General features: G+C 42.8%; 1 protein-coding gene across 1 annotated transcript; it reads right to left on the minus strand.

Annotated features, from left to right (window-relative positions):
- Nucleotides 1-36,289: 36,289 nt before the first annotated feature.
- On the minus strand, nucleotides 36,290-234,308 carry LOC139574025 (receptor-type tyrosine-protein phosphatase U-like). Its single transcript, XM_071398144.1, is given in 29 exon segments — nucleotides 36,290-41,708; nucleotides 47,983-48,118; nucleotides 62,251-62,408; nucleotides 63,782-63,907; nucleotides 67,859-68,173; nucleotides 89,372-89,521; nucleotides 90,268-90,403; nucleotides 90,709-90,863; nucleotides 94,764-94,880; nucleotides 95,533-95,630; nucleotides 96,516-96,552; nucleotides 97,268-97,285; nucleotides 99,930-100,006; nucleotides 114,970-115,093; nucleotides 117,257-117,444; nucleotides 120,664-120,821; nucleotides 125,851-125,989; nucleotides 132,793-132,829; nucleotides 166,572-166,845; nucleotides 167,596-167,698; nucleotides 173,006-173,207; nucleotides 175,039-175,148; nucleotides 180,457-180,479; nucleotides 180,481-180,709; nucleotides 189,881-190,174; nucleotides 210,739-210,913; nucleotides 222,656-222,771; nucleotides 229,821-229,902; nucleotides 234,040-234,308. Coding segments are annotated over 29 exon segments (4,110 nt in total). The 5' UTR covers nucleotides 234,304-234,308; the 3' UTR covers nucleotides 36,290-41,639.
- Nucleotides 234,309-288,358: the final 54,050 nt, after the last annotated feature.

Genomic DNA, 288,358 nt, shown 5'->3' on the forward strand with positions numbered 1-288,358 from the left:
CATCCTGTCGGGCTGTATCACCGCCTGGTACGGCAACTGCTCCGCCCACAACCGTAAGGCTCTCCAGAGGGTAGTGAGGTCTGCACAACGCATCACTGGGGGCAAACTACCTGCCCTCCAGGACACCTACACCACCCGATGTCACAGGAAGGCCATAAAGATCATCAAGGACAACAACCACCCGAGCCACTGCCTGTTCACCCCGCTATCATCCAGAAGGCGAGGTCAGTACAGGTGCATCAAAGCAGGGACCGAGAGACTGAAAAACAGCTTCTATCTCAAGGCCATCAGACTGTTAAACAGCCACCACTAACATTTAGTGGCCGCTGCCAACATACTGACTCAACTCCAGCCACTTTAATAATGGGAATTGATGGAAATTATGTAAAAATGTATCACTAGCCACTTTAAACAATGCCTATTAATATAATGTTTACATACCCTACATTACTCATCTCATATGTATATGTATATACTGTACTCTATATCATCTACTGCATCTTGCCATCTTTATGTAATACATGTATCACTAGCCACTTTAAAACTATGCCACTTTATGTTTATATACCCTACATTACTCATCTCATATGTATATACTGTACTCTATACCATCTACTGCATCTTGCCTATGCCGTTCTGTACCATCACTCATTCATATATCTTTATGTACATATTCTTTATCCCTTTACACTTGTGTGTATAAGGTAGTAGTTGTGGAATTGTTAGGTTAGATTACTTGTTGGTTATTACTGCATTGTCGGAACTAGAAGCACAAGCATTTCGCTACACTCGCATTAACATCTGCTAACCATGTGTATGTGACAAATAACATTTGATTTGATTTTGATTTGACTAAGTTAGCCGTAGTTGGCTAGCTAGCAAACAAGGGATAAGGACGTTGCCAGCCAGTATGGCAATGGAACATTTAGAACGAACGACTGGGTCGCGTCATTATTTGAATATGTTGGTAACCTGTTGTAGAAAGGTGATAATGCCCTTGAAGCTGGTGGTTGGAGGATATATTTGCACAGTTTGCCTAACAACACTCGTGCCAATATATCCTCCATACACCGGCTTCTCTGGCATTATCACTTAATCATCAACCAAAGGCCAGAGGATCTGTCACACATTCCCTACAATCATGCTCAGAATCCTATTGCTGCAGAGGCTCTCCTAAATCGAGTTACACTCCCTCCTATTACGGTTATTAAGCACATTTCATTAGGGCTCCAAAACTAAATAAAAAATGCTTTGCTCGGAACGATGGATGTTGAAATGCATGGAGAGAGGAGCTGCTACTGTGCATGTGATGCTGCAGGGTGGGACCACCAACTTCTTGGACTAGAGTCTAGACTAGCAGGGACTAAGGAACAGAGAACATTTTGTATATTGCTCAGATTGCTCAGCTCCTTTTCTTGGGATTCTTTCTCCAATATATACAGGATTTATTTACTGATACTAGCTAGACACAGTATATCCTCAATTCCATTTATGTATGCAGTAGTGGTACTAAACCAATGTTCTGTGCACTGAACTTTAAGTCGACTCATGATACAGCTCTACTCTATAAACCTAACTCTGATACCAAAGCTGTTACAAACACTTCCCCTTTAAAAGCTGTATTAAAGCTCTGTTCCTACCACAAGTCTCTCAAAGCAGAGATACTGTCACGTTCCTGACCTGTTTTCTGTTGTTTTGTATGTGTGTGATGGTCAGGGCGTGAGTTTTGGGTGGGCATTCTATGTTGTGTGTTTCTATGTTGGTTTAGGGTTGCCTGGTATGGCTCTTAATTAGAGGCAGGTGTTTTGCGTTCCTCTAATTAAGAGTCATATTTAGGTAGGTTGTTTCACTGTGTTCGTTGTGGGTGGTTGTTACCTGTCTCTGTGTTTGTGTTCTGCACCAGATAGGTCTGTATCGGTTTTGCACGTTTGTTATTTTGTAAGTTGTTTGTAGTGTTCACTTGTTCTTATAATTAAACATGTTGAGCACTGGCTACGCTGCATTTTGGTCCTCTCCTTCACCCCAGGAAGAAAACCTTTACAGATACAGCTATTATTCTTCCACTAGACTCTGAATTATCTGTTCTTCAAGTCAGTTTACAGCCTGTAACTGCTGTAAACACTTTAAACCCTTCTTTATGTCCTCTCCTCACTACTTAACATCCTCCTCCTCTGACTCCCCCTCCATGTGTCTGAGCTGCTTTGCCTTAGCTTATGCTAGCAAACATAAAGCTGGGAAAAGCAAAAACTATCGAACTGTGCCAAAACTGGCACCCACACACTGAACAATGTCTTATGTGCAGCACATCGCCATACAGCCAAGTACACTTTGCATGTAGTGTTAGTGGTTCAGTAGGCGGGCACAGTACAATCACACTCGCGTGTGGGCTGCACTTTTGGAAATCAGATGTTCTCATCGCTAGAAGATTAAGGGAGAGAAGATAATGCCAGTTTAGAATAAGACATTTAGCCATTTAACTCTGTTCCCTCTCCACCTCTCAAGGAGCTCCTTTACATGTGAAGTGGGAAGCCTGTCCTGGAGCCACACTGAATATCACCCACAAATTTAGTTGTTTCAAATAACTATTATTAAGTAACTGGTTCCGCAATCTTTTTTTGTTTACTCAACTTTTCGTTCCAAGTGTTACCTGAAGAAAAAAATTACATTTTTGCCCAAACTTAGCTCCCATTTGAGAACTTTGGCAAGAATTCCATAAAATGTAAATGTACAGTTGAAGTCGGAAGTTTACATACACCTTAGCCAAATACATTTAAACTCAGTTTTTCACAATTCCTGACATTTGATCCTATAAAAAATTCCCTGTCTTAGGTCAGTTAGGATCACCACTTTATTTTAAGAATGTGAAATGTCAGAATAATAGCAGAGAGAATGTTTTATTTCATCACATTCCAAGTGGGTCAGAAGTTTACATACACTCAATTAGTATTTGGTAGCATTGCCTTTAAATTGTTTAACTTGAGTCAAATGTTTTGGGTAGCCTTCCACAAGCTTCCCACAATAGGTTGGGTGAATTTTGGCCCATTCCTCCTGACAGAGCTGGAGTCAGGTTTCTAGGCCTCATTGCTCGCACACGCTTTTTCAGTTCTGCCCCAAAAATTTCTACAGGTTTGAGGTCACTCCAATACCTTGACTTGCTGTCCTTAAGCCATTTTGCCCCACCTTTGGAAGTATAAATGAGGCTAGGAAACACTGTCACCACCAATAAATCCACTATAATTGAGCATTTCAATAAGCATTTTTCTACAGCTGGCCATGCTTTCCACCTGGCTACCCCTACCCTGGTCAACAGCCCTGCACCCCCCACAGTGACTCACCCAAGACTCCCATTTCTCCTTCACCCAAATCCAAATAGCTGATGTTCTGAAAGAGCTGCAAAATCTGGACCCCTACAAATCAGCCGGGTTAGACAATCTGGACCCTCTTTCTAAAACTATCTGTCAATTGTTGCAACCCCTATTACTTGCCTGTTCAACCTCTATTTCGTATTGTCTGAGATTCCCAAAGATTGGAAAGCAGCTGCGGTCATCCCCCTCTTCAAAAGGGGGAGACACTCTAGACCCAAACTGCTACAGACCTATATCTATCCTACCCTGCCTTTCTAAGGTCTTCGAAAGCCAAGATAACAAAACAGATTACCGACCATTTCGAATCCCACCGTACCTTCTCTGCTATGCAATCTGGTTTCTGAGCTGGTCACGGGTGCACCTCAGCCACGCTCAAGGTCCTAAAAAATATCATAACCGCCATCGATAAGAGACAATACCGTGCAGCCGTATTCATCGACCTGGCCAAGGCTTTCGACTCTGTCAATCACCACATTCTTATCGGCAGACTCAACAGCCTTGGTTTCTCAAATGACTGCCTAGCCTGGTTCACCAACTACTTCTCTGATAGAGTTCAGTGTGTCAAATCGGAGGGCCTGTTGTCCGGACCTCTGGCAGTCTCTATGGGGGTGCCACAGGGTTCAATTCTCAGGCCCACTCTTTTCTCTGTATACATCAATGATGTCGCTCTTGCTGCTGGTGATTCTCTGATCCACCTCTACGCAGACGAGAGCATTCTGTATACTTCTGGCCCTTCTTTGGACACTGTTAACTAACCTTCAGACGAGCTTCAATGCCATACAACTCTAATTCCATGGCCTCCAACTGCTCTTAACTTCTCTGGGATAGGTGGCAGTATTTTCACGTCCGGATGAAAAGCGTGTCCAAAGTAAACTGCCTGCTACTCAGGCCCAGAACCTAAGATATGCATATTATTAGTGGATTTGGATAGAAAACACTCTGAAGTTTCTAAAACTGTTTGAATCATGTCTGTGAGTATAACAGAACTTATTTGGCAGTCAAAACCCCGAGGACAAACCATTCAGATTTTTTGTTTTTGAGGTCACTCTCTTTTCAATGAGGTTTCATTGGGAATCAAGATTTCCTTCTTGCAGTTCCTATCGCTTCCACTGGATGTCAACAGTCTTTAGAAATTGGTTGAGGTTTTTCCTTTGAGAAATGAAGAAGTAACACTGTTCAGAATGAGGGTAGAGGTAAGTGTACTCTTTGTTGGAGGCGCGTGACCTGAAAGCACGCTCCACTTTGTTTTCCTCCGGTATTGAACACAGTATATCCCGTCTTCAATTTTATGGATTATTTAAATAAAAAAAGTTGTATTACAAAAGTAGTTTGAAATGTTTGGACAAAGCTTACAGGTAACTTTTGAGATATTTTGTAGTCACGTTGCACAAGTTGGAACTGGTGTTTTTCTGGATCAAACTCGCCAAATACATTTATATTTTGGATATATATACACTGCTCAAAAAAATAAAGGGAACACTAAAATAACACATCCTAGATCTGAATGAATGAAATATTCTTATTAAATACTTTTTTCTTTACATAGTTGAATGTGCTGACAACAAAATCACACAAAAATTATCAATGGAAATCAAATTTATCAACCCATGGAGGTCTGGATTTGGAGTCACACTCAAAATTAAAGTGGAAAACCACACTACAGGCTGATCCAACTTTGATGTAATGTCCTTAAAACAAGTCAAAATGAGGCTCAGTAGTGTGTGTGGCCTCCACATGCCTGTACGACCTCCCTACAACGCCTGGGCATGCTCCTGATGAGGTGGCGGATGGTCTCCTGAGGGATCTCCTCCCAGACCTGGACTAAAGCATCCGCCAACTCCTGGACAGTCTGTGGTGCAACGTGGCATTGGTGGATGGAGCGAGACATGATGTCCCAGATGTGCTCAATTGGATTCAGGTCTGGGGAACGGGCGGGCCAGTCCATAGCATCAATGCCTTCCTCTTGCAGGAACTGCTGACACACTCCAGCCACATGAGGTCTAGCATTGTCTTGCATTAGGAGGAACCCAGGGCCAACCGCACCAGCATATGGTCTCACAAGGGGTCTGAGGATCTCATCTCGGTACCTAATGGCAGTCAGGCTACCTCTGGCGAGCACATGGAGGGCTGTGCGGCCCCCCAAAGAAATGCCACCCCACACCATGACTGACCCACCGCCAAACCGGTCATGCTGGAGGATGTTGCGGGCAGCAGAACGTTCTCCACGGCGTCTCCAGACTCTGTCACGTCTGTCACATGTGCTCATGTGCTCAGTGTGAACCTGCTTTCATCTGTGAAGAGCACAGGGTGCCAGTGGCGAATTTGCCAATCTTGGTGTTCTCTGGCAAATGCCAAACGTCCTACACGGTGTTGGGCTGTAAGCACAACCCCCACCTGTGGACGTCGGGCCCTCATACCACCCTCATGGAGTCTGTTTCTGACCATTTGAACAGACACATGCACATTTGTGGCCTGCTGGAGGTCATTTTGCAGGGCTCTGGCAGTGCTCCTCCTTGCACAAAGGCGGAGGTAGCGGTCCTGCTGCTGGGTTGTTGCCCTCCTACGGCCTCCTCCACGTCTCCTGATGTACTGGCCTGTCTCCTGGTAGCGCCTCCATGCTCTGGACACCATGCTGACAGACACAGCAAACCTTCTTGCCACAGCTCGCATTGATGTGCCTTCCTGGATGAGCTGCACTACCTGAGCCACTTGTGTGGGTTGTAGACTCCGTCTCATGCTACCACTAGAGTGAAAGCACCGCCAGCATTCAAAAGCTTTTTTTGCACTTCCGGGTTGGAGCGAGCGGTCGCATTCGCGCTTTGGTCCGCAGGTAGTATAACTTTTCATTACATTTCATTACATTTCATTATAGTACAACGGTTTGATTTGTCTAATCTTAGCAATTTCTTCTTAGCTAGCTACATAGCCATCTTTGTATCAAAGATAATTGCGTAATTATCGTATTTCGTCGTCCTAACGCAGTCTACACTGCTATCTGCCCAGCAGCTAGCCAGCTAGCAAACGTCCACCGTCTACCGAATAGCAGCACTGTAGCAACTATTACACTCAACTGAACGACTTGATTAGTGTAGTGTTAGCTAGCTACATAGCTGTCTTTGCTGTCTTCGTATCCAAGATAATTGTGTAGTTTAGAGTGTGTAGTTTTAGAGTGATTATCTTAATTTACCGAGGTTAGCTAGCCAGCTACTTGTCGTCCTTAACGTAGGAGACACTGCTAGCTAGCCAACAGCTAGCCAACGTCTACCGAATACAACCCGGTCGCATTCCGCTTCGCTCCACAGGTAGTATCACATTTTCATTTCATTTCATTACAGTACAACGGTTTGATTTGTTTGATCGTAGCTAGCTACACAGCTAGCTACATAGCCGTCTTTGTATCAAAGATAATTGTGTAGTCTAGAGCGATTTTCTAGGTTAGCTAGCCAGCTACTGTCGTTCTTTTAACGCAACGTAACGTAATCAACACTGCTAGCTAGCCAGCTAGCCCCCGAATAGCAGCACTGTAGAAACTATTACACTCAACGGAACGACTTGATTAGTGTATTGTCAACAACGCAGCCACTGCCAGCTAGCCTACAAAGTCAACAACGCAGCCACTGCCAGCTAGCCTACTTCAGCAGTACTGTATCATCTTAATCATTTTAGTCAATAAGATTCTTGCTACGTAAGCTTAACTTTCTGAACATTCGAGACGCGTAGTCCACTTGTCATTCCAATCTCCTTTGCATTAGCGTAGTCTCTTCTGTAGCCTGTCAACTATGTGTCTGTCTATCCCTGTTCTCTCCTCTCTGCACAGACCATACAATTGCTCCACACCGCGTGGCCGCGGCCACCCTAATCTGGTGGTCCCAGCGCGCACGACCCACGTGGAGTTCCAGGTCTCCGGTAGCCTCTGGAACTGCCGATCTGCGGCCAACAAGGCAGAGTTCATCTCAGCCTATGCCTCCCTCCAGTCCCTCGACTTCTTGGCACTGACGGAAACATGGATCACCACAGATAACACTGCTACTCCTACTGCTCTCTCTTCGTCCGCCCACGTGTTCTCGCACACCCCGAGAGCTTCTGGTCAGCGGGGTGGTGGCACCGGGATCCTCATCTCTCCCAAGTGGTCATTCTCTCTTTCTCCCCTTACCCATCTGTCTATCGCCTCCTTTGAATTCCATGCTGTCACAGTTACCAGCCCTTTCAAGCTTAACATCCTTATCATTTATCGCCCTCCAGGTTCCCTCGGAGAGTTCATCAATGAGCTTGATGCCTTGATAAGCTCCTTTCCTGAGGACGGCTCACCTCTCACAGTTCTGGGCGACTTTAACCTCCCCACGTCTACCTTTGACTCATTCCTCTCTGCCTCCTTCTTTCCACTCCTCTCCTCTTTTGACCTCACCCTCTCACCTTCCCCCCCTACTCACAAGGCAGGCAATACGCTCGACCTCATCTTTACTAGATGCTGTTCTTCCACTAACCTCATTGCAACTCCCCTCCAAGTCTCCGACCACTACCTTGTATCCTTTTCCCTCTCGCTCTCATCCAACACTTCCCACACTGCCCCTACTCGGATGGTATCGCGCCGTCCCAACCTTCGCTCTCTCTCCCCCGCTACCCTCTCCTCTTCCATCCTATCATCTCTTCCCTCTGCTCAAACCTTCTCCAACCTATCTCCTGATTCTGCCTCCTCAACCCTCCTCTCCTCCCTTTCTGCATCCTTTGACTCTCTATGTCCCCTATCCTCCAGGCCGGCTCGGTCCTCCCCTCCCGCTCCGTGGCTCGACGACTCATTGCGAGCTCACAGAACAGGGCTCCGGGCAGCCGAGCGGAAATGGAGGAAAACTCGCCTCCCTGCGGACCTGGCATCCTTTCACTCCCTCCTCTCTACATTTTCCTCTTCTGTCTCTGCTGCTAAAGCCACTTTCTACCACTCTAAATTCCAAGCATCTGCCTCTAACCCTAGGAAGCTCTTTGCCACCTTCTCCTCCCTCCTGAATCCTCCTCCCCCCCCCCCCTCCTCCCTCTCTGCAGATGACTTCGTCAACCATTTTGAAAAGAAGGTCGACGACATCCGATCCTCGTTTGCTAAGTCAAACGACACCGCTGGTTCTGCTCACACTGCCCTACCCTGTGCTCTGACCTCCTTCTCCCCTCTCTCTCCAGATGAAATCTCGCGTCTTGTGACGGCCGGCCGCCCAACAACCTGCCCGCTTGACCCTATCCCCTCCTCTCTTCTCCAGACCATTTCCGGAGACCTTCTCCCTTACCTCACCTCGCTCATCAACTCATCCCTGACCGCTGGCTACGTCCCTTCCGTCTTCAAGAGAGCGAGAGTTGCACCCCTTCTGAAAAAACCTACACTCGATCCCTCCGATGTCAACAACTACAGACCAGTATCCCTTCTTTCTTTTCTCTCCAAAACTCTTGAACGTGCCGTCCTTGGCCAGCTCTCCCGCTATCTCTCTCAGAATGACCTTCTTGATCCAAATCAGTCAGGTTTCAAGACTAGTCATTCAACTGAGACTGCTCTTCTCTGTATCACGGAGGCGCTCCGCACTGCTAAAGCTAACTCTCTCTCCTCTGCTCTCATCCTTCTAGACCTATCGGCTGCCTTCGATACTGTGAACCATCAGATCCTCCTCTCCACCCTCTCCGAGTTGGGCATCTCCGGCGCGGCCCACGCTTGGATTGCGTCCTACCTGACAGGTCGCTCCTACCAGGTGGCGTGGCGAGAATCTGTCTCCTCACCACGTGCTCTCACCACTGGTGTCCCCCAGGGCTCTGTTCTAGGCCCTCTCCTATTCTCGCTATACACCAAGTCACTTGGCTCTGTCATAACCTCACATGGTCTCTCCTATCATTGCTATGCAGACGACACACAACTAATCTTCTCCTTTCCCCCTTCTGATGACCAGGTGGCGAATCGCATCTCTGCATGTCTGGCAGACATATCAGTGTGGATGACGGATCACCACCTCAAGCTGAACCTCGGCAAGACGGAGCTGCTCTTCCTCCCGGGGAAGGACTGCCCGTTCCATGATCTCGCCATCACGGTTGACAACTCCATTGTGTCCTCCTCCCAGAGCGCTAAGAACCTTGGCGTGATCCTGGACAACACCCTGTCGTTCTCAACTAACATCAAGGCGGTGGCCCGTTCCTGTAGGTTCATGCTCTACAACATCCGCAGAGTACGACCCTGCCTCACACAGGAAGCGGCGCAGGTCCTAATCCAGGCACTTGTCATCTCCCGTCTGGATTACTGCAACTCGCTGTTGGCTGGGCTCCCTGCCTGTGCCATTAAACCCCTACAACTCATCCAGAACGCCGCAGCCCGTCTGGTGTTCAACCTTCCCAAGTTCTCTCACGTCACCCCGCTCCTCCGCTCTCTCCACTGGCTTCCAGTTGAAGCTCGCATCCGCTACAAGACCATGGTGCTTGCCTACGGAGCTGTGAGGGGAACGGCACCTCAGTACCTCCAGGCTCTGATCAGGCCCTACACCCAAACAAGGGCACTGCGTTCATCCACCTCTGGCCTGCTCGCCTCCCTACCACTGAGGAAGTACAGTTCCCGCTCAGCCCAGTCAAAACTGTTCGCTGCTCTGGCCCCCCAATGGTGGAACAAACTCCCTCACGACGCCAGGACAGCGGAGTCAATCACCACCTTCCGGAGACACCTGAAACCCCACCTCTTTAAGGAATACCTAGGATAGGATAAAGTAATCCTTCTCACCCCCCCCCCCCTTAAAAGATTTAGATGCACTATTGTAAAGTGGCTGTTCCACTGGATGTCATAAGGTGAATGCACCAATTTGTAAGTCGCTCTGGATAAGAGCGTCTGCTAAATGACTTAAATGTAAATGTAAAAAAAAAGTGACCAAAACATCAGCCAGGAAGCATAGGAACTGAGAAGTGGTCTGTGGTCACCACCTGCAGAATCACTCCTTTATTGGGGGTGTCTTGCTAATTGCCTATAATTTCCACCTGTTGTCTATTCCATTTGCACAACAGCATGTGAAATTTATTGCCAATCAGTGTTGCTTCCTAAGTGGACAGTTTGATTTCACAGAAGTGTGATTGACTTGGAGTTACATTGTGTTGTTTAAGTGTTCCCTTAATTTTTTTTGAGCAGTGTATACATTGACGGAATTAATCGAACAAAAGACCATTTGTGATGTTTATGGGACATATTGGAGTGCCAACAGAAGAAGCTCGTCAAAGGTAAGGCATGAATTATATTTTTATTTCTGCAATTTGTGTCACGCCTGGAGGGTTTGAAATATGATGGTCTGTGTTTGTTTGCTTGGGTGCTATCCTCAGATAATAGCATCGTTTGCTTTCGCCGTAAAGCATTTTTGAAATCTGACACGTTGGCTGGATTCACAACAAGTGTAGCTTTAATTGGGTATATTAAATGTGTGATTTCATCAAAGTTACATTTTTTGTAATTTATTTTAATTTGGAGCTCTGCATTTTCACTGGATGGCCAGTTGGGAAGCTAGCGTACCACATATCCCAGAGAGGTTAAATGCAAGTAAAACTAAATGCATGCTCTTCAACCGATCGCTGCCCGCACCTGCCCGCCCGTCCAGCATCACAACTCTGGACGGTTCTGACTTAGAATATGTGGACAACTACAAATACCTAGGTCTCTGGTTAGAATATGTAAACTCTCCTTCCAGACTCACATTAAGCATCTCCAGTCCAAAATGAAATCTAGAATCGGCTTCCTATTTCGCAACAAAGCATCCTTCACGCATGCTGCCAAACATACCCTCGTAAAACTGACCATCGTACCACACCTCGACTTGGGCGATGTCATTTACAAAATAGCCCCCAACACTCTACTCAGCAAACTGGATGTAGTCTATCACAGTGCCATCCGTTTTGTCACCAAAGCCCAATATGCTACCCACCACTGCAACCTCTATGCTCTCATTGGCTGCCCCTCACTGCATATACGTTGCCAAACCCACTGGCTCCAGGTAATCTAAGTCTTTGCTAGGTAAAGCCCTGCCTTATCTCAGCTCACCCGTAGCATGCGGTCCAGCAGGTATATTGCACTGGTCATCCCCAAAGCCAACACTTCCTTTGGCCGCCTTTCCTTCCAGTTCTCTGCTGCCAATGACTGGAACGAATTGCAAAAATCTCTGAAGCTGGAGTCTTATATCTCCCTCTCTAACTTTAAGCATCAGCTGTCTGAGCAGCTTACCGATCACTGTACCTGTACACAGCCAATCTGTAAATTGCACACCTGACTACCTCATCCCCATATTATTACTTTCCCTCTTGCTCTTTTGCACCTCAGTATCTCTACTTGCACATCATCATCTGCACATCTATCACTCCAGTATTAATGCTACATTGTAATTGTTTTCCCCTCTAGGGCCGATTTATTGCCTACCTCCCTACTCTTCTGCATTTGCACACACTGTACATAGATTTTTCTAGTTTCCTTTAATTTTGTGTTATTGACTACGTTTGTTTGTTTAACTCTGTTGTTGTTTTTGTCGCACTGCTTTGCTTTATCTTGGCCAGGTCGCAGTTGTAAATGAGAGCTTGTTCTCAACTGGCCTACCTTGTTAAATAAAGGTAAAATAAAATTAAAATAACGTTAAAAATATGCACAATTTATATATGCATGACAACCCAAAGTTTGATAACATGACAATTCCCACTCTCTCTTAGCCTGACTATGCCTTCAGGTAACTTTTCTGCTGAGGTTGGCAAAAATGAAAGCCCTGAAAAGCCTCCTCATGCTTTCGCCCAGTCTTCCCCTTTCCGGCCCCAGGTTCCGAGATTTGTTCCCAAGCCATGTCATTTTCACTTTGTTCCCCATCTCCTCCATTGCCACCTGCTAGGCACGTCACCTGATAGGCAAGTGCGTATCCCTAATCAACGCTACATCCTCTTGAGGTAACACGGCACTGTGTAGACTTTCACATCAATGGCTCCAAAATGTTGTTTAGAGTACCATTACTACAACATCTATCCTTTCATTTGATGCATTAATGAATAAAGCAGCTAACCCAACTATGATGTTTAAAGTAGCTCCCAGACCCAACCCATCTGCATGTCTTACAGTGGACTCTAGTCTCTCTCTTTAGCTCCGCTTCCTCTGTCATGGCATCTTCAAGCTCACCCATTATGCAGCTGGACCTCACTTCCCGTGAGAACTATGCACCCACCGAGGAGAGACATGACGATTTTTTCCGCTGCAGGTGCTGTAAGGGTGCTGCAACCGTCCTTCACGGTTGGGATGGTGTTCTTCGGCTTGCAAGACTCCCCCTTTTTCCTCCAAACAAAACGATGGTCATTAAACAGTACTATTTTTGTTTCATCAGACCAGAGGACATTTCTCCAAAAAGTACGATCTACCCAGCAAGTAAATGCTCCAAAACCGCCATAAAAGAAACTCCCCATGTGCAGTTGCAAACCGTAGTTTGGCTTTTTTTATGGCGGTTTTGGAGCAGTTACTACTTCCTTGCTGAGCGGCCTTTCAGGTTATGTCGATATAGGACTTGTTTTACTGTGGATATAGATAACTTTTTGTACATGTTTCCTCCAGCACCTTCACAAGGTCCTTTGCTGTTGTTCTGAGATTGATTTGCACTTTTTGCATCAAAGTATGTTCATCTCTAGGAGACAGAATGTGTCTCCTTCCTGAACGGTATGACGGCTGCGTGGTCCCATGATGTTTATACTTGCGTACTATTGTTGTACAGATGAACGTGAAACCTTTGAGGCGTTTGGAAATTGCTCCCAAGGATGAACCAGACTTTTTTTTCTGAGGTCTTGGCTGAATTCTTTTGCTTTTCCCATGATGTCAAGGAAAGAGGCACTGAGTTTGAAGGTAGGCCTTAAAATACATCCACAGGTAAACCTCTAATTGACTCAAATGATGTCAATTAGCCTATCAGAAGCTTCTAAAGCCATGACATCATTTTCTGGAATTTTCCAAGCTGTTTAAAGCCACAGTCAACTTAGTGTATGTAAACTTCTGACCCACTGGAGATGTGATACAATGAATTATAAGTGAAATAATCTGTCTGTAAACAATTGTTAGAAAAGTTACTTGTCATGCACAAAGTTGATTTCCTAACCGACTTGCCAAAACTATAGTTTGTTAACAAGAAATGTGTGAGTGGTTGAAAAACAAGTTTTAATTACTCAAACCTAAGTGTATGTAAACTTCCGACTTCACCTGTATTTGCTCAACTATAAATTATTTGGGAATCTTAACAAAGTAATTATGTGCAACTGGTGACACACAGTGCTTTTAACATACACTGTTTTCAACTTACATTTTTTACACACGTTGACATACATTATTACATTGTGCATGTTAATTCATGCAGTAATTATTATTTAAAAACATCCTCACCTGAGACTTGATCTCAATCTCTTTATTCATGGAATTCAGCACTTCCTGCTATGCCACCATATCTGTGTCAAATACATATGTCAATCTGACTATTCTCTCATAGATTTGATTTAACAATTTAAGCAATTTTAGGTTTTTCTGTGAAGTAGTTTAATGTTGGTGGGGCATAATACTCTATTTTAATATTACACCTTAATAGTTTTTCGTGTGTACTTTTAGTAGAGCTGAAATTTACTTTGAAGTGCAAAGGCCAGCAATACAGGTCAAATCAGTTATTGACACAGACATGGTGGCATAGCAGGACGATTGGAATGTTGACGTTGTGAGTTCAAATCCTAGCTGAGAACATGTTGAACAACTGATTACTGTATAAATGAACATGCACAAATCAATCGTGTATGTCAAATATGTAACTTGAAAATATATGTTAAAAGCACTGTGCGTGTGTAACTAGTTCCAAAGCCTTTTATTTTGGTAAGAGACCCCCAAGAAATGTATAGTTGAATGAACATACAGCATGAGACAATTTGAGCAAATGCTTCATTTCAAGTTGTCAGAATTTTAGCCTACGTTTTCTCAGGCTAAGTTCGGGCCAACTAACATTTTTATGTTCCGGTAACGTTTTGACTGAAAATAACTGTGGAACCAGTTACTTAATATTTAGTTGAAAAAACTATATATATATATTTTTTTTACAGTGCAATCATATTGGAATCGATCACATTCTTAAAATTAATGAGACATATCTGGCATTTGTCAAGGAGAATATTGAGTTAGGATTAATCTGAGACAAAACACAGGTGTGCGTTGTGCCTTTTGAGTGACAGGGAAATAGTTAACTTTCTCTACCCTTTTCTCCTGATCAAATTTGTCTTGTCTTACATTACTTAACGGAGATCACATCTACTGAGTGGGATAATGTATGCTCTCTTTGCAACGTTGATAATTGGAAAACATTTGGAGAGAATATGGACTTTTGAAAGTAATGTACAAAGTACTAATTATCTCCCTTGACAGGCAAGCTTGGTTTACATCTGCACCATGCATGATTGATATGCAAAATGATTATGCTTTGTATATGCTTAATTGCCTATATAAACTCACATATATACTTTCATGCCATCATGGGACAAAAAAAGCAGTAGTGAAAATACTCCTGAATGGCAGTGATAAGCAATATGTAAATGCAATTATATTATCTTATTATATTCCCCCATTCATCATTAAAACCAACACTTCATCATTGGTTTACATGAGTAATGTATGGTGTCCCTCCCACTGTCCTCTGAGATGTTCTGGGTGATGGTGGTGGGAACATGTGGAGTTGGTGTTTTCTCTCTCCTTACAATACTAGTGAGGAGGATGGAAAGTCATAAATAAGAACAGAATACCTCCACTGGTGTGTCTTTAGTGCAGGTCCCCTCCCTCTTTTTCCCTACAGGGATGAATATATGATCTGTGCTTATCAGTCTCCACAAAAGCAAGAGACACTGACAGTTATAGTGTGTGAGGAGTGATACCCTGCTGCTTCTGTTGAAACTGTGCCTTCAGTCAGTAGTGCTTTAGCAGTAGCTTTTGTCTAATGCTTTACATGTCCTGTGGCAAGTCTAAAGACATTGGCCAGTGTGAGACTTAAGGTCGGTTTTAGCTACTCTAAAGCTGTAGTGTATTAGCACTATAGCTCATATTGATTGAAGTTTGAAATCCAGAGTCTGAGAAGAAATGTATCCATGCTCAGATAGTGCTATTAATTAATAGATCCACCTCAGTTAGCAAAGAAGCAAGAAGAGATCCAGACTTATCTTTTAACATCATAGTGAAAACTTAAATGGAGTGCATGGACCCTTGGCCCTGCTTCAATTATTGATCACCCGGCATGATTTTAATGGCATTCTTCATTTGTGTAGACAGAGTTCACAGTTAGGACAGATATGTCTCACACATCATTTTGTTTTCCTCCAGTATACTTACTGCCAAATCTGACCAGAAAGTCATGAAACATTAAGGTATGTTTGATATTTGCAAGTAAAACTTTAAAAAACTAATTTTGAAACATTTTCATTCAGAATTGAATGACTTATGAGTCAAGGAATTGACTTATGAGTCAACTCAGTGGTCGACATCTTCTTGTGGTAATGATCATGACACTTTATAATATCATGACATTGACTTATCCCTTAACTGCTATATGTCTTTGGGAAAAACATAGTATTGCTAAAAATTATATTTTGTTCTACCTTTAATATTTTATTCCCATTGGAATAGAGGATTACGTTTTACACTTATGAATTCTTAGTAATTCCTTGCTCATCAGACCCTATCTATATGGAGCAAATCTCTCTTTTTAGTCACTGTGCCTGGCTTGCAGCAGGGGGTGCTAATGTGCCAGAAAACTGTCGCTTCCAATGAACCCATGACTTCAACCATAGAAATTTAGGAGAGAGAAATTCTCAGCCGTTCCCCCTGGAAATGAGTGCAAGGTCTTGCCATTCGCCAACAGATGCACTGCTTTTCTCCTCACATAGCAAGAACACTGAAAGACATCCACCTAATCCTGAATAAGTACGTATTTTGTGGAACAAGATCTGCGTGTACGGGTGGGAAGAAGACTGTATATATGCTAAGGCATGTGAGCTCATATCTATGTCGCCGTTCCATCACCTTACGATAGGTAATTGAAAATTGACAATGCCACAGAGTTATTGCAAACGTTGTAAAACATAAAATAGTGATGGATTCTGATGGATATGTCCCACATGGGTTCATCTTAGGATAATACTGAGAGACATTACAGAGATGTTCAGAGCATTCTATAACACTGCTTTTTTATGCTATAACAAAGCAGTGTTTGGTTTCCTCTTGCTGGACTGCTTTCCTATGTGTGTGTGTATGGTGTCATGGTCTGGGTTGGAGTCCATGAGGTCGACTTGAGGCAGCTGCACAAGTCTCTGGGTATGGGGTAGAATACACAAACAGTAGTGCTGAAGTTTAATGTGACAGACTATTCACCATGTGTCTCTGTTCCAAGGAATACTTTGACCAAGAACCAAGACATGCCACAGCCAAACTCAAGGGCTATGCTGTTGATTTTAAAATACTTTAAGACTATGCAAAAAGGCAGAACACAGTGGAGTGTAGATTCTGAGACAAAGCTGTGGAGATGCTGCATTCAAGTAACAAGGGAGTCATTGTGAGAGTTGAAAAGACACTGGCAGGAGGGAATTAAGGAAAAGGGAGACTCGCAGCCAGACAGCGGAAGATAAATAATAGATTCACATTTAAAAAGTGGATCCTTTTGAATCACCTGCACATAAGCTTTAGTACGCCCTTGCCTAAATGTCAGCAAAATATCTCATTAAATTATGAAAGTACTAAAACACATCTTCAAATTAGAAAATCATATTTGCTTTGAGTCTCGTCTCTCTCACACACACTCTCGTTTCTAACGGTACACACATACTGTAGATCACCAAATGGCTTAGCGTGGTAAATACTGTGGCAGGAAAAACACTTTCACTACTGCCTTTAAAAAATGGCTGTAATAGAAGTGCTTTCTCTCTAACTCTCTCTACTAAATGGAAGGTTTGAGGGATGGTGAACGCGATTAGAAGAATCTTGCACCAGATATGTTAATATCACTTCTTCTAAAACCAGACATGTCTCTATATATGGAATGAGGGTTGTGAGTTAATTAACTGAATTGTTTTTTTCACCTCACACAATTATTGGCTACCATATGAGATTTATGTAATTACGTGTGTTTATTCCTTTTAAGAGCTTTGGAAGATGCTGTTGTTGGTGCCTGTGCAGATTGCCTTTTAAAGGACGAGCTCAACTAGAATAAAGCAAGCTGCAATAGGACTTATGGGAGGGAAACATGTGGTAAAAGTGTTGGAAATCTGCCAACTGCGTCCTTAAGGGTTCTTTATTAATCCATGTATTCCATTATTATTAACCTCTAACGAGTCACAAACCCGGATCCAGGATCCCCCCATCAAAAAAGCTGACTAGCATAGCCTAGCCTAACGCGACAGGGATATCATATAATATAATTTTCATGAAATCACAAGTCCAATACAGCAAATGAAAGATACACATCTTGTGAATCCAGCCATCATTTCCGATTTTTTAAATGTTTTACAGCGAAAACACAATATGTATTTCTATTAGCTAACCACAATAGCAAAAGACTCCGCATATTTTCACCATTTTTTTACCGCATAGGTAGCTATCACAAAACCGACCAAATAGAGATATAATTAGTCACTAACCAAGAAACAACTTCATCAGATGACAGTCTTATAACATCATGTTACACAATACATATATGTTTTGTTTGAAAATGTGCGTATTTAGAGGTACAAATCTTGGTTTTACATTGTGAATACGTAGCCAAAATGCACAAAATTGTCCGGAGATATTTTGGACAGTCACCTAATCTAATCAAAGAACTCATCATAAACTTTACTAAAAAATACATGTTGTACAGCAAATGAAAGATACACTGGTTCTTAATGCAACCGCTGTGTTCGATTTTTTAAAATAACTTTAGTACGACATACAGCTTGCGCTTTTGCGAGACAGCGCCCGCTATAAGGGCGGAGAATAGGACTAAACATTTCACACAAAAATACGAAATAACATCATAAATTGTTCTTACTTTTTGCTGAGCTTCCATCATAATCTTGTACAAGGAGTCCTTTGTCCAGAATAAATCGTTGTTTGGTTTTAGAATGTCCTTCTCTCCTGTCGAATTAGCAACCTTAGCTAGCCAAGTGGCGCGAAGATGTCCATCTTCCCCTTAACGCAGAGAATGGAAAACTCCAAAACTCCCGATAAACGTTGAATAATCTGATAAAACTATATTGAAAAAACATACTTTACGATGATATTATCACATGTATCAAATAAAATCAAAGCCGGAGATATTAGCCGTCTATACCGAACGCTTTTCAGAAGGCAATCTGGGGTTCCTTCTCGCGCCTTCGAAGACAATTACATTTCCTGACCTGTCACTCCAAAGGCTCTTATTCGACCTCAGATCAAGCTAGACACCCCATTCCACCTCCCACTGCCTGTTGACATCTAGTGGAAGGCGTATGAAGTGCATGTATATCCATAGATTTCAGGCAATTGAATAGGAAGGCCCTGGAACAGAGCCTCGATTTCAGATTTTTCACTTCCTGTCAGGAAGTTTGCTGCAAAATGAGTTCTGTTTTACTCACAGATATAATTCAAACGGTTTTAGAAACTTGAGATTGTTTTCTATCCAATAGTAATAATAATATGCATATTGTACGATCTAGAATAGAGTACGAGGCAGTTTAATTTGGGCACAATTTTTTTCAAAGTGGAAACAGCGCCCCCATATTGACAAGAAGTTAAGAAGTGGTACAATATATATAATCAAACTTCAATTAAAGTGTATTTTAAACATCACTTCACAGTAAGAAAATAGAGAAATTGGTACATTGTGTGTTTGTCTGATTACTGTGGAAGGACCACTAGAGGGCAGGCTGCTCCCACAGACAGTGGCCCAGCCCGGCATGTGAGTCAAGGTGATCAGAGGCAATTAAGCACAGCTGACGGTACTAATGAGCTATTCTCTTTCCCCTACAAGAGCAAGGAGGGAACCAGCAGAGATGCGAGAAAAGAAAGAGTGCTTGCTTCTACAAAAGAGAGAACATACCTTTCTGAAGGGAGAAGGGGTCACATCAACCATGGTGAATGGTCACCACGGATCCGGACAACCACCCGAAGGGAGCCTTCCACAGACGGATCGTGAAGGCAGTGACACACCAGTAATTTATGTTATAGTTTAACCTTTTCTCAATACAGGGGGTGCTGTTTCAACTTCGACATTTTGCGTTCCCAAATTAAACTGCCTCGTACTCAATTCTTGCTCGTACAATATGCATATTATTATTACTATTGGATAGAAAACAATCTCTAGTTTCTAAAACCGTTTGAATTATGTCTGTGGGTGAACCAGAAGTCTTTCTGCAGCGAAAATCATGACAGGAACTGCGAAGGTCTGAAAACTAGGCTCTGATCTCGGATCAGTTTAAAGCTCTGTATGTGTCCTATGGGTCGAAATGAACTGCACCCGCCTTCCCCTGGATGTCAGTAACCAATGAGAAGTGGAATGGAGTCTCTACGTATTTCTCAGACTTTATAAAAGGCCATGGAGTGGGATGTCCGTTCTTTTGGACGCTCGTCAACACGCAAGAGAGGACATCAGAATGGCATGCTCAAAAGCTCTCGTTATCGGCCTAAGATATATCCGTCTGTGATTTAATTCGATATAGGTGTTAGAAACATCATAACGAAGTTATTTTAAACCGATTTATATCAGTTTATGCGAGTATATTGCTATTTTCGGGAATTTTCGAAGTATTGCGTTTGGAGGATTTGGACATGTGTGTGCCACATAGCTATTGTTAGCTACTAATTCCGAAGTTGAAGAGGACGTTTTACAACAAAGCAATGATTCTTTTGGACAAAGGACACCTTGCCCAAGATTCTGATGGAAGCTCAACTAATAGTAAGAACTATTTATGATGTTAATTCGTTGTTCTGTGGAAAAATGTAAAAGTATTTTTCGGCCATTATTGCGTCACTGGTCTGGCTGTAACGCACACTGTATGTCTAGTAACGTTAATTTAAAAAATCTAACACAGCGGTTGCATTAATAACTAATGCATCTTTCAATTGCTGTCTAACCTGTATTTTTTTGTCAAGTTTTCGATTATTTATTGATTAGATTAGGTGCCTTTCCAAGATGGCGCCGCCCAGAATGCATGCCATGTTTTTACTGATTACATTGCATAACCACAATTTGTGCTGCTAAATATGCACATTTTCGAACAAAAGCTATATGCATTGTGTAATATGATGTTACAGGACTGTCATCTGATGAAGTATATCAAGGTTAGTAAAATTATATATATTTTGCTGGGTTGTTACGATCGCTAACATTTACTGCTGGTAAATGCGGTTGTGATTCTGGCTATTGTGGTAAGCTCATATAATGCTATATTGTGTTTTCGCTGTAAAACAAGATGTTGGGCTTTCATTTGCTGTACGCTGTGTATTTTTCAGAAATGTTTTAAGATGAGTAATTAGTTATTTGACGTTGGTCTCTGTAATTATTCTGGCAGCTTCGGCACTATTTCAGATTGCAGCTGCAATGTAGAACTGTGATTTATACCTGAAAAATTCACATTTTTCTAAAAAAACAAATGCTATACCATAAATATGTTATCAGACTGTCATCTTATGAAGTTGTTTCTTGGTTAGTGGCTATATATATCTTTATTTAGTCGAATTAGTGATAGCTACTGATGGAGTAAAAACTGGTGGAGTAAAAAAAGTGGTGTCTTTTGCTAACGTGGTTAGCTAATAGATTTACATATTGTGTCTTCCCTGTAAAACATTTAAAAAATCAGAAATGATGGCTGGATTCACAAGATGTGTATCTTTCATCATCTTTCATCAGGTCCCGTGTGGCTCAGTTGGTAGAGCATGGCGCTTGCAACGCCAGGGTTGTGGGTTCATTCCCCACGGGGGGACCAGGATGAATATGTATGAACTTTCCAATTTGTAAGTCGCTCTGGATAAGAGCGTCTGCTAAATGACTTAAATGTAAATGTAAATGTGTCTTGGACTTGTGATTTAATGATATTTAGATGCTAGTATTTACTTGTGACGCTATGCTAGTCAGCTTTTTTACTGTGGGGGGTGCTCCCGGATCCGGGTTTGGGAGGAATTAGAGGTTAAAGATACTCACCTTGTGTTCCTTGTTCTTGTGAAGAAGAAGATTTGTGTTTTCCTTGGGATATTATCCTTGATTGTTTAGGAGAGTTGGAGAAAGGAAAAAAATACCTCAATGGAGAACTTTGTTCAATTAGGAAAACTTGCTCCTGACTCGTTTATTCCACCTTTCTGCTTTAGAGCAACCTCCAAGTACTTGGTCCGCTCACATAACCTAAACATAACATCCAATTGTTCCACAATGGTGATTAAGTTGCTAGTACTTCATAAACATTCAACAATCAACATTGACGACTTGAGTGTCTGCTGATGACACTGAATAACGGTTCCCTTCTTGTGGGGAGAAAAAGAGAGAGAAGGATAATAACTATCAGATGTGCTTCATTAAAATGGGACAAATGGTCTCTTTCATTGTAGGCCGATGCCCCCTCTTCAGACATCCGTGCCCTACACTTTAAAAATGTTTATTTTATTTTTTATTTCACCTTTATTTAACCAGGTAGGATAGTTGAGAACAAGTTCTCATTTACAACTGCGACCTGGCCAAGATAAAGCAAAGCAGTGCGACACAAACAACAACACGGAGTTACACATGGAATTAACAAACGTACAGTCAATAACACAATAGAAAAGTCTATATACAGTGCTCCTATCAGCTAAAAACGAGAAGAAGCGGCTCCAGTGGGCACACTGGACAACTGAGGAGTGGAAAAACATTGAATACCAGTTTCTGTTGTGTCATGCTGATGGCAGAGTCCATGGCCCCATCCTGCCAGGAGTCAATGGTACAGACTGGTGGTACAGACTGGTTCTGTAATTGGGGTGGAGAATGTTTTCCTGGCAAACGTTAGGTCCCTTGATACTAATTGAGCAACATTTCCACATCCCAAATAATTCAGGCTGTTCTGGAGGCAAAGGGGGGTCCAACCCGGTACTAACTGGGTGTACCTAATAAACTGAGTATATATTTGTATTTTATTTCTGATAAAGGTTTTCCAGGCTGACAGTACCTTCAGAGAAGCTGTAATGCAAGATGTTCACATTACAGCTTTTGTTAAAAAAGTATATTCTATTTACTGTAATTGGAATAGAATTGCTAAGATGGTTTCATTGTATTTTGTTCACACTTCAAACAGTAAATACAAAGCCAAGATTTAAAGCAATGTTAGTTGGAAGTCTGAATTCGGTTAAGATTTTAAAAAAGGAAAATCGTGTGGAAAATTCGTGTGGAAAATCAGCAGGTTTAAGAGCTCCTAGGAGGCCATGCAGGATGCTAGTGGCCGTCTGCTTGTACCAAAGCTCACCAAGGCTAAACGAGCAGCGCTCACTGGGGTGTTGCCTGGTCTATGTCACGACTTCCGCCGAAGTTGGTGCCTCTCCTTGTTCGGGCGGCGTTCGGCGGTCGACGTCACCGGCTTTCTAGCCGCCACCGATCTATGTTTCTTTTTCCATTTGTTTTGGCTTGATTGTACACACCTGGTTTCCATTACGTTATAATTTATTCCCTATTTAACCCTCTGTTTCCCACATGGTTTTTTGCGTGTTTGTTCTTTGTTAAGTAGTCGCTCTTGTGTCGAGCTGTTTGTGATTTTCCGAGTAAAGTACGTTTTTACTCAGTTCTGTATCCTGTGCCTGACTCCGTCCTACCCACTGCACACTGAGTCTTGACAGTCTAGCTGACACTGTAGCCTAACATGCTGACCACACCGCTCGCATTGCGTGCACGAGCATTGCAAAATAAATGTATACATACATGTTATTCAAACTTTGCATCCAAACTGCTCACGCGCATCAATTTGTGATGCTGACGCGCTGCAAGTCCCGTCTCTCCCATCTCTTCATTGGTTTCGTGCAGCATGTATCCACGTGGGTGATTGAAAGATGAACTGAGGTCCACACTCCAGTCCAGTTAGTAGTGGTAATGCACCAAACCTCTTAAGGATCGGACACTTAAAAAAAAAAAATATCTAAATCTAACTGCCTGTAGCTCAGGACCGGAAACAAGGATATGCACATTCTTGATACCATTTGAAAGTAAACACTTTGACGTTTGTGGAAATGTGAAAGTAATGTTGGAGAATATAACACATTAGATCTGGTAAAAGATCAAACAAACAAAAAACATTTGTTTTCAGTTTTCTTTCCTTTTTTTCTTTGAAATGCAACATAAAGGGCATATATTGAGTATATTGATCCAAGGTGTAATTTAGACTGATCCAGTGAATAATTACATCACTACACAATATTTTGTATTGAGTCTGCCAGGAGTTCACGTCTCCCCAAATGTGCTGAATTGATCAATTTATATATGTTCAAGTACTGTACATAACTATAGAGAACATACAAACATGCTATGGTAATAAAAATTTTGAGTTTACACACTCCCAGGAATGTCATATATGATGAATAATTAGCTTCCCTACAGAAAATACACTAACTTTCCCATATCTAGATGGACGGGCAGGGTGGGTGTGGAGCTAGAGACAGCAGTGGGGTCAAACTGTATACCCCAGTTCCTACATTTAAATATAAAAATTCAAATATGATACATTGTATCATTGGGACCCTCAGGATAACAAATCAGAGCAAGATTACGGAATTTAAGTACATTATTTACCTTCAGAGGTGACTATTAAACCGGTTAGCTACTCTAAATTGGACACTGCAGTTAGATCAACAATAATTTAAGCTTTCTGCCAATATAATACATGTCTATGTCCTGGAAAGTTGGCAGTTGTTTTCCAGGCACGTTATCGCATATTGAGCAACAACCGTCCCGGTTTAGGGACACTGATCCCGTAGAGGATATTATTAACCTGTCTAGGACTGGGGTTCCGCTAGCGGCGCCAAATACAAAACAACAGAAATCTCATAAATCAAATTTCTCAAACATACAAGTATTAGGCACCATTTTAAAGATAGAATTCTCATTAATCAATTAATTAATTAATTCAAAAATGCTTTACAGCGAAAGCTCCACAAACAATTATGTTAGGTCACCACCAAGTCACAGATAAACCCAGCCATTTTTCCCGCCAAAAAGAGGAGTCACAAAAAGCACAAATAGAGAAAATTAATCACTAACCTTTGATGATCTTCATCAGATGACACTCATAGGACTTCATGTTACACAATTCATGTATGTTTTGTTCAATAAAGTGCATATTTATATCCAAAAATCTCATTTTACATTGGTGTGTCATGTTCAGTAGTTCAAAAACATGCTATGATTTTGCAGAGCCACATGAATTCACAGAAATACTCATTACAAATGTTGATGAAAATACAGCTATTATACATGAAACTTTAGATACACTTCTCCTTAATGCAACCGCTGTGTCAGATTTCAAAAAAGCATAATCTGAGAACGTCGCTCAGCGCCCAAACCAGCCAGAGAAATTTACGCCATGTTGGGTAGTCAAATTTATTCATATATAAATATTCACTTACCTTTGATGATCCTTATCAGAATGCACTCCCAGGAATCGCAGTTCCACAATAAATGCTTGTTTTGTTCGATAATGTCCATCATTTATGTCCATTTATGTCCAATAGCTTCTTTTGTTAGGGCGTTTGGTAAACAATCCAAAAGCGCGATCTGGTCGATTCGGACGAAACGTTCAAAAAGTTATATTACAGGTTGAAGAAACTTGTCAACCTAAGTATATAATCAATCTTTAGGATGATTTTATCATAAAAGTTCAATACTGTTCCAACCGGAGAATTCCACTGTCTGTAGAATTGCCCTGGAACGAGAGCAACCTCTCAAGTGAAAGCGCGTGACTGAGAACGAGGCTGTAGGCAGACCCCTTAGTAAAACATCTCCCATACGGCCCCCCTTCACATGAGCATCCTGAAACAGCGTTCTAAAGACGGTTGACATCTAGTGGAAGCCTTAGGGAGTGAGAAATAACCCATATTCCACTGTGTATTCGATAGGGGTGAGTTCAAAAACTACAATCCTCAGATATCCCACTTCCTGTTTGGATTTCTTTCTCAGGTTGTTGCCTGCCATATGAGTTCTGTTATACTCACAGACATCATTCAAACAGTTTTAGAAACTTCAGAGTGTTGTCTATCCAATACTAATAATAATATGCATATATTAGCATCTGGGACTGAGTAGGAGGCAGTTCACTCTGGACATGCTATTCATACAAAAGTGAAAATGCTGCCCCCTATCCCAAACAAGTTTTAACAAAGAGTTGCAGTTAGTTTCAGAGTGGGTGGCAAAGAATAAGTTAGTACTAAATATTTCCAAAACTAAAAGCATTGTATTTGGGACAAATCATTCACTAAACCCTAAACCTCACCTAAATCTTGTAATACATGATGTGGAAATTGATTAAGTTGAGGTGACTAAACTGCTTGAAGTTACCCTGAATTATAAACTGTCATGGTCAAAACATATTGATACAACAGTAGCTAAGATGGGGAGAAGTATGTCGATAATGAAGTGCTGCTCTATCTTCTTAACAGCACTATTAACAAGGCTGGTCCTACAGGCCCTAGTTTTTTAAAACCTGGACTACTGTTCAGTCGCGTGATCAGGTACCACAAAAACGACATAGGAAAATTTCAATTGGTTCAGAACAAGGCAGCACGGCTGGCCCTTGGATGTACACAGAGAGATAATATTAATAATATGAATGTCAATCTCTCCTGGCTCAAAGTGGAGGAGATTGACTTCATCACTACTTGTATTTATGAGAGGTATTGACATGTTGAATGCACCGAGCTGTCTGTTTGAACTACTGGTGCACAGCTCAGTCATCCATGCGTTCCCCACAAGACATACCACAAGAGGTCTCTTCACAGTCCCCAAGTCCAGAACAGACTATGGACGGCACACAATACTACATAGAGCCATGACTACATGGAACTCTATTCCACATCAAGTAACTCTTGCAAGCAGTAAAATTAGATTTAACCTAAAAACACCTAATGGAATAGCAGGGACAGTGAAGCAACACAAACATAGGCACAGAAACATGCATACACACACACACGATAACATATGCACACACGTACACATGGATTTTTGCACTGTAGATATGTGGTAGTTGTGGAGTAGGGTGCCTGAGGGCACACAGTGTGTTGTGAAATCTGTGAATGTATTGTAATGTTTTTAAAATTGCATAAACTGCCAAAATTTTGCTAGACTCCAGGAAGAGTAGCTGCTGCCTTGGAAGCAGCTACTGGGGAAAGGGGGATACCTAGTCAGTTGTCCAGCAGAATGTATAAATTGAAATGTGTCTTCTGCATTTAACCCAACCCCTCTGAATCAGAGAGGTGCGGAGGATCCATAACAGGTACTGGGGACCCATAATAAATACAAATACAAATCTCAGTAAAGAGCCATATCCGAATGAGCCTAATTTATGGCTGTTGTAGAATAGGTCAGAATGAATGTGAAGAATCTGTCAAATAGAAAACCCCTGTTCAAAATAAAAAATGCAAGACAACACGTTGTTCACTTCACAGAACAATTCGCTGTCAACCATATTGGTTTTTATTCCAACTACACACCTTGATTACTGTTTTGTGCATTCATGCGTGTGTTTGTTTCCTAATGGATGCCTAGCTTAAGCTCCAAGTCGTATAGCTATGTAAAAACCCTAGTGTCAGCTATTTCCAGCCATTACATAGCCTTTGTTAAATAACAAATATGGAATAATGGCTGCTATGTTGCTTCTGGCTGTGTATGACAAGTGGTGAAATTATGAATATAAAAAAGAGCGGGGGACTGTCAGTAAGAGCATCTGAATAGCCCCTTATCTCAGTGCTAGAATAATGTGACACACCCAAATATGTTGGTCACGATTTAGTGTTTTGAGAAAATAGATATTTTTCTACATTTACATTTTAGTCATTTAGCAGACATTCTTATTCAGAGCGACTTACAGGAGCAACTGGGTTAAGTGCCTTGCTCAAGAGCACATCAGCAGATTTTTCACATGGTCAGCTCAGGGATTCAAACTAGCGACCTTTCAGTTACTGGCCCAATGCGCTTAACTGCTAGGCTACCTGCCGCCCAAAGCTATTATCTTTTTGCATTGGTTGTTTTATTATTCGTTTTTCATATACCTCCAATGGGAAAAATGTTGTCCTGTGTGTACCACTAGGGGAGCTGCTGTAGCGTTGGGGTATATTGTACGTGAAATACCTACGTGAAATACCAATGCAGCCAAAAAGAGGAAGAAAATGCCTCACTAAAAAGTGAACTCATCTCCTGTCGTCTTTCTCCCTGTGTAAAACAGGTTATGTAATGTACACAAGTATGAATTATGACTTGAATTATTGAAACAAAAAGTTAATCTCACTAGCACTTTACTTTGGTGTTGAAGATTTGAGTATAAATATGTTCTTTGACCGAGTGAAGCTATGTTAGCACTTTCTCAACTGGAAACAAATGATCCAGTGTAATGCTGATATTTGAAAATTAAACAAACCTTAACCTGTCAACAATTGAGGTATTGGCAAAACACACTAACAGTTAAAAATAAGTAAACAAATATATCTAGTAATGGCACAGTCAATTGTGTGGCGACAACGATGAATGTGAATGGTAAAATATGCTATGTAAATTAGCCTTTTCATCTAAATAAGATACTGCCACTACTAAGTTATATTTTTGCTACATACAGTGCATTCGGAAAGTATTCAGACCCCTTGACTTGTTCCACATTTTGTTACGTTACAGCCTTATTCTAATGTATTAAATTACTTTTTTTCCCCCAATCTACACAGAATACCCCATAACGACAATACGAAAACAGGTTTTTAAAAATGTCTTATTTACATAAGTATTCAGACCCTTTCCTTTGAGACTCGAAATTGAGCTCAGGTGCATCCTGTTTCCATTGATCATGCTTGAGATGTTTTTAAAACTTGATTGGAGTCCACCTGTGGTAAATTCAATTGATTGCACATGATTTGTATATATATATATAGGTCCCACAGTTGACAGTGCATGTTAGAGCAAAAACCAAGCCATGAGGTCGAAGGAATTGTCCGTAGAGCTCTGAGACAGGATTGTGTTGAGGCACAGATCTGGGGAAGGGTACCAAAAAATGTCTGCAGCATTGAAGGTCCCCAAGAACACACTGGCCTCAATCATTCTTAAATGGAAGAAATTTGGAACCACCAAGACTCTTCCTAGAGCTGGTCGCCTGGCCAAACTGAGCAATTGGGGGAGAAGGGCCTTGGTCAGGGAGGTGACAAAGAACCCAGTGGTCACTGACTGAGCTCCAGAGCTCATCTGTGGAATGGGAGAACCTTCCAGAAGGACAACCATCTCTGCAGCACTCCACCAATCAAGCCTTTATAGTAGAGTGGCCAGACTGAAGCCACTCCTCAGTTAATAGCACATGACAGTTTGCCAAAAGGCACCTAAAGGACTCTCACACCATGACAAACAAGATTCTCTGGTCTGATGAAACCAAGATTGAACTCTTTGGCTTGAATGCCAGGCACCACTCATCACCTGGCCAATACCATCCCTACTGTGAAGCACGGTGGTGGCAACATCATGATGTGGGGATATTTTTCAGCAGCAGGGACTGGGAGACTGGTCAAGATTGAGGGAAAGATGAACGGAGCAAAGTACAGAGAGATCTTTGATGATTACCTGCTCCAGAGCGCTCAGCACCTCAGACTGGGGCGAAGGTTCACCTTGCAACAGGACAACAACTCTAAGTACACATCCAAGACAACGCAGGAGTGGCTTCGGGACAAGTCTCTGAATGTCCAGGTGTGCCAACATTGTAGCTTCATACCCAAGAAGAATCGAGGCTGTAATCTGAATACTTATGTAAATGTCTGATTTTTTTTATTTTTTTTGTGTCACACACACCGGATAGGTGTGAAATGTGTTGTTTTACAGCATTAGCAGCTCTCCTGCTAATGAGGAGAGCTGCTAATGCAGCTCTCCACACTACTACTGGTAATTTCCAACTCTTTACAGGACAAATCAATTGAATATCAGTGTAGTTGGGTCGTTTGAAACAGGAGACAAAGGGCTGTGAGACAGAGATGTAATCCTAGACACAGGAAAAGTGGGATATATACGGAGGGTGTGGGGCAACAGAAGACGAACAGCAGAGGGGCTAAGAATCTTAGAGATGGAGAAAGGGCCAATAAAACAGGGGGAAAGTTTGAGGGACTCCTCCTGGACGGGCAGATCCCGAGTGGACAGCCATACCCTCTGCCCGAGACGATATCTTGAAGTGGTCTAGAGAAGAGCGGACCGGGCTCTCGTCCAGGTACAGCGACAGCGGCGGATGAACATCTGGGCCGAGGGTATGCTGACCTCTTCCTCTTGCTCAGGGAAGAGCAGGGGTTGATATCCCATTGAACACTCGAAAGGTGAGAGACCAGTGGCTGAGCAGGGAAGGGTGTTGCTGCCATATTCCACCCACACGAGTTGCTGGCTCCAGGTGGTGGGGTTGGCTGAGATGAGGCAACAAAGAGTCGTCTCCAGGTCCTGATTGGCTCGCTCCAACTGGCCATTAGACTGATGGTGAAACCCAGAGGACAGGCTGGCCAACAACCCAATGAGTGTGCAGAACACCTTCCAGGACCGGGACGAGACCTGAGGACCGCGGACGGAGACCATGTCCACCGGAAGTCCATGGATCCGGAAGACGTGCTGCACCATGAGCTGGGCTGTCTCCTTGGCTGAGGTTAATGAAATGGACTGCTTTGGAAAACCTATCGTGTGACGTGTTGCCATCTGATGGAGGAAGACCAGTGACAAAGTCCAGGGATATGTGAGACCAGGGTCGATGAGGGACAGGAAGTAGTTGGAGGTCAGCCGGAGCTTGCCGCAGAGTCTTATTTTGAGCACACACCGTGCAGGCGGTTACGAACGCGGAGACACATCAGGAACCATGGTGGGCCATCAAAAACGTTGTCGCACAAAAACAAGTCTGTAGGAATGAGCCCATTCCAGGACCGGGGAATGGGCAGTGTCTGGGACAAACATCCGGTTAGCCGGGCCCCATGCAGACAACCTCACGAAACTGGTTCTCGATACCCCAGATGAGTGCAGCCGCAAGACACGAGTTAGGGAGGATGGTCTCAGTGTCCGAGGGTGTAGCAGCGGGGCAATAGCGGCGTGAAAGCTCATCTGGCTTAATGAAAACTGGGTTGTGCATGACTTTACCAATGGAGCGGCCGTCCAGTGCACTGGCATCCATGGGAACAGAGAGGAGTCGAGTAGGGATATTTAGTTCTGATACCAGGGTAGCGTCCATGAAACTCTCATCTGCCCCAGAGTCAATAAGCACCCAGAGAAACTTAGACTGGTCTCCCCACAGCAAGCTCACATAAAAAGGAGTTTGGGAAATAGAGGATTCCCAGTCAGTCTCACCAGAGTGCTTGTACCTACTAAGGCTTCAGGTCTCTTAACTGGGCATGTGACTATGTAATTCTCTACAGCTCCACAATACAGACAACAAGCGGAAATGTTCCCTAGGCGATAACCTAGCCCTTCCCAGTTGCATAGGTTCTGGTGTATCAGGCTCACCCGTCATTGATGATTCTCGAGGAAGTTTGGGTGGCTTCGAATCCTCTTGGAAAAATAGCTTTCGGGAACTTACGGATTCCTTCGAAGATGAGCGAGCCTCTGGGGATGAACGAGTGTGACCCAGGCCAGACCTCCTCTCACTCCTAAGTGTGAGAGGAGGTCTGAGGGAACCTTAGCCGTCCATAAATTCTAATGGTGAGAGTGATGAGGGAATCAAGGCCCACCGGTAATTCCCGAGCAGCTAGCTCATCCTTTATCATCTCAGATAGTCCGTGAAGGCAGGTAACAAAAAGGGACTCCGGATTCCAGTCACTCTCGGTGGCCAACGTGCAAAAGTCAACAGCATAGTCTGCCACACTACGAGAGTCTTGACGTAATTCAAAAAGTTTTCAGGCCGCCTCTCTCCTGGATACCGGAGAATGGAACACCTTCCTCACCTCTGCCATGAAATCCTCCAGATGACAACAAATGGTGGATTGTTGCTCCCAATCTGCCGTAGCCCAGGACAGCACCCATTCCAACATTAGCGTAATAATATACGCTATCTTTGATCGGTCCAAAAGAAACGAAGAAGGTCCTGTAGTAGCTCCTCATGTCTCCAAATGGTGGCTCCCTGCAGGGAGACAGCGTGGCGGAACTGGTCCAGGTCTGCTGGGTCTGAGGGAACAAGGCAAGACCCAGATGCAGACACGGGAGGCAGATGGTTTGAGACTTTGATATGTATTATATTCCAAAAGGGTAGGCAAGAGAATGGTTGTGGACAGGCAAATGGTCCTGGAAGAGTCCAGGAAGTACAGTGTGGCAGGCAGGCTCGAGATCAGGCAGGTTGGTACAGAGTCCAGAAACAGGCAAGGGTCAAAACCAGGAAGACTAGCAAAAGAGAATAGAAAAAGCAGGAGCAAAGGAAAAACACACTGGTTGACTTGAACAGACAAGACGAACTGGCACAGAGTGACAGGAAACACAGGGATAAATATACTGGGGAAAATAAGCAACACCTGGATGGGGTGGAGACAATCACAAGGACAGGTAAAACAGATCAGGGCGTGACAGGTGGCCTTATATTCTTCTCCAAATAAAAGCAAAGATAAATCAAATTATGCCTGTCTGTCCGTCAAAAGAGGCAACCTTTTGATAAGCCCATCTTTCAAATTTATAGCAGCACTAAGATGCTTTATTGAGCAGCAACCGACAAAAGCTCATGTGGACACCACAGACCCGAACATTTACAAGCTCTCTCCTAGCAAAGCCAAGGCTCAAAATGTCTGTAAAGTTAAAGTCGGAAGTTTACATACACTTAGGTTGGAGTCATTAAAACTCGTTTTTCAACCACTCCACACATTTCTTGTTAACAAACTATAGTTTTGGCAAGTCGGTTAGGACATCTACTTTGTGTTCGACAAGTAATTTTTCCAACAATTGTTTACAGACAGATTATTTCACTTATAATTCACTGTATCACAATTCCAGTGGGTCAGAAGTTTACATACACTAAGTTGACTGTGCCTCTAAACAGCATGGAAAATTCCAGAAAATTATGTCATGGCGTTAGAAGCTTCTGATAGGCTAATTGACATAATTTGAGTCAATTGGAGGTGTACCTGTGGATGTATTTCAAAGCGTACCTTCAAACTCAGTGCCTCTTTGCTTGACATCATGGGAAAATCAAAAGAAATCAGCCAAGACCTCAGAAAGAAAATTGTAGACCTCCACAAGTTTGGTTCCTCCTTGGGAGCAATTTCCAAATGCCTGAAGGTACCACGTTCATCTGTACAAACAATAGTACGCAAGTATAAACACCATGGGACCACACATCCGTCATACCGCTCAGGAAGGAGAAGCGCTCTGTCTCCTAGAGACGAATGTACTTTGGTGCGAGAAGTGCAAATCAATCCCAGAACAACAGTAATGTACCTTGTTAAGATGCTGGAGGAATCAGGTACAAAAGTATCTATATCCACAGTAAAACGAGTCCTATATCGACATAACCTGAAAGCCCGCTCAGCAAGGAAGAAGCCACTGCTCCAAAACTGCCATAAAAAAGCCAGACTACGGTTTGCAAATGCACATGGGGAAAAAGATTTTTTTTGAGAAATGTCCTCTGGTCTGATGAAACAAAAATAGAACTGTTTGGCCATAATGACCATTGTTTTGTTTGGAGGAAAAAGGGGGAGGCTTGCAAGCCGAATAACACCATCCCAACCATGAAGCACGGGGGTGGCAACATCATGTTGTGGGGGTGCTTTGCTGCAGGAGGGACTGGTGCACTTCACAAAATAGATGGCATCATGAGGGAGGAAAATTATGTGGATATATTGAAGCAACATCTCAAGACATCAGTCAGGAAGTTGAAGCTTGGTCGCAAATGGGTCTTCCAAATGGATAATGACCCCAAGCATACTTCCAAAGTTGTGGCAAAATGGCTTAAGGAAAACAAGCCAAGGTATTGGAGTGGCCATCACAAAGCCCTGACCTCAATCCTATAGAAAGTTTGTGGGCAGAACTGAAAAAGCGTGTGCGAGCAAGGAGGCCTACAAACCTGACTCAGTTACACCAGCTCTGTCAGGAGGAATGGGCCAAAATTCACCCAACTTATTGTGGGAAGCTTGTTGAAGGCTACTCAAAACATTTGATCCAAGTTAAACAATTTAAAGTCAATGCTACCAAATACTAATTGAGTGCATGTAAACTTCTGACCCACTGGGAATGTGATGAAAGAAATTAAAGCTGAAATAAGTGATTCTCTACTATTATTCTGACATTTCACATTCTTAAAATAAAGTAGTGATCCTAACTGACCTAAAACAGGGAATTGTTACTAGGATTAAATGTCAGGAATTGTGAAAAATTTAGTTTAAATGTATTTGGCTAAGGTGTATGGAAACTTCCGACTTCAACTGTAACTGTACTAATGACAGGACAGTATCCTCTGTGAAAAATAACATGGCTGAATATATGGGCATTATCTCCCTCATTATGTTACCATTAAAGGTTTTCTTGTGAGGCCTTGTAAATCAAAACAAAAGAGAAATAATAAACGAGGCCAATAAATACAAAGTGGCTGCAGCGCCTGTGGTTCTTGGCCCTCAAATAAAAGAGGTAACACAAAGATATCCAGGAGCTCAGATAATCAGTCAGTCAGTTAGCCAAGTCTCCACAGGATTGGGAGGGAGATGGCGGAAGGTAAAGGGTAAGCGTGATAAAAAGAGGTCTGGGAGGTAGTCAGCCATGCATCCACTGAATCACATTTTCAGGCCTGACTCCCCCTGGGTGCTGGACTGGAACAGCCTGAAGCTCTGCATACTATGTATGCACAGTTACTTCCATTGAGCTGAGAACACACCAGGTAATATAAGGGATCCAGTCAAACGGACTGTAGCTGTAAACCAGTGAGGGAACAAGGCAGTCAGACAGTGGCCCACACCTACATCCCCACATCGCTCTACTGAGCTAAGACCTGCTGCAGCCACCAGACCCTCCTGCTCTGTACACATCCAACAAGATCAATACCACAGAGAGGGTGGGACAAGATAACAGCTGGACGTGTGTGTGTGTGTGTGTGTGTGTGTGTGTGTGTGTGTGTGTGTGTGTACGTGTGTGTGCAACAGCATACATTGCTGAACCCAGGGGACAAACATTTTCCCCCATTGCTTCACATTGTGATTGCTGGTGTGGGACATTGTGCCCAGCAATCACACAACATGTGGATGTGATGGCCTGTGTATAGCTGTGTAATTCTCCTCCCTGGTGGCAACCCAGAATGCAAATACTCTTCTTTTTGTTTTCCCACTGAAGATTGGGCAAGGTCAACCTCCAAAGCAATCACTGTATCTCCCTTGGAGACTTTTGGTGTTTTATTAGCATTTTTAAAGTTGAGTCTTTCGGCGATAACAAAATGTTTCGCTGTTAAACTGACACCGTTGTGCACTTTGACGCACAGCATGCTGCAGTTGCTGAAATCTCCAGGAGTTTCACACCATCTTTCATCAACTAGCCGAGCGCCAGAGTTGTCTTTGGTAACAAATGGAACAGTGCATTTAGAGCAGCAGCTCTCCTTCTCCCTCCTCAACACAGCAGCTGCTGACTGTCAGAGCTTATCTGCATTTGCAGATCCACAACATGTGTAGGAGAGGAAGGAATAGAAGGGGAAGAGAATAAGCAGCAGTAAGCAACAAATATCAGCATACTAGGCTCATCCTACTGAGAACGCTTCATCTAATGCACAACTACATTGATTCCCGCCATTCCTTCATGTTGGTACAGCGCGTCCCCTCAGCTGATTATCATTATCATTGTCTCGAAAGACAATTCTCTTCCTCAATGGTGTGCAGCGAATTTTACTAGATGAAAAGCTGAAATGAGTATGACATCCTCACATTCAAAGCATACAAAATTGTTGAAATTTCACATACTATAAAACAAAACAAAATTGCATACCTAAAATGCCTCCTGTTTGGAACGCAAGTATGGTTATTCGGACATGGTCGAATGCCCATGGAGTTTAAAGTTAAGTGAACATAACATAAAATAACATCACATTCGATGAGTCTACGTGGCCATGAGTTGTCCCCCAATTCAACAAGGGAGCTGGGTCTTGTCCTCTAATTAATCTGGCTTGTCACTCTGCTTTAACACAGTATCAATTTGCAGGCCCACTGAATTATTCACCATAGCCCACGCTGAGGGAGGAAGTTTGCGGGTCCAGATACCTTACCAACCGTGAGGAGAGTACCAACAGAGGAGAGAGGAGAGGGGAAAAGAGAGAGGGAGAGTTGAGGACACTCAGAGTGAGAAGAATGATATGACAACAAGGAGACGGGGTGGGGAGGATACTTATTGGGAAAAATATGGGAAGAGTGAAAACATTTGAAAGGGAGTGAGAACGTATGTCATCTGATCCAGGGTCACTGATGCTAACAGACCACATCCGTATGGAGTAACCACAGTGGGTCAAGGCCCTACAGACAGACAGGAAGTCATTCTCCAGCTGTCAGCTCTCTCCACTCCTGCTGACAAGACCATAATAAAACCACAGATTATTTTCAGTGCTGTACATTTCAGAGAGGAGGACATGAGATCATAAGAACTCCAGACAGATGCTTTGCCATTGGAGCTGAGTGGACAGTAGGTACTAGAAATACAGCGCAGTGAATGACATCATCATTTGTCTTTACACGACTGGTTTCAATCAAACCATATGATGGGAAACATTTACCACAAAGATACAAGTAGCCCTTTGTCTCAATACATTTTTATTGTTGATGGTTGTTATTCTTCAGAACAAAAACCCGCTCACACCCCCCAAATATATTTCCGTTATTTTGCCTCCCTCTCTCCCTTTTTACATACACACCCTGCCCCACAAATACATGGTCAGAAACACAGTAGTCTTGTTCCAATATCATACAGAAACACTCAAGAAGGAACTAATGGGGGCGGCCCACTCAAGCAATTACTGTCATTGCGAAAGGATCATGAGAGCTTTGAAAAAGTAAATTGCGTTCAGTTCCCACTGACAGCTATGTGGAAATACACAATAAGTTCAGCTTTACAGCGTGATTTAAGTTTAAAGGTAATGTTCCTGCTTTAGTGGAGACTGCATAACACAGTAAATGCTGCATAGGTCGGCACAATCAGGAATTACCTTTACATTTCTATGGCAGAATCTGTAATACTTCAGCTTTACAGATTGAATAGAGCGCCAAGTAACGAAAATTTGAATGTCAATGAGAATGTCTTTGAAGTGGAAGAAAAAGGCAAACTGATTTGAAGAAGCAGAACATTTGGATTCACACATGCGTTGATGATGGTCAGAGGCGTGCTTTTTAGATGGAAGGGCTTTGGAATGGCACTCAGAGAAAAACGTCCAAGATCGGTGCCAAAATGTGGCAAATAATCCGATGGTATTAAACTCAGATGCCCCGTTTATACCTGGTGGTAAAATAGGTCCTTTGTCCTTGTCTACATTCTGATTGTACCCACACTTCCAGAAATGTGTCTACGCATGGTATTACAATTTTCAAGTACAGTGAAATGCATTTCTTGCAAGCTCTAACCCCAACAATGCAGAAATCAAATAACATGTGTCTGTTATCCATCCACTGAGTCTGCATTGTGACCAGATTTCCAGGTCCCTTCCTTCATACAAATTATTTCACAGCTATTCTTTCAAAATAATATTTATTTATTGTAAGACATATTTATGTAATCAGTCAATAGTGCCACCTGTCAAAGATTTTAGAGGGAGGAATAATTATGATTTTAAATGGTTTCTCTGTTACAGATAGATCGTGTCTGACTACCTCCTGAGGATGATTTGATTCACAATGTGTCTTTTGATCGTCTACACCTGTCAAAAAATGTGGGCACAATCAGAATGTAGACAAGATCAGGACAAAAGATGCAAGTTATAACCAGGTATAGACAGGGCTAGAATGATGGTCATGTACTGCTTTGTGGTCACTTACTGTACATCTTTACTCTGGGCAAACAGATAGTAATTAGTCACAGAACATACAATAAATATACATCTATATGTACACGTATACTTTCAAACCTCAAATAAGTGTCCAGGCACTAACTTTTGGAGTCCAGGGATTCCAAAGACGAGCAATGTTGCCTTTTGCACATGAAGTGTCCAACAAAACCCAGGAAGTGCTGCACTAGCAAGCCTCACCATTTTCCTCTTCCAGTTTTGCATTAAAAAGATGCACATCTGTCAGATTTTTAAGACCCTGTTTGGGTCTGGAATACTCTCTCTTTCTCCACTTCCTCCATCCTGGTGCTTTGACCAGACCGTGGATTTAAGAACCAGCAGGGACTGGGTCTGTCTTAGCTGTCGTGGTTGGGGTGAATGCCACTCATTGTAAGGTCCCAGTCCCAAGGAGAGGGCTTTTTTAGGAGGAGGAACTCCTTCTGGTCAATAAGAGTGACATTTGCACCACCATTATAGCACAGTAAGACACTGAGATCATCTTCAGAAAAAGCAAAATAAAGAGAACTGCTTATGTTCTCACTTGGTGGGTATTAGTAGAGATATTGGTTTACTGACCCTTGATTTAGCCACAAAAGGTTTTATTTAAAATCCCAAAGGGGATTTGCTTCATATTAGTGTTCTATGGGTTATGGACACTTTTCATTTAATTTGAGATCGGGGTCTCAGCACAGATCATATAATAGTCTATACAGTCCAACATGCATACTGTATGCGAGCTGTGTATTTTCATACAGATAGGGTCTAATGGGTTAGTTACACCAGTCTGTATTGTGGAACAAGGTCATGGTTGTGTAAAACCAGGTTTTCCACTCCCCCTGTTTGTTTGGTGTGAACATCAATGGAGTCCCCAGCACAGTAAAACACACAGTAAAACACATACGGTGCACAAAAAGTAAGAGCAGATTTATGTAACTTGGGGCCAATTTATATTGAAATGTATTTTTTATTTTATTTTTTCCCCAATTTCGTGGTATCCAATTGGTAGTAGTTACAGTCTTGTCTCATCGCTGCAACTCCCGTACGGATTTCGGGAGAGGCGAAGGTCGAGAGCCATGCGTCCTCCGAAACACAACCCAACCAAGCCGCACTGCTTCTTGACACAATTCCCATCCAACCCGGAAGCCAGGCGCACCAATGTGTCGGAGGAAACACCGTAGACCTGGCAACCTGGTCAGCGTGCACTGTGCCCGGCCCGCCACAGGAGTCGCTAGTGCGCGATGAGACAAGGATATCCCTGCTGGCCAAACCCTCCCTAACCCGGACGACGCTGGGCCAATTGTGCGCCGCCCCATGGGCCTCCCGGCCGGCTGCGACAGAGCCTGCGATGCAGTGCCTTAGACGCCACCCAGGAGGCCCATATTGAAATGTATTTGAGTATCTCTTCAATTGTATTCCTTTTAGGGATTCCTATCTGGGAGTCAAACCACATCAAATGATAGAGAACACAGATGTCCTACAAGGACTGCTCATATGGACAAGTGGTCACAGATAAAGTGGCAGTTTTAACTCTTTACATGTCTTAAACATCTTTCTCTACTGACTCAGCCTCTTAAATCTATCTGTACCACTGCACTTCTTTCAAGACTACCCCATAAGAGGGTCATCATATTGCACACATCCACATTTAGAACAGTGGTTTTACAAATACAGTGCATTCGGAAAGTATTTAGACCCCTTGACGTTTTCCACATTCTGTTACATTACAGCCTTATTCTAAAGGAGATTAAATAGTTTTTCCCCCCTCATCAATCTACACACAATATTCCATAATGACAAAGCAAAAACTGGTTTTTAGAAATGTTTGTAAATGTATTACAAATAAAACACTGAAATATCACATTTACATAAGTATTCAGACCCTTTACTCAGTACTTTGTTGAAGCACCTTTCGCAGCGATTACAGCCTTGAGTCTCCTTGTGTATGAAGCTACAAGCTAGGCACACCTGTATTTGGGGAGTTTCTCCCATTCTTCTCTGCAGAGCCTCTCACGCTCCGTCAGGTTAGATGGAGCAGCAGAGCTATTTTCAGGTCTCTCCAGAGATGTTCGATCGGGTTCAAGTCCGGGCTCTGGCTGGGCCACTCAAGGACATTCAGAGACTTGTTGGGCCTGGCTGGGCCACTCCTACGCTGTCTTGGCTGTGTGGTTACGGTCGTTATCCTTTTGGAAGGTAAACCTTCACCCCAGTTTGAGGTCCTGAACGCTCTGGAGCAGGTTTTCATCAAGAATCTCTGTACTTTGCTCCGTTCATCTTTCCCTCTATCCTGACTAGTCCCTGCCACTGAAAAGCATCCCCACAGCATGATGCTCCCACCACCATGCTTCATTCACCGTAGGGATGGTTCCAGGTTACCCCCAGACGTTACGGTTAGCATTCAGGCCAAATAGTTAAATATTGGTTTCATCGGATGAGAGAATCTTGTTTCTCATGGTGTGAGAGTCTTCAGGTACCTTTTGGCAAACTCCAAGCGGGCTTTCATGTGCCTTTTACTGAGGAGTGGCTTCCATCTGGCCACTCTACCATAGAGGCCTGATTGGTGGAGTGCTGCAGAAATGGTTGTCCTTCTGGAAGGTTCTCCCATCTCCCCGGAGGAACTCTGGGGCTGTGTCAGAGTGACCATCGGGTTCTTGGTCACCTCCCTGACCAAGGCCTTTCTCCCCCGTTGGCGCAGTTTCGCCGAGCGGCAGGCCCTAGGAAAATTCCTGATTGTTCCAAACTTCTTACATTTTAGAATGATGGAGGCTACTGTGTTCTTGGGGAACTTCAATGCTGCAGACATTTTTTGGTACCCTTCCCCAGATCTGTGCCTCGACACAATCCTGTCTCAGAGCTCTACGCACAATTCCTTTGAACTCACAACTTAGTTTTTGCTCTGACATGCACTGTCAATTGTGGAAACTTATATAGGCAGGTGTGTGCCTTTCCAAATCATGTCCAAACAATTGAATTTACCACAGGTGGACTCCAATGAAGTTGTAGAAACATCCCAAGGATGATCAATGGAAACAGGATGCACCTGAACTAAATTTTGGGTCTGAATACTTATGTAAATAAGGTATTTCCGGTGTTTTTTTATACATTTGCAAAAAAAAAATTACAACTGTTTTTGCTTTGTCATTATGGGGTATTGTGTGTAGATTGATGAGGAACAAAAGTATGTCATCCATTTTAGAATAAGGGTGTATCAGAATAAAGTGTGGAAAAGGTCAAGGGGTCTGAATAATTTCCAAATGCACTGTACATGTATCAACATGAAGGAGTAGAACAAAGTGAAGACAGGATTCAAGTCAGTCTGTGGGATTGACACGATTAAATTAAGTGACAGGTTAGGCATCCCGTTTGATTGGCATTGGATCAGTCTTATGACATACCAGGTTGGCCCATCACAAAAAGTGGCAAACACATAAAATTGTACTTCATCCTCCTATGTCTCGATGACTCTCATCTATTTATCATAGCACTGCCAAATTGGAAAATGTATTACGCAAAGCACTGTTTTTCATGTAGCCCATTGAAATCATTCCATTGAGTTGTACTATATCTTCCCCAGTGTTAGTGGACGGTAAGGCAGTTTGTGGTAGAGATATCTTGTATTCACCACAGTAGACTGCATTTGCTGTGGCTCTTGGAGAGACCGGAACACTTCCATGTAGAGTCAAATTCTGTTTTTAGCTCCGGACTCTCATCAACAAGACAAAAAACTGCCCGGGCCATCCATGTTTGAAGAAAAATGATGAAAGGCAGGGTAACCTCTCCACAGGTACTCTCTCATGTTTCTCCATTGTTGACGCCACAGAAACATTTAGCACAAAAGAGCTCCAGTCCAGAGGCAAAGACCAAAAACGCACAAAAACGAAGCTGAAAGTATCATAAATGAAAACAAATATCGTCAACAATAAAATGGAGGAAACCACAGCTGTACGTTAAAGGGTTAAAAGTGAGGAGCACTTCCCCCTTTTTTATATTCTTGTCCTTCACAACACCTTAGGCCCATTGATCCAAACAATAAAGTAAATGTTGAGGGGGTCACAGGGTATGTAACCCAGTCAGCAGTCACAGCCCACGAGATGCACCAGCTATGGAACATTGCTATCTCATGCTATCTTCTATGCAGTCCAAGTACTCCAGGATAAGGTCGTAGCAGAATCGGTATTGGTCCTGCAGAATACACACGTACATGCATTAGTTACATACATCAACAATGGTAGTGATATGTAGGGTTAGGATCAAATCCATTTAAACTCAGGAACTGAAAAATTTAAAAAGCTTCAATAAAAGATAACTTTTTAAGTCTTGAATTGAAATTCAATGTCATCTTAGGCCCGATCCCTACTTCGGAATGTAGGCCTTTCCTACACATGCCTTTCCCACACACCTCTCAGTATTTAGACGTACCTTTTTCGGTATTCGAAATAAATGTAATTCAATTGCTGAAAACCCTACCACTGGCTGAGCCAACAGATTTTCTCGTCAAAATTTCATTCAATAGGGTTTTTAGTACATTTATTGTATCTTAAGTCATCCCGTTAAATATGGTGCTCCTTTAATACTTTACAAAAAATATATATAAACGCAACATGCAACAATTTCAATGGTTTTACTGAGTTACAGCTCATATAAGGAAATCAGTAAATTTAAATAAATTCCTGGGACCCTAATCTATGGATTTCACATGACTGGGCAGGGGCGCAGCCATGTATGGGCATAGGCCCACCCACTTGGGAGCCAGGTTACACATGGTCTGAGATTGTGAGGCTGGTTGGACGTACTGCCAAATTCTCTAAAACGACGTTGGATGCGGCTAATGGTACAGAAATTAACATTAAATTATCTTGTAACAGCTCTGGTTGACATTCCTGCAGTCAGCATGCCAATTGCTTGTTTTGAGAATGACACAAATATAAATGTTCAAAGTCTACTGCCTCAGTTTGTATGATGGCAATTTGCATATATTCCAGAATGTTATGAAGAGTGATCAGATGAATTGCAATTAATTGCAAAGTCCCTCTTTGCCATGCAAATGAACTGAATCCCCCCAAAACATTTCCACTGCATTTCAGCCCTGCCACAAAAGGACCAGCTGACATCATGTCAGTGATTCTCTCGTTAACACAGGTGTGAGTGTTGGCGAGGACAAGGCTGGAGATCAAATCAAATCAAATCAAATTTTATTAGTCACATACACATGGTTAGCAGATGTTAATGCGAGTGTAGCGAAATGCTTGTGCTTCTAGTTCCGACAATGCAGTAATAACCAACAAGTAATCTAACCTAACAATTCCACAACTACTACCTTATACACACACACAAGTGTAAAGGGATAAAGAATATGTACATAAAGATATATGAATGAGTGGTGGTACAGAACGGCATGGCAAGATGCAGTAGATGGTATAGAGTACGGTATATACATATGAGATGAGTACTGTAGGGTATGTAAACATAAAGTGGCATAGTTTAAAGTGGCTAGTGGTACATGTATTACATAAAGATGGCAAGATGCAGTAGATGATATAGAGTACAGTATATACATATGAGATGGGTAATGTAGGGTATGTAAACATTATATTAAGTGACATTGTTTAAAGTGGCTAGTGGTACATTTTTACATAATTTCCATCAATTCCCATTTTTAAAGTGGCTGGAGTTGAGTCAGTATGTTGGCAGCGGCCGCTAAATGTTAGTGGTGGCTGTTTAACAGTCTGATGGCCTTGAGATAGAAGCTGTTTTTCAGTCTCTCGGTCCCTGCTTTGATGCACCTGTACTGACCTCGCCTTCTGGATGATAGCGGGGTGAACAGGCAGTGGCTTGGGTGGTTGTTGTCCTTGATGATCTTTATGGCCTTCCTGTGACATCGGGTGGTGTAGGTGTCCTGGAGGGCAGGTAGTTTGCCCCCGGTGATGCGTTCTGCAGACCTCACTACCCTCTGGAGAGCCTTACGGTTGTGGGCGGAGCAGTTGCCGTACCAGGTGGTGATACAGCCCGACAGGATGCTCTCGATTGTGCATCTGTAGAAGTTTGTGAGTGCTTTTGGTGACAAGCCGAATTTCTTCAGCCTCCTGAGGTTGAAGAGGCGCTGCTGCGCCTTCTTCACAACGCTGTCTGTGTGGGTGGACCAATTCAGTTTGTCCGTGATGTGTACACCGAGGAACTTAAAACTTTCCACCTTCTCCACTACTGACCCGTCGATGTGGATAGGGGGGTGCTCCCTCTGCTGTTTCCTGAAGTCCACAATCATCTCCTTTGTTTTGTTGACGTTGAGTGTGAGGTTATTTTCCTGACACCACACTCCGAGGGCCCTCACCTCCTCCCTGTAGGCCGTCTCGTCGTTGTTGGTAATCAAGCCTACCACTGTAGTGTCATCCGCAAACTTGATGATTGAGTTGGAGGCGTGCATGGCCACGCAGTCGTGGGTGAACAGGGAGTACAGGAGAGGGCTCAGAACGCACCCTTGTGGGGCCCCAGTGTTGAGGATCAGCGGGGTGGAGATGTTGTTACCTACCCTCACCACCTGGGGGCGGCCCGTCAGGAAGTCCAGGACCCAGTTGCACAGGGCGGGGTCGAGACCCAGGGTCTCGAGCTTGATGACGAGTTTGGAGGGTACTATGGTGTTAAATGCTGAGCTGTAATCGATGAACAGCATTCTCACATGGGTATTCCTCTTGTCCAGATGGGTTAGGGCAGTGTGCAGTGTGGTTGCGATTGCGTCGTCTGTGGACCTATTGGGTCGGTAAGCAAATTGGAGTGGGTCTAGGGTGTCCGGTAGGGTGGAGGTGATATGGTCCTTGACTAGTCTCTCAAAGCACTTCATGATGACGGAAGTGAGTGCTACGGGGCGGTAGTCGTTTAGCTCAGTTACCTTAGCTTTCTTGGGAACAGGAACAATGGTGGCCCTCTTGAAGCATGTGGGAACAGCAGACTGGGATAAGGATTGATTGAATATGTCCGTAAACACACCAGCCAGCTGGTCTGCGCATGCTCTGAGGACGCGGCTGGGAATGCCGTCTGGGCCTGCAGCCTTGCGAGGGTTAACACGTTTAAATGTTTTACTCACCTCGGCTGCAGTGAAGGAGAGCCCGCAGGTTTTGGTAGGGGGCCGTGTCAGTGGCACTGTATTGTCCTCAAAGCGGGCAAAAAAGTTGTTTAGCCTGTCTGGGAGCGAGACATCCTGGTCCGCGACGGGGCTGGTTTTCTTTTTGTAATCCGTGATTGACTGTAGACCCTGCCACATACCTCTTGTGTCTGAGCTGTTGAATTGCGACTAGATTTTGTCTCTGTACTGGGACTTAGCCTGTTTGATTGCCTTGCGGAGAGAATAGCTACACTGTTTGTATTCGGTCATGCTTCCGGTCACCTTGCCCTGGTTAAAAGCAGTGGTTCGCGCTTTCAGTTTCACGCGAATGCTGCCGTCAATCCACGGTTTCTGGTTTGGGAATGTTTTAATCGTTGCTGTGGGTACGACATCGTCAATGCACTTCCTAATGAACTCGCTCACCGAATCAGCATATTCGTCAATATTGTTGTTGGACGCAATGCGGAACATATTCCAATCCGCGTGATCGAAGCAGTCTTGAAGCGTGGATTCAGATTGGTCGGACCAGCGTTGAACAGACCTGAGCGCGGGAGCTTGTTGTTTTAGTTTCTGTTTGTAGGCTGGAATCAACAAAATGGAGTCGTGGTCAGCTTTTCCGAAAGGGGGGCGGGGGAGGGCCTTATCATGCTGATTGAGTTCGAATAACAGACTGGAAGCTTCAAAAGGAGGGTGGTGCTTGGAATCATTGTTCTTCCTCTGTCAACCATGGTTACCTGCAAAGAAACATGTGCTGTCATCATTGCTTTGCACAAAAAGGGCTTCACAGGCAAGGATATTGCTGCCAGTAAGATTGCATCTAAATCAACCATTTATCGGATCATCAAGAACTTCAAGGAGAGCGGGTTCAATTGTTGTGAAGAAGGCTTCAGGGCGCCCAAGAAAGTCCAGCAAGCGCCAGAACCGTCTCCTAAAGTTGATTCAGCTGCGGGATCGAGGCACCACCAGTACAGAGCTTGCTCAGGAATGGCAGCAGGCAGGTGTGAGTGCATCTGCACGCACAGTGAGGCGAAGACTTTTGGAGGATGGCCTGGTGTCAAGAAGGGCAGCAAAGAAACCACTTCTCTCCAGGAAAAACTTCAGGGACAGACTGATATTCTGCAAAAGGTACAGGGATTGGACTGCTGAGGACTGGGGTAAAGTCATTTTCTCTGATTAATCCCCTTTCCGATTATTTGGGGCATCCGGAAAAAAGCTTGTCCGGAGAAGACAAGGTGAGGGCTACCATCAGTCCTGTGTCATGCCAACAGTAAAGCATCCTGAGACCATTCATGTGTGGGGTTGCTTCTCAGCCAAGGGAGTGGGCTCACTCACAATTTTGCCTAAGAACACTGCCATGAATAAAGAATGGTACCAACACATCCTCCGAGAGCAACTTCTCCCAACCATCCAGGAACAGTTTGGTGACGAACAATGCCTTTTCCAGCATGTTGGAGCACCTTGCCATAAGGCAAAAGTGATAACTAAGTGGCTCGGGGAACAAAACATCAATATTTTGGGTCCATGGCCAGGAAACTCCCCAGACCTTAATCCCATTGAGAACTTGTGGTCAATCCTCAAGAGACGGGTGGACAAACAAAATCCCACAAATTCTGACAAACTCCAAGCATTGATTATGCAAGAATGGGCTGCCATCAGTCAGGGTGTGGCCCAGAAGTTAATTGACAGCATGCCAGGGCAGATTGCAGCGGTCTTGAAAAAGAAGGGTCAACACTGCAAATATTGACTCTTTGCATCAACTTTATGTAATTGTCAATAAAAGCCTTTGACACTTATGAAATGTTTGTAATTATACTTCAGTATTCCATAGTAACATCTGACAAAAATATCTAAAGACACTGAAGCAGTAAACTTTGTGGAAATTAATATTTGTGTCATTCTCAAAACTTTTGGCCACGACTGTATGTTTGTTTCTTCCATATGTAACTCTGTGTTGTTGTATGTGTCGAACTGCTTTGCTTTATCTTGGTCAGGTCGCAGTTGTAAATGAGAACTTGTTCTCAACTAGCCTCCCTGGTTAAATAAAGGTTAAATATTTATTTACATTTTTTTTAAACATTGAAAGAACGGGTTCAGAATATGAGGGATCAATGAAAGAATGCCTTCTAAATACATGCATATTCGTCTCCATTTCAGCATCAACTGGTAGATTAAAAAAATACTCTGATCTTGTAGATTATTTAGGTTTCGGAAAGTATTTATGAATCATAAAACCAGGTTTGGAGAGCCTTTACACAGGAAAGAAAGAAAACAGTGGTTTGATTCATGCTGAAAATTGCCACATTCAGTTCTTCAACCCATGGTAATGTTGGAAGATTAGTGTAGATATAATTAAAATAGGGAGAATATCGTTGTCTATTGCTGCATTAACCATGGAACTGTGTGATGACACAGTCAAGTATTGCGCCATGCGCTCTAATTCATAATGATTAAATTAGCCTACATGTCTTATTTTATATTATCAACTGTTAGTAATTATCCTCAGCAACAACTGAACGGCCATGAAGCGTTTACAGAGGAAGTAAATGAAAGTAAACAAAACAATGTAATTAAACTGAATAATAAGATAGTTTCTTTCAGTTGATATTGCCTAACAGTAAATCAAATCAAAATCAAATAACATTTTATTGTTCACTGAATATGTGTGGTTTTAGGCCTACTGACAGTCGATACTGATATTTAACATGATAGAAATAGGAGACAGAGAAAGTTGGGGTAGCCAATCATTATGACATTCGAGAGTGCCCTGCAAGTTAAAAGGCCATACGTACAATTTAAATTCTGCATAATGGCACAGCATTTCATAACCTTTACTCTGGGAAAGGTGATATGTGGACATGCTTCAGTTTGCTGCCATATGACTGGTTTCACATTTGTCTGCAATCATAAGGTAAAATAGATCTAAAATAAGTGTAATTTATATTTACAATCACCTTATCCAAACGGATGACTTATTTACCTAGCTCTTATCAATAGATCTTATCAAATTGTAAATTACACTGCATGGAGAATGGTGTTATTTCCATGGGGAAAACATTTAATAGATTATTTTTCCACTTGGAACTGGTTGGTTCGCTAGACCTTATTCATGGTTTCCTCAATCATGGTTTCCTCGCGTGTAAATGTGGTGGAAATACTAGGGAATTAAGTCAAAGTCATAATACGAGTAGTGGGTGAATAGCATGCTATTTTCATGCTAAAATTCAAGGTCGGAATATGCATAGAGAGAAAAGCGCATAAAAAGGCAATTATGTTCCATTTATGTGCGCTTAACCCGGGACGGAATTCCTCGCTAAAATACGCCAAAGCTAAATTGCAGCCGGCCAGCTCCACTCCACCTACCAGTGACTCCACCATGTTGGGTTTGGAGTTGCGGAGCGTCTTGATGGAGTAGAAGATGTCCACCATGTTCTGGTACTGGATCATCTCCAGCAGGATGGTGCTGGCACAGAATGTCCCACTGCGCCCACCGCCATTCCTATAAGACAGGGAGGAGTTGTTAGAGAAGGAGGAGTTGAAACACAACCTTCAGTGTGAAGTGCTAGGATTTTAGTATTTAGTAGGATCCCCAATTAGCTGCTGCCGAGGCAGGAAACAACACAACAGATAAAATGCATAATATACACAAATATACATAGCAGCAATACATTTACATTACAATTTATCCATTCAGCAGACGCTCCCATCCAGAGTGGCCCACAGCTAGTGCATTCATCCTGACTAGTCTCCCAGTCCCTGCAGCTAAAAAACATCCCCACAGCATGATGCTGCCACGACCATGCTTCACCGTAGTGATGGCTTCCTCCTCAGGTTTCCTCCAGATGTGACACTTGGCATTTAAGCTAAAGAGTTCAATCTTAGTTTCATCAGACCAGAGAATCTTGTTTCTCATGGTCTGAGAGTCCGATGAAAACGTGCTCCAGAATGCTCAGGACCTCAGAGTGAGGCGAAGGTTCACCTTCCAATGGGACAATGACCCTAAGCACACAGCCAAGACAACGTAGGAGTGGCTTCGGAGACAAGTCTCTGAATGTACTTGAGTGGCCCAGCCAGAGCCCGGACTTGAACCCGATCAAACATCTCTGGAGAGACCTGAAAATAGCTGTGCAGCAGCACTCCCCAACCAACCTGACAGAGCTTGAGAGGATCTGCAGAGAAGAATGGGAGAAACTCCCCAAATATAGGTAGGCCAGACTTGTAGCGTCATACCCAAGAAGACTCTATGCTGTAATTGCTGCCAAAGGTGCTTCAACAAAGTACTGAGTAAACTGTCTGAATAGTTATGTAAATGTGATATTTCAGTTGAACATTTTTATTAAATTAGCAACAATTTCTAAAAACATGTTTTTGCTTTGTCATTATGGAGTATTGTGTAGATTGGAGAGGGATTATTTTTTTTATTTTTTTTTAGAATAAGGCTACAACGTAACAAAATGTGGAAAAGTCAATGGGTCTGAATACTTTCCAAAGGTACTGTATACTGTTGAGTCGTCAACATACATGGACACACAGGCTTTATTCAAGGTCAATGTAAGGTCATTAATAAACACAGAAAACAACAATGGTCCAAGCCAACTGCCCTGTTGTACACCCCACTCAAACGAATTTGCATTAGAGGGGCTTCCATTAAAGAAAACCCTCTGTGTTCTATTGGACAGGTAACTGTCCATCCATGATAAATCAGAGGATGTTAACTTCTTCTTAATAGGGGGCGCTGTTTTCACTTTGGGAAAAAATTGCGCCCAAATTAAATGGCCTCGTACTCTGTTCTAGATCATACAATATGCATATTATTATTACTATTGGATAGAAAACACTCTGAAGTTTCTAAAACTGTTTGAATTATATTTGTGAGTAAAACAGAACTCATTTGGCAGCAAACTTCCAAACAGGAAGTGAAAATTCTGAAAATGGGGCTCTGTGTCAGGGCCTGCCTATTCAACTGGCTTATATTTATGGATCTGTACGCACTTCATACGCCTTCCACTAGATGTCAACAGGCAGTAGAATGTTGAATGGGCTGTCTAGCTTGACCTGAGACCGAATGAGAGCTTTTGGAGTGACAGGTCCGCTCTTTTGTCAGTATTCAACTGCGCACCAGGGAACCTAACATTGTCTTCTGAAATGCGTTACGTATACACGACGAAATGCTCCGGCTCTGATTTTATTGGATACATATGAGAAAAACATCCTAAAGTAGGATTTTCAACCGAGTTTGACCAGTTTAAATCGACGTTTATTGGGAATTTGGGAATTTTTCGTTCAGTACGCAAAGATTTCTTGGACATGTGCCCTCCACATGGCTAGCCAAAGTTGCTAATTCGACAGAAGAAATGGACATTCTAAAACAAAACAACGATTTATTGTGGAACTAGGACTCCTTGCACAACATTCTGATGGAAGATCATCAAAAGTAAGAGAATATTTATGATATTTCGTATTTTTGTGGAATATGTTGGCTCCAACAAGGCGGAGAATAGGTGAGCGCTGTCTCACAATATTGCATGCTGTATGTTGTACTAAAGTAATTTTTTAAAATCTAACACAGCGGTTGCATTAAGAACCAGTGTATCTTTCATTTGCTGTACAACATGTATTTTTTAGTAAAGTTTATGATGAGTTTTTTGGTTAGATTACGTGATGTTACAACATGATGTTATCCTGTTTGGGATAGAGGGCGCTGTTTTCACTTTGGGATAAAATCGTGCCCAATTTAAACGGCCTCGTACTCTATTCTTGCTCGTACAATATGCATATTATTATTACTATTGGATAGAAAACACTCAAGTTTCTAAAACCGTTTGAATTATATCTGTGAGTAAAACAGAACTCATTTTGCAGCAAACTTCCTGTCAGAAAGTGAAAAATCTGAAATCGAGGCTCTGTTCCAGGGCCTCCCTATTCATTTGCTTGAAATCTATGGATATACATGCACTTCATACGCCTTCCACTAGATGTCAATAGGCAGTGAGAGGTGGAATGGGGTGTCTAGCTTTATCTGAGGTCAAAAGAGAGCTCTTGGAATGACATGACCCCAATTTCCTTTGTTCAGCAACTCTGGATTGCCTTCTGAAAAGCTTTCGTTATAGACGGCTAATATCTCCGGCTTTGATTTTATTTGATAAATGTGATAATATCATCGTAAAGTATGTTTTTTCAATATAGTTTTATCAGATTATTGAACGTTTATCGGGAGTTTTGGCGTGTTCCGTTCTCTGCGTTTGGTGACGATGGACAGCTTCGCGCCACTTGGCTAGCTTTGGTTGCTAATTCGACAGACGAAGAGGACATTCTAAATCCAAACAACGATTATTCTGGACAAAGGACCCCTTGTACAAGATTCTGATGGAAGCTCAGCAAAAGTAGGACCCATTTATGATGTTATTTCGTATTTCTGTCGAAAATGTTTAGTATTATTTTCTGCCCTGATTTTGGGCGCTGTTCGTTATAACGTAAGCTGGATGTCGTACTAAAGTTATTTTTAGAATTCTAACACGGCGATTGCATTAAGAACTAGTGTATCTATCATTTGCTGTACAACATTTATTTTTTAGTAAAGTATATGATGAGTTATTTGGTCAGAATAGGTGAGTGTCAGAAATATATCCGGAGATTCTGGAAAAAAGTTGCTACGTTTTCACAATGTATAACCACGGATTTCAGCTCTAAATATGCACATTTTCGAACAAAACATAAGTGTATTGTATAACCTGATGTTATAGGACTGTCATCTGATGAAGCTTGTCAAGGTTAGTGAAAAACTATATATCTTTTGCTGTTTTCTTGCGATCGCTAACTTTTGCTGCCGATAAATGGGTTGTGTTTTTGGCTATTGTGGTAAGCTAATATAATTCTATATTGTGTTTTCGCTGTAAAACTCTTAAAAAATCTGAAATATTGGCTGGATTCACAAGATGTTTGTCTTTCATTTACTGTACACCATGTATTTTTCATAAATGTTTTATGATGAGTATTTATGTATTTCACGTTGCTCTCTGTAATTATTCTGGCTGTTTTGGTGCTATTTGTGATGGTGGCTGCAATGTAAAACTATGATTTATACCTCAAATATGCACATTATCGAACAAAACATAAATGTATTGTATAACATGATGTTATAAGACTGTCATCTGATGAAGTTGTTCAAGGTTAGTGATTCATTTTATCTCTATTTGTGGGTTTTGTGAAAGCTACATTTGCGGTGGAAACATGGTGAAAACATGGCGTTGTGTGTTTGGCTATTGTGGTGAGCTATTATAAATATATTTTGTGTTTTCGCTGTAAAACATTTTAAAAATTGGAAATGATGGCTGGATTCACAAGATGTTTATCTTTCATTTGCTGTATTGGACTTGTGATTTCATGAAATTATATTATATGATATCCCTGTCGCGTTAGGCTAGGCTATGCTAGTCAGCTTTTTTGATGAGGAGGATCCCAGATCCGGGAGGGTGACTCGTTAGAGGTTAATCCATAACACCTACGTTCTTTCAACAATATGTTATGAACAGTGATATCAAAGCCTGCACGGAAGTATAACAAAACAGCTCCCACAATCACATTATTATAATTTTCTTTCAGTCAATCAGTCATTTGTGTCAGTGTAGGTAGGAGGCATGTTGTGTGTCCTCCCCTATAAGCATAGTCTGTAAAAAAACATCTGTAAAATAACATTGTATTCGGTCGAACACGATTTCTTCCAAAAGCTCGCTAAGCGCTGTTAACAAGCTGATTGGTCTGCTGTTTGAACCATTAAAGGGTGCTTTGCTATTTTTGGGCAGTGGAATGACCTTCGCCTCCATCCAGGCCTGAGGGCACACTGTCTTCTAGGCTTAGATTGAAGATGTGGCAAATAGGAGTCGCAATGTATTCCGTTACCAACGTCTGTAATTTACCATCCAGGTTGTCGGTTCCAGGTGGTTTATCCTTATTTATAGATTCAAAGCTACAGTGCTTGTGTTTCATTATTTGGTCCATTATGTATGAATATGAACTCAGCATTTGTTGTTTGCATGTCATGCCAAAGTTAGCTAATCTAGTAAAAAAAAAAGTTTTTAAAAAGAGGTTGGCAATATCAAAGGGTTTTTGTTATTAAAAAAATGTTTGCACCAAAAAAAACAACCATACATATACAGTATATACATTTTTAACGGGGTGCAGGTGTGGTTGGAAGCACAAGGGCTTATATGAAAACCACACTACAAAAAAACTATATACAGTACATATTGTAAGTTCTAAAATATGTGTGCATGTGAGAGTTAGGTTATTTGGAGGAGATTACTGAGTAGTTTGGTTCATCAGGCTGACCCCCAGTCTCCGCTTGAAGTTATTGAGGGATGATGATGTTTCAGCAATGTGAAGATAAGAATTCCAGAGTATGGTACCTCTGTATCTGATAGAGAATTGACTATGTGAGGTGCGGCATTGGGGAGGGTGAAGGTTATTGTGTCTTGTGTTGTATAGATGAATTTCAGAATGAACCTGGACGAATCCATTGAAGGGTTTAGGTACACTGTGGGAGGTATGAGTATTTGTAGATGAAAGTGCATGATTGGCATACATTATTGTCGTAAAATAAATATATTGAGTTTCAGATGGAGAGCAGATGGAGCTAGATAATTAGAGTTGGCTAGTCTTTTTGTATGATGAGTACTTTGTTTAGGTAGGAGGCATACGCAGAGTACTGGCCCAGGCAATATTACAGTAAATGAGATATGGTTAAATTAAGCTATTGTACAGAGTTAGGAAGCAAGCCTGATGAACCAAACCACTAATCTTCCATCACTTTGCTGCAAAAAAATGTAATATGATCTTTCCAGGATAACTTTTCATCAATTAATACTCTGAAAATGACTTGTTCCATTTCATTCCCACCAATTGAGATGATGGATATGTTTTCTGTATAATATTTCTTATTCATACTAGTGAATTCAATAAAGTAGGATTTTTTTTACATTTAAAGATAATTTGTTCAGAAGATTTTGCCATGACTGAGTTGGCTTTATTAATTAGTGAATAAAAATTATTGTGATAAAATCAAATTAGCATCATCAGCAAAGAAAATGGGAAGTAACTGTAAGGAACTCTTAAACAGATCATCAACCCTTTTGTCGGTAGAATCAATAAAGAGTTGTAGGAAGAACTCAGCGTTATTTTCCAGCAGATCTATTAGATCTTTATAGAACTATTTTCATTTATCAATTAGTTCATGGAGTGTAGTGCTTGAGACGTATTCCTCTTCCACATTGAGTTTTGCAGAGTTTTTTTAGTATTAGCCATGCTACAAGCTTGTTGTGAGCTAAAATGAGTTCGCAAACACAACCCACATCCCACATCCCGAAAACAAGTGCTGCCAGTGAAATGGCAAACACACAAGCAACACACAGGCACCAGTACGATAAACAGAGAGAAAGCGGACAACTTGCTCACTGTATGGATCCTGGCTGCACTTTAATAATAAATGAGCGGAAGATGACCAACGTGGATACAAGCAGTATGCGGTGCATTAACTTCTCTAGGATGGGGCAGCATTTTCACATTTGGATGAAAAGCGTGCCCAGAGTAAACTCAGTCCCAGATGCTAATATATGCATATTATTATTAGTATTGGATAGAAAACACTCTGAAGTTTCTTAAACTGTTTGAATCATGTCTGTGACTATAACATAACTTATTTGGCAGGCAGAAACCCGAGGACAAACCAATCAGATTCAATTTTTTTGAGGTCACTCTCTTTTCAATGGATTTTCATTGGGAATCCAGATTTTTAAGGGAACGTCCTGCAGTTCCTATCACTTCCACTGGATGTCAACAGTCTTTAGAAATTGGTTGAGGTTTGTCCTTTGAGAAATGAAGAAGTAGGCATGTTCAGAATGAGGCTCCAGTGAAGTGTACTGTTTGTTAGAGGCGCGTGACCAGAAAGCATGCTCCACATTGTTTTCCTCCGGTATTGAACACAGATCCTCCCATCTTCAATTTTATTGATTATTTACGTAAAAAAATACCTAAAGTTGTTTTACAAAAGTAGTTTGAAATGTTTGGACAAAGCTTACAGGTAACTTTAAAGATATTTTGTAGTCACGTTGTGCAAGTTGGAACCGGTGTTTTTCTGGATCAAACGCGCCAAATAAATGGACATTTTGGATATATAGCGACGGAATTAATCGAACAAAAGGACCATTTGTGATGTTTATGGGACATATTGGAGTGCCAACAGAAGAAGCTCGTCAAAGGTAAGGCATGAATTATATCTTTATTTCTGCGTTTTGTGTCGCGCCGGGAGGGTTGAAATATGATGGTCTGTGATTGTTAGCTGGGGTACTATCCTCAGATAATAGCATTGTTTGCTTTCGCCGTAAAGCATTTTTGAAATCTGACACGTTGGCTGGATTCACAACAAGTGTAGCTTTAATTTGGTATATTCAATGTGTGATTTCATGAAAGTTTAATTTTTATAGTAATTTATTTGAATTTGGCGCTCTGCATTTTCACTGGATGTTGGCCAGGTGGGACGCTACCGACCGTCCCACATATCCCAGAGAGGTAGCCAAAACACTGGTCAAAGATGCTTGGAGAAGACCGTGGTAGGAGCATTCACTTACCCACTGAACGAACTGTGTGAACGAGCAGCGTGAACAACGTCAGAGTCCTTCCGGGTGCCAACCTGGTTGATACTATTATGAATGAGCCATTAGCCTCAATGAAGGACGGAGCTGAGTTAGCTTAGAGTTAGCTTAGTTTAGAAGCCTATAATTTCATTTAAGGTACTCCAGAACTTTTACTATCATTCTTCATATCATTTATCTTTGTTCCATAGTATAGTTTCTTCTTCTTTTTGTTAAGTTTAGCTATCTGAGTTCTCATATACTGCATGTTTTCCAATCCGCTATGTTGCCAGACTTATTTTTAAGATTTAAAAAAAGCTTTACAGCGAAAGCACACCATGGATTAATCTGAGTACAGCGCTCAGAGACCAAAACAAGCCATACAGATACCCGCCATGTTGTGGAGTCAACAGAAGTCCAAAATAGCATTATAAATATCCACTTACCTTTGATGATCTTCATCGGAATGCACTCCCAGGAATCCCAGTTCCACAATACATGTTTGTTTTGTTCGATAAAGTCCATCATTTATGTCCAAATACCTCCTTTTTGTTCGCGCGTTTAGTTCACAAATCCACAAGGCACGAGCACTAGGTCCACACGAAATGTCAAAAAAGTTATATTACAGTTCGTAGAAACATGTCAAACGATGTATAGAATCTATCTTAAATCTTCAAAAATCTTCAATAATGTTTCAACCGGACAATTCCTTTGTCTTTAGAAATGAAAAGGAACAGAGCTCGCTCTCACGGCCGTGAGCCTGAATTAGCTCATGGCATTCTGCCAGACCGCTTAGTCAAACAGCTCTTATTCTCTCCCCCTCACAGTAGAAGCCTGAAACAAGGTTCTAAAGACTGTTGACATCTAGTGGAAGCCTTAGGAAGTGCAATCGGACCAAATTTACACTGTATATTGGATAGGCAAAGACTTGAAAACCTAAAAACCTAAGATTTCCCACTTCCTGGTTGGAGTTTTTCTAAGGTTTTTGCCTGCCATATTAGTTCTGTTATACTCACAGACATCATTCAAACAGTTTTAGAAACTTCAGAGTGTTTTCTATCCAAATCTACTAATAATATGCATATGTTAGCTTCTGGGCCTGAGTAGCAGGCAGTTTACTCTAGGCACGCTTTTCATCCGAACGTAAAAATTGCGCTCCCAGCCATAAGAAGTTAACTTCTACCGCCTCAGAAACCCGGATCCGGGAGCACCCCCCACCCCCCCACCAGTAAAAAAGCTGAATAGCATAGCTAGCATAGCGTCACAAGTAAATAGTAGCATCTAAATATCATTCAATCACAAGTCCAAGATACCAGATGAAAGATCCACTTCTTGTGAATCCAGCAATCATTTCTGATTTTTAAAATGTTTTACAGGGAAGACACAATATGTAAATCTATTAGCTAACCACGTTAACAAAAGACACCATTTTTCTTTGTCCACCATTTTTTCTCTCCACCAGTAGCTATCACCAATTCGGCCAAATAAAGATATTGATAGCCACTAACCAAGAAAAAACCTCATCAGATGACAGTCTGATAACATATTTATTGTATAGGATAGGTTTTGTTAGAAAAATTTGCATATTTCAGGTAGAAATCATAGTTTACAATTGCACCCACCATCACAACTCGACTAGAATAAATACAGAGAGCAACGTGTATTACCAATTTACTCATCATAAAACATTTCATAAAAATAGACAAAGCATAGCAATGGAAAGACACAGATCTTGTGAATTCAGACAATATTTCAGATTTTCTAAGCGTTTTACAGCGAAAACACAATAAATCGTTATATTAGCATACCACATGTGCAAACGTTACCCCAGCATGAATTCAAGGCAACGGGAGCGATAACGTTATGATCACCAAAATATATTCATTTTTTCACTAACCTTCTCAGAATTCTTCCGATGACACTCCTGTAACATCATATTACAACATACATATAGAGTTTGTTCGAAAATGTGCATATTTAGCCACAAAAAAACGTGGTTATACAATGAGAATAGTAGCAAAACTGTCCTGAAAATGTCGGGCGCCATCTTTGAGAGTGATCTAGTCTAATCGATAACTAATCATAAACTTGACTAAAAAATACAGGGTTGACAGGAATCGAAAGACAAATTAGTTCTTAATGCAATCGCTGACTTACATTTCAAAAATTATCCTTACTGTGCAATACCGGGTCCGCCAAAGCGAAGCTACACAAAACAAAATGGCGAAATATGCGTTTAACATTTTTCAACAGAACAGCGATTTATCATCATAATTAGTTCTTACTATGAGCTGTTCTTCCATCAGAATCTTGGGCAATGTATCCTTTCTCCGGTCTAATCGTCTTTTGGTCGAAAGATGTCCTCTTGTCCCGTCGAAATGGCCACTAACGTTCGGTATGTACAGGAAACGTGCCCAGCTCATGGAAGGGCGTCACAAATAAATGAATCAAAATCGCACTAAACGGATATGAATTGCTATAAAACGGTTTAAATTAACTACCTTATGATGTTTTTAACACCTATAACGGGTAAAAACATGACCGGCGATATATTACTGGCTGAACCAAGGCTTGGAAAGAGGTCAGTCCGACGTCCATTGTGCGTCGAGCGCAGGGTCCGAAAGAAAGCTCCTTCCGGTCTTTGGTGTTTTATACAGGCCCTGATTGCGCAATCGACTCCATTCAAATTGTCACCACTTACTGACATCTAGAGGAAGGCGTAGGCAGTGTTTGTATCCTCATAGCATTCACAGGGACATTAAAACTGACCTGGGACCAGAGGCCAAGATTTCTGAAATCTCACTCCCTGTCAGGAAAAGTTCTGTAGAATGAGTTCTGTTCCACTCAGAGACATAATTCCAACGGTTATAGAAACTAGAGAGTGTTTTCTATCCAATAATAACAATAATATGCATATTGTACGAGCAAGAATTGAGTACTAGGCAGTTTAATTTGGCAATGTCAACAAAAAAAAAAGTGCTAACAGCTCCCCCTATTGACAAAAGGTTTTAATGTAGGCTATTTGTAGTGCTTTTCTGGGATTCTTGATTGTTTTTATTGCTTTACTGGGAGGCTTATCAGAGGTAGACATGACAGTGATATTTACATTTGAGCTGATAGCGCAGGGTGAAGTGCTAACAGTGGGCTTCTTACTATTGCAAAAGATCTCAGTGCTAACAGTATAACTCAGGTTCATAGGCACATGCTTACCGCTGAGAATATCTGTTGTTTTGACAGAGACATTTAGTTGAAAATATATTAGGTTACGTACAATATGAATGCCAACACCACTGGGAAAATGTACATTGCAGCAGCACCACAACAGCTCAGCAACAAAATGGTAGGAATGGTTGGGTCACTGATAAGTCATTGTCTCAACGCGGCTTTGAAATGGGAAGACAGGGTCCAGTAAGCATGTTGTGTGTGGCATTTTGTGGTGCTAGACGGTCTGGGATATCATCATAAGCTAAAGGAACATTAATAAACAACGGAGGCGAGGCCACATCCTCATTCCTGAAATGCACCCTGGGAAGGCTGACACCAAGTCGCCGCGGCAGCCAATATGGGCAATATTAAGGTAATCAATCGGCGTCAGCAGTTTGGAAGCCTGGAATTTATTGTTGTGAGAGCCGGCACATTCTGTATTAAGCCATAATTGATTTCATCGCTATAATCTCTTTCCCGGTTGTCGTGGGTATTGCTGTGTGACAGCACTGAGTGATGTATTTTTGGACTGTGGTGGCGGAGGTGCACGTGTTGTCATTCAGCGATGTGCATAAGGCTCCATAGCTCTATATTCAGTCAGGTCCTGAACTGAGTTCTTATGAGAGGAGGAGAGTACAGTGCAATGCAGCCAAAAAGCCATGTGGCGCCATGCTTTCTGCTCAAACCACCTCTTACACTGATTCATGTTGTTCTGTAGTTCTTGATTGAGGAGGGGCATTCCTGATGGCTGGTACCTGATTGGCTTTGAGCCTTATGAACTGGTGTTTATCAGAGGTAACGCCTACTTCATTGTCTGTGATTGGGTGCTAGCTATGTTGACTGCTGGTGTTTGATTAGGTAAAGGCAAGGCTGACCTCCAGTCTGGGAGTACTGCTGTTTATGTGTGTATGTTTGTGTATGTCTGTCCCTGTGTGTCAAATCAAAACAAACTTTATTTGTCACATGCTCTGAATACTACAAGTGTATACCTTACTGTGAAATGCTTACTTACAAGCACTTAACCAACAGTGCAGTTCAAGAAGAGCTAAGAAAATATTTACCAAAATAAACTAAAGCAAATAAAATGTATTCAAATAAAAGGTAACACAATAACATAACAATAACGAGGCTAAATACAAGGGGTACCGGTACCGTGTCAGTGTGCGGGGGAACAGGTTAGTGAAGGTAATTTGTACATGTAGGTAGGGGTGAAGTGACTGCATAGATAAGTAACAGCGAGTAGCAGCAGTGTACAAAACAAATGGAGGGGGGTGGTCAATGTAATAGGCCGGTTGCCATTCGAATAATTGTTCATCAGTTTTATGGCTTGGGGGTAGAAGCTGTTAAGGAGCCTTTTGGTCCTAGACTAGGTGCTCCGGTACTGCTTGCCGTGCGTTAGCAGAGAAAACAGTCTATGACTTGGGTGACTGGAGTCTCTGACAATTTTATGAGCTTTCCTCTGACACCGCCTATTATATAGATCCTGGGTGGCAGGAAGCTTGCCCCCAGTGATGTACTGGGCCGTACGCACTACCCTCTGTAGCACCTTATGTTCAGATGCCGAGCAGTTGCCATACCAGGTGGTGATGCAACCGGTTAGGATGCTCTCAATGGTGCAGCTATAAAACTTTTTGAGGATCTAGGGACCCATGCCAAATCTCCTGAGTCTCCTGAGGGGGAAAAGGTGTTGTTGTGCCCTCTTCACAACTATCTTGGTGTGTTTGGACCATGATAGTTTGTTGGTGATGTGGACACCAAGGAACTTGAAACTCTCAACCCGCTCCACTACAGTCCCGTTGATGTTAATGGGGGCCTGTTCAGTCCGCCTTTTCCTGTAGTCCACGATCAGCTCCTTTGTCTTGCTCACATTGAGGGAGAGATTGTTGTCCTGTCACCACACTGCCAGTTCTCTGACCTCCTTCCTATAGGCCATATCGTCGTTGTCGGTGATCAGGCCTACCACTGTTATGTCGTCAGCAAACTTAATGATAGTGTTGGAGTCGTGTTTGGCCACGCAGTCGTGGGTGAACAGGGAGTACAGGAGGGGCCAAAGTACACACCCCTGAGGGGCCCCAGTGTTGAGGATCAGCGTGGCAGACGTGTTGTTGCCTACCCTTACCACCTGGGGGCAGCCCGTCAGGAGTTGCAGAGGGAGGTGTTTAGTCCCAGGGTCCTTAGCTTAGTGATGAGGTTCATGAGTGCTATGGTGTTGAACGCTGAGCTGTAGTCAATGAACAGCAATCTCACATAGGTGTTCCTTTTGTACAGGTTGGAAAGGGCATTGTGGAGTGCAATAGAGATTGCATCATCTTTGGATCTGTTGGGGCGGTATGCGAATTGGCGTGGGTCTAGGTCAGGGGTGTCAAACTCATCTTGCCCTGGGGGCCGCATTCGGTCTTCAGTGAGGTCCGGAGGGCCGCATTGAAAATTTGTTGCATTTCCTCTACATCAAAATTGGAAACTGAATTGTTCTCTATCCATCGTTCTGGGAATTTTCTATGTCTAGCTTTCATTCTGGTGATTATTAGCGAGCTGGGCACAATCTACAAATTGTTTGTTTCAATTTGATTTGAGTCATTTTAAAGTATACTGAGTTCATTTTATTTTTTACTCAAACCACACGCGGGCCTGATTGGACACTCTCGTTTGCACAAGTTCAGCCGCCTTCATCATGCATCGTTTAACAAAGTCACCGTCGGAATACGGCTTCGATGCTAATGCTATTTCGCTAGCAATTAGGTAGCTGGCTTTTACCGCTGCTTCACTGACTTCTCGGCTCTGGATGAAAGTTGACTGCTGTTTCCTCAGACCCGCCAGCAATTCGTTAATCTTATCTCTTCTCAGTTGTCCTTGCAAGCCGTCATATTTTTCGCTGTGATGAGTCTCGTAGTGGCGTCGAATATTATATTCCTTCAATACCGAAACTTGTTGCAAACACACCAAGCACGAAGGTTTTCCGTGCATCTCTGTAAATAAATAGGACGTGGTCCATTTTTCTTTGAAAATTCTACACTCCTTATCTACTTTTCTCCGTTTGGATAACGACATTTTGGCTAATGAGGGTGTAGCGGAGAGGTAGAGACCAAGGTATTAACAACGTCGTAACAAGCAGCAGATGGCGCATTGATACCGTCTGCTGTTTTCAGTCTGTCTCAGTGATGCGGCTTGTCTTCTACTCTGATGGAAAGAGTGCGCCCCTTAGCGGATAATCCATGAATTGCAGCGAATTAAAAATATTAATTCCATGTCTTTTATGCATTTTTTCCACTTTCAAATTATCCTGCGGGCCTGATCGAACCTCCTTGGGGGCCGGTTCCGGCCCGCGGGCCGTATGTTTGACACCCCTGGTCTAGGTCATCCGGGAGGATGCTGTTGATGTGAGCCATGACCAGCCTTTCAAAGCACTGAGTGCTACGGGCGGTAATCATTTAGGCAGGTTACCTTCGCTTCTTTGGGCACATAGACTATGGTGGTCTGCTTGAAACATGTAGGTATTACAGACTCAGTCAGGGAGAAGTTGAAAATGTCAGTGAAGACACTTGCCAGTTGGTTCGCTCATGCTTTGAGTACACGTCCTGGTAATCCATCTGGCCCCGCGGCTTTGTGGATGTTGACCTGTTTAAAGGCCTTGCTCACATCGGCTATGGGGAGAGTGATCACACAGTTGTATGCTTCAGTGTTGCTTGCCTCGAAGCGAGCACTGAAGCATACACGAGAGCACCAGTGTGTGTGTGTTTGTGTGTCAGTGATTGCGTTCGTGCATGTGAGCACTCGTGTGTGTCAGATTGTCAGGAATACTCACAGGCAGTGGACAACAGTGCGGCCATCTCCACACTCCCTCTGCCACTTGTGCACGCGAGCCAGTAGGCTGAGGAAGGCCTTCTTGGAATCGGGCACGTCGCGGTAGGCTGACCAGCGCAGAAACTGGAACTGACACACTACCAGCTGGCCCTCCTGGAGCTAAGGATAGAAAGAAAACATGAAGCTCATGAGACCTAAATGTGAGTGTGTGTATGCGTGTGTGTGCATGAGTTCCTGCCTGCGTGTGCGCGTTCATGTGTGTCCATAAGTGTGTGTGAGATTTATAGCTCTGCTGGTGAGACTGGGACCTGAGGTGTGAAAGAGAGATGTCCATGTGTGCTCAGAGCTATAGCCCAAACCAGCACCTGCATTAATATCACTCTGCTGCTGCAGGGGCACACGTGACAGCTGTAACGGCCTCCAGCCCTACAAGTAAGGAGCTAGGGATGCACTGTAAGTCATGCAGATTGGACTAACACAAACAAATAGGATGCAAGGAGAAGTTACAATCATGGAAGTGGGATTTTCTATGGACCTATTTCACACACACAAACAATTGCACACACCCTCGTTTCACACAGACAAACACACCATTTCCCGACACTATGCTATCTGTGGGATGGATTCTTCCAGGTTGTGTGAGGTGCTGTTTGACAGTGCAGTGTGGAGGAGAGAGGTAGAGAGAGGTAGTGTAGGTGAGGAGGGATGACAGGAGGGGTAGATTGGGGAAAGGAGAATGCCACTCTATGAGGGTGGTTATGGACACCTCCTGTCACACCCTGCCAGCAGGGACAGGCCTCGCATGGAGGGGTCAGTCTGGTTGACAGTGATGCAACACACCTATTCATTTACACACCCACACACAGTACAGCAATGTACACAAACTTAGATCTTTCTACCGTTCTGACAGACAGACGGAGATAATTAAGACACACACACGAAGGCACGTAGGCATACGCACAAGCACGAACATGCACACGCACACCAAACAAAGTCTCTATTATTCTTCACAGAGGTAGGGAGGGAATATTGATAGGCATCTTCCTTTTCTTCCTGCCGGCATACTAAGGGGGACTTTGACAACACCAGTACTCCCTGTACTTTGACAACAGAGCTGTCATCTTCAGTTGGGATTGACATGAAGCCTGTTTCATGAGTTCTGCCTGATTCTCTACGTCAGGTACTTGATTTAAATTTGTGACATGCTTTATGAACCAATAAAAAGGGGGAGAAAATTTGCATTTGAGTCTATTACAATATCACACATTGTGGATGTGACATGCATTATGGTCAAAGTCCCCCTTAGTATCCCGGCAGGAAGAAGATGCCCATAAATGTAATGACAAGCAGGAAATTAAAAAAGGGAGATTGTTTTATAGGGTTGAACGCATCTACTGTGTGTGTGTGTGTGTGTGTGTGTGTGTGTGTGTGTGTGTGTGTGTGTGTGTGTGTGTGTGTGTGTGTGTGTGTGTGTGTGTGTGTGTGTGTGTGTGTGTGTGTGTGTGTGTGTATACATGCTCTTAGTGACTCACCCGTGTCACATTTTTGACACAGAACAGACGAGTGATGACGTCGTCGTCAGCTGACGTGGACAGGAACTCAACCTTCATTGGCCCATACTGCTGTAGACCAGGCTCTGGCCAGTACTGGACACAGGGCTAGAGAGAGAGAGGAGGGGAAAGAGAGAGACAGAGAGAGACAGGGAGGTAGGGTAGAGTGAAAAAAGGAGGAGGAGGAGAAAATAGCTAATTTGGCATCTTTGGGACCTATAGATCACTGTCAAGAGTCGAATCAATTCACCCCCAAAACCACCCTGTGACGACTCCAAATGTGTTCCAACGGCATGTGATTGGAACTGGTACTGTAACAAAAACTAGCAGACCTTTCTGAAAGGAAGGGTTCTCACATAATTATGAAACAGAGTGAGTGCAGAGAGAGAGAGAGAAAGAGAGAGGGGGAGGGAGAGTGTGAGAGGAAGAGACAAAGTGAATGTGAATGTGTGTGAGAGAGACAGAGCAAGAGCGAGCAACAGAGAAGTGGGCCGGTATTAAGAGAGAGTCAGGCAGACACTGTGAGATACCTAAAAAGAGAAACCTTGAGTTATAGCTTGGGGGTAGGAATTAAAGGTGACAGCTGAATCTGTAGTTACTGAAATGAAGCGAGGAGTGTTACTGATTCCACAATATCAATGTGGTAAGAGATCAAAGAAACACAATGCAGTGCGGACAAAATGGCGCCGGAGGAGATGGGCGCCGTTTTACGGTCTCCTAACCAATTGTGCTATTATGTGTTTTTTTCCGCGATATTTGTAAATTATCTTGTACATAATGTTTCTGCAACCGTATCTTACGGAAGAAAACAGCTTTTGGATATCAGGACAACGATCACTCACCTCGGATTAGACGAAGATTTCTTCAACAACAACTACAACAAGCAGGACTCACACGATATTCTCCAAACACCCCACAGGGCAGACATCCCAATTATTCGCAAAAGGAAGTGACGCAGAGGACGAAGAGCTGGATTCCTCGTCCGGACCCGCAGAAGGCAACTAGGAAAGCTGCCGTTACCGTCAATATTACTCGCCAACGTGCAATCATTGGAAAATAAACTAGACGTGGTACGATCACGAATATCCTACCAACGAGACATCAAAAACTGTAATATCCTATGCTTCACGGAATCATGGCTGAATGACGACATGGATATCCAGCTAGCATGAGACACGCTGCACCGGCAGGATAGAACAGCACACTTCGGTAAGAAGAGAGGAGGGGGGGGGTCTGTGCATATTTGTAAACAGTTGGTGCACGAAATCTAAGGAAGTCGCTAGATTTTGCTCGCCTGAAGTAGAGTATATAGTGATAAATTGCAGGCTACACTACTTGCCTAGAGAGTTCTTAGCTATACTTTTCGTGACTGACTCGGGCTATAAAAAAATTGTCAGATGAAACAGATGCTAAACTACAGGACTGCTTTGCTTTCACAGACTGGAACATGTTCCGGGATTCTTCCGATGACATTGAGGAATATACCACATCAGTCACTGGCTTTATCAATAAGTGCATTGAGGACGTCGTCCCCACAGTGACTGTACGTACATACCCCAACCAGAAGCCATGGATTACAGGCAACATTCGCACTGAGCTAAAGGGTAGAGCTGCCGCTTTCAAGGTGCAGGACTCTAACCCGGAAGCTTACAAGAAATCCTGCTATGCCTTGCGACGAACCATCAAACAGGCAAAGCGTCAATACAGGGCTAAGGTTGAATCATACTACACTGGCTCCGACGCTCGTCTGATGTGGCAGGGCTTGCAAACTATTACAGACTACAAAAGGGAAGCACAGCCGCGAGCTGACACAAGCCTACCAGACGAGCTAAATCACTTCTATGCTCGCTTCGAGGCAAGCAACACTGAGGCATGCATGAGAGCATCAGCTGTTCCGGACGACTGTGTGATCACGCTCTCTGTAGCCGACGTGAGTGAGACCTTTAAACAGGTCAACATACACAAGGCAGCGGGGCCAGACGGATTACCAGGACGTGTGCTCCGGGCATGTGCTGACCAACTGGCAGGTGTCTTCACTGACATTTTCAACATGTCCCTGATTGAGTCTGTAATACCAACATGCTTCAAGCAGACCACCATAGTCCCTGTGCCCAAGAACACAAAGGCAACCTGCCTAAATGACTACAGACCCGTAGCACTTACGTCCGTAGCCATGAAGTGCTTTGAAAGGCTGGTAATGGCTCACATCAATACCATTATCCCAGAAACCCTAGACCCACTCCAATTTGCATACCGCCCAAACAGATCCACAGATGATGCAATCTCTCTTGCACTCCACACTGCCCTTTCCCACCTGGACAAAAGGAACACCTATGTGAAAATGCTGTTCATTGACTACAGCTCAGCGTTCAACACCATAGTACCCTCAAAGCTCATCACCAAGCTAAGGAACCTGGGACTAAACACCTCCCTCTGCAACTGGATCCTGGAATTCCTGACAGGCCGTCCCCAGGTGGTGAGGGTAGGTAACAACACATCTGCCATGCTGACCCTCAACACTGGAGCTCCACAGGGGTGCGTGCTCAGTCCCCTCCTGTACTCCCTGTTCACCCACGACTGCATGGCCAGGCACGACTCCAACACCATCATTAAGTTTGCTGACGACACAACAGTGGTAGGCCTGATCACCGACAACGACGAGACAGCCTGTAGGGAGGAGGTCAGAAACCTGGCCGGGTGGTGCCAGAATAACAACCTATCCCTCAATGTAACCAAGACTAAGGAGATGATTGTGGACTACAGGAAAAGGAGCATCGAGCACGTCCCCGTTCTAATCGACGGCGCTGTAGTGGAGCAGGTTGAGAGCTTCAAATTCCTTGGTGTCCACATCAACAACAAACTAGATTGGTCCAAACACACCAAGACAGTCGTGAAGAGGGCACGATTAAGCCTATTCCCCTTCAGGAAACTAAAAAGATTTGGCATGGGTCCTGCGATCCTCCAAAGGTTCTACAGCTGCAACATCGAGAGCATCCTGACCGGTTGCATCACTGCCTGGTACGGCAATTGCTCGGCCTCCAACCGCAAGGCACTTCAGAGGGTAGTGAGTACGGCCCAGTACATCACTGGGGCAAAGACCCCAGCCACCCCAGTCATAGACTGTTCTCTCTACTACCGCATGACAAGTGGTACCGGGTTGCCAAGTCTAGGACAAAAAGGCTTCTCAACAGTTTTTACCCCCAAGCCATAAGACTCCTGAACAGGTAACCAAATGGTTACCAGGACTATTTGCATTGTGTGCCCCCCCAACCCCTCTTTTACGCTGCTGCTATTCTCTTGTTATCTTATATGCATAGTCACTTTAACTACACATTCATGTACATACTACCTAAATTGGCCCGACCAACCAGTGCTCCCGCACATTGGCTAACCGGGCTATCTGCATTGTGTCCCACCACCTGCCAACCCCTCTTTTTACGCTTCTGCTACTCTCTGTTCATCATATATGCATAGTCACTTTAACGATACCTACATGTACATACTACCTCACTAAGCCTGACTAACAGGTGTCTGTATATAGCCCTGCTACTCTTTTTTCAAATGTATTTTTACTGTTGTTTTATTTCTTTACTTACCTACACACACAAAGACAAACACACCTTTTTTTTTTCGCACCATTGGTTAGAGCCTGTAAGTAAGCATTTCACTGTAAGGTTGTATTCGGCGCAAGTTACAAATACACTTTGATTTGATTGAATTTGATTTGATTTGAAAGAACAAATCCAAAAGCACACACACTTATACAGAGACTAAGTGATGGCAGAGCAGCATGGCTCTGACTGGCTAAGTCTTCTGCTATTAGCACTATGGACACAGGAGCAAGAGTTGAGCTAAGATACAGCATCCCAGACACTGCCAGTAGAACTAGATTCAGACTCAGATCTGCAGCATTGTTCACTGTCAAACGTGAAATGCGGATTCATCAACAGAACACTGTCCCTTCCTAATAAACTGCATTCATTAACATATACATATACATATCTATTACATGCATACAGTATATCTTAATATACATAAATATTGATATATATAGCTCACCCAGGCAGAGTTGGACTGGTTGAGCTGGTTGAGCATGACCACCGAGGTGCAGCCGTAGTCGAACACCAACCTCCAGAAGTCGGCGGTGGTGCCGGGGAGCGGGTGAGGGGTGACGATGAAAGCGGCGGGCTGGTGGAAGCTATCAGTGAGTGCCGCATTGATGTAGTTGTTGCTCTCGCCCTCGGTGGTGACCAGGAATGTCAGGACGCGGTCGGGCGGTAGCACGTCCATGCTGCGGTTCTTCTCCCGGTTCCTGGGGAGCAGGGCGATGCTGCACTCCTCCACGTCCAGGTGAGGGGTGACCGAGTTCAACGTCTGGAGTACGGAAGGGAGGTGGAAAGGGAGGGAAAATGGAGGGGAGGAGGGAGGAAGAAAAGTGGGAGGGATATAAAGATTTAATGAAGGGAGAATTTATGAGATTGGTGAGGTGAGGAGAGATAGGTGAAAAATAGGTGATGAAGAAAAAAGAGGGAAAGAGGGAATTGATGTAGGCGGACAGAGAGAAGGGGAGAAAGTGAGGGTGGAGAAACAGCGTGTAATGACAGATTGGCCACTCGTTATTCTCTGTCAATATTGGTACATTGATTGACAGTTTCAGTTAGAAGCATCTGTTGAGGATAGAGGGCGCTATTTTCACTTTGGGGAAAAATCGTGCCCAATTTAAACGGCCTCGTACTCTATTCTTGCTCGTACAATATGCATATTATTATTACTATTGGATAGAAAACACTCTCAAGTTTCTAAAACCGTTTGAATTATATCTGTGAGTAAAACAGAACTCATTTTGCAGCAAACTTCCTGTCAGAAAGTGAAAAATCTGAAATCGAGGCTCTGTTCCAGGCCCTCCCTATCATTTTGCTTGAGATTTATGACTATACATGCACTTCATACGCCTTCCACTAGATGTCAATAGGCTGTGAGAGGTGAAATGGAGTGTATAGGTATTTCTATGGTGAAAAGAGGCCTCTTGGAATGACAGGACCCCAATTTCCTCTGTTCAGGATGACGCGGGATGGACATCAGCTTTGGCTTCTGAAAAGCTTTCCCTATAGACGTGTAATATCTCCGGCTTTGATTTTATTTGATAAATGTGACAATATCATCGTAAAGTATGTTTTTTCAATATAGTTTAAAACCTTTTCTCAATAGGGGGTGCTGTTTACACTTTGAAGAGTTTTCGTTCCCAGATTAAACTGCCTCGTACTCAATTCTTGCTCGTACAATATGCATATTATTATTACTATTGGATAGAAAACACTCTCTAGTTTCTAAAACCGTTTGAATTATTTCTCTGAGTGAAACAGAACTCATTCTACAGCACACTTCCTGTCAAGAAGTGAGATTTCTGAAATTGAGGTCTCTGTTCCAGGGTCGGTTTATAAATTCCCTTATAAGCTATGGGGCTACATGCACTGCATACGCCTTCCCCTAGATGTCAGTAAGCGGTGAGACTTTGAATGGAGCGGATAGCACCATCTGGGGGAGTATAAAACCTCTTGGAACGGAAGTACCGACCTTTTCGACGAGGCGCCTGACGCATGAGGGACACCGGCATGGCATCTTCAAAAGCTTTCGGTTTAGCAGTTCTATATCTCCGGCTCTGATTTAATTTGTTTTTTGTCTTAAAAACTTCATAAGGTAGTTAATTTAAACCGACTTATAGCAGTTTATAGCAGTTCATTGCGATTTTCTGGAGTTTCTTTGTCAGGCGTTATCACGAGTTGGGCACCTCTCCGGTACATCGGCGTTAGCAGCTAATTTCTACAGGAGTAGAGGACATCTTTCAACCAAAATACGATTGTTCTGGACAAAGGACCACTTGCCCAAGATTCTGATGGAAGATCATCCAAAAGTAAGAGCTATTTATGATGTTAATTCGTATATCTGTGGAAAGATGTAAAATTATTAGTCCGCCATTGATTTAGGCATGGTCTCGCTGTAACGCACGCTGAATGTCGAGTAACGTTAATTTTAAAAATATAACACAGCGGTTGCATTAAGAACTAATGTGTCTTTCATTTGCTGTCCAACCTGTATTTTTTAGTCAAGTTTACGATTAGTTATCGATTAGATTAGGTGCCTCTCCAAGATGGCGCCGGCCAGATTGCCTGAAATGTTGCTACTAATCACATTGTATAACCACGATTTGTGCTGCTAAATATGCATATTTTCGAACAAAACCTATATGCATTGTGTAATATGATGTTACAGGACTGTCATCTGATGAAGTATATCAAGGTTAGTCAAAAATTATATATCTTTTGCTGGATTGTTACGATCGCTAACCTTTGCTACTGGTAAACGGCTTGTGTTTCCGGCTATTGTGGTAAGCTAATATAATGCTAAATTGTGTTTTCGCTGTAAAACACTTAAAAAATCGGAAATATTGTCTGGATTCACAAGATGTTGGTCTTTCATTTGCTGTACGCTGTGTATTTTTCAGAAATGTTTTATGATGAGTATTTCGGTATTTGACGTTGGTCTCTGTAATTATTCTGGCTGCTTCGGCACTATTTCAGATTGCAGCTGCAATGTAGAACTGTGATTTATACCTGAAATATGCACATTTTTCTAAAAAAACACATGCTATACAATAAATATGTTATCAGACTGTCATCTGATGATGTTGTTTCTTGGTTAGTGGCTATATATATCTTTATTTGGTCGAAATTGTGATAGCTACCTATGCAGGAAAAAAATGGTGGAAAAAAAAGTTGTGTCTTTTGCTATCGTGGTTAGCTAATAGATTTACATATTGTGTCTTTCCTGTAAAACATTTTAAAAATCAGAAATGATGGCTGGATTCACAAGATGTGTATCTTTCATCTGGTGTCTTGGACTTGTGATTTAATGATATTTAGATGCTAGTATTTACTTGTGACGCTATGCTAGGCTATGCTAGTCAGCTTTTTTACTGTGGGGGGTGCTCCCGGATCCGGGATGGTGTGCAAGTAGAAGTTAATCAGATTATTGAATTTTTTTCGGGAGTTTTGGCGTGTTCCGTTCACTGCGTTTGTTCACGAAGGAGAGCTTGGCTAGTTTTGCTTGCTAATTCGCGAGGGAAATAGGCCATTCTAAAACCAAACAACGATTGTTCTGGACAAAGGACCACTTGTACAACATTCTGATGGAAGATCATCCAAAGTAGGACCCATTTATGATGTTATTTCATATATCTGTCGAAAATTGTTTACTATTAGTTTGCGTCCAGATTTTGGGCGCTCTCTCGCCATAACGTAAGCTGGATGTCGTACTGAAGTTATTTTTTGAATTCTAACACGGCGATTGCATTAAGAACTAGTGTATCTATCATTTCCTATACAATATGTATTTTTTAGTAAAGTTTATGAATAGTTATTTGGTCAGAATAGGTGAGTGTCAGAAATAGATCTGGACATTCTGGGAAAAAGATGCTACATGTTTACAATGTATAACCACGGAATTTAGCTCTAAATATGCACATTTTCGAACAAACCATATATGTATTGTGTAATATGATGTTATAGGACTGTCATCTGATGGAGTTTGAGAAGGTAAAAATTAATATCTTTTGCTGGTTTATTCGCTATGCTAACGTGCCTAACGAATCAATGCTGTTGTGTGGTTGGCTATTGTAGTAAGCTAATATAATGCTATATTGTGTTTTCGCTGTAAAACACTTAAAGAATCGGAAATATTGGCTGGATTCACAAGATGTTTGTCTTTAATTTGCTGTTCACCATGTATTTTTCATAAATGTTTTATGATGAGTATTTAGGTATTTAAATTTGGTCTCTGTAATTGTTCTAGCTGCTTCGGTGCTATTTCCGATTGTAGCTGCAATGTAAAACTATGATTTATACCTCAAATATGCAAATGTTTCGAACAAAACATAGATTTATTGAATAACATGTTATAAGACTGTCATCTGATGAAGTTGTTTCTTGGTTAGTTTGGTTGGTTCTTGGTTAGTTTGGTTGGTTTTGTGCATGCTACCTGTGCTGTGAAAAATGTCTGTGCTTTTTTGTATTTGGTGGTGAGCTAACATAAATATACGTGGTGTTTTCGCTGTAAAACATTTAAAAAATCGGACATGTTGGCTGGATTCACAAGATGTTTATCTTTCATTAGCTGTATTGGACTTGTTAATGTGTGAAAGTTAAATATTTAAAAAAAAAATTTTTTGAATTTCGCGCTCTGCCTTTTCAGTGGAATGTGGGAGGAGTGGCGCTAGAGGAACCCCTGTCATAGACAGGTTAAAATAGTTTAACATCACTCTGAAATAGTCAAAGAGTTCAATAACAAATTGGAAAAATTAGGCCAGCCTCTTGCATAATGAACACAAATGTTATGAACCTTTGGGAGAACAAAAGTAAAAACAGAATATTTTGCACCTATTCCCTTTGATGAACATTAACAAGCATTTCACCCTAATTACATAAGTCTATATGAACAGAATATTTGGATCATTAATGCACCACATCAATAATAGATCTGGGAAATGTTGATCTTAGTGATACTGGCTGGTATTGGCTTTATCTGGGCTCTGTGATAGATACAGCATGAGCAAAATATAGGTAGAGGTTTTATTAGAGGTTGTATTTGGCATACATTGCATGGATCCTTTCAGAAGGAATGTCAGTTGGGTGAATTTACAGGATCAAAGGGATCCACTTGACCATCTTACTTAGGAAGAACTAACAGCCTGTAATCAGAGAGCACCCATGCCCATTTTCCCCTGCCTAAGTAATAAGTAATGAAAGTGGCATAATTCATATGGAGTGTATAAGGAAAAACACAGTAAACAGTAAAAGTGTGCCGGGTGTGAGGGCCATCACCGACCCAGAGGACTGGGTGATCTCGCGTTCCGAGGCCGACGTGAGTAAGGTCTTTAATCATGTTGTCATGACGTTGCCTGTTTGGGTACAGCAAGCTCCATCCTCCTCTCCCTGCCTCTCCCTGCCTCTCCCTGCCCCCTACAACTACGCTGCTGTGGTCAGAGAGAGGTCGTAAATTCCTGAGTAGAAGACCCTGGCCACGCAGTATAGCAGAGGGTACACTTTCATAGAGAACAAAGGGATTTCTTCCACCTCACAGAACTTGAGGTACGAACAAATGTCATGTTCCGAAGAAAGTATAAAACATCGGTGAAGAATCCAGCTACGAACTGGTCCGTTTGTTACAACTTGGGGAAACTCATGGGAGACTGTGTGGCTACATTACCATACCGCTGTTTATATAATAGCCTCAGATATGAGGTTTACATCTAATTGTTGTATAAGATGAATGAGTGAGTATGATACTGTTTGTATAATTGTGTAATATGATTTTGGACTGTTTAAAACCTCTAAGCGCTAGGGGTCAGATTGATTTATTTATTTTTTAAACGTTCCCAACGTAAACTGACATTTTCTCTGGCCCAGATCGTAGAATATGCATATAATTTACAGATTAGGATAGAAAACACTCCAAAGTTTCCAAAACTGTCAAAATATTGTCTGTGAGTATAACAATACTTATTCTGCCGGCGAAAACCTGAGAAAATATAACCCGGAAGTGATTATATATTTTTTTATCTGTGTTTCCTGGCCCGGCTATCCTCCATTTAAAGGGGTATCAACCAGATTCCTTTTCCAATGGCTTCCTCAGGCTGTGGCCAGGCTTTAGACATATTTTCAGGCTTTTATTTTGAAAAATGAGCGAGATGTTTCATAACTAGTCAGGTGTCCTCTGAATGTTTCCTGCGCGCGACAGAGGGGCTCCCCATTTTCCGTTTCTCTCTTAACCTTTCACGAGCCTCTACCCCGGGTCCGGGATCACCCCCCACCCCCCCCACACACTGATTAGCATAGCTAGCATAGCTTCACAAGTAGATAGTAGCATCTAAATATCATTAAATCACAAGTCCAAGACACCAGATGAAAGATACAGATCTTGTGAATAAATAGATATGTAAATCTATTAGCTAAACACGTTAGCAAAATACACCACTTTTCTAACTCCATCAGTTTCTTACTCCTTCAGGTGCTATCACCAATTCGGCTAAACTAAGATATTGATAGCCAATAACCTATAAAAAACCTCTTCAGATGACAGTCTGATAACATATTTATGGTATAGGATAGGTGTTGTTAGAAAAAAGTGCATATTTCAGGTAGAAATCACAGTTTACAATTGCACCGACCATCACAAATCGACTAGAATTACTAGATAGAGCAACGTGTATGACCAATTTACTCATCATAAAACATTTCATGAAAATAGACAAAGCATAGCAATGGAAAGACCCAGTTCTTGTGATTTCAGACCATATTTCAGATTTTCTAAGCGTTTTTCAGCGAAAACACAATAAATCGATAAGTTAGCATACCACATGTGCAAACGTTACCAGAGCATCGATTCCAGCCAAAGAGCGCTATAACGTAATCACCGCCAAAATATATTAATTTTTTCACTAACCTTCTCAGAATTCTTCCGATGACACTCCTGTAACATCATTTTACAACATACATATACAGTTTGTTCGAAAAGGTGCATATTTAGCCATACAAAACCGTGGTTACACAATAAAAATACTAGGAAATCAAGCCTCAATATGTCTGACGTCATCTATCAGAGTGATCTAGTTTAATTGAAAGCTAATCATATACTTGACTAAAAAATACAGGGTTGACAGGAATCGAAAGACAAATTAGTTCTTAATGCAACCGCTGACTTACATTTTTTAAATTATCCTTACTTTTCAATACAGGGTTCGCCAAGTGACGCGATAACAAACAAAATGGCGAAATATGCGTTTAAAATATTTCGACAGAACAACGATTTATCATATTAAATATTGCTTACTTTGAGCTGTTCTTCCATCAGATTCTTGGGCAATGTATCCTTTCTATGTTATAAACGTCTTTTGGTCGATAGATGTCCTCTGTCCTTCGAAATGTCCACCACCAACGACCGACACCCCGAAACGTTTCCAAAGCTAAAAAGGGCACGACAAAGAAATTCCTCAAAATCGCACTAAACGGATATAAATTGCTATAAAACGGTTCAAATTAACTACATTATGATGTTTTTAACAACTATAACGACTGAAAACATGACCGGAGAAATATAACTAGTTAAACAACGATTTGGAATGAGGCAGGTCCGATGTCCATCTTGCTTGTGGCGCGCGGAGAAGAGAGGGAGGTGCTCCCACGTTTTGTGGTTTTATATGGGCTGGGATTGTGCAATAGACTCCATTCAAAACGTGATGACGTACAGACACCCAGAGGAAGACGTAGGCAGTGTCGGTTTCTTCATAGCATTCACTGTCGCCTTAAAAACAGACTCCAGATCAGGGGTAAAAATTTCTGAAATCTGACCCCTGTCATGAAAAGTGCTGTAGATATTGTTCTGTACCACTCAGAGACAAAATTCCAACTTCTATAGAAACTAGAAGGTGTTTTCTATCCAATAATAACAATAATATGCATATTGTACGATCAAGAATTTAGCACGAGGCAGTTTAATTTGGAGACCCAAATATGCTAATGCAGAACAGCACCCCCTATAGTTGCAAGAAGTTAAATTAATAGAGATTAAAGTTTCTATGTGAAGGAAGACGTATGAGATCACGTCTTACCCAACTTTGCAATAGATGCAAGGATCAAGTATTGCGGATTCCTTATGATGAGAAATTGGCTAAATTTGCCACAGGAAAAAGTATTTTGGGTTGAACAATCTAAGTGAAATGCAAGAGGAATGGATTCTAAATAAGTAACACATTTAAATTATCTGGCCAAACACTCCTTGCAAACTCAGAAAACCTTGTATTTTTTTGATCTCATGAGACATTTTATGTGGTTTTATTCTGAAATAGATTTACATTTTATGTCGTCTTATTCTGAAATAGATTTCTAGATGTACAAAAGGGTGGTGGGGTAGCGAGGAATTAGCAAAGGGGTTACTAATCCTGAAATGAACTTACATTTTTTTTAGTTACTTCATGAACATTGTGGTGCTTTTTTATGGAGAAGAGAACATGCTAAATAAAATAAACATAAATTATGGAGTAGGCCATAAACAGAGTTCCAGATAAGTGAGGCCTGTACATGTGTGTTTTGTACCTACGGTTTACCACACACAGACCAGCACGCACACACAACTTACCGGCTATGAATATGCATTAGTGGTGTTGATACTGTGGGATGGGGTTTGGATGGAGTCTTTTCAATTCAGTTAAAAATTGGTTATGCAGAAGGATGGAAATGTTTGGAAGGTTTTGAAACGGGTTTCTGAAGGACAGGGAAAGAAAAGGGAGAGGAAATATTCAATGGTGTCGAATGCCCTGTATCCTGACTGTCTGGTGAGGCCTGATCAATCTCATTAGAAATGATCGAAACAGGTGGGATTTAATTATAAAATGAATGAGAAACACCAGTTTCTATTCTATTTTACCATTACTGTATGAGACACTATTATTTCCTTAGGGAGTTATCAAGAGTTGTAATTCCAAGTTGATTGGTTATTTGAATTGGTTTACTTTTGATTTAACATGTTTTGAATCACAATGTGAATCGTGTTCGAAGGGGAAATTATCAGTTCCCTGTGGTCCTGGTATTTGGGTAAATATACAAATGTACTTTGTTCAGTCTGCATATAAAAGGAAAAATATATGTTAATAAGGGATGACAGTTACTCCAAATGGATTGTGATATTGTCACGCCCTGACCTTAGAGAGCCTTTTCATTTCTCTATTTGGTTAGGTCAGGGTGTGATTTGGGTGGGCAATCTAGTTTTCCTATTTCTTTGTTTGGCTTGGTATGGTTCCCAATCAGAGGCAGCTGTCTATCATTGTCTCTGATTGGGGATCATACTTATGCAGCTTTTTGCCCACCTTAGTTTGTGGGATCTTGATTTTGTTAGTTGCTGTATAGCCTGCAGAACTTTACATTCGTTTTGTATTTTGTTGGTTTTTGGTGTTCATTTTAAAATAAAGTAAGATGTTCGCCTACCACGCTGCACCTTGATCTCATTGCAACAACGGGCGTAACAGATATGTGTATTGCTGATTTCATTTTTGTCTTTGTTTCGATTCAAATTTCCCCAGATTGGGCCTTATGGAGTGTGGGTTTCCCCGATGGGTTAGAGTGCTAACTTCCTGATCTGGTAACTCTTCCCAGAGGTCGCCAGTAAAATACGGGAGTATGAACTAATTTGGAAATGGTTTAACAGTAACAGTATGTTGTTTTGCTCTTTGACATTTGACGTAGAGATAATGTTATTAAGAAATTGGGAATGTAATAATTTGTCATATAGTCAATGCTTGTCTGGATTTCCTGAAACAGAAATCAATTGAACTAAACTGTTATTCTGACCTGTCCTCTCTTGAGGTTATCATGGAAGGTGAAGTCAGATGGTGTCTTAATGCATGGTATGAATAATTTGACCACAAACAGTGTGTGTGAACCTCAAAACCCTCCCTAACAGGCTGAAGAAAGAGCGACAAAGGCGTTCAATGTGACAGTAACTTTTAAACACTCCAATCTGAGTCCAAGCAAAACCTGGGTACGGGCGGCAGGAGTGCTGAGACTGCACGTGTGGAGTGAGCGTGGAGAGAGATAACGGCTCAGGTGAGAGACTCGTGTACGTGGGAAAAATGGATGTATCTATTTGGATAGTGAAATCGGACATTATCAACGGCCATGAAAAAGGACTGTCATTCTGAATTTGGGTTGTAGTAATGATTCGGATACAGTGAGAGAGAGTTGCTTTCAAACAGTGAGGGGTATGGGCACTGCTAAAATGTATTAGGCCTAGGGAGTCTCTAGAAACCTTATCTTTAACTTCTTGTCAATAGGGGGGCGCTATTTTCACTTTGGAAAAAATCGTTCCCAATTTAAACGGCCTCGTACTCTATTCTAGATAATACAATATGCATATTATTATTACTATTGGATAGAAAACACTCTCAAGTTTCTAAAACTGTTTGAATTATATCTGTGAGTAAAACAGAACTCATTTGGCCGCAAACTTCCAGACAGGAAGTGAAAATTCTTAAAAAATGGGGCTCTGTTTCAGGGCCTGCCTATTCAACTGGCTTATATTTATCGATATACATGCACTGCATACGCCTTCCACTAGATGTCAACAGGCAGTGGAAGGTGGAATGGGGTGTCTAGCTTGATCTGAGGTCGAACAAGAGCTTTTGGAGTGGCAGGTCAGGAATTTCCTTTCTCTACCAAGGCGCACGAAGCACCTCGATATTGTCTTCTGATAAGCGTTCGGTTTACACGGCGAATATCTCCGGCTCTGATTTTATTTGATACATGTGATAATAACATCGTAAAGTATGTTTTTTCAACCGAGTTTTATCAGATTATTCAACGTTTATTGGGACTTTTGGAGTTTTCCGTTCTTTGCGTCGAGAGAAAATGGGAACGTCATCAACATTGGCTAGCATTGTGGCGCGAATTCGACAGAAGAAAAGGACATTTTAAAACCAAACAACGATTTATTCTGGACCAAGGACTCCTTGTACAAGATTCTGATGGAAGCTCAGCAAAAGTAAGAACAATTTATGATGTTATTTCGTATTTCTGTGGAAAATGTTGATTCCTATTCTCTGCCGTTTTGGCGAGCGCTGTCTCGCAATAACGCAAGCTGTTTGTTATGGTAAAGTTATTTTTAAAAATCTAACACGGCGGTTGCATTAACCTGATGAGGACCAGAGGGCGCTATTTACACTTTGGGGGAAAATCGTTCCCAATTTAAACAGCCTCGTACTCAATTCTTGCTCGTACAATATGCATATTATTATTACTATTGGATAGAAAACACTCTCTAGTTTCTAAAACCGTTTGAATTTTGTCTGTGGGTAAAACAGAACTCATTTGGCAGCAGACTTTCTGACCAGGAAGTGGAAAGTCTGAATTCGATGCTCTGTTTAAGCACCTGCCTATAAATGGGCATGATACGTATGATTATACGTGCACGTCATACACCTTCCCCTAGATGTCAAGAGGAAGTGAGAGGAGAAATGAGTTGATTATCTTGGCCTGAGATGGAATGAACCCTCTTGGAATGACGTGTCCTCCATTTGAGGTTTTCTGGAAGGCGCGTGGAGGGACCTGTAATTGCCTTCTGAAAAGCTGTCTTTACAGGCGAATACTATCTCCGGCTTTGATTTTATTTGATACATGTCACAATATCATCGTAAAGTATGTTTTTTCAATATAGTGTTATTAGATTATTGCAATTTTTTCGGGACGTTAGGCGTGTTGCGTTGTCTGTGTTTGTTGACGATGGGGAGTTTCGTGCCACTTGGCGAGTGCGCTTGCTAATTCAAGAGGGACAAAGGACATTCTAAAACCAAACAACGATTGTTCCCGACAAAGGACCCCTTGTACAACATTCTGATGGAAGCTCATAAAAAGTAGGACTCATTTTATGATTCTATTTCATATATCTGTCGAACTGTGTACTATTAGTTTTGCGCTCAGGTTTTGGTCACTATCTCGCCATAACGTAAGCCTTATGTCGTAAAGAAGTTATTTTTAGAATTCTAACACTGCGATTGCATTAAGAACTAGTGTATCTATCATTTTCTATACAACATGTATTTTTTTGTAATGTTTATGAATAGTTATTTGGTCAGAATAGGTGAGAGTCTAATAGAAATATCCGCACATTCTGGGAAAAAGCTGCTACGTTAGCACAGTGTGTAAGCACTGATTTCAGCTCTAAATATGCACATTTTCGAACAAAACATAAGTGTATGTATAACCTGATGTTATAGGACTGTCATCTGATGGAGCTTATCAAGGTTAGTCAAAAATTATATATCTTTTGCTGGTTTGTTACGATCGCTAACGTGCCTATTGCTATCGCTAACGTGCCTTGATGAATGAATGCGGTAGTGTGGTAGGCTATTGTAGTAAGCTAATATAATGCTATATTGTGTTTTCGCTGTAAAACACTTAAAAAATCTGAAATATTGGCTGGATTCACAACATCTTTGTCTTTCATTTGCTGTACACCATCGATTTTTCAGAAATGATTTATGACGAGTATTTAGGTATTGCACGTTGGTGTCTGTAATTACTCTGGCTGCTTCCGTGCTATTTCTGACGGTAGCTGTTATTGTAGCTGCAATGTAAAACTGATTTATAGCTCAAATATGCAAATTTTTCGAACAAAACATAGATTTATTGTATAACATGTTATAAGACTGTCATCTGATGAAGTTGTTTCTTGGTTAGTTTGGTTGGTTCTTGGTTAGTTAGGTTGGCTTTGTGCATGCTACCTGTGCTGTGAAAAATGTCTGTCCTTTTTTAGTATTTGGTGGTGAGCTAACATAAATATACGTGGTGTGTTTGTTGTAAAACATTTTAAAAATCGGACATGTTGGCTGGATTCACAAGATGTGTATCTTTCAAATGCTGTATTGGACTTGTTAATGTGTGAAAGTAAAATATTTCTAAAAAATATATTTTGAATTTCGCGCTCTGCCTTTTCAGTGGAATGTGGGAGGAGTTCCGCCTGCGGAACCCCAGAGCCAGAACCAGTGTATCTTTCATTTGCCATACAACAAGTATTTTTATGTAAAGTTTATGATGAGTTCTTTGGTCAGATTAGGTGAGTGTCCAAAATATCTCTGGAGATTCTGGTGAATCGATGCTACGTATTCACAATGTATAATCAGGATTTGTAGCTCTAAATATGCACATTTTCGAACAAAACATAAGTGTATTGTATAACCTGATGTTATAAGACTGTCATCTGATGAATTTGTTCAAGGTTAGTGATTAATTTTATCTCTATTTTGTCGGTTTTGTGCAAGCTATTTCTGCGGGGAGTAAATTGCGTTGTGTGTTTGGCTACTGTAGTGAGCTAATAGAAATATATATTGTGTTTTCGCTGTAAAACATTTTAAAAATCGGAAATGATGGCTGGATTCACAAGATGTTTATCCTTTTGTCAATAGGGGGGCGCTGTTTTCACTTTGTAAAAAATCGTGCCCAAATTAAACTGCCTCGTACTCAATTCTTGCTCGTACAATATGCATATTATTATTACTATTGGATAGAAAACACTCTTTAGTTTCTAAAACCGTTTGAATTATATCTGTGAGTAAAACAGAACTCATTTTGCAGCAAACTTCCTGTCAGGAAGTGAAAAATCTGAAATTGAGGCTCTGTTCCAGGGCCTTCCTATTAATTTGCCTGAAATCTATGGATCTACATGCACTGCATACGCCTTCCAGTAGATGTCAACAGGCAGTGAGAGGTGGAATGGGGTGTCTAGCTTCATCTGAGGCCAAACAAGAGCTTTTGGAATGACGTGTCTCGAATTTTCATTGTCTTGGAAGGCGCGAGAAGGAACCCCAGATTGCGTTCTGAAAAGCTTTCGGTATAGACGTTAGATATCTCCGGCTCTGATTTTATTTGATATATGTGATAAAAACATCAAAGTAGTTATTTTAAACCGAGTTATATCAGTTTATTGAACGTTTATTGCGATTTTCTGAATTTTCTTTTCTTTGCGTTATGTGAAGTTGGGCACGTTTGCGCCACATGGCTAGCTTTGGTTGCTAATTCGACAGGAGAAGAGGACATTCTACAACCAAACAACGATTATTCTGGACAAAGGACTCCTTGTACAAGATTCTGATGGAAGCTCAGCAAAAAGTAAGAACAATTTATGATGTTATTTCGTATTTCTGATGGAAATGTTTAATCATATTTTCCGCCCTTATTTTGGGCGCTGTCTTGCTATAACGTAAGCTGTATGTCGTAATAAAGTTATTTAAAAAAATCTAATACAGCGGTTGCATTAAGAACTAGTGTATCTTTCCTTTGCTGTACAACATGTGTTTTTTAGTAAAGTTTATGATGAGTTATTTGATTAGATGAGGTGACTGTCCAAGATTTCTCCGGACAATTTTGTGCATTTTGACTACGTATTCACATTGTAAAACCACAATTTGTACCGCTAAATATGCAAATTTTCGAACAAAACATATATGTATTGTGTAACATGATGTTATAAGACTGTCATCTGATGAAGTTTGTCAAGGTTAGTGAATAATTTTATATCTTTTGCTGTTTTTTTGTGATCGCTACCTTTGCGGTGAATGAATGCGGTTGTGTGGTTGGCTATTGTAGTAAGCTAATATAATGCTATATTGTGTTTTCGCTGTAAAACACTTAAAAAATCTGAAATATTGGCTGGATTCACAAGATCTTTGTCTTTCATTTGCTGTACACCATGTATTTTTCATAAATGTTTTATGATGAGTATTTAGGTATTTCACGATGCTCTCTGTAGTTATTCTAGCTGCTTTGGTGATATTTGTGATTGTAGCTGCAATGTAAAACTATGATTTATACCTGAAATATGCACATTTTTCGAACAAAACATAGATTTATTGTATAACATGTTATAAGACTGTCATCTGATGAAGTTGTTTCTTGGTTAGTGACTAATTATATCTTTATTTGGTCGAATTTGTGATAGCTACCTATGCGGTAAAAAAATTGTGAAAATATGCGGTTGAGTCTTTTGCTATTGTGGTTAGCTAATAGAAATACATATTGTGTTTTCGCTGTAAAACATTTAAAAAATCGGAAATGATGGCTGGATTCACAAGATGTGTATCTTTCATTTGGTGTCTTGGACTTGTGATTTCATGATATTTATATGCTAGCCTGTTAGGGCTGCAAGCCCGATATCGGTACACCTCTGACAACATCCAGCTCAAGTGCAGGGCGCGAAATTCAAAATCTATTTTTTTTTTATATTTAACTTTCACACATTAACAAGTCCAATACAGCATTTGAAAGATAAACATCTTGTCAATCCAGCCAACATGTCCGATTTTTTTAATGTTTTACAGAGAAAACACCACATATATTTATGTTAGCTCACCACCAAATAAAAAAGAGACAGACATTTTTCACAGCACAAGTAGGATCCAAGTAGCATGCACAAGCCAACCTAACTAACCTAGAACCAACCTAAATAACCTAGAAAAAACTACCTCAGATGACAGTCCTATAACATGTTACACAATAAATCTATGTTTTGTTCAAAAAATTTGCATATTTTAGCTATAAATCAGTTTTACATTACTGCTACCATCATAGCTACAGTCAGAAATCGCACGGGAGTAGCCAGAGAAAATACAGACACCAACGTCAACTACTAATTACACATCAGAAAACATTTCAGAGAAATATATGGTGGATAGCTAATGAAAGACAAAGATCTTGTGAATAAAGCCAATATTTCAGATTTTTTAAATGTTTTACAGCGAAAACACCACATATATTTATGTTAGCTCACCACCAAATACAAAAGACAGACAGACATTTTTCACAGCAACGGTAGCATGCAAGTAGCATGCACAAAGCTAACCAAACTACCCTAGAACCAACCTAAATAACCTAGAAAAAACTCCCTCAGATGACAGTCCTATAACATGTTACACAATAAATCTATGTTTTGTTCGAAAAATTTGCATATTTTAGCTATAAATCAGTTTTACATTACTGCTACCATCTTAGCCACCATCATAGCTACAGTCAGAAATCGCACGGCAGTAGCCAGAGAAAATACAGACACCAACGTCAACTACTAATTACACATCAGAAAACATTTCAGAAAAATATATGGTGGATAGCTAATGAAAGAGAAAGATCTTGTGAATACAGACAATATTTCCGATTTCTGAAGTGTTTTACAGCGAAAACACAATATATCGTTATATTAGCTTACTACAATAGCTAACACACAGCAGCATTGATTCTAGTCAAACGCTAGCGATAGCACAGTTCGACAGATATATGAAAAAGCATCCCAAATTGGGTCCTTATCTTTGTTGATTTTCCATCAGAATGTTCTCCAAAGGGTCCTTTGTTCAGAACCGTCTTCATTTGGACCCAGAACGAACGATGTGCCTCTTGAATTAGCAAGCACACTGGCCATGCCGTGCTAACCTCTCCGTCTTGACAAAATTCTTGCGTCGCATCACGTCTAAAGTCCAGAATAAATTTCAATAATATAATTAAAGTATATTGAAAAAACATACTTTAGGATGATATTGTGACATGTATCAAATAAAATCGAAGCCGGAGGTCATATTCACCTATAACGAGGGTTTTCCAGGAGCGCAGTCCAGTTCCTACTTCGCGCCCAGAAAAAAAAATAAAGTGCGCACTTCTCACTCCAAGATGTTGTTTTCAGTCCCTGACAGAGATAATCAAGTCATTTCTTCTCTCACTTCCGCATGACACCCAGGGGAAGGCGTGTGACGTGTTTCTACAGTCCTAAGTGCCAAGGCCTTTTATAGAGAGTATCTTGAAGAGAGACATAGCTTCTTGGAAATTTCACTTCCGGATAGAAAATGGGCTGTAAAAAGAGTTCTGTTTCACTTAGAGAAATAATTAAACCTGTTTTAGAAACTAGACAGTGTTTTCTATCCAATAGTAATAATAATATGCATATTGTACGAGCAAGAATTGAGTACGAGGCCGTTTGAAATGGCCACCTCTTTCCAGGTTACTCACTGCTGATACTCACTGCTGATATTTGAGCCATAACAGGCTAGTATTTACTTGTGGCGCTATGCTAGTCAGCTTTTTTACTGATGAGGATGCTCCCGGATCCGGGATGGTGACTCGTGAGAAGTTAACTTTCATTTGCTGTATTGGACTTGTGATTTCATGAAAATTATAATATATGATATCCCTGTCCCGTTAGGCTAGGCTATGCTAGTCAGCTTTTTTGATGAGGATGCTCCCGGATCCGGGATGGGTATCACTGAAAGGTTTTTAAGTATCCTCCGACAGGAGGATTGGGTCAACCATTAAGGTTTTCTTTGTTCTCTTTTGTTTTACCATGCCATCAGAATTGTAATGTTAAATCGCATCGATACATAGACATTGCTGGATGATACGGTACAATTAATTGCATACAAGGCTCATAGTCTGTGTTTTGCGATAAAATCCAAGGATGAAAATGCAGGAGAGGGCATGGAGACCAGCATCACATGGGTATAGAATGTAACGGATGGACGAAACAACGGATAGTTGCATCAAGGGTGGTGTGAAGTTAAACTTTTTTTCTCTTTCCTTTTCAAGTCAATATGTTTTTAGGTTTCGTGGAACATCAGAGTGATAATTGTTCCAGAGGAGGGACTGATGTATATTGACTAATTGATTTGAGAATGTTTAGTATGTTTATAACTGTAGAAGTGCATTAGGAGTAGTGACTATTGTGTTATGGGTTAGATGGAATGATATATGTGCAAATGTATCTGTAGCAGAAGGTGAGGTACACAAGACCTGTGTTAGAGACAGAATGTTTAAATAGTGTTGTTCAGTGGTATGGAATGTGACTGCGGTGGAGATCTGAGGGGACTCAGGTGATAGAGGGGTATCATTCCCAGAGACTATGCATATTGTTACAGGAGATAGCTCATAGGAGAGGGAGGACAGCTAACTGTGCACAATATAGGGACTATTATGAAGTTAAATTGAACATTACACATACCCAGATCATGGTGAGAGTAGAAGAGATAGTGGTGGCATTTCAGACACTATGGTAAACTTCAAATCAAATGTATTTATAAAGCCCTTCTTACATCAGCTGATATCTCAAACTGCTGTACAGAAACCCAGTCTAAAACCCCAAACAGCAAGCAATGCAGGTGTAGAAGCACGACAAGAAACCTGTGACTCAGTTTTGTTAGGTTGGTCATTCTTCCAACTCATTAATCTCTAATCAGCCGGCGAATTACTTGACAGATTACATGCAGTTGTTATTCTCACGGCAGTCGTTGTAGGGACAGTATTTGATGGAGGCTATAGTCATGGGCCATGTTAGTAGTAGCAGGGGTTACTTTAGTAGCATTGTTGGGATATCATTTCATGAGGACTCATGCCACATGGCTTGGTAGCTGGTAAGTGGGAGGCCGATGGGAAACGGGGGCTGTCATTCAAATGCCACAAATTAGTGATCTTGCCATAAGGTGGGAGTCTATGTTGTCAGGAAATGACCAATGCGTTGCAGTGTGCATATCCTCAGGTGAAAGCCGCACATGAGGAGCAGGAGATAACCGAGGGCACGGGCTGAAAACTGGAGATTGAGTGTACATCAAGATACACCAGGCGGGGGGGTTGGGACATCGTTGGTCTGATCTACACATAGTGCTCCTTACAGTGGTAAAGTTTGTCATGCCTCTCCTCGATGGGTGCATAGTTCTTATGGGACATGAGGTCCAGCTGCATAATGGGTGAGCTTGAAGACGCCATGGCAGAGGAAGCGACACCAAAGAGAGAGAAAGACTAGAGTCCACTGTAAGTCATGCAGATGGGTTGGGTCTGGGAGCTACTTTAAACATCATAGTTGGGTTGGGTTAGCTGCTTTATTGCTTTATTGGGTTGGGTTAACCACATTGTTGTTTATTTAATTGTACTCTAAACAACATTTTGGGGGCATTGATGTGAAAGTCTATACAGTGCATCAAGAGGATGTAGCATTGATTAGGGATACACACTTGCCTATCAGGTGGCAATGGAGGAGATGGGGAACAAAGTGAAAATGACATGGCTTGGGAACACCTCTCGGAACCTGGGGCCGGAAAGGGGAAGACTGGGTGAAAGCATGAGGAGGCTTTTTAGGGCTTTCATTTTTGTGGAATCCAGCAGAAAAGTATCCTGGAGGCATAGTCAGGTGAAGAGAGAGTGGGAATTGTCATGGTCTCAGACTTTGGTTTTCATGCATATATAATTATGTATAGCTTACCACATTGTTAATACTGTTATGTTTATTCTTTTTTGTTCATGTTTTATTGTCATTGTTTGTTAATTTGTAAGTCATTTCCAAGTTTAAGTAAGTTGAACAGTAGGAAGCTATTGTTCAAGAGGGGCTGTTGGGTTCTGAGAATATGAAATATACTTATTCGTTTCACTGAGGGAGAGAGGATAATGTATAACGTTTACATTATATCAGGTATCCTATTGAAATATTGACTGCTGGAAAGCGATCACATGTGGCAGGCATTGATAGGGGGAGAGAGCCATGGATTAGTGATGAAGGGGGGTCGAGATAAGGTCAGGTCCCGTTAAGGGAGAAATAAAAGTTTATGGCCCGTATCACTTAGTGGCCTGCCTAGCAGTAAATACACAATGTTTGTACAGATGTGTAGGAGGAGACACAGCCTAGGAGGAAGGGTTAAACATCAGTGCTTGTGTGAAAATGTTTTTGTCTAATGCAGCTGTCAATAAACTTGGTTAACTTTACTTAATACCCATCCCGGATCCGGGAGCATCCTCATCAAAAAAGCTGACTAGCATAGCCTAGCCTAACGGGACAGGGATATCATATAATATAATTTTCATGAAATCACAAGTCCAATACAGCAAATGAAAGATAAACATCTTCTGAATCCAGTCATCATTTCTGATTTTTAAAATGTTTTACAGCGAAAACAATATGTATTTCTATTAGCTAACCACAATAGCCAAAGACTCAACCGCATATTTTCACCATGTTTCTACCGCATAGGTAGCTATCACAAAACCGACCAAATAGAGATATAATTAGTCACTAACCAAGAAACAACTTCATCAGATGACAGTCTTATAACATGTTATACAATACATTTATGTTTTGTTCGAAAAATGTGCATATTTTAGGTATAAATCATAGTTTTACATTGCAGCTACCATCACAAATAGCACCGAAGCAGCCAGAATAATTACAGAGAGCAACGTGAAATACCTAAATACTCATCATAAAACATTTATGAAAAATACATGGTGTACAGCAAATGAAAGATAAACATCTTGTGAATCCAGCCAATATTTCCGATTTTTTAAGTGTTTTACAGCGAAAACACAATATAGAATTATATTAGCTTACCACAATAGCCAAACACACAAACGCATTTATTCACCGCAAAAGGTAGCTTTCGCAAAAAACAGCAAAAGATATACAATTAATCACTAACCTTGAACAACAGTCTTATAACATCATGTTATACAATACATTTATGTTTTGTTCGAAAATGTGCATATTTAGAGCTACATATCCTGATTATACATTGTGAATACGTAGCATCGATTCACCAGAATCTCCAGAGATATTTTGGACACTCACCTAATCTGACCAAAGAACTCATCATAAACTTTACATAAAAATACTTGTATGGCAAATGAAAGATACCGCTGTGTTAGATTTTTAAAAATAACTTTACCAAAACATACAGCTTGTGTTATTGCGAGACAGCGCTCACCAAAACGGCGGAGAATAGGACTCAACATTTTACACAGAAATACGAAATAACATCAGAAATGTTTTCGTACTTTTGTTGAGCTTCCATAAGAATGTTGTACAAGGAGTCCTTGGTCCAGAATAAATCGTTGTTTGGTTTTAGAATGTCCATTTCTTCTGTCGAATTCACGCCACAATGCTAGCCAATGTTACTAACATTCCCACCCTCTCTTGACCCTCTCTTGAATAAACTGATGAAACTCGGTTGAAAAAACCTACTTTATGATGTTTTTCTAATATGTATAAAATCAGAGCCGGAGATATTCGCCGTGTAAACCGAACGCTTTTCAGAAGGCAATGTCGAGGTCCTTCTCGCGCCTTGGAAAACTGACAAAATGGCTGACCTGCCACTCCAAAAGCTCTTGTTCGACCTCAGATCAAGCTAGACACCCCATTCCACCTTCCACTGCCTGTTGACATCTAGTGGAAGGCGTATGCAGTGCATGTATATCGATAAATATAAGCCAGTTGAATAGGCAGGCCCTGACACAGAGCCCCATTTTCAGAATTTTCACTTCCTGTCTGGAAGTTTGCGGCCAAATGAGTTCTGTTTTACTGACAGATATAATTCAAACAGTTTTAGAAACTTGAGTGTTTTCTATCCAATAGTAATAATAATATGCATATTGTATGATCTAGAATAGAGTACGAGGCCGTTTAAATTGGGCACGATTTTTTCCAAAGTGAAAACAGCGCCCCCCTATTGACAAGAAGTTTTAAGCTTTCATAGTGTCTGTTGAGTTTTTGACTTAATGTTTTGTATTTAACCTTTATTTAACTAGGCAAGTCAGGTAAGAACAAATTCTTATTTACAATGACGGCCTCCCGGGGAACAGTGGGATAACTGCCTTGTTCAGGGGATCCAGCAACCTTTCGGTTACTGGCCCAATGCTCTAACCACTAGGCTACCTGCCACTCCAAGAATGCTGATTTAATCAGTCTATATTGTCCTGTTTTCTGCTACAATGTGTTGGACTTCTTAGCCATGCAGCATTGTTACATCAAGTTGACTTCAGGCCAGACACAACTTCTGTCTGATCCCCTCTAGTCCACCAGCAACAAAGTCAAAATATCCAACAGTGCTTCAATTTAGTATTCTAGGTTGGGGTTGTGTTGTGCTGTTTTGTCTTAACCTTTTCTGTGAAGTCACTGAAAACAAATAGTATTTCACAACGAAACAGAAGATGTATTATTTAATTCCAGTGTGTGACTGACCTGGAACTCATCTCGTAGCTGGGAGGAGTTGCTCTGAGAGTCCAACCGCAGCATGTCTTTGTAGATGAGTGCAAACTCATGCACCAAGATTGCCGTCTCTCCACACAGACAAGCCTCCAGGATGGCATCATGGATAAATATGAACTGCTCCTGCAGAGAGAAAGGGGTGAGAGAGAGGTGTGTATGGAAAGAGAGAAAGAGAGAGAGGGGAGACGAAAAGGGGGAGAGAGAGAGACAGAGAACAACAAAACAGAGAGAGTAAGAACATGAAGAACATAGGATGATATCACAAAGAAAGAGGGCGAAGTATGATACAGAGGACGGGGGGGGGGGGGGGGGGGGAGAGAAAGCGAGAGGGAGAGAGATAAGAAAGAGAGAACAACAGAACAGGGAGAGTTAGAACATAAATAACATAGGACCATATCACAAAGAAAGAGTATGAGGTGTGGAAGGGTGGCGAGAGAGAAATATCATTACCTGCCATGATGTGAATTAAATATAAGCTATAATATTGTACAGTGTATCAAAGAGCGGTGGCAGACTGAATAAATACGTCTAAATAAACAAACATTTGCAGTGTATATATTTCATTAGAGCACCCCTGCAAATACAAATGTAATACACAGCTAAACCAATATTGGATTTACAAAATACGATTAAGATATGCTATATCATCGAAAGAAAAGCCACGTGCTTCTGCATTGCACTGTGACAATGTAAGCCTTCGCATCTCGGAAACCATCGTCCTATACACAAGTCCCAGTAGGGGAGCTAGGCTAGAATATTTCCCTGAGTTCCCCAAACACAATACCGGCAGTACAGATGTAAGGAGACCAGAGCGGTGTGAATAATTTTATCTTCCCCCACTGAAATGTACTGTAGGCCAGCCCATTCACCTCTGTCTGGATCATGTTAATGCGTCGTGAGCAGAGGGTTTTGACACAGTTGTAGATGTCCACCACACCCTCACACTCGGCCATGTCCAGCATGACGTCCAGCACGATGTAGCAGCCTGTGCGGCCCGCCCCCACACTGACACAGAGACACAGGGAAAACAACATGTCACTGACCTTTGACCCTTTAGGACAAGCCTTCACATACAATACTGTAATAACAGTGTTCAGATAATGGTTGAAAGCAACCCGATACAAGGCTTCAGCCACTAGCGTCCGACTCATAACGAATGTAAAACTGATTAAAATTGTGTCATTTCAATCAGTTTTGCCCACTGGGACTACGCTTTAAAGCTTTGAAAACACAAAGTAGTAATGGTTGCATGAGCATTGACAGCTAGCATGAAGTGGTGTACTGCAATGTGCGTTGATTGAAGGCTGGACCTGCAGTGGACGACCACAGGTCCAGCATCGGGTGACGTGGATGCTTTGACCCGCCGTATGAAGGCCAGCAGGCCTGTGGCGTGGTAGGGAACCCCATGCTCCGGCCAGGACGTGAAGTGGAACTGACGCACCTCGTGTTTAGCTGAGTAGCCCATCTGTGGAAACACAACATCAGAAGAAGAATAAAAAGAAGATTACATGAGTTACAGTGCCTTCAGAAAGTATTCATACCCCTTCACATTTTGTTGTATTACAGCCTGAATTCAAAATTGATTAAATATATATTTTTCTCACCCATCTACACACAATACCCCATAATAACAAAGTGAAAACATGTTTTTAGAAATGTTAGCAAATTTATTGAAAATCAAAAACAGATATCTAATTTACATAAGCATTCACACCCATGAGTCAGTACATTGTAGAAGCACCTTTGGCAGTGGTTACAGCTGTGAGTCTATCTGGGTAAGTCTCTAAGAGCTTTGCACACTTGGATTGTGCAAAATTTGCCCATAAGTCTTTTAATAATTCAACAAGCTCTGTCAAATTGGTTGTTGATCATTGCTAGACAACCATTTTCAGGTCTTGCCATAGATTTTCAAGTATATTTAATAAGTAACTGTAACTCTGCTACTCACTCTCTTCTTGGTAAGCAACTCCAGTATAGATTTCGCCTTGCGTTTTAGGTTTGTATTTGTATTTATTATGGATCCCCATTGCAGCAGCTACTCTTGCTGAGGTCCAGCAAAAAAAAGGCAAGTATACCATTTTAAAAACATTACAATACAGTCACAGATTTCACAACACACTGTGTGCCCTCAGGCCCCTACTCCACCACTACAATACAAAATCCATGTGTATGTGTGTGTAGAGTGTGTATGTTATTGTGTGTGTGTGTGCTTGTATCTGTGTTTGTGTTGCTTCACAGTCCCCACTGTTCCTTAAGGTGCATGTTTATTTATTTTTAAATCAAATTCTACTGCTTGCGTCAGTTACTTGATGTGGAATAGATTTCCATGTCATCATGGCTCTATGTAGTACTGTGTGCCTCCCATAGTCTGTTCTGGACTTGGGGATTGTGAAGAGACCACTTGTGGAATGTCTTGTGGGGTATGCATGGGTGTTCTAGCTGTGTGCCAGTAGTTCAAACAGACAGCTTGGCGCATTCAACATGCAAGTAGTGATGAAGTTAATCTCTCCTCCACTTTGAGCCGGGAGAGATCGACATGCATATTATTGATGTTACTCTCTGTGTACATTCAAGGGCCAGCCGCGCTGCCCTGTTCTGAGCCAATTGCAAAAAGTCCCTTTTTGTGGCATCTGACCACACGACTGAACAGTAGTACTGTTAAGAAGGTAGAGCAGCGCTTCATTATGGACAGACTTCTCCCCATCTTAACTACTGTTGTATCAATATGTTTGACCATGGCAGTTTACAATCCAGGGTTACTCCAAGCAGTTTAGTCATCTCCACAGAATTTATTACAAGATTTAGTTGAGGTTTAGGGTTTAGTGAATGATTTGTCCCACATACAATGCTTTCAGTTTTGGAAATATTTAGAACTAACTTATTCCTTGCCACCCACTCTGAGACAAACTGCAGCTCTTTGTTAAGTGGTTCAGTCATTTCAGTCGCTGTAGTAGCTGACGTGTATAGTGTCTAGTCATCCACATACATAGACACACTGGCTTTACTCAAAGTCAATGGCATGTCGTTAGTAAAGATTGAAATAAGTAGGGGGCCTAGACAGCTGCCGTGGGGTATTCCTGATTCTACCTGGATTATGTTGAAGAAGCTTCCATTAAAGAACACCCTCAGTTCTGTTAGACAGGTAACTCTTTATCCACAACATAGCAGGGGGTGTACAGCCATACCACATACGTTTTGCATTGTGTAATATGATGTTACAGGACTGTCATCTGAAGAATTCTGAGAAGGTTAGTGAAAAAATTTATATATTTTGGTGGTGATAACGTTATCGCGCTTTTTGCCTGGAATCAATGCTGGGGTGATGTTAGCTCATGTGGTATGCTAATATAACGATATATTGTGTTTTCGCTGTAAAACACTTAGAAAATCTGAAATATTGTCTGGATTCACAGGATGTTGGGCTTTCATTTGCTGTACGCTGTGTATTTTTAAGAAATGTTTTAAGATGAGTAATTAGTTAATACACGTTGCTCTCTGTAGTTATTCTAGTCGCTTTGGGTGAGTTTTGTGATAGTAGCTGCAATGTAGAACTGTGATTTATACCTGAAATATGCACATTTTTCTAAAAAAACATATGCTATACCATAAATATGTTATCAGACTGTCATCTTATGAAGTTGTTTCTTGGTTAGTGGCTATATATATCTTTATTTAGTCGAAATTGTGATAGCTGCCCATGCAGGAAAAAAATGGTGGAGAAAAAAAAGTTGTGTCTTTTGCTATCGTGGTTAGCTAATAGATTTACATATTGTGTCTTCCCTGTAAAACATTTTAAAAAATCAGACATCTGGTGTCTTGGACTTGTGATTTAATGATATTTAGATGCTAGTATTTACTTGTGACGCTATGCTAGGCTATGCAAGTCAGCTTTTTTACTGTGGGGGGTGCTCCCGGATCCGGGATGAGTACCAAGTAAAAGTTAAACACTATTATTGCACACAGAGTTAGTCCATGCAACTTATTATGTAACTTGTTGAAATAAATGTTATATTTTGAACGTATTTCGGCTTGCCATAACAAAGGGGTTGAATACGTATTGACTCAAGACATTTCAGCTTTTCTTTTTTTCTAAATGTCTAAACATCAAGATATCCAGCACAGATCCAGCAACAAACTGACACTATTGTTGAGTACACCTACAGTACGGTACAGCTACAGTGAAGCATGGACTACATGGTCCTGTGGAACTGAAATCCCCATGTGTTAACTCTCCACCATGGATGTGACATGAGGAGGCTTGCGCTCAATGGGGAGCTAGGCGACAGACACATCACTGCAATTTCCTCCTCTGAGCCGAGTTGACAAAGTAAAGAAAATATTTGAAGAGAGAGAGAGATAGAGAAAGACCCCCAAAAAATTGACTCCGAAGACGAGGCGCAGTGAAAACAAACTGTCAACTTCTCCAAAAATCTCTGCTTGATAAGTGAAGTACAGTGGTGCTCCCACGGAGAGTGGCGGCAACAGCGAAACGATAATGCTGTGTTTGTGCCACTGTCACTCCGCAGAGTTGCTCTGAGCCGCTCCATGGAGAGACCCTGGCGTTGATTGACAGGATGGTATACTGAGAGCAACGAAGCTCAGGCGCTGTCATTGTAGAAGCAGCAATGCCTCAGCGGTGTGTGTGGGGGGGGGGGGTTAAGTAGCTTGAGTTATTAAATCCTCTCACTGCAGGCATATTTAAATCAGAGGGCCCTCGATGGTCATCGTCTCTGAGTCACATCGGTCTGTACATCAGGAGCTGTTGTTTATTCTAATCTCTCTACATCGTATTTATGCATCGGCAGGCAGTAAGACAATGTCTACTCAAATCAGTGTATGCCAACTGCTGCTGTCTCTGCAATGTTTATGAGTGTTGGGAAGGAGACTGGTATAGGGGCCAACTCAGTAACCAATTAGAGGAAAGAACCATAGTGCCAGAGTATTATTTCCTACTATCACCTCTCTTTAGTTAGAGACAGTCTGCTATATGTCCGCCAAGTGCCTTTATCACAAAGAGGAGTCAAAGAGGCCCCTGTGGAGCCATGTTCTCTGAATAGGATGCATTCACAACAGAAGCACCTCATAATTGAGACAGGTTGACTGCTGGTTCTGTTCAGTTGGACTGATAAACATCACAGACTCTCTATCATAGAATACTGCCTGGAAACGCTGGATGAAGAAGCAATGCCATCATGGAATATTTGAACAGTGAAGCCATAAGAAACCCAAATAAGAAAAGAATGAGGAAAATATACTTAGTAATAGCTGGGATTTGTCCTGTATAAGTCAAATCCATGTTATATTGGTCATAGACGTAGACTGACTCAATGTCAAAAATGTGCAGGTACAGAATGGTTGGACTTACCCTCTCCAAGGCAAAAGTACGAACTGTGTACTCTGAAAGTGTTTCCAGCTTCAGCAGTGTAATCTTGATGTCTCCATACATCTCACTGACATCAGGCCAGTATTTACAGCATTTCACCTGGTCAACAGAGACAAATAACATTTGTCAAAAATGCATACAATGATAGTCACAGAAATGTGTTTGACATGTGTTTGACCAAGCTGTGTTACTTGTTGGAGAATTATGTTACCTACTGCTCAGCATGAAATAAATGTAAGGAAGAAGACACAGAACAATTATACTTAAATTCAGCTCCAACAAAATTAACCAGTTCTTCGATAGATAGAGGAGGTAACTATAATAGTCTTTAATGATGGGGAACATAATATCTAAAACTGGGCCACCACTAATGTTTTCTATTAAGGCACAAAGGATTTTGTAATTATTTATTTAGGTTAGATGTTCTTTTGATTCAGCTGACGAACAATCCAGCTCTAACTTATCGATTATGGAGTGCAGTTGCTAAGAGGGAACAGCAAAGTTGATGTACTGATATTGATATAAACATTGTCATCCGAACCACTATGTCTACGTTTATGACTTCAGAAGAAAATAATGGGACCCTTACTATAGCATTTACATTCTGCTGGTGTTTCAATTACTCTAACAATTATGTCTGTCTGAGCAAATAGCAGGGACCTGAATACAGTACAGAGAAAATGTTATTGTGTCCCCCTTTGCACTGTGTGAGATGTGTGTATGAGGAGAGAAGTGTGAGTGTGAGACTCACCCTGCCTATCTCTACCAGTTTAGTGATCATGACGATGCTGAAGCAGTTCTCCTGCCACACCATCCTCCAGAAGTCATACACTGTCTCCTGTTTGGGCCCTATGGGACAAAGAGGTAAAACCATCACATCAACCATCTCAGTCAAAAACCGTTTGCTGTAAATACAAATTATCAATATGACTAGGGCCAGGATTGTTTCCTTACCACATGACCTGATACTACTGTACTAAGTCACTTTTCTTGGACACAGGATCAAGGTACATGCAGCTAGATTATAAGTAGGACCAAAGAGTTTTTCCTGGTCAGGTCACATGCCCTACTGTAATTAAAGTTGTGATGTACAGTGCTTCATAGCAGTGTTCATTGGTCTGTGCCAGCAAACTGTGGCTCAGTATGAGAAGTGACAGGTGAAACAGAAAACAGATCATATGGCCCCGAGGAAGACACTAAGAATAGTTTACTCACTCAGTCTCACACTCTATCACACCATCTCTCTCTCTCTCTCTCTCTCTCTCTCACTCTCAGAGAAAGAGTGAGTTTGTGAAAGATACGTGAGTAGCTAGACACGCTAGGAGAGGGTTTAACTGATGCTGAGGTGTGTATCTACACATCCAAACATGCACGCATGGAAAAGCATGCACACACACAAAAAGGAAACTGATGTATACACACACACAGTTTGTGCACCCAAACTGCTGCTTAGTGAGAGATCACAGGTGTGGATGATTGACAGAGGGAGATCTGTAGGCTCTCTCTCTCTCTCTCTCTCCATGTATCACCCACCCAATGTCATGCAGTGGGTTGGCGGGTCACATGCAGTCACCGTTTGATTGGATGGAGAGACACTTGAGGTCTGTCTGTGTCACTGTTGCTAGGTCCTACGTGGAAGTTCATTGGGTAGGTTGGTCAACCTCAATTTTACACACAAAAACACACACAATCCCACACACAAGCACCCAACTCCAGACATGGCGGGATACTCACCCTGAGTGGCTATGAAGTGGTTGGATCGATGGTAGCCCTGAAAAAGAGAAAAGGGATGACATGCTAAGTAAGCCATCTGTGCCTCAGACAGCGCTTTCAGCATGTCCACGGCATCCACGCACCACCTCAACCGGTCATAGTGGTAACCGTAACCTCCTGAGATTTGACCTCATGCAAGCACAAGTAATATAACTACATAGGGACACTTGTCACATGCTGGAGATGACAAGGCATGCCAGTGGGTATGGTGACAATGACACAGCTCTATATGCTTACAGGTCACACAAACAATGGGCCACAAGGCAGTCTCGTCTTCTGCAGATATGGGAGCTCCTTCAAACGTGCATTCCTCTTTACTTAGCGGTTATCTTTGATTTAGGTATGGTCGAGAAAAGGGTGCCTATTCACAATACCTCTTTCAACGGTATTGCCAGAGTGCAATGGTACTCTGGTTATTCTACTGCACGATGAGCTACTGGCTTGAAGCTTGGACATGGCTCAGGTAGAAATAGACAAACATCTAAGATTCAATGGCAGATAAAAGGAAAAGAGATGGAAACCCTCAGAGTTTCTTCACTCTGCTGCAATCTGAACACTGTGACACCTTGGAGCAGCTTGCTTTGTGCCAACTCTGAATGCAGGCTCCCAAACACTAAACTGAAGGGTTTGAATTTTGAAGGAGGGATGTACTGCATGGGAAAGAGGGAAAAGAAAGGGATGGTAGACAATAGAAAGAGGAGTGAAGTACTTACTTCCCTGTTAATCCGAATCTACAGGGTCAAAGTCCAAAGTCGAGAAGGTGGGGAAGGTAGTAGAAAAAACAGAGAGAAGAGATAGAAGCTAGTTAATTATGGCTGGGGGCAGTATTGAGTAGCTTGGATGAATAAGGTGTCCAGAGTAAACTGCCTGCTACTCAGGCCCAGAAGCTAAGATTTGGATAGAAAACACTCTGAAGTTTCTAAAACTGCTTGAATGATGTCTGTGAGTATAACAGAACTCATATGGCAGGCAAAAACCTGAGAACAAAACTAACCAGGAAGTGGAAATCTGAAGATTGTATGTTTGCCTATCCAATATAGAGTGTCTATGGGGTCATATTGCACTTCCCAATGCTTCCACTAGATGTCAACAGTCTTTAGGACCTTGTTTGATGCTTCTACTGTGAAGGAGGGGGGAATGGGAGCTGTTCGAGTCAGGGCTCTGGCAGAGTGCCACGAGCTCACTCAGGTGCGCCCCCGTGAGAGTTAGCTGCGTTCCATCGCATTTCTAAAGACAAAGAAATTCTCCGGTTGAAACATTATTGAAGATTTATGTTAAAAACATCCTAAAGATTGATTCTAAACATCGTTTGACATGTTTCTACGAACTGTAACGGAACTGTTTGACTTTTCGTCTGGCCTGCGGATTTTGGAACTAAACGAGCGAACAAAAAGGAGGTATTTGGACATGAATTATGGACGTTATCGAACAAAACAAACATTTACTGTGGAACTGGGATTCCTGGGAGTGCATTCTGATGAAGATCATCAAAGGCAAGTGAATATTTATAATAATATTTCTGACTTTTGTTGACTCCACAACATGGCGGATATCTGTATGGCTTGTTTTGGTCTCTGAGCTCAGATTATAGCATGGTGTGCTTTTTCCGTAAAGTTTTTTTGAAATCTGACACAGCGGTTGAATTAAGGAGAAGTTTATCTAAAGTTCCATGTATATTACTTGTATATTTTATCAATGTTTATTATGAGTATTTCTGTAAATTGATGTGGCTCTGCAAAATCACCAGATGTTTTGGAGGCAAAACATTACTGAACATAACGCTCCAATGTAAACTAAGACTTTTGGATAAAAATATGAACTTTATCGAACAAAACATACATGTATTGTGTAACATGAAGTCCTATGAGTGTCATCTGATGAAGATCATCAAAGGTTAGTAATTCATTTTATCTCTATTTCTGCTTTTTGTGACTCCTCGCTTTGTCTGGAAAATGGCTGTGTTTTTCTGTGACTAGGTACTGACCTAACATAATTGTTTGGTGTGCTTTCGTCGTAAAGCCTTTTTGAAATCGGACACTGTGGTGGGATTAACAACAACTTTATCTTTAAAATGGTGTGAAATACTTGTATGTTTGAGGAATTTTAATTATGAGATTTTTGTTGTTTGAATTTGGCGCCCTGCACTTTCACTGGCTGTTGTCAAATCGATACCGTTAACGGGATCTTAGCCCGTCTTAGCCATAAGAGGATAATGAAAGATTGAGAAATCTAAGGAGATAAAGGTTGCAGACAGGAGGAGAACCTGTATAGAGGGATGTGCTTGTTTACATACAGTATGTGTGTGTGAGACTGAGTGTGTGTTTTGTGTGTGCGTGTGTGAGCGTGCGTTCGTGCATTCGTTCATGCACGTGCTGCCATGTGTGTGTATTGCTTTGGACTGTCTCCCTATTTAACAAATTAGAGGCTGTCATATAGCATTCAGCAGGCTTCACTTGCTGAGTGTGGTGATGGAAAATACTGCACTGTATGTACTACAACACATGACAAACACAGGCAGCTGTCAAGCATGCATACACATACAGCACAATACTGTATACACACACACAGCCACACAGCCAGGCGATGACTGACAAAGAGATCAAATCAAATGCTAAAGAGAAAAACTATCTGAGAGCTCGCACTTCTTCAACCTCTGCTTTAACAAACAGAAAACACATTTCAGAGAGAGGATAAACTTTTCCATGTATTTCTGCTCCAAAAGTCTCCTCTCTCTATATCTCTCCTGGCTTAACGATGTAAAATGAGTGCTTTCACCTTTCCAACGAGGCATTTTAGACAAGTTTGTCTCTTAGGATGGAATAATGTGCATTCATGACTGTACAGTCCAACAAATTGATGAGGCATGTTGCTCTATGGGAAACACATTCTAGTTGATGCAGATGGAAACAAGAAGTATAATGAAGTGAAGGTGAGCAGCCAAAGAGATCATGTCTCAGAGATGCTCCCCATCCATCCAGGGATTGAACAACATCAATCCAGTCTATTCAATTCAGAGGGATGGCTTTACCGCCAGGATTTGGTATTATAAAATTAATGTGTTGTCTATTAATAGCGTTTGATAAGGGGTTGTAGAGGTAGTCACCAAACAGACATGGCATCTGGCCGAATGCCAAGAGGAAGGTTTGTGATTGGATGGGGGTTGGGTGGGTGGTGGGGTGAGCCTGGGGTTTCCAGGAATAGGAATAACCTCTCACAGGTAAATCTGGGGAACCGGATTGCTTAGGGCGACACAAAATACTGTGAAATGGACTGTGGTTTTTCAGAAAGGGATAAGTAATGCCTTGATGTGTTTCCCAGTGTAACACTGTGATTGGACAGGATTCTGAGCAGAAAGGAAGGTGAGCTGAGACTTACGTCTATGTAGTTGGCGTTGATGTAGTCGGAGTTGGGGTCTCCCAGGAGTGGGTGGAGCTTGACTCTGTGGCGGTTGTCTGAATGGACACAATGGGAGAATCACATATCAACCATGTTTCCAATTACATTACAGTACATCCACACCACATACAACTCAATTAAACAACACATCCATACATAAAAATAAATAAAAAATTTTATTAAAAAATCTGTACATAAAATAACACATGTATTGTAATAACTTAACAAGGAATGCCTACACGCATTTCAATACCACTTTCCTTTCAACCTAAGAAATAAAAGTTGTACAGCCATGTACACCTGGCTCCCGGGTGGCGCGGCGGTCTAAGGCACTGCATCTCAGTGCAAGAGGCGTCACTACAGTCCATGGTTCACATCCAGGCTGTATCACATTCGGGCCGTGAGTCCCATAGGGCTGCGCACAATTGGCCCGCGCACAATTGGCCCAGCGTCATCCGGGTTTGGCCGGGGTAGGCCGTCATTGTAAATAAGAATTTGTTCTTCACTGATTTGCCTAATTAAATAAAGGTTACATTTTAAATATACAAACGGTATAAATAATACAGCCAAACAATACAGCCCACTCAACATGTGGTAGAGTCGCATTGTACAGATCCGACTCAGGGTGATGACATCTTCCAAGGGGAAAGGTTACGGTCAATAATAACCATGCACACATGAATTGCAATCATACTATACTGCAAGTAAGTACACTTCATATTTAATGTAATTATGTATATAGTGTCCACACTATAATACTTCTCCCACCTTAATTTCAGAGGACAAGTACATTAGAGTGTCTAATTTGAGAAACAGACACCTCACAAGTCCTCAACTGGCAGCTTCATTAAATAGTACCCGCAAAACACCAGTCTCAACATCAACATCATGCATATTTAACCAGGTAGGCTGGTTGAGAACAAGTCCTCATTTACAACTGCGACCTGGCCAAGATAAAGCAAAGCAGTGCGACACAAACAACAACACAGAATTACACAAGGAAAAAACAAACATACAGTCAATAACACAATAGAGAAAAAAAGTCTATATACAGTGTATGCAAAATAGGTAAGGGAGGTAAGGCAATAAATAGGCCATAGTGGTGAAATAAATACATTTTAGCAATTAAACACTGGAGTAATAGATGTGCAGAAGATGAATGTGCAAGTATAGATACTGGTGTGCAAAGGAGAAAAAAAAGAAAGAAAGTATGGGGCTATTTACAGATGGGCTATGTACAGGTGCAGTGATCTGTGAGCTGCTCTGACAGCTGGTGCTTAAAGTTAGTGAGGGAGATATGAGTCTCCAGCTTCAGTGATTTTTGCAATTCGTTCCAGTCATTGGCAGCAGAGAACTGGAAGGAAAGGCGGTCAAAGGAGGAATTGGCTTTGGGGGTGACCAGTTAAATATACCTGCTGGAGCGCGTGCTACGGGTTGGTGCTGCTATGGTGACCAGTGAGCTGAGATAAGGCGGAGCTTTACCTAGCAAAGACTTATAGATGACCTTGAGCCAGTGGGTTTGGTGACGAATATGAAGCGAGGACCAGCCAACGAGAGTATACAGGTCACAGTGGTGGGTAGTATATGGGACTTTGGTGACAAAACGGATGGCACTGTGATAGACTGCATCCCATTTGCTGAGTAGAGTGTTGGAGGCTATATTGTAAATGACATCGCCGAAGTCAAGGATCGGCAGGATAGTCAATTTTACGAGGTCATGTTTGGCAGCAAGAGTGAAGGATGCTTTGTTGCGAAATAGGAAGCCCATTCTAGATTTAATTTTGGAATGGAGATGCTTAATGTGAGTCTGGAAGGAGAGTTTACAGTCTAACCAGACACCTAGGTATTTGTAGTTATCCACATATTCTAAGTCAGAACCGTCCATAATAGTGATGCTGGACGGGTGGGCAGGTGAGGGCAGCGATCGGTTAAAGAGCATGCATTTAGTTTTACTTGCATTTAAAAGAGTTGGAGGCCACGGAAGGAGAGTTGTATGGCATTGAAGCTCGTCTGGAGGTTAGTTAACACAGTGTCCAAAGTAGGGCCAGAAGTATTAGAATGGTGTTGTCTGCGTAGAGGTGGATCAGAGAATCACCAGCAGCATTAGCAACATCATTGACGTATACAGAGAAAAGAGTCGGCCCGAGAATTGACCCCTGTGGCACCCCCATAGAGACTACCAGAGGTCCGGACAACAGGCCCTCCAAATTGACACACTGAACTCAGTCTGAGAAGTAGTTAGTGAACCAGGCAAGGCAGTCATTTGAGAAACCAAGGCTGTTGAGTCTGCTGATAAGAATGTGGTGATTGACAGAGTCGGAAGCCTTGGCCAGGTCGATGAATACAGCTGCACAGTATTGTCTCTTATCGATGGCGGTTATGATATCATTTAGGACCTTGAGCGTGGCTGAGGTGCACCCATGACCAGCTCAGAAACCAGATTTGATAGCGGAGAAGGTACCTTAGAAAGACCTTAGAAAGGCAGAGTAGGATAGATATAGGTCTGTAGCAGTTTGGGTCTAGAGTGTCTCACACTTTGAAGAGGGGGATGACCACGGCAGCTTCCAATCTTTGGGGATTTCAGACGATATGAAAGAGAGGTTGAACAGGCTAGTAATAGGGGTTACAACAATTTCGGCTGATAATTTTAGAAAGAGAGGGTCCAAATTTCTGTTTGAAAAAGCTAGCCTTTGCTTTACTAACTGCCTGTGTATATTGGTTTCTAACTTCCCTGAAAACTTGTATATCGCGGGGGCTATTCGATGCTAATGCCATACGCCACAGGATGTTTTTGTGCTGGTCAAGGGCAGTCAGGTCTGGAGTGAACAACGGGCTGTATCTGTTCCTGGTTCTACATTTTTTGAATGGGGCATGCTTATTTCAGATTGTGAGGAAAACACTTTTAAAGAATAACCAGGCTTCTTCTACTGATGGAATGAGGTCAATATCCTTCCAGGATAGTCGGGCAAGGTCGAATATAAAGGCCTGCTCGCTGAAGTGTTTTAGGGAGTGTTTGACAGTGATTAGGGGTGGTCGTTTGACCGCAGACCCATTGCGAACGCAAGCAATGAGGCAGTGATCGCTGAGATCCTGGTTGAAGACAGCAGAGGTGTATTTGGAGGGCAGGTTGGTTAGGATGATATCTATGAGGGTGCCTGTGTTAACGGATTTGGGGTTTTACCTGGTAGGTTCATTGATAATTTGTGTGAGATTGAGGGCATCAAGCTTAGATTGTAGGATGGTCAGGGTGTTAAGCATGTCCCAGTTTAGGTCACCTAACAGCACGAGCTCTGAAGATAGATGGGGGGCAATCAATTCACATATGTTGTCCAGGGCACAGCTGGGGGCAGAAGGTGGTCTATAGCAAGCGGCAACGGTGAGAGACTTGTTTCTGGAAAGGTGGATTTTGAAAAGTAGAAGCTCACATTGTTTGGGCACAGACCTGATGCTCCAGATACTCAACTAGCCTAAAGAAGGCCAGTTTTATTGCTTCTTTAATCAGCACAACAGTTTTCAGCTGTACTAACATAATTGCAAAAGGGTTTTCTAATGATCAATTAGCCTTTTAAAATGATAAACTTGAATTAGCTAACATAACGTCCCATTGGAACACAGGAGTGATGGTTGCTGATAATGGGCCTCTGTACGCCTATGTAGATATTCCATAAAAAACAGCAGTTTCCAGCTACAATAGTCATATTACATTTACATTTACATTTAAGTCATTTAGCAGACGCTCTTATCCAGAGCGACTTACAAATTGGTGCATTCACCTTATGATATCCAGTGGAACAACCACTTTACAATAGTGCATCTAACTCTTTTAAGGGGGGGGGGGGGGGGGTTAGAAGGATTACTTTATCCTATCCTAGGTATTCCTTAAAGAGGTGGGGTTTCAGGTGTCTCCGGAAGGTGGTGATTGACTCCGCTGACCTGGCCTCGTGAGGGAGTTTGTTCCACCTCTGTGGGGTCATATACAACATTAACAATGTCTACACTGTAGTTCTGATCAATTTGATGTTATTTAAAATGGACAAAAGAATAGCTTTTCTTTCAAAAACAATGGCATTTTTAAGTGACCCCAAACTTTTGAAAGGTAGTGTATATGACAGTCCTTATTTCTTTTCAACTAGATCTGCTGTTCCAAACAAACACTAACACAACAAGTCTCTTAGTCTCAATGACTTTGTTAGTCTTTCAGGAGGCTTGTGACTATGCTGTGACCTGCTCAGTACTCCTGGTGTGCCACGAGACGCTGGTAAGGCGTGTCCCAGTGGAGCTGAGTCTGAGGGCACAGGAGCGGGTTGGGTGTTTGTGAGAGAAAGTCCATCAACCTCTGCTGGAACCACTGAATGCCCCTGTTCCTCAGACACTGTTTCCTGTGGGGTTTTAACTTATATAATTCCACTCGCAGCTGTTCCGTCTGAAAATATGGTATTTACTTTGTCATAGCGCAGGCGGATATGGTCCTGATGTCTGCACATGACTCAACCATCAGTCAGTTTGACTACAAGGAGACTGGACCACTCTGACTCAGAATGATACCTGGCGATGGATTTTAACTGTCTTTCCCTCGCGTTGTGGTCATGTCTCGCATTAAGTTTCTCCTGCTTCCATTCCACTCGTGCTTTGATGTCCGTACGCAGTAGATCCAGGTGAGCTATTGGCTTTCTGCCCATCAACATCTCAGCTGGAGCATGTCCTGTTGTTGTTTGTGGCGTGATGCAGTACTGGAACAAGAACCGAGAGAGCTTAGTTGTGATGGTTCCCCCAGTCATCCTTTTGAGCCCCTCTTTCAGTGTCTGCATAGCCCGCTCGCTAAGCCGTTTGAGGCCGGGTGAAACGGAGCGTTGCGGACATGGCGAATCCCGTTTCTCTGCATGAATTCTTGGAACAAGTCACAGGTAAAGGTTGTTGTGTCCGACTCTTGTTGAACACAAGAGAGTAAAGCATGAATTGCAAACACCTGCCAAAGTTTTTCGATGGTTGTGGCCGCTGTGATGTTGCTCATGATGTGAGCCTACAGCCACTTGGAGCGCGTGTCCACCATGACAAGGAACATGTGGCCCATGAAAGGGCCTGCAAAGTCTATGCGTAGCCTGGACCATGGGTGGTCAGGCCACACCCACAGATTTTTGGGTTGCGGGTTGCGCCATCTTCTGGTTGATCTGGAACTCAGAACATGATTTCACTTTGTTTTCTACATCCTGATCCATGTTAGACCACCAGATGTAAGATCTGGCTAAACTTTTCATCTGGGAGAACCCTGTGTGAGCCTCATGGACCTCATCCATGACTTGCAAATGGCCAGGGGTGGAACAACCACTCTGGACCCAGCTCAGTTTTGTGTTTGCATAAGGTCTCAGTCCATCATCCTCTATGACAGGAGGCCAACCCTGAATCGTTTCACTTGGGCCAGGATAGGGCCTTTGATAGGATCCCGGTCTGTCCACTGTTTGATCTGTTTGGCATTCACAGGTGAGTTTGACAATCTCTACATCAGGAAAATTGTCTCGGGAGGCACCACAGTTGTGCCAGGCATCTCTGGTAGCGGGAGACGGCTGACCGCGTCTTTATTTTAATTATCCTTCCCCGCTCTGTACACGATAGTGTACTCGTAAGCTGACAGTGTTAGGGCCCAGCGCTGTATCCTTGCTGAAGCCATTTGAGGAATGCATCTTGATTCGCTAAAAATACTCAGTGGTTTGTGGTCAGTGCATATGGTGAAATGATGACCGTAGAGGTACTGATGAAAGCGGTTCACAGCAAAGACTATGGCCAGACCTTCCTTGTCTAACTATGAATAACCCTTCTCAGCACTCGTTAGTGTGCCTGATGAAAATCCAATGGCTTCTCTGACCTGTCCTCCATCTAATGAGGGAGTACTGCCCCAATGCCATAGGGTGAAGCGTTACATGACAGGTATGATCTCTGTCTTGGTCAAAATGAACCAGCAGTTGTGTCGCTTCTAGTAGTGCTTTCACTTCCATGAAAGCTTTCTCTTGTGCTGGCCCCCACTTCCATTTACAGTCTTTGTGGAGCAGCTGATAAAGTGAAGCCAACATTGTTGACAGCTCAGGGAGGAACTTACCACAGTAGTTCAACATGACAAAGGAACAACCTGAGCTCAGACACGTTCTTGGGGTTTGGAGCATCCTTGATTGCTCCACAGGATACAGACCCTGAGCTGTGATCTTATGACCTAGGTATGTCACGCTCTGTGCTTGGAATGTGGACTTGCTACGCTTCAGGCGCAAGCCTGTCTCTGAGAATCTCTTTAACACCTGGTCCAGATGGTGGAGGTGCCCCTGTAACCAGGCTGTCGCCCAGGTACACTGCTACATGAGGGATCCCCTGCAGTAGACTGTCCATTGTCCTCTGGAAAAAGCATGGACTGGACGCCACTCTGAAATCCAAGCGGTTGTACCCGAACAAGCCTTTGAGCGTGTTGACTGTGACATACTCTTTTAAGACCTCATCCAGGAGGAGTTGTTGGTAGGCGCAACTCATGTCAAGCTTTGAAAACGTCTTCTCTCTTGCAAGCATCGCGAACAGGTCCTCCACCTGCAGCAGCAGGTAAGCAACCAGCCTAGAGGCCCTGTTGATGGTGGTTTGTAGTCCCCACATATACGCAACGTGCCGTCACTTTTCGGAATGGGAACGATTGGAGCTGCCCAGCGGGAGAACTGAATGGGAGTAATGATGTTTGTTTCCTGCAGCCGCTCCAACTCATCCTCAATTTTCTTTTTCATGCCGTAAGGCACTGTCCTGGGCTTGGAAAAGTGAGGTTTGGCCTGAGGATCCACGAACAGCTTAAACAACTTCTTGTCAATAGGGGGGCGCTGTTTTCACTTTGAAAAAAATCGTGCCCAATTTAAACGGCCTCGTACTCTATTCTAGATCATACAATATGCATATTATTATTACTATTGGATAGAATAACACTCAAGTTTCTAAAACTGTTTGAATTATATCTGTGAGTAAAACAGAACTAATTTTGCAGCAAACTTCCATACAGGAAGTGAAAAATCTGAAAACGAGGCTCTGTTTCAGGGCCTGCCTATTCAATTGCCTTATATTTATCGATATGCATGCACTTCATACGCCTTCCACTAGATGTCAACAGGCAGTGGAAGGTGGAATGGGGTGTCTAGCTTGATCTGAGGTCGAACAAGAGCTTTTGGAGTGACAGGTCAGCCATTTTGTCAGTTTTCCAAGGCGCGCGAAGGAGCTCCACATTGTCTTCTGAAAAGCGGTCGGTATACACGGCGAATATCTCCGGCTCTGATTTTATTTGTTACATTTGATAATAACATCATAAAGTAGGTTTTTTCAACCGAGTTTTATCTGTTTATTCAACGTTTATTGGGACTTTGGAGTTTTCCGATCTTTGCGCCAAGAGAGGATGGGAATGTTAGTAACCTTGGCTAGCATTGTGGCGCGAATTCGACAGAAGAAATGGACATTCTAAAACCAAACAACGATTTATTCTGGACCAAAGACTCCTTGTACAACATTCTGATGGAAGCTCAGCAAAAGTAAGAAAAAATTTATGATGTTATTTCGTATTTCTGTGTAAAATATTGACTCCTATTCTCTGCCATGTTGGTGAGTGCTGTCTCACAATAACGCAAGCTGTATGTTATGGTAAAGTTATTTTTTTAAATCTAACACAGCGGTTGCATTAACTTGAGAATACAGGGGGTGCTATTTTCGCATTAGCATAATGTGCTCTACAGATTAAACTGCCTCTTATTCAATTATTGCTCTTACTATATGCATATAAATAATACCATTGGAAAGAAAACCATCCCTAGTTTCTAAAACGGTTTCAATTTTGTCTCTGAGTGATACAGAAGTCATTCCACAGCACTTTCCATGACCAAGAACATAAAATCAAGATGTGTTATGCTGGCTTCAAAGCTCTGCCTATATATGGTCGTGCCCCCTATGACCAGAAACACAATTCATTCGCCTTCCTCTGGTTGTCAAGAGGACGTCAGAGGAGAAATTCTTTGTTTATCTGGGACTGACGTGAAATAGGACCCATTTCTTTGGCGTGACCGACAACTTCCGTTTTGGTGAATGGCTCGAATTTTAGCCGCGTTTGTGTACTGTTTTGCTGGCGTTATGTATGCAAACTATCTCCGTGTCGAATTTTGTTTGATACATGTGACCATATCATCGTAATGTATGTTTTTTCAATATAGTTTAATCAGATTATTTGAATTTTTCCGGGAGTTTTGCGGTGTACCGTTGTCGGATTGTATTTACGTTTGAGAAATTCGTGCCACTCGACCGGTACCTGTGCTAAATGGAGTGGGCAAGGAAGAATTCTGAACGGAACCAACGACTCATCTTGACAAAGGACACTTTGATCAACATTCTGATGAAAGATCAGCCATAGTAAGACCCAATTTACGATGTTATATCATATCTGTTGTGCATGTGAACTGGACGTGGGCGCCTAGCCGAATCTGCCTGGTAAAAATATCGTGTCCTTCGCTAACGTGGTTAGCTAATAGATTTACATATTCTGTCTTCCCTGTAAAACATTTTAAAAATCTGAAATGGTGGCTTTATTCACAAGACCTGTATCTTTCATCTGGTGTCTTGGACTTGTGATTTAATGATATTTAGATGCTACAAGTTACTTGTGACGCTATGCTAGCTGTGCTAATCAGTGGGGTGAGTTGCGGGGTGCTACTGGATCAGGGTTGGTGACTCGTGAGAAGTTAAAGAACCAGTGTATCTTTCATTTGCCATACCACAAGTATTTTTATGTAAAGCAGATGATGAGTTCTTTGGTCAGATTAGGTGTGTCCAAAATATCTCCGGACATTCTGGGAAAATTTTGCTACATATTCACAATGTACAGTGGGGAGAACAAGTATTTGATACACTGCCGATTTTGCAGGTTTTACTACTTACAAAGCATGTAGAGGTCTGTAATTTTTATCATAGGTACACTTCAACTGTGAGAGACGGAATCTAAAACAAAAATCCAGAAAATCACATTGTATGATTTTTAAGTAATTAATTTGCATTTTATTGCATGACATAAGTATTTGATACATCAGAAAAGCAGAACTTCATATTTGGTACAGAAACCTTGGTTTGCAATTACAGAGATCATACGTTTCCTGTAGTTCTTGACCAGGTTTTGCACACACTGCAGCAGGGTTTTTTGGCCCACTCCTCCATACAGACCTTCTCCAGATCCTTTAGGTTTCGGGGCTGTCGCTGGGCAATATGGACTTTCAGCTCCCTCCAAAGATTTTCTATTGGGTTCAGGTCTGGAGACTAGCTAGGCCACTCCAGGACCTTGAGATGCTTCTTACGGAGCCACTCCTTAGTTGCCCTGGCTGTATGTTTCGGGTCGTTGTCATGCTGGAAGACCCAGTCACGACCCATCTTCAATCCTCTTACTGAGGGAAGGAGGTTGTTGGCCAAGATCTCGCGATACATGGCCCCATCCATCCTCCCCTCAATACGGTGCAGTCGTCCTGTCCCCTTTGCAGAAAAGCATCCCCAGAGAATGATGTTTCCACCTCCATGCTTCACGGTTGGGATGGTGTGCTTGGGGTTGTACTCATCCTTCTTCTTCCTCCAAACAGGGCGAGTGGAGTTTAGACCAAAAAGCTCTATTTTTGTCTCATCAGACCACATGATCTTCTCCCATTCCTCCTCTGGATCATCTAGATGGTCATTGGCAAACTTCAGACGGGCCTGGACATGCGCTGGCTTGAGCAGGGGGACCTTGCATGCGCTGCAGGATTTTAATCCATGACGGCGTAGTGTGTTACTAATGGTTTTCTTTGAGACTGTGGTCCCAGCTCTCTTCAGGTCATTGACCAGGTCCTGTCGTGTAGTTCTGGGCTGATCCCTCACCTTCCTCATGATCATTGATGCCCCACGAGGTGAGATCTTGCATGGAGCCCCAGACCGAGGGTGATTGACTGTCATCTTCAACTTCTTCCATTTTCTAATAATTGCGCCAACAGTTGTTGCCTTCTCACCAAGCTGCTTGCCTATTGTCCTGTAGCCCATCCCAGCCTTGTGCAGGTCTACAATTTTACCCCTGATGTCCTTACACAGCTCTCTGGTCTTGGCCATTGTGGAGAGGTTGGAGTCTGTTTGATTGAGTGTGTGGACAGGTGTCTTTTATACAGGTAACGAGTTCAAACAGGTGCAGTTAATACAGGTAATGAGTGGAGAACAGGAGGGCTTCTTAAAGAAAAACTAACAGGTCTGTGAGAGCCGGAATTCTTACTGGTTGGTAGGTGATCAAATACTTATGTCATGCAATAAAATGCAAATTAATTACTTAAAAATCATACAATGTGATTTTCTGGATTTTTGTTTTAGATTCCGTCTCTCACAGTTGAAGTGTACCTATGATAAAAATTACAGACCTCTACATGCTTTGTAAGTAGAAAACCTGCAAAATCAGCAGTGTATCAAATACTTGTTCTCCCCACTGTATAACCATGATTGCAGCGCTAGATATGCACATTTTCGAACAAAACATAAGTGTATGTTTTTATAAGGTTAGTGATTAATATTATATCTTTTGCTGGATTTTGCGAAAGCTACCTTTGCGGTGAATAAATGCGTTTGTGTGTTTGGCTATTGTGGTAAGCTAATATAATTCTACATTGTGTTTTCGCTGTAAAACTTAAAAAAATCGGAAATATTGGCTGTATTCACAAGATGTTTATCTTTCATTTGCTGTACACCATGTATTTTTCATAAATGTTTTATGATGAGTATTTATGTATTTCACGTTGCTCTCTGTAATTATTCTGGCTGCTTCGGTGCTATTTGTGATGGTAGCTTCATTGTAAAACTATGATTTATACCTCAAATATGCACATTTTTCGAACAAAACATAAATGTATTGTATAACATGTTATACGACTGTCATCTGATGAAGTTGTTTCTTGGTTAGTGACTAATTATATCTCTATTTTGTTGGTTTCGTGATAGCTACCTATGCGGTGGAAACATGGTGAAAATATGCGGTTGTGTGTTTGGTTATTGTGGTTAGCTAGGCTATGCTAGTCAGCTTTTTTGATGAGGAGGATCCCGGATCCGGGATGTATATTAAGTAAAGGTTCACTGCAGTGCCCTGCAGTGCGCCCAGTTCATCTTTGAAAATCTCAGGGTACTTTTGAATGACATCCTCAGTCACTCGTGTGTGTTTTATCTCACTCCAGTTCAGTTGTATTTTGGTGAGCCAGTCACACCCTAGTAAACTAGGCCCATTCCCTTTCACCACCAGGAGCCGTGCTCTCGCTTCCTGGTTGTTGTATGCAATGTCCACCTCCAGAGACCCAAGCAATGGCATCGTCACACCGGTGTACGTACACAGTCTGATCCCTGCCGGTGTGAGGGCTGAAGCTTGTTTTGAGCCCCATATTTGTTTGTAGGTCTCCTCACTGATAACAGAGGCAGAGGCCCCCGTGTCAACCTCCATTCTCATCTGCTTTCCATCTACCTCCACTGTAGCATAGATAGGCTCTGTGCGCGGCTCACTCACATTAAACATGTTGTAGGAACAATGCTCCTCCTCCTCCTCTGTGCTCTTTAGGTGGTGAGCTACTGACTGCAGCTTCTTAGCTGTGAACTTGCCCTGCTCAGTCTGCCCACCGTCTGGCTTGCTCCTAGGACCCCTGCATTTTTTTGATAATGTCCCTTTTTGTTGCAATTGTGACAGACAGTATCCTTGAACTTATAGTTGTTTGCATAATATGTTCACCCACATCTGAAACATTCCACTGCTTATCCCCTTTTTCCTGCCACCTCTTTTGTCACCTGACGCACTGCACAACTTCCACTTTCGGCCTTTTGAATATTTATAGCATTACAAGCCATCACCATCCCCATCCCTTGAGATAGTTCCAATGATCTCTTGAAAGTCAGTGTGGCTTCCACCAGCAAACAGTTCTGTATGCTGTCATCATTAATGCCACAGACTAATATGTCACGGAGCATGTCCTCTAACATAGCCCCAAACTCACAATGTTCAGAGAGTTCACATAATTCAGCAACAAAGTTAGCAACAGACTGACCGGAAAATGGCAGTTAAACTTGAACCTATGGACAATCACTGAAGGCTTTGGATTGTGGTGAGTCTGAACGAGAGCAACTAAATCCACAAAATTAATTTCTCCCGGTCTCCGTTGTGTAGCCAAATTCCTCATTAGCTTTTAGGTTTTAGCCCCACACACACTCAAGAAAATAGAGCGCTGTTTAGCCTCATCTGTAATTCTATTTTCCAAGAAAAAGTGTCCCAACCTTTCTCTTCCATAAACTCAGTGATAGTCCCAAACATTGCCATTATAACGGCAACTTGTCCTTGACCCTCATTAGCGATTTTCACTTGCTACTGATTGTCGCCATCAATGTTTCCCTCGAGTGGCGGCTGCTCTCTGTCGCCTATTAATCTAGCTAACTAGCTAGCTAGCTACGTGACTACCTCCACTGTTTCTTAGCTAGCTAGCACATTGCCCTGTACATGCTGATAAAATGTTATCCTCGTCACCAAAAAGACGTAGTAACTTGACAAGGAATTCCCACACGCATTTCAATATTACTTTCACCCTAAGAACTAAAATGTGTACAGCCATGTACAAACGGTACAAATACAGCATAACAATACAGCCCACTCAACATGTGGTAGAGTCGCATTGTACAGATCCGACGGGGTGATGTCATCATCCAAGGGGAAAGGTCACGGTCAATGCTAACAATAACTATGGACACATGAATAGCAATTATACTATACTGTTGGTTAGTACAATACATATTCAATGTAATTATTTATATAGGGTCCATACTATAACATACAGTCAAAGTCAGAAGTTTACATACACTTAAGTTGGAGTCATTAAAACTAGTTTTTCAACCACTCCACAGATTTCTTGTTAAGAAACTATAGTTTTGGCAAGTCGGTTAGGACATCTGTTTATGCATGCCCATACCCTAACCCCACCACCTCCATGAGGCACACGCTGTCTGCCATCTTCCCGGTAGAGTTGAAACCAGGATTCATCTGGGAAGAGCTCACTTCTCTAGCGTGCCAGTGGCCATCGAAGGTGAGTATTTGCCCAATGAAGTCGGTTACAACGCCAAACTGCAGTCAGGTCAAGACCCTGGTGAGGACGAAGAACACGCAGATGAGCTTCCCTGAGAAGGTTTCTGACCATTTGTGCTGAAATTCTTTGGTTTTGCAAACGCAGTTTCATCCGGGTGGCTGGTCTCAGACAATCCCGCAAGTGAAGAAGCAGGATGTGGAGGACCTGGGCTGGCGTGGTTACACATGCTCTGCGGTTGTGAGGCCGGTTGGACCTACTGCCAAATTCTCTAAAATGACGTTTCGGGGCTGTCGCTGGGCAATACGGACTTTCAGCTCCCTCCAAAGATTTTCTATTGGGTTCAGGTCTGGAGACTGGCTAGGCCACTCCAGGACCTTGAGATGCTTCTTACAGAGCCACTCCTTAGTTGCCCTGGCTGTGTGTTTCGGGTCGTTGTCATGCTGGAAGACCCAGCCACGACCCATCTTCAATGCTCTTACTGAGGGAAGGAGGTTGTTGGCCAAGATCTCGTGATACATGGCCCCATCCATCCTCCCCTCAATACGGTGCAGTCGTCCTGTCCCCTTTGCAGAAAAGCATCCCCAAAGAATGATGTTTCCACCTCCATGCTTCACGGTTGGGATGGTGTTCTTGGGGTTGTACTCATCCTTCTTCTTCCTCCAAACACGGCGAGTGGAGTTTAGACCAAAAAGCTCTATTGGGTTGGAGTCTGTTTGATTGAGTGTGTGGACAGGTGTCTTTTATACAGGTAACGAGTTCAAACAGGTGCAGTTAATACAGGTAATGAGTGGAGAACAGGAGGGCTTCTTAAAGAAAAACTAAAGGGTCTGTGAGAGCCGGAATTCTGACTGGTTGATAGGTGATCAAATACTTATGTCATGCAATAACATGCAAATTAATTACTTAAAAATCATACAATGTGATTTTCTGGATTTTGGTTTTAGATTCCGTCTCTCACAGTTGAAGTGTACCTATGATAAAAATGACAGACCTCTACATGCTTTGTAAGTAGGAAAACCTGCAAAATCGCAGGTGTATCAAATACTTGTTCTCCCCACTGTATATGGCTTTTTTATTGCGGTTTTGGAGCAGTGGCTTCTCCTTGCTAAGAGGCCTTTCAGGTTATGTCGATATAGGATTCGTTTTCCTGTGGATATAGATATTTTTGTACCTGTTTCCTCCAGCATCTTCACAAGGTCCTTTGCTGTTGTTCTGGGATTGATTTGCACTTTTCGCACCAAAGTACGTTAATTTCTAGGAGACAGAATGCGTTTTCTTCCTGAGCGGTATGACGGCTGCGTAGTCCCATGGTGCTTATACTTGCGTACTATTGTTTGTACAGATGAACATGGTACCTTCGTTTGGCAATTAGATGAACCAGATTTGTGGAGGTCTCCAATTTTTCTTCTGAGGTCTTGGCTGATTTCTTTTGATTTTCTTATGATGTCAAGCAAAGAGGCAATGAGTTTGAAGGTAGGCCTTGAAATACATCCACAGGTACACCTCCAATTGACTCAAATTATGTCAATTAGCCTATCAGAAGCTTCTAAAGCTATGACATCATTTTCTGGAATTTTCCAGGCTGTTTAAAGGCACAGTCAACTTAGTGTATGTAAACTTCTGACCCACTGGAATTGTGATACAGTGAATTTTAAGTGAAATAATAAATAAACAATTGTTGGAAAAATGACTTGTGTCATGCACAAAGTAGATGTTCTGACCGACTTGCCAAAATTATAGTTTGTTAACAAGAAATTTGTGGAGTGGTTGAAAAACGAGTTTTAATGACTCCAACCTAAGTGTATGTAAACTTCCGACTTCATCTATTTTACATGGAAGACCTGGCCAAAAGAACCTACATATCAATATTTTCATGTAAAAAAATATAACACATATTTGCAATTGACAATATTGCTTACGGTGATCAGTGCATTCGTCCCAAGAGGGCTGGCATGTCCATGATGGCTTACATCCCATCAACGTGTCATGCCTCCCTTTAGTTTTGTCCTTATTTTTGGTGCAGTCCCAGCCATCAAAGAAGCTCTGTGGAGGGGTAGGAAAGTATATGTTAATGATACTATCACCAATACCACCCTTCCCCAATCGAGTCAAACATATTTACAATGCGTCTCTTCTAAACCATTATATCTGCAGTTGTCTGTTGTGTTTGAGCGACGTAAGGGGGAAATAGAAAATGAATGGGTATAATTGGAGCAATATCTTTCAAGTAGTGAGCCAATGCATACATCATGACGGTGTAGTGCTATTCAAAGACCATTCGAACTGAAAGGGAGTTCAAAAGCATCGTAGATGACAAGTAGCTACCTGTTCACATTAACTGATCATGCAGAACATGTGGAAGAACCTTAGCTTCATGTTCACACACAGACAGAAAACTCTAGAAAATTCAATACGTCCTGCCTAGTCATAGCCCCATGCACAACTCTGTTCCAACATGCTCCTGTCCTCTCATCAACATGCCCCACTATCGCCATCCCATGACAGTCCTGACTCCAGGGCAACCCCAGCAGCGGGATCCAGCTCTCTTATGCTCTCATCAGCCAAACTACTCCTCTCCCCTAGTGTGTGGGGTCAAGTTTCCCCCCACACACACCCCTGTGGTTGTTCAGCCACCAGGGGGGGGGGGGGGGGGGGACTGTGGGTGAATCCAAGCCTGCATGCTGAGCAGGGGAATACAACCCCTCTGCTCCCCACAGAGAGAGTAACCACCAAACTCTGCCTGGGATTACACCAACCCCCCCCACCCCACTTTTCCCCAATATAGACTTGGAGAGTGAGGCCCATTGATCGGGGTGGAGGGTGCAGGGAGGGAGGGAGGGGTTAATTGGTTCTGAGGATCACACAAAAAATTAAGAGTAAACTCGAATGAAAGACAAGACGAGATACAGTGAAGAACAGTCTGAGCCGTTACATAACTGTGTTATGAATAATTTTGCTGCAGTGTTCACAAATTATCGCTCTCTTTTTTCTCCCCCAGTGCAATATTACTGTGTCAACCAGCCCACCGGTTTTGACTACTTTCCTTTTTCCTAATCATGGAGAAGTATCCCACCAGGGAGAAATGCTTCAGGGCTGTGTGCCCTCCAAAATGTGGCCCGACACATCCAGACAGCCATGGAAATCAGCCTTTACAGAGGTACTGGAATAATAAATGGGTTTAGATCTGCTTGTCTCCCAAAACAAAACATTTCCCTCTCTACCTATGGTAAAGTACAGACTCAGTTCCACAGTCTGAATGTCGAGAGATATTCAATTATTTAACTTTTATTTAACTAGGCAAGTCAGTTAAGAACACATTCTTATTTACAATGATGGCCTACCCATGCCAAACCCTCCCCTAACCCGGACGATGCTGGGTCAATTGTGCACCGCCCTATGGCACTCCTGATCACGGCTGGTTGTGATACAGCCCGGGATCAAACCCGGGTCTGCGCCACTCGGGTGCCCTCGGGAGATAATGGAACCGAGGGAGACTCTCCTTAACACACACTCCCTGATGCATAAAGACGTTTGGAACAGAGCCTGTAAGTCCCCCAAGGCTTCTCTCCTTAATTGCAGGCAATGATTTCACAAAATGTCTCCCTCGTTGTGCCATGCACGACTTAAGAACACTTTCAACTTGGTGGCATCCTATACAAGCCCAAAAACCTCTGTTGAGAATTCTCCTCTAACCAGAGTACAGAGGATCTTCTTTTTTCAGTGTGGTACTGGAGGTCAGCCAGGAGTTGGGAGCTACCGAGCCCCGGATGCTGAGACAATTGGCAGTCACTGGGCTGGGAAACAAATGGCCTCCTGGTCTGGAGAACCCCTGGGGATTGGGGGGCTTCATCAGCTACAGCCACTCTGACAGAGGGGCTATTTGAGCTCCAGACAATGATGATATTTTAATAGTCTCACAGTGAACTTGGTCCAAGAAGTGTCTTTTAACCCTGATCATACATTTTTGCAATCTGTAAGAACTGGGATGTGAGTGATAACTTCACACAATCTGACTACTAAATGCATAATCTCCTGTCTACAATTTTGACTTTTAAATTATGACTTATTCTACATTTTAAACCCCTAAATAGTGTATGATGACATGACTACAAACTTGTATTTTCTCACACCTTCCCCAGCAATACACCATTATACCACCCAAATACACATCAGCCACAACCATGCCTCTGTACCTATACTTCCTACCTCGTACTCCTGTTTGAAGCCGTACCCCTCTGCAGTTTTCATCTGGTTGATGTGCTGGAGAAGGTCAGCCACGCGCACAGCAGGGTGGAGCTGACCGGTGTGGTAGGGTGAGCCCTTACGCACACACTGGCGTCGCGGCGAACCCCCCAGAAGACTACTGGACTCGTTCACTGAGCTACACTGCTCACCTGTGAGAGAAGGACAAAGGAAGGGGGCACCATTAGGCATAGAGTTACACACAAAAGGTGGTATCTGAAATTAAGTAATTTGCAACTTGATTTTTCATATGAAACTCCTGTTGATGTCAATGCCAGTCAATATTCCATAGGCTCAGTGGTGACCCGTCATCTGCCCCACCTGTTTTGAGCCCCACATTTTTAGGTACATTTTGGGGGCGGCAGATTTTTTTCCTGTTTTGCTTTGTTATTTTGGCATTAATACACGTCACATATCAGATTGCAAACAATGTAAAACAAATGTCATTGAGTTAATAAAGCCGCAAACAAACATGGTCTTTTTTTTTGCTTTCTTGAGTAAGGCAGCTCCAAAATGCAGGTGTTTCAGCTTAGCTCAGTGCTTTCTGTGGTGGTGGGGCAAGCCAGCAGAAAATACAGAGCGTTGCGCCTGATTGGCTCAGTTTTCTGTCATGATTGGCTAAGTTTTCTATCACTCATGGGGCAGTACATCACCCCCAAGTCTAAGGTTAGAGCTCGAACATTTTAGCCCCTTGGGTTACAAGTGCCCATCCAAGAAGGCTCAAGGTCATTGGCCACAGATACAATGACATGACATTATATCTACAGTAGCAATCACTATTTCACGTCACCTGCCTGTTATTCAGTGGAGAGGGTGTGTGGTCCAAGTCTGGGTTTAAGGATTTAAAACATCTGTCTGAAAGGGTTTCAAAACATGAGAATTGTGCATCACATATACAGTAGAAAACGCTGTTAAACTCTGATTACTGGGGAAATCAAATGTTGTGGCTCAACTACACACCGCATAGAGACGAACTTCACAACCGACAAAAGGAGGACAATAGGTACGTGCTTGGCAGAATTATAGCATACATTAAGTTGTGTAGTTTACTGTTCGGACTTGGTAGTGCACATGTAGCCTATAGAGAAATGTAATGATTGAATATTGTAAGAGCTTTCATTGTCTGCTTATGTGCCCACGTTATTTATTATACGGTTCTGACTTGATGTACAAGGAGAATACTGTAAGAAAGGCCCATGTTTATGTCGCTCTGTAAATTAAAAAAATGCTGAACAAATAGGCAGCATAAAGGCTACATCCGTCTCATGTCTTAATCAAAATGACGGTTTACCTCTTAACCGCTTATCATCATATATGCCATTGCCATAATTTCCACTGTTATATTGCTTATATAGGTCTATCTCACTAGTATCTTATTAATAATTCTAGGCAATTCTAGAATTATGCATTTATTTGGTTTTCTTACTTTGTGCTTTTCTCCATGAGGAGGGTGATTAGTTACAGACCCAACACCATGTTATTATAGTATCCCCTCCTCCTAACCATGTTTGTTTGGGTAGTAATATTTGATTGAGATGACACCATCTAATCTAACTCTGATTAACTAAGTGTATCAGGGCCTGGTTGTATACAACATCTAAAGTGTTCCCTTAAGGGTTTACCTTAAGGGATAATTTTCCCTTACCTAAGGGAATTGTTTAAGGGCGTTGCATAGAGCCCCTCAAATATTTCCTTAGTTTGAAGGCATGTATGGCAGAAAGAGTATCTGGTTACCATGGAGACGGCCTGATTCACTGACTAAACTCAAAGAGATCGCTTTAATTTTGTAAGATAGCAAAATAGAACCTCTGCAATCAAGACAGTATAACCAAATTACCTCAGAAAGTAATAAACCACTTTTTTCTCAACTTATTTATATTACTTTCTAGTACATCAAGCTAGCTTACAGAGTAGCTGGGTGATTCTGCAACTACGATCACTTCTATGTCCTCAGGGTAAATTTGGGGGATTTTATTTAAAAAATATATGTTTTTATTCTTTATATGTTAAGTTTACACTACAATCACCCCAGATTTCTTTAAGACCTCTCTATCAAGTATTTTAGCTACTTTTCAGATGCATTTTATACCTCAATTTCACTGTTTTGTCCTTGTCCCTGACCAAAACTTTTGAGGTTCTAGTATGTTTTTCCATGAGAAAACATTAATAATTGCACATTATATAATGTTATCTCCTAGAGAAATAGTAAATAAAATAAAATCTATATCAATATTTATGGGGATATTTTTTGTTGTTGAGCTCTGCTAACCAGTCTCTCACCTGCCCCACAAAATATACCTGTCCTCCACCACTGAGGGTAAATTCCTCATTAATAAAGTTTTGTCAAGAGAATGTTAACTTAGTTACCATGGAAACGTATTGCGACACTGAAGAACATGGCTGCAGCGGACAGTTGTTCCAGATATGATGTCCAGAAATTGAACCTAAATCTAGGTAAATATTACTTGTGTAGAGAACATTTTTATTGTCAGTCATTTCCAAACAGATGATAATATCTTTAATTCGTGGTAGATGTAGATGTATAAATTAATGTGATACAAATTAATTGTATGATGTTTAATTTTCAACTAAAACTGATGTTTAATGACGTGATCGAAATGGCATTTGTCTATGGCTGTCTGAGAAAAATTACAAAAATATATACATTCCTGAATACTACGATCACAGCCATTATCAGATATTATTTCTAGACAAACCAAAAACAATTATAATTGTGTTTCAATAAGTTTTAATTTCTGAAAGCTTCCCCAAAGTGCCCGAAGTTGCAGAATCCCCCAGCTAAAGATAGACTAGCCAGTTAGCTTTGTAGCCATGGATTGTGCACCCTCCATTATTTAGTTCAGTAACTACAGTAGCTAATTTAAGGGGGAAATTCACCTTAAATGTTTTGTGCAACTGACTTAACTTTAAGGAACAAGATGATTTTTCCTTCCTTCTCTGTTATGCACCTTAATATTTCAAGAAATCGAGATGAGAAGGAAGACAACTAGAATCACAAATAATTTTCTTGCCTGAAGGTGTTTCACTTTACTTCTGTTTGCAATTGTATTGTTCTTGTTATCTTATTAGACTGTGGATCTGCTGCAGGGAGCATAGCTGCTTCTGAGGTATATGAAGCTTTTCTAAATGGACTAAATTGATGTTGTCGGAGGTATAAAGTTCACACACAATATTGCGGGAGCGTTTGATGAACATTTTGGGAAAAGCTTGTCCTAAGTGATTATGTGAGTGAATATTTTAGTCCTCAGGTGTTCCAGGAATGAATCATAGCTTGATTGCTGGTGTATTCTTTTTATTTTAAAGCACATACTGCAGGTGTGTGTGCTTATACCTGTGTATGTGTGTCTTACCGCGCATGCTGCAGGTGTGTGCCATGCGTGCTGCAGAGAGGGCCACACGCTCATCCTCCTGCAGGGTACTCTGGTCAGTGAAACTGCGCTCCATCGAACCCATGTTACTCTTCTCCTGACGGTACGTTATGGGTGTCTTATTGATGTTCACTGGCTTCCTACAAACACACAGAGAGGGAGAGGGAGGGGGAGGGGAGAGGGGGATAGAGAGAGCAACAGTTTTATTTGGCCACTGAAACTCTTCATTGGCAGCGAGAGAGCACAAGCATGTGAATGATCGATTGGCAAAACAATGGAAAAGTAGGAGGGTGGCAGGACCAAACCACAGCCAAAGCAGCTAGACCAGCCTCTAATTGAATATGTCAACGTTTTCCCCTTTAACGAGTAAACCATGTCACTTCCTGTCAGAGCAAATGTAGCAATCATGCCGCTAAAAGCAAACTTCATGGTGGCTTAGTTTCTTCTCCAGTGTTGTGCATGCCATAGGTGTGGACTCGAGTCATATGACTTGAGACTCGACTTCATATAAAATTAGACATATTTTTCATAGGCCTAGATACACAACATAACCAAAAGTATGTGGACACCTGCTTGTCGGGCGCTGATGTTGGGCGATTAGGCCTGGCATGCAGTCTGCGTTCCAATTCATCGCAAAAGTGTTAGATGAGCTTAAGGTCACGGCTCTGTGCAGGCCAGTCAAGTTCTTCCACACCGATCTCGACAAACCATTTCTGTATGAACCTCACTTTGTGCATGGGAGCGTTGTCATGCTAAAACAAGAAAGGGCTTTCCCCAAACTGTTGCCACAAAGTTGGAAGCACAGAATCGTCTAGAATGTCATTGTATGCTGTTGCATTAAGATTCCCCTTCACTGGAACTAAGGAGCCTGAACCATGAAAAACAGCCCCAGACCATTATTCCTCCTCCACCAAAGTTTACAGTTGGCACTATGCATTCAGGCAGGTAGCGTTCTCCTGGCATCCGCCAAACCCAGAATCGTCCGTTGGACTGCCAGATGGTGAAGCGTGAATCATCACTCCAGAGAACGCTTTTCCACTGCTCAAAAGTCCAATGGCGGCGAGCTCTACACCACTCCAGCCGATGCTTGGCATTGAGCATGGTGCTCTTAGGCTTACTGCTCGGCCATGGAAACCCATTACATGAAGCTCCCAACTAAGTTATTGTGCTGACGTTGCTTCCAGAGGCTGTTTGGAACTCTGTAGTGAGTGTTGCAACTGAGGACAGACGTCTATGCGCTTCAGCACTTGGCGGTCCTGTTCTGTGAGCTTGTGTGGCCTAAAATTTCACAGCTGAGCCATTGTTGCTCCTACACGTTTCCACTTCATAATAACAGAACATACAGTTGACCAGAGCAGCTCTAGCAGGGCAGAAATTTGACAAACTGACTGCTAGAAAGGTGGCATCCTATGACGGTGCCACGTTGAAAGTCACTGAGCTCTTCAGTAAGGCCATTCTACAGCTAATGTTTGTCTATGGAGATTGTATGGCTATGTGCTCAATATTATACACCTGTCAGCATCGGGTATGGCTGAAATAGACAAATCCACAAATTTGAAGGGGTGTCCACATACCTTTGTATATATAGTGTATTTTAATTTCTTGTGAATAGGGGGGCGCTGTTTTCACTTTGGAAAAAATCATGCCCAAATTAAACGGCCTCGTACTCTGTTCTAGATCATACAATATGCATATTATTATTACTATTGGATAGAAAACACTCTGACGTTTCTAAAACTGTTTGAATTATATCTGTGAGTAAAACAGAACTCATTTGGCAGCAAACTTCCATACAGGAAGTGAAAAATCTGAAAACGAGGCTCTGTGTCAGGGCCTGCCTATTCAACTGGCTTTTATTTATGGATCTGTATGCACTTCATACGCCTTCCACTAGATGTCAACAGGCAGTAGAAGGTTGAATGGGGTGTCTAGCTTGATGTGAGGCCGAATAAGAGCTTTTGGAGTGGCAGGTCCGGTCTTTTGTCAGTTTTTGACGGCGCGCAGGGGAACCACACATTGTCTTCTGAAAAGCGTTCGGTATACACTACGAATTGCTCCGGCTCTCATTTTATTGGATACATATGAGAAGAACATCATAAAGTAGGATTTTCAACCGAGTTTGACCAGTTTATTCGACGTTTATTGGGAATTTGGGAATTTTTCATTCCAAGCGCCAAGAGTTGATGGGCATGTTCGCGCCACAATGCTAGCCAAAGTTGCTAATTCGACAGAAGAAATGGACATTCTAAAACCAAACAATGATTTATTCTGGACCTAGGACTCCTTGCACAACATTCTGATGGAAGATCAGGAAAAGTAAGAGAATATTTATGATGTTATTTCGTATTTTTGTGGTAAATGTTGGCTCCAACAAGGCGGAGAATATGTGAGCGCTGTCTCACAATACTGCATGCTGTATGTTGTACTAAAGTTATTAAAAAAAATCTAACACAGCGGTTGCATTAAGAACCAGTGTATCTTTCATTTGCTGTACAACATGTATTTTTTAGTAAAGTTTATGATGAGTTTAATTTATGATTAATTTTATCTATATTGCTGGGTTTTGTGAAAGCTATTTTGGCGGTGAATAAATGGCGTTGTGTGTTTGGCTATTGTGGTGAGCTAATAGAAATATATAAATTGTGTTTTCGCTGTAAAACACTTAAAAAAATCGGAAATATTGGCTGGATTCACAAGATGTTTATCTTTCATTTGCTATACACCATGTATTTTTCATAAATGTTTTATGATGAGTATTTGCGTATTTCACGTTGCTCTCTGTAATTATTCTGGCTGCTTTGGTGCTATTTGTGATGGTGGCTGCAATGTAAAACTACGATTTATACCTCAAATATACACATTTTCGAACAAAACATAAATGTATTGTATAACATGATGTTATAAGACTGTCATCTGATGAAGTTGTTCAAGGTTAGTGATTAATTTTATCTCTATTTCTGGGTTTTGTGAAAGCTACCTATGCGGTGGAAACATGGTGAAAACATGCCGTTGTGTGTTTGGCTATTGTGGTTAGCTAATAGAAATACATATTGTGTTTTCGCTGTAAAACATTTTAAAAATCGGAAATGATGGCTGGATTCACAAGATGTTTATCTTTCATTTGCTGTATTGGACTTGTGATTTCATGAAATTATATTATATGATATCCCTGTCCCATTAGGCTAGGCTATGCTAGTCAGCTTTTTTGATGAGGATGCTCCCGGATCCGGGATGGGTATCACTGAAAGGGTATTAATAGGCTACATATAGGGAAAGGGGGTTACCTAGTCAGTTGCACAACAAAATGCATTTAACCAAAATATGTATTCCGCATTTATCCCAACCCCTCTGAATCAGAGAGGTGCAGGGTCTGCCTTAATCGACATCATCGGTGCCCGGGGAGCAGTTGTTGGGGGTTAACTGATGCTTTAACAGACTAGAAACGATATGAACTGAGTTCTCCCTACAACATGCCTGCTCAATGTGTAAATGTATGTTTTTTTAACTGTCGTGCTTTGTGTTTTATTTGTAAATGTGTCTTTGTATGAAAATGAATGTGCTGCTATATTGGCCAGGTCTCAATTGAACAATCGTTTTATAATCTCAATGAGACTAACCGGGTTAAAAAAGGTTAAATGAAAATAAATTAAATGTATAATGCCTGTTCGGCATGACTGGAAACTCTCAACAACCCTCTTTACCGAATTGAGAAATGTCCACCTATTTCTGAATAAGCATAGACCAGACTCTGAATCTGGGGTTGGAACTAAGCTCATGAGGCATTTATATATTTCTCAAGAATTAGGGGTATATACAGTGCTCTTATTGGTACAGTGAATCATTTTTTGTCTTTTGGCTCTATACTCCAAAAGTTTGGACTTGTAATCAAACAATGACTATGAGATTACAGTGCAGAAAGTTACAGAAGCACAAATATTATACCCCCCCAAAAATGCTAACCTCCCCTGCTATTGTAATGGTGGGAGGTTAGCATGACTTGGGGGTATGATATTTGTGCATGTGTAACTTTCTCACTCATCATTCATTTAGGATTATCTGTAATCATGGTAGCATCCACATTCATGTAGAAGTGTTTAGAAACATATTCTATTCTTATATTCAATAAAAGTGACAAATTGTTTACCATTCATTTCTATTGGGCACAAAATCATCTGAAACACAACCAAAACAAACAGCAAATGCATCCGACAAATTTGTAGTCACAAGATTGCATACTATGAATTTGAAAATGCTAATTCTTATTTTTTACTACTTTAAGACACATATACTTTAACACAAGTGAATTTGTCTGAATACTTTTGCTCCCCTAAAATGGGGGGACTATGTACAAAACTGCTGTAATTCCTAAACGGTTCACCCGATATAGATGAAAATACCCTCAAATTGTTTGATTTCAAATCCAAACTTGTCAAGTATACAGCCAAAAGAAGAAAAAAACTTCACTGTCCCAATAATTACAAAAAAATGTATTTAAATATCATAGAGTGGGCCATTAAAAAGCGGGCAAAACCCAGACACTCCCCTCAGGGCAGTGTCAAGTCACTCCTGTGAAAGGGAGTATATGAGTAGGGTTTAACGTCTGGGTCATATGCTGCCATAAAGGTGTGTGGGGCGACCCTCTCGTTGTCACCATCTGCGGGGAGGTGAGACCTTTGGGAGCTAGCGGCTAGGCTAATCATCTCCTAGAGCACAGCTTTCCCTCCCAATTATCCTCTCATTTATGGATCACGCTTCTGCCCGGCGTGCGTAATTACAGTAAGCGAGTAATTGAATTGTATTTGCATTTAATTAAATATTTCACACTCAAACAAGCCCTGCAGATGAGAGCGGTGTGGTCCCTCTGATACACCATAAGGGTGTACCCCTCTCTCTCTCTCCCTCCCTGTCACATGTGCTCTCTTCAAAACAACCTGGCCCTTTGGAAAGGCAAATACGAGTTCTAGGGAAGACTCGAGAGTAGAATCTAAAGAATAGCATCAACATTCTACAGATACACAAGCATGGTTTGTGTGGTCCAGAGAATTGTCAGTTAGGAAACAACTTATTTACCACCCTGTGTGGTAATCCTGTGCCTCTGAGGAAAGTTAACTATTTGGCTAACTGAGTGAGGACCGAGAAGTGGTATAAAAATGTGCGCCAGTGACTCACCCCTTCCTGATGATGATGATGATGGCCCCCAGGAGCAGGATGAGCACCACCAGGCCCCCAGCACACACCCCCAGGATCAGCCCCATCTCCTCTGAGTGTTGGGACACCTCCAGAGCCTGCCGGTGGTCCTTACAGGCCGCTGAGAGAGGGAGATGAAGGGAGGGGAGGAAGCAGAGATGGAGAGGGATGAAGGGAGAGAGAAAGGAGGTGGGACAGAGAGGGGGTGGAGAGAGAGAGAGCAAGAGAGCGAGAGAAACAGAAAGAAGGAGAGATACAGACAGAGAGGGTTGAAAGAGGGGTGGCAGCTAGCCTAGTGGTTAGAGTGATGGGCCAGCAACCAAAAGGTTGCTAGATTGAATCCCCGAGCTGACAAGGTAAAAATCTGTCGTTCTGCCCTTTAACAAGGCTCTTCCTAGGCCGTCATTGTAAATAAGAATTTGTTCTTAACTGACTTGCCTACTTAAATAAAATGTTACAAAGAGGGGGACAGAAAAAGGGATATAGGAAGAAATGTACAGGCTTAAAATGCAGATCAATAATCAATGCTTATCATACACAACAGTCATCACTGTCAAATCCTGACTCGTAATATAGAAATGGCTGGACTTACCCTGACTGTTGAGAAAAGATAGACATTTTCAAAACAGACTGACTCTTCACCACCACATCTGTGCATTCATATGCACGGTTTAATTTATTTATACGGCAGTATGTTTCAAGGGACAAATATTACATATTGAAACTCTCGGCTACCAGAATGTACGATAAAAACAATTACAAAGGGTGTGTGGTGCCCACATCAATAGCTCCTGCTAATATAGACACATTGTGTTCATTAGACAAGATATTTGGATGGGAGACACAAACAGACCACTGTAATGTGAGAGCTTTTCAATAGGTGAATCATACTGGATATTTCTCTGCTCTTTCAATAGCCATGGGGAAAGGTTTGCGTCTTCTTGACAATAAGAGCCCTTTGTGTCTTCGAGTGATACACAGGAAAGGAGGTTTGAGATATACTGTATGAGGCCAGGGATAAACGTTGTCTAGGACTGGGGGAATGTTTTGTGGAGGGTCTTCACAAACTTGCCGCACTGAGTACCTGGGTCGTGTTCAACAGGCACCAAACAGAAGAACACAGACTGAAATAGAGAGGGCCTACCTAGACCTTTTCGTTTTTCAATTGTGTGCCCTAATGAATGTGACTTTGAAGACAAAGACCTTCTGTACAACCACAGAATGTTTAATGCCACATCAAGACAATACTAATCTAAATCCAAGACGATAGTGTGGTTTATTTAAATACACACGAGTACAGTAGAGTATGGGTGGCAGGTAGCCTAGTCGTTAAGAGCGTTGGTCCCATAACTGAAAGGTTGCTAGTTTAAATCCTCTAACTGGCAAGGTGAAAAAATCTGCCGTTCTGCCCTTGAGCAAGGCAGTTAACTGCTCTTTGGGCACCAATGATGTCGATTAAAGCAGCCCCCCGCACTTCTCTGATTCAGAGGGGTTGGGTTAAATACGAAAGACATTTCAGTTGAATGCATTCAGTTGTGCAACTGACTAGGTATTCCCCTTTCCCCAGTATAATTTCAAGGTGCCCCAGTGTCTAAGATACAGGAAAGGCCATTATTATAATAGCAAGTTACTCATCTCACTGGCACAAAGCTCTACACTTATGGAAATGGGAGGAGAAGCAAGAAGCTTTTTTTGTCTTGTAGCAGGAACCCACTGATCTACTTTCTCTGTGTAGTGTCAGCCTCTCCTTACGGCCCAAGCAGCCCTGCAACCAGCCCTACTGTGCCTTCAGGAACAGCACAGCCATTCTCTAGTGGAGGAGAAAGTCAGAGCTGGCCTAAGGAAAGAGGTCTAGATAGCTAGCTAGCGGTTGGAATGAAGAGGCTCACAAGAGCAGAATGAGATCTGGGGCAGAGGCAAGAGGAAAGGGAAAAGAAGACATGTTTTAGCCCTCTCCTTGTGCAACCAGGCCCAGGGGCATTTCATTGACCTCATCCCTATGGGAGAGAATTCTTACAGTAAAGTTTGTGGTTGGTGCCCAGAGTTTTTCTTATGAAAAATCACCAAATACTGTATATGACTCGTTGCATTTGATCAATACTAAGGGATAGCCCCAAAGTTTTAGCAGCCTTGTATGTACTCTAACACTAATGTTTTTACAGTCTATCACATTTATTCAGATAATTACCATGGACGTCATTGGTGTACAGATCACATAGACTAATGGACTCTGAGCCTTATAAATCCTCTGACAGAGTGGATACAGCCTTGGGGTTCCTTATATGAGTATCACAGGTCATAATTTTGTGTATCACAAGTATGCTTGACATGCAAGGGTGACAGGGATAACTAATTCAGCCAGCCTCCCTTCAGAATGTATTTAAACACTTTGACTTAAGCCACATTTTGTTATGTTGCAGCCTGAATACAAAATTGATTAAATATATTTGTTTTTCTCAGCCATCTACACACAATAACCCATAATGACAAAGTGAAAACATGTTTTTAGAAATGTGCGCAAATTTATTGAAAATTAAATACAGAAATATCGAATTTACATAAGTATTCACACCCCTAAGTCAATATTCTGTAGAAGCACTTTTGCCAGCGATTACAGCTGTGACTCTTTCTGAGTAGGTTTCTAAGAGTTTTCCACACCTGGATTGTCAAATCAAATCAAACTTTATTTGTCACATGCGCAGAATACAAGTATAGACCTTACCGTGAAATGCTTACTTACAAGCCATTAACCAACAGTGCATTTCAAGAAGTATTAAGAAAATATTTAACAAATAAACTAAAGTAAAAAATAATAAAAAGTAACACAATAACATAATAATAACGAGTCAGTGTGCGGGGGTACAGGTTAGTTAAGGTAATTTGTACATGTAGGTAGGGGTGAAGTGACTATGCAAAGATAATAAACAGCGAGTAGCAGCAGTGTACAAAACAAATGGAAGGGGGGGTCAATGATGAATTGTTCAGCAGTCTTATGGCTTGGGGGTAGAAGCTGTTAAGGAGCCTTTTGGTCCTAGACTAGGCGCTTCGGTACTGCTTGCCATGCGGTAGCAGAGAAAACAGTCTATGACTTGGGTGACTGGAGTCTCTGACAATTTTATGGGCTTTCTTCTGACACCGCCTATTACATAGGTTTTGTTGCAGGAAGCTAGGCCCCAGTGATGTACTGGGCTATACGCACTACCCTTTGTAGCGCCTTACGGTCAGATGCCGAGCAGTTGCCATACCAGGCGGTGATGCAACCGGTCAGGATGCGCCAGATGGTGCAGCTGTAGAACCTTTTGAGGATCTGGGGACCCATGCCAAGTCTTTTCAGTCTCCTGAGGGGGAAAAGGTTTTGTTGCGCCCTCTTCACTACTATCTTGGCATGTTTGGACCATGATAGTTTGTTGGTGATGTGGACACCAATGAACTTGAAACTCTTGACCCGCTCCACTACAGCCCCGTTGATGTTAATCCTTGGAGTTCTGTGCACAAGTATTGTGCAACATTAGCCCAATATTTTCATCTAGGATTTTGCATGTGCTTAGCTCCATTACGTTCATTGCTTTATCCTGAAATACTCCCCAGTCCTTAACGATTACAATCATACCCATACCATGATGACACCACTATGCTTGAAAATATGGAGAGTGGAACTCAGTAATGTTTTCTTACCCAAATACTGTATAACACTCTGAATTCAAGGACATCAAGTTAATTGCTTTGACACATTTTTTTTCAGTATTACTTTAATGACTTGTTGCAAACTGGATGCATGTTCTGCAATATTACTTTTTTTAAAGGCTACCTTCTTTTCACTCTGTCATTTAGGATAGTATTGTGGAGCAACTACAATGTTTTTGATCCATCCTCAGTTTTCTCTTGTAACTGTTTTAAAGTCACCATTGGCCTCATGGTGAAATCCCATGAGGCCAACTGAGTTATGAAGGATGCCAGATTCTGGGTGTGTTGATACCCCATCCAAAGTGTAATCATTAACTTCACCATGCTCAAAGGGATATTAAATGTCTCCTTTAAAAAAAAAATCTACCAATAGGCACCATTCTTTACGAGGCTATGGAAAGCCTCCCTGGTCTTTGTGGTTGAATCTGTGTTTGAAATTCACTCCTCAACTGAGGGGCCTTACAGATAATTGTATGTGTGGGGTACAGAGATGAGGTAGTCATTCAATTATCATGTTAAACACTATTATTGCACACAGATTGAGTCCATGCAACTTATTATGTGACTTGTTAAGCACATTTCTACTCCTGAACTTAAATGCGTTTGCCATAAGAAAGGGGTTGCATACATATTCACTTTTCATTTTTACAAATAAAGTAAAAATGTCAAAATGTCAAAAAACATAATTCCACTTTGACATTATGGGGCATTGTGTTTAGGCCAGTGACAAAACAAGCTTAATTTAATCCATTTTAAATTCAGGCTGTAACACAACAAAATGTGGAAAAAGTCATGGGGTGTGAATACTTTCTGAAGGCACTGTAGTTGGCAGAAAATTAATTAAAGACTTTGTTCATACCAACACAGAGAGACAGAAGGCATATATAAATTAAATTCATCATGTGAAATACAGGAGTAGGCCTATATTTTTCAACCTAATAACATGGCTGCGGGTGAAAAAAATGGATTTATTTTACTGACACCCTGGACAGAGACGATCATCTTGCCACATTTAGTATGGGAATTTTTATTAAGCCAAACATGACATTTTTCCCATATTAATCCATACACCTGCCGGCTAGCTGAGAGCTGAGACATTGGCACTTGGAGAAGAATTGTCTATTGTGATGGGAGCTGCCAAGAGATTGTTAATTAAACTGTCACCTGGAAGTTGATAAGTAATCTCCAGCTTTGTTAACTAAGCCCAATTAATTTGTCTCCACTTTGCTGATCAAAGGCTGATTAAAAGTAACGCTTCACAACCAGAAAATTCAGTGATGCAGCAGCAATCATGTTTAACGTTAGAGGGATCACATAGATACAAAATGACTAACCACTGATGTGTTGTACCCTGAAATGTTTAATAATCTGGTTATTACGTTTCAGGTAAGACACAAATGCAGACTGTGTTGAAGTAATAATGTTCATTACAGCAACAGGGGCAGGCAAATGACAGGTCAATGCAAGCAGGGGTTGATAATCCAAAGTAGTGGCAAAGGCACAGGACAGCAGGCAGACACAGGGTCAGGTCAGGAAAAGGTCGGAAATCGAGAGTAGGGGCAAAGGCACAGGACGGCAGGCAGGATCAGGGTCAGGGGCAGGCAGAGTGGTCAGGCAGGCGGACTCAGAGTCAGGACAGGCAATGGTCAAAACCAGGAGAGCGAGGAAAAGAGAAACTTGGGAAAAGCAGGAGCTGAGACAAAATGCGGATTGACTTGACAAACAAGACGAACAGACAGGGGATAAGTGGGGAAGATGGGCGACACCTGGAGGAGGGTGGAGACAAGCACAAGGACAGGTGAAACAGATCAGGGCGTGACACTGGGGAGTCCTATTTGTCAGTTTAGTTACATCAGTTGTAGTTTCTAAAGCTGGTCTTCCTACTTAACCCTGTATGACAAGATATTATTTCCTGTTTTTCAAGAAGGATGTTAAAAGGCTGATTAAAAGTATCTCATGTTGATCATAACCAATTTGAAAGCTATTTGGGGGTTAAAATACAATGTGGCTGAATGTTCAAATACATTTTCATAGGGTTCTCATCAAGGCCCTTTATGTCTCTCTCTCTCTCTCTCTCTCTCTCTCTCTCTCTCTCTCTCTCTCTCTCTCTCTCTCTCTCTCTCTCTCTCTCTCTCTCTCTCTCTCTCTCTCTCTCTCTCTCTCTCTCTCTCTCTCTCTCTCTCTCTCTCTCTCTCTCTCTCTCTCTCTCTCTCTCTCTCTCTCTCTCTCTCTCTCTCTCTCTCTCTCTCTCTCTCTCTCTCTCTCTCTCTCTCTCTCTCTCTCTCTCTCCACCTACAGTATGTGCCAGAGACAAGAGGCACGTACTGTTTAATGTTCATCAATGTGTCGAGACGTAATTAATCAAAGCCCAACTGGGTGTCTGCGAGGAGCAGATGGAGTGAGACTCAGAGCTAAAATGGCTTGCCTTGCGTTTTGGCTTCATGCTTCAAGAGAGCCTGGTCTCTTTCATTACTCAGTCACAAAAAAGACGCCTTCACCGAAAAGTACACCTTGCCAAGTCAATTTACTAGCAAGACTAGCTTACTGTAGCAGCACTATGATAACTATAAATACATGACTATTAGTCACCACGATCCGACAGCGCACAACAGTAGTGGGGGAGAGCCTGTCGTGCCATCAGGACTCAACTTCTATGCCCTTTTCATGTTCTTTTGAGTCCATGTGGCAGGGTGATAGAGAGTGGGAGGGAGGAAGGGCGAGAAACATTGCTCATAATGATGGGCTCAGGTAGTTACATTTGTGTTTTTGATGTGAAGGGCCCTTCTTGAGCAGACGGGTCAAAAGCCCTCAGATGTTTCCCTCCCCCTCCGAGTAGTGTAGCTGTCTGACGGGAACAGTGGAACTGCCTTTGATATGGTTGTGTTCCCCCAAACAAGCATGATGAAAGCCTGACCTCTAATCTCTCCCTGCTTGTTGTCCTTTTCTCTGAAGGCAAGGAGAGGAAAGCTCACAGGAGTCTGCCTCATCACTAAACAACATGGATCTTCAGAGAAGTCTCCCTGCTTCTCCCACATGCTAAACTCCATCTACTGTAAATGTCTGGAATACCAGCACAAAGACTAGTGTCTGGACCTGAACCCACCACATCTTTTCATCTTTGGAGTTGCATTTAGAGTGTAAGGTCAACATGCTACAGTAAAGCCTATAGGACTTCAGAGACTCGGGGAGATCCATAAAAGGTCACTGTTTTGTTCAATGAAAATATTCATGTTGAATTACCTTTGCGGCCTATTCGGATGCAGTTTATTCTGCTTTCCTGAAAAAAAGAGAGAATACAGAGATCAGAGGTGGGAACATTGCCAATGCTTTGCATTCTGTAGAATGCAGAAACGATGAACCTAGCATTATATATTATTTTGGCTTAACCATAATGAAAATTGTATTTTGACAATCAAATCACAAAGCAAATTATCTTCAACAGATGAAAATCACTGTTGGATTGTCTTACATCTTTAGTGGTCCCGTGTGGCTCAGTTGGTAGAGCATGGCGCTTGCAACGCCAGGGTTGTGGGTTCATTCCCCACGGGGGGACCAGGATGAATATGTATGAACTTTCCAAATTGTAAGTCGCTCTGGATAAGAGCGTCAGCTAAATGACTTAAATGTAAATGTAATGTTTAGGGACCAGCATATTGGATTGAAAGACACTCAAAATAGAGCCCCATGAGTGGAATACTGAGGAGGCATTCAATCAACTAAAATGATAGTCACTTACAATGATATATGACCAGTGAATGTCAATCAATATGAAAGGCAAGATTTGAGGTGAAGTGTTTAAAGAGAGAAAGGAAGATTTGATGAAAGGGAAAGTAACTGAATTGAGAAGATGGCCCTGGACCAATATGCCGCTATAAAAAGGAATTAATTTCCTTCAAATTTCAGCTGATGACATCTTGGTGTTATGAAAAGGACCTTTGTCGAACAACACTAATGAGAATTAAGACCGTAATCCAATTCTGTCTTGCCACCTCAACGAGGAGATGCATTATCAAATTAAGATTTACAGACGCTAATTCAGGCCTTATGGGACAATTATGCAAATCTGCCCATCCAGAAAGGAGCAAGTGCCCTCTCAAACTGCCTTTTTTTATTGAAAATCCATTTCAAGCTGACTTCCTCCTAAACCCACTCTTAAACCTATGGCAATGTTTTTTTCCTAAAAAGTACAGACACGTAGGGAGGCATATTGAAGACACACACACACACACACACACACATAAACGATCCACAAACAGACTAAAACATTCACACACTTTCAGCTCTCTTTTTTAGTATCAGTAAACGCTATGAAAATGTAATTGCAGGATGCTTTGGACATTCAAATACAATGGGTTCTTAGAAGACTATCAAGACAGACAGAAACCAGCCCATAAAAATACAGGGGCAATTCCTCACTGCATCAAGGCAATAATTTGCAGGAATCTATGCAGGAATCCAATGCTGATTTAACACTTGTGCTTAATACAGGCAAAACAAAATAAATGCTGTTTTTAAACTCGCGTAAGAACGTTTCAGATTAACTCATTAGATGGTTCTCCAATCGAACGTGGCCCGCATATAAATACTTTGGCTTGTGTTATAGTGACAGGACAATGACTCATCCCTGATTGTAGAGTCACTGTCGCAGGACTTAAACCCGCATCCTTCCACTCAATCAAATTCATGAAAGCGACCATGCCCAGCCTGGCTTTCCAAAAGCAGATCTGTCAGCAAACTCCAAGCAAATAAATTATGAAGACTTTCAAACCATTCTGGGTGATGGGGAATAAGACTGAGCAGACTTCGTTTACTACATTTGACAGAAAAATGTGTAATGCAGAAAGTAGAGGTGATATATTGCAGCTCAAATCATCCATACTGGCACGTCGTCAGTCTGGGTGTAGAAGGCAGAAGAGGGGAGTTAATTGGTGATCTGGAGAGCAGAAACAGATAGCCCACATAGGGGACACTGATGCCCTGCCGCCAACACAAACTGTGCCAGTCATGCCAGAGGGGTTGGCATCCCTGGCAGCCATCGTTACTACAGTACACTCAGGTTAGCCTGTGTGAGTGTGCCTTTAGGAGACGCACTGGGTGTTGTGACTGAAATGCTGCCCATGCTATGGTCTTCAAAGAGCCAGTCAGAATGCACCATCTTTCAAGTGCCTCTTTACATGCATCAATCAAAGCAATTGCACAGAGGCGTGACAGCAAACCTCCAGCTCATTAGCATGAGTAAATGCCAAATATTGTTAGTCTCTTTCACTTTTTAAACGTCTCTGCCAATGTTTATAAGGACCACTCGTAGCCGTAATGTTGATCCTTAACCAAGCTTATTCAGACCAAAATAAAACATTTGTGATGCTGAGATGTAATTAACCAAACACAAAAACGTAAGGAACATTAAGGAATCCTAATTTAAGGAATTAGGATTATAAAATACATATTTTATTGGTCACATACACATGGTTAAACATAAAGGAAAGCCGCACACTCTAGGAGCTCAGATGCAAAAATGTAATTATCAACATTTCGACAGCCAAGCTGTCTTCATCAGGGTATAAGGTTACACATACACATGGTTAGCAAATGTTATTGCGAGTGTAGCGAAATGCTTAAGCTTCTAGATCTGACAGGTAATATCAACAATTGCACAACAAAAACCTAATACACACAATCTAGTAAAGGAATGGTATAACAATATATAAATATAAAAAATATGGATGAGCAGTGACAGAGCGGCTAAGACGCAATAGCTGGTATAGAATAGATAGTGTAGGATACAGTATACACATGAGATGAGTAATGCGAGATATGCAAACATTCTTAAAGTGCCGTTATTAAAGTGACTAGTGTTCCATTTATTAAAGTGGCCAATGATATCAAGTCTGTAAGTAGGCAGCCGCCTTTCTGTGCTAGTGATGGCTGTTTAACAATCTGGATGGCCTTGAGATAGAATCTGTTTTTCTATCTCTCAGTTCCAGTTTGATGCACCGGTACTGACCTCGCCTTCTGGATGGAGGCGGGGTGAACAGGCAGTGGCTCGGGTGGTTATTGTCCTTGATAATCTTTTTTGCCTTCCTGCGACATCTGGTGTTGTAGGTGTCCTGGAGGGCAGGTAGTTTGCTCCCGGTGATGCGTTGTGCAGACCGCACCACCCCCTGAGAGCCATGTGGTTTTGGGGCGGTGCAGTTGCCGTACCAGGGAGTGATACAGCCCGACAGGATGCTCTCAATTGTGCACCTGTAAAAGTTAGTAAGGGTTATCGATGACAAGCCACATTTTTTCAGCCTTCTGAGGTTGAAGATGTGCTGTTGCGCCTTCTTCACAACACTGTCTGTGTGGGTGGACCATTTCAGTTTGTCGGTGATATGTACCCCGAGGAACTTAAAACTTTCCTACTTCTCCACTGCTTTCCTGTTGATGTGGATAGTGGGGTGCTCCCTTTGCTGTTTCCTGAAGTCCACGATCATCTCTTTTGTTTTGCTGACATTGAGTGAGAGATTATTTTCCTGACACCACACTCCGAGAGCCCTCACCTCCTCCCTGTAGGCTGTCTCGTTGTTGTTGGTAATAAAGCCTACCACTGTTGTGTCGTCTGCAAACTTGATGATTGAGTTGGAGGTGTGCATGGCCACACAATCGTGGGTAAACAGGGAGTACAGGAGGGTGCTGAGAATGCACCCTTGTGGGTGTTGAGGATTAGCAGAGTGGAGATGTTGTTTCCTACCTTCACCACCTGGGGGTGGCCCGTCAGGAAGCCCCGGACCCAATAGCACAGGGCGGGGTCGAGACCCAGGGTCTCAAGCTTAATGATGAGTTTAGACGGTACTATGGTGCTGAATGCTGAGCTGTAGTCAATGAACAACATTCTTACATAGGTATTCCTCTTGTCCAGATGGGATAGGGCAGTGTGCAGTGTTCTGGCGATTGCATCGTCTGTGGACCTATTGGGGCGGTAAGCAAATTGAAGTGGGTCTAGGGTGACATGACAGGTAGGGTGGAGGTGATATGATCCTTGACTAGTCTCTCAAAGCACTTCACGATGACAGAAGTGAGTGCTACGGGGCGATAGTCATTTAGTTCAGTTACCTTAGCTTTCTTGGAAACAGAAACAATGGTGGCCATCTAGAAGCATGTTGGGACAACATATTGGGATAGGGATTGACTGAATATGTCCGTAAACACACCAGCCAGCTGGTCTGTTTATGCTCTGAGGATGCAGCTAGGGATTCCGTCTGGGCTGGCAGTCTTGTGAGGGTTAACACGTTTAAATGTTTTACTCACGTCAGCTACGGTCAAGGAGAGCCCACAGCAGGAAAAGAAGGTGTTACGTTTGTCTGGAAGCAAGACGTCGATGTCCGCGACTGGGCTGGTTTTCTGTTTGTAATCCATGATTGTCTGTAGACCCTGCCACATATGTCTCGTGTTTGAGCAGTTGAATTGCGGCTCCACTATGTCTCTATACTAACACGTTGCTTGTTTGATTGCCTTACAGAGAGAATAACTACACTGTTTGTATTCAGCCATATTCCCAGTCGCCTTGCCATGATTAAATGCGGTGAAACGTGCTTTCAGATTAGCGCGATTGCTGCCATCCATCCACGGTTTCTGTTTAGGGAAGGTTTTAATAGTCACAGTGGGCACAACATCTCCTATACACTTCCTTATAAACTCGCTCACCGAGTCAGCGTATACTTCAATGTTATTCTCTGAGGCTACCCGGAACATATCCCAGTCCACGTGATTGAAGCAATCTTGAAGCGTTTAATCCAAATGGTCAAACCAGCGTTGGATAGACCTAAGCACGGGAACTTCCTGTTTTAGTTTCTGCCTATAGGAAGGGAGCAACAATATGGAATCATGGTCAGATTTGCCAAAAGGAGGGCGGGGGAGGGCATTGTATACATTGTGGAAGTTAGAGTAGCAATTGTCGAGCGTGTTACTTGCTCATGTACTGCATTCGATATGCTGATAGAATTTAGGTAGCCTTGTTCTCAAATTATCTTTGTTAAAATCCCCAGCTACAATAAATGCAGCCTCAGGATATATGGTTTCCAGTTTGCATGAAGTCCAGGGAAGTTCCTTGAGGGCTGTCTGATATACACGGCTGTGACAATAACCGGTTGGCATTTGATTGTGAGGAATTCTAGGTCAAGTGAACAAAAGGACTTGAGTTCCTGTATGTTGTTACGATTACACCATGAATCATTAATCATGAAACATACACCCCCGCCTTTCTTCTTACCGGAGAGATGTTTATTCCTGTCGGCATGATGCACTGAAATTCCCGTTGGCTGTACAGACTCCGACAGCATATCCCAAGCTAGCCATGTTTCCGTGAAACAGAGTATGTTAAAATGTCGGATATCTCTTTGGAAAGCAACTCTTGCCCTGATTTCGTCGTCTTTGTTAAATAGGGAGTGGACATTAACGAGTAATATACTCGGGTGGTGTGCGTGCCTCCGAAACCTCACTAGAAGACCGCAGACCGAATTACTGCAGTTTCCTAAGGACTAGAAGCGAAGCTGCCATCTCCATCGGCGCCATCTTGCGGAATATAAGCACAATATACTGTATAAGACCTGAGCAAGAATACTGAACTCCACTCGAAAAAGTACCAGATCATCAAAAATGCAGTGAAGTAGGGTGCTCAATGGAAGATTTAAATCCAAAAATATACTCATGCCCGATGACAAACACCATCATTAGAGAGCTTTACCATCATTCAACTGTCAAACATATTTCTAGTGGAGAACATACAAGGGGGACTTCCTCAAGGTTAGGGCTCCAGAGTGGCGCAGTGGTCTAAGACACTACATCTCAATGCTAGAGGCGTCACTACAGACCACGGTTCAAATCCAGGCTAAATCACAATCGGCCATGATTGGGAGTCCCATAGGGCGGCACAAAATTGGCCCAGTGTCATCCTGGTTTAGCCGGGGTAGGCCGTCATTTAAAAAAATAATTTGTTCTTAATTCTTGTCAATACGGGGGCGCTGTTTTCACTTTGGAAAAAATCGTGCCCAAATGAAATGGCCTCGTACTCTGTTCTAGATCATACAATATGCATATTATTATTACTATTGGATAGAAAACACTCTCAAGTTTCTAAAACTGTTTGAATTATATCTGTGAGTAAAACAGAACTCATTTGGCAGCAAACCTCCATATAGGAAGTAAAAAATCTGAAAACGAGGCTCTTTTTCAGGGCCTGTGTATTCAACTGGCTTTTATTTATCGATATGTATGCACTTCATACGCCTTCCACTAGATGTCAACAGGCAATGGAAGGTTGAATGGGGTGTCTAGCTTGATCTGAGGCCGAATAAGAGCTTTTGGAGTGACAGGTCCGGTATTTTCTTTGTCTTCGACGGCGCGCGAGGGACCTCGACATTGTCTTCTGAAAAGCGTTCGGTATACACGGCGAATATCTCCGGCTCTGATTTATTTGATACATATTATAATAACATCATAAAGTGGGTTTTTCAACCGAGTTTTATCAGTTTATTCAACGTTAATTGGGACTTTTGGAGTTTTCCGTTCTTTGCGCCAAGAGAGGATGGGAATGTTCGCGCCATAATGCTAGCCAAGGTTGCTAATTCGACAGAAGAAATGGACATTCTAAAACCAAACAATGATTTATTCTGGAAATAGGACTCCTTGTACAACATTCTGATGGAAGCTCAGCAAAAGTAAGAAAACATTTATGATGTTATTTCGTATTTCTGTGTAATATGTTGATGCCTATTCTCCGCCGTGTTGGTGAGCGCTGTCTCACAATAACCCAAGCTGTATGTTGTGGTAAAGTTATTTTTAAAAATCTAACACAGCGGTTGCATTAAGAACCAGTGTATCTTTCATTTGCCATACAACAAGTATTTTTATGTAAAGTTTATGATGAGTTCTTTGGTCAGATTAGGTGAGCGTCCAAAATATCTCCGGACATTCTGGGGAAATCTTGCTACGTATTCACAATGTATAACCACGATTTGCAGCTCTAAATATGCACATTTTCGAACAAAACATAAATGTATTGTATAACATGATGTTATAAGACTGTCATCTGATGAAGTTGTCCAAAGGTTAGTGATTAATTTTATATCTATTGCTGGTTTTTGCGAAAGCTACCTTTGCGGTGAATAAATGCTTTTGTGTGTTTGGCTATTATGGTAAGCTAATATAATTCTATATTGTGTTTTCGCTGTAAAACACTTAAAAAATCAGAAAGATTGGCTGGATTCACAAGATGCTTATCTTTCATTTGCTGTACACCATGTATTTTTCATAAATGTTTTATGATGAGTATTTAAGTATTTCACGTTGCTCTCTGTTATTATTCTGGTTGCTTTGTTGCTATTTTTGATGGTGGCTGCAATGTAAAACTATGATTTATACCTCAAATATTCACATTTTCGAACAAAACATAAGCCCTCCATGTGCTCGCCAGAGGTAGCCTGACTGCCATTAGGTACCGAGATGAGATCCTCAGAGCCCTTGTGAGACCATATGCTGACACATGCACATTTGTGGCCTGCTGGAGGTCATTTTGCAGGGCTCTCGCAGTGCTCCTCCTGCTCAAAGGCGGAGGTAGCGGTCCTGCTGCTGGGTTGTTGCCCTCCTACGGCCTCCTCCACGTCTCCTGATGTACTGGCCTGTCTCCTGGTAGCGCCTCCATGCTCTGGACACTACGCTGACAGACACAGCAAACCTTTCACAGCTCGCATTGATGTGCCATCCTGGATGAGTTGCACTACCTGAGCCACTTGTGTGGGTTGTAGACTCCGTCTCATGCTACCACTAGAGTGAGAGCACCGCCAGCATTCAAAAGTGACCAAAACATCAGCCAGGAAGCATAGGAACGAGAAGTGGTCTGTGGTCACCACCTGCAGAATCACTCCTTTATTGGGGGTGTCTTGCTAATTGCCTATAATTTCCACCTTTTGTCTATTCCATTTGCACAACAGCATGTGAAATTTATTGTCAATCAGTGTTGCTTCCTAAGTGGACAGTTTGATTTCACAGAAGTGTGATTGACTTGGAGTTACATTGTGTTGTTTAAGTGTCCCCTTTATTTTTTTGAGCAGTGTATTATATGATATCCCTGTCCCGTTAGGCTAGGCTATTGCTAGTCAGCTTTTTTGATGAGGAGGATCCCGGATCCGGGAGGGTGATGAAGTAGAGTTAATTAACTGACTTACCAAGTTAAATAAAAAAAGTTTTTAGAAGTTAGTGACATTGTAGACCTGGGCCAAGGAATGAAGCAGGCCAAAAACCACTCAGGTAATAAACTTGCCCTGACATACAAGTCCAGAACATTCTAACAGCTCTCCCTGCTAATTTGAAACTATCTCAGATCACCAGAGTTTTTCTGTAGTCAAGTGATAACCTTCAAATAAATATCAACCAAATCACAATGAGGTTACTGTTCCTTATAGAAAGACCATACATTATCAAACAAATCAGGTACACCATGACATTGCTGTTAGAATAGCAAGCTGGGGAATCTTAATAGTCATAAAATGAACCCAGCTATCCAGCCTACAGTGCCTTCGGAAATAATTCAGACCCCTTTACTTTTCCCACATTTTGTTAGGTTTACAGCCTTATTCTAAAATATATTCAATAGTTTTTTTCCCTCTTCAATCTACACACAATACCCCATAATGACAACGCAAAAACAAGTTTTTAGACATTTTTGCTAAAAAAAAAAAAAATGTGAACAGAATATTACATTTACATAAGTATTCAGACCCTTTACTCAGCACTTTGTTGAAGCACCTTTGGCAGCAATTACAGCCATAGAGTCATTTTGGGTATGACGCTACAAGCTTAGCCCACCTGTATTTGGGGAGTATCTCCCATTCTTCGCTGTAGCTCTGTTAGGTTGGATGGGGAGCGTTGCTGCAAGGCTATTTTCAGGTCTCTCCAGAGATGTTAGATTGGGTTCAAGTCCGGGCTCTGTCTGGGCCACTCAAGGACATTCAAAGAGTTGTCCCGAAGCCACTCCTGCGTTGTGTTGGCTGTGTGCTTAGGGTCGTTGTCTTGTTGGAAGGTAAACCTTCGCCCCAGTCTGAAGTCCTGAGCGCTCTGAAGCAGGTTTTCATCAAGGATCTCTCTGTACTTTGCTCTGTTTATCTTTGCCTCGATGCTAACTCGTCTCCCAGTCGCTGCTGCTGAAAAACTCCCCCACAGCATGATGCTGTCACCACCATGATTCACATTAGGGATGGTTCCAGGTTTCCTCCAGAAGGTGACGCGTGGCATGCAGGCCAAAGAGTTTAATCTTGGTTTCATCAGACAAAATAATACTGTTTGTCATGGTCTGAGAGTCTTTAGGTGCCTTTTGGCAAACTCCAAGCGTGCTGTCATGTATGTAAACGGCTACAACGAATACAGATGAAAACTCCCTCTGTAGCTAGTATGGTCAACAGCTTATCATGCGAAACTCTACCTCAGGCAAGCAGTAGCTGGAGACTTCCTTAGATATCGTGCAACAGCTGTTGTTTACAAAAATACATAGACCGCCGCCTTTGTTTTACCAGACACCACTGTTCTATCCTGCCGGTACATCGTATAACCAGCCAGCTGTATGTTGATATTGTCGTCGTTCAGCCATGACTCTGTGAAGCATAAGATGTTACAGTTTTTAATGTCCCGTTGGAAGTTTATTCTTCCCAATAACTCGTCCGTTTTATTGTCCAAAGATTGCATGTTTGCTAGCAGAATTGAGGGAAGTGGAGGTTTATTCCATTGCCAACGTTGCTACTAATCCATGCGATCAATAACCGGTGCGGTCCCAAAAGATAACATCCACGACCTAGATTAACCTCTTGACGCTAGGGGTCAGATTTTTTTTAAATAACGTTCCCAAGGTAAACTGACTATTTCTCAGGTCCAGATCGTAGAATATGCATATAATTTACAGATTAGGATAGAAAACACTCCACAGTTTCCAAAACTGTCAAAATATTGTCTGTGAGTATAACAAAACCGATTCTGCAGGCGAAAACCTGAGAAAATCTAAGCCGGAAGTTATATATTTTTTTAAAGATCTGTGTTTCCTGGCCCGTCTTTCTTCCATTTAAAGGGGTATCAACCAGATTCCTTTTCTATTGGCTTCCTCAGGCTGTGACCAGGCTTTAGACATAGTTTCAGGCTTTTATTTTGAAAAATGAGCGACATTTTTCAAAAGTAGTCAGGTGTCCTCGGATTAGTTCCTGCGAGCGAGAGGGTAGCTCTCCATTTTCTATTTCTCTCTTATTGAGTAGGTCACGGTCCGGTTGAAATATTATCGATTATGTTTGTTAAAAACAACCTGAGGGTTGAATATAAAAAACATTCGACATGTTTCTACAACCATTACGGATACTTTTTGGAATTTTCGTCGAACAGAACGAGGCTGTAGTTTTCTGAACATAACACGCACCCCAAATAGCGTTTTTTTTTGTTATAAAAGTAATATTTATCGAACAAAAATAACATTTGTTGTGTAACTGGGAGTCTCGTGAGTGCAAACATCAGAAGATTATCAAAGGTAAGCGATTAATTGTATTGCTTTTCTGACTTTCGTGACCAAGCTAACCAAGCTAATATAAGGCTAACTGTTCTAGCATTGATTGATACACTCACAAAAGCTTAGATTGCTTTCGTTGCAAAGCATATTTTCAAAATCTGACACGGTAGGTGGATTAACAACAAGCTAAGCTGTGTTGTGGTATATTTCACTTGTGATTGCATGATTCTAAATATTTTTAGTAATATTTTGCGCCCTGCAATTCAGCGGTTGTTTAGGAAAATGATCCCGTAAAATGGATCCGTAGCGCAGAGAAGTTAAACACTACAAACTAAGGACACTGAATATAAACAAGTCTTCTGCAGCATTGCACACACTATCAAACTGCCGCGCCAACCGAGAGCTTCCCACAGAGAGCCAGAAGAGCTATCTTTATTTCCTCCTTTCTGACAGCTGATGTGCTCTTAAAGTGGCAGCGCATGGTGAAGGCTCAGTGCAGGATTTCGCCACAACAGTGTGTCACAGGCTTTGTTTCCATTAGTCTTTTGAGCCGAGATGGATTCAAGCCGAAACTGGCTGGGGTTGGAGGGGGCAGCTCAATTTGCATTACCATGCTGGCAAGATGGAGCCGACAAACATGGTAGCCTCACCACGAACTCCTACAAAACTGCAGGTTTCTACTTTTTCTAGTGTTTTTCTCAAATTGTCTTAGTACTCACCGTCCACCCGACCTTCCCAAATTCCCAGAGACTGCGGAACAAAGGTCCAGCCTCTTCATTGAGGTGCCGTGTAGCCTGGGGGTCCTACCGGAGAGAAGGAAATGAAGACACGGACGTAGAGGCAGACGTGGAGAGGTCTTAGTGAGATTGAGAAGCCGGGCGACCTGTCCTCCAATACTAAGCAACCTACTCGCCAATGTTCAATCACTAGTGAATAAAATTGACGAACTCAGAGTGAGAATCTCCTTCCAGAGGGACATCAGATTTTGCAACATAATCTGTTTTTCAGAGACCTGGCTTTCCTCCAACATCCAAACCCATTATATACAACCAGTGGTGTTCACAGTTCATCGAGCAGATAGAACAAAGATGGTGGCATTTGCTTTATGACCAATAACAAGTGGTGTGATGGGGGAAAATTACACGAATTATCGCCACACCTGTGTACATTCCGCCCCAAGCCAATCAAAAAATGCTCTCAAATATCTTAATTTGACCTTGAAAAAACTGGAGACCGCGTACCCGGAGGCAGCGATCAGGGGGACTTTTACACAATTTATTTAAGTCCATGCTGCCCAATTACTATCAACACATTGGCTGTCCAACTCGCCAAAATTTTACCCTCGACCACTGCTACACAATTATTCAACAAGGGTATAACTTCCTCTCCTGTCCTCATTTCAGCAAATCTGAACATGACTCCATTTTGCTCCTCCCCACCTACAAACAAAGACTCAAGAGGGAAGTTCCTGTGGTCAGGTCTCTACAACGCTGGTCTGACCAATCAGAATCCATGCTCCAAGACTGTTTTGATGACGTGGACTGGAATATGTTCTGGGGCGCCTCTGGGGATAAGAACAATGAATATGGCGACTTAGTCACCGGATTCATAAAAAAATGCAGATGATGTGATACCAATGTTGTATTTCAAAACGTACCTGAATCGACAACCGTGGACTGATGGCAGCCTTGTCGTGAAACTGAAGGAGAGAGATGGTGCTTAAAAACACGGCAAGGAGACCGGGGTAAATTGTAGGGTTAAAAAGTACAAATACGTGGTGGTGTCCGCTTGAGGACAATGAGGGCTACATACTTACGGTCTCCACGGAGGATGTATGTCATTCATTCAAGCATCTTAACCCTCGCAAGGCTGCTGGCCCAGACGGTATCACTAGCCGTGCCCTCAGAGCATGTGCAGACCAGCTGGGTGTTGTGTTTTCTGACATTTTCAATCTCTCTCTAGCTTGAGTCTCTAGAGAGACCTAGCTTAGTTATCTCTAGCTTAGTTACCCCCCACCTGCTTCAATATGTCCACTATCATCCCCATTTCCAAGAAAGGGAAAAGTAGTTGAACTGAATGACTACCAACCTGTAGCACTCACTTCGGTCACCATGAAGTGCTAGTCATGAAGGCTAGTCAAAGTCCACATCACCTCCTCCCTCCCCGACACACTCAAACCTCTCCAATTCACCTACAACCCTGACAGATCCACGGAAGATGCAATCACCATTGCACTGCACAATACCCTCACCTACCTGGACAAAGGGAATGCATATGTAAGGATTGTGTTCATCAACTACAGTTCGGCCTTCAATACCATAGTGCCCTTTAACCTCTCTTGGGTACGTGAGACGTTAGTATCCCACCTCTTCAACAGCCAGTGAAACTGCTGGGCGCCAAATTCAAATACAGAAATACTCATTACAAAAATTCAGAAAACAAAACATATTTTACATAGGTTTAAAGATTAACTTCTTGTGAATCCAACCACGGTGTCAGATTTTTTAAATGCTTTACGGCGAAAGCATACCTTACGATTATTTGAGAACATAGCCCAGTAGACAAATCATTACGAACAGTAACCAGCCAAGTAGAACAGCTACACAAGTCAGAAATAGAGATAAAATGAATCCCTTACTTTTGATGATCTTCATATGGTTGCACTCAGCAGACATTCATTTACTCAATAAATGTTCCTTTTGTTCGATAAAGTCTCTTTATATCCAAAAACCTCCGTTTTGTTCGCGAGTTTTCTTCAGTAATCCACAGGCTCAAATGCAGTCAAAACAGGCAGACAAAAAAAATCAAAATTGTTCATAGAAACATGTCAAACGATGTTTATATTCAAACCTCAGGTTGTTTTTAGCCTAAATAATCGATAATATTTCAACCGGACAATAACATCGTCAATATAAAATGTAAACAAGAAAGGCACTCTCTCGGTTGCGCGCATGAAAAAGCTCCGTGACACTTTAGGGTCCACTCATTCAGACTGCTCTTACTTCCTAATTTTTCAGAATACAAAGTCTGAAACAATTTCTAAAGACTTGACATCTAGTCTAAGGCATAGAAACTGCAATTTGAGTCCTAAGTCAATGGATACTGTAATGGCATTGAATAGAGAAATACAAAACCTGAATGGATTTTTCTCAGGTTTTCGCCTGCCAAATCAGTTTTGTTATACTCACAGACACTATTTTAACAGTTTTGGAAAATGTAGAGTGTGTTCTATCCAAATCTACCAGTTATATGCATATCATATATTCTGGGCCTGAGAAGCAGGCAGTTTAATTTGGGCAAACATTTCATCCAAAGTTCCGAATGCTGCCCCCTACCCTAGAGAAGTTAATTTCATCACAAAGCTCATGACCCTGGGACTGAACTACACCATGTGCAACTGGGTCCTGGTCTTCCTTACGGGCTGCCCCGCAGAGGGGGGAAGGTAGCCAACATTACCTCTACACTGATCCTCAACACGGGAGTCGCACAGGGGTGTGTCTTCAATTCCTTCCTGTACTCCCTGTATACCCACAGCTGTGTGGCCTCACACAGTTCCAACTCCATCATCAAGTTCGCTGACTACACAACAGTAGTAGGCCTGATTACCAACAAAGACGAAACGGCCTACAGAGAGGAGGTAGGCAATCTGACGGCGTGGTGCTAGGTAAACAACCTCTCCCTCAACTTCAGCAAAACAAAGGAGCTGATTGTGGACTTCAGGAGGAATCAGGTTGGACACACCCCCATCCTTATCAACGGGGCCGCCTTGAAGACGGTCAATAACGTCAATTTCCTCGGCGGTCACATCTCCGATGAGCTGAAATGGTCAGGAGGCTGACGAAATTCGGTGTTCTCCCAGTGTTCTACAGGAGCACCACTGAGAGCATACTGTCGGGCATACTGTCTGTGATGCATACTGTCGGGCTGCACCACAGAACTCTACCGTCGCTGACCGTAAAGGCTCTACAGAGGGTGGTACGCTCAGCTGAATGCACCATTGGGTGCTCACTGACTGCCCTCCAGGAAACCTACAACAACAGGTGTCACAGGAAGACCAAGGAGATAGATGATCAAGGACCTCAGAAATCCAAGCCACGGAGTATCCCTCCCCGCCTTGCTGCTCCCCCTATGGGTATTCTATCTCCCATCCCAATGAACATTTACCCCCATGCTCCCCCCATGGACATTTATCATTGTTACAGCTTTAAATATGTACATATAGTATTAACCTTCTTTATTATTGTTGCCCCCCGCTGTTTTAGTACCATTGGTTAGTTGAGAGGTTCTTGGATGAACCTTTAATGATTCAATGTAGCAAAGCTTCCTGGTGCGTGCAGAGTACTCGTGATGAAATGGACCAGAGGCTTTCCCACCCAGACCCGATATGCATAAATACATTTAAAAATATAGACAAGTTCCAAACGGACCCGCGGACAACAAGACCCGTTCCGTACAGACCAGGCCGGTTCCTGAACCGGTCCAATCCGAGTAAGGAAAGCAGCCGAAAAGTCATTTTATAAGCTACTTTATTAACCAGAGCTGATAACGTGCAAGAGGAGGGAGAGAGAGGTGCAGCTCTAGCAGGCGGTGGAGGGGCCATACTGTGAGTGAGTGACATGGGGAGCGGGAGGCAGGAAGGATAGAGGGGGAGACAAGAAGCAGCAACCAACCAAACAGACTCGTGCTATAGTAGACTAATAGCTGCCATAGCTAGGTTATTTATCATCAAATATGATTATGTAGTACCTGTCTTGATTGCATCAAACCAAGAGAAGCTAGTTAAGCTAGCTAACATTAGCTAGATAGGCTAATTGAGGCTGCAGTCCATGTGCTTTCTCATCTTACAGTTACAAATAACAACAACTCCATTCAGAAAATTAAGTAGCAGCCTACCTGTTGGCACTTGGTCATTGTAGCCTATCCTTCTTCAACTTTTAATTCCGTCATTTTAATTCCATATTCCATTGATTAGATATTTACTAACTTTTGCCACACACGGAGGCTATATAACTGTAGCTTATTGCCGCTTCGCTGACTTATTATTGGCCAACCATTTTTTAATTTAATTTAATCTTGATTTAACTAGGCAAGTCAGTTAAGAACAAATTCTTATTTACAATGACGGCCTACACCGGACAAACCCGGATGACGCTGGGCCAATTGTGTGCCACCCTATTGGACTCCCAATCACGGCCGGTTGTGATAAAGCCTGTATAACAACAACATGAAAAGCAAGAGCAGCAGCATAAATTCACTTTTCGTGAAAAGCAAGAGCAGCAGCATAAATTATAAACTTTCTCTCTCTCTACTCCAGCAGTCGCGTTCAGATCTGTATGGGCCCTTCTGGACAAGTCAGTTAAAATTACACATACCGAGAACCGTGACGGTCATATAAGATCCGACCTAGACTGTGACATTATTTAGAATTCTTTATCCGGACCCGCTTGGGTCCCAGATCGAGTCTCCAGTATTCGGGTACAGGTGGATCCATGAAGACCTCTAGTACAGAGCACTTTGAATTAATTTCGCTGTTGGATTTGTTATGCTGCTAGACTCTGAAGAAGACAAAAAATATGTGGCTTTCGGCGATGGTTTTATGGGATTGCTAGCAACTTGTAAACAAAGACCCATTCCTACATGAGTACTATTTTAGCAATGTTGAATACGGTCCTCTGAAGCTCAGTTGGTAGAACATGGCACCACTTAACTCACGTAAGGCTGTCAAACATGTCCAATCACCATCCAGTTGTCCATATTTCATAAGCCAATCATGTATAGCTTTTCCTTTGGAAGGACACAGATAATAGCGTCTCACCCCTCCATCTTTGAATTACTGATGACGTGAAAGAAAAAAAGCAAGCTGGTTGTCTGGAGCTAGTGCAACCAACAGCAATCCTGATAGAAAAAGCGGGGGAGAATTTAACTTTTCAAATAACAAAGTAAGATCTGAGAGTAATAGCTAATCAATCATACTGTAAATCATTATATTGTTGCATGCTAATAGTTGCCAATGTAACTAAAGGAAAGCCAATGTCATTGACACTTTACTAGCAAGCTAAATAGATAGCTAGCTAGCTAGCTAGCTACCACCACAACTCCTGGCTAACATGTTAGCTAGCTACCTAGGTACCAATCGAATTGACATCTGCATTTGGATTTCATGACAAGGTAAAACATTAAGCCAGTTAAGGTTGCTTTTTCACTTCTGTGAAGTTGCTATAGCTAGCTAATGAGTTCACAATTTAGACAGTAGCACCTATATTAGCTAGCTAGTGTTTATGACAGTTGAAGCTAGTTTTTTGGTGGTTACACCTTGCCTTAACATGTAGTTGTGGTCATCCGATAAGATGACCGTATCACTATCTGATCGAGATTTGTTACATCTACACATAGTAATAAAATGTGTCTCTCATCTGCCCACAGTGATTCCATGTTCCCTCCCTGTATGCAAATTAATCCAACCTGCCTTGGACCTCCTGTTATGACATAAACTGTATAAATTGACAGAAAACAGCACACTTTTATAGTCAGTAGTTTTATACTCTCATCATTACAGCCTACTTTTGTTATCTAAAGATTTAAGACTGGGCGTAATAGGTAAAAACAGAAACAAGTTCAGTTACAGAGTAGGCTATAAAGTGCATCTCCAAATGGCGCAACACATTATCCAAACAGGTCTGGACAGGGTTGCTCTTTATGCATGGGTGTTTACATACAGTATGTTGTCTTTATATTATTGTAATCTTGTATTGTAAATAACCTTTAGTATAGGCCTAAACAGTACCAAATGAAATAAAAGCGACATGCTGGGAGAACAACCGTGGTTTAGTTTCCTCCAAATAATTGATCAGTGATACTAGAATTCGCTAACGGAACCTCTACATGATAACCTACAGCAAGATAGATGGTCAAATTAAGAAAATGCATGGTGGAAAGCAGCAATCAATTAAAAAGCAAATGGCTTTATAAAGGAATAAAATGTCAATCTAAAGCCTAGATTATATTCGACAGTGGCCTCGCTCATGCTTACAGAAAGCTATTTGCCTTTACACATCAGTTTGGACATTTTCTGCACTTTATTGATGACTGGGAAATGCTCAAATATTCACAAAATATAATATGATATAATATAATAAAATAGAAAAGGATTGCATTATAATATCAATGCATCATTTTCATACCTGATTTAGCAACTAAAATAGACTGTTCACCACCAAATTCGTTTACACTTCAAGGATATCCGTACAAGACGTGTATTCGACTACCTCTGGAGGTGGTCAGGGAGATCTAATCACAATGCATCTGAAGCTTGTCTACTGCTGTTGACAAATTTGGACACAATAAGAATGTGGACAAGATCAAGACAACGGGGCTACTGACAGCTGTCAGATTTACTCAGAATCAAAATATGCATTCATTTTGACATGACAAATTAAATATCAAGCTAGCTAAAACTGTAGTTGAAAGCTATCGATACAGTTGTATAAGCTAACTACTGTGACCATTATTTGCTTTGATATCAAGGGGATGAACTTGTATTTTGTTAGAAACATGTCTAGCCATAGCTACCGATAATGTATTTGTTTATAAATTAAAATCAGTCCATGATATAGCCTAAATTTACAAATTTGCCATTATGCTTGACTAGCCTAATTGCTTGAATACTGACTAATTTTCCAATAACACCATGTATTCTTGTAGGCTGACAGTATTAGCCTAGTTTACATTAGGTTTGTTATGTACTGCTTATTGTTCTTCACTTTGCCGAGGATGGAAGAGATCAGTATGTCAGGTGAGACTCAAATACCTCTCACAGGTGTGTTGTAAGGCACACTGTAAAACCGGATAAGTTCTGTCTACGCTAACATTATGGATAACAAATTACTTTAAAAAAATAAGTTAAGAAACTTAAATAGCTGAAGTGAGCTGTACTTCCTTCATATGAGTAATACAAATGCATTTTTTTTGTAAGGAATACTTCAATTTAACCCCCCAACTATGCAACACCTCAAATAATTTCTAAGTGTGCCTTGCCTTTTCGACTGAATTGTAGAGTTACCACTCATGACTGTATTTGTTAGTGACAGAGACATAGTTGTTGAATTCATTCATTTGTAGTCCTGTGGCCTTCACCAAGTGAGTTCTTAGGTGAATATTATATAATTTAATCATTACATATATCATAAGGCCTTATATAGTGGCCTGAAACTCAGTTTACAGGAGTCAGGCCTGCAAGTAGGGTTGCAAAATTTAAAAAACTTTCCCCCCCAAAAATCCAGTAATTTTCCAACCATGATTTCTGGAGAACCTGGGAGAATAACCAGAATTTTGCAACCCTAACTGTAAATCACATGCTGGCTTGCAAAGTGATGTGTAATTCCTATTGGAATCTAGACAGCATTACACCATGCCCAAACCATTGCGTGCAAATTGATTTTGTCCTCCCACACCAAACGTGATGACGACATGTACAGTTGAAGTCGGAAGTTTACATACACCTTAGCCAAATACATTTAAACTCAGTTTTTCACAATTCCTGACATTTAATCTTAGTAAAAATTCCCTGTCTTAGGTCAGTTAGGATCACCAATTTATTTTACGACTGTGAAATGTCAGAATAATAGTTGAGAGAATTATTTATTTCAAGTTTTATTTATTTTATCACATTCCCAGTGGGTCAGAAGTTTACATACACTCAATTAGTATTTGGTAGCAATGCCTTTAAATTGGTTAACTTCTTTGATATAGGGGGCAGCATTTTCACTTTTGGATGAATTGCGTGCCCATAGTGAACTGCCTCCTACTCTGTCCCAGATGCTAATATATGCATATTATTATTATTATTGGATAGAAAACACTCTGAAGTTTCTAAAACTGTTTGAATGATGTGAGTTTAACATAACTCATATGGCAGGCAAACTTCCAAACAGGAAGTGAAAGTCATCGCCTATTCAAATCCCTGAAATGTATGGATCTGTTTGCACTTCCTACGCCTTCCACTAGATGTCAACAGTCAGTAGAACGTGGAATGAAGCCTCTAGTGTGATGTGGGACCGGATGGGAGGGGAATGAGTCAGTGGTCTGGCAGTATGCTAGTTTCTAGTCACACGCGCTGGTCATACTTATACAGAAGAAATGCTCCGGTTGGAACGTTATTGGATATATATGATAACAACATCCTGAAGATTGATTCTCTACTAAGTTTGACCAGTTTATTCGACTTGTAATATAACTTTTTGAAGTTTTCGTCCGAGTTCGCCTGGACCGGCGCCATCGTTTGGACATGTGAACTACACATGCTAGCAAAAGTTGCTAATTCGACATAAGTAATGGACATTATCGAACAAAAAAACGATGTATTGTGGAACTAGGATTCCTGGCACTGCATTCTGAAGAAAGATCATCAAAGGTAAGGGAATATTTATGATGTAATTTCGTATTTCAGTTGACTCCAACATGGCGGAGAAATGTTGTTTCTATTTGAGCGCCGTCTCAGATTATTGCATGGTATGCTTTTTCCTAAAGTTTTTTAAAAATCTGACACAGCGGTTGCATTAAGAACTAGTGTATCTTTAATTATATGTAAAACATGTATCTTTCATCAAAGTTTATGATGAGTTTTTCTGTTATTTGACGGGGCTCTCTGTAATTACTCCGGATATTTTGGAGGCATTTCTGAACATGGCGCCAATGTAAACCGAGATTTGTGGATATAAATATGCACATTATCGAACAAAACATAAATGTATTGTGTAACATGATGTCATATGAGTGTCATCTGATGAAGATGTTCAAAGGTTAGTGATTACTTTTATCTCTATTTCTGGTTTTTGTTACTACTATCTTTTGCTGGGAAAATGGCTGTGTTTTTCTGTGGCTATGTACTGTGCTAACATAATTGTTTGGTGTGCTTTCCCCGTAAATCCTTTTTGAAGTCATACATGTTGGCTGGATTCACAACATGTGTAGCTTTAATTTGGTGTCTTTCGTGTGTGATTTCATGAAAGATTGATTTTTATAGTAATACATTGGAATTTGGCGCGCTACATTTTTTCTGGATTTTGACCGTCCCACCTATCCTAGAGAAGTTAAACTGAAACAACCATTTCAGTAATGGGTGCAAAAACTCAATGATTGGATTAGTTTAGAAAACAATTATTTATCTTTGTGTAGCATAACATGTAATCAAACAATCACTCAATGTACATGGAAAAACAGAGACATTAAAAACAATTCCCAAAAAATCTACCTGTAGAAGTGCATGATGGGGAGGCAAAGTAAACTTGTTATCATAACTGTTCAGAGTAGACTGGGTGAATCAGGCCTTCATAGTCAAATTGCTGCAAAGAAACCACTACTACAGAACACCAATAAGAAGAAGAGACTCGCTTGGGCTAAGAAACACGAGCAATGGACATTAGACCGGTGGAAATCTGTCCTTTGACCTGGAGTCCAAATTTGAGATTTTTGGTTCCAACCGCTGTGTCTTTGTGATGCAGAGGAGGTGAACGGATGATCTCCGTGTGGTTCCCACGTGAAGGATGGAGGAGGAGGTGTGATGGTGTGGGCGTGCGTTGCTGGTGACACTGAATTCAGGCACACTTAACTAGCATGGCTACCACAGCATTCTGCAGCGATACGCCATCCCATCTGGTTTGGGTTTTATGGGACTATCATTTGTTTTTCAACAGGACAATGACCCAACACACCTCCAGGCTGTGTAAGGGCTATTTGACCAAGACGGAGAGTGATGGAATGCTGCATCAGATGACCTGGCATCCACAATCACACAACCTCAACCCAATTGATATGGTTTGGGATGAGTTGGACCGCAGAGTGAAGGAAAAGCAGCCAACACGTGCTCAACATATGTGGGAACCCCTTCAAGACTGTTGGAAATGCATTCCAGGTGAAGCTGGTTGAAAGAATGCTAAGAGTGTGAAAAGCTGTCATCAAGGCAAAGGGTGGCTATTTTGAAGACCAAATGATGGAGTTCCCACATATGCTGAGCACTTGTTGGCTGCTTTTCCTTCACACTGCGGTACAACTCATCCCAAACCATATCAATTGGGTTGAGGTTGTGTGATTGTGGTATCCTGGAAGGACATTGACCTCCCGTCAGTAGAGGATGCCTGGTTATTCTTTAAAAGTGCCTTCCTCACCATCTTAAATAAGCATGCCCCATTCAAAAAATTTAGAACCAGGAACAGAAATAGCCCTTGGTTCTCTCCAGACCTGACTGCCCTTGACCAGCAAAAAAACATCCTGTGGCGTTCTGCATTAGCATCGAATAGCCCCCGCGATATGCAACTTTTTAGGGAAGTTAGGATCCAATATACACAGGCAGTTAGGAAAGCTAAGGCTAGCTTTTTAAAGCAGAAATTTGCATCCTGTAGAACAAACTCAAAAAAGTTCTGGGACACTGTAAAGTCCATGGAGAATAAGAGCACCTCCTCCCAGCTGCCCACTGAACTGAGGCTAGGAAACACTTTCACCACCGATAAAACCACGATAATTGAGAATTTCAATAAGCATTTTTCTATGGCTGGCCATGCTTTCCACCTGGCTACCCCTACCCCGGTCAACAGCCCTGCACCCCCCACAGCAACTCGCCCAAGCCTCCCCATTTCTCCTTCACCCAAATCCAGATAGCTGATGTTCTGAAAGAGCTGCAAAATCTGGACCCCTACAAATCAGCCGGGCTAGACAATCTGGACCCTCTCTTTCTAAAATTATTAATTAATTCACATATGGTGTCCAGGGCATAGCTGGGGGCAGAAGGTGGTCTTTAGCAAGCGGCAACGACGAGAGACTTGTTTCTGGAAAGGTGGATTTTTAAAAGTAGAAGCTCAAATTGTTTGGGCACAGACCTGGATAGTAAGACAGAACTCTGCAGGCTATCTCTACAGTAGATTGCAACTCCGCCCCCTTTGGCAGTTCTATCTTGATGGAAAATGTTATAGTTAGGGATGGAAATTTCTGGGGTTTTCCGTGGCATTCCTAAACCAGGATTAAGACACGGCTAGGACATCCGGGTTGGCAGAGTGTGCTAAAGCAGTGAATAAAACAAACTTAGGGAGGAGGCTTCTAATGTTAACATGCATGAAACCAAGGATTTTACGGTTACAGAAGTCAACAAATGAGAGCGCCTGGGGAATGGGAGTGGAGCTATGCACTGCAGGGCCTGGATTAACCTCTACATCACCAGAGCAACTAAGGAGGAGTAGGATAAGGGTACGGCTAAAGGCTATAAGAACTGGTTGTCTAGTACATTCGGAACAGAGAGTAAAAGGAGCAGGTTTCTGGGTGCGGTAGAATAGATTCAAGGCATAATGTACAGACAACGGTATGGTAGGATGTGAATACAAGGAGGTAAACCTAGGCATTGAGTGACGATGAGAGAGGTTTTGTCTCTAGAGACACCATTTCAACCAGGTGAGGTCACCGCATGTTTGGGAGGTGGAAGAAAGGGGTTAGCTAAGGTATATTGAGCAGGGCTGGAGGGTCTACAGTGAAATAAGACAATAATCACTAACTAAAACAGCAATGGACAAGGCATATTGACATTAGGGAGAGGCATGCGTAGCCGAGTGATCATAGAGGTCCAGTGAGTAGCTAGGCGGGCTGGATACACGGCGATTCAGACAGATAGTGGCCTTGGGCAAGCAGAAGGGCCTTAGAGGGACGTCGTGACGGAAGAAGTCTGTTGTAGCCCCCTCGTGCGGTTACGTTGGCAGACCAGTCGTGATGGATCAGCAGGGCTCCGTGTAGTAAAAGGATCCAGGCCAATTGGCAAAATAGGTATAGTAGTCCAAGAAATTGGCTGATGGACCTCTTCAGCTAACAGTCCGATATGCTCTAGACAGCTAGCAGCCTGCGGCTAGCAGGCTAGCAGATGGGAATTCAGGGGAAGTCGCGATGGAGGAGCCTGTAGAAAAAAACCCTTGGGCGGATTACGGCGGTAGTCCAGTCGTGATGAATCGGCGGGGCCTCCGTATCGGCAGTAAAAGGCGTCCAGGCCAATTGGCAAAATAGGTATTGTAGCCCAAGGAGTGGCTGATGGACCTCTTCAGCTAGCCGGGAGATGGGCCTAGCGTAGGCTAGCTCCAGGCTAATTGGTGCTAGCTTCGGGACAGAGACTTTAGACAGGAGTAGCCACTCGGATAGCAGCTAGCTAGCTGCGATGATCCAGGTGAAAAGGTTCAGAGCTTGCGGTAGGAATCCGGAGATATGGAGAAGAAGTCCGATATGCTCTGGGTTGAATCGCACTGTGCAGACTGGCAGGAGTTGTCTGGGCTAAAGGTTAGCTGATGACCGCCAGCAGTGGCTAGCTGACTACTAGCTAGTAGCTAGTTAGCTGGCTAGCTTCTGTTGGGGGTTCCAGTTCTCAAGTAAATAAAATAGTAGATCCCTACTACATTGGGTGAGGCGGGTTGCAGGAGAGTATGTTGAAGTTGAGGTTAAGAAAAATATAAAACAATATATGCGAAGAAAAAATATATACAAATATATATACACAGGACATGGCAAGACGAAGACAAAGACGCATGACTGCTACGCCATTTTGAATTTAAGGGTTCAGGTGCTTGTGTTACGCGGAATGTGAAAGCCCAGGAAAACGAACAGGTACAGTAGGCTACAATACTGTAATGTAGGCCAAATAATGCTAAAAACAAACTTTAAAAAATCTACTGCTGGTCTTTACTGTATGCTCCACATTTTTACATTGTATTCCATTTCCAGCGAGACTATTCAAGCCATCGACTCACTGATGGTTGAAGATGATTTGATGACAGAGGCTATCTGTAATCTGCTGCCATCACAGCACAACATCAACATTGCGCTACTCACAGTCAGAAGACAGTTGAAGAAACTTGAGTGGACTTATGGAAAGGCTCTGTAAGACATTTTATATAAACTCAGCAAAAAAAGAAACGTCCTCTCACTGTCAACTATGTTTATTTTCAGCAAACTCAACATGTGTAAATATTTTTATGAACATAACGAGATTCAACAAATGAGACATAAACTGAACAAGTTCCACAGACATGTGACTAACAGAAATTGAATAATGTGTCCCTGAACAAAGGGAGGGGGTCACAATCAAAAGTAACAGTCAGTATCTGGTGTAGCCACCAGCTGCATTAATGAGTCTTCAATGATTTGGAATAACAGAGAGGAAAAAGACTAGATAGAGGAGAAGAATGGAGGGATGAGGAGAGAGGGAATGGAGGATAAGGCTAGGGATGAGGAGGGTAAGGCCAGTAGCAGAGGGATGAAAAGAGAAAAAGGGAGAGGGAAAGGACAGAGAATGGAGGGAGGGATAATGTGGGAGGGAGAAGAGAAGGAGAGCCAACTTGTCTCTGTTGTCTATCTGAGTAATACCAGCTAATCACAGATTTACTAGCTAGAAGTAATGCGCACAAGTAATTCCCTGTCCCTGACACCCTTTGTATGCTGTGCATCGAATCAAAGCACTCGACATGTTCAGTTACATGGATTCCAGCTAGGGACCATGCCAATCCAGGCATTCTCTTCCAACAAGCACATTTCACACCACAAATATTTCACATAGGATACAAGCCTAAAGGAGGTAATTTCCCCTGCTCTTTCAACCTAGCATACATTATTGGAGATATACAGTGCCTTCGGAAAGACTTTTCCTATGTTATTATGTTACAGCCTTGTTCTAAAATTGTTTAAATCGTTTTTTCTCTCATCAATCTACACAATACCCCATAATGACAAAGCAAAAACAGGTTTATACATTTTTGCTAATTTATTTATTTACATAAGTATTTAGACCCTTTACTCAGGACTTTTTTGAAGGACCTTTGGCAGCGATTACAGCCTTGAGACTTCTTGGGTATGATGCTACAAGCTTAAGATTTGATTTGACACCTGCATTTGGGGAGTTTGTCCCATTCCTCTCTGCAGATCCTGTCAAGCATCAAGCACTGTTAGGTTGGATGGCGAGCATTGCTGCACAGCTATTTTCAGGTCTCTCCAGAGATGTTAGATCAGGTTCAACTCCTGAAGCCACTCCTGCATTGTCTTGGCTGTGTGCTTAGGGTCGTTGTCCTGTTGGAAGGTGAACCTTCACCCCAGTATGAGGTCCTGAGCGCTCTGGAGCAGGTTTTCATCAAGGATCTCTCTGTACTTTGCTCTGTTCATCTTTGCCTCGATCCTGACTAGTCTCCCAGTCCCTGCCGCTGAAAAACATCCCCACAGCATGATGCTGCCACCACCATGCTTCACCGTAGGGATTGTGCCAGGTTTCCTCCAGACGTGACGCTTGACATACATGCAAAAGAGTTCAATCATGGTTTCATCAGACCAGAGAATGTTGTTTCTCATGGCTAGAGTCTTTAGGTGACTTTTGGCAAACTCCAAATGGGCTGTCATGTGACTGAGGAGTGGCTTCAGTCTGGCCACTCTACCAGAAAGGCCTAATTGGTGGAGTGCTGCAGAGATGGTTATCTTTTCAGAGGAACTCTGGAGCTCTGTCAGTGTGACCATTGGCTCAGTTTGGCTGGGGGTGGCCAGCTCTAGGAATAGTGTTGGGGGTTCCAAACTTCTTACATTTAAGGATGATGGAGGCCATTCTTGGGGACCTTCAATGCTGCAGAAATGTTTTGGTACCCTTCTAGAGATGTGTGCCTCGACACAATCCTGTCTCGGAGCTCTAGGACAATTCCTTTGACCTCATGGCTTGGTTTTTGTTCTGACATGCACTGTCAACTCTGGGACCTTATATAGACAGGTGTGTGCCTTTTCAAATCATGTCCAATCAATTGAATTTACCACAGGTGGACTCCAATCAAGTTGTAGAAACATCTCAAGGATGTTCAATGGAAACAGGATGTACCTGAGCTCAATTTCGAGTCTCATAGCAAAGGATCTGATTACTTATGTAAATAAGGTATTTCTGTTTTTAATACATTTTCAAACATTCTAAAAACATGTTTACACTTTGTCATTACGGGGTAGTGTGTGTAGATTGCTGAGCATTTTGTTTTATTTAATCCATTTTAGAATAAGGCTGTAACGTAACAAAATGTAGAAAAAGTCAAGTCATCTGAATACTTTCCGAAGGCATTGTATTCAGCCAGTCTTGTGGAGGACAATGGAAGTTAGAAAAATACAACATTTTCATAAACCAACACGTATTTGGCGTAACATATTGAATTCCAAATTGCCCACTACTCCCTGGGCACTCCTGTGGATCGGAAAGGGTTAGTAAGTAATTGGGCAAAATTTCTACCCAGCCAATTAGCAACTGAAGCAATTATCATGTAGGTCGCTATCAATAAAACGTCTCAATAAGGTGTAGAGCATTCGATTTGCCTGCTGGGGGGCAAGGAGACCCCCACCTCCTCTTAAACCGTTGACAACTGCGTGTCATTTTCAAGGGATTTTTAAATAAATGTTAACTATTTAGTTGTAACATCATCACCTCTTGACGAGCATAGTCAGAACTCCACATTTCAAATTATTTCATGAAAAACAATCAGTTATGATCAGTAAACATCAATTGATCATGTTGTTTCAGATATGTGAGGGTAGCCTCACGATATCTCTCAATATTGGCCACCATTAATTGGATATTTGAGTGATATAAAATAAATGTAAGCTTTAACAAACAACTATGATTGGTTTAGGTTAATTTCCCATCCTTTGTGGGCTCTGCCTGTCAAGCAGCAGAAGGGTGCATTTTCCGATGTACTGTTAGCTGATATTATAATGTTTAGTTTGCAAGCTACCGGTAGAAACTTTACACAGTTGGCTAAACATAGTGTACTTTTTCTCCAACCAACATAGGCCTACCTAGTGAAGTTAGCTAACATTATACCCTTTTCAACATTGTTTTTAAGAGTGTTTATCACGATTGCTGCAGACAGCCATGATAGGCTAAAGTTGAAGTCGGAAGTTTACATACATACAGTTGAAATCGGAGGTTTACATACAAGTAGGTTGGAGTAATTAAACTTCCGACTTCAACTGTACATACGTCTTGCTTCTGGACAAGCTAAACACCTTCTTTGCCCGCTTTGAGGATAACACAGTGCCACCGACGCGGCCCGCTACCAAGGACCGTGAGCTCTCCTTCTCCGTGGCCGACGTTCGGAGACCAGCTGGCTAGAGTGTTTACGGATATATTCAATCTCTCCCTATCCAAGTCTGCTGTCCCCACATGCTTCAAGATGTCCACCTGTGTTCCTGTACCCAAGAAAGCAAAGGTAATTGAACTAAATGACTATCGCCCCGTAGCACTCACCTCTGTCATAATGAAGTGCATTGAGAGACTAGTCAACGATCAAATCACCTCTACCTTACCTGACACACTAGACCCACTTCAATTTGCTTACTGCCCCAATAGACCAAATCGCCATCGCACTGCACACTTCCTTATCCCATCTAGACTAGAGGAATACCTACAGTTGAAGTCGGAAGTTTACATACACTTAGGTTGGAGTTATTAAAACTTGTTTTTCAACCACTCCACAAATTTCTTGTTAACAAACTATAGTTTTGGCAAGTCGGTTAGGACATCTACTTTGTGCATGACACAAGTAATCTCTCCAACAATTGTTTACAGACAGATTATTTCACTTATAATTCACTGTATCACAATTCCAGTGGGTCAGAAGTTTACATACACTAAGTTGACTGTGCCTTTAAACAGCTTGGGAAATTACAGAAAATTATGTCATAACTTTAGAAGTTTCTGATAGGCTAATTGACATCATTTGAGTCAATTGGAGGTGTACCTGTGGATGTATTTCAAGGCCTACCTTCAAACTCAGTGTCTCTTTGCTTGACGTCATGGGAAAATCAAAAGAAATCAGCCAAGACCTTAGAAAAAAATGTAGACCTCCACAAGTCTGGTTCATACTTGGGAGCAATTTCCAAATGCCTGAAGGTACCACGTTCGTTAGTACAAGCAATAGTAAGTAAGTATAAACACCATGGGACTACGCAGCCATCATACCGCTCAGGAAGGAAAGCGTTCTGTCTCCTAGGATGAACGTACTTCGGTGCAAATCATCCCAGAACAACAGCAACGGACCTTGTGAAGATAATGGAGGAAACAGGTACAAAAATATCTATATTCACAGTAAAACGAGTCCTATATTGACATAACCTGAAAGGCCGCTCAACAAGGAATAAGCCACTGCTCCAAAATCGCTATAAAAAGACTGTACATGGGGACAAAGATCATACTTTCTGGAGATATGTCTTCTGGTCTGATGAAACAAAAATAGAATTGTTTGGCCATAATTACCATCGTTATGTTTGGAGGAAAAAGGGGGATGTTTGCAAGCCGAAGATTACCATCCCAACCGTGAAGCACGGGGGTGGCAGCATCATGTTGTGGGGGTGCTTTGCTGCAGGAGTGACTGGTGCACTTCACAAAATAGATGGCATCATGAGGGAATAAAATGATGTGCATATTTTGAAGCAACATCTCAAGACATCAGTCAGGAAGTTAAAGCTTGGTCACAAATGGGTCTTCAAAATGGACAATGACCCCAAGCATACTTCCAAAGTTGTGGCATAATGGCTTAAGGACAACAAAGTCAAGGTATTGGAGTGGCCATTACAAAGCCCTGACCTCAATACTATAGAAAATTTGTGGGCAGAACGGCAAAAGCATGTGCGAGCAAGGAGGCCTACAAACCTGACTCAGTTACACCAGCTCTGTCAGGAGGAATGGGCCAAAATTCACCCAACTTATTGTGGGCAGCTTGTGGAAGGCTACCCAAAACATTTGACCCAAGTTAAAACCTCTACTTCATCACCCTCCCGGATCCGGGATCCTCCTCATCAAAAAAGCTGACTAGCATAGCCTAGCCTAGCCTAACGGGACAGGGATATCATATAATATAATTTTCATGAAATCACAAGTCCAATACATCAAATGAAAGATAAACATCTTGTGAATCCAGCCATCATTTCCGATTTTTAAAATGTTTTACAGCGAAAACACAATATGTATTTCTATTAGCTCACCACAATAGCCAAACACACAACCGCATATTTTCACCATGTTTCCACCGCATAGGTAGCTTTCACAAAACCGACAAAATAGAGATAAAATGAATCACTAACCTTGAACATCTTCATCAGATGACAGTCTTATAACATGTTATACAATACATTTATGTTTTGTTCGAAAATGTGCATATTTGAGGTATAAATCATAGTTTTACATTGCAGCCACCATCATAAATACTCATCATAAAACATTTATGAAAAATACATGGTGTACAGCAAATGAAAGATAAACATCTTGTGAATCCAGCCAATATTTCCGTTTTTTTTAAGTGTTTTACAGCGAAAACACAATATAGAATTATATTAGCTTACCACAATAGCCAAACACACAAAAGCATTTATTCACCGCAAAGGTAGCTTTCGCAAAAACCAGCAATAGATATAAAATGAATCACTAACCTTTGGACAACTTCATCAGATGACAGTCTTATAACATCATGTTATACAATACATTTATGTTTTGTTCGAAAATGTGCATATTTAGAGCTGCAAATCGTGGTTATACATTGTGAATACGTAGCAAGATTTCCCCAGAATGTCCGGAGATATTTTGGACGCTCACCTAATCTGACCAAAGAACTCATCATAAACTTTACATAAAAATACTTGTTGTATGGCAAATGAAAGATACACTGGTTCTTAATGCAACCGCTGTGTTAGATTTTTAAAAATAACTTTACCACAACATACAGCTTGGGTTATTGTGAGACAGCGCTCACCAACACGGCGGAGAATAGGCATCAACATATTACACAGAAATACGAAATAACATCATAAATGTTTTCTTACTTTTGCTGAGCTTCCATCAGAATGTTGTACAAGGAGTCCTATTTCCAGAATAAATCATTGTTTGGTTTTAGAATGTCCATTTCTTCTGTCGAATTAGCAACCTTGGCTAGCATTATGGCGCGAACATTCCCATCCTCTCTTGGCGCAAAGAACGGAAAATCCCAGTTGAAAAAACCTACTTTATGATGTTTTTCTCATATGTATCAAATAAAATCAGAGCCGGAGATATTCGCCGTGTATACCGAACGCTTTTCAGAAGACAATGTCGAGCTCCCCCGCGCGCTCGAAGACAAAGAAAATACCGGACCTGTCACTCCAAAAGCTCTTATTCGGCCTCAGATCAAGCTAGACACCCCATTCAACCTTCCATTGCCTGTTGACATCTAGTGGAAGGCGTATGAAGTGCATACATATCGATAAATAAAAGCCAGTTGAATAGGCAGGCCCTGAAACAGAGCCTCGTTTTCAGATTTTTCACTTCCTGTATGGAAGTTTGCTGCCAAATGAGTTCTGTTTTACTCACAGATATAATTCAAACAGTTTTAGAAACTTCAGAGTGTTTTCTATCCAATAGTAATAATAATATGCATATTGTATGATCTAGAACAGAGTACGAGGCCGTTTAAATTGGGCACGATTTTTTCCAAAGTGAAAACAGCGCCCCCCCTATTGACAAGATTAATTAACCAATTTAAAAGGCAATGCTACCAAATACTAATTGACCCACTGGGAATGTGATGAAAGAAATAAAAGCTGAAATAAATCATTCTCAATACTATTATTCTGACATTTCACATTCTTAAAATAAAGTGGTGATCCTAACTGACCTAAGACAGGGAATTTTTACTAGGATTAAATGTCAGAAATTGTGAAAAACTGAATTTAAATGTATTTGGCTAAGGCGTATGTAAACTTCCAACTTCAACTGTATATTTATTGATGGACCACGTCAAATTGGTTTGCTAGCTCAGAACAGATCACTTCAATATGGCTAGTTAACAAACTAACTTTCAGGGAATAAACTTGATGGCTATATCCAAACATTGTTTGATTTTCTTGCCATCTATAGTGGTAATGACAGCAGTCCGACAGAAAACCATACATTTTTTTAAACAACATTAGCTGTTAAACCATATTTCTCTGCTTCTTTTCTCTTTCATAACATACAATCAGTTGTTTGCATAATTTCTTGTTTTGTTCCTTTTTTTGTGCATTTAAATTATATTATTAGGCTTTATTATTATTATCTTTATTATTTTTAAACTGGATTATTACCATACATTGTAAATTACATCACATTTACATTATATATGTATATATATATATATATACACAGTGGGGAGAACAAGTATTTGATACACTGCCGATTTTGCAGGTTTTCCTACTTACAAAGCACGTAGAGGTCTGTCATTTTTATCATAGGTACACTTCTACTGTGAGAGTCGGAATCTAAAACAAAAATCCAGAAAATCACATTGTATGATTTTTAAGTAATTAATTTGCATTTTATTGCATGACATAAGTATTTGATACATCAGAAAAGCAGAACTTAATATTTGGTACAGAAACCTTTGTTTGCAATTACAGAGATCATACGTTTCCTGTAGTTCTTGACCAGGTTTGCACACACTGCAGCAGGGATTTTGGCCCACTCCTCCATACAGACCTTCTCCAGATCTTTCAGGTTTCGGGGCTGTCGCTGGGCAATACGGACTTTCAGCTCCCTCCAAAGATTTTCTATTGGGTTCAGGTCTGGAGACTGGCTAGGCCACTCCAGGACCTTGAGATGCTTCTTACGGAGGCACTCCTTAGTTGCCCTGGCTGTCTGTTTCGAGTCGTTGTCATGCTGGAAGACCCAGCCACGACCCATCTTCAATGCTCTTACTGAGGGAAGGAGGTTGTTGGCCAAGATCTCGCGATACATGGCCCCATCCATCCTCCCCTCAATACGGTAGAGTCGTCCTGTCCCCTTTGCAGAAAAGCATCCCCAAAGAATGACGTTTCCACCTCCATGCTTCACGGTTGGGATGGTGTTCTTGGGGTTGTACTCATCCTTCTTCTTCCTCCAAACACGGCGAGTGGAGTTTAGACCAAAAAGCTCTATTTTTGTCTCATCAGACCACATGACCTTCTCCCATTCCTCCTCTGGATCATCCAGATGGTCATTGGCAAACTTCAGACGGGCCTGGACATGCGCTGGCTTGAGCAGGGGGACCTTGCGTGCGCTGCAGGATTTTAATCCATGACGGCGTAGTGTGTTACTAATGGTTTTCTTTGAGACTGTGGTCCCAGCTCTCTTCCGGTCATTGACCAGGTCCTGCCGTGTAGTTCTGGGCTGATCCCTCACCTTCCTCATGATCATTGATGCCCCACGAGGTGAGATCTTGCATGGAGCCCCAGACCGAGGGTGATTGACCGTCATCTTGAACTTCTTCCATTTTCTAATAATTGCACCAACAGTTGTTGCCTTCTCACCAAGCTGCTTGCCTATTGTCCTGTAGCCCATCCCAGCCTTGTGTAGGTCTACAATTTTATCCCTAATGTCCTTACACAGCTCTCTGGTCTTGGCCATTGTGGAGAGGTTGGAGTCTGTTTGATTGAGTGTGTGGACAGGTGTCTTTTATACAGGTAACGAGTTCAAACAGTTGCAGTTAATACAGGTAATGAGTGGAGAACAGGAGGGCTTCTTAAAGAAAAACTAACAGGTCTGTGAGAGCCGGAATTCTTACTGGTTGGTAGGTGATCAAATACTTATGTCATGCAATAAAATGCAAATTAATTACTTAAAAATCATACAATGTGATTTTCTGGATTTTTGTTTTAGATTCCGTCTCTCACAGTTAAAGTGTACCTATGATAAAAATTACAGACCTCTACATGCTTTGTAAGTAGGAAAACCTGCAAAATCGGCAGTGTATCAAATACTTGTTCTCCCCACTGTATATATAAAAAAAGTTAATAACTTCCCATTGTTCTCAGTATGGCTGACTTGAATAGTGTCTCCAATATCTTGCATTTGTTCCCAGATTTGCTTTGTTCTGCTACATTCTAATAATAAGTGTTGAAGTGTTTCTTAATCAGTGCATGATGGCATTGGGCATTTTTTTCTTTTAACATAACTTCTCCATTGGACTACTGCTCTCACCGGGAGCTGTCGCACTGAGATTAGCCACGCCGTGTCTTTTACATTTTCTGACAAGTGATTTGCCCATGCCAAACTCTTTCCAAAATCCTAATCTCTGATGAAGCAAGCTAAATGACAATATGTTTGCTTAGCTAGCTAGCTATTTGGATAGGACACACTCACATATCTGAATACAGTACATGATCAATTGATGTTACCTGATCATCAAAAGCATGAGTTACTCGTCGTATAACTCTGATCATAGAGCTAAATGTGGAATAATTGGAAATGTATATGCTCTTCAAGAAGTGATGATATTAAAACCAAATAGTTATAACATTTATTTAAATATCCCTTAAACTGCAGGTAGCAAGTTTTAAACGAGCTGGGGGTCTCCCAGCAGCCAAATCAAATGCTCTAAACCATATTGTGATAACGACCTATTGCTTACCTACCCATAATCTCAGATCACCTTGGGACTAGGGGTTGATCTAGAAATCAGCCACAGCCTTCTTCAAGTCCTGTACTCACCCCTCTGAAGTTGCTCATGGCCTGGAAGTAGACGAGGTAGCTCTTACGGGGGTCCAGCGGGGTGTTCCAGTAGCTATTGTAGGTGTGGTTGTCCCCCACGGTGAAGGGGCTGGCTTCAGGCAGGCTGCTGGGAAGCAGCTCGGCCGTGTAGTAGTGGGGGGTCCCTCTGGCCTGGGCCTCCCCATGGGACATGGGCAGAGGGTAACAGTCCTGAACCTCCAGTTCCCTCTTCACCTTCCTGCCACTCTCCTCCTCTACCACAACCTGGTACGTACTGGTGGAGAGAGAGCACAGTACAAGATGTTGGTATACATTATTGTAAGATGTTTCTCATTAAGTTCCGTCATATAGGGGCATTGGCATGTATGTATGTATGTATGTATGTATGTATGTATGTATGTATGTATGTATGTATGTATGTATGTATGTATGTCATAATATGTATGTGCTGTAAATGTGACATCAAAATGTCTATAAATCATATATCAAATCAAAGTTCATTTGTCAAGCGCACCGAATACAACAGGTGTACCTTACAGTGAAATGCTTACTTACCGGCTCTAACCAATAGTGCAAAAAAGGTATTATGTGAACAATAGGTAAGTAAAGAAATAAAACAACAGTAAAAGACAGGCTATATACAGTAGTGAGGCTATAAAAGTAGCGAGGCTACATACAGACACCGGTTAGTCAGGCTGATTGAGGTAGTATGTACATGTAGATATGGTTAAAGTGACTAAGCATATATGATGAAAAGAGAGTAGCAGTAGCGTAAAAGAGGGGTTGGAGGGTGACAGGACACAATGCAGATAGCCCGGTTAGCCAATGTGCGGGAGCACTGGTTGGTCGGCCCAATTGAGGTAGTATGTACATGAATGTATAGTTAAAGTGACTATGCATATATGATAAACAGAGAATAGCAGCAGCGTAAAAAGAGGGGTTGGGGGGTTGGGGGGTGGCACACAATGCAAATGCATATATTTATGTACATGTCTGTGTGTGTCTGTTGCTGTTGTGTTCTCACCTGACGGGTGCTCCCCTGCCCAGGGCGGGGCGAAGCAACACAGTGATCGTGCTCTCAGTTTCACTCAGAGGGGACAGCATGTCTCCATAGTCAAACATTGGAGCTGAGGAGACAGAGCACAGGAGTACAGATAAAGTTATATTATATAGCAATTAGACTGACCTTGTAATAAACAAGATAATATACATACACACACATAAACACACTTATACACATGCTCACACACATACATACTCTCACGCCACACACTCACACGCAGAGACACACACATGCACACAGACACATCCTTCATCAGTCCCCTTTAAAACCAGCTGAACTGTGTCTATCCACACATCCTATCTAATAAACATACAGCCTTTTTCCCTATTCTCTCATAAAAGGTCTGCAGCCCCATCGAATTTCCATATGTTATGGTTGTCTTGGATACCGAGTGCAATTAAAAGTCCTGGAAGTGGAGGACAAATAGTAGGAGCTTCTCATTTAAAGGGATTTGGCCAAAGCTGCGGTTCTCCCAGGAGATGCCTCCTGCACGGCGTGTCTTTAATATCCCTAGTCAATTAGTGAAGGGGAGGAAAGGTAAACTATTACGGAGAGATTAATGATTATGGTATAAAGAAATAGGATTTGTAAAATTGCAGCTAGCTGAAAAAGCTGCCTTCAATTAAAGTGAGGTGTTTAATAAGTGTTGTAACACGCTAGAGCGTAACAAAAGCTCTAGCGTGTTACAAAGAGTGTGAGTTGTTTGATGTCAGTAAGATGTTGATCAGTTGGGAGTTCGTTTTGAGGGGGTTTGTTGTAGTAAGCTCAATGGAGATAAAGTAAAAATGAGCTTGAGGGTTGTGTACAGTCTTAGTAGGGGTGCACGTACATTATGTGGAGTTCATTATAAGCGCTGTAAGCTTGTTGTCAATTTCACAATGATAGATGTTCAGTACAAGTGAATGTTCTGCACTGTAGGCCATTCGAGGGGGTATGGAGGGGGAGGATGACACATAATGGCCTTTGTACTCTCTCTCTGGCCACGTACCAGCAGGTCCCTGTCTGACGTACAGCCACCAAAGAGTGATTGAACTGTACATCTATAATTAAATAACTCTTAGTACTCTCCTTTGCACACAGAGAGAGAGAGACACACACAGACAGAGAGACAAAGAGAGAGACAGAGAGACAGAGACAGAGACAGAGACAGAGAGACAGAGAGACAGAGACAGAGAGAGAGAGACACAGAGAGACACAGAGAGAGACAGAGAGAGAGAGAGAGACACAGAGAGAGAGAGAGACACAGAGTGAGAGAGAGACACAGAGTGAGAGAGAGACAGAGAGAGAGAGAGAGACAGAGAGAGAGAGACAGACAGAGAGAGAGAGACAGAGAGACAGAGAGACATTGAGGTTTCCTCTGAGGTGGAGGTAAACATGCATCATTAAAAGTGAATGGAACACCAGGGATGGATTTCCTTCTTCAGTAATAAGCTCAGAGTCTGTCTCTCTCTCATCTGGGAGATGCTGCATGGTCCCATGAAGATAGCACTGCATCTATCCTTACACATAACAACCGTTGTTTCCTCTCTGCTGTTTGTGCTTTGTTGTATGCGATGAAAGGGTGTCAATTCTTTTGAGAGGATGGGAGTGGTAGTACTTATATTCTTGGAGGAGTTGTTTTGCCACTGCAAGAGGATAAACCAACTGAGGTTGAAAGTCAAATTTCCGACCCTGATAATAGCACAGAGTGAGTGAAACCTACTATAGCTAGCTACACAACTGCACAAGCACAGACAGTCTTCAGTGAGATACCTTACCTCGGATAGAGAGACTGCAGTATTGGGAATCTATGAAATTGATGAGAGACATACACCATATAGAAGAGGACATGACATTGGTATATTTTCCTCTGATGGATACAAAGGAATGAATGAGTCTATCTCACAACATTCACTTGAGACCCAGAGGAGTTGTGAATACAGCCATGTGCAATATCAATTAACATATTGCTGTAACACCCTTCAGACATACACTACATGACCAAAAGTATGTGGAAACCTGCTCGTTGAACATGTCATTCCAAAATCATGGGCATTAATATGTAGTTGGTCCCCCTTTTGCTGCTTTAACAGCCTCTACTCTTCTGGGAAAACTTTCCAATAGATGTTGGAACATTGCTGCGGGGACTTGCTTCCATTCAGCCATGAGCATCAGTGAGGTCGGATACTGATGTTGGGTGATTAGGCCTGGCTGGCAGTCGGCGTTCCAATTCTTCCCAAAGGTGTTTGATGGGGTTGAGGTCAGGGCTCTGTGCAGGCCAGTCAAGTTCTTCCACACCAATCTCGACAAACCATTTCTGTATGGACCTCGCTTTGTGCACGGGGCATTGTCATGCTGAACCAGGAAAGGGCCTTCCCCAAACTGCTGCCACAAAGTTGGAAACACAGAATCGTCTAGAATGTCATTGTACAGTATGCTGTAGTGTTAAGATTTCCCTTCACTGGAACTAAGGAGCTAGAACCATGAAAAACAGCCCCAGACCATTATTCCTCCTCCACCAAACTTTACAGTTGGCAATATGCATTCGGGCAGGTAGCGGTCTCCTGGCATCTGCCAAACCCAGATTTGTCCGTCGGAATGCCAGATGGTGTGTTCTGAATTCTGTTATGAATGTATTGTAATGTTTTAAAAATTGTATAACTGCCTTAATTTTGCCGGACCCCAGGACGAGTAGCTACTGCCTTAGCAGCAGCTAATGGGGATCCATAATGAATACAAATACAAATGGTGAAGCATGATTCATCACTCCAGAGTACGCATTCCCACTGCTCCAGAGTCAAATAGCGGCATGCTTTACACCACTCCAGCCGACGTTTGGGATTGCGCATGGTGATGTTCGGCTTGTGTGCGGCTGCTCGGCCATGGAAACCCATTTCATGAAGCTCCTGACGAACAGTTATTTTGCTGATCTTGCTTCCAGAGGTAGTTTGGAACTCAATAGTGAGTGTTGCAACCGAGGACAGATGATTTTTAAGCGCTACACGCTTCAGTTCTCGGCAGTGCCGTTCTGTGAGCTTGTGTGGCCTACCACTTTGCGGTTGAGCCGTTGATGCGCCTAGACATTTCCACTTCACAATAACAGCACTTACAGTTGACGTGGGCAGCTCTAGCAGGGCAGAAATTTGACAAACTGACTCGTTGGAAAGTTGGCATCCCATGACAGTGCCACGTTGAAAGTCACTGAGCTCTTCAATAAGGCGATTCTACTACCAATGTTTGTGTGCTCGATTGTATATACCTGTCAGCAACTGGTGTGGCTGAAATAGCCAAACCCACAAATTTGAATGGGTGTCCACATCCTTTTATATACAGTATATAGTGTATTTACAGACTCCTGTTATATCTTTCAGACAGTTGATGTTCAACTTTGATGCAAGCTAGGTACAAAGGTTGACATAGCACACACATGGACACGCACTCTACACACACGTACACGTGGATTTTGTATTGTAGATACAGTGCATTCGGAATTATTCAGACCTCTTGCCTTTTTCCAAATTTTGTTATGTTACAGCCTTATTCTAAATTGGATTCAATAGTTTTTTCCCCTCATTAATCTGCACACAATACCCCAAAACGGAAAAAGCAAAAATAGGTTTTAAGAAATGTTTGCAAATGTAAAAAAAAAAAAAAGTGTTACATTTACATAAGTATTCGGACCCTTTACTCAGAAATTTGTTGAAGATGCTTTGGCAGTGATTATAGCCTCGAGTCTTCTTGGGTAGGACGCTACAAGCTTGGCACACGTGTATTTGGGGAGTTTCTCCCATTCTTCTCTGCCTCACGCTCTGTCAGGTTGGATGGGGAGGGTCGTGTGCACAGCTATTTTCAGGTCTCTCCAGAAATGTGCGATCAGGTTCAAGTCTGGGCTCTGGCTGGGCCACTCAAGGACATTCAGAGACCTGTCCCGAAGCCACTCCTGCAGTGTGTTGGTTGTGTGCTTAGAGTCGTTGTTCTGTTGGAAGGTGAACCTTTGCCCCAGTCTGAGGTCCTGAGCGCTCTGGAGCAGGTTTCCATCAAGGGTCTCTCTGTACTTTGCTCCATTCATCTTTGCCTCGATCCTGACTAGTCTCCCAGTCCCTGCCACTGAAAAACATCCCCACAGCCTAAGGCTGCCACAACCATGTTTTACCTTAGGGACGTTGCCAGGTTTCCTCCAGATGTGACATTTAGCATTCAGGCCAAACAATTCAATATTGGTTTCATCAGACCAGTTAATCTTGTTTCTCATGGTCTGAGAGTCCTTTAGGTGCCTTTTGGCAAACTCCAAGCGGGCTGTCATGTGCCTTTTACTGAGGAGTGCCTTCTGTCTGGCCACTCTACCATAAAGGCCTGATTGGTGGAGTGCTGCAAAGATGGTTGCCCTTCTGGAAGGTTCTCCCATTTCCACAGAGGAACTCTGGAGCTCTGTCAGAGTGACTATCGGGTTCTTCGTCACCTCCCTAAGCAAGGCCCTTCTCCCCCAATTGCTCAGTTTGGCCGAGTGGCCAGCTCTAGGAAGAGTCTGGGTGGTTACAAACTTCTTCCATTAAGAATGATGGAGGCCACTGTCTTCTTGGGGACCTTCAATGCTGCAGAAATATTTTGGTACCCTACCCCAGATCTGTGCCTCGACACAATCCTGTCTCGGAGCTCTACGGACAATTCCTTCGACCTCATGGCTTGGTTTTTGCTCTGACATGCATTGTTGACTGTGGGAACTTATATAGACAGGTGTGTGCCTTTCCAAATGATGTCCAATCAATTTAGTTTACCACAGGTGGATTCCCATCAAGTTGTAGAATTAATTCTGATCAATGGAAACAGGATGCATCTGAGCAAAATATGTTGTCTCATTGCAAAGGGTCTGCATAGTTATGTAAGTAAGGTATGTCTGTTTTTTATTTTTAATACATTTGCAAACATTTCTAAAAACCTGTTTTCGATTGTCATTGTGTGGTATTGTCTGTAGATTGATGAGGAGAAAATGTATTTAATCAATTTTTGAATAAGGCTGTAATCTAAAAACATGTGGAAAATGGGAAGGGGTCTGAATACTTTCCGAATGCACTGTAAATGGGGCGGCAGGTAGGCTAGTGGTTAGAGCGTTGGGCCAGTAACAGAAAGGTTGCTGGATCGAATCCCCGAGCTGACAAGATACAAATCTGTCGTTCTGCCCCTGAAAAAGGCAGTTAACCCACTGTTCCCCGGTAGGCCGTCATTGTAAATAAGAATTTGTTCTTAACTGACTTGCCTAGTTAAATAAAGGTTAGAAACTGCCTTAATGTTGCTGTGCCCCAGGGATCCTCAATAAATACAAATGCAAATGGATAGACAAACATTCAAGTGTGAACACATACACATGCAGTTGTACACACACATTGACACTCACCAGAAATGTTGGTGGTGATCTCAGTTAGGGCGGTCTGGCCGAAGCCCTTCGTTGTGCGGGCACGGACAGAAATCAGATATGTGGTGCCAGGGTGAAGGTTGGAGAACATGTGATAGGTCTCATTCCTCAGCTTCGACACTGTTCTCCTAGGTCCTGGCACATTGATGCCTGGGTCAGACGACTCAATGCTCTGATAGCTGATCTGTGGACAGATAAGAAAAAGACACCAGAATGATTCATATAGCAATTATTTCTGAGAGCATGAGTTATTTACTTTGTGGAGCAACTACCTTTTAACTTTTGTTCAATTGATTTTCTCTGAGGATTCACATCTGACTTTGAAAATTGTGCTGCTGCTCTAAGTCAATGTACTGATTGGTAATGTTGCTTTTCAAATCAAATTGCATTAATCACGTGCTTACAACAGGAAAATAGAGAAATAACAGAAAAGTAAAACATGTAATAATAAAAGTAATAATAATATATAAGTATATAACTTGGCTATATACTGAGTCGATGTGCAGGGGTACAAGGTAATTGAGGTAAACATGTACATATAACTAGAAATAAAGTGACGGAAATAGTAGCAGCAGCATATGTGATCCAGTCCAGTGTAATGCCATTATTTTTTCATGAAAGTGGAATCATTATCAAACCGTTATTGTTTTGTGTGTTTACAGATTTCCCAACCTGCGGGTTGCACAATGACAAGATGTTAATGATTTTGTCTGGCTTGCTCATCCATTCATAATGGTCAAGCCTGAAGGACATTCATGCTAATGTGGAGATGGGTTCTGTGTGAAATATTGATGCTGTTGGAAGCAATTTTTTCCCCACCCAGTCAAACTGTCTTATGGGATTCCACCCATGTCAGAGAGTAATGTAAAAACGGGGAAAGTTAAATAACACAGACACGCCTTGCTTCCCACTGACTTGAACCAAACTATTGACTATGCAGATTATTTTAAGAGCACGATATGCCCATGCAGGCGTGGTAACTGTGAAGACAGCCAATGACTGTACACAGTACACACAGAGACCTATGTGTTCCTCATAAAAAAGCCAACATAAAAGCCGATAATAGCCTTCAGAAAGAGCAAAGAGGACCAAGGAGGGGCTTGTGAGGCTGGAGTCATGGCGATCGATGGGCTCAGGGAGACTGGTCAAAGCTTTAATGGGAGAGAAATGAAGAGGATTCCTTCTGTGGCTGTGTCTAAAGCTCTCTTTGTCAGCTCAGAGAGATCAGGAAGCTACAGGGGAGAAAATCCATCCACTTTATATGTCAAACCACAAATCCCATTTAATAATATCCTCCTTGAGATGACATTGAAAGAGAGAGGGCTGGGTGAAGGCTTGAGGCTGGTATAGGTAATACTGTAATGAGCCCCTACCATAGGTGAAGAGAAAAGGGTGAAAGCAAGACTAACGTTACCAATTGTCTGTTTTCATCTGCGACCTACTCCAAAATTAGCATGAATAAATTAGTGCTAATAAATGAGGGTGAAAAATGTGATGATGCATGGCAGTGCTAGAGTATATGCTGATCAATATTTTTCTTAACTTCTCTTGGTGACAATGTGCCAGACTATTTGCTAGCTCTAGATGTACTGTTAGATGAGCGGAGAGAAACAGAGAGCGCTCTGGGGATGGACTATGAGCGTGTAAAAAAAATGCCATACACAGCCACACATATAGAGAGGCTGATATGTACTGTAGCTTCTGCCTGTATTCTTAACGTCAAACAGCTGTGTTGTGTCTATTACGTCAATTAACAGCCACCTGTAAAATATAGCTAATGTTCTGTCCTTGTGTCTAACTCTCTGTTTGAAAAGTTCTGTGACATTTCTCTCCTAGAACTTACCTGTGCTAATCAATGCCTGTGACACTGCTCTTGCTGACCTAAACTACACCAATCAATGCCTACAAACTCTATTAGGATATGAGGGTCAGGAGTGTGAACCTGAGCATTTTGGGAGGAGATGTTTAGAGGAAGATGATTGGAGGGCATCGAGCAGAGTGGGAAGCATCCTTACCTCGTACTGGGTGATGAGACCATTGGGTTCCACTGGCTCCTCCCACTTGAGGAAGATCATGTCTTCCAGGGGGGTGAAGGTCAGCGATTCAGGGGTGATGCCACCGGGAACTATGGGAAACAAGCAACAGGTCGGGAAGCAGTAAAATCATGGCAAGTATCTCATAATGTCAATATCATATTCAGTGGTCAATGTCACTGAGTCTCTCTTACAATGTTAGCCTTAGAACTGAGAATTCTGCATCATGTAGGACATAAAGGACTATATTTTGTGTCAGAGTCAGAGAGTGTACAAGCAAAGAGAAAACGAGATGATTGATGGATATAAAACCACCGAAGTAGAGTAATCACTATAGTAAATATCAAGTACTTACAATCAATTCAGACTGATCAGGTTCATACTATCATCATGAGGGTGAGGTTCATATTACATGATATAGAGACCCCAAAATACATTTATTTGAGTACTGAGTCTGACAGTGACATGAAGACTACTGTAGCTCTGCTGGAGTCACTTTTATTGATAACTTTGACACCTTCTGGAAACAGAAGACACTCTTCAGGAATGATGGCGTCCATACAAATCATCTTGGCTCCTGGACTCCGTCCAGACATTTCAAGGTTGCATTGAAACAATGACTAGTAAATGATCCAAGACCAGATCAGTTAATCCCTACCATTGTGACAATGAGTCATCACAACGCTGCATCAAATGTACAAGATCTTAAGGGCATTGGCAAACACAATGTAAGTAATTTAATGTATGTACCCCTAATTGCACCGAATACATCTGTTCATCCTACAGCTATTGTAAGCAGTAATCATGAGCCTATAAACCAGAGTTACATTTTTAGCACTGTGGCGGTGTGCAATAGTAGGAAGACCTCAGCTCCAATGTAAATAACATGAGGAAGTCTACCTCTGATAAGCTTCCCAGTAAAGCATTAAAAACAATCAGGCAACCCAGAAAAGTGCTAAAAATAGCCCATTTTAACATATGTAGCCCAAGAAACCAGGTCCATGAAGTCAATAACTTGCTTGTAAACAGATGACATTCATATTCTGACTATCTCTGAAACTCACTTAGATGATACCTTTGATGATACAGTGGTAGCAATACATGGTTATAACATCTACCGAAAAGACAGAAATGACAATGGAGGCGGTGTTGCGGTTTATATTCAGAACCACATTCCTGTAAAGCTTGGAGACAATCTAATGTTAAATACTGTTGAAGTAATATGGCTACAGGTTCATCTGCCTCACCTAAAGCCCATTCTTGTGGTAAGCTGCTATAGACCACCAAGTGCTAACAGTCAGTATCTGGATAATGTGTGTGAAATGCTTGATAATGTATGTGATATCAACAGATAAGTATTTTTTCTGGGTGATTTAAATATTGACTTGCTATCATCAAGATGCCCACTCAGGAAAAAACTTCAAACTGTAACCAGTGCCTGCAACCTGGATCAGGTTGTCAGTCAACCTACCAGGGTAGTTACAAACAGCACAGGAATTAAATCAACAACATGTATTGATCACATTTTTACTAACGCTGCAGATATGGCTTTAAAGCAGTATCCAAATCCATAGAATGAAGTGATCACAATATAATAGCCATATCTAGGAATTTCCAACAACATTTCCACATTTCCAAAGTCTTGGCCTAATATAGTGTATAAGAGGTCATATAACACGTTTTGTAGTGATTCATATGTTGATAATGTAAAGAATATTTGCTGGTCTGTGGTGTGTAATGAGGAGCAACCAGACGCTGCACTTAACACATTTATGAAACTACTTATTCCAGTTACTAATAAGCATGCAACTATTAAGAAAATGACTGTAAAAACTGTTAAATCCCCTTGGATTGATGAGGAATTAAAACATTGTATGGTTGAGAGGGATGAGGCAAAAGGTATGGCAATTAAGTCTGGCAGCCCAACTGATTGGCAAACGTACCGCAAATTAAGAAATCAATCACTAAACGAAATAAAAATGTCAATAATCTACACTATGAAGCAAAGATAAATGATATAAAGAATGATAGTAAAAAGCCTTAAATGAAATTTTGGGGGAAAAAGCCAAGGCGGCTCCTTCATTCGTTGAATCAGATGGCTCATTCATCACAAAGCCAACTGATATTGCAAACTACATTAATGACTTTTTCATTGGCAAGATAAGCAAACTTAGGGATGACATGCTAGCAACAAACGCTGATACTACACATCCAAGTGTATTGGACCAAATCATGAAATTTACGAATTCCTTAAAGTCAGTGTGGAAGAGGTGAAAAAATTATTGTTGTCTATCAACAATGGAAAATTACTGAGGATAATAGCAGACGATATTGGCACTCCTATTTGCCACATCTTCAATGTAAGCCTACTAGAGAGCGTGTGCCCTCAGGCCTGGAGGGAAGCTAAAGTCATTCCACTACCCAAGAATAGTAAAGCCCCCTTTACTGGCTCAAATAGCTGACCAATCAGCCTATTACCAACGCTTAGTAAACTTCTGGAAAAAAATTGTGTTTGACCAGATACAATGCTATTTTACAGTAAACAAATTGACAACAGAATTTCAGCATGCTTATAGGGAAGGACACTCAACAAGCACAGCACTTACACAAATGACTGATGATTGGCTGAGAGAAATTGATGATAAAATTATTGTGGGGGCTGTCTTGTTAGACTTCAGTGCTTTTGACATTATTGATCATAGTCTGCTGCTGGAAAACTTATGTGTTATGGTTTTACACCCTCAGCTATAATGTGGATAAATAGTTATCTGTCTAACAGAACACAAAGGGTGTTCATTAATGGAAGCCTCTCCAACATAATCCAAGTAGAATCAGGAATTCCCCAGGGCAGCTGTCTAGGCCCATTACTTTTTTCAATCTTTACTAACGACATGCCACTGACTGAATAAAGCCAATAAAGCAACTGAAATGACTACAACACTTAACAAAGAGCTGCAGTTAGTTTCAGAGTGGGTTAGAAATGTCAATCTCTCCTGGCAGAAAGTGGAGGAGAGATTGACTTCATTACTACTTACTACATAGAGCCATGACTTAATGGAACTATCCCCAGTGATGACATTCCTTAGTATAAATGCTGAATGCTGTTAAAACTCTGTCTGGCCTGGACACCAGGGGAAGCCTGGCCTGGACACATCCCTATAAAAACAATGCTAACTGTTTTTATAGTATCCTCTGTGCACTGTGGTTTTCTATTCCAGACCACAATCACCATTAGTCTCTCTCCCTCTCTTTTTCTCTCATTCTCATTCGCTCGCTCACACACTTTTTTCTTTCTCCCTTTGGTGTGAAAACAGTGTGTTCGTTTAGTTTATTTTTAATGGAAAAATATATTTGTCCTTCAGCCAGGCATCTGCAATGCAAAGAGGCTGCCTTGGCTCAAAAGGAATATATTGAGAGATATGGGGGAAAATCCGTTCTCTCTGGCTTCATTTTCATTTGAGAAATGAGATGGATCCTTTGGTATGCTGATGCAGCCTCTTGGAGATGGTGTCAATGCTTTTATTCTAGTCTACTGAGACACAACTGCATGGGACAGGAGACGAACCATGATAGTTATGAATCCCTTCAATCAAACTGTAGCTACTGATGTTGACTGACCCCGTGTTATCAATCCCAACTGTATAGATAGCTAGATTTTTTTCGCATTATTTTGTTAATTTGTTAGCACAAATATGAATTTAGAGCAGAGATAATACCCTCGGAGAAAGGTTTTGGATGACTCCCTAGGTACTTTCGGTTATTTTGGTCTCACAGATGTTTCACCACAACCTAAACAGACAGACACCAAAGTGATCCCTGAACAGTCTGTCACTAAAACAGCCAAGTGTTTCTTACAGGTCTCTGGGAAGCAGGGATTAACTTCTTGAGAATACAGGGGGTGCTATTTTCCATTAGCATAATTTGCTCTACAGATTAAACTGCCTCTTATTCAATTATTGCTCTTACTATATGCATATAAATAATACCATTGGAAAGAAAACAATCTCTAGTTTCTAAAACCGTTTCAATTTTGTCTCTGAGTGATACAGAAGTCATTTGACAGCACTTTCCATGACCAAGAAGAAAAAAGCAAGATGTGTATGCCAGCTTCAACGCTCTGCCTATATATGGTCGTGCCCCCTATGACCCGAAACACACCTCATTGGCCTTCCTCTGGGTGTCAAGAGGACGTCAGAGGAAAAATATCTTGTTTATCTGGGACTGACGTGAAATGAGAGCTAATTCTTTGGCGTGACCGACAACTTCCGGTTGTCTAAATCGTGCGACTTGTAGCTGCGATTGTCTTCTGTTGTATGGATGAAAACTATCTCCGTCTCGAAGTTTGTTTGATACATGTGACCAGATCATCGTAATGTATGTTTTTTCAATATAGTTTAATCAGATTATTTGAATTTTTTCGGGAGTTTTGTGGTGTTCCGTTGTCTGATTTTATTTACGTTTGAGAGATCCGTGCCACTCGACCAGTACCTGTGCTAAATGGAGTGGGAAAGGAACAATTCTGAACGGAACCAACGACTCATCTTGACAAAGGACACTTTGATCAACATTCTGATGAAAGATCAGCCATAGTAAGACCCAATTTACGATGTTATATCATATCTGTTGTGCATGTGAACTGGCCGTGGGCGCCTAGCCGAATCTGCCTGGTATAGCTATGCTAATTTAGCGCTACATTTTGTTTTCGTTATAAAACATTTAATAAATCTGAAATATTGTTTGGATTCACCAGATGTTGGGCTTTCAATATCTGTACGCTGTGTATTTTTCTGAAATGTTTTAAGATGAGTAATTCGTTATATGACGTTGGTCTCTGTAATTGTTCTGGCTGGGTCAGCACTATTTCAGATTGCAGCTGCAATGTAGAACTGTGATTTATACCTGAAAAATGCACATTTTTCCCAAAAAAAACTATGCTATACCATAAATATGTTATCAGACTGTCATCTTATGAAGTTGTTTCTTGGTTAGTGGCTATATATATTTTTATTTAGTCGAATTAGTGATAGCTACTGACGCAGGAAAAAACTATTGGGAGTAAAAAAATCGTGTCCTTTGCTAACGTGGTTAGCTAATAGATTTACATATTGTGTCTTCCCTGTAAAACATTTAAAAAATCTGAAATGGTGGCTTTATTCACAAGACCTGTATCTTTCATCTGGTGTCTTGGACTTGTGATTTAATGATATTTAGATGCTACAAGTTACTTGTGACGCTATGCTAGCTATGCTACTCAGTGGGGGGGGGGGGGGGGGGGGGGGTGCTACCGGATCAGGGTTGGTGACTCGTGAGAAGTTAAGGAAGCCATGTGAGGAGGTTGGAAAGCAGCCAATTAGGGCACTCTAACACAAGACGGTTCCTATCTGGATGGACGGTTCCTACCTGGATGGAGTGGTAGGCTGGCAGGTCGCGCAGGGTGAAGCGTGAGGCATTGTGCTCAACCGCCAGGCACTCACGCACTCACGCACAGTAGTGTTGTGCCCACCGCCGCCCCCTGCGGTGGCATAGCGGTAGCACAGGGACACAGAGTAGGTGTGGCAGCGGGTCAAGTTGTAGGCCAGTGTCTCCCACTGCAGGGTCAGCTGCCTGGACTGGATCTCTGAGGCTGTGAGACTTCGCAAGGCCCGTGTGGGTTCTAACAGAGAGGGAAGGCAGGAGGAAGGGAGGGAAGGAAGAGAGAGAAGGTAATGTTATCAACTAGGTCCAGGTCTTCTTTTGAAAAACATGTTTTATCTCAAGAGACTAACCTGGTTAAATAAAGCTTAAATAAAAACTGTTTAAACAGTGTAAATTACGAAATCCGCCAGTTATCTTTATTGCTGGGTCATTTTGGAAAGGCTGCATGTTTTTAGTAGTCACCCAGTTACTTCTGGTCACTGCTGGGTTTGGGGCCAACACTGTTTCTTTTGACTCAAGCAGAGAGAACTAAAGCCTTGTCTTTCTATTCCTCCCTCGGCAGAGACAGATAGAGGGATACAGAGGTACTGAGAAGCCTCTGTGCCTTCAAGCACCAGCCAGTCAGTGTTGCAGTAAGAGATACAGGCTACAGGGGTGAGCCAAGGACAATCTCAGGCAACACACTACCAATGGAGGCATTTGTCACAGCCCATTATTGAGGGCTTTTTGTCAAACAGTAATCCACATAATGTATTGTATTGCTTTGTTCTTTTAAAAAAATTGTATTATTATTATTTTTTCTTAAATTTTAGCCCCTTTTCTCCCCAATTTTCATGGTATCCAATCGCTAGTAATTACTATCTTGTCTCATCGCTACAACTCCCGTACGGGCTCGGGAGAGACGAAGGTCGAAAGCCACGCGTCCTCCGAAGTACAACCCAACCAAGCCGCACTGCTTCTTAACACAGCGCGCCTCCAACCCGGAAGCCAGCCGCACCAATGTGTCGGAGGAAACACCGTGCACCTGGCCCCCTTGGTTAGCGTGCACTGTGCCCGGCCCGCCACAGGAGTCGCTGGAGCACGATGAGACAAGGATATCCCTACCGGCGAAACCCTCCCTAACCCGGACGACGCTAGGCCAATTGTGCGTCGCCCCACGGACCTCCCGGTCGCGGCCGGCTGCGACAGAGCCTGGGCGCGAACCCAGAGACTCTGGTGGCGCAGCTAGCAGTGCGATGCAGTGCCCTAGACCACTGCGCCACCCGGGAGGCCCTGCTTTGTTCTTTTAATAGGGATTTGTAACTAAAGGCGGAGGAGAGTGAGAGTGATAGAGGAGATATGGAGCGGAGGGCCCAGCAGTGAGAAGAGTAAGGTTATACCAGCCAACGTCTTCATTCCTGCACTGACTATCACACTCAAAGGGATTCTTCTCTTACTGCAGCTATTTGTGCTGAGAACTAAAACAATGGAGCTAATGCATCGATAAGCGATGGAAGCTTAATGGAACAAAGGCAGTAATCAAAGGAGATGGATTTGAAAGGTGTTCTCTCTAAATATGCAAGACACATACGAGCACAAACAGGCACATGCACACACACTAACTCACCACTCAAAAGGTCATCTCTTCCTTGCGGATACTTATCTCTTTATCCCTTTCTATTCATTATATCTCTCCCTGAAGTGTATCCATTTATCCCTTCCTATTCATTATCTTTCTCACAGAAGCAACATTTCATGACACTGGCAATCTATACTTAAGCCTCTCCACAGTCACCTGTTTACTTTCCAATATTTTTTTTTAGCATTTCGGTCTAGAAGGAAGCATGACCACTGCATTGTTCTGAACATCAGTTTGTGATAGCAGAAAAATATGTGGGCTGGGTAATCAAGTTGTGGTACATTAGACGCGGCAGGAAAATGTTTGAACAATTGTTCAATTTGATTGAGGATTGTCTATATGGTGTAATTGATAGTCTGCACAGTCTCAAAGCTAAATAAAGAGGGGCTTTAAACTGACAAACTGATGAAAAAAAACACAGAAGAGGCCACAGTGTGCCCATTGTGGATTTTCATCAAATTTGACTTTTGTGTCACCACCCTTCCCCTTGCCCAGTCTATTTGCCTGCATACCACGCTCGACTGTGTGCAACGCACTCTCCCTGGCAGCCTTCGGAGAGGGGTTGCAGTATTCCAAACATTGCCCAGAGCGACATGCTTATTCCTCACGGTATAGAAGTGAGAGGAAAGGAAGGGGAGAGCTTCTGGTTTATTACCCCCAGTAATACTGATCCATGGGATTAACTGTGGACAGGGTTGTCCTTGGCCTGGGTTGGTGCTAAGCTGTGGAGGGAGTCTGTGGAGACTTAACCACAGGGGAGATGGTAGATGAAGGAGGAGTGAAGCAAGATGCAGTCACTGACAGAGAGGCCTGACATGATGGGCGAGGAAGACGAGCTGTGAAAGGCATTAGCACTCTCTGTAATGTTCCTAATTTTGGTCGGGCACCGGCATGAAGCCCCTCGCTCGGCATAGAGGTTTGGTGGCAGGGGGCTCTCCAGAAGGCTCAGTGACCCAGAAGCAGGATGAAGCCTATTAACGTGGTTTGGAAATAACTTGTCTCCTCTGTGATTTACTTGAGGGGCTTAGAGCTACGATAATGCAGCCCTGCTGATAATCACAGTGATGGCTCATCAAGCACACCTGGCTGGCCATCAGACTCATTTCCAAGATGGCTTAGCAGTTCAGACGTCATTTCTGTTTCGTATTGTCGTGTCCTGTATATATATATATTTACACCTTTCTTCGCATATCTTTTATATATTTTATTATCCAAGAACTCAACTACAAAAGCTTTCCTGCAAAAGCTTTCCTGCAACCCGCTTCACCAATTACAAAAAAGTATTATTTACCTCAAATCTGAAAATCCACCGTGGAAGCTAGCCAGGGGCTAATTCAGAAGCTAGCCAGAAAGCTAACCAGAAGCTATCCGATAGCTAGCCAGAAGCTAATCTGTAGCTGCCCAGAAATTAGCCGGTCTGCTGGCTAGCGTTGGTGTTTCAGCTGCCCACGTTTTGTGGTCATCAGCTATTCCTTTAGCTCGATAATCTACCGGCACTTTTGTGCAACGCGACTCGGACCGGAGCATTCCGGGACTTTTTTTCTCTCAGTTTCCCCGGATTTCAGCCGCAGGCTCTGGACATTTGCAGCTAGCTAGCTGCATACCGTGTGACTATTGGCTTACGTCGATCCCGGAGCAAACTCAAATCATTCCGGAGCTAGCCAGCTGAGGAGTTCCATCAGCCATTCCTGGGCTACAGTCACCTATCCGGACCCGTTTTTTTTGTTTTGTTGTTGCTGCAGATACGGAGCCCCACCGGGCCTTCACGACTGACTGCCGACGTTATCTGCCCGAGGGAGTTATCCAACTGGCACCTCCGTCCCGACGTTACCTGAACGCTCATCTGGGGCCCGCTAACCGTTAGCTGTCTTATCGGCTGCTATCTGAATAAGTATATCGGACAATTATTATTATTATTTTTTTCTTTTATTTTTTTCTTGGGTCACTATATCTATTTTGCCAATTTGGATTGATCCCCTCTACCACACGGAACCCCACTAACCTACCGACGGAAACGCACGAGGTATCTACAAATAGACTTCCATACTATGCTATCTTGCTACCGATAGCCATCTACCCGGCCAGCTGTCTGGATCGCCGTGACCCCAACCAACCTCTACTCACTGGACCCTTATTGATCACTCGATTAAGCATGCCTCTCCTTAATGTAAATATGCCTTGTCCATTGCTGTTCTGGTTAGTGTTTATTGGCTTATTTCACTGTAGAGCCTCTAGCCCTGCTTACTATACCATATCCAACCTCACAGTTCCACCACCCACATATGCGATGACATCACCTGGTTTCAATGATGTTTCTAGAGACAATATCTCTCTCATCATCACTCAATACCTAGGTTTACCTCCACTGTATTCACATCCTACCATACCTTTGTCTGTACATTATTCCTTTAAGCTATTTTATCGCCCCCAGAAACTTCCTTTTACTCTCTGCTCTAGAAGTTCTAGACGACCAATTCTCATAGCTTTTAGCCGTACCCTTATCCTACTCCTCCTCTGTTCCTCTGGTGATGTAGAGGTGAATCCAGGCCCTGCAGTACCTAGCTCCACTCCTATTCCCCAGGCGCTCTCTTTTGATGACTTCTGTAACCGTAATAGCCTTGGCTTCATGCATGTTAACATTAGAAGCCTCCTCCCTAAGTTTGTTTTGTTCACTGCTTTAGCACACTCTGCCAACCCGGATGTTTTAGCCGTGTCTGAATCCTGGCTTAGAAAGACCACCAAAAATTCTGACATTTTCATCCCCAACTACAAGATTTTCAGACAAGATAGAACGGCCAAAGGGGCGGTGTTGCAATCTATTGCAAAGATTGCCTGCAGAGTTCTGTTTTACTATCCAGGTCTGTTCCCAAACAATTTGAACTTCTACTTTTAAAAATCCACCTCTCTAAAAACAAGTCTCTCACCGTTGCCGCCTGCTATAGACCACCCTATGCCCCCAGCTGTGCTCTGGACACTATATGTGAACTGATTGCCCCCCATCTATCTTCAGAGCTCGTGCTGCTAGGCGACCTAAATTTTAACATGCTTAACACCCCAGCCACCCTACAATCTAAGCTTGATGCCCTCAATCTCACACAAATTATCAATGAACCTACCAGGTACCACCCCAATTCCGTAAACACGGGTACCCTCATAGATATCATCCTAACAAACTTGCCCTCCAAATACACCTCTGCTGTTTTCAACCAAGATCTCAGCGATCACTGCCTCATTGCCTGCATCCGTAATGGGTCAGCGGTCAAACGACCTCCACTCATCACTGTCAAACGCTCCCTGAAACACTTCAGCGAGCAGGCCTTTCTAATCGACCTGGCCGAGGTATCCTGGAAGGATATTGATCTCATCCCGTCAGTAGAGGATGCTTGGACATTTTTTAAAAATGCCTTCCTCACCATCTTGAATAAGCATGCCCCATTCAAGAAATTTAGAACCAGGAACAGATATAGCCCTTGGTTCTCTCCTGACCTGACTGCCCTTAACCAACAGAAAAACATCCTATGGCGTTCTGCATTAGCATCAAACAGCCCCCGTGATATGCAACTTTTCAGGGAAGCTAGAAACCAGTATACACAGGCAGTTAGAAAAGCCAAGGCTAGCTTTTTCAAGCAGAAATTTGCTTCCTGCAACACAAATTCAAAAAAGTTCTGGGACACTGTAAAGTCCATGGAGAATAAGAACACCTCCTCCCAGCTTCCAACTGCACTGAAGATAGGAAACACTGTCACCACCGACAAATCCACTATAATTGAGAATTTCAATAAGCATTTTTCTACGGCTGGCCATGCTTTCCACCTGGCTACCCCTACCCCGGACAACAGCACTGCCCTCCCCTCTGCTACTCGCCCAAGCCTTCCCCATTTCTCTTTCTCCCAAATACAGTCAGCTGATGTTCTAAAAGAGCTGCAAAATCTGGACCCTTACAAATCAGCCGGGCTAGATAATCTGGACCCTTTCTTTCTAAAACTATCTGCTGAAATTGTTGCCACCCCTATTACTAGCCTTTTCAACCTCTCTTTCGTGTCGTCTGAGATTCCCAAAGATTGGAAAGCAGCTGCGGTTATCCCCCTCTTCAAAGGGGGGGACACTCTTGACCCTAACAGCTACAGACCTATATCTATCCTACCCTGCCTTTCTAAGGTCTTCGAAAGCCAAGTCAACAAACAGATTCCCACCATACCTTCTCCGCTATGCAATCTGGTTTCAGAGCTGGTCATGGGTGCACCTCAGCCACGCTCAAGGTCATAAACGATATCTTAACCGCCATCGATAGGAAACAATACTGTGCAGCCGTATTCATTGACCTGGCCAAGGCTTTTGACTCTGTCAATCACCACATCCTCATCGGCAGACTCGACAGCCTTGGTTTCTCTAATGATTGCCTCGCCTGGTTCACCAACTACTTCTCTGATCGAGTTCAGTGTGTCAAATCGGAGGGTCTGTTGTCCGGGCCTCTGGCAGTCTCCATGGGGGTGCCACAGGGTTCAATTCTTGGACCGACTCTCTTCTCTGTATACATCAATGATGTCGCTCTTGCTGCTGGTGATTCTCTGATCCACCTCTACGCAGACGACACTATTCTGTATACTTCTGGCCCTTCTTTTGACACTGTGTTAACAACCCTCCAGGCGAGCTTCAATGCCATACAACTCTCCTTCCGTGGCCTCCAATTGCTCTTAAATACAAGTAAAACTAAATGCATGCTCTTCAACCGATCGCTGCCTGCACCTGCCCGCCTGTCCAACATCACTACTCTGGACGGCTCTGACTTAGAATATGTGGACAACTACAAATACCTAGGTGTCTGGTTAGACTGTAAACTCTCCTTCCAGACTCACATCAAACATCTCCAATCCAAAGTTAAATCTAGAATTGGCTTCCTATTCCGCAACAAAGCATCCTTCACTCATGCTGCCAAACATACCCTTGTAAAACTGACCATCCTACCAATCCTCGACTTCAGTGATGTCATTTACAAAATAGCCTCCAAAACCCTACTCAATAAATTGGATGCAGTCTATCACAGTGCCATCCGTTTTGTCACCAAAGCCCCATATACTACCCACCACTGCGACCTGTACACTCTCGTTGGCTGGCCCTCGCTTCATACTCGTCGCCAAACCCACTGGTTCCAGGTCATCTACAAGACCCTGCTAGGTAAAGTCCCCCCTTATCTCAGCTCGCTGGTCACCATAGCAACACCTACCTGTAGCACGCGCTCCAGCAGGTTTATCTCTCTGGTCACCCCCAAAACCAATTCTTCCTTTGGCCGCCTCTCCTTCCAGTTCTCTGCTGCCAATGACTGGAACGAACTACAAAAATCTCTGAAACTGGAAACACTTATCTCCCTCACTAGCTTTAAGCACCAGCTGTCAGAGCAGCTCATAGATTACTGCACCTGTACATAGCCCATCTATAATTTAGCCCAAACAACTACCTCTTTACCTACTGTATTTATTTATTTTGCTCCTTTGCACCCCATTATTTCTGTCTCTACTTTGCGCTTTCTTCCACTGCAAACCAACCATTCCAGTGTTTTTAGTTTTTATTTTACTTGCTGTGTTGTATTTACTTCGCCACCATGGCCTTTTTATATTTTTATTTATTTATACATATATTTGTTTGCCTTCACCTCCCTTATCTCACCTCACTTGCTCACATTGTATATAGACTTATTTTTTTTCACTGTATCATTGACTATATGTTTGTTTTACTCCATGTGTAACTATGTGTTGTTGTATGTGTCGAACTGCTTTGCTTTATCTTGGCCAGGTCGCAATTGTAAATGAGAACGTGTTCTCAATTTGCCTACCTGGTTAAATAAAGGTTAAATAAAAATAAATAAAAAAAGAGGCGGGCGGAGACCATGTCCATATTCACGGCCATTAGTTTTACACCACTCACAGGAGGTCCGGGCTCCACTATATAGGTCAGAGCAAGCCAGGTAGAGAGGAGTTGTTCACACGGAACAGCAGAACATACCCAGTCCATGGCAACACTCTTTTTTGGAGAAGAAATTCACTTTAGTCAGAATAACACCCAGAGGGTCCAAGCCTCCCATCTGTTCACTCTGGTAACTAGCACACTCCCAGAGATCCCCACTGTGACAAGACCATATATTTCCTTATACTTAGACCTACGCAGCCCAACTAAGGTGAGGAGGATCATAATGCAATGATGAAGTGTGGGGTCAGTGTGGGTTCTGGACCAGATGGTCTGGGGGACAGGGGTCAAAGGAACTCAAGGGTGTCCAGGTGGTGATTAGAGACTCATGGAAGGTGGACCTGGTGATGGATGAGGAGTATGTGAAGGTGTGTGAATCCGGATCAGGCCACTAACAGAACAAACAAGTAGACACAACAACCTAACCCTTATGTTGTGAAAACAACAGATTGGGAAATTACAGGGCAAGAGGTGTGCTGGATGAGCTGCACTACCTGAGCCACTTGTGTGGGTTGTAGACTCCATCTCATGCTACCACTAGAGTGAAAGCACCGCCAGCATTCAAAAGTGACCAAAACATCAGACAGGAAGCATAGGAACTGAGAAGTGGTCTGTCGTCACCACCTGCAGAACCACTCCTTTATTGGGGTGGTCTAGCTAATCGCCTATAATTTCCACCTTTTGTCTATTCCATTTGCACAACAGCATGTGAAATTTATTGTCAATCAGTGTTGCTTCCTAAGTGGACAGTTTGATTTCACAGAAGTGTGATTGACTTGGAGTTACATTGTGTTGTTTAAGTGTTCCCTTAATTTTTTTGAGCAGTGTACATTTACATTAGAATAGTGTGTGCATCCTCTCTCACTTCACAACTATAACATTCCCTCTCCTCTTTCCCTGTCTATCTCTTTCAAAATATAAAAACATTTTCCTTATGTATCTCTACTTCCTCTCATTTATATATTTTTCTGTGTTTTTGAGTGAGCGCTGGCTCTGGGCTCTCTATTTTACTGTCTGCGGCTATTGGGAAAAGGGAGTGTGCTTATTGTGTCATCAGAGAGAGGACATGGAGGCTATGTTTGGTGGAACAGGGAGGGGGGGGTGTGAGAGATGGTTTGTGGTGGGAAGAGATCGCTGTGCATATTAAAGACTGATGTCTGTAGAAGATGGGACAAATGCCCACAGGAAATAGGCATGAATTTTGTGGTTGAGTGTCCGTGCGTGTGTGTGTGTGTGTGTATGTGCGTGTATGTGTGTGTGTGTTAGTTGTCTTCTTCCAGCACAAATTATATTTTTACAAAGACAACCTCTCAATCTCACAGAGGGGTATCAGTCTGGAATACAATTTTGCCACATTATCGCCACAGTCCATGGTCTGTTATTCCACTTTTCAAATTCAACAATATAATGAGCATTTACTCTGAGATTAAATAAAGTCTGAGCATCTAGCTGTTGGGCATCTGTACTTTGAATAGTCTGAAGAAATATTCTCCCTAAAATGACCAAAAAATATGAGGAGAGTTTCGGAGGTTTCGGAGGTAAAATCCACAGAGGAAGCAAATAGCTTGTAGAGTGATACCTCTCCCTCTATTTATCAAGACTAGAAACATACCAAGACCAAGAAAACTAGAATGATCTTACAATAAAAAATTGCAAATCATTTCAAAAAGTATGTGGCTTTAAAAGTATGATATGGTATGGTAAGATTTTATCAAGGATTTGCAAACATGTATTACCAAAATATTCTGTGTTACCAAACACTGCCAACTATGAGAATGTCACATACTGTACAAGCTTATCTAGACCTTGTCACACCGCCCAGACCCTCACCTGCACACTTAGTCCTGCTGACGAGGGGTGGTCCAGGTGGTCCGGTGCCGCCCTCTCCGGGCCGGGTCAGCAACACACTAATGTGATACTCCGTGTCTGGGTCCAGGTGCCACAGCTTGTAGGTGACCATGTTGACCCCATGGACCTCGGACCAAGGTGATTGGCTGGCCCGGTACTCAATCTCCTTCCTGATAATAGGGCCATCTCCCAGGATGGAGTTGGTGTTGAGCTGGATGATCAGATATGTGGAACCCGCTCGCAGTAGCTGTGGGGGCGCGATAGGGGAGGGGGGAACTGTGGGAAGAAGACAGGGTAGGAGGCTGTGAGTTTATTTAAATGTTATTATTGCTTCTATACACTGTAGCTGTATTTCTTCCATCCATTATGTGACATTTGAGGACTATGTTGGTCGGAAGTGGTTGAACTGCATTTCACTGTACTTAAAAGTACTATATACTATTGCTAATCAGTCTTATTACAAAATGCTTATCAGTTTTTTTCATCCTTTTACTCTAAATAGGCCTCCTTTTACTACATCCATAACCTTCAGGTTTAAAAGAAAATGTTTATTATTTTTTATTTCACCTTTACTTAATTAACAAGGTAGGCCAGTTGAGAACAAGTTCTCATTAACAACTGCGACCTGGCCAAGATAAAGCAAAGCAGTGCGACACAAACAACAAAACAGAGTTACACATGGAATAAACAAACGTACAGTCAATAACACAATAAAAAATATATATATACAGTGTGTGCAAATGAAGTAAGATTAGGGAGGTAAGGCAATAAATAGGCCATAGTGGCGAAGTAATTATAATTGAGCAAATAAACACTGGAGTGATAGATGTGCAGAAGGTGAATGTGCAAGTAGAGATACTGGGGTGCAAAGGGAGCAAAAAATAAATAACAATTGTTGGGGATGAATCAGAATTAGTTGGGTAACATAGATAAATTTGTTTTATTTATATAATATGCTTATTTGAGATACTTGTCATTAGAATGTCTCCTTTTGGACTAAACTGTTGGCAGTTGCACTTTTCCCTTCTCTGCTAGGGAAAAGTCACTTGGGGCCCAGAGAGGGGAGAGATCAGGCTTGTCTTTTACATGTCTCTGGAAATATGCAGAATATCAGAAAAGAAGAGGTCAGAATGGAACATTGTCTTCGTATGTGAATGTATCTGTTAAACCATGTGAAGGGATGATTAAGGGGGAACCAATTATCTCTTGGCTCCACAATGTCTGTACGCCAGTCACTCCCTCCTTTTCCCATTGGGGGGAGGAGTATGGCAGTGTCTGGAACCATTGTATGTCCCCTCTGATGTTGCATTAATCTTGAGATAGTATATGACCTAGAAGTCACTCCCCTCAGTGAGCTTATCCAGGAGTGGGGAGAAGAGGGGGTGTATTTGAGATGGGGTTATCTAGAGTTGGCAATTGATATATGCCATTGGATGAGGTAATGTTTTGGTACTATGAAGTACCAGGAACGAGATTAGAACCTCGTCTTAGAGACCAAACTGAACGATAATTTATAGCTAATGCTATCTGGCTATGGGATACTCCTCTCTCAAGTAAAAGTCTTTCTTTGTGAACTGTTCCTAAAATCTGTGGTTCGTCATGTAAGTTGAGAGGGGTGTATCTTGGCTCTAAAAGATCTTGGTATTCTTTTGTATGGACGCTCTCAGAATTCACTGAATTGATCTGAGAGTCAAAGGGCTATGGTGAAGCTCATATAATTAAAGATTAAGTTTAAGTATAACTCTGACTTGTGTGTGGTTTATAACTCTCCTCATTTAGTAATACAGGAAATTACCACAACCCAATATGGGGATGAGGTAGTTGGATGGGCTATTTACAGATGGGCTATGTACAGGTGCAATGTTCTGTGAGCTGCTCTGACAGCTGATGCTTAAAGTTAGTGAGGGAGATATGAGTCTCCAGCTTCAGTGATTTTTGCAATTTGTTCCAGTCATTGGCAGCAGAGAACTGTAAGGAAAGGTGGCCAAAGTAGGAATTGGCTTTGGGGGTGACCAGTGAAATATACCTGCTGGAGCGCGTGCTGCTATGGTGACCAGTGAGCTGAGATACCTTTACCTAGCAAAGACTTGTAGACGACCTGGAGCCAGTGGGTTTGGTGACAAATATGAAGCGAGGGCCAGCCAATGAGAGTATACAGGTCACAGGGGTGGGTAGTATATGGGGCTTTGGTGACAAAATGGATGGCACTGTGATAGACTGCATCCAATTTGCTGAGTAGAGTGTTGGAGGCTATATTGTAAATCACAACGCCGAAGTCAAGGATCGGCAGGATAGTCAGTTTTACGAGGGTATGTCTGGCAGCAAGAGTGAAGGATGCTTTGTTTCGCGAAATAGGAAGCCCATTCTAGATTTAATTTTGGATTGGAGATGCTTAATGTGAGTCTGGAAGGAGAGTTTACAGTCTAACCAGACACCTAGGTATTTGTAGTTGTCCATATATTCTAAGTCAGAACCGTCCATAGTAGTGATGCTGGACGGGCGGGCAGGGGTGGGCAGGGGCGGGCAGTGATCGGTTGAAGACCATGCATTTAGTTTTACTTGCATTTAAGAGCAGTTGAAGGCCACGGAAGGAGAGTTGTATGGCATTGAAGCTCGTGGGGAGGTTAGTTAACACAGTGTCCAAAGAAGGGCCAGAAGTATACAGAATGATGTCGTCTGCGTAGAGGTGGTTCAGAGTATCACCAGCAGCAAGAGTGACATCATTGATGTATACAGAGAAAATAGTCGGCCCGAGAATTGAACCCTGTGGCACCCCCATAGAGACTGCCAGAGGTCCGGACAACAGGCCCTCCGATTTGACACACTGAACTCTGTCTGAGAAGTAGTTGGTGAACCAAGCGAGGCAGTCATTTGAGAAACCAAGGCTGTTGAGTCTGCCGATAAGAATGTGGTAATTGACAGAGTCGAAAGCCTTGGCCAGGTCGAGGAATACGGCTGCACAGTATTGTCTTTTATCAATGGCGGTTATGATATCGTTTAGGACCATGAGCGTGGTTGATGTGCACCCATGACCAGCTCGGAAACCAGATTGCATAGCGGAGAAGGTACGGTGGGATTCGAAATGGTCGATGATCTGTTTGTTAACTTCTTGCAACTATAGGGGGTGCTGTTCCGCATTAGCATATTTGGGTCTCCAAATTAAACTGCCTCGTGCTAAATTCTTGATCGTACAATATGCATATTATTGTTATTATTGGATAGAAAACAGTCTATAGTTTCTATAGGAGTTGAAATTTTGTCTCTGAGTGGTACAGAACAATTTTTACAGCACTTTTCATGACAGGGTTCAGATTTCAGAAATTTTTACCTCTGATCTGGGGTCTGTTTATAAGGCCACAGTGAATGCTATGAAGAAACCGACACTGCCTACGTCTTCCTCTGGGTGTCTGTACGTCATCACGTTTTCAATGAAATCGATGGGACGTTCACAGCCATTATAAATGACCAAAATGTACAGAGACGGCCCTTTCTCAACGTGCGCCTCAAGCGTGAAGGCCATCGGACCTGCCTCGTTCCAAATCGTTTTCTAACCAGCTATATTTCTCCGGTCATGTTTTCAGTCGTTATAGTTGTTAAAAACATCATAATGTAGTTAATTTTAATCGTTTTATAGCAATTTATATCCGTTTAGTGCGATTCTGAGGAATTTATTTGTCGTGCACTTTCTAGCTTTGGGAACGTTTCGCGGTCTCGGTCGTTGTTAGTGGACATTTCGAAGGACAGAGGACATCTATCGACCAAAAGACGTTTATAACATAGAAAGGATACATTGCCCAAGAATATGATGGAAGATCAGCTCAAAGTAAGCAATATTTAATATGATAAACCGTGTTTCTGTCGAAATATTTTAAACGCATACATCGCCATTTTGTTTGGTGTAGCTTCACTTGGCCAACCCTGTATTGAAAAGTAAGGATAATTTTAAAAATGTAAATCAGCGGTTGCATTAAGAACTAATTTGTCTTTCGATTCCTGTCAACCCTGTATTTTTTAGTCAAGTATATGATTAGCTTTTAATTAAACTAGATCACTCTGATAGATGACGTCAGACATATTGAGGCTTGATTTCCTAGTATTTTTATTGTGTAACCACGGTTTTGTATGGCTAAATATGCACCTTTTCGAACAAACTGTATATGTATGTTGTAAAATGATGTTACAGGAGTGTCATCGGAAGAATTCTGAGAAGGTTAGTGAAAAAATTAATATCTTTTGGCGGTGATTACGTTATAGCGCTCTTTGGCTGGAATCGATGCTCTGGTAACGTTTTCACATGTAGTATGCTAACTTATCGATTTATTGTGTTTTCGCTGTAAAACGCTTAGAAAATCTGAAATATTGTCTGGAATCACAAGATCTGGGTCTTTCCATTGCTATGCTTTGTCTATTCTTATGAAATGTTTTATGATGAGTAAATTGGTCATACACGTTGCTCTATCTAGTAATTCTAGTGGATTTGTGATGGTCGGTGCAATTGTAAACTGTGATTTCTACCTGAAATATGCACTTTTTTCTAACAAAAACTATCCTATACCATGAATATGTTATCAGACTGTCATCTGATGGTTTTTTTTATAGGTTATTGGCTATCAATATCTTAGTTGAGCCGAATTGGTGATAGCACCTGAAGGAGTAAGAAACTGATGGAGTTAGAATAGTGGTGTATTTTGCTAACGTGTTTAGCTAATAGATTTACATATTTTGTCTTCCCTGTAAAACATTTTAAAAATCTGAAATGGTGGCTTTATTCACAAGATCTGTATCTTTCATCTGGTGTCTTGGACTTGTGATTTAATGATATTTAGATGCTACTATCTACTTCTGAAGCTATGCTATCTATGCTAATCAGTGTGTGGGGGGTGGGGGGTGATCCCGGATCCGGGGTTGAGGTTCTAGAAAGGTTAACTTAGCTTTCGAAGACCTTAGAAATGCAGGGTAGGATAGATATAGGTCTGTAACAGCTTGGGTCTAGAGTGTCTCCCCCTTTGAAGAGGGGGAGGACCGTGGCAGCTTTCCAATCTTTGGTGATCTCAGACGATACGAAAGAGAGGTTGAACAGGCTAGTAATAGGGGTTGCAACAATTGCGGCGGATAAATTTAGATAGAGCGGGCCCAGATTGTCTAGCCCAGCTGATTTGTAGGAGACCAGATTTTGCAACTCTTTCAGAACATCAGCTATCTTGATTTGGGTGAAGGAGAAATGGGGGAGGCTTGGGCAAGTTCCTGTGGGGGGTGCAGGGCTGTTGACCGGGTGTCACGCCCTGACCATAGAGAGCTTTTATTCTCTATGTTGGTTAGGTCGGGGTGTGACTAGGGTGGGTCATCTAGGGGATTATGTTTCTATGTTGGCCAGGTATGGTTCCCAATCAGAGGCAGCTGTTTTTTATTTTATTTTTTTTTATTAATTTTTTTTATCCCATTTTCTCCCCAATTTTCGTGGTATCCAATCGCTAGTAATTACTATCTTGTCTCATCGCTACAACTCCCGTACGGGCTCGGGAGAGACGAAGGTCGAAAGCCATGCGTCCTCCGAAGCACAACCCAACCAAGCCGCACTGCGCCGAAACGAGATGGCCGCCTCGCTTCGCGTTCCTTGGAAAATATGCAGTATTTTGTTTTTTTATGTGTTATTTCTTACATCGGTACCCCAGGTAATCTTAGGTTTCATTACATACAGTCGGGAGGAACTACTGAATATACGATTAACGTCAACTCATCATCGTTCCTACCAGGAATATGACTTTCCCGAAACGGATCCAGTGTTTTGCCTTCCACCCAATACAATGGATCTGATCCCAGCCGGCGACCCTGTGCGACGCCGTAAAAGGGGCAAACGAGGCGGTCTCCTGGCCAGGCTTCGGAGACGGGCACATCGCGCTCCACTCCCTAGCATACTACTCGCCAATGTCCAGTCTCTTGACAATAAGGTTGATGAAATCCGAGCACGGGTAGCATTCCAGAGAGACATCAGGGATTGCAACGTGCTCTGCTTCACGGAAACATGGCTAACTCAAGAGACGCTAACGGAGTCGGTGCAGCCAGCTGGTTTCTTCATGCATCGCGCCGACAGAAACAAACATCTTTCTGGTAAGAAGAGGGGCGGGGGGGTATGCCTTATGATTAACGAGACGTGGTGTGATCATCATAACAACACACAGGAACTCAAGTCATTCTGTTCACCTGATCTAGAACTCCTCACAATAAAATGTCGACCGCATTATCTACCAAGGGAATTCTCTTCAATCATAATCACAGCCGTATATATTCCCCCCCAAGCAGACACATCGATGGCCATGAACGAACTTTATCTGACTCTTTGTAAACTGGAAACCACACACCCTGAGGCTGCATTCATCGTAGCTGGGGATTTTAACAAGGCTAATCTAAAAACAAAACTCCCTAAATTCTATCAGCATATCGATTGTGCTACCAGGGCTGGAAAAACCCTAGATCATTGTTATACTAATTTCCGCAACGCATATAAGGCCCTCCCCCGCCCCCCTTTCGGAAAAGCTGACCACGACTCCATTTTGTTGATTCCAGCCTACAAACAGAAACTAAAACAACAAGCTCCCGCGCTCAGGTCTGTTCAACGCTGGTCCGACCAATCTGATTCCACGCTTCAAGACTGCTTCGATCACGCGGATTGGAATATGTTCCGCATTGCGTCCAACAACAATATTGACGAATATGCTGATTTGGTGAGCGAGTTCATTAGGAAGTGCATTGACGATGTCGTACCCACAGCAACGATTAAAACATTCCCAAACCAGAAACCGTGGATTGACGGCAGCATTCGCGTGAAACTGAAAGCGCGAACCACTGCTTTTAACCTGTTATGGCTGCAGCCCGACGCCGGTACACCTATGACAACATCCAGCTCAAATGCAGGGCGCGAAATTCAAAATCTATTTTTTTTAAATATTTAACTTTCACACATTAACAAGTCCAATACAGCATTTGAAAGATAAACATCTTGTCAATCCAGCCAACATGTCCGATTTTTTAAATGTTTTACAGAGAAAACACCACATATATTTATGTTAGCTCACCACCAAATAAAAAAGAGGACAGACATTTTTCACAGCACAAGTAGGATGCAAGTAGCATGCACAAGCCAACCTATCTAACCTAGAACAAACCTAAATAACCTAGAAAAAACTACCTCAGATGACAGTCCTATAACATGTTACACAATAAATCTATGTTTTGTTCAAAAAAATTGCATATTTTAGCTATAAATCAGTTTTACATTACTGCTACCATCATAGCTACAGTCAGAAATCGCACGGGAGTAGCCAGAGAAAATAGACACCAACGTCAACTACCTTATTACTCATCATAAATCATTTCAGAAAAATATATGGTGGATAGCTAATGAAAGAGAAAGATCTTGTGAATACAGACAATATTTCCGATTTCTGAAGTGTTTTACAGCGAAAACACAATATATCGTTATATTAGCTTACTACAATAGCTAACACACAGCAGCATTGATTCTAGTCAAACGCTAGCGATAGCACAGTTCGACAGATATATGAAAAAGCATCCCAAATTGGGTCCTTATCTTTGTTGATTTTCCATCAGAATGTTCTCCAAAGGGTCCTTTGTTCAGAACCGTCTTCATTTGGACCCAGAACGAACGATGTCCCTCTTGAATTAGCATGCACACTGGCCATGCCGTGCTAACCTCTCCGTCTTGACAAAATTCTTGCGTCGCATCACGTCTAAAGTCCAGAATAAATTTCAATAATATAATTAAAGTATATTGAAAAAACATACTTTAGGATGATATTGTGACATGTATCAAATAAAATCGAAGCCGGAGGTCATATTCACCTATAACGAGGGTTTTCCAGGAGCGCAGTCCAGTTCCTACTTCGCGCCCAGAAAAAAAAATTAAGTGCGCACTTCTGACTCCAAGATGTTGTTTTCAGTCCCTGACAGAGATAATCAAGTCATTTCTTCTCTCACTTCCGCATGACACACAGGGGAAGGCGTGTGACGTGTTTCTACAGTCCTAAGTGCCAAGGCCTTTTATAGAGAGTATCTTGAAGAGAGACATAGCTTCTTGGAAATTTCACTTTTGGATAGAAAATGGGCTGTAAAAAGAGTTATGTTTCACTTAGAGAAATAATTAAACCTGTTTTAGAAACTAGACAGTGTTTTCTATCCAATACTAATAATAATATGCATATTGTACGAGCAAAAATTGAGTAAGAAGCCATTTGAAAATGGGCACATATTTTCCAGTTTTTCAATACGCCCTCTGCAGCCATAACAAGTTAACCAGGGCAAGGTGACCGGAAGCATGACCGAATACAAACAGTGTAGCTATTCTCTCCGCAAGGCAATCAAACAGGCTAAGTCCCAGTACAGAGACAAAATCGAGTCGCAATTCAACAGCTCAGACACAAGAGGTATGTGGCAGGGTCTACAGTCAATCACGGATTACAAAAAGAAAACCAGCCCCGTCGCGGACCAGGATGTCTTGCTCCCAGACAGGCTAAAAAACTTTTTTGCCCGCTTTGAGGACAATACAGTGCCACTGACACGGCCCCCTACCAAAACCTGCGGGCTCTCCTTCACTGCAGCCGAGGTGAGTAAAACATTTAAACGTGTTAACTTCTTGGAACTATAGGGGGTGCTGTTCCGCATTAGCATATTTGGGTCTCCAAATTAAACTGCCTCGTGCTAAATTCTTGATCGTACAATATGCATATTATTGTTATTATTGGATAGAAAACACTTTCTAGTTTCTATAGACGTTGGAATTTTGTCTCTGAGTGGTACAGAACTATATCTACAGCACTTTTCATGACAGGGGTCAGATTTCAGAAATTTTTACCCCTGATCTGGAGTCTGTTTTTAAGGTGACAGTGAATGCTATGAAGAAACCGACACTGCCTACGTCTTCCTCTGGGTGTCTGTACGTCATCACGTTTTGAATGGAATCGATTGCACAATCACAGCCATTAAAAAAGAACAAAACGTATAGGTACCTCCCTTTCTCGTCGCGCGCCTGAAGCGTGAAGGACATCGGACTTGCCTCATTCCAAATCGTTGTCTAACCAGCAATATTTCTCCGGTCATGTTTTCAGTCGTTATAGTTGTTAAAAACATCATAATGTAGTTAATTTGAACCGTTTTATAGCAATTTATATCCGTTTAGTGCGATTCTGAGTAATTTATTTGTCGTGCACTTTCTAGCTTTGGGAACGTTTCGCGGTCTCGGTCGTTGTTAGTGGACATTTCGAAGGACAGAGGACATCTATCGACCAAAAGAAGATTACAACATAGAAAGGATACATTGCCCAAGAATCTGATGGAAGAACAGCTCAAAGTAAGCAATATTTAATATGATAAATCGTTGTTCTGTCGAAATATTTTAAACGCATATTTCGCCATTTTGTTTGTTATCGCGTCACTTGGCGAACCCTGTATTGAAAAGTAAGGATAATTTTAAAAATGTAAGTCAGCGGTTGCATTAAGAACTAATTTGTCTTTCGATTCCTGTCAACCCTGTATTTTTTAGTCAAGTATATGATTAGCTTTCAATTAAACTAGATCACTCTGATAGATGACGTCAGACATATTGAGGCTTGATTTCCTAGTATTTTTATTGTGTAACCACGGTTTTGTATGGCTAAATATGCACCTTTTCGAACAAACTGTATATGTATGTTGTAAAATGATGTTACAGGAGTGTCATCGGAAGAATTCTGAGAAGGTTAGTGAAAAAATTAATATATTTTGGCGGTGATTACGTTATAGCGCTCTTTGGCTGGAATCGATGCTCTGGTAACGTTTTCACATGTGGTATGCTAACTTATCGATTTATTGTGTTTTCGCTGTAAAACGCTTAGAAAATCTGAAATATTGTCTGGAATCACAAGATCTGGGTCTTTCCATTGCTATGCTTTGTCTATTCTTATGAAATGTTTTATTAAGAGTAAATTGGTCATACACGTTGCTCTCTATAGTAATTCTAGTCGTCTTGTGATGGTCGGTGCAATTGTAAACTGTGATTTCTACCTGAAATATGCACTTTTTTCTAACAAAACCTATCCTATACCATAAATATGTTATCAGACTGTCATCTGAAGAGGTTTTTTATAGGTTATTGGCTATCAATATCTTAGTTTAGCCGAATTGGTGATAGCACCTGAAGTAGTAAAACTGATGGAGTTAGAAAAGTGGTGTATTTTGCTAACGTGTTTAGCTAATAGATTTACATATTTTGTCTTCCCTGTAAAACATTTTAAAAATCTGAAATGGTGGCTTTATTCACAAGATCTGTATCTTTCATCTGGTGTCTTGGACTTGTGATTTAATGATATTTAGATGCTACTATCTACTTGTGAAGCTATGCTAGCTATGCTAATCAGTGTGTGGGGGGATGGGGGGTGATCCCGGACCCGGGGTAGAGGCTCGTTAGAGGTTAACCCTCGCAAGGCTGCAGGCCCAGACGGCATTCCCAGCCGCGTCCTCAGAGCATGCGCAGACCAGCTGGCTGGTGTGTTTACGGACATATTCAATCAATCCTTATCCCAGTCTGCTGTTCCCACATGCTTCAAGAGGGCCACCATTGTTCCTGTTCCCAAGAAAGCTAAGGTAACTGAGCTAAACGACTACCGCCCCGTAGCACTCACTTCCGTCATCATGAAGTGCTTTGAGAGACTAGTCAAGGACCATATCACCTCCACCCTACCGGACACCCTAGACCCACTCCAATTTGCTTACCGACCTAATAGGTCCACAGACGACGCAATCGCAACCACACTGCACACTGCCCTAACCCATCTGGACAAGAGGAATACCCATGTGAGAATGCTGTTCATCGATTACAGCTCAGCATTTAACACCATAGTACCCTCCAAACTCGTCATCAAGCTCGAGACCCTGGGTCTCGACCTCGCCCTGTGCAACTGGGTCCTGGACTTCCTGACGGGCCGCCCCCAGGTGGTGAGGGTAGGTAACAACATCTCCACCCCGCTGATCCTCAACACTGGGGCCCCACAAGGGTGCGTTCTGAGCCCTCTCCTGTACTCCCTGTTCACCCACGACTGCGTGGCCATGCACGCCTCCAACTCAATCATCAAGTTTGCGGATGACACTACAGTGGTAGGCTTGATTACCAACAACGACGAGACGGCCTACAGGGAGGAGGTGAGGGCCCTCGGAGTGTGGTGTCAGGAAAATAACCTCACACTCAACGTCAACAAAACAAAGGAGATGATTGTGGACTTCAGGAAACAGCAGAGGGAGCACCCCCTATCCACATCGACGGGTCAGTAGTGGAGAAGGTGGAAAGTTTTAAGTTCCTCGGTGTACACATCACGGACAAACTGAATTGGTCCACCCACACAGACAGCGTCGTGAAGAAGGCGCAGCAGCGCCTCTTCAACCTCAGGAGGCTGAAGAAATTCGGCTTGTCACCAAAAGCACTCACAAACTTCTACAGATGCACAATCGAGAGCATCCTGTCGGGCTGTATCACCGCCTGGTACGGCAACTGCTCCGCCCACAACCGTAAGGCTCTCCAGAGGGTAGTGAGGTCTGCAGAACGCATCACCGGGGGCAAACTACCTGCCCTCCAGGACACCTACACCACCCGATGTCACAGGAAGGCCATAAAGATCATCAAGGACAACAACCACCCAAGCCACTGCCTGTTCACCCCGCTATCATCCAGAAGGCGAGGTCAGTACAGGTGCATCAAAGCAGGGACCGAGAGACTGAAAAACAGCTTCTATCTCAAGGCCATCAGACTGTTAAACAGCCACCACTAACATTTAGCGGCCGCTGCCAACATACTGACTCAACTCCAGCCACTTTAAAAATGGGAATTGATGGAAATTATGTAAAAATGTACCACTTGCCACTTTAAACAATGCCACTTAATATAATGTTTACATACCCTACATTACCCATCTCATATGTATATACTGTACTCTATATCATCTACTGCATCTTGCCATCTTTATGTAATACATGTACCACTAGCCACTTTATGTTTACATACCCTACAGTACTCATCTCATATGTATATACCGTACTCTATACCATCTACTGCATCTTGCCTATGCCGTTCTGTACCACCACTCATTCATATATCTTTATGTACATATTCTTTATCCCTTTACACTTGTGTGTGTATAAGGTAGTAGTTGTGGAATTGTTAGGTTAGATTACTTGTTGGTTATTACTGCATTGTCGGAACTAGAAGCACAAGCATTTCGCTACACTCGCATTAACATCTGCTAACCATGTGTATGTGACTAATAAAATTTGATTTGATTTGATTTCTTAACACAGCGCGCCTCCAACCCGGAAGCCAGCCGCACCAATGTGTCGGAGGAAACACCGTGTACCTGGCCCCCTTGGTTAGCGCGCACTGCGCCCGGCCCGCCACAGGAGTCGCTGGAGCGCGATGAGACAAGGATATCCCTACCGGCCAAACCCTCCCTAACCCGGACGACGCTATGCCAATTGTGCGTCGCCCCACGGACCTCCCGGTCGCGGCCGGCTGCGACAGAGCCTGGGCGCGAACCCAGAGACTCTGGTGGCGCAGCTAGCACTGCGATGCAGTGCCCTAGACCACTGCGCCACCCGGGAGTGAGGCAGCTGTTTGTCGTTGTCTCTGATTGGGGATCATATTTAGGCAGCCATTTCCCCTTTCTGCTTTGTGGGATCTTGGCTATGTATAGTTGCCTGTTAACACTATTGTTAGTTTCACGTTTCGGTTTGAGATTTATTGTTTTTGTTTTGCTGTCAGTTTCACCTAGTAAAAAAAGATGTGGAACCCAGATCACGCTGCACTTTGGTCCTCTCATTATAACGATCGTGACAGAAGATCCCACCAACAACGGACCAAGCAGCGTACCCAGGAGGAAAGCCAGGAGTGGAGGACACCCTGGACATGGGAAGAGATTATGGCAGGAGACAGAAGCCTGCCATGGAAGCAGGCGGAGGCAGCGAGGGAACAACAGCGACAACGCCAGGGTCGTCGCAAGGCCAAAAACAGCCCGAAATATTTTGGGGGGAGAACACTGAGTGGTCGGCGACGCTGAGGGGTGAGTTAGAGACCGAGGAGGAATATTGGGACAGATTGAGTGAGGAGTGGGCAGTGAAAGTTGAGGGGAGTGAACCAGAGCCAATTCCCTGTACTCACTGTGGGGAGCGTGTGACCAGTCAGGCACCATGTTTTGCGGTGATACGCACGATGTCTCCAGTGCGCATTCACAGCCCGGAGCGTTCTGTGCCAGCACCTCGCACTTGTCGTGCTAAAGTGGGTATCTGTCCAGGACGGGTTGTGCCGGCTCAGCGCACCTGGTCTCCAGTGCGTCTCCTCGGTCCAGGATCTCCTGTGCCGGCTCCACGCACTGTATCCCCTGTGTGCCTTCATAGCCCAGTGCGTCCTGTACCTCCTCCCCGCACTCGCCCTGAGGTGCGTGTCACCAGTCCGGTGCCACCTGTACCGGTCCCACGCATCAGGCCTCCAGTGCGCCTCCACAGTCCAGTACGTCCTGTGCCTCCTCCCCGCACTCGCCCTGAGGTGCGTGTCACCAGCCCGGTGCCACCTGTACCGGTCCCACGCATCAGGCCTCCAGTGCCCCTCCACAGTCCAGTACGTCCTGTGCCTCCTCCCCACAATCCCCTGAGGTGCGTGTCACCAGCCCGGTGCCACCTGTACCGGTCCCACGCATCAGGCCTCCAGTGTGCCTCCACAGTCCAGTACGTCCTGTGCCTGCTCCTTGCGCTCGTTCTGAGGTGCGTGTCACCAGCCCGGTACAACCAGTGCTGGCCCCACGCACCAAGGTTCCGGTGACAGTTCCCAGTCCAGAGCTTCCGGCGACAGTTCCCGGTCCAGAGCTTCCGGCGACGTTTCACAGTCCGGAAGCTCCAACGACGGTCCACAGTCCGGAACCTCCAACGACGGTCCACAGTCCGGAACCTTCAACGACGGTCCACAGTCCGGAACCTCCAACGACGGTCCACAGTCCGGAAACTCCAACGACGGTCCACAGTCCGGAACCTCCTACGACGGTCCACAGTCCGGAACCTCCTGAGACTGTCCACAGTCCGGAACCTCCTGAGATGGTCCACAGTCCGGAACCTCCTGAGACATTCCACAGTCCGGAACCTCCACGGACAGTCTGCAGTCCAGAGCCTTCAGTGACAGTCTGCGGTCCAGAGCCTCCAGCGACGTTCTGCGATCCAGAGGCTCCAGCGACAGTCTACGGTCCAGAGTCCCCGCAATGAACCACGGTCCGGAGTCCCCGGCGACGATCTACGGTACGGAGTCCCCAGCGATGATCTACAGTCCGGTTCCTCCGGCGCCGATCCACGGTCCGATTCACGGACCATTTTGTGTTTAGGAACACAAACCCAACTGACTGTATCAGCTGGAGGTTTGTTAATGTAGCTTTACATTTACTTATGTATTTACTCAATTATGATTATTTTTCGAGATCCCTGAAAATTTGTTTTTTATCGAAACATGATAACTGATATGATAAATGTTAGCCAAAAACACCTCAGAGGTGAAACACAACAAAATGTGTTCTACATTGCAGGGACTGAACACTGTCCTCCATGGGCCTATTTGCATTTGACATGATTACTTTGTGCATGCAATCTATCGGCTGAATGGGGAGCACTTGTGTGATCAAGCTAATTAAAAGGCTGATTACCCTCTCGTTAGCGGGGGCAGTGGGGGAGGGGTGTTTATAAAAGCCTTGTTAAGGGCGTCGCACTGCAGTCCCTGTGAAATACAACTCAGAGTAGCAGTAACTAACGGAGCAGCTATGAGTTATGGTCCCGTTGCAGAATCGGCTATGCCTCAGTTATCAGGAGTCAGGACAGAACACACCATGCCAAAAATAATCCACATATTCTGAATGTAAAAAAGATACGGCAACAACCATGTCACTAGTATAATGCTACTAACAATTCCAGAGCTGAAAATTATTTGTACAGCTTTCTACAGAACTGAGTACATTACTTGGAGATGTGAATTGATTGAGGATGTTGTTTACTGGCAGATACTGTGTGAGCTTAGTGCTGCTCTGGCTAGGGGCTGTGCTGTCATCCACCAAACGGTCCGCATCACTAAACTCAACGTAATCCGTGCTGTCACATCTATCGATGGATTAGATTGGTGCTACTTCACAAACCCGCGTTTACTCACTCTCTCTCCCCTCCTCTCTTTTTTCTTACTCTCTCTCTCTCTCCTCTTTCCCTCCGTCTACCACCTCTCCCTACTTTCAAGGCCTGTTTTAAGAAGTGATGATGCAAAGGATATAAAGGACGAGAGGAGACGAGTAGAATATGATTTCTCCATGTCCTTATTTCCCTCTCCATCTCATTCCTCTGGTTTAGGGATTGGGGCCTGGCGTGGCATCAAACCCTCCTATTCAGCCATATTCAGCCGTGTTATCAAAGAGCTGTCAGAGCATTGTCAGGCTCTAGGGTTAGAGTGAGTAATGGAACTGAGGCTGGGCCATCTGCAGGACATGATATGAGGGGGCAGAGATGTTGGATCAACATTGGAGTCCAATAGATCAGCTCTCCAACACTGCTGTACTGATCAAACTCGAACATTATTATTAACCTTTATTTCAACAGGGAAGTCATATTGAGACTAAAGTCACTTTTACAAATGAGCCTTGCACAATACAAAAACAAGCACATACATCAGGCAAACATAAATAAAGAAAATATACACATGGCGGCAGGTAGCCTAGTTGTTAAAGCGTTGGGCCAGTAACCGAAAAGTTGCTGGATCGAATCCCCGAGCTGACAAAGTAAAAATCTGCCGTTCCACCCCTGAGCAAGGCAGTTAACCCACTGTTCCTGGGCGCCAAAGACGTGGATGTCGATTAAGGCAGCCACCCACACCTCTCTGATTCAGAGGGGTTGGGTTAAATGTGGAAGACACATTTCAGTTGAAGGCAGGTATCCCCCTTTCCATGAAATACACATGAAAATACAAAACACAGTCAATCAAAACAAACACATTATTCATCCCTTGGTGACACTGCCAGTCCCAAGATATTATCACAGACAAGTTGTATTTCTTAATTGAATGGAGTGCTATGAGCAGCAGGTATCCTAGTGGTTGCTGGTTTGAATACTTAAGGTAAAAAGTATGTTGATGTGTCATTGAGCAAGGCACTTAAACTATTTATTGTATGTGACAGTAAAACATATTTTGTTTTTATTGAATGTTTATTTATAGCGTCCACATACATATTTGGAGTTACAATTATTTTATTCGAAGGACTGCTTTGCTTACAATAGCGCATGCATCATAGTCTATATCAGTGGATCCCAAACTTTTTATTGTCCCGTACCCCTTCAAACATTCAACATCCCCTCTACCACCAGGGTCAGCGCACTCTCAAATGTTGTTTTTTGACATCATTGTAAGCCTGCCACACACACACACACACTATACAAAACATTTATTATACATAAGAATGAGTATGAGTTTGTCACAACCCGGCTTGTGAGAAGTGACAAAAAGCTCTTAGGACCAGGGCACAAATAATAATATAATAATAATAATCAATAATTTTGCTCTTTCTTTAACCTTCTTACATATAAAACCTTATTTGTTCATCGACAATTGTGAATATCTCACCACAGGTTAATGAGAAGGGTGTGCTTGAAAGGATGCACATAACTCTGCAATGTCGGGTTGCATTGGAGAGAGTCTCAGTATTAAATCATTTTCCACATACAGTCTGTGCCTATATTTAGTTTTCATGCTAGTGAGGGCCGAAAATACACTCTCACATAGGTACGTGGTTGCAAAGGGCATCAGTGTCTTAACAGCGAGATTTGCCAAGGCAGAATACTCTGAGCGCACCCCAATCCAGAAATCTAGCAGTGGCTTCTGATTAGATTACATTTTTGCAGAACCGCTTGTTGCAATTTTGATGTCGGTAAGTGGACTAAAGGCAGGGCATGAAAGGGATAACGAATCCAGTTGTTCGTGTCATCTGTTTCAGGAAAGTACCTGCGTAATTGCACACCCAACTCACTCAGGTGCTTCGCTATATCACATTTGACATTGTCCGTAAGCTTGAGTTCACTTGCACACAAAAAATCATACAATAATGGAAATATCTATGTGTTGTTCTTGTTAATGCAGACAGAAAAGAGCTCCAACTTCTTAATCATAGCCTCAATTTTGTATGGCACATTGAGTATAGTTGCGGAGAGTCCTTGTAATCCCAGATTCAGATCATTCAGGCGAGAAAAAACATCACCCAGTCTTGTGAGAAACTCGTCATCATGCAAACGGTGAGACAAGCGAAAATGATGGTCAGTAAAGAAAACTTTAAGCTCGTCTCTAGTTAAAAAAAAATTGTCAATACCTTGTCTCTTGATAACCAGCGCACGTCTGTATGTTGTAAAAGTGTTACATGGTCGCTGCTTATATCATTGCATAGTGCAGAAAATACAGCCTTGCACAAGTATTCATCCCCCTTGAAGTTTTTCCTATTTTGTTGCATTACAACCTGTAATTTAAATAATTTTTTATTTGGAATTCATGTAATTGACATACACAAAATAGTCCAAATTGGTGAAATTAAATGGGGAAAAAATTATTGACTCAAAAAATGATATGAGGCCCCTAAATAAGATCGGCTGCAAACAATTACCTTCAGAAGTCACATAATTAATTAAATAAAGTCCACATGTGTTCAATCTAAGCGTCACATGATCTGTCACATATATATACACCTGTTCTGAAAGGTCCCAGAGTCTGCAACACCACTAAGCAAGGGGCACCACCAAGCAAGCGGCACCATGAAGACCAAGGAGCTCTCCAAACAGGTCAGGGACAAAGTTGTGGAGAAGTACAGATCAGGGTTGGGTTATAAAAAAAGATGAGAAACTTTGAACATCCCACGGAGCACCATTAAATCCATTATTAAAAAATGGAAAGAAAATGGCACCACAACAAACCACCAAAACAGACCAGGTGTCACGTTCCTGGCCTTATTTCCTTTGTTTTGTCTTTGTTTAGTTGGTCAGGACGTGAGCTGGGTGGGCATTCTATGTTATGTGTTTCTATGTTGGGTTCATTTTCAATTAGCCTGATATGGTTCTCAATCAGGGGCAGGTGTTTTACATTTCCTCTGATTAAGAACCATATTAAGGTAGGCTGTTCTCACTGTTTGTTTGTGGGTGATTGTTCCTGTGTCAGTGTTTGTACCACACGGGACTGTTTCGTTCCGTTCGTTCGTGTGTTCCTTCCTGTTCGTGCGTTCATGTGTTTTGTTCTCAAGTTCAGGTCTGTTCACGTCGTTTGTTATTTTGTAGTTTGTTCAAGTGTTTTTTCGTCTTCGTTTAAATAAACGAGATTATGTCTTCACAATACGCTGCATTTTGGTCCAATCCTTGCTCCTCAGAAGAGGAGAAAGACGAGCGTTACACCAGGCAAGGAGGGCATTAATCAGAGAGGAAACAAAGAGACCAAAGATAACCCTGAAGGCTCCACAGCGGAGATTGGAGTATCTGTCCGTAGGACCACTTTAAGGCGTACACTCGACAGAGCTGGGCTTTACAGAATAGTGGCCAGAAAAAAAGTCATTGCTTAAAGTGCTCGCCAAAATGCATGTGGGAGACTCCCCAAACATATGGAAGAAGGTACTCTGGTCAGATAAGAATAAAATGGAGCTTTATGGCAATCAAGATAAACGTTATGTCTGGCGCAAACCCAACACCTCTCATCCCCCCCGAGAACACCATCCCCACAGTGAAGCATGGCGGTGGCAGCATCATGATGTGCGGATGTTTTTCTTCGGCAGGGACTGGGAAACTGGTCAGAATTGAAGGAATGATGGATGGTGCTAAATACAGGGAAATTCTTGAGGGAAACCTGTTTCAGCCTTCCAGAGATTTGAGACTGGGACGGAGGTTCACCTTCCAGCAGGACAATGATCCTAAGCATACTGCTAAAGCAACAATCAAGATGTTTATGGGGAAACATTTAAATGTCTTGGAATGGCCTAGTCAAAGTCCAGACCTCCATCCAATTGAGAATCTGTGGTATGACTTAAAGGCTGCTGTACACCAGCGGAACCCATCCCACTTGAAAGAGCTGGAGAAGTTTTGCCTTGAAGAATGGGCAAAAATCCCAGTGGCTAGCTTATAGAGACATACCCCAAGAGACTTGCAGCTGTAATTGCTGCAAAAGGTGGCTCATCAAAGTATTGACTTTGGGGGCGTGAATAGTTATGATTAGTGAATAGTTATGCATGCTCAAGTTCTGTCTTATTTCTTGCTTGTTTCACTTCAACGTGGTATGCATGTTGTGTAAATCAAATGATACAAACCAACCAAAAAAAGCCATTTTAATTCCAGGTTGTAAGGCCCCAAAATAGGAAAAATGCCAAGGTGGATGAATACTTTCGCAAGCCACTGTACACGTGAGTTCAGGGGCCTTGCTTTAACAAAGTTAACCACTGTAGTGTCCAAAACGTCTTTCAAGCTGTCAGGCATTCCCTTGGCAGCAAGAGCCTCTCGGTGGATGCTGCAGTGTACCCAAACGCCATCGGGAGTAACTGCTTGCACTCGCGGTACCACTCCACTATGTCTCCCTGTCATGGCTTTTGCGCCATCAGTACATATACCAATACATCTTGACCACCAAAATCCATTTGATGTCATAAAGCTGTCCAGTACATTAAAAATATCCTCTCCTGTTGCTTTGGTTTCCAGAAGAGGATGTCTTCCTTAATTGACCCCCATAAATGTAACGGACATATACCAGGAGTTGTGCCAGGCCCACCACGTCTGTTGACTCATCCAGCTGTAACGCATAGTATTCACTGGCTTGTATGTGAAGCAGTAATTGTTTCAAAACATCTCCTGACATGTCACTGATGCATCGTGAAACAGTGTTGTTTGATGAAGGCATTGTCTGTATCGTTTTTTGGGCCTTTTCCCTAAGCATTGTCCTAGCCATATCCGCGGCAGCAGGAATAATTAAGTCCCCCACCATAGTATGGGGCTTGCCTGTCCTAGCCACTCGGTAGCTCACCATTTGCGCCTCTTCGATGGTCCAACATCCCTGTCTGTTGTTCAGTGCTTTCCCGGGTAAAGGGGCAGTAGCTCTTCGGCTGCATCAGATTCACAACTGTCAGTGTCCATGCTAGCTGGGCAAACAACGAATGTAGAATTACTGACGCTAGCATTGGATGTGCTTGTGGAAGCAGAACAACTTGTGTCGTCGACAGGTGCAGGGGTAGTACTGCTGGAAGTAGTAGTACTACAAGTAGAGTTGGTGTGTGTCTCTATGGACGCGGGCCTTACTTTTCTTATCCAATTTCGAGCAAACGGAATGAGCAGCAGCTACGTTTGGCTACATACGGATCGTAAATGGAGTTCCTGCGATGGAGTAACGGTTGATGTGATTTGACGTTAATTATTTGACTAGGCTACCTGTATTTGACATTGTGTTGTTATTTCCCTGAAAAACTAGATTTTATTTTATTTTTGGCAGTGAAATGAGGCTACCCTCGACGGCATTGCGTGTACCGCTGTTGGGGAATACCTGGTCTATATGATAATATCAATCAAGCACTTCAATGTGTTGATTGAATTATGCCACAGCTGACAAGTGTGTTTGACGTGTAAATTGATTAATGATTCATTAATGTTAATTTTACTGCCTTTGCTAACACAAAGTAACATGACTAAATCAGTTGCATTCAGTTCACCCTTGGTTCATAGACCTACAGTACAGCATATTGAGAGATCCTAGCCTCGTTCCACTGACTGACGGCGGGTGCATTTACCTTTGACGATGAGTTCAGCGAAGTTGGAGACCCCAGAGCCCCTGGAGGACTGGGTGACACATCGGTACAGGTCCTGGTTGTTGCACTGCACACTGTCCACCTGTAATGACGCCACAAAGCGCCGGTGACTCAGGTGCTTGACCAAGGCTGTAGATGTCACGTCCCCACTGTGCCTCTGGAGAGAGAAAACAGGATGGGTCAAATATAAACAAGCACACAAAAACACATGCCGACAACCATCCATGGGGATCAGTGGACAAAGGGCTGGAAAATGGGCCGCACAAAAAAAACGCATGGTTGCCAAGAAAGCAGTTCGTTTTGCTAGATTCGTAAAATGTGTGTGCAGCGTTTGTGTGTTGGAGTCACTTTTAATTATTAATTGATCTACCGTTTCTATGATAGGCCACTGTAATCGATGGTACCATTCTGCTCATCTGATGAAGGTGCACATGGATCAGATTCAAACTTTGAAGACTGAGATCGAGTCATTGAAGACAGACCAGCAGAAAGAGAAACATCATCTGAGGGCAGAGACACGGGCGACAGCTGATGCATTGGTCCAGAGCCAGACGGCATTGGCAGAGAGTCGAAAAATTACGCATTGAATAGGGCGAGGAATGAGATCTCACAATCCAAGTCACAATCCATGCCAGGGACACCTGTGAGCTCTGTAACTCCACCACCTCTGAGACAAGCATGGAGAAAATAAAATGTTCAATTATATTCCATGATATTCTTAAAACATATGTGTTGGCTGAATATCAGCAGGTGATGTCTGCTAAATAATCAAGTTGATTGCACAGTCATATAGCCTCGGCATCTACATAAAGCCCTGTGTGGGCGACCTCATGCAACCGCAAAATGTTGGATAAAGCATATACTTTACAGTATTGTATTTCTTCATCAGCATCTTTATGATTTCGTTAATAAAATAATGATATAAAATACTCTTTCAAAATGCAGATGTTTATTTAGTTATGTATCCATAATTAATTACTATGGGAATAAATATAACTGAATTACAGAAATAATGTTTTTTTGAAAACAAAATAATCTCCAAAATATTGGTATATATTATCAAGTTGATGGCACAGTCATATAGCCCGGCACCTACATAAAGCTGAGGGACTCACTCATTCATGGCTTTGGATCAAAATAAATAAGTACCAACATTCTTTCTGATAGTCTTAAATAAATAAATGTTTTGGTTATCCTGACCTGGACACCATTTACAGTATTATAATAGCACTCCTGATTGGCGCAGCGATCTAAGATGCTGCATCACAGTGCAAAATGAGATGCTACAGATGCAGGTTCAATACCCATGTCGGCCGCCACCGGAAGACCCATATGTAATTATTGGCGGTCACGTCATTGAAATAAATATTTTTCAATATACTGTAGGCCTACCATAGGCGACATGAGTCTCACTAGTGTTGGGTAATGTGTTGTTAAAAGTGGTGTAGGTCTTATTTATTTAAAGAGCATATTGAAGTTAGAAGCAATAGCCTACAACTATTTTAGCACCATTTCGCACTGCTCTGAGACAAGCTTGGGGACTGGTCTTGATAAATCAATGAGGTTTTTATTTTCACTGAATCTCCATTTGGCTGTTGGCTAGACTACAATTATACAATTAGGGTGAATAATGTTATGCTCTTAGTGCAACCTTTATTTAACTAGGCAAGTCAGTTACAAATTCTTATTTACGGACAGCCTACTCCTTCCTCCCAATTGGGAAATCGAACTCCAGTCTCCCACGTGCCCGCACGACACAGGGATTCTTTAGCTAAATAGCCCAGTACTGTAGCCTACTCCCGACCATCACGTTGTACAGCGACATATTTTCCAGAGGGTTTTTTCATTTTTCTTGGAATAGAAACACCATAATATTAATCAAATTCATTAAGCAACATTTCTTAAAATCAGTTCCATATACAATGTTCTAACAAAATAGGTTTTAAACTCTCGAGTACAGCCACTATTGAAGGCTATCAAATGTTTTTCAAATATCCCCTCTGGGGGTCAAACTAGCAAAAACTAGATTTAATGGTTATGATGGCTGACACTTAAATAACGTGCCATAGAATCTGCAGCACCATGCAAGCTGTGCTGCAGTACGTTGCAACTTTTAAAGGACGAACCACTGTATCGCTCCACAAAAGCCACAGCCTTTGCAGAGCAAAGGAAACAACTACTTCAAGGTCTCAGAGCAAGTGATGTCACCAATTGAAACACTATTAGCACAGACCACTAACTAACTAGCCATTTCACACCGGTTACACTCACCCCCCTTTGACAACCTTCTCCACAGCCACCCCAGCAGCTGGGCAGAGCCCAACTGAGTGATCCAATGTAACAGTAATGCTTCCGTCCCTCTCCTTGCCCCAACCTGGGACCCTCTGAACACATTAACAACTGCCTCCCACGAACCATCATTACCTATTGCTCCACAAAAGCCGCGGCCTTTGCAGTGCAAGGGTAGTGCTGTTGCAGTCATGACATTTTGTCAGCCGGTTATTTTCATGTAAATTCTAAACTGCATCTCAAAGCCTCTACGCATACAAGCAGCATACAAGCTACTGAAGTGCGCCTTTGGAACGTCTACATTTTAAAAAGTCTAATAAATCAATTTAATATACACTATCACAATAAATCCATAATTTATTTTAGACAGCTCTAAAGAAACGTTATGATCTGAAGAAAATATATTTTTGCACCATGCTACAGGTAGGCTAGTTCATTTAGCAGACAAGATAGTCCTGTGCCATTATTTTATATTATATGATTTCATAGTAAGAAGGATATAATTCCCATTTTGGAGCGAGTGTGCATATGAAGTGGCTATGTTGAGCGTAAAAGTGATCATTTGAATCAGGTTCTATATGCTAGATTTAGAGTTATCTGGCAAATTTAGTTGCGAATGATACAAACCTTAGAATGTTTTAGAAATCAAAACATAGAGTATATGGGCTGCATGATGCGACTATAGGCTATTGTGATCTGTTCTTTGCCTAAGGCTGCTCATACATGTCCATGCTGTTCTCTCATCAAGTGATCATATTTTCACCCATCAGACTATTCTCAATTTAATCCCGTCTTTACTAATATGTAAAATTTGTTTCAATTTAGAATGGCTCATTATCAAATGGACAGGAACAGGAGTAAAAATACATGTCATCCCTATGCACTCAAAAAGAAAAGGGAGGCCGCGTTGCCACAGTTAATTTTTCAATCAAATCAAATCAAGTTTATTTATATAGCCCTTCGTACATCAGCTAATATCTCGAAGTGCTGTACAGAAACCCAGCCTAAAACCCCAAACAGCAAGCAATGCAGGTGTAGAAGCACGGCGGATAGGAAAAACTCCCTAGAAAGGCCAAAACCGAGGAAGAAACCTAGAGAGGAACCAGGCTATGAGGGGTGGCCAGTCCTCTTCTGGCTGTGCCGGGTGGAGATTATAACAGAACATGGCCAAGATGTTCAAATGTTCATAAATGACCAGCATGGTCAAATAATAATCAGGAGTAAATGTCAGTTGGCTTTTCATAGCCGATCATTAAGAGTATCTCTACCGCTCCTGCGGTCTCTAGAGAGTTGAAAACAACAGGTCTGGGACAGGTAGCACGTCCGGTGGACAGGTCAGGGTTCCATAGCCGCAGGCAGAACAGTTGAAACTGGAACAGCAGCAAGGCCAGGTGGACTGGGGACAGCAAGGAGTCATCATGCCCGGTAGTCCTGACGCATGGTCCTAGGGCTCAGGTCCTCCGAGAGAGAGAAAGAAAGAAAGAGAGAAGGAGAGAATTAGAGAGAGCATACTTAAATTCACACAGGACACCGGATAAGACAGGAGAAGTACTCCAGATATAACCAACTGACCCTAGCCCCCCGACACATAAACTACTGCAGCATAAATACTGGAGGCTCAGAAAGGAGGGGTCAGGAGACACTGTGGCCCCATCCGATGATACCCCTGGACAGGGCCAAACAGGAAGGATATAACCCCACCCACTTTGCCAAAGCACAGCCCCCACACCACTAGAGGGATATCTTCAACCACCAACTTACCATCCTGAGACAAGGCCGAGTATAGCCCACAAAGATCTCCACCACAGCACAAACCAAGGGGGGGCGCCAACCCAGACAGGAAGATCACGTCAGTAACTCAACCCACTCAAGTGACGCACCCCTCCTAGGGACGGCATGAAAGAGCACCAGTAAGCCAGTGACTCAGCCCCTGTAATAGGGTTCGAGGCAGAGAATCCCAGTGGAGAGAGGGGAACCGGCCAGGCAGAGACAGCAAGGGCGGTTCGTTGCTCCAGAGCCTTTCCGTTCACCTTCATACTCCTGGGCCAGACTACACTCAATCATATGACCTACTGAAGAGATAAGTCTTCAGTAAAGAATTCAAGGTTGAGACCGAGTCTGCGTCTCTCACATGGGTAGGCAGACTATTCCATAAAAATGGAGATCTATAGGAGAAAGCCCTGCCTCCAGCTGTTTGCTTAGAAATTCTAGGGACAATTAGGAGGCCTGCGTCTTGTGACCGTAGCGCACGTGTAGGTATGTACGGCAGGACCAACTCGGAAAGATAGGTAGGAGCAAGCCCATGTAACGCTTTATAGGTTAACAGTAAAACCTTGAAATCAGCCCTTGCCTTAACAGGAAGCCAGTGTAGGGAAGCTAGCACTGGAGTAATATGATCAAATTTCTTGGTTCTAGTCAGGATTTTAGCAGCCGTATTTAGCACTAACTGAAGTTTATTTAGTGCTTTATCCAGGTAGCCGGAAAGTAGAGCACTGCAGTAGTCTAACCTAGAAGTAACAAAAGCATGGATAAATTTTTCTGCATCATTTTTGGACAGAACATTTCTGATTTTTGCAATGTTACGTAGATGGAAAAAAGCTGTCCTTGAAACAGTCTTGATATGTTCGTCAAAAGAGAGATCAGGGTCCAGAGTAACGCCGAGGTCCTTCACAGTTTTATTTGAGACGACTTTACAACCATCAAGATTAATTGTCAGATTTAACAGAATATCTCTTTGTTTCTTGGGACCTAGAACAAGCATCTCTGTTTTGTCCGAGTTTAAAAGTAGAACGTTTTCAGCCATCCACTTCCTTATGTCTGAAACACAGGCTTCTAGCGAGGGCAATTTTGGGGCTTCACCATGTTTCATTGAAATGTACAGCTGTGTGTCATCCGCATAGCAGTGAAAGTTAACATTATGTTTTCGAATGACATCCCCAAGAGGTAAAATATATAGTGAAAACAATAGTGGTCCTAAAACCGAACTTGGAGGAACACCGAAATGTACAGTTGATTTGTCAGAGGACAAACCATTCACAGAGACAAACTGATATCTTTCCGACAGATAAGATCTAAACCAGGCCAGAACTTGTCCGTGTAGACCAATTTGGGTTTCCAGTCTCTCCAAAAGAATGTGGTGATCGATGGTATCAAAGGCAGCACTAAGGCCTAGTAGCACGAGGACAGATGCAGAGCCTCGGTATGACGCCATTAAAAGGTAATTTACCACCTTCACAAGTGCAGTCTCAGTGCTATGATGGTGTCTAAAACCAGACTGAAGCATTTCGTATACATTGTTTGTCTTCAGGAAGGCAGTGAGTTGCTGCGCAACAGCTTTTACTAAAATTTTGGAGAGGAATGGAAGATTCGATATAGGCCGATAGTTTTTTATATTTTCTGGGTCAAGGTTTGGCTTTTTCAAGAGAGGCTTTATTACTGCCACTTTTAGTGAGGTTGGTACACATCCGGTGGATAGAGAGCCGTTTATTATGTTCAACATAGGAGGGCCAAGCACATGAAGCAGCTCTTTCAGTAGTTTAGTAGGAATGGGATCCAGTATGCAGCTTGAAGGTTTAGAGGCCATGATTATTTTCATCATTGTGTCAAGAGATACAGTACTAAAACACTTAAGTGTATCTCTTGATCCTAGATCCTGGCAGAGTTGTGCAGACTCAGGACAGCTAAGCTTTGGAGGAATACGCAGATTTAAAGAGATTTCAATCATTCAATCAGTAAGCTACAACTCCGGTTTCATAATAGAGCATGTGATTAATATGAGCAGCTGAGGAATAAATACAGTAGCATCTAGGATCCTGTAACAGCTGTCTTCGGGTGAAAGAGAGGAGGACCAAACTGCAGCGTGATGATAATCCATATTTTAATAGGCTACTTAAACAACGAACAAAAACAACAAACTGACAGAAAGAATCGAAGACGCTACAGTCCCGAACTAGTGAACACAGACCAGATGAACACACGAACAGGAACAATCACCCACAAAACACACTACAAAACAGGCTACCTAAATATGGTTCCCAATCAGAGACAATGACTAACACCTGCCTCTGATTGAGAACCATATCAGGCCAAACAAGAAACCCCACATAGAAACAGACAACATAGATAATACCCACCCAGCTCACGTCCTGACCAACTAAATAAAGTCTAAACAAAGGAAATAAGGTCAGAAACGTGACAGTACCCCCCCCCCCAAGTTGCGGACTCCGGCCGCAAAACCTGAACCTATAGGGGAGGGTCTGGGTGGGCATCTGTCCACGGTGGCGGCTCTGGGCTGGACGTGGCCCCCACTCCACCATAGTCAATCCCCGCTTCCGTGGCCTCCTCGGAACGGACTGAGGGGCAGCCCACGACTGAGGGGTAGCTCACGACCGAGGGGTAGATCATGACCGAGGGGTAGCTCAGGCCTGAAGGGCAGCTCATGACCGAAGGGCAGCTCATGACCGAAGGGCAGCTCATGACTGAAGGGTAGCTCATGACTGAAGGGCAGCTCATGACTGAAGAGCAGCTCATGACTGGCGGGCGGCTCTGGCGGCTCCTGACTGGCGGGCGGCTCTGGCGGCTCCTGACTGGCGGGCGGCTCTGGCGGCTCCTGACTGGCGGGCGGCTCTGGCGGCTCCTGACTGGCGGGCGGCTCTGGCGGCTCCTGACTGGCGGGCGGCTCTGGCGGCTCCTGACTGGCGGATGGCTCTAGCGGCTCCTGACTGGCGGACGGCTCTAGCGGCTCCTGGCAGACGGGCGGCTCTGACGGCTCTGGGCAGACGGGCGGCTCTGGACAGACGGGCGGCTCTGGACAGACAGGCGGCTCTGACGGCTCTGGACAGACGGGCGGCTCTGACGGCTCTGGACAGATGGGCGGCTCTGACGGCTCTGGACAGACGGGCGGCTCTGACGGCTCTGGACAGACGGGAGACTCTGGCCTGATGAGGCGCACAGTAGGCCTGGTGCGTGGTGCCGGAACTGGTGGTACCGGACTGGGGACACGCACAACTGGGCGAGTGCTGGGAGCAGGAACAGGGCATACTGGACCCTGGAGGCGCACAGTTGGCCTGATGCGTGGTGCCGGAACTGGTGGTACCGGGCTGGGAACACGCACCTCAAGGCGAGTGCGGGGTGCTGGAACTGGAGGCCTGGTACGTGGTGCTGGCACCGGAGGGCTGGTGCGAGGGACTGCCACAGGAGGGCTGGTACGTGGGGCTGCCACAGGAGGGCTGGTGCTTGGAGAAAGCACCAAATAGACCGGACCGTGGAGGCGCACTACAGGTCTCAAGCACCGAGCCTGCCCAACCCTACCTGGCTGGATGATCACTGTAGCCATGCCAGTGCGGCGAGGTGGAATAAGCCGCACTGGGCTATGTACCCGTACAGGAGACACCATGCGTAGGGCTGGTGCCATGTACCCCGGCCCGAGGAGACGCACTGGAGACCAGATGCGTAGAGCCGGTTTCATGGCACCTGGCTCGATGCCCAATCTAGCCCGGCCGATACGAGGTGCTGCTATGTACCGCACCGGGCTATGCACACGTACAGGAGACACCGTGCGCTCTTCCGCATAACACGGTGTCTGCCCGTACTCTCGCTCTCCACGGTAAGCACGGGAAGTTGGCGCAGGTCTCCTACCTGACTTCGCCACACTCCACATGTGCCACCCCCCCCAAGACATTTTTGGGGCTGCCTCTCTGGCTTCCAGCCGCGCTTTCGTGCAGCCTCTTCATACCACCGCCTCTCCGCTTTCACTGCCTCCAGCTCAGCCTTTGGGCGGCGATATTCACCAGCCTGTGTCCAGGATCCTTTTCCGTCCAGAATTTCCTCCCAGGTCCAGGAATCCTGTGATCGCTGCTGCTGCTGCTGCCCGTTACCACGCTGCTTGGTCCGGTTGTGGTGGGTGATTCTGTAACGGCTTTCGTCTTCCTCCTCTGACGAGGAGTAGTAGGAAGGATCGGAAGACCAATGCGCAGCGTGGTACTTATCCATATTTATTAGAATACTTTTCCAGAATGAACAAAAACAATAAACTGACGAAAACCAACGAAGCTACAGTCCCGAACTAGTGAACACAGAAAAAACAGGAACACACGAACAGGAACAATCACCCACAAAACATACTACAAAACAGGCTACCTAAATATGGTTCCCAATCAGAGACAAAGACTAACACCTGCCTCTGATTGAGAACCATATAAGGCCAAACAAGAAACCCCACATAGAAACAGAAAACATAGACTGCCCACCCCAACTCACGCCCTGACCATACTAAAACAAAGAAAAACCAAAATAACTATGGTCAGAACGTGACAGGTGTAATTAACACATACTGTAAGAGGTGGTGGTAAGAGTCGTGGATGTGAGGTCATTGCTGTGAGAGACAGAGGCTGTAAAACAAAAGACTATCACAATGCTCTTTGAAACCTTCCATCAGGCCTTCATATGTGAGGTTTTTAAAACCAATGAATGTTATTCACTCAGACATACACTGCAGTGGCCTTCCTGACCTTCAGCGGGATGGAATTTGCATGAATAAAGCATACAGGTGGGAAAAGGGGATATTAAAAACAGAGCCCTCTATTTGGATAAAGGAAGAAGGCTGTGAAGAAAGAAGAGCACTGTGATTTCATGAGCAAACTGGATTTTCAAAGGTGCTGGGCTGGAGAGTCTTCAAGGCTGGAGCGTAGCATTAGAACTCTCCCCAATGCTCTGCTGAATTTGAATACTAACACAAGCATGTTTATACAGTTGAAGTCAGAAGTTTACATACACCTTAGCCAAGTACATTTAAACTCATTTTTCACAATTCCTGACATTTAATCCTAGTAAAGATTCCCTGTTTTAGGTCTGTTAGGATCACCACTATTTTAAGCATGTGAAATGTCAGAATAGTATTATTGAGAATAATTTATTTCAGCTTTTATTTATTTAATCACATTCCCAGTGGGTAAGTTTACATACAGTCAACTAGTATTTGATAGCATTGTCTTTAAGTTGTTTACCTTGGGTCAAACATTTCGGGTAGCCTTCCACAAACTTCCCACATTTGTCCTGACAGAGCTGGTGTAACTGATTGAGGTCAGGGCTTTGTGATGGCCACTCCAATACCTTGACTTTGTTGTCCTTAAGCCATTTGCCACAACTTTGGAAGTATGATTGGGGTCATTGTCCATTTGGAAGACCCATTTGCGACCAAGCTTTAACTTCCTGACTGATGTCTTGAGATGTATCCACAATATATCCACATACTTTTCGTTCCTTATGATGCCATCTAAGTGCACCAGTCCCTCCTGCAGCAAAGCACCCCCACAACATGATGCTGCCACCCCCGTGCTTCACGGTTGGGACGGTGTTCTTCGGCTTGCAAGCCTCCCCCTTTTTTCTCCAAACATAACGATGGTTATGGCCAAACAGTTCAGAGGACATTTCTCCAAAAAGTACGATCTTTGTCCCCATGTGCAGTTGCAAACCATTGTCCGGCTTTTTTATTGTGGTTTTGGAGCAGTTGCTTCTTCCTTGCTGAGCGGCCTTTCAGGTTATGTCGATATAGGACTTTATACTGTGGATAAAGATACTTTTGTATCTGTTTCCTCCAGCATCTTCACAAGGTCCTTTGCTGTTGTTCTGGGATAGATTTGCACTTTTCACACCAAAGTACATTCATCTCTAGGAGACAGAACGCTCTCCTTTCTGAGCGGTATGATGGCTGCATGTCCCATGGTGTTTATACTTGCGTACTATTTCTTGTACAGATGAACGTGGTACCTTCAGGCATTTGTAAATTGCTCCCAAGGATGAACCAGACTTGTGGAGGTCAATTTAAAATAATGCTGAGGTCTTGGCTGATTTCTTTTGATTTTCCCATGATGTCAAGCAAAGAGCCACTGAGTTCGAAGGTAGGCCTTGAAATACATTCACAGGTACACCTCGAATTGACTACAATTATGTAAATTAGCCGATCAGAAGCTTCTAAAGCCATGACAACATTTTCTGGAATTTTCCAAGCTGTTTAAAGGCACAGTCAACTTAGTGTATGTAAACTTCTGACCCCCCCCCCCAAAAAAAATCAAATATATTACTATAAAAATCTATCTTTCATGAAATCACACATGAAAAACACCAAATTAAAGCTACACGTGTTGTGAATCCAGCCAACATGTCTGATTTCAGCCATTTTCCCAGCCAAAGATAGGAGTCACAAAAAGCAGAAATAGACATAAAATGAATCACTAACCTTTGATGATCTTCATCAGATGACACTCATAGGACATCATGTTACACAATACATGTATGTTTTGTTCGATAATGTGGATATTTATATCCAAAAATCTTAGTTTACATTGGCGCCAGAGCCACATCTAATAACAGAAATAGTCATCATACACTTTGATGAAAGATACATGTTTTACATAGAATTAAAGATACACTTGTTCTTAATGCAACCACTGTGTCAGATTTCCCAAAAACTTTACGGAAAAAGCACACCATGCAATAATCTGAGACGGCGCTCAGATATAACAACATTTCTCCGCCATGTTGGAGTCAACAGAAATAAGAAATTACATCATACATATTCCCTTACCTTTGATGATCTTCATCAGAATGCACTCCCATGAATCCTAGTTCCACAATAAATCATTGTTTTGTTCGATAATGTCCATTACTTATGTCCAAGTAGCTACTTTTGCTAGCATGTTTAGTACACGTCCAAACGCTCGCGCAGATCCAGGCTAACGTCGGACGAAAACTTCAAAAAGTTATATTACAGGTCGAATAAACTTGTCAAACTAAGTAGAGAATCAATCTTCAAGATGTTGTTATCATAAATATTAAATAACGTTCCAACCGGAGAATTCCTTTGTGTCTACAGAAGTAATGGAACGCAAGGCGATATCATTTGGAATGCGCATGACCAAGAACTGGCACTCTGCCAGACCACTGACTGAAACGCCTCCCATCCGGCCCCACATCACAGTAGAGGCTTCATTTAACGTTCTACAGACTGTTGACATCTAGTGGAAGGCGTAGGACGTGCAAACAGATCCATATCTTACTGAGATTTGAATAGGCGATGAGTTGAAAATCGACCAGCCTCAGAATTCTCACTTCCTGTTTGGATTCTTTCTCAGGTTTTGCCTGCCATACTTTAGAGGTGGCCATATGAGTTCTGTTATATTCACAGACATCATTCAAACAGTTTTAGAAACTTCAGAGTGTTTCTATCCAATAGTAATAATAATATGCATATATTAGCATCTGGGACAGAGTAGGAGGCAGTTCACTCTGGGCAAGCTATTCATCCAAAAGTGAAAATGCTGCCCCCTATCACAAAGAAGTGTTTGAAAAACGAGTTTTAATGGCTCCAACTGAAGTGTATGTAAACTTTCGACTTCAACTGTAAATCAAAGACACTCATCCATCGTTTCAAGTTTCCCTCTTTAATGTGCTTGATTGAGCTTGCCTGGCTCAATGGAACCACTTTAATAGTTGAAAATGAATGCAAAAGTGCAAACCCATCTACCTGGCACTCCAGACAGGCTCAATCAAACTCTGAAACGTATTTGAAAGAAAATAAATACTACAGGTGTGCCCCCAAATCCTCACTGACCTCCAGTAGGAACTTCTCAGCTTCCGATGCCCGGCCCGATGCCACACACTGGAAGGTGGCATTCTGCCCAGCGTTGACCTCCTCATCCCCCAGCCGGGAGAAGTGGGGCGCCTTATCTGTAGGAACAGAACGAGAGAGTAGAGATCAAAGGACTGCTGTGCCATGACAGACAGCCAATCACAATGCCAGCCACCCAGACCAACAAAATAAATGCTTTTTTTTCAAAATACGTTTTACAAAGTTATGTGTGCCAAAACGCCCATGTCCTTCATTTCGAGGGCTTTGCAGCTATACTAGGGCTCCCGAGTGGCGCAGCGGTCTAAGGCATTTCAGTGCTAGAGGCGTCACTACAGACCCTGGTTCTATCCCGGCCTGTATCACAACCGGCTGTGATCAGGAGTCCCATAGGGGCGGCGCACAATTGGCCCAGCATCGTCCTGGTTAGGGGAGAATTTGGCCAGGGTAGGCTGTCATTGTAAAATAAGAATTTGTCTTAACTGACTTGCCTAGTTAAATAAAAAATAAAATACTAAATTTCGTGATTTCTAAAGAGCTGCAGTAAATTTTCATAAATCAGACTTTGTTCCAGCTTCATTACCAGTGTGAGATGTGTGTGACTGTGAAAGTATGAAATGTCACCTTCGGCAGCTTTTCACATTATACAACAACGTAATTCAAACTTTTATGTTTAATTAGATAAGAATCAGATACTAATTTTCTCCCATGAAGAATCTCACCGCTGGTTGGAGAAGGACTCATTGACATATTGCTTGTTCTCTCCCTTTATTGTCCTACAATAAACCCATAAAGAGATCCAATACCCATCCAATACACAACCTAGAAATGAATTGCTGGCGGCTACTATTCTCAACAACCTTTCACCGTGGCGATATGTCATAACACGGGCGTCAATGGAAGTTAGGTGAACATCCTTCAGCCAGATCCCCAAACTCCAGAGAACTCAGAAATCAGGCTCAAGAACATTGTTGCTGATGAACAAACAGCACTCTTCTAATAAGGAAGAGCTCCGCAGTGAGTCAGAGTGTGGGTGCTGCAACAGCAATCCCACCCAGCTACACTGTGATTAACATTGGAGCTATCCTGCTCCTCCACAGCTCTATGAGACGGACTTCCCGCAGAGCCTAACCACTGGGTTAGAGCCTCCAGCAGAGGCCACAAAATGGAGGACAACCCAACCTGTCAATCAAAGGGATTGACAGACAGGAGACGTTACTTTAGAGGTGGAGTAGTAGTGAAATCAAAATGAGAGAGATGATTGTTTCAAGTCCTGCTCTTCCATGGTCAGTGTTTCATTACACTGTTGCTTTCTGGCAGAGAGAGAGAATTTGTTGATCTACTTTGTGTAAATAGGCAGGGGGAGAGGCGAAGATGCCTCTTGCATTTGTAGTCCACAGGTGGTCATGTTTCCCATGGACGACTCCCCCGTCTAAAGTTAATTCATAATTCATCGTAGCTATGAGCCACCATAAACAAACACAAAAACTAATGTCATAAAAAAACAGGTCCTTCTGTTGACTAAAGAACTTGGTAGTATAAATGTGTCAGATCACATCCCGGGGACTCTTTACCATGATAAATATTTCATTTGACTGCAACACTGGTTTCAGGGTCAAAGACTAGGACTATGGAGACTACAGCAGAAGTGTCAAGCGTGCTTAGCAGTTTCAACCAGAATTTGCAAGAAGGAAGGAGCTTGGTGGCTTTTCTTCTTTTTTTTCTTCATATTCCTTCCTTAGACTTTTTTTCACTTCACTTTTGTCTCCTTTCCCTGTGACAAATGGTGCAGGCTGGCCGTGTGCCACCGTAGACAGTACTGCGCCCAGGTCCTGATGACAGTCTTAATTATTTAATGGTAGCACTGAGGGGGTGTAGAAAATACCATCTGCTCTCCATGGGAAACGCAGGGAACCACTGGGTGGCTAGGCAGGGACATAGTTAGCATCTCTGATTTAAATCCCATACAGTAGAAACTCTACTGTACAAAAATATAAACGCAACATGTAAAGTGTGGAAACATTTTTAATTGACTAAAATAAAAGATCCCAGAAATGTTCCATATGCACAAAAAGCTTTTTCGCAAATTTGTTTACATCCCTGTTAGTGAGCATGTCTCCCTTGCCAAGATAATCCATCCACCTGACAGGTGTGACATATCAAGAAGCTGATTAAACAGCATGATCATTACACAGGTGCACCTTGTGCTGGGGACAATAAAAGGCCACTCTAAATGTGCAGTTTTGTCACACAACACAATGCCACAGATGTCTCAAGTTTGGAGGGCGTGTGCAATTGGCATGCTGACTGCAGGAATGTCCAACAGAGCTGTTGCTAGAGAATTTAATGTTTCTGTACCATAAGCCATCTCCAATGTAGAGAGTTTGCCAGTACATCCAACCGGCCTCACAACCGCAGACCAAGTGTAACCTCGCCAGCTTGGGGGGGGGGGGGGGTTGCTGAGGAGTATTTATGTCTGTAATAAAGCCATTTTGTGGGGAAAATCTCATTTTGAGTGGCTGGGTGGACCTGGCTCCTAAGAGGGTGGGCCTATAACCTCCCAGGCCCACCCATGGCTTCGCCCCTGCCCAGATATGTGAAATTAATAGATTAGGACCAAATGAATTTATTTCAGTTGACTGACTTCCAACTTTGAACTATAACTGATTGTCACGCCCTGGCCTTAGTATTCTTTGTTTTCTGTATTATTTTTAGTTAGGTCAGGGTGTGACAGGGGGGATGTTTGTGTTTTGTCTCGTCTTGGGTGGTTGTATTGTATAGGGGGTTTTTGTTGAGTGTATGGGGTTGTGTTCAGTAGAGAGGTTTAGGAAAGTCTATGGTTGCCTGGTTAGGTTCTCAATCAGAGACAGCTGTTTCTTGTTGTCTCTGATTGGGAGCCATATTTAAGGCAGCCATAGGCTTTAGGTGATTGTGGGTAATTGTCTATGTTCTATGTTGCATGTGTGCACTTAGTTCGTTTTAGTTTCACGATCGTTTGTTTTTGTTCATTTTGTAAGTGTTTGTTTTGCCTTCATTAAAAGAAGATGGCTTTCTTTCACGCTGCGCCTTGGTCCACTCATTCGTCTTATAACGATCGTGACACTGATCCTCCAATTACACTGTTCCGAAACCCTCATGACAAGGGAAAAAAAGCCCAGAGTATATCCTCACCTCACGCTCAAGTCACTTATAATAGAGTCACGTATATCTAACTACACTAAAGGTGTTAACTGAATTCCAAATTTGTGAGCTGGCAGATCACTTTTTGATCAGCAGTACAGTATGTCGGGGGACAAACATGTCACAGGGAGAGAGAAGCTTTGTCCAGGGTTTAAGCTCAGGCGTGTTGGTGTTACTGCTTTTCCCAGGAATTGTCTACTTCTCTAGGACTGATAGCACACTAAGCCTGTGTTATCCAAGGTACACTGTGCACACACAGACAGACTTAACCACTGTATAACAGCAGTGAGAAACCACCTAGTGAACAAACCACCACAGGTCTTCTCCTAGAGAAGTGGTTCCCAGACTTTTTATAGTCCCGTACCCCTTCAAACATTCAACCTCCAGCTGCGTACCCCCTAGCACCAGGGTCAGAGCACTCTCAAGTGTTGTTTTTTGCCATCATTGTAAGCCTGCCACACACACACTATACTATACATTTCTTAAACATAAGAATGAGTGTGAGTTTTTGTCACAACCCGGCTCGTGGGAAGTGACAAAGAGTTCTTATAGGATCAGGGCACAAATAATAATATAATATATATTTCTCTTTTTTTTACCATCTTACATATAAAACCTTATTTGTTCATTGACAATTGTGAATAACTCACCACAGGTTAACGAGAAGGGTGTACTTGAAAGGATATACATAACGCTGCAATGTTGGGTTGTATAGGAGAGTTTCAGTCTTAAATCATTTTCCACACACAGACTGTGCCTGTATTTAGTTTTCATGCTAGTGAGGGCCGAGAATACACTCACATAGGTACGTCGTTGCAAAGGGCATCAGTGTCTTAACAGCGAGATTTGCCAAGGCAGAATACTCTGAGCGCAGCCCAATCCAGAAATCTAGCAGTGGCTTCTGATTAAATTTTAATTTTTGCAGAACCGCTTGTTGCAATTTCGAATAGGCTCTCTTGTTCAGATATCGGTAAGTTGACTAGAGGCAGGGCATGAAAGGGATAACAAATCCAGTTGTTTGTGTTATCCGCTTCGGGAAAGTACCTGCGTAATTGCGCACCCATCTCACTCAGGAGCTTCGCTATATCACATTTGACGTTGTCTGTAAGCTTGAGTTCATTTGCACACAAAAAATCATACAATAATGGAAAGATGATGGACCTGTGTGTTGTCCTTGAGTAACAGGGTTATATTGGTGACTCCCCTTGCCACTTTATTGTTAAGCCAATGGATCTTTGGTTTTAGTATTGTTTTGCCTTCACCTACTCAACATGGTATGTTATTGTCTGGTTTGCGTGGCTTGCTTACGAGGGAGGATGTTTCAGTTAGAATCGTCCCAGTGAACAAGCGCCAAACCAGTGTGCGTGAGTGCAGAGTTGGATGGTGAGCCGTGCATTGCATGACGTGCAATTTTGTGCTTTTTCTATCCGAATAAATCTCCATGACTGATGCTACAATTTAGAGTTTGTGTCGATGATTGATTGTACACAACACAAGAAGAGTACTGTTACACTTGTTAATGGAGACAGAGAAGAGCTCCAACTTCTTAATCATAGCCTGAATTTTGTCCCGCACATTGAATATAGTTGCGGAGAGTCCCTGTAATCCTAGATTCAGATCATTCAGACGAGAAAAAACATCACCCAGATAGGCCAGTTATGTGAGAAACTCGTCATCATGAAAGCGGTGAGACAAGTGAAAATGATGGTCAGTAAAGAAAACTTTATGCTTGTCTCTCAATTCTAAGAAATGTGGCAATAATTTGCCCATTGATAACCAGTCCACTTCTGTATGTTGTAAAAGCGTTACGTGGTCGCTGCCCATATCATTGCATAGTGCAGAAAATACATGTGAGTTCAGGGGCCTTGCTTTAACAAAGTAAACCATTTTGACTGTAGTGTCCAAAACGTCTTTCAAGCTGTCAGGCATTCCATTGGCAGCAAGAGCCTCTCGGTGGATGCTGCAGTGTACGAAAGTGGCGTCGGGAGCAACTGCTTGCACGCGCGTTACCACTCCACTATGTCTCTCTATCATGGCTTTTGCGTCAAAGTCCATTTGATGTCACAAAGCTGTCTAGTACTTAAAACATATCCTCTCCTGTTGTGCTGGTTTCCAGTGGTTTGCAGAAGAGGACGTCTTCCTTAATTGACCCCCATAAACATAACGGACATATACCAGGAGCTGTTTCCGGCCCTCCACGTCTGTTGACTCATCCAGCTTTAATGCATAGAATTTACTTGTATGCGAAGCAGTAATTGTTTCAGAACATATCCTGCCATGTCACTGATGTGTCGTGAAACAGTGTTGTTTGATGAAGGTTTGTCTGTAAAGTTTTTTGGGCCTTTCCCCAAGCATTGTCCCAGCCATATCCGCGGCAGCAGGAATAATTAAGTCCTCCACAATAGTATGGGGCTTGCCTGTCCTAGCCACTAGGTAGCTCACCATATAAGACGCTTCTAGCCCCTTCTTATTAATGGTATCTGTTGCTTTTATACATGTCTTACTACTCGAAAGCCGTTATAATTCTCCCTCAAAAAACTCCCGTGGCTTATTTTTCAAATTGCCATGTTTTGTTTCTAAATGAGATAGTATTTTTGCACATATAACACACTGTGGCTGAGGAAAAGCAATACTCCCAATATAAGTGAACCCCAAATCAATGTAGTTCTTATCATATTTACGCCTCTTCGATGGTCCAACATCCCTGTCTGTTGTTCGGTGCTTTCCCGGGAAAGGGGGCAGTAGCTCTTCGGCTGCGTCAGATTCACAACTGTCAGTGTCCATGCTAGCTGGGCTAACAACAAATGTAGAATTACTGACGTTAGCATTGGATGTGCTCGTGGAAGCAGAACACCTGTCGTCGACAGTAACAGTTCTACCAGTAGAGCTGGTATGTGTTTCTGTGGGCCTTACTTTTTTAACCATTTACCATTTTCGAGCAAACGGAATGAGCAGCAGCTACGTTTGGCTACATACGGACTGTTATTGGAATTCCCGCGAGAGAGTAACAGTTAATGTGATTGGATGTTCATTATTTTACAAGGCTACCTGTATTTGACATTGTGTTGTTATTTCGCTGAACACTAGATGGTTAAATAATATATTTGGCAGTGAAACGAGGCTACTCAGGCGAGAAAAAAAACTCACCCAAATGTACAGCCCCATTGGAAAATATAAATGGACTGTTTGAAAACGTGAAGATTATATATATTTTTTAATAAAAAATAAATGTCCAATTTTTATTTTATATGTGTATCACATTTTTATTTGGCGTACCCCCGACCGCATTGTGCGTACCCCAGTTTGGGAATACCTGTCCTAGAAGAACAGCTTTTGCAAAACACACATTTTGCCCTTTCATTCTAGAAAATGGATCTAAAAAAATGGCAAGTCCATGGCAACTGATGGATAACACTTTATTTAATATTTATTTTGACAGGTAGTCATGCTGAGAGTCATGCACTTCCACAGATGAGCGCTACATTTGACAAAAAATACAAACACAACAATACACATCAATAATCACTATGTATAATACAGTATATAATACAGAGGAGAGAAGAGCTAAAGAGCTGTTTAGAACTCTAAGTTCTGCATACTTAGAGGGTACATATACTTTGTGGGATAAATCAGAAAGAGTTTACTATTTTTCCATCTCTAACCTTGAGTCAGTTGGGCACATTTATGAGTGCTCTTGAGACTAAATCACAGGGGAGTGGCTGGAGCTGAAGAGGCAAGTGTATGTGGTGAGTGTTTTGGGCAAATGTCAATCACATCAAACCTGGACCCACATTGCAATCAACCAATGAAAAGGTCAAGCTTCCATTAGCGTTCTCTTCCTCTTTATCAAATGGAACTAACTCTCTTCATTTCACTCTCTATACAGTATCTGTCTCTACATTTTCTATTTTATACTGTTACTTAATCCCCAACCACCTCTCTCCTCTTATACATTGGTGATGGTACTCACAACAGGGATAGGTCAGGAGCATGATGTCATCAATGGCGATGTAGCCTTGCCGCTCCCTGGAAACAGTCGCTTCGATCAGGACCTGGGAAGTAGAATTAAAACAAATAAGTGAGATGCCATGGAGGGGTAAATATTGAAACTCATTTGATTGCTGTCATCCTTTATACAATTGAATGAAGCTTTGGCATTCGTTTTGAAGCATTTCAAAAAATGTAAGAGGCATTTGCATCAATTCAAACTGTCGTCCTTCTGAGGCAGACGTCTTAATTATTATCACAAAGCTCTAGACAATGCATTGCACAGTTACTGACCCACAAGATAGGTGAGGGAAAAAAGAGAGAGGACCAAGGACCCACATCTTTAAGAATGGATACAAATTTGACACTAACAATTACAGAGATATGTGTGTAAACAGTAACCTGGTTTCTGTAGTATCATACACTGAGTATTCAAAACAATAGGAACACCTTCCTAAAATTGAAGTTGCTCTCTCCCCCTTTCCTTCAGAACAACCTCAATTCGTCAGGGCATGGACTCTACAAGGTGTCGAAAGCGTTTCACAGGGATGCTTTACCATGTTGACTCCAGTGCTTCCCACAGTTGTGTCAAGTTGGATGGATGTCCTTTGGGTGGTGGCCCATTCTTGATACACACGGGAAACTGTTGAGTGTGAAAAACCCAGCAGCGCTGCAGTTCTTGACACAAACCGGTGCGCCTGGAACCTACTACCATACCCCATTCAAAAGGCACTTAAATCTTTTCTCTTGCTTATTCACAATCTGAATGGCACACATACTGTACACAATCCATGTCTCAATTGTCTCAAGGCTTAAAAATACTTTAAATCAACTAGGCTCGTAATTTAACAATTGTATTCGTATTTACAGATGGCATAAATGTTTGTTATTAAGGCATATAAAGTTTCACATGTTCCAGAAGGCATTTCTGCCAAAAAAAGCATTTAGATTTAAAAAAAAAAGTTTACTCTCAAATGGCTCTACTGTGAAGTAGTGACACGCGACATACGCCTAGTTTCCTGAAACGAGGCACATATCATACTAATTTGAGAGTTCCGGATTTACATTTACTATGTTACTTCTAGTCTATGAGACCATGCTGTCAGAAAAGGTCTGCAACTTGAGACATTATTTGTCACACTGAAAAATAAACGAGGAGGAGCACAGTGAGAGAAAACAAACCAGGGGAGAGAAAGGAAAAATAGTGAAGAGATGGAAGGAGATGGGGGAGAGCACAGCTCCAGATCTAGTTGGCAGACTTGGTGGGCTCGATAACATCTTTAATATTTGATAACAAGGTTCCAGCTATCGCAGACACCTCCACCAATAAGAGGGAGAAATATATGGCTGAGCACGGCAAACGGGAAAGATCTCAAATCAAATACATTCTAAAGTGATCTTACTCTCTCTCTCTCTTCCATTTTCCACTTGCCCCACACAACTCTCTCTTGATGTTAGGGGACACAACAGCAATAGGAAAAAGTGAAGTAGCGTAGCACCTGTCACCAGTGATATGAATATCGAAGCTTAATCTTATCACAACCAACGCTGTGTTGTTGTCTCAGGTTAGGCAACAATTAAAGTGGCCAGACATACACTAGATAGAAACATGAAGCCTTCAAAGTCGTGAACAAGGAAAAGGAAAGCGTGGAGTGAATCGTATTGCAGATAGATTACTAGGCTGAACAATGATAAGAGAGAATTTATGTGGCTTTTGAGTATGTCAATCTACTATAGTTGGCTCTGTTGATTTACAGAGAATGGAGCAATATTCTTTTTTTAAATTGCATTCCACTCTTTAGACACTGTTTTATGTTACAGACATAAACATTGAGAATGTGTGCTATAAAACAACTCTATCCTCCTACGTTCAAGGATTATGATTAAATCAACAGGCCCTGAGAATATGTAATTGTAATAAAGTTACTGGGAATATTTTTTAATCTTTAAGCCATTCATTACAAATATCATTTTTTTTTAAATCAACTACAGTGTGATCGCAGCATCGAAGGGAAAGTACATCCAGGAATGCCTTGAAAGATTTAAGGAAGTTATATTTTAAGACTTCATAGGTTTATCATACGGTCAATTTACTGTGCATTGGGTTTACTAGCATGATGGGCATGACAGAGGAACATTATTCTCTCCATCCTTAGTAGACCCTGACTCTCTGGCGACAGAGCAAATCTGCAAATCGAAAGAGCAAATCGACAGAGCGACAGAGCAAATCTGATGATCTATCACTTCAAATCCAAAGAGATTCCATTAAGCTTGCTGCATGGCTACCTTTAATATTTAAAGTCATACGGGTTGCAGCTAAGAGCTCCTTGGTGAATACAGAGAGAGAGAGAGATAGAGGCGTGCCGGGTCAGATCGAGTCATGTTCAACTCCACTCCGCTTGACTCTCTCCAGCATTGTTGGTTGTTTATTTATTCGTTTTCATCGGCATGACTCTTTATGTAACTACAGAAAGGGGACATCATTATTTTTTGCAGAGAAGGGACTCAAAAGCGGAAAGACCGTATCAGACAGATCATTTGAGATTTATTTATTCACTGCTGCTACACTATACTAGCCATGGTCAGTACATGAACCGATCAGTTCATTAATTTCCCTATAGGCCAAAAGGTTTCAAATTTGCCAAAAACTAGAAGATGTATTATTCTGGATAAATAACATCACAGTATCTTCATTTTGAAGGTGATCGCAGCCTACAGTTTAAACAGTTTCTTAACAGGTTGTATTTTCCAAGAACGGTCAAGTGTGTTGCTGCAACCAGTCTTCAGACTCATCTGCTCCTCCTCATCTGCCCATTATTCCTTCCTTCTCCTAAGTGATGCCTCTCCTCGGTAGCCCTGGTGTAATGCTGACTCACACATGAGCCATCACTGGGCTGCTTATGAATCTGTGAAGCAGCACGTACCAAGACAGAGGGCAGAGAGAAGGAGGACAGAGTTAGAATTAGAAGGAAGAGGAGTGTTGTAAAGCAAGCCAAAGGAAGACACATCAAAAATAAGCCAGAGGAATCTTGTTTATCCCTAGTTTTTCTGCTATAGGAAACTGCCATGGCCACATTAATGGTCGTTAAACTGAGTTGATGAATTGTTCTGCTAAAGAGAGCATTGAAGTGAGAGCTGGTCTGAGTGTGGTGTGATTGACAATGCCATGTATTGGGTAGAGCTTGTAATTATCTCATGTAGTGATACATTTACTGAGATGACTCTCGAGCAAATATTAAGTTGAGAGAAAGGGCGAGCTCGTCAATGCTTTGCGTACGTCAGACATTATCGAGGTGATGGCCCTCTGCCCACCCACACGTGTTGACAACTTTGTGTGTTGTGTGTGTTTGTTGTGTTGTGTGTGTGTCAAATTTAAATACCCCTCATTGTCAGGCCATGTAGTGACAGTTCCACAGTGTCATCCTACCTTTGGCTCCTGTTTGTACAAACTATTATTTACACTTGAAGGTCAGATCCTGCAGAACAGTATGGAAGTTAATTAAGTCGAAGGGTTTGACAGTTCTCAAAAAAACGCACACTTCTCAACTTAATTGCTTTTTGACAGCTCCGCAGAGTTTGCAGAAAATATACATGTAATTTATGGCCCGGTCGCACCATCCGAAGGTCAATAGAAAGCGCACAGGTACCAACAGTGGCTGCCAGGAAATTTGCTTCTGAGTGGATAATGACTTGCCACTGAGGGAGTGAAGTTGTGTTGTGTATTCCAACTGCTGATGTACAGTTAGCAGAGGCAGTCTCAGTAGGTTAAACTGTAACAAGCCTGGCCATATATAAACCAGTTAGGCCCTTTTAGTGCTAACCTAGCCTACATTTACCAAGGGAGGATTGATCATTAAACTGAGCTAGCTTTGCATGTGATTATCAACAAGGTCTTCCCGTGGCGTACAGTATCTCACTGTTGGAGAACAGTAAAGTTAACACACACAGTTCTGGATGATCAGGCTCAGCTTTTGGCTGGTTACCCTTATGCTGTATAGTTGTCTTAATATCTAACACCTTCACTAGGCCTTAAATAAAACCTTATACGGACTACATTAACATCATATATGAAGTAAATGGGATCAGAATGAGCCTGTTTGATTCTAGCCACTATTATGTATAGCTGACGCAGTGGGAAAATTGAAGCATGCTGTGTAACGACTGAAAGTAGCAGTGAAGTGATGCCACTGGGAGGGATTTACCTGGTACTCATTGGGCCAGAAGGTGCTGACAGCCAGCTCCACTTGGTGCCACTGTCGTCCGTGGGACCCCGACGTGTTCCATACTGGGCTACCCAGCGGGCCGCCGTTGACCCGAACGTACGCCCGCAGTGCCCCTGGACTGTGGCCATCGCGGCTGTACAGGAAGTAGCTGAACTGGACGCAGTGTGTGTCGTTTTCACTCAGCGTCTGCAGCAGGAGCTGGGCGCGATGCCCTGCAGCATGCTGGGAAGAGTTCACCAGCATATATGAACCTGGAGGGATGAGAGAGTTTAATGTCACACGAGGGTCAGAGATAATGCATACTGTAATGCCATGACCCCAACCTCAGCGATGAGCAAAATGTCTGTTTATGCATTTGTGTTTCACCATTGGGGGGTGCATGAACTGATTAACCTGACTCATCCTTCAAGTTCCCTTTGGGTTATGATACAGTGTTCTGAAATGTAATTGTAAGCCATGTAAGTTATTCTGAATGTGTTTACAAGTACTGTATCATTCATTTTGGCCAAATAACGTAACTAGAGTAGAAGTGCATTTTTCAACCCATTTTAGAAAGGAATCATTCAAATTTCTGCTGAGGATAGAATAGAAGCACTAAAGATCTCAATGACATATCCCTCCTAAGAGAGTAACCTCTCTTCAGATGCTAGCCTCACTGACAACGTTTACATGCCCACCAATATCCCATTATTATTCGGGATAGTCAAAATTTTTGTTTTTGAGTTGACACATATAAACATCATATCCCGTTTGCAATAACCTTAAAAAGTTTGTATCACGGTTATGAGAAACCTGGATAAGATGCCTGACATATGCTGATCTTAGAAAGGATACTGTGGCATGTAAACATCTTATCCAATTTACTGTTGTTTTTTGCAGGCTAAGTTTCGCATATAATGGGTGTTGTGTCATCATGTTTTCATCTGATTGTCAAACAATTCACTTTAAAAAAAGTAGGCTACCTGCGCAGTTCGATCCACCATAATTACATAATAATTTATTTTGTTGATACTCCGTACTGGATCGTATAGCCTACTGGCTACTTTCACCCCTAATTTAGAAAACTTTGTGCTTATCATTTCTGACATTTGGTAAGCCATATTATAACTGATGACATTTGGTAAACCATATCATAATTTCCAACATTTGGTAGGCCATTTGTTTGTCAACTATAGTTAGATACTAGCAGCTTCTCTTCTGTCATAACTTGTTGCCCCAGAATTCTAAATGAAGTGGAGCTCACCAGTTAAATGTGCAACCAGAGGGGAAAAAAACACTGGACCACCTTTACTGCATTTGTCAAATCTGACCATAATGCTATCCTCCTGATTCCTGCTTACAAGCAAAAGTTAAAGCAGGAAGCACCAGTGACTAGATCAATAAAAAAGTGGTCAGATGAAACAGATGCTAACCTACAGGACTGTATTGCTAGCACAGACTGGAATATGTTCTGGGATTCCTCCAATAGCATTGAGGAGTACAGCACAGCAGTCAGTGCATCGATAACGTTGTCCCCAAAGTGACTGTGCATATATACCCCAACCAGAAGCCATGGATTTCAGGCAACATTTGCTCGTCGGATGTGGCAGGGATTGCAAACATTTAAAGACTACAAAGGGTAGCACAGCCGAGAGCTGCCCAGTGACACGAGCCTACCAGAAGAGCTAAGCAACATCTATACTCGCTTCGAGACAAAAAACACTGAAACATGCATGAGAGCTCCAGCTGTTCCGGAAGACTGTGAGATCACGCTCTCCGCAGCCGATGTGAGTAAACAGGTCAACATTCACAAGGCTGCAGGGCCAGACGGATTACCAGGACGTGTACTGCGAGCATGCACTGACCAACTGGCAAGTGTCTTCACTGACATTTTCAACCTTTCTCTGTCTAAGTCTGTAATACCAACATGTTTTAAGCAGCCCACCATAGTGCCTGTGCCCAAGAACACTAAGGTAATCTGCCTAAATGACTACTGACCCGTAGCACTCACATCTGTAGCCATGAAGTGCTTTGAAAGGCTGGTCATGGCTCACATCAACACCATTATCCCAGAAACCCTAGACCCACTCCAATTTGCATACCGCCCCAACAGATCCACAGATGATGCATTCTCTATTGCACTCCACACTGCCCTTTCCCACCTGGACAAAAGGAACACCTATGTGAAAATGCTATTCATTGACTACAGCTTAGCGTTCAACAGCATAGTGCACTCAAAGCTCATTAATAGGCTAAGGACCCTGGGATTAAACACCTCCCTCTGCAACTGGATCCTGGACGGCCCGACCCAAGGTGGTAAGGGTAGATAACAACACATCCGCAACATTGATCCTCAACACGGGGGCCCCTCAGGGGTGCGTGCTCAGCCCCGTTCCTGTACTCCCATTTCACTCATGACTACACGGCCAGGTACAACTCCAACACCATCATTAAGTTTGCTGATGACACAACAGTGGTCAGCCTGATCACCGACAACAAGGAGACAGCCTATAGGGAGGAGGTGAGAGACCTGACCATGTTGTGCAAGGACAACAATATGATCAAGACAAAGGCGATGATTGTGGACTACAGAAAAAGGAGGACCGAGCACGCCCCCATTCTCATTGACGGGGCTGTAGTGGAGCAGGTTGAGAGCTTCAAGTTCCTTGTCGTCCACATCACCAAAAAACTAACATGGTCCAAGCACACCAAGACAGTCATGAAGAGGGCACGACAAAACCTATTCCCACTCAGGAGACTGAAAAGATTTGTCTTGGGTCCTCAGATCCTCAAAATGTTCTACAGCTGCACCGTCAAGAGCATCCAGAAGGGTTGCATCACTTCCTGGTATGGCAACTGCTCGGCCACCAACCGCAAGGCACTACAAAGTGTAGTTCGAATGGTCCAGTACACCAGGAAGGCCCTAAAAATTGTCAACGACTCCAGCCACCCTAGTCATAACCTGTTCTCTCTGCTACTGCATAGCAAGCGGTAGCAGAGAGCCAAATCTAGGTCCAAGAGGCTGCTGAACAGCTTCTACCCCCAAGCCATAAGACTCCTAAACATCTAATCAAATGGCTACTCTCCTCCCCCCACCCCCCGCTGCTACTCTCTGTTGTTATCATGTGGTCCCGTGTGGCTCAGTTGGTAGAGCATGGCGCTTGCAACGCCAGGGTTGTGGGTTCATTCCCCACGGGGGGACCAGGATGAATATGTATGAACTTTCCAATTTGTAAGTCGCTCTGGATAAGAGCGTCTGCTAAATGACTTAAATGTAAATGTAAATCATCTATGCATAGTCACTTTAATAACTCTACCTACATGTACATATTACCTCAACTAACCAGTACCCCCACACATTGACTCTGTACCGGTACCCCCCTGTATATAGTCTCGCTCTTGGAGAAAAAGCAATAACTTCCTAACAGTGGAAAGTGGTCCTGTGCAAAATGTCCAAATTTCACCAATTTGACCAGTTTTAACAAAATTAAAAGCTGAAAAATGAAACAGGAAAATGATGGGTGCATATATTTGGGTGCATATTTTATGTGGTTGAAATACTGTCTGCTTGCATAACAGTGTCAATGATAAGACACACACAAATTTACATTTTCTCAAGAGATGCTGAAAGAAAGAAATCATATTTCTGTTCCCAAGACAAAATTACATTTTTGTATAATTTTACTGCAAGAAATGCATAATTCTGAAGGAGTTCATATAATATTACACTAAATGTGAGAGGATATAGGCCAACAGTCAGTGTCCATATTTCAGTTACTATTTCATTTGATTGATTTTTATTTTACTAGGCAAGTCAGTTAAGAACAAATTCTTATTTTCAATAACGGCCTAGGAACAGTGGTTTAACTGCCTTGTTCAGGGGCAGAACGACAGATTTTTACCTTGTCAGCTGGGGGATTTGATCATGCAACCTTTCGGTTACTAGTCCAACGCTCTTACCACTAGGCTACCTGCCGCTCCATATTTAACCCATATGAACTTAAATTATGAATATTCTGTTTAAATACAGTAGTATATCTCACAAGGTTGAAAAGTAATGAAAATAAATGTTCACCAAGAGACAATGAAGAGAAAGTTAGGTGTTTTTAAATAATATGAATGTGCAAACACACTGACACATGCACAACTGTGTGGCAGGCATTTAATCAGCCTGCTGTGGCTATTTAAAACAAAGGGAGGAGTACTCTAACTGGCTAGATATTTACAGCAGCAAGGTGAGGCTGAGGTTGGTGAGGGTAACCACTGATGAAACATGAGTCCACTAAGACCCAGAACTCAAACCCCAAAGCCCCTTGTAATTACAACAACACAACCTCCTCACCAATCGCCTAGCATCTGTCCTCCATCAAGTCTGTCCCCACAAACGTGACAAAAACAACAATGCCAGGAGATCCTGTGTACCAACATAATCAAGGTTGTTGTCTTTGCACTCCAAGGTCTCTGTTTTTCCATTCAGAAATGTACAGTTGAAGTCGGAAGTTTACATACACTTTAGCCAAATACATTTAAACTCAGTTTTTCACAATTCCTGACATTTAATCCTAGTAAAAATTACCTGTCTTAGGTCAGTTAGGATCACCTACAACAAGTACTGACCTCACTTCAAGATGTTGCAAAGGTTAAAGGATTGACCCTGGTGGACTGTGAAATATGACAACTTTAGATAACTTGAATGCTGCAGTGATGGACATGCTGTTCAACTTTAACCTTGAGCTCCATCCATTTACTTTGAAATCCTAGCGCACGGTGTGAAGAACTTCTTTAGAAGCAGCACGTTACTTGGAACTCTTATCTTCCACCAACTCATTATTCCAGCAAAGAGCTGGGGTCAACACAACCTCAACTGGCTCTCCTTTAAACACAGCACATGATGATTAAGGTGAAACCTCCGCCTCTCATGAAACAACAGTCATCTGACTTTTCTGAAAAGCCGAACCTGTCAACCCTTATCATTATCAACTCTATGATTATACACTTTCTCTGTCACCTTTAATATGAGCTTGACACCTGATACTAGCCTATTCATTAATTCACAAGAGAGGATTATAGGTTTTTAGGTTTCTGTAATAGCTTGCCTGGTTTAATGCTTGACTTCATATCTTTGTTGCCAACTTGGAGCCTCAAGAAGGAAACTTAAAAGGATGAAGGACTTGACATTCTGCCTCAATACTGTATGTCAACAGCAATGCCATAGCAACATTTAGTTCGTTCATAACTGGACTATACAGTATGTACGACAGGTATTATGCTGCTATTATGACAGGTGAGTTATACATGTTTTGTGGAATATTACTTAGAGTGACATTATGTATTGCCATAGTGTAAATTGCTGTGGCAGTAAAAATTATTTGAGCTAACCAACCAATGCTAGTATTTACATTCATTAACATTCATGCTGAGAGTCATTTTCTCCTTGTAAAATAATATGTAAATATTTACTCGCTAGACATACACATTGACTAACAAACACTTTTTGGAATTGATGTTAGCTTCAACAAAGTTCCAAATCAAATGTATTTATAAAGCCCTTCTTACATCAGCTGATATCTCAAAGTGCTGTACAGAAACCCAGCCTAAAACCCCAAACAGCAAGCAATGCAGGTGTAGAAGTTTCCTCCTGTTTGAAGGTGATAAAGTTTATTCCTGTTTGTCTCTATGCCAAATTAACAATATCAGTTTCAAGTAAATAGAAGGGAACACTTTGGCATTCACTGATTTTGAATGTCATTCTTTATATTCTTTAGATAGGCATTAGAGACTTACAGAAATCCTCAAATAAAGAGTTGGCACCGGTTCAATCCATCTCCACGACAATCTCGCTGGTAAATATGGACTTGAAAGAGTGGGATAGATGATGCATATTCTGTCTATTACAGGTTCTACATATTCAACAGCACCCAGAATAATAACCCAAAGTTCCATTCAACATAATTCCAGGATATTACCTTTTTGAGGTTAGAAAAGCTGCACTTGTGAGAAAAAGTGCCTTGTCCTACCTTTATTTAAGCAGTGAACTGTTGACCTATAATGTCCATACTTTAAAACAATCTTCACTGAATAACATTAACAGCGATGAGTCACATAAAAAAGAGAAAAATGAAATAGAGAGAATGGTAAGTGGTTAATAACGTCTTGTCAATATGGGGGCGCTGTTTTCTCTTTGTAAAAAATCGTGCCCAAATTACACTGCCTCGTACTCTATTCTAGATCGTACAATATGCATATTATTATTACTATTGGATAGAAAACACTCTCAAGTTTCTAAAACCGTTTGAATTATATCTGTGAGTAAAACAGAACTCATTTTGCAGCAAACTTCCTTGACAGGAAGTGAAAAATCTGAAATCGAGGCTCTGTTCCAGGGCCTTCCTATTAATTTGCTTGAAATCTATGGATATACATGCACTTCATACGCCTTCCACTAGATGTCAACAGGCAGTGGGAGGTGGAATGGGGTGTCTAGCTTGATCTGAGGTCGAACAAGAGCTCTTGGAATGACGTGACCACTATTTCCTTTGTCTACCAAGGCGCGGGAAGGACATCAGCATTGGCTTCTGAAAAGCGTTCGGTATAGACGGCTAATATCTCCGGCTTTGATTTTATTTGATACATGTGATAATATCATCGTAAAGTATGTTTTTTCAATATAGTTTTATCAGATTATTCAACGTTTATCGGGAGTTTTGGAGTTTTCCGTTCTCTGCGTTAGGTGAAGATGGACATCTTCGCGCCACTTGGCTAGCTAAGGTTGCTAATTCGACAGGAGAAGAGGACATTCTAAAACCAAACAACGATTTATTCTGGACAAAGGACTCCTTGTACAAGATTCTGATGGACGCTCAGCAAAAGAACCATTTATGATGTTATCTTCTTATGGCTGCAAGGCAAAGTGTTGAGTAGCCAGTGAAATCGTGCCCATTTCAAACGGCCTCCTACTCAAATCTTGCTCGTACAATATGAATATTATTATTCTTTTTGGATAGAAAACACTTTCTAGTTTCTAAAAGAGTTGGAATTATTTCTCTGAGTGAAACAGAAGTCCTTCTGCAGCACTTTTCCTGACCAGGAAGTGAAATGTCAGAAATCGATGCTCTTTTCAACCTGATGCCTATACATGGTCTTAACACTTAGGAGTCTGCTGACACTCTATACACCTTCCTATTGGTGTAAAGAGGATGTCAGAGAAGAAATTTTTGTGCTCATCTTGTTCTGTGGTGGAAAAAAACCTATTTCTTTGACTTGACCGTCCACTTCCGGTACTCTGAAGGAAGTGGGACTGACTTCTGTTTTGCCTTCGTAACGAACGGCTAACATCTCCGGCTCGAATTTTTTTTGATACATGTGACCATATCATCGTAATGTATGTTTTTTCAATATAGTTTAATCAGATTATTGAAACTTTATTCGGGAGTTTTGCCGTGTTCCGTCCTCTGACTGTGTTTACGTTGGAGAAATTTATGCCATCGGCTAGTGCCAATGCTAATTGAAGAGGGAAATTTGCCATTCTGAATCGAAACAACGACTCATCTGGACAGAGGACACCTTCTTCAACCTTCTGATGAAAGATCAGCCAAAGTAAGACTCATTTTATGATGTTATTTCATATATCTGTCGTGCATGTGAACGGGTCGTGGGCGCACAAATGTGTCTCTCTATTGTGGCTACGCTAATATAGCGATACATTTTGTTTTCGCTGTAAAACATTTTATAAATCGGAAATATTGTTTGGAATCACAAGTTGCCTATCTTTCAATTGCTGCAAACTATATATTTTTCGGAAATGTTTTATGATGAGTAATTAGCTATTTGACGTTGGTGTCTGTAAATATTATGGCTGCTTTCGGTGCACTTTCTGAGTGTAGCTGAAATGTAAAATATGATTTATACCTGAAATATGCAAATTTTTCAAAAAAAAATATGCTATACAATAAATATGTTATCAGACTGTCATCTGATGAATTTGTTTCTTGGTTAGTGGCTATTTATATCTTTATTTGGTCGGAGTAAGTAAGAAACTGATGGAGTTAAAAAAGTGGTGTCATTTGCTAACGTGGTTAGCTAATAGATTTACATATTTTGTCTTCCCTGTAAAACATTTTAAAAATCGGACATGTTGGTTTGATTCACAAGAAGTTTATCTTTCATCTGGTGTCTTGGACTTGTTAATGTGTGAAAGTTAAATATTTTTTAAAAATAGCTTTTGAATTTCGCGCCCTGCACTTGAGCTGGATGTTGTCATAAGTGTACCGGTGTCGGGCTGCACCCCAAACAGGTTATTTCGTATTTCTGTGGAAAATGTTTAGTCGTATTTTCCTTCCTTTTTGCGGGCGCTGTCTCGCTATAACGCAAGCTGTTTGTTATGGTAAAGTTATTTTTAAAAATCTAACACGCCGATTGCATTAACTTCTTGAGAATACAGGGGGTGCTATTTTCCCATTAGCAAAATTTGCTCTACAGATTAAACTGCCTCTTATTCAATTATTGCTCTTACTATATGCATATAAATAATACCATTGGAAAGAAAACAATCTCTAGTTTCTAAAACCGTTTCAATTTTGTCTCTGAGTGATACAGAAGTCATTTGACAGCACTTTCCATGACCAAGAAGAAAAAAGCAAGATGTGTATGCCAGCTTCAACGCTCTGCCTATATATGGTCGTGCCCCCTATGACCCGAAACACACCTCATTGGCCTTCCTCTGGGTGTCAAGAGGACGTCAGAGGAAAAATATCTTGTTTATCTGGGACTGACGTGAAATGAGAGCTAATTCTTTGGCGTGACCGACAACTTCCGGTTGTCTAAATCGTGCGACTTGTAGCTGCGATTGTCTTCTGTTGTGCGGCCATTATGGATGAAAACTATCTCCGTCTCGAAGTTTGTTTGATACATGTGACCAGATCATCGTAATGTATGTTTTTTCAATATAGTTTAATCAGATTATTTGAATTTTTTCAGGAGTTTTGTGGTGTTCCGTTGTCTGATTTTATTTACGTTTGAGAGATCCGTGCCACTCGACCAGTACCTGTGCTAAATGGAGTGGGAAAGGAACAATTCTGAACGGAACCAACGACTCATCTTGACAAAGGACACTTTGATCAACATTCTGATGAAAGATCAGCCATAGTAAGACCCAATTTACGATGTTATATCATATCTGTTGTGCATGTGAACTGGCCGTGGGCGCCTAGCCGAATCTGCCTGGTATAGCTATGCTAATTTAGCGCTACATTTTGTTTTCGTTATAAAACATTTAATAAATCTGAAATATTGTTTGGATTCACCAGATGTTGGGCTTTCAATATCTGTACGCTGTGTATTTTTCTGAAATGTTTTAAGATGAGTAATTCGTTATATGACGTTGGTCTCTGTAATTGTTCTGGCTGGGTCAGCACTATTTCAGATTGCAGCTGCAATGTAGAACTGTGATTTATACCTGAAAAATGCACATTTTTCCCCCAAAAAACTATGCTATACCATAAATATGTTATCAGACTGTCATCTTATGAAGTTGTTTCTTGGTTAGTGGCTATATATATTTTTATTTAGTCGAATTAGTGATAGCTACTGACGCAGGAAAAAGCTGTTGGGAGTAAAAAAATCGTATCCTTTGCTAACGTGGTTAGCTAATAGATTTACATATTGTGTCTTCCCTGTAAAACATTTTAAAAATCTGAAATGGTGGCTTTATTCACAAGACCTGTATCTTTCATCCGGTGTCTTGGACTTGTGATTTAATGATATTTAGATGCTACAAGTTACTTGTGACGCTATGCTAGCTATGCTACTCAGTGGGGGGGGGGGGTGGGGGGTGCTACCGGATCAGGGTTGGTGACTCGTGAGAAGTTAAGAACTAGTGTCTGTTTCATTTGCTGTCCAACATGTCTTTTTAGTAAAGTTTATGATGAGTTATTTGGTCAGATTAGGTGAGTGTCTGGGAAAAAGTTGCTACATTTTCACAATGTATAACCACGGTTTTCAGCTCAAAATATGCACATTTTGGAACAAAACATAAGTGTATTGTATAACCTGATGTTATAGGACTGTCATCTGATGAAGTTGGTCAAGGTTAGTGATTAATTTTACACATTTTCAAATTTTGACAGAAAGTGGTTTCATTTCAAGCTAAAGTGTAGTGTTAGCTAGATTTCTAAAGTTAGCTGGCTGGCTCCCAAGCTGACGTTATTATTCGTTTCCGAGAGCAGTTTGCTGTTCTAGTTAACTTCTCTAGGATAGGGGGAAGCATTTTCACGTTTGGATGAAAAGCATAACCAAATTCAACTGCCAGCTACTCATCCCCAGAAGATAAGATATGCATATTGTTAGACGATTTGGATAGAAAACACTCTGAAGTTTCTAAAACTGTTTGAATCATGTCTGTGAGTATAACAGAACTTATTTAGCAGGCAAAACCCAGAGGACAAACCATTCAGAATTCTTTTTTTTTCTCTTTTCAATGGATTTTCATTGGGAATACAGATTTCTAATTGACCTTCTTGCAGTTCCTACCGCTTCCACTGGGTGTCAACAGTCTTTAGAGAGTAGTTGAGTGTTTTTCCTTTGTGTAATGAAGAAGTACGGCCATTTTGAATCAGGGTCACTTGTTGTGTACTGTTAGATAGTGTCACGTTCCTGACCTATTTTCTGTTGTTTTGTATGTGTTAGTCGGTCAGGAAGTGAGTGTGGGTGGGCATTTCTATGTTTTGTGTTTCTATGTTTAGGTCTTGTAATCAGCCTTATATGGTTCTCAATCAGAGACAGGTGTTTGACGTTTTCCTCTGATTGAGAACCATATATAGGTTGGCTGTTCACACTGTTTGTTTGTGGGTGATTGTCTCCTGTGTCTTCCGTGTCTGTGTCTGCGCACCACACGGGACTGTTTTGGTTGTTCGGTTCGTTTATTGTAGTCTGTTCCTGTTCGTGAGTTCTGCGTGTTTTATGTAAGTTCCATGATCAGGTCTGTCTACGTTGTTTGTTTGTTATTTTGTATAAGTCAAGTATAGTTCGTGTCAGTCTTCGTCTTTTCAATAAATTCATTATGTCAACATACCTCGCTGCGTATTGGTCCACCGATCCTTCTCTCCTCTCCTCGTCCGAGGAAGAGGAAGACGACAGCCGTTACAGAATCACCCACCAACCTAGGACCAAGCGGCGGGGGAAAGCTCAACAGAGCAACCAGGACTACTGGACATGGGAGGACGAGCTGGATGGAAAAGGACCTTGGGCTCAACCAGGAGAATATCGCCGCCCCAAAGCTGAGCTGGAGGCAGCGAAAGCAGAGAGGCGGCGATATGAGGAGGCAGCAAGGAGACGTGGCTGGAAGCCTGAAAATCCCGTGAGTACTACCCAAAAATTACTTGGGGGGGGGCTAAGAGGTAGTGGGCCAAGGGCAGGTAGGAGACCTGCGCCCACTTCCCAGGCTAACCGTGGAGAGCGGGAGTACGGGCGGACACCGTGTTACGCAGTAGAGCGCACGGTGTCTCCTGTACATGTGCATAGCCCGGTGCGGGTTATTCCACCTCCCCGCACTGGTAGGGCTAGATTGGGCATTGAGCCAGGTGCCATGAAGCCGGCTCAACGCGTCTGGTCTCCAGTGCGTCTCCTCGGGCCGGCATTCATGGCACCAGCCTTACGCATGGTGTCCCCGGTTCGCCTACATAGCCCGGTGCGGGTTATTCCACCTCCCCGCACTGGTCGGGCGACGGGGAGTATTCAACCAGGTAGGGTTGGGCAGGCTCAATGCTCAAGAGAGCCAGTACGCCTGCACGGTCCGGTATTTCCGGCGCCACCTCCCCGCCCCAGCCTAGTACCAACAGTGCCTACACCACGCACCAGGCTTCCAGTGCGTTTTCAGAGCCCTGTTCCTCCTCCACGCACTCTCCCTGTGGTGCGTGTCTCCAGCCCAGTGCCTCCAGTTCCGGCACCACGCACTAAGCCACCTGTGCGTCTCCTGAGTCCTGTACACACTGTTACTTCTCCCCGTACTAGTCCTGATGTGCGTGCACTCAGCCCGGTGCCACCAGTGCCGGTACCACGCACCAGGCACAGAGTACGCTTTGAGAGTCCAGTGTGCCCTGTCCCTGCTCCCCGCACTAGCATGAAGGTGCGTGTCCTTAGCCCGGTGCCTCCAGTTCCGGCACCACGCACCAGGTCATCTGATGAAGTTGGTCAAGGTTAGTGATTAATTTTACACATTTTCAAATTTTGACAGAAAGTGGTTTCATTTCAAGCTAAAGTGTAGTGTTAGCTAGATTTCTAAAGTTAGCTGGCTGGCTCCCAAGCTGACGTTATTATTCGTTTCCGAGAGCAGTTTGCTGTTCTAGTTAACTTCTCTAGGATAGGGGGAAGCATTTTCACGTTTGGATGAAAAGCATAACCAAATTCAACTGCCAGCTACTCATCCCCAGAAGATAAGATATGCATATTGTTAGACGATTTGGATAGAAAACACTCTGAAGTTTCTAAAACTGTTTGAATCATGTCTGTGAGTATAACAGAACTTATTTAGCAGGCAAAACCCAGAGGACAAACCATTCAGAATTCTTTTTTTTTCTCTTTTCAATGGATTTTCATTGGGAATACAGATTTCTAATTGACCTTCTTGCAGTTCCTACCGCTTCCACTGGGTGTCAACAGTCTTTAGAGAGTAGTTGAGGGTTTTTCCTTTGTGTAATGAAGAAGTACGGCCATTTTGAATCAGGGTCACTTGTTGTGTACTGTTAGATAGTGTCACGTTCCTGACCTATTTTCTGTTGTTTTGTATGTGTTAGTCGGTCAGGAAGTGAGTGTGGGTGGGCATTTCTATGTTTTGTGTTTCTATGTTTAGGTCTTGTAATCAGCCTTATATGGTTCTCAATCAGAGACAGGTGTTTGACGTTTTCCTCTGATTGAGAACCATATATAGGTTGGCTGTTCACACTGTTTGTTTGTGGGTGATTGTCTCCTGTGTCTTCCGTGTCTGTGTCTGTGCACCACACGGGACTGTTTTGGTTGTTCGGTTCGTTTATTGTAGTCTGTTCCTGTTCGTGAGTTCTGCGTGTTTTATGTAAGTTCCATGATCAGGTCTGTCTACGTTGTTTGTTTGTTATTTTGTATAAGTCAAGTATAGTTCGTGTCAGTCTTCGTCTTTTCAATAAATTCATTATGTCAACATACCTCGCTGCGTATTGGTCCACCGATCCTTCTCTCCTCTCCTCGTCCGAGGAAGAGGAAGACGACAGCCGTTACAGAATCACCCACCAACCTAGGACCAAGCGGCGGGGGAGAGCTCAACAGAGCAACCAGGACTACTGGACATGGGAGGACGAGCTGGATGGAAAAGGACCTTGGGCTCAACCAGGAGAATATCGCCGCCCCAAAGCTGAGCTGGAGGCAGCGAAAGCAGAGAGGCGGCGATATGAGGAGGCAGCAAGGAGACGTGGCTGGAAGCCTGAAAATCCCGTGAGTACTACCCAAAAATTACTTGGGGGTGGCTAAGAGGTAGTGGGCCAAGGGCAGGTAGGAGACCTGCGCCCACTTCCCAGGCTAACCGTGGAGAGCGGGAGTACGGGCGGACACCGTGTTACGCAGTAGAGCGCACGGTGTCTCCTGTACATGTGCATAGCCCGGTGCGGGTTATTCCACCTCCCCGCACTGGTAGGGCTAGATTGGGCATTGAGCCAGGTGCCATGAAGCCGGCTCAACGCGTCTGGTCTCCAGTGCGTCTCCTCGGGCCGGCATTCATGGCACCAGCCTTACGCATGGTGTCCCCGGTTCGCCTACATAGCCCGGTGCGGGTTATTCCACCTCCCCGCACTGGTCGGGCGACGGGGAGTATTCAACCAGGTAGGGTTGGGCAGGCTCAATGCTCAAGAGAGCCAGTACGCCTGCACGGTCCGGTATTTCCGGCGCCACCTCCCCGCCCCAGCCTAGTACCAACAGTGCCTACACCACGCACCAGGCTTCCAGTGCGTTTTCAGAGCCCTGTTCCTCCTCCACGCACTCTCCCTGTGGTGCGTGTCTCCAGCCCAGTGCCTCCAGTTCCGGCACCACGCACTAAGCCACCTGTGCGTCTCCTGAGTCCTGTACACACTGTTACTTCTCCCCGTACTAGTCCTGATGTGCGTGCACTCAGCCCGGTGCCACCAGTGCCGGTACCACGCACCAGGCACAGAGTACGCTTTGAGAGTCCAGTGTGCCCTGTCCCTGCTCCCCGCACTAGCATGAAGGTGCGTGTCCTTAGCCCGGTGCCTCCAGTTCCGGCACCACGCACCAGGTCTACAGTGCGCCTTATCCGGCCAGAGCCATCCGTCTCCCCAGCGCCATCTGAGCCATCCGTCTCCCCAGCGCCATCTGAGCCATCCGTCTCCCCAGCGCCATCTGAGCCATCCGTCTCCCCAGCGCCATCTGAGCCATCCGTCTCCCCAGCGCCATCTGAGCCATCCGTCTCCCCAGCGCCATCTGAGCCATCCGTCTGCCCAGTGCCGTCTGAGCCATCCGTCTGTCCCGAGCCATTAGAGCCGCCCGTCTGTCCCGAGCCGTCAGAGCCGATAGTCAGTCAGGAGCCGCTAGAGCCATTCGTCAGACAGGATCTGCCAGAGCCGCCAACCAGACAGGATCTGCCAGAGCCGCCAACCAGACAGGATCTGCCAGAGCCGCCAACCAGACAGGATCTGCCAGAGCCGCCAACCAGACAGGATCTGCCAGAGCCGCCAACCAGACAGGATCTGCCAGAGCCGCAAACCAGACAGGATCTGCCAGAGCCGCCAACCAGACAGGATCTGCCAGAGCCGCCAACCAGACAGGATCTGCCAGAGCCGCCAACCAGACAGGACCTGCCAGAGCCGTCCAGCCAGGGCCAGCCAGAGCCGTCCAGCCAGGACCAGCCAGAGCCGTCCAGCCAGGAGCTGCCAGAGCCGTCCAGCCAGGAGCTGCCAGAGCCAGCCAGCCAGGACCAGCCAGAGCCGTCCAGCCAGGACCAGCCAGAGCCGTCCAGCCAGGACCAGCCAGAGCCGTCCAGCCAGGACCAGCCAGAGCCGTCCAGCCAGGAGCTGCCAGAGCCGGCCAGCCAGGACCAGCCAGAGCCGGCCAGCCAGGATCTGCCAGAGCCAGCCAGCCAGGATCCGCCAGAGTCAGCCAGCCATGAGCGTCCAGAGCCGTCAGCGAGCCATGACCAGCCAGAGCCAGCCAGCCAGGATCCGCCAGAGCCAGCCAGCCAGGATCCGCCAGTCATTCTGGTGTTGCCCCTTAATTTAGGTGGGGTTATTTGGAGGGTGGTCATTTTGAGGAGGCTACGGAAGCTGGGATTGACTATGGTGGGGTGGGGACCTCGTCCAGAGCCTGAGCCACCACCGTGGTCAGATGCCCAACCAGACCCTCCCCTAGACTTTTGGTAGTGCGTCCGGAGTACGCACCTTGAGGGGGGGGTTATGTCACGTTCCTGACCTATTTTCTGTTGTTTTGTATGTGTTAGTCGGTCAGGGCGTGAGTGTGGGTGGGCATTTCTATGTTTTGTGTTTCTATGTTTAGGTCTTGTAATCAGCCTTATATGGTTCTCAATCAGAGACAGGTGTTTGACGTTTTCCTCTGATTGAGAACCATATATAGGTTGGCTGTTCACACTGTTTGTTTGTGGGTGATTGTCTCCTGTGTCTTCCGTGTCTGTGTCTGCGCACCACACGGGACTGTTTTGGTTGTTCGGTTCGTTTATTGTAGTCTGTTCCTGTTCGTGAGTTCTGCGTGTTTTATGTAAGTTCCATGATCAGGTCTGTCTACGTTGTTTGTTTGTTATTTTGTATAAGTCAAGTATAGTTCGTGTCAGTCTTCGTCTTTTCAATAAATTCATTATGTCAACATACCTCGCTGCGTATTGGTCCACCGATCCTTCTCTCCTCTCCTCGTCCGAGGAAGAGGAAGACGACAGCCGTTACAGAATCACCCACCAACCTAGGACCAAGCGGCGGGGGAGAGCTCAACAGAGCAACCAGGACTACTGGACATGGGAGGACGAGCTGGATGGAAAAGGACCTTGGGCTCAACCAGGAGAATATCGCCGCCCCAAAGCTGAGCTGGAGGCAGCGAAAGCAGAGAGGCGGCGATATGAGGAGGCAGCAAGGAGACGTGGCTGGAAGCCTGAAAATCCCGTGAGTACTACCCAAAAATTTCTTGGGGGGGGCTAAGAGGTAGTGGGCCAAGGGCAGGTAGGAGACCTGCGCCCACTTCCCAGGCTAACCGTGGAGAGCGGGAGTACGGGCGGACACCGTGTTACGCAGTAGAGCGCACGGTGTCTCCTGTACGTGTGCATAGCCCGGTGCGGGTTATTCCACCTCCCCGCACTGGTAGGGCTAGATTGGGCATTGAGTCAGGTGCCATGAAGCCGGCTCAACGCGTCTGGTCTCCAGTGCGTCTCCTCGGGCCGGCATTCATGGCACCAGCCTTACGCATGGTGTCCCCGGTTCGCCTACATAGCCCGGTGCGGGTTATTCCACCTCCCCGCACTGGTCGGGCGACGGGGAGTATTCAACCAGGTAGGGTTGGGCAGGCTCAATGCTCAAGAGAGCCAGTACGCCTGCACGGTCCGGTATTTCCGGCGCCACCTCCCCGCCCCAGCCTAGTACCAACAGTGCCTACACCACGCACCAGGCTTCCAGTGCGTTTTCAGAGCCCTGTTCCTCCTCCACGCACTCTCCCTGTGGTGCGTGTCTCCAGCCCAGTGCCTCCAGTTCCGGCACCACGCACTAAGCCACCTGTGCGTCTCCTGAGTCCTGTACACACTGTTACTTCTCCCCGTACTAGTCCTGATGTGCGTGCACTCAGCCCGGTGCCACCAGTGCCGGTACCACGCACCAGGCACAGAGTACGCTTTGAGAGTCCAGTGTGCCCTGTCCCTGCTCCCCGCACTAGCATGAAGGTGCGTGTCCTTAGCCCGGTGCCTCCAGTTCCGGCACCACGCACCAGGTCTACAGTGCGCCTTATCCGGCCAGAGCCATCCGTCTCCCCAGCGCCATCTGAGCCATCCGTCTCCCCAGCGCCATCTGAGCCATCCGTCTCCCCAGCGCCATCTGAGCCATCCGTCTCCCCAGCGCCATCTGAGCCATCCGTCTCCCCAGCGCCATCTGAGCCATCCGTCTCCCCAGCGCCATCTGAGCCATCCGTCTGCCCAGTGCCGTCTGAGCCATCCGTCTGTCCCGAGCCATTAGAGCCGCCCGTCTGTCCCGAGCCGTCAGAGCCGATAGTCAGTCAGGAGCCGCTAGAGCCATTCGTCAGACAGGATCTGCCAGAGCCGCCAACCAGACAGGATCTGCCAGAGCCGCCAACCAGACAGGATCTGCCAGAGCCGCCAACCAGACAGGATCTGCCAGAGCCGCCAACCAGACAGGATCTGCCAGAGCCGCCAACCAGACAGGATCTGCCAGAGCCGCAAACCAGACAGGATCTGCCAGAGCCGCCAACCAGACAGGATCTGCCAGAGCCGCCAACCAGACAGGATCTGCCAGAGCCGCCAACCAGACAGGACCTGCCAGAGCCGTCCAGCCAGGGCCAGCCAGAGCCGTCCAGCCAGGACCAGCCAGAGCCGTCCAGCCAGGAGCTGCCAGAGCCGTCCAGCCAGGAGCTGCCAGAGCCAGCCAGCCAGGACCAGCCAGAGCCGTCCAGCCAGGACCAGCCAGAGCCGTCCAGCCAGGACCAGCCAGAGCCGTCCAGCCAGGACCAGCCAGAGCCGTCCAGCCAGGAGCTGCCAGAGCCGGCCAGCCAGGACCAGCCAGAGCCGGCCAGCCAGGATCTGCCAGAGCCAGCCAGCCAGGATCCGCCAGAGTCAGCCAGCCATGAGCGTCCAGAGCCGTCAGCGAGCCATGACCAGCCAGAGCCAGCCAGCCAGGATCCGCCAGAGCCAGCCAGCCAGGATCCGCCAGTCATTCTGGTGTTGCCCCTTAATTTAGGTGGGGTTATTTGGAGGGTGGTCATTTTGAGGAGGCTACGGAAGCTGGGATTGACTATGGTGGGGTGGGGACCTCGTCCAGAGCCTGAGCCACCACCGTGGTCAGATGCCCAACCAGACCCTCCCCTAGACTTTTGGTAGTGCGTCCGGAGTACGCACCTTGAGGGGGGGGTTATGTCACGTTCCTGACCTATTTTCTGTTGTTTTGTATGTGTTAGTCGGTCAGGGCGTGAGTGTGGGTGGGCATTTCTATGTTTTGTGTTTCTATGTTTAGGTCTTGTAATCAGCCTTATATGGTTCTCAATCAGAGACAGGTGTTTGACGTTTTCCTCTGATTGAGAACCATATATAGGTTGGCTGTTCACACTGTTTGTTTGTGGGTGATTGTCTCCTGTGTCTTCCGTGTCTGTGTCTGCGCACCACACGGGACTGTTTTGGTTGTTCGGTTCGTTTATTGTAGTCTGTTCCTGTTCGTGAGTTCTGTGTGTTTTATGTAAGTTCCATGATCAGGTCTGTCTACGTTGTTTGTTTGTTATTTTGTATAAGTCAAGTATAGTTCGTGTCAGTCTTCGTCTTTTCAATAAATTCATTATGTCAACATACCTCGCTGCGTATTGGTCCACCGATCCTTCTCTCCTCTCCTCGTCCGAGGAAGAGGAAGACGACAGCCGTTACAGAATCACCCACCAACCTAGGACCAAGCGGCGGGGGAGAGCTCAACAGAGCAACCAGGACTACTGGACATGGGAGGACGAGCTGGATGGAAAAGGACCTTGGGCTCAACCAGGAGAATATCGCCGCCCCAAAGCTGAGCTGGAGGCAGCGAAAGCAGAGAGGCGGCGATATGAGGAGGCAGCAAGGAGACGTGGCTGGAAGCCTGAAAATCCCGTGAGTACTACCCAAAAATTTATTGGGGGGGGGCTAAGAGGTAGTGGGCCAAGGGCAGGTAGGAGACCTGCGCCCACTTCCCAGGCTAACCGTGGAGAGCGGGAGTACGGGCGGACACCGTGTTACGCAGTAGAGCGCACGGTGTCTCCTGTACGTGTGCATAGCCCGGTGCGGGTTATTCCACCTCCCCGCACTGGTAGGGCTAGATTGGGCATTGAGTCAGGTGCCATGAAGCCGGCTCAACGCGTCTGGTCTCCAGTGCGTCTCCTCGGGCCGGCATTCATGGCACCAGCCTTACGCATGGTGTCCCCGGTTCGCCTACATAGCCCGGTGCGGGTTATTCCACCTCCCCGCACTGGTCGGGCGACGGGGAGTATTCAACCAGGTAGGGTTGGGCAGGCTCAATGCTCAAGAGAGCCAGTACGCCTGCACGGTCCGGTATTTCCGGCGCCACCTCCCCGCCCCAGCCTAGTACCAACAGTGCCTACACCACGCACCAGGCTTCCAGTGCGTTTTCAGAGCCCTGTTCCTCCTCCACGCACTCTCCCTGTGGTGCGTGTCTCCAGCCCAGTGCCTCCAGTTCCGGCACCACGCACTAAGCCACCTGTGCGTCTCCTGAGTCCTGTACACACTGTTACTTCTCCCCGTACTAGTCCTGATGTGCGTGCACTCAGCCCGGTGCCACCAGTGCCGGTACCACGCACCAGGCACAGAGTACGCTTTGAGAGTCCAGTGTGCCCTGTCCCTGCTCCCCGCACTAGCATGAAGGTGCGTGTCCTTAGCCCGGTGCCTCCAGTTCCGGCACCACGCACCAGGTCTACAGTGCGCCTTATCCGGCAAGAGCCATCCGTCTCCCCAGCGCCATCTGAGCCATCCGTCTCCCCAGCGCCATCTGAGCCATCCGTCTCCCCAGCGCCATCTGAGCCATCCGTCTCCCCAGCGCCATCTGAGCCATCCGTCTCCCCAGCGCCATCTGAGCCATCCGTCTCCCCAGCGCCATCTGAGCCATCCGTCTGCCCAGTGCCGTCTGAGCCATCCGTCTGTCCCGAGCCATTAGAGCCGCCCGTCTGTCCCGAGCCGTCAGAGCCGATAGTCAGTCAGGAGCCGCTAGAGCCATTCGTCAGAAAGGATCTGCCAGAGCCGCCAACCAGACAGGATCTGCCAGAGCCGCCAACCAGACAGGATCTGCCAGAGCCGCCAACCAGACAGGATCTGCCAGAGCCGCCAACCAGACAGGATCTGCCAGAGCCGCCAACCAGACAGGATCTGCCAGAGCCGCCAACCAGACAGGATCTGCCAGAGCCGCCAACCAGACAGGATCTGCCAGAGCCGCCAACCAGACAGGACCTGCCAGAGCCGTCCAGCCAGGGCCAGCCAGAGCCGTCCAGCCAGGACCAGCCAGAGCCGTCCAGCCAGGAGCTGCCAGAGCCGTCCAGCCAGGAGCTGCCAGAGCCAGCCAGCCAGGACCAGCCAGAGCCGTCCAGCCAGGACCAGCCAGAGCCGTCCAGCCAGGACCAGCCAGAGCCGTCCAGCCAGGACCAGCCAGAGCCGTCCAGCCAGGACCAGCCAGAGCCGTCCAGCCAGGAGCTGCCAGAGCCGGCCAGCCAGGACCAGCCAGAGCCGGCCAGCCAGGATCTGCCAGAGCCAGCCAGCCAGGATCCGCCAGAGTCAGCCAGCCATGAGCGTCCAGAGCCGTCAGCGAGCCATGACCAGCCAGAGCCAGCCAGCCAGGATCCGCCAGAGCCAGCCAGCCAGGATCCGCCAGTCATTCTGGTGTTGCCCCTTAATTTAGGTGGGGTTATTTGGAGGGTGGTCATTTTGAGGAGGCTACGGAAGCTGGGATTGACTATGGTGGGGTGGGGACCTCGTCCAGAGCCTGAGCCACCACCGTGGTCAGATGCCCACCCAGACCCTCCCCTAGACTTTTGGTAGTGCGTCCGGAGTACGCACCTTGAGGGGGGGGTTATGTCACGTTCCTGACCTATTTTCTGTTGTTTTGTATGTGTTAGTCGGTCAGGGCGTGAGTGTGGGTGGGCATTTCTATGTTTTGTGTTTCTATGTTTAGGTCTTGTAATCAGCCTTATATGGTTCTCAATCAGAGACAGGTGTTTGACGTTTTCCTCTGATTGAGAACCATATATAGGTTGGCTGTTCACACTGTTTGTTTGTGGGTGATTGTCTCCTGTGTCTTCCGTGTCTGTGTCTGCGCACCACACGGGACTGTTTTGGTTGTTCGGTTCGTTTATTGTAGTCTGTTCCTGTTCGTGAGTTCTGCGTGTTTTATGTAAGTTCCATGATCAGGTCTGTCTACGTTGTTTGTTTGTTATTTTGTATAAGTCAAGTATAGTTCGTGTCAGTCTTCGTCTTTTCAATAAATTCATTATGTCAACATACCTCGCTGCGTATTGGTCCACCGATCCTTCTCTCCTCTCCTCGTCCGAGGAAGAGGAAGACGACAGCCGTTACAGATAGAGGCACGTGACCAGTAAGCATGCTACAGATTGTTTTAATTCTGTATTGAACACAGATCATCCCGTCTTCAATTTTATTGATTATTTACGTTAAAAAATACCTAAAGTTGTATTACAAAAGTAGTTTGAAATGTTTTGGCAAAGATTACAGGTAACTTTTGAGATATTTTGTAGTCATGTTTCACCAGTTGGAACCAGTGTTTTTCTGGATCAAACGTGCCAAATAAATGGACATTTTGGATATATATATATCGACGGAATTAATCGAACAAAAGGACCATTTGTGATGTTTATGGGACATATTGGATTGCCAATAACAGAAGCTTATCAAAGGTAAGGCATTAATTGTATTTTGATTTCTGCGATTTGTGTCGCGCCTGCATGGTTGAAATAGCACCATTGTAAACAAAGAGAGATAAGCCTAACTCAGATAATAGCATTGTTTGCTTTCGCCGAAAAGCCAATTTGAATTATGACATGTTGGCTGGATTCACAACCAGTGTAGCTTTAATTTGTTATCTTTCATGTGTGATTTAATGAAAATCTGATTTTTATAGTAATTTATTTGAATATGGCGCTGTGCATTTTCTCCGACTTTTGGCCAAGTGAGACAGTAGCGTCCCGCCTAAACTCAGATTTTTGGATATAAATATGAACTTTACCGAACAAAACATACATGTATTGTGTAACATGAAGTCCTATGAGTGTCATCTGATGAAGATCATCAAAGGTTAGTGATAAATTTTATCTCTATTTCTGCTTTTTTGACTCCTCTCTTTGGCTGTAAAAATTACTGTGTTTTTCTGTGGCTATGTACTGACCTAACATAATCGTTTGGTGTGCTTTCGCCGTAAATCCTTTTTGAAATCAGACATGTTGGCTGGATTCACAACAAGTGTAGCTTTAATTTGGTGTTTTTCATGTGTGATTTCATGAAAGTTAGATTTTTATAGTAATATATTTGAATTTGGCGCTCTGCATTTTTACTGGCTTTCGGCCAAGTGGGACGTTAGCGTCCCACATATCCCAGAGAAGTTAAAGCCTAATGTTCGCTAGCTAACATTGAACATGTTTGGTTAGCTCTTAGCACTGTGGCATTGTTGGCACTGTTCATTGTTGTTTAACTAGCTAACGTTACCGGGCACGCTCGTTAGCTAACATTACGTGACGTGTGTGAACGTACACTTTGTTTACCTAGCTAGGTACATTGTTTACCTAGCTAGCTATGCATCTTAAGCTAAAGTGTACTGTTAGCTAGCTTGCTAACGTTAGCTGGCTGGCTCCCTAGCTGACGTTATTATTCGTTTCCCAGAGCCGTTTGCTGTTCTAGTTAGAGCCTAATGTTAGCTAGCAAATATTGAACATGGTTGGTTAGCTCCCAGCACTGTGGCATTGTTGGCACTGTCCATTGCTGTTTAACTAGCTAACGTTAGCTGGCTGGCTCATTAGCTAACGTTACGTGACGTGTGCACAACACCCATTGAATATGGCTGGTGTCAGTAAATGTCTGCAAAAAATTGTAATGAAATTGTTGCCAGCAGAGCTGGTTAGGCTGTTTTCATGTAATCCAGAGGTAAACAAATCATCGGCCAGAGCGTCAAGTGTGCGCTCCGAGAGTGAAATGAGATGGATGGGGCTAAAGCTTAAGAGGGTGTGAATGATGCGGAATGGATGTAGACAAAGAAGAGCTCTTCACTAGACAGCAAAACATTCAAAGGTAATTTTCTCAAAAGTGATTTTACAAGTTGATCAACTTTCAAAGCAGAATGACCTTCCCATTATTCCTCAAATGCAGTGTATGATATACAATTTTGTAGCTCTGAGTCTCTACTTTTGTCTAATGTAAAAAACACAATTTCAAATGTTGCTACATAAGACCGAATCCAGGTGGTGAGTCACATATGCTCTTAAGGCACTATTTATAGCTCTGTTAAATTTACTTTTAGTTTGTTTTTACTGCACTTGTGCCTGCTTTTTGCCTACGGTATGGTATGTGGATTGCTTGCCTTTAGTTCAACTACTGTACGCTTTCATTCTATCACAACAATTTATTTTACATAGAAATGTTAAATTTTGGGGATTGTGAAAAGTGCTTTATGAATGAAATACAGTTATTAATTAATGCGTCATTAATCCATGTCCTTAGTAGAATGACATGCAAATGTAATATTTTACAGTTCTGTGTAACAATGTTTTAACTCGACCCAATTGTAGACCATTATTATATGGCAAAACAGTATGGTGTGTGTGGTGTCTGTGCTGTCACCTAAGATAGCTGAAGTGTGTCAGTGAATGTGAATGTCTATTGATTAGCTCTGGCACTGTCTGAGACAGATCTATGTTAACACAAATTAAGACAGAAAGTGTCGCATGCTCTCTTGCTTAGTTTATCTCAGATTGAAATCTGAATGTGCACATCAAGTTCAACTGAGGATTTAGTCTGATGTTCAGACTGTTTGGGTCATGAAACAATATAAATATATTCTAATAATCAAATCTATTTTATGTAATCTTATCTTGTGAAATAATACATATTTAGACAATAGGGCTTTGTTTCAATGTGCTATTTAAAACCTATATAATTACTGCACATTCTCTGACATGATGTATGTTCTGAAATACAGGACATATAAATACATTATTTTAAATACAACATTGTATATTGATTGTGTGTGTGGGATGGTAGAGAAGGCAAATATATGCAAGCTAAATTGAAATTAGGATGACACTGAAAAGAACCCAAGTGTAATGACTTTCCCTCCTGGGTGAGAATCAAAGAGAGCACCCCCCCCCCTCTCTCTCCCACCAGAGAGGAAGGGGAAGGGGGAATTTGGCCGGTTGATGACTTTAACCTGTTTGTGCTGCAGGGGCAGTATTGAGTAGCCTGGATAAAAGGTGCCCATTTTAAACGGCCTCGTACTCAATTCTTGCTCTTACAATATGCATATTATCATTACTATTGGATAGAAAACACTCTCTAGTTTCTAAAACCGTTTGAATTATATCTGTGAGTAAAAAAAAAATCATTTTGCAGCAAACTTCCTGACAGGAAGTGGAAAATCTGAAATCGATGCTCTGTTCTAGGGCCTGCCTATAAATGTGCTTGATATTTATTAGTATAAATGCACTTCATACGCCTTCCACTAGATGTCAACAGGCAGTGAGAGAAGAAATGGAGTGTATAACATGATCTGAGGTTGAATAAAAGCTCTTGGCATGACGTGACACCAATTTCCTGTTTTCTGGAACGCGCGAGAAGGGACCTGGTATTGCCTTCTGAAAAGCTGTCGTTATAGACGACTAATATCTCCGGCTTTGATTTTATTTGATAAATGTGACAATATCATCTTAAAGTATGTTTTTTCAATATAGTTTTATTAGATTATTGAAATTTTTTCGGGACGTTAGGCGTGTTGCTTTGTCTGCGTTTGTTCACGAAGGAGAGCTTCGCGCCACTTTGCTAGCTTTCCGTGCTAATTGACTGGAGAAGAGGACATTCTAAAACCAAACAACGATTGTTCCCGACAAAGGACCCCTTGTACAACATTCTGATGGACGATCATCAAAAGTAGGACCCATTTTATGATGCTATTTCATATATCTGTCGAACATGTGTACTAGTAGTTTGCGCCCAGATTTTGGGCACTCTCTCGCTATAACTAAGCTGGATGTCGTAATGAAGTTATTTTTAGAATTCTAACACGGCGATTGCATTAAGAACTAGTGTATCTATCATTTCCTATACAACATGTATTTTTTAGTAACGTTTATGAATAGTTATTTGGTCAGAATAGTTGAGTGTCATAAAAATATCCGGACTTTCTGGGAAAAAATATGCTACGTTAGCACAATGTATAACCACTGATTTCAGCTCTAAATATGCACATTTTCGAACAAAACATAAGTGTATGTATAACCTGATGTTATAGGACTGTCATCTGATGAAGCTTATCAAGGTTAGTCAAAAATTATATATCTTTTGCTGGTTTGTTACGATCGCTAACTTTTGCTGCTGGTAAATGGCTTGTGTTTCTGGCTAGTGTGGTAAGCTAATATAATGCTATATTGTGTTTTCGCTGTAAAACACTTAATAAATCGGAAATATTGGCTGGAATCACAAGATGCTTGTCTTTCATTTGCTGTACACCATGTATTTTTCAGAAATGTTTTATGATGAGTATTTAGGTATTTTACGTTGGTGTCTGTAATTACTCTGGCTGCTTCGGTGCTATTTGTGACGGTAGCTGTGATGGTAGCTGCAATGTAAAACTGATTTACACCTCAAATATGCACATTTTTCGAACAAAACATAGATTTATTGTATAACATGTTATAAGACTGTCATCTTGGTTAGTTAGGTTGGTTTTGTGCATGCTACCTGTGCTGTGAAAAATGTCTGTCCTTTTTTGTATTTGGTGGTGAGCTAACATAAATATACGTGGTGTTTTCGCTGTAAAACATTTTAAAAATCGGACATGTTGGCTGGATTCACAACATGTTTATCTTTCATTTGCTGTATTGGACTTGTTAATGTGTGAAAGTTAAATATTTCAAAAAAATATATTTTGAATTTCGCGCCCTGCACTTGGCCTGGCTGTTGTCATAAGTGTACCGACGTCGGGCTTGCAGCCCAAAGAAGTTAACGACCAGTCGTAAACTTTCTCTCTCTAACCTTTGCAGTATGGAGAATGGAAAGTCTGATTGTTACAATAGAGAGATACTTTACAGTACTTCAACATCAAAAGGTTGGACATTGAAACAATATTTCTAACATAAATAATGTGGGAAATGGTTGGTGGGGCTCCAAACAATAATCATGTCAAATCAGTAGTTGTTTTGTGATATCATTAAGGACAGTATAACTAAATAACGGTAACTCTACAAATGTATACGTCCCAGTTATCAGATTTACATCTACATGTTGTGGAACTTATATGGTTATATATGAAACTATTTGTGAGAAGATTAAATGTTATTTTAGCCTTCTAAATGAGAATTGTTTTCATATAGACTTTTGCCAAGTCATTAACCACGGCCACGTGAGCACAGATATTGTGGCAACGTGATGGAACTGCCCTCCAAGGTGAGAGCATAAAAGGAGTGCTAACGAAATTTACATGACACCAAAACATGCCGGGTTGCTTCCGGTGTGTAAAGTGGTTCTAGCTGTACCCTGAATAATCAACCATTGAGACCAGACAGTGTGGAGCGGTGGCTACACGGGTGACGAATGGTTAGACTCTACCAGACTAGAATATGTGCAGCTGAATATGTAACAAATGGTAAGACCCTCAAAATCTCGAAGAGTGAAGACTAGACATTCACAGTCTGCAGCTGTAATGTAAAGTAGTCTAGAACTTTTGAAACGGAATTCCTCTTCTTCTGAGGAGGAGTAGCAAGGTTCAGACCAATGTGCAGCGTGGTAAGTGTCCATAATGATATCATTTAATAAACCATTGAACACTGAACAAAATAACAAAATACAAACAAACAACCGAAACAGTCCCGTATGGTGAAAACACTAACACAGGATACAACCACCCAAAAAACACAAAGGAAAACAGGCTACCTAAATATGGCTCCCAATCAGAGACAACGACTAACACCTGCCTCTGATTGAGAACCATACTAGGCCAAACACATAGAAATAGAACAACAGAACAAAACATAGAAAAAACAACATAGAATGCCCACCCCAACTCACGCTCTGACCAAACTAAAATAAAGACATAAAAAAGGAATTAAGGTCAGAACGTGACAACTTTGACCAAATTCACGATGAAGATCTCCAAGGACAACCACGTGATTTTAAGGATCCAGTCTAGGAAACTCGACCGAAGACGAGAAAAGAGGAACATTTTCCTCTCAACACAGTGTGGTACGTCTAATGTATCCATTCTAACAGACACTTCCAGAACAAAGAAAGCCTACTACCACAACTAGGGACATTGTGACCTCTGATGGACAAATCAGAGACTTCTGTCGAACTGACTCCCCATAGATGGACCGTGTCGATTTCAACAGAGAGAGACAGACACAGTCCTCTAAGCGTAAATATATACATTGCAATTATTTTCGAATGAGCGGTCGTTCATGTGCAAAGTATTCACATTCCATTGAGCATATTATTTCAACTGTATGTACCACCCCTTTAATCGTGTAACATCGTGTAACCTCCACCCCTTTAATCGGGGTGGAGGACCCGATTTGACGGTAACAAGCCGTCAAATCGGGTTAATCCACTAGGGACTTTAGGTAATCAATTCAACCTATATTGTCTGTGTTTATGTATTTCTGTGTGATTATTTAGTTAGTTAATAAATAATTAATCCAATTTGTGTATCGCTGAATCATTATTTAGACTAGGGTTCGTGCAGTTATGAAGTCAACGACGTTCAGAATGAGACTTATATGAGGTAATAATAATTCATGGATGGCTAATATGATAATGATATATTCTGATATTCTTGAGTTCATTCAGGAAACGGTAACTCATTAAACAAACTTTTTCCGTGGTGCCCCAAGATTGCTAATGATTCATTTAATCACGTAATAATTAAACATAGTTAACTTCTTATGGAAGAAATCCCGTTAACGGGATCAATTTGACAACATCCGGGGAAATGTCAGAGCGACAAACTAAAAATACAACATCATAACATTAAACATTCTTGAAAATACAAGGGTCTTACATCCTTCAAAAGATTAGAATCTTGGTAATCAAACTGCGTTGTCCGATTTAAAATAGCTATTACAGAGAAAAAATGCCATGCTTTTGTTTGAGAAGAGTGATCAACAACAACAAACTTTTTCCGCCATGACAGGTTTGACACATTCACATCTGAAGGTAAAATTATGACTTACATTCTGATATCTTGCTCTTATTTCTCCTCCTGAGAGTCCCAGTGATCAAATGAAGTGCCGTTTTCTTTGATAAAATCAATTTTTATAGCCTAACACGAAATATTTTGTAAACCGCTTGTGTCGTGAATTCCGTCTCTATCAACTTTTGACGAAGCATTCGATGTAATTACACACACGTTTATCTAGTCATGGTTGGTTTCATTGCAATCCTCTGGATGTTTGTAACACAGCCATACTTGATGGTTCTTTCTGCGGGGCGTATTGACCGAAAGGAACTGATTTGAAGACAATGAGCAATGACCTCATTGCGCACCAATAATATTAGTGAAGTTCCGTTGATTGACTGTATTTCTGCCCAATGACCACTGATCTTCTTGAAATCTAGCTTGGTAGATAGCCAATGAGCTGAGGTAAACGCCAGTATGTGATGGTTATGGGTTGGAACCCCAGCCCTTGTTAGTAAACGCACGCATAACGAGCTTCATTCGCCATTGAAGATCAGACATGTTGCAGGCACACGCGTTACGCACAGCAGTATTTTGTGAAGAGTATTTTCAACGATTTTATAGAGAACATTATGGCAAATAAATCAGGAAAAGCGAAGTCAAAGTCTAAGTATACAGATTTGCACCAAATTTTAGAAGAAATACATAGGGAAAGTGAGACAGAATTGTTGCTAGAAGATTAATCTTTGAGTGAGCATAGTTTTGACTCACAGACCGAAGAGATGTTTCTGCAAGGAGAGGACATAATTCTGGACTGGTAAGTGCTAATACCGTTGTTTGAAATATAATTAATTTGATATTTCTTGGCAAAAATATGTATATATTTTTTTTTTTGTTGCAATTTATAGAAATATATTCAGTAATGAAATGTGTGATGTACACATTGGCTATACATAGTGTGTGTGTGTATGTGTATGACACATAACCTGTGTGTGTGTGTGTGTGTGTGTGTGTGTGTGTGTGTGTGTGTGTGTGTGTGTGTGTGTGTGTGTGTGTGTGTGTGTGTGTGTGTGTGTGTGTGTGTGTGTGTGTGTGTGTATATATATATTTTACATTTTTTATAAAATGGAATGGAGTAGAACAGCAAACACACACACGGCCACTGTCCCGAGATGCGTGCGCCTGCTGCTCCACTCCACCCCATTTCCATATGAAATAGCCATTGGATGCTGTTGGGGTGAGTGCAGGCCCATAACACTGGCCGGAGTTGAATGGAACATCACTTCACCATAGTGACTGTGTTCCCTCTGCTCTATATAATACATATCTGTTTATTTTACGTGATGATACAAGGCTCAAACATAACAAATATTTTTTTTAATGTTTTCTTTCACAGTGATAGCGACTCCGACTGGGAGCCCCTGGTGCCAAGGTGCCCATCCCCCACTGAAGCTGGTTCATCCAGCCGCACCCCTGCTGTCTCCGGCTCCACACCTACCCCCGCCCGGCCATCTAGAGGTGTGAAGACACTAACAAAGAAGCGGAGGAAGGGAAGTGTGGAACCTGCAGGTAGAGAGGTAGATGGGCGTTGGCACTCTGTGCTGGAGGAGGATGTAGATCCAATTCCACCAGTATTTCGACCGAAAAGGCAACCAGGACCGCAACTAGACATGACTGCGAAGTACATCCCTCTTCAACTTTTTCAACTGTTTTTCACCCCGTCAGTTGTTGATTCCCTGGTGTCTAATACAAACAAGTATGGGGCTAAGCAAGCAGGAAAGAAAGAGGCATGGAAGCCCATTTCCATGTCAGACCTTTTCTGCTACCTTTCACTGGTCATTTACATGGGGCTGGTGAAGTTAAAAACCCTCAAGGATTACTGGAAAACTGTTATGAATTTTATGAATTTTATGAATAATGACTAAATGTTGTATAGATTTAACGTAGAATTATAACTAACAGAATTCTACCCTGTCATTGTATGATTGTATGAAATGTATTAGAATCCTACATCTATAAATCTGATGTGTGTAGTTTTAGTCAGAATTAGGACAAGGACTTTTTGTTCCTTTTTAGTATGTAAGCAGGGTGCAAGTGTGAGACAATGTATGAGATAAGAGGAGCTATCGACAGACAAGCTTTACTACTGTGTTCCTTTCAGGACATTCTGTCCCCACCCAGGGAGGGGAGAGACCTTGGGCTTGTAGTAGATTGAATAACAGGTGACAGACAATGTATGAGAAGAAGACTTGTGAACTATATTGTCATTGTTTCTGAGAGGAGGAGGGACATTTATGACGAAATGTGAGGTATATAGACCAATGTACAGGAAATGATAGGCAGAGCGCTCTCGTAAATACATTTTCTGACTATTGTGGCTGGGCCTCCGTCTGATTCATTTCAACCAGTTTCTTACAAATTCTGAGTTTCAGGCTGAGTAATTAATTCAATTGGGTATTATGAACACTGGGAACAAAATTCTCTTAACAAAAACATCCCCACTCTATCAACTGCCTTTCCCCCCCACTGTCATGTCCTGTTCAAAGTTTCTAACTATCTCACGGGCGCTTCACATCAGTGACCAGAAAGTTGATGAGGACAATGACAAGAGGAGAGGCACCGCAAGGTTTGACAGGCTCTGCAAAATCAAACCTCTCTACCCCAGCATGGTTGAGGCCTGCAAGACCTATTTTCAGCCCGCCCAGAACTTGTCAATAGATGAGAGGATGGTAGCCTCAAAGGCCAGAATTGGCCTAAAACAATACATGCGTAACAAACCAACAAAATGGGGTTACAAACTGTTTGTTTTGGCTGATTCTGTGTGTGCATACACGTGCAATTTTTTTGTTTATGAGGGGAAAAGCAGTTTTGTGACCGGTTAGGGACTCAGTTATGATTCCGTCATGGAGTTATTGGCTTTTCAACTACTGGGGAATGGCTACAAACTGTTTGTGGACAACTTTCACACAAGCCCTACCCTGTTTGCAGACCTGAGGAAGCTGAATGTGTGGGCTTGTGGCACTATTCGTATCAACAGAGTGGGCTTTCCAAAGACAAAGTTAAACGACATGCCTAAGCGGGCTGAGCGGGGTACCATGCGATGGATTCGTGAAGATGGCCTGCTCTTTTCATAAGTGGATGGATACCAGAGAGGTGGTCATGTGCAGTAATATCCACAAGTCCTTCAGTGGCGATCACGTCGTCAGGTGTGTGAAGGACGCTACTGGGGCATGGACCACCAAATATGTCCCCATTCCTGCAGCTATCAAGGACTACAACAAGGGCATGGGAGGTGTGGACCTGTCAGATGCACTGATAGGTTACTACAATGTTCTCCACAAGACAAAGAAATGGTACAAGACATTGTTTTATAATTTCATCGACATTGCTGTGGTGAATTCCTTCATCCTCCAGAAGGAAATGGTGAAGAGCTGTGGACAGCCCCCCATCTCACAGCTAGCCTTCAGGGAGCTGCTCATCCGGGAGCTTACTGGCTATAGCACAAAGTACACAAAGTCCACTGCATCACCTTCTTCCCCCTCTACCTCTGTCTCCTCTACTCCTGCCACCAGTGGTGTTCACATGCCAAAATTCATAACTGCAGGCATGAATGTGCCTCAGGGCCAAAAGGGCACAGCATGGAACGTTGTGTTGTGTTCTTTGTCGAATGAAGTCCCCCATCACCTGCACCACTTGTTCGGTTTGCCTCTGCTTTACAGCAGAAAGCGACTGCTATGGGACATGGCATCAGCAGCAAAATATTGTGTAGAGGACTGAGGGTCTTCCAAGGGTCTACCCCTGTTGTTATTTTTTTTAAATATATATATTTCAAAAAATATTTACTAAACATTTTATATATTTTTTTTGTGTGTTAGAATTGCATTTTGTTATAATGTATATAGGTATTTGCATAAAATTGTCTCATTTTAAAAATATATATTTAAAAAAAAAAAAAATTAAAAAAATGTGTGTGTTAGAATTGCATTTTGTTATGTTGTATATAGTTATTTGCACTGTTGTATATAGTTATAAATCACTTCACCAATTCGGCCACTTGTGTACATTTGGGCTACTTGTGTGGGACACCTGGGTGACTTCATGCTAAATGTCATGTAGCTCACTCATTCCTGAAGTTATCAGTCTGAAACTTTGAATTATCCCCAGCATCCTATCTGACTGTTTGGCTATTCTTGTACATGTGAAAGATGATGCTACAACTTTTCATCTACCAGATATATTGTGTTATATTCTCCTACATTCAATTAACATTTCCACAAACTTCAGAATGTTTCCATTCAAATGATACCAAGAATATGCATATCCTTACTTCTGGGCCTGAGCTACAGGCAGTTAGATTAGGGTATGTCTTCAGGTGGAAATTGAGAAGAAGGGAAGCTATAAGCCATAAGAAGTTAATTGATTTGATAAAATAACCGTAATCACATTAATGATAGTCATGTCACAACATAAGGATTACATAAAACATTACTCAGCTGCTGGGTTAATCCCCCAACCCAATGTGCTGAGTTTATGTCACAACCCAACACACTGGGTTGTTTTAACCCAAAAATATAGTCTAATTTACCCAGCAGTTGGGTCAAGCGCTCAATCTAAGGCTCTGGGTTAGAAGCACAACCCAAACTGTTGGGTTGAATTAACCCAATGCTGTGTTTGGCCAAGCGCTGGGTTGTCAAAATTACCCAAATTGTCCTGTAGCCCATCCCAGCCTTGTGCAGGTCTACAATTTTATTCCTGATGTCCTTACACAGCTCTCTGGTCTTGGCCATTGTGGAGAGGTTGGAGTCTGTTTGATTGAGTGTGTGGACAAGTGTCTTTTATACAGGTAACGAGTTCAAACAGGTGCAGTTAATACAGGTAATGAGTGGAGAACAGGAGGGCTTCTTAAAGAAAAACTAACAGGTCTGTGAGAGCCGGAATTTTTACTGGTTGGTAGGTGTTTAAATACTTATGTCATGCAATAAAATGCAAATTAATTACTTAAAAATCATACAATGTGATTTTCTGGATTTTTGTTTTAGATTCCGTCTCTCACAGTTGAAGTGTACCTATGATAAAAAATGACAGACCTCTACATGCTTTGTAAGTAGGAAAACCTGCAAAATCGGCAGTGTATCAAACACTTGTTCTCCCCACTGTAGGTCCATTTGCTGTCATCTAGTGGACATTCTGCTCAATTGCTCTCAGCTATGTTTAGACTGTTGTTGTTCATGTTTGCTTTGTTCTAGTGTACTATGGAATATATTGCTTTCTTATTCTTGACACTTCTCCCAGTCATATTTAAGGTTAGAACTACCTTTCTAGGCGTTCTGATACTTTTAGCTTGGAGTTTACTTTTTTGATAACATAACTACAGTATTTCACTTTTTAATCAAGCTAGGCTTCCTCTATAGAAACAGGACATGCTTGTCCTCTACAAATAGAAGACAAATTGTGCAAGCTACTTTTATGTCGGTTATAGATTATGGGGATATTATTTACATGCATGCTACGGCATCAACACTTAAATTGCTGGATGCTCCTTATCATTGCACACTTAGGTTTATTACGGGTGCAAGCTACAGAACTCACCACTGTGTTTTATATCATAATGTGGGTTGAACTTCGCTGTCCGTGAGACGAGAACAACATGCTCTCGTGTTTGTCTATAAAGCACTTCTGAATAAGCTACCTTTTTATTTATCATCACTCATCAATATTATAATTATAATTCCTAAAACCAGGTCTCAAGCATGGATTACACTTGAGGCCCATGCGATTTCCACAGAGTTGGGTATGGCTGTCTTTTCCTGTTACGCTACTTGCCTATGGAATAGCCTGCAGACTAAACTTAAATTTTAGACTCTTGTCCCCCTTGCTCATTTTAAATATTTATTGGAGCATTTTTATTTTTGTATTGCTTGTAACTGTTTTGGGTAATGCAAGTTCTTGTACTGTTAGTAGAATAACCTATGTGTAAATGAAATCTGTTGTTGTATTTTCTGTTTTTTTTCTATTATTTGTGATCATTTTGTTTGTCTAGTTTAGTTTTTTAATCATTGTACCTAAACTGTATGTGTAAACATGTATATGCAGGGCCCAGCTGTAAAAGACACCTTGGTCTCAGTCTGTGTTCCTTGTTGAAATAAAGGTATAATAATGTGTTTAGTATTGCTTACTAGGTGTGTCCAATCAATTTTTGTAACCACTTCCTCTTCAAATTAGGGCTAATTGGAAAAGCTGTTCATAAGAAGACATTGTATTATCTCTTTGTACTCCCTGACAAAGGCCATGCAACCTGAAACACGTCAGATTTCTAAAACTTTGTTTCTATTGAACATGCCATACACATAAAGGCATTTTAATTAATTATAGGAAGAGTGCCTTGGTCCTCCTTTCTTTTTGATGACCAATTCACCCCTTTTACCAAAGAGCACCTTCCGTCTACCAAAATGTACTTGTGTACCTTAGTAGAGCTTCCCTTCCTCCTCTTTCTACTAGTTGAGCATAGAAGTAGTTTAGCTCGTCCGGTAGGCTTGTGTCACTGGGCGGCTCTCTTGTCTGTAATGGTTTGCAGGCCCTGCCACATCCGACGAGCGTCTCAGCCGGTGTAGTACAACTTGATCTTAGACCTGTGTTGACGCTTTGTCTGTTTGCTGGTTCGTCGGAGAGCATAGTGGGATTTCTTATAAGCTTCCGGATTAGAGTCCAGCTCCTTGAAAGCGGCAGCTCTAGTCTTTAGCTCAGTGCGGATGCTGCCTGTAATCCATGGCTTCTGGTTGGGGTATGAACATATGGTCACTGTGGGGGCGACGTCATCGATGCACTTATTGATGAAGCCAATGACAGATGTGGTTTACTCCTCAATGCCATTGGAAGAATCCCGGAACATATTCCAGTCTGTGCTAGCAAAACAGTCCTGTAGCTTAGCCTTTTCTCAATAGGGGGGCGCCATTTCGACTTTGTAAAAATTCGTTCCCAAATTAAACTGCCTCGTACTCAATTCTTGCTCGTACAATATGCATATTATTATTACTATTGGATAGAAAACACTCTCTAGTTTCTAAAACCGTTTGAATTATATCTGTGAGTAAAACAGAACTCATTTTGCAGCAAACTTCCTGTCAGGAACTGAAAAATCTCAAATCGGGGGCTCTGTTCCAGGGTCTGTTTATAAATTTGCATGTAATCTACGGGTCGACATGCACTGCATACGCCTTCCCCTAGATGTCAGTAAGCAGTGACAATTGGAATGAGGTGTCTGGGTAGTTCTGAGGCCGTATAAAAGCTCTTGGAACCAGGTGTGCAGTCTTTTCAACGTTCGTCATGACGCAAGACAGACCTCAGGATTGCATTCTGAAAAGCTCTCGTTATAGGCTTTAGATATATCCGGCTCTGATTTTATTCGATATAGGTGTTAAAAACATCATAATGTAGTTATTTTAAACCGAGTTATATCAGTTTATATCAGTATACTGCGATTTTCGGTATTTCATTTGTGCTGCGTTATAGTGAGTTGGACACGTCTTCGCCACATGGCTAATGTTTACTGCTAATTCCAAAGTTGAAGACGACAATCTACAACCGAGCAACGATTCTTCTGGACAAAGGACAACTTGCACAAGATTCTGATGGAAGCTCATCAAATAGTAAGAACTATTTATGATGTTAATTCGTTGTTCTGTTGAAAAATGTTAAACTACTATTCCGCCATTAATTTCGGTGCGGTCTCGCTTTAACGCACGCTGTATGTCGTAGTAACGTTAATTTAAAAAATCTAACACAGCGGTTGCATTAACACTTCTTGTCAATAGGGGGGGCCATTTCGACTTTGTAAAAATTTCGTTCCCAAATTAAACTGCCTCGTACTCAATTCTTGCTCGTACAATATGCATATTATTATTACTATTGGATAGAAAACACTCTCTAGTTTCTAAAACCGTTTGAATTATATCTGTGAGTAAAACAGAACTCGAGTTGGAGCAATCTTCCTGTCAGGAAGTGAGAAATCTGAAATTGGGAACTCTGTTCCTGGGTCAGTTAAATAATTTTCAATTATTCTATTGGTCGACAAGCACTGCATACGATTTCCCCTAGATGTCAGCAAGCGTTGAGAATTGAAATGGTGTTGCTAGGTAGATCTGAGGCAGTATAAATGGGCTTGGCACGAGGGGTGCACCCTTTTCAACGTTCGTCATGGCGCAAAGCAGACCTCAGGATGGCATTCTGAAAAGCTCACGTTATCGGCGTTAGATATATCCGGCTCTGATTTTATTCGATATAGGTGTTAGAAACATCATAACGTAGTTATTTTAAACCGAGTTATATCAGTTTATATGAGTATATTGCGATTTTCGGAATTTTCTTTGTCCTGCGTTTTGAAGAGTTGGGCATGTCTGGGCCACATAGCTAATGTTTGCTGCTAATTACACGGTTGAAGACGACATTCTACAGCCGAGCAACGATTATTATGGACAAAGGACACCTTGCCCAAGATTCTGATGGAAGCTCAACAAATAGTAAGAAGTCTTTATGCTGTTAATTCGTATTTATGTTGAAAAATGTTAAACAATAATTCCGCCATTAATTTTGGCACGGTCTCGCTGTAACGCACGCTGTATGTCGTAGTAACGTTAATTTAAAAAATCTAACACAGCGGTTGCATTAAGAACTAATGTATCTTTCATTTGCTGTCCAACCTGTATTTTTTAGTCAAGTTTATGATTAGTTATTGATTAGATTAGGTGCCTCTCCAAGATGGCGCCGGACAGATTGCTTGAAGTTTGGCTACTATTGACATTGTATAACCACGATTTGTGCCGCTACATATGCACATTTTCGAACAAACCCTATATGCATTGTGTAATATGATGTTACAGGACTGTCATCTGATTATATATTATATATCTTTTGCTGGTTTGTTACGATCGCTAACCTTTGCTGCTGGTAAATGGCTTGTGATTCTGGCTATTGTGGTAAGCTAATATAATGCTATATTGTGTTTTCGCTGTAAAACACTTAAAAAATCTGAAAATTTGGCTGGATTCACAAGATGTTTGTCTTTCATTTGCTGTACACCATATATTTTTCAGAAATGTTTTATGATGAGTATTTAGGTATTTGACGTTGCTCTCTGTAATTATTCTGGCTGCTTCGGCGCTATTTCAGATTGCAGCTGCAATGTAGAACTGTGATTTATACCTGAAATATGCAAATTTTTCTAACAAAACATATGCTATACAATACAGATGTTATCAGACTGTCATCTGATGAAGTTGTTTCTTGGTTAGTGACTATTTATATCTTTATTTGGTCGAAATTGTGATAGCTACCTATGCAGGAAAAAAATGGTGGAGAAAAAAAAGTTGTGTCTTTTGCTATGGTGGTTAGCTAATAGAAATACATATTGTGTCTTCCCTGTAAAACATTTAAAAAATCAGAAATGATGGCTGGATTCACAAGATGTGTATCTTTCATTTGGTGTCTTGGACTTGTGATTTCATGAACATTTTATTATATGATATCCCTGTGGCTTTAGGCTAGGCTATGCTAGTCAGCTTTTTTGATGGGGGGGATCCCGGATCCGGGTTTGTGACACGTTAGAGGTTAAGAACTAATGTATCTTTCATTTGCTGTCCAACCTGTATTTTTTAGTTAAGTTTATGATTAGTTATTAATTAGATTAGGTGCCTCTCCCAAGATTTCTCCCAACATTTTGTTTGCAGCTTGGCTACTATTCTCATTGTATAACCACGATTTGTGCCGCTAAATATGCACATTTTCGAACAAACAATATATGTATTGTGTAATATGATGTTATAGGACTGTCATCTGACGAAGTTTTGAGAAGGTTAGTGAAAAATTTAATATCTTTTGCTGGTTTATTCGCTATCGCTAACGTGCATGAATCAATGCTGCTGTGTGGTTGGCTATTGTAGTAAGCTAATATAATGCTAAATTGTGTTTTCGCTGTAAAACACTTAAGAAATCTGAAATATTGGCTGGATTCACAAGATCTTTGTCTTTCATTTGCTGTACGCTGTGTATTTTTCATAAATGTTTTATGATGAGTATTTAGGTAATTCACGTTGCTCTCTGTAGTTATTCTAGTTGCTTTGGTGAGAGTTGTGATGGTGGCTGCAATGTAAAACTATGATTTATACCTGAAATATGCACATTTCTCGAACAAAACATATGCTATACAATAAATATGTTATCAGACTGTCATCTGATGAAGTTGTTTCTTGGTTAGTGACTATTTATATCTTTATTTGGTCGAATTTGTGATAGCTACCTATGCAGTAAAAAAATGGTGGGAAAAAAAAGTTGTGTCTTTTGCTATCGTGGTTAGCTAATAGAAATACATATTGTGTCTTCCTGTAAAACATTTAAAAAATTGGAAATGATGGCTGGATTCACAAGATGTGTATCTTTCATCTGAAATTGGGAACTCTGTTCCTGGGTCAGTTAAATAATTTTCAATTATTCTATTGGTCGACAAGCACTGCATACGATTTCCCCTAGATGTCAGCAAGCGTTGAGAATTGAAATGGTGTTGCTAGGTAGATCTGAGGCAGTATAAATGGGCTTGGCACGAGGGGTGCACCCTTTTCAACGTTCGTCATGGCGCAAAGCAGACCTCAGGATGGCATTCTGAAAAGCTCACGTTATCGGCGTTAGATATATCCGGCTCTGATTTTATTCGATATAGGTGTTAGAAACATCATAACGTAGTTATTTTAAACCGAGTTATATCAGTTTATATGAGTATATTGCGATTTTCGGAATTTTCTTTGTCCTGCGTTTTGAAGAGTTGGGCATGTCTGGGCCACATAGCTAATGTTTGCTGCTAATTACACGGTTGAAGACGACATTCTACAGCCGAGCAACGATTATTATGGACAAAGGACACCTTGCCCAAGATTCTGATGGAAGCTCAACAAATAGTAAGAAGTCTTTATGCTGTTAATTCGTATTTATGTTGAAAAATGTTAAACAATAATTCCGCCATTAATTTTGGCACGGTCTCGCTGTAACGCACGCTGTATGTCGTAGTAACGTTAATTTAAAAAATCTAACACAGCGGTTGCATTAAGAACTAATGTATCTTTCATTTGCTGTCCAACCTGTATTTTTTAGTCAAGTTTATGATTAGTTATTGATTAGATTAGGTGCCTCTCCAAGATGGCGCCGGACAGATTGCTTGAAGTTTGGCTACTATTGACATTGTATAACCACGATTTGTGCCGCTACATATGCACATTTTCGAACAAACCCTATATGCATTGTGTAATATGATGTTACAGGACTGTCATCTGATTATATATTATATATCTTTTGCTGGTTTGTTACGATCGCTAACCTTTGCTGCTGGTAAATGGCTTGTGATTCTGGCTATTGTGGTAAGCTAATATAATGCTATATTGTGTTTTCGCTGTAAAACACTTAAAAAATCTGAAAATTTGGCTGGATTCACAAGATGTTTGTCTTTCATTTGCTGTACACCATATATTTTTCAGAAATGTTTTATGATGAGTATTTAGGTATTTGACGTTGCTCTCTGTAATTATTCTGGCTGCTTCGGCGCTATTTCAGATTGCAGCTGCAATGTAGAACTGTGATTTATACCTGAAATATGCAAATTTTTCTAACAAAACATATGCTATACAATACAGATGTTATCAGACTGTCATCTGATGAAGTTGTTTCTTGGTTAGTGACTATTTATATCTTTATTTGGTCGAAATTGTGATAGCTACCTATGCAGGAAAAAAATGGTGGAGAAAAAAAAGTTGTGTCTTTTGCTATGGTGGTTAGCTAATAGAAATACATATTGTGTCTTCCCTGTAAAACATTTAAAAAATCAGAAATGATGGCTGGATTCACAAGATGTGTATCTTTCATTTGGTGTCTTGGACTTGTGATTTCATGAACATTTTATTATATGATATCCCTGTGGCTTTAGGCTAGGCTATGCTAGTCAGCTTTTTTGATGGGGGGGATCCCGGATCCGGGTTTGTGACACGTTAGAGGTTAAGAACTAATGTATCTTTCATTTGCTGTCCAACCTGTATTTTTTAGTTAAGTTTATGATTAGTTATTAATTAGATTAGGTGCCTCTCCCAAGATTTCTCCCAACATTTTGTTTGCAGCTTGGCTACTATTCTCATTGTATAACCACGATTTGTGCCGCTAAATATGCAAATTTTCGAACAAACAATATATGTATTGTGTAATATGATGTTATAGGACTGTCATCTGACGAAGTTTTGAGAAGGTTAGTGAAAAATTTAATATCTTTTGCTGGTTTATTCGTTATCGCTAACGTGCATGAATCAATGCTGCTGTGTGGTTGGCTATTGTAGTAAGCTAATATAATGCTAAATTGTGTTTTCGCTGTAAAACACTTAAGAAATCTGAAATATTGGCTGGATTCACAAGATCTTTGTCTTTCATTTGCTGTACGCTGTGTATTTTTCATAAATGTTTTATGATGAGTATTTAGGTAATTCACGTTGCTCTCTGTAGTTATTCTAGTTGCTTTGGTGAGAGTTGTGATGGTGGCTGCAATGTAAAACTATGATTTATACCTGAAATATGCACATTTCTCGAACAAAACATATGCTATACAATAAATATGTTATCAGACTGTCATCTGATGAAGTTGTTTCTTGGTTAGTGACTATTTATATCTTTATTTGGTCGAATTTGTGATAGCTACCTATGCAGTAAAAAAATGGTGGGAAAAAAAAGTTGTGTCTTTTGCTATCGTGGTTAGCTAATAGAAATACATATTGTGTCTTCCTGTAAAACATTTAAAAAATTGGAAATGATGGCTGGATTCACAAGATGTGTATCTTTCATCTGGTGTCTTGGACTTGTGATTTCATGATATTTAGATGCTAGTATTTACTTGTGGCGCTATGCTAGGCTATGCTAGTCAGCTTTTTTACTGATGAGGGTGCTCCCGGATCCGGGATTGGGACCAACTAGAAGTTAGCATCTGCTTCATCAAACTACTTTTTATTGATCTAGTCACTGGTGCTTCCTGCTTTCATTTTTGCTTGTAAGCAGGAATCAGGAGGACAGAATTATGGTCAGATTTGCCAAATGGAGGGCGAGGGAGAGCTTTGTATGCATCTCTGTGTGGGGAGTATAGGTGGTCCAGAGTTATTTTCCCTCTGGTTGCACATTTAACATGCTGATAGAAATTTGGTAAAACTGATTTAAGTTTCCCTGCATTAAAGTCCCCGGCTACTAGGAGCGCCTCCTCTGGATGAGCATTTTCTTGTTTGCTTATGGGGGAATACAGCTCATTCAAAGCTATCTTACTTAGTGCCAGCCTCTGACTGTGGTGGTATGTAAACAGCTACAAAGAATAAAGATTAAAACTCTCTCGGTAGGTAATGTGGTCTGCAGCTTATCATGAGATACCTCAGGCGAGCAATAGCTTGAGACTGCCTTAGATATCGTACACCAGCTGTTGTTTACAAAAATACATAGACCACCGCCCCTTGTCTTACCAGATGCCACTATTCTATCCTGTCGGTACATCGTATAACCAGCCAGCTGCATGTTGATATTGTCGTCGTACAGCCACGACTCCATGAAGCATAAGATGTTACAGTTTTTAATGTCCCGCTGGTAGTTTAATCTTCCCAATAACGCGTCCATTTTATTGTCCAAAAATTGCATGTTTGCTAGCAGAATTGAGGGGAGTGGGGGTTTATTCGATAGACTCCGAATCCTCAGAAGGCAGCCCGCCCTCCGGCCTCTCTTTCTCCGCCTCCTCTTCACGCTGATCACTGGGGTCGGGGCCTGTTCCCGAGGGGGCCGTATATCCTCTGCCTCGGGCTCGTCAGAGTCATGAAAGAAGAAAAAGGATTCTGCTAGTCCGTGGTGAGTAAATATCTCTGCATATTTGGCAGTTATCATCAGTGCAGTCCTGTTATAGGACTGTTATAGGACCATATAGGCTGTAGTCTTCTGGTAGAGAGAGTAAAACGATAAGTTATCTCAAGACAGATGACATACTGTGCTGTGCTTTTACACTTTGCAATGTACTGGTACTAAGAAGACTCATAAAGCAATAGCAAATCAGCATCACCCAAAGCAAAGTACACTACACATGGAGTTGCAGCTGAGCAGCCTCAGCCCCACTAGGCTGGTGCATAGTTGCTACCTATATTGGGTATCTACACACACTCTATGTCCCAGGAGTTGTTAGTGCAGTGGCCAGGCCTGAGGACTCTATCCTAGATATCTGTTCTCTCATGCCAGAGCACTTGGTTTGGTCTGTGTGGATCTGACCCTGGCTCCTTTGTATCTGCCACTCTGTGCCACTGCCATCACTAACAACCCTAACAAGCACTCCAACACCCTGGGGGACTCAATGAGGGGTGCATCTTGTGTTGATTTAGAAGTCTCCTTTCCTATCCATCTGTTGTTTTAAGTGCCGAATTTAACAACATTCTCAAGAAGTAGGAGACACAGTCACAGACAATACACTGTTATTGCACCTGCAGTTGATGTATTGTGAAAGGGGTGCTGTGCTATCCATCTCACCCACAAGTAACGACAACAAGCACAGCAGTGTCATGTTGTGAAATGCAAAGCAGGGGAGAGAGACGCCACCACCGTGCCGTGATTAGCTTTTCAATAGTTTCTTGTTATCAATGGCCGATCCCATTAAAATGTAAGCCTGCCGACATGCTGGTTAGGTAAACAGAGAGGGTATCATGGGAGAAGTTCCTGCCCGGCGGCATGGAACACTGACTGGTCATTTTTCACAACCAGGCAGCCAATGAGGTGGCCGATCGAGAAGATAAATGGGAATTGGAATGAACTGACATCCATTGCCAGTGCATTTGCTATCCTGAGCACACACTAAGAGTTTTTTAAACATAATTGCCACACTGCCTATGCTTTAAATATATTTGTAGTCTCTAGGGGTCCATTCAAAATCAGTGTTGCAGTGATTTAATTGTGTGGCATTCGGCAAATATCCTTGGATATTAAAATCAATAGTGAGAAATCAGCATACTAAGCTATTCAACCGGTAACAACCTTAAACGCAAGCTGCCTCCCTCTCCTCTCTCTTTTTCTCTCTCTCTCAGGCCTGAAAAAAATCTGTCATTGAGGTGTGTATGCAATTATAATAGCTCTTCTATCCCGCTTTAAGAAAAACTTAACACATGCTTTAGTATCAAAAACCTTAGCTTGCTCCACAAGCATCTACATTGTCAATCCACACGCTCAATCCCTACATTACCATCTCCTTCAATTAATCACCAGCCTTTATCAAAGGAAGTATTCACTCTCTTTCTTAACTTGACAATAATGATGACTAAATCAAACGATGGTTATAGGTTCCGTTCTGTTTGAGTACTGCCTGAGCTCTCCCATTCTCCAGCTCTCAAGTACTGCAGGCTGCTGTCCACCCCATCACAGGAGGGTTGGATGGACAAGTGCCAAGCCAGGCCTGAGACGAGGCCACTGCCTGTTTGACATAAATCTCAGGCGGACACTGATAGGCTCCAGAACTGCGTGACTGGTAGGAGGAGGCTGAGCTGTTTCCTCAGCTCAGTGGTGTAATGTGTCTATGATTAACTCCCAGACAAGAGGCTGGGAACTCGGCAGGGAGAAGGGCTCAATGGCAGAGAGGGACACAGTCTAAAGCCCCGTTTATACCTGCACTTAACATGCATCCTTCATCCTGAGCTTGTCCTGATCTTGTCTGTTTACACTTATAAGATCTGATCACAATCACATCACACGCTTTTATTCGTCTACACCGGTCTTAAAATGTGAGCACACTCAGAATGTGGACAAGATCAGGACAAAGAACGCATGTTACAACCAGGTATAAACAGGGCTTAAGACACATGCATTCACATAGTAGACACACGAGATGAGTTGAGACAGTCAGCCAAATTCTGATCTTTTTTTTTCACTAATTGGTCTGAAAAAGATCTGACGTATAAAGATTGGATGTGATTGCAAACACAGCCACGGAGACACATACTGTAAATACTTGTGTATGCATGCACATACATACACAGGCAATTAGATACATGGCCCTGGACAGATAAGACAGCGACATTCTTACAAAAACACACTGCCACACACAGACAAATGGCGCCGGAGGAGATGGCTGCCAGTTTACGGGATCCTAAACAATTGTACCATTTTTCCGCTGTTTGGAAAATATTTGGTACATAATGTTTCTGCCACAGTCTCTTATGACCAAAAAGAGCTTCTGGATATCAGAACAGCGATTATTCACCTTGAACAGGATGAAGATATTTTCTTTTAACGAGTCAGACACAAAGGATTTACTCCAGATACCGGACCAGGCCCAAATTCCCGTCATTCGCATGAAGAAAAGACACCGATACAGGGGATGCAGGTCCGGGTGCCTTGTTAGAATCTGTCCTATTGGTCAACGTGCAATAACTGGAGAATAAATTAGATGAGCTCCGTTCAAGACTATCGTACCAACGGGACAATAAAAACAATAAAATCTTATGTTTCACCAAGTCGTGACTTGATGACGACATGGATAATATAGAGTTGGCTGGTTTTTCCGTGCATCAGCAAGACAGAACAGATGCCTCCGTTAAGACAAGGGGTTGTGGACTATGTCTATTTGTATCTCATGATAAGCTGTAGACCACTCTATTTACCAAGAGAGTTTTCATCTATATTTTTCGTAGCTGTATATTTACCACCACAAACTGATGATAGCACTAAGACCGCACTCAACGAGCTATATAAAGCCATAAACAAACAAGAAAATGCTCATCCAGAGGCGGTGCTCCTAGTGGCTGGGGAATTTAATGCAGGAAAACTTAAATCAGTTTTACCTCATTTCTACCAGCATGTTACATATGCAAACAGAGAAAAAAAAAACTAGACCACCTTTACTCCCCACACAGAGACGCGTACAAAGCTCTCTCACGCACTCCATTTGGCAAATCTGACCATAATTCTATACTCCTGATTCCTGCAAACAAACAAAACTAAAGCAGGAAGTACCCGTGACTCGCTCAATACGGAAGTGGTCAGATGATGCAAATGCTAAGCTACAGGACTGTTTTGCTAGCAAATACTGGAAAATGTTTCCCGGGACTCATCAGATGGCATTGAGGAGTATAACACATCAGTCACCCACAGTGACTGTACATACATACCCCAACCAGAAGCCATGGATTACAGGCTACATCCACACTAAGCTAATGGGGAGAGCTGCCACTTTCAAGGAGTGGGATTCTAGCAGGGACATTTATAAGAAATGCCACTATGCCCTCAGATGAACCATCAAACAGGCAAAGCGTAAATACAGTACTAAGATTGAATCGTACTATACCGGCTCTGACGTTCGTCGGATGTGGCAGGGATTGCAAACTATTAAAGACTACAAAGAGAAGCCCAGCCACGAGCTGCCCAGTGAAAAAAGCCTACAAGACGAGCTACAGTTGAAGTCGGAAGTTTACATACACACATTTAAACTCAGTTTTTCACAATACCTGTGTCACGTTCCTGACCTGTTTTCCCTTGTTTTGTATTTATTTAGTATGGTCAGGGCGTGAGTTGGGGTGGGTTGTCTATGTGTGTTTTTTCTATGTTGGTATTTTGTGTTCGGCCTGGTATGATTCTCAATCAGAGGCAGCTGTCAATCGTTGTCCCTGATTGAGAATCATACTTAGGCAGCCGGGGTTTCACGTGTGGTTTGTGGGTGTTTGTTCCTGTGTTAGTGTTTTGCCACACGGGACTGTTACGGTATGTTCGTTTGTTGTTTTGTATCATATATTGTTTTCGTGTTCATTAAATATCATGGAAACTTACCACTCTGCAAATTGGTCCTCCGATCCGTCTAGCCTTTCCTCGTCCGAGGACGACTTAGACTGCCGTTACAGAAACACCCACCACCAAAGGACCAAGTAGAGTGGGAGAGGACAGCAGCAGCAGCGGAGAAAGACACAGGACTCATGGACTTGGGAGGAGATCCTGGACGGCAAGGGACCCTGGGCTCAGCCAGGGGAATATCGCCGTCCCAAGGCAGAGTTGGAGGCAGCGAAGGCAGAGAGGCGCTGGTATGAGGAGGCAGTGCGGCGACGCGGTTGGAAGCCCGAGAGTCAGACCCAAACATTTCTTGGGGGGAGGCACACGCGGAGTGTGGCTAAGCCGGGTAGGAGACCTGAGCCAACTCCCCGTGCTTACCGTGGAGTGAGAGGGCATCGTACTGGTCAGACACCGTGTTATGCGGTGGAGCGCACGGTGTCCCCAGTACGCGTGCTTAGCCCAGTGCGGGCTTTTCAACCTCGCCGCACTGGCCGGGCTGGTTTGGGCATCGAGCCGGGTGCCATGAAGCCGGCCCAACGCATCTGGTCTCCAGTGCGTCTCCTCGGGCCGACGTACATGGCACCAGCCTTACAAATGGTGTCCCCGGTTCGCCAGCATAGTCCAGTGCGGGCTATTCCACCTCGCCGCACTGGCAGGGCTACGGGGAACATTCAACCGGGTAAGGTTGGGCAGGCTCGGTGCTCAAGAGCTGTTGTACTCCTTCACGGTCCGGTATACCAGTCCTCCGGTGGCAGCCCCCCGCACCAGGCTGTCTCTTCGGGTTCTCTCTAAAGTTGCTCCCGCCTATCCAGCGCTGTCAGAGCCTTCCTCTTCTCCAGTGCAGCCAGAGTCTCTCATCTGTCCAGAGCTGTCTGAGCTGCCTGCCTACCCAGAGCTGTCTGAGCTGTCTGCCTGCCCAGCGCTGTCTGAGCTGCCTGCCTGCCCAGCACCGTCTGAGCTGCCTGCCTGCCCTGCGCCGTCTGAGCTTCCTGCCTGCCCAGCTCTGTCTGAGCTGCCTGCCTGCCCAGCGCTGTCTGAGCTGCCTGCCTGCCCAGCGTCGTCAGAGCCGCCCGTCTGTCCCGAGCCGTCAGAGTCGCCCGTCTGTCCCGAGCCATTAGAGCCGTCCGTCAGTCAGGAGCCGCCAGAGCTGTCCGTCAGTCAGGAGCTGCCAGAGGCGCCAGCCAGCCAGGAGCTGCCAGAGCCGCCAACCAGCCAGGAGCTGCCAGAGCCGCCAGCCAGCCAGGAGCTGCCAGAGCCGCCAGCCAGCCAGGAGCTGCCAGAGCCGCCAGCCAGCCAGGAGCTGCCAGAGCCGCCAGCCAGCCAGGAGCTGCCAGAGCCGCCAGCCAGCCAGGAGCTGCCAGAGCCGCCAGCCAGCCAGGAGCTGCCAGAGCCGCCAGCCAGCCAGGAGCTGCCAGAGCCAGCCAGCCAGGAGCAGCCAGAGCCAGCCAGCCAGGAGCAGCCAGAGCCAGCCAGCCAGGAGCAGCCAGAGCCAGCCAGCCAGGAGCTACCAGAGCCAGTCAGCCAGGATCTGCCAGAGCTGTCAGCCAGCCAGGACCTGCCAGAGCCAGCCAGCCAGGACCTGCCGGAACTGTCAGTCAGCCAGGACCTGGCAGAGCCAGCCAGCCAGGACCTGCCGGAGCTGTCAGTCAGCCAGGACCTGCCGGAGCCGTCAGTCAGCCAGGACCTGCCAGAGCTGCCAGCCAGCCAGGATCCGCCAGAGCCTGCAGTCAGCCAGGTGATGCCAAAATCGCCCTTCACTCTGGAGCTGCCGGAGGCGTCCTTCACTCCAGCGCTGCCGGAGTCTCCCGCCTGTCCGGCGCTGCCGGATTTTCCATTCATTCGGGACCCATGGCTAGGGTCCCCAGGCCAAGGTCGGTGGCGAGGATCGCCGCTCATAAGAGGCCACGGGGCGATTAAGGAGGCGGACAAAAACATTGTCGAAGTGGGGTCCACGTCCCGCGCCAGAGCCGCCACCGCGGACAGACGCCCACCCAGACCCTCCCCTAGAGTTTTAGGTGGTGCGCCCGGAGTTCGCACCTTGAGGTGGGGGGTTCTGTCACGTTCCTGACCTGTTTTCCCTTGTTTTGTATTTATTTAGTATGGTCAGGGCGTGAGTTGGGGTGGGTTGTCTATGTGTGTTTTTCTATGTTGGTATTTTGTGTTCGGCCTGGTATGATTCTCAATCAGAGGCAGCTGTCAATCGTTGTCCCTGATTGAGAATCAAACTTAGGCAGCCGGGGTTTCACGTGTGGTTTGTGGGTGTTTGTTCCTGTGTTAGTGTTTTGCCACACGGGACTGTTACGGTATGTTCGTTTGTTGTTTTTTATCGTATATTGTTTTCGTGTTCATTAAATATCATGGAAACTTACCACTCTGCAAATTGGTCCTCCGATCCTTCTCGCCTCTCCTCGTCCGATGAGGAGGACGACTTAGACTGCCGTTACAACCTGACATTTAATCCTAGAAAAAGGTCAGTTACGATCACCTCTTTTAATTAAGAATGTGAAATGTCAGAATAATAGTACAGAGAATAATTTATTTCAGCTTTTATTTCTTTCATTATTCCCAGTGGGTCAGAAGTTTGCATACACTCAATTAGTATTTTGTAGCATTGCTTTAAATTGTTTAACTTGGGTCAAACATTTTGGGTAGCCTTCCACAAGCTCCCCACAATAAGTTGGGTGAATTTTGGCCCATTCCTCCTGACAGAGCAGGAGTAACTGAGTCAGGTTTTTAGGCCTCCTTGCTCGCACACGCTTTTTCAGTTCTACCCACAAATGTTCTATGGGATTGAGGTCAGGACTGTCAGGCCACTCCAATACCGTCACCTTGTTGCCATTAAGCCATTTTAACACAACTTTGGAAGTGTGCTTGGGGTCATTGTCCATTTGGAAGAAAAATGTGCAACCAAGCTTTAACTTCCTGACTGATGTCTTGAGATGTTGCTTCAATATATCCACATAATTTTCCTCCCTCATGATGCCATCTCTTTTGTGAAGTTCACCAGTCCCTCCTGCAGCAAATCACCCCCACAACATGCTGTTGCCACCCCCGCACTTCATGGTTGGGATGGTGTTCTTTGGCTTGCAAACCTCCCCCTTTTTCCTCCAAACATAAAGATGGTCTTTATGGCCATTTTTGTTTCATCAGACCAGAGGACATTTCTCCAAAAAGTACGATCTTTGTCCCCATGTGCAGTTTCAATCCGTAGTCTGGCTTTTTTGGGCGGTTTTCGAGCAGTGGCTTCTTCCTTGCTGAGCGTCCTTTCAGTTTATGTTGATATAGGACTCGTTTTACTGTGGATAAATATACTTTTGTACCTGTTTACTTCAGCATCTTCACAAGGTCCTTTACTGTTGTTCTGGGATTGATTTGCACTTTTCGCACCAAAGTATGTTCATCACTAGGAGACAGAACGCGTCTCCTTCCTGAGCGGTATGATGGCTGCGTGGTCCCATGGTGGTTATAATTGCCACTATTGTTTGTACAGGTGAACGTGGTACCTTCAGGCATTTGGAAATTGCTCCCAAAGATGGACCAGACTTGTGAAGGTCTACAATTTTTTTTCTGAGGTCTTGGCTGATTTCTTTTGATTTTCCCATGATGTCAAGCAAAGAGGCACTGGGTTTGAAGGTAGGCCTTGAAATACATCCACAGGTACACTTCCAATTGACTCAAATTATGTCAATTAGCCTATCAGAAGCTTCTAAAGCCATGACATAATTTTATGGAGTTTTCCAAGCTGTTTAAAAGGCACAGTTAACTTAGTGTATGTAAACTTCTGACACACTGGAATTGTGATATAGTGAATTCTAAGTGAAATAATCTGTCTGTAAACAATTGTTGGAAAAAATTACTTGTGTCATGCACAAAACGTAGATGCCCTAACTGACTTGCCAAAACTATAGTTTGTTAACAAGAACTGTGTGGAGTGGTTTAAAATGAGTTTTACTGACTACAACCAAAGTGTATGTAAACTTCCGACTTCAACTTTACATGTACAGTACATATTACCTAAATTACCTTGACTAAGCTGTACCCCCGCACATTGACTCGGTACCGGTACCCCCTGTATGTAGCCTCGTTATTGTTATTTTATTTCTTACTTTAGTTTAATTCGTAAATATTTTTCTTAACTCTTATTTTTTTTGTACTGCTTTGTTGTTTTAAGGGCTTGTAAGTAAGCATTTCACGATAAGGTTGTTGTACTCGGCACATGTGACAAATAACATTTGATTTGGATTTGGAATAGACAAATGATATGTCACAAAATAATGCAACGGTAATTGCCTCTTTTATTATATTGACCATTTCCCTCTAATCTCTGCAATGACTGCAATTATTTCTGTTTTTGTCTGTACATTTTTCTCTTCTGCAAAAAAAAATAAAAATCCAGTGCTCTACAGCTTGAAGAACATGAACATTTTGAAGTGATTTTTACCATGAAGGCATTAGGGTTTCTCTTTTTTCCAGGGGTTCGGCAGAAGAAACAATGCTTTTCTGCTTTTGTTTTAACGCTTATCGATTGCTGCCTCTCCCTGTTGTTAGGGGAGTGAAGTATTTATCGCCCTCTCCATTGTGCCTTTCCTCCATGGTGTGACATCCCGGCCTTGTCGTGACGTTAAAATGGGAAGAGAGGCACAAACATTTCAGCCGCAGACGAGCAAGCTGCGGAGCGGGAACCAAAGCTTTTGTAGTCCCACTAAATACATTGGAAAGTAATTACAAGGAGCAAAGACCTTCTTTCTTGTTTGATTTTTCTCCTCCTTCTCTCATAATCTTATCCCCCACTTTCTCTCTCACTTTCTCTTCCCCCCCATCTCTCTCTCTCAGTTGGCTTCAGCCTCCCAAGATGGCTGTGCCTTGTGGGATTTAATTAGAGGTAGTCACAGATGAGGGGCTGGGTTCTGGCCCTGTGTAGAAATTGCTGCCCTCTGACAGAGTGGTGGGCACAGAGACAGGTTAATACAATGGGTGATACAGAGCATGACAAAATAAGCTTTACTAAACCCTCTGTGCATGGATAAAGAGACTGCATACTGTTTAGGGTACTCATTCTGCATTTCAATGTTATCACACCTGAATCATGATACACAATACCTATGTTTAGTATGCTATGGACATCTAAACAACACAACAATACTAACTGCTGAGCATTGAAGTATCATGAATAGTTCTAGCTGGGTTTAGTTCTCTTAAGAATGACGTGTTGTCAGCGAACCACAGGGGAAAGTTCCACACACTAATCTTTAATCAAGGATCTTCTGTGCCTCTTGCTTAAAAAGGATCAGAAACTGTCAACTGCCAAACTCTGAAGAGCAGCAAGGCCATTAGGCACCCATGGCGAGTGTTCTGCTGGGTTACAGAGAGTTTGTGAGCGAGCGGCGTTGGAAAACCCTGCCAAGCTCCAGCCTGAGGGAGCTTCACTACTGAGGGAGCCCCACTACCCGCCTCCGAAACCAGGCTGATGTCATCAGCCAAACATGCCAGATGGAGAGAGACCAGAGCCTCCAATGACTGGCTCCACACTAGATAAGGAGCCAAAAAGTATTCTCTAGCTAGCGTTCTGAAATAACTTTGTTATTTTTCTTTTGTTACACTCTGCATTCATCCTGTAGAAAGTCTATATTTTTAAGGGAATGTTTTTTAACTTCTACTTGGTCACCATCCCGGATCCGGGAGCATCCTCATCAGTAAAGAAGCTGACTAGCATAGCCTAGCATAGCGCCACAAGTAAATACTAGCATATAAATATCATGAAATCACAAGTCCAAGACACCAAATGAAAGATACACATCTTGTGAATCCAGCCATCATTTCCGATTTTTAAAATGTTTTACAGCGAAAACACAATATGTATTTCTATTAGCTAACCACAATAGCAAAAGACTCAACCGCATATTTTCAAAAAATTTTACCGCATAGGTAGCTATCACAAAACTGACCAAATAGAGATATAATTAGTCACTAACCAAGAAACAACTTCATCAGATGACAGTCTTATAACATGTTATACAATAAATCTATGTTTTGTTCGAAAATGTGCATATTTGAGGTATAAATCATAGTTTTACATTGCAGCTACCATAAAAAATATCAACAAAGCAGCCAGGATAATTACAGAGAGCAACGTGAAATACCTAAATACTCATCATAAAACATTTATGAAAAATACATGGTGTACAGCAAATGAAAGATAAACATCTTGTGAATCCAGCCAATATTTCGGATTTTTTAAGTGTTTTACAGCGAAAACACAATATAGCATTATATTAGCTTACCACAATAGCCAAACACACAAAAATGCATTTATCAGCAGCAAAAGGTAGCGATCGCAAAAACCAGCAAAAGATATAAAATTATTCACTAACCTTGACAAACTTCATCAGATGACAGTCCTATAACATCAGGTTATACAATACACTTATGTTTTGTTCGAAAATGTGCATATTTGGACCTGAAAACCGTGGTTATACATTGTAGCAACTTTTTCCCCTTTTTCCCAGAATGTTCGGATATATTTCTGACACTCACCTAATCTGACCAAATAACTCAACATAAACTTTACTAAAAAATACATGTTGGATAACAAATGAAAGATACACTAGTTCTTAATGCAATCGCCGAGTTAGATTTTTTAAAATAACTTTAGTACGACATACAGCTTACGTTATAGCGAGACAGCGCCTGCAATGAGGGCGGAAAATAGAACAAAAAATTTTCCACAGAAATATGAAATAACATCAAAGGAAATTGGGGTCACGTCATTCCAAGAGCTCTTGTTCGACTTCAGATCAAGCTAAACACCCCATTCCACCTTCCACTGCCTGGTGACATCTAGTGGAAGGCGTATAAAGTGCATGTATATCCATAGATTTCAAGCAATTGAATAGGAAAGCCCTGGAACAGAGCCTCGATTTCAGATTTTTCACTTCCTGTCAGGAAGTTTGCTGCAAAATGAGTTCTGTTTTACTTACAGATATAATTCAAACGGTTTTAGAAACTTGAGAGGGTTTTCTATCCAATAGTAATAATAATATGCATATTGTACGAGCTAGAATAGAGTACGAGGCAGTTTAATTTGGGCACGATTTTTTACAAAGTGAAAACAGCGCCCCCCTATTGAGAAAAGGTTTTAATCTAGCCTAAGAATATGAAATCCACATAAAATAGCACTAATGAGCTTATACTTTTAAGTTGAAAAATAAATGATCCACGCGTCCCTCCCTGCAGCTTTGAAATCAATGTTAAACAAAACTAATACTTTGTTCGATGCTCTTTATGAGAGTGTAGAATGTAAAGAGACATGTGTATCACACCGACTCATTCCTCTGTATCTACGATGTCCCGTATCAGTTGTGCAACTTGTCTACAGAGATATTTTGTATATGCCTGACAACATCCTCCTTCTAATTCCTAAATCTATGACTCTTGTCTCCTCTCTTGATCTGTGAGGCGCGCTGGGGCATCAATCAATCTTGTCTAGCCACATTAATGGATGTGTCTGAGAATTACTCAGACAGAGAATTTGCTCAGGTTTCACTCTGCATTACTGTCAGTGGCCTTCTACGTGAGGAGAATCCATTAGGAAAACCTGTGAATACGCATTGTGTAGAATAGGCACTGATTGCACATGCACATAGGCTGCTGTGTTTCCCCTATATTCGTCTACGCCGCTCCAAAGACTATTACTTTTTATATATATACACACAGTACCAGTCAAAAGTTTGGACACACCTACTCATTCCAGGGTTTTTCTTTATTTTAATTGTAGAATAATAGTGACGACATCAAAGCTATGAAATAATTGATATGGAATCATGTAGTAACCAGAAAAGTGTTAAACAAATCTAAATATTTTTTATATTTGAGACTCTTCTAAGTAGCCACCTCTTTGCCTTGATGAGAGCTTTGCACACTCTTGGCATTGTTCCCACGTTCGCAGAGACTGCAGTTCACAAGAGCGCTGCATATGTCGGCTCAATTGGAAATTACTTTTACATTTCAATCACGCTACACGCTACAGTACAGAACTTCAGCGCTATGGATTGAATATTTTGAGACCTGGGCTTCCGTGCACTTACACTATACGAGCGGGAGATGACCAACTCACAAGCAGTAAAATGCGGGGCAGTGAGCCAAAACACTGGTCAACAAGTTAAGGAGAGACAGATAGCAGGACCATTCGCTTACCAACGATCAGCGTGGCGTGGACGAGGTTTCTTCAAGTGCAGTTGCAAAAACCATCAAGCGCTATGATGAAACTGGCTTTCCTGAGGACTGCCACAGGAAAAGAAAACCCACAGTTACCTCTGCTGCAGAGGATAAGTTAATTCGCGTTAACTGCACCTCCGAAATTGCTGCCCAAGTAAATGCTT

Source organism: Salvelinus alpinus, chromosome 4 (assembly GCF_045679555.1).
Source record: "Salvelinus alpinus chromosome 4, SLU_Salpinus.1, whole genome shotgun sequence".
In the NCBI taxonomy this organism is placed as follows: Eukaryota; Metazoa; Chordata; class Actinopteri; order Salmoniformes; family Salmonidae; genus Salvelinus; species Salvelinus alpinus.